Raw genomic sequence first — 288,358 nt, forward strand, 5'->3', positions numbered from 1 at the left:
GCATGCTCGTGCTCTGCCATTCCCTTTCCCAGTGGATTTCGTGTTGAGCTATGAGGGAATGGGGTTGCCAATGTGAGAATTTGCCTCCCATTTTGTGTACTTTGTTTGACAAAACAGCACTGCACACTGGAGGAGACATCACAGTGTGACAGCCTGTTTTTTGTTTTGTTTTGATCATTCATTGGGTGGCATCACCGGAGGATGGAGATAATGACTTTGTTAATTTTGTGTTTTTGGGTATTTTGTCCTGCGCTCCAGAGATGGCTCTGTGAATGCTGCTCTCTGGTGCAGACCCAACCTGGTGGTGGATTCCGTTCTCTGACCACTTAGCTGTACCAGACCTGCTTTGCAGCCTGAGCCCCTCGCACATTATGAACCTTTGACCTTTGGGCATTAGATTATCAGCTCTATGTAAATACACAGGGGATTTTGGACCTTTGACCTCTGGTTCTCAAATTATCGCTCACCAAGGGAGCAGGTCACACTTCTGCAAAATGTGGGAGCGGTGACTCTCTGTCTCACCCTCGGATTTCCCAGTGTCCTGGTTTCCATGGTAATCGGGGGCAGCTTTTCAACCTCTTGCCGGCGCTGACTACGGGACCCTGGCCTCAGAGCCACCACCTGAGGCACCAGGCCAGCTCTGCAGCGTGTTGTCTCTGAGTAGTAACTGGGTTATGTCGGGTATTCCTCCAGCGCCCGAGGCAACAGGGGCCCTATGGTACAAAGCCCCCTCGTAATGGAGCCACTTCAGAGTTCAGCGACATCCCGCCAGCAGAGAGCACTTCCTGCAGCTCCGGTTGGTCTTCCCTGGCCTCTGGGGCTGCTAGTGACGGGTGTTCAGCGAGCTTGGAAAAGAGGCAGTAGCAGCTGAATTACTGGAAAAAAAAAAACAAGAAGAAAAAATATTTAGTTCCACAAGTTTTTAGTAATGATAGTAATGGTAGTGATTTGGAATGCATTGGGTTTCACAGGGAGCCAATTAAATAAATCACAACCTTAGCCTCAGCTTTTCCTGGCAAACGCATTCAAAAAGATTCTTCAAACCTCACACTTAACACAACACATCTGAATTGTGAGGACATTACAAAGCGTGGTCCCTCTCCAGTTTCTTTGTTCTTTTCTTTTTCATTTTTTTGGTGATGGCATGAGAATGTTCTATTTTAGTCAATTAAAATGAAATATTGTAGGCTACTTCACTGTAAAAGTTTTTACTGATTACTGAGTGCTAGGGGCTGTGGGACTGAGGTGTGTGCGGGACTGAGGATAAACCTGCATAACAAAGAATTCACCAGTGGCAAAGCTGATCACTACAGATAAACCCACAGAGAGGGTACCAACAGACCCCTCCTTTGTTATGGAATAAAGGGCAGCAGCTCCATCCTAGGTAGGTGAGTACACCTGATGCTGGGTAAGGAACAGGTGTGTCTGTGTCTGCGAAGGGATCCTATGACTGTCGTCAGGCTTGGGAGGTGGGCTGAGACCTGTCCCATTTCTTCTCACTGGTTAACATGTCAAGGGCAATTTCAGTGGATTACCATTCTAATCCAGTTAGGTGTGTGTGTGCCTGTGCGTGTGTCCATGTGTGCATATGTGAGCGAGTGGATGCTTATGTGTGGGTGTGTGTGTTAGCATGTGTGTGTGTATGTGTGCGCTAACATGAGTGTGCATGCAAGCGTGTGTGTTTGTGTGTGTGTGCGTGCGTGTGTATGTACTGTATATATGTGTGTGTGTGCATGTGTGTGTGTGTGTGTGTGTGTGTGTGTGTGTGTGTGTGTGTGTGTGTGTGTGTGTGGGTGGGTGTGCTTGCATGTATGTGCATTCACGTGAGTGTGAGAGTGTGTGTGCTTGTGTGAGTGTGTATGTGTGTGTGTGTGTGAGTGTGTGTGTGTGTGTAGTATTAGCATGTTATTCTCGGAGGACTCTTTGCTGCTTAGCACCAGCTTTCCCTCCTCTCAAAGGGGATTAACCACAGCTTCACTACACAGAGACACTGTACAAAACAGAGCAGAACACAGAGACCAAAGATACACTCTCCAAAGCCGCAGTCAAGCATCACAGCCGGAGCACAGCATCACAATCCAAGTAACACAGCACACAGCAACACAGCCAGAGTAGTACAGAGCACAGCAACACAGCCGGTCTAACGCACAGTACGTAACACCGAGGCATAGGAGAGAGAGAGCCAAGAGCAACAGAGAGCGAGAGCAGAAGGGAGAGTGAGAGCAAAAGAGCGATAAAGAAGGACAGAGAGAGAGGGAGACAGAGAAGGAGGGAGAAAGAGAAGAAAAGGAAAAGGGGTACTCTTGAAGGGGCAAGAAACTGGTTCCTCTACCCCACTCAGGGGGATGTGGTCTCATTGCTGCAGCTGGTGAGTACTCCTGTCTGTTCCTTCTAAGGCTGCTGCTGTCGCTACAATGTACGTGTGTGCGTGCGTGTGTATGCCTGTGTGCGTGCGTGTGTCTGTGTGATAAAGAGTATATTGTGTTGTTTTCTTCTGGGGTACAGAGTGAGAACAGTCATGTTAGCATTTGAAGTAGAGAAGACTAATCAATGAAACCCTGGCTTTTGTGATTTGAAGTGCTTGCAGAGCACAGAGCTATACAGAGGCACATTCCCTGGCTGCGGGGATAATGTGTGTGAACACAGATATCAATGAACTGAATAAAAGCCTTCCCCCACAGCTTATTCTCATTTTTCCAGGCCACACTGCACCCCTTCTTACTGAATAGCAAGCATAGAGAATTGGTAAAACAGAAAAATACACAGGGACATTGTTTGAAGAAGAGTAAACAGAAGGTTGTACATACACTATAGTAAACAGAAAAATTATATAATGCCCCTGTGACAATGATAAATACACTCTGTGCAGGCCTCTGTGGTCAGTGTTGTGTGTATGCATGTAGTATTGCTTTCTTTATCGGGGTGAAGAGTGTTCGCCGGCTGAGCATGGCCTCAGCTCAACACCTGATTACTGATCCAAACATAAGCAGACTCACCTGAGAGGGAGAAAGGGTGAACAGAGAAGCAGAGAGAGCAGATGTCTGAAATGCTTACTCAGCATGCAGATCCAGTCATCTTTTTCTCCACAGCCATCTGTGAATTTAGCTACAACACTGTAAATTCCCTTTGTCTACCTCACAGTGAATTCATGTCATCTGTAACACTGTTAATTCACGTTTTCTGTCTAACACTAAATACATGTAATGTAAAACACATTGAATTCATAAGTGACTATGATGTAACACCCATAACATCTCGCAGCTAATGCGTTTGTTGGTGAAGAAACTCTCAGTAGCTATTGCTTACTTTGTTTGTAATAACTTGCGTATAGTGTTACTTCAATTGAACAATTATCTTGAAAATCTAGAAACAATAACACACAAGTCATAATTATATGTGCCAGATACTAAACTGTTCTTCACTCTGCTTTGTGCTACATCTGACCAGATGTTTTAATGGAAATTTGAATGGTATCATTGTAGCAATGTCCTGTTATGGACATTGCTAAATACCATATTAATGACATGCAAATGCTGTAATGGACATTTTTGTTGATGTGACTGTCCTTAATGAGGAATGCCAATACAGCTAGAATAATTTGTAAAATGCTCTTTTGAGTATTTCTGAATAATGGATTCTGATTTTCCATCTGGTTTAGTATCACTTTAAGCTTTTTTTGCACACACACCCCAGTGACTCTGCCATTACAGCACAGTCAATTCACCTCCTTTACAACACAAAGAATTAACCTCCCAAATGAGACTGAGGGAGGGCCATAAAAGAGTGGAGAGAAGGATGGAGAGAGAGAGAGAGAGAGAAGAGGAAAGAGACTGAGGATAAATCCACACCTCCAGCCAACATAGTCTAGCAGAGATATATGTGTTCTTCTCACTGTCCTTCCTGTGTGCAGGCAGATGATGTGCATTATCACCAAAATTAAGATAGACTAGTGTTCAGGGTGATATACAGTGCTATATGTTTTATGTATGTATAGAATATTTGCATTGTTTTCAGGTAGATTAAATGTCCATTAGAGGCTTTCCAGATAACAGGAGGAGGTAACATATGAGAAGTAAATAAGATTCTTTTTGGTTCAGGTTCAAATTGTTGCGGCAAAGTCTGCAATGACACAGCTCCTGCTGAAACTGCCTGTTGCTTATATACCAAGTCACAGCCTCTTCTCCCTGTGACAATTTACCAGTCACCTACCTGAAGTCACCTACTGCTCAGAAGCAATGTTCACTGTGTTACTGAAAATGGATGATCTGCAGGTGAACTATGTGCATCCAAGACAAAACTTCCATTATCCAGTCCGAACAGAAAAGCCTTACGGAAAAAAAGCTGATCCAGTGCAGAAGGATGGTCTTTTAATTGAAGTCTCCAAAGGGCATGGGGACAGCTTGTTCAGCTCAGATTGCCAATACTCCTCTTGTGATCTTTATCCAAGGGAACAGATTGTTTAATTCACTGCTCCACTGCCGCCTGTGCTAGACTCTGCACTGGGCGCAGTTGTATCCACTGCCAGGAACACAAAAAAAAAAAAAAAAATGCACACGCACACACACTCACGCATGCATGCACACACACCCACATGCACATACACACACACACAAACTCTGCAAAAGCAGACACACACACACTGCACAAGCAGACATATGCAAATGCATACACACACATTTGAGCACATGCAGACACACATCACAGATATACAGACAGCATTTCAGTGTGGAACACTTAAATCAGTGAGGAATGTATAATTTAACACAATGATAAAGGCTCTGATCTTTATTAGGGAGAGGGAGCAGCATGGTATGAGAGTTTTTTTCTTCCTGAATGATGCTACTCCTCAGGCTTCTTCACTGGAAAATGTGATCTTTTTAGCATGGGAGGCACGTTTGTGTGCTTCTCCCATGCGTATATAATCAACTCGAGATTCTTACCTTTGTAAAGAACAGCGAAGAGACGAGTGACAAAGAACATACATGGCACAGTGTCAGCAGGTCCCCCTCACCAGTACACAAGACTGAAGTATGGCTGTCTCTGCCATGATGGACACAAAGGCAGGTGCCGGTTCCTCTAACAGATACATGCCCCCTTCTGCTACAGTGACATGAATTCTGGGAACATACAGGGAGCATGTTTCTTATGCAAAATCTAAAACATTTCCCCTTTGAAAATGAGGAAACTGTGAACAGAGCTCTCAGTTCCCTTTAAAGATGATTGGTTGGCTTCTTGTTTCTCACAGGACCTTTTTAATAACTCTCAGGGCTTTTAAAAGCCCTCTAAACACTTTGACCTTTAAATTCATCTACAGTCTGTAACTTCAAGTGCTCTGGGGCATAGATATTTAGCTCTACAATTTAAAATTGTCAGAATCTGTCAGCCCACCATGAATAAACACAGGAAATGATGAATGATATGGTGTGTGCTCAGGGCATGTGTCACAGATAGGGGGCGCTTTGTGGCACAGCTGAAAAACAGTCCTGAGAGTGCAATGAGGCTGACATGAATTCAGGTCACCTCCATCTCTCGCCTTGAGAGAGGACAGAAGAGAAGAGGAAAGGAGAGGAGAGGAGGGGGATGAAAAAGGCAGAGAGGGGAAATATTTAGAGAACAAAATGGTTGTGAGAGGACGGAGAAGGGGAGAGTTAAGATGAGGGTCGGGAGGGGGTAATGAAAAGAAATGTTTTCATGGCATTGGTGACTTCACAAGAAAAACGTCAGTATATTCAATGGGGAGGAAAAGAGAACTCACTTCATTTAAATTATGTTTAGTGACTCAGTACCCCCTCCTGTGTACACAAGTACTCATGCGCAAACACAGACACACATACGTACATACACGGCTTTACCCACCCCCACTTTCGTAGCAATGATACGGGACCAAATGCACCCATGTTACAGTGCAGGTGATCCTCAGTCAATCAATCTTCTCCTGGAAAAGCAGGGGTTGCATTTCTGAATACAGGACAGAAAGCAAAATTTTCACCAAAACAGGCTAGATAAATGTGGCATTAAGTCATGTCTTCATAAGCTATTAGCTCTGCATAAAATTAAATATATTTAGAAAGACTATTTAGACAAGCACAGTGTAAATATTCGGTATTGTGACATGCACAGCGGGAGAGCAGTAAGACACCAATCACAGTCTTTGGACAGGTGTCTCTTAGGGAGAGAGTGAGATACCACACGTATTCAAAAGAGTTCGCAAGTTCACGCAACTGTCTAAAATAAGAAAAGCAACGTAACAAACTAAAGATTAAAGCAAAGATTACAGATAGGCTAAAAAAAATCATTCATTGCTCTCCTTCTCACCCGGGCTCTTTCTCATTATAAATCAGCATTGCGTGTCATAAATGGTTGCATTTTTATAAGTGTCATAAATGCTGATCATCATAAATCAGATCAGCATGAAAAGGACTGCCTGTACGTTGTCATAAACCATCAGTGAATCATTCATTCTTTTAGGGATCTCTTTAAACAAATCAATACCTGAAATCTAAAGTCTGTTCATGCAGGGCTGTGCTGCACACCCACACAGCAAATATACTTCGTCTGATCGCTTGCCCAGGGGCAATTTAGCTTTACCTTTATGTTCAAAATGAAAGCCTTACAACACTATCACAATCTTGTGAGACTGTCCCCACCCAGTCACATCCTCATTTGCACTGTATCTTAGCAACACCAGCTGGGGGCCCCAAGGGCAAGAAGACCCCCCAGCAGAGCAACCCATCACTCACCAGCACCTGAGAGAGCCAGGGGCACAGGTGATGCAGCGGGGCATTGGGTTTGGGGGGGAGGCTGGTTTGTTGTAGGTATCTACCAAATTGGATGAGACTTGACAGCTGACATTCTGGGCCCTCAGACAGGAAACAGTCTGTTAATAAACATGTAAATGTAATGCAGGAATGCAAGTTATGCCCTTTTGCCTCAATCTTAACAGGATCTGCATTCAAGACAACAATCAGGCGCTTCACAGATGCCCGGCAGTTTGTTTTTCATTTTCTCCTGGCATATTTTCCTAGGGTAGAGCTCACAGTTAGGGTCAGAGTGTTAGGCTCTGTCTCTCAGGGGGAAACAGGAAGTCAGCAGCGACTGGCTTGAAGGGAAGAACACAGTGTTGGAGGGAGAGGGACTCACTGTGTTACCTCAGTATTTACATACATCTATTCCCCACATTCAGCTGTAGCTCCAGCAGACATGGGTCTATCAAAAAATATTCAGCATTGTCACCATATTATTCTGAGATGCAGGTAGCTCCAGAAATATATTAGATGTTCACCCCCTGCTGTCAGCCTCATGTTCTTAAACAAAAATAGACTGCAACTGCTACCAGGTTTGTAAGGTCTAGACTAGCACCTGGTGACTTTCTATCAGCTAAATGGTCAAGATAGCCTCCCGCTTCATTTGGTCTATAATGTCAGATGATCTTTTCTATATTCCTGTTCTTTTTTCCTATTTGCATTCTCTTGTGACTGCCAAGTAAGCGCACAAAAAAGACCCTAGTGAGAGAAAAAAGACAATTCTCCTTCTCCTATGCAGTGACCAATGTCTGTCTCAATGAACCTGTGCAATGTTTAATTATAAAATAATTTCTATTTGCAGGAGCATAATTTTGATTGGTAGTGATCTGCAGGAGCACTGTCTCATGGCACTGGGCTACCTTCTCTTTTGTCACTTCCATAAATACAACTAATTCTATAAAATGTAGTGTAACCACACCCCAGCTCCATCAATAACTAGGTAGACAACTGTACCTGGAGTGGCTTGCTTTCAACCCCCTGCCTCACATACAGCTGGACACTGGAAATGACCTTGTAAGCATGGCCATGGTCAAGTGCACCTGGACACATGTGAGTGGGCACGAGCCTTAAGACTGGAAGGAGGGGAGGCAAGGAGGGAGTCCTGCGTGGCTGTAGGAGGACTGACTCGCTCTGGTAGCCTTGTGTGACAGAAGAAAACACGAGGGAGGCTTTCAGCTGTGGTTTTTAAAAGGATTTCTTTGGTCCAAAGTGCTATCTCCATTCACTATTGATTTCCTTTAATTGAATCTGCAAACATCAGTGTTAAATTACTTACTGTACAGCAGACACGTGTCTAATCCCCCCTCACCAACCCTCCCTGGAAAATACTGACTGCAGGTGCTGCCCAGAATAAGGTGCAAAGAGACAACCTCTCTGACTTTTCCACATGGAGGATGATCGCAGGAAGAGCTTCCTGTCAGTCGCCATGACGATTTAGAGGAACGACGGCGCGTGGGGCTCCAAGCAACGTGTGAGTCAGCTGTGGTGGGATAATAACAGGTTATGGCAGAAATGCAGAAAGAATTATCCATATTCTCAAATCTCCAGTCCATAGACAGTATCTTTCGTCAACAATTCCTTTGAAAAACAAAGACAAGTTTCCACCCCCTGAATTCTATTTTAACAGGATTGCTGTTTTCGCATGATTCCTTTTGATAATGACGAATCCTCAGCAGGTGCTGCTAAAATGAGCGCCAGCGTTCAGACTCGGAAAGATAGAGAGGTGTGAGAGAGGGATGGAGAGACAGCGGGAAGGAGTGTGAGAGAGGGATGGCAGAGGAGTGTGAGGGAGGGACGGGAGAGTGCGAGAGGAATGGAAAGGACGAGAGTGGTCTTATCTCTGACGAACACTCGTCCCCTCGGCCGCTGCATTCCTGCAGATTTGCGCTGGAATCTCTTTGTGTTTCATTAAGCCATGAGGCTGGGCTGGTAGAAAGGACTGCGCAGCCGTGGCAGATCTGCGCAGCGGGATTAGGCCTGTTTACTGGCCGAGATTGTTGCAGTGCCTCTGTAGCGAGAAAGGCAAAGCATCCTAAAGCAGAAAGATTAATGGTTTAAAGACGAACGGATTTTGATGTGATAAATGGAATACTTTGTTCATTTTTTTCCCCCCGTTTCTTTTCTTGAAACGGAACGAAATTGGCTTTTTAATCCAATTCCATAGAGTGCTGCCTGTTCACGGTTGGGCGCATTCCAATCAGATCACAGTCAAAGGGCTCGGAGGCCCCCCTCCCCTAAATGACCTCTCCCTCCACCCTGAGACAGACAAACCCATCAGCTTCTCACACGGGAGATGTCTCACTGGCCTGGATTAGCCCGCGAGCTGGGTCAGCGTGTATCAATGTACAGCAGACAGCTGTAATGGCCATAATACCTGCTTCAGCTGTCCACAGTATTTCCATATTATGGCCATAACCATGATGTATCTGCAGTTTATCACATATTTATTTAGTACATTAAAACTGGAAGTCGAATTCTGTGTACAGCACTTTCTGCACTCTTTCCATAATATTGTAATTAAGTCTGTGACGGTGGGGCCAAAGGCAGTGCGCACAGTCATGAGCCCTTCTGCAGTAAGCAGTGCACAACAGCCCCAAACCTTGCCCTCAGGTACACACACATACACAAACACACACACACACACACACACACAAACAAAGAAAAAAACACAAATCTCCCCTGAATACAGAGAAAACCATTACCCTCCGATTTACATACAGCACAAAGAGAACACTATAAATCTCCCGTCCACACATTCACACACAACACTGTAAATCTCCCATTCACACATATGCACAAGACATTGTAAATCTCCCATCCACACATAGAGAACACTATATTGAGGCAGCTGGAAGACATTCAGAGGTACAGGAGGTAGAACAGAGCCTCCCCTTGGATTTACAGCATGGGACCTTTGGGAAGAAGTTGCATGTTAGGTTTTTTCTCCTTGCTGCATGACTCCTGATCCCTGAAATTGGGACACCATGACCTTTCTTCCTGTTCCACAAACAGGAGAACATGAACAAACAGGAGCTAAAAGGTCATTGTAAAACTACAAAAGCTACATGTCACTGGACACGATATTTCATTTAGTATGACTTACAAATCCATAATGAACAGATGCACTTATAGTACAGTACAGCACAGTTAGTCTTGATCATGAGGGTCTAACAGTAAATGTGATTCAAGCAATTGCACTCTTTTAAATAGCCTTTCTGGTGTGGTGTGCAAAAAAGGAGGGGGCATAGCGGACACACTCTCGGACACTGATTCCCGAGACAGGCTATAATTAGCTGGCTCTTATGGGCTCCCGGATCTCCTAGGCTGCAGGAATTGCAGTGATTGGCTGGGGATGGAGTGGAGCATCTGTCAGACAGACGGGACCCTTTGGGACGTGCTTTCCAATGGCGTGGTCTCTGTTTCCCTGTGAGGACGTCACACGCAGCTGAGATGACCCCCCTCCCCCATGCTGCATACTGTCACTCTCAGATGCCCCAGGAAAAAGTACACCACATATTTATGAGTTGCACACTTCACAGATTCCAGTTGCAACTGATAATCTCTTTCAGCTCAGTAATTACAGGGTGAAAAATGAAATCTTACTGTAATTAGTGGGGCTGAGCGCTAAAGGTGCTGGAAACCTGTTGTTATTGTTGTTTTTCTTCTTTTTGTGATGTTATCTCCCACACTGATTGCCAATAACTAGAAAAAAACTGAAGGCGGTTAGGGACTAGTGCTAAATGCACAATCCAACAGTACAGGCTTATCAGGTACAAAGAATATGCTTTAGCTATCATTTGAAAACAAAATGTTTGAAACTTCTTTAAAAAAAATCACTGATGTTTTTTAGAAATCTGATACTTTGCGCACATTTTCCCTTTACAAATGCGCATATTTACCCATGTGATTTTTTTTTTCTTATTTTGAGTAATTATCATATTAACAAAAACATCTTCTCATTTACTATTCATCCAATTGACATAAATTGACATTGATACACATCATATAGACTCTCAAACATCAGATTTGCTCAGTTTAGACACTTAGATGACACAATATAGTTGTCATAATCCAATTAATTTACAGTAGTTTGCATGCAACATACAATTGAGTAAATGTCAGTCACTGTTCTATCAATGCCAAATTTTGTGTATGCCTTCTTGGTGTGCAAAATTTCAATATGATTCATTAATAGGACTCTATTGTTAAATTTTTGTAAAGATGTCTGAGGCACAGTTTCTAAAGTGTCTATCAACTGTTAAAAAGCTGTTAACTAGCTGTTGATTTTTTTTTTGTTTTTCCCAATAGTTTGTTGAAATACCAACCTAACCATGCAGTAAAATTTTGGCTGTTATGACTGTAATGCATATGAACACAGTTCACACTTGATTTTCATGCTACGAGAGCATTTGAGGAGAATAGGCTGCAGTGTAAAAGACTGCGTTTTTTGAGGTGAAACCAACATTGAATAGATATTTCACACCGGGGGTGGATGGAGGCTCCTGTATCTCATCCACACATTTCTCACTCTGAGCCCCGTCCGCCCGCCTCCTCCTAAGTCACCGTGGCTGCCTCTCCGCAGCTCTGGGCGTCACGCTTGCTGCGCGCGAGCTCCCGCACACGCACAAGCCCCAGAAAAAGAACAGCGTGCGAAAGAGTGACTGACGTGTCACAGGAGCCCTGGAAATGTAAATGGGTCCCCATCATAAATTGGCCAGGTTCCTGTGACAAAAATAGGCCTGTCCTGCAACACATTTCAACTCAGGGTCCTGGCAGCTGTGGAAGGGTGGCGTGTTGGAACATGGCAAATGGTAAACTTCACTCCTGACTGTTTGTTGGTAAGGGCAGCGGTCATCTTCCCCGTGGTAAACTAGACTGGTAATCCATGTTGTTGTAATCTGTTATGGTAATCTGGGGAAGAAGATCTGGTCTCTTGTGGTAATCTGAGATGATAATTTGGCTCTTATAATCTGCATTGGTAATCTGGTTGTGAGAACCTGGTTTGATGCGGTAATCTGGGTGTGAAGGAAGGAGAGAGCACACCCCCCAAGCCCCCCTGCTGCAACTCCTGTTAGGCGCCTGTTACTGAAACACAAGGTAGACGGATGTGTTGCTGGTCATTAGCATTCAATGTCAAGCATAAACCGACAGGAGAGCCTTGGCAATTTCATTTCCCACAATGCCCTCTGATGAGTTCATTTCAAATGCCCTCCAACCAAGACAAGTCTGAATTGCATTTGAAAATGGTGCTGCATGTTTAATAAAAATGCTCTAGTTTGCCATTTAAAGATACTCTGATGCTCGGACTTGAAACGTTATGAATACATGATTTGAGATGTGTTTTCAGCCTGGTAAATCAAAACTCAATCTTTCCATATCGGCAGACCCTCCACCCCCCACGCTCACACGGGGCTTCTATTACCCAGAATGCTCCTGTGTGATCTCTGTCAGTTTGGTTTTCTGCAGGGATTTTAGGCGCGTGCATCTGCTTATCTCCTTTAGCTGATACCATTTGGCCCAGCCCTGCAGACTTGTTTGGGGAGAAGTCTTATTTCTCAAAAGAGTGCACTATTTTAGTCATAGCCCACTTCATTCTCTGTCTGCAGCCATCTCTCAGGACATAGCAGATCTAGATAACAATCTCTAGGTGAAATTATCAAGATACATGCTTATCAAGTTAAGGTTACACCTTACACAGAGAAGCGCTTTCACAATCTATGGTGTTTAATTAAATAGATATGGGGCAGTATGGATCAAACAGCCACTCTCAACACTGATAAATCCAGATGAGACAGGAGCTCTCTGGTCACCATGGCACTGCCCGGATAAGACACCAGAAGGTCACACAGGTCAATAGCTCAAGCCCTTGCAGCAAGTTCATCCCTCAACAGACAACAACACACAAAGCTGCCTCCTTGACCTTCTAACGTCCTTGCAACTGGAGAAGGGAGTCAAATGTCTGGTAATCATTCCTCACTAATTGAGCATGTTTATTAACTGAAGCTCATTAATTTGGGTCTGCGGCCGTCAGATTCTCCTTATAGAGCGAATGAGAAATGCAGTGGTCACAGCCTGAGGCAAAGCCCATTGCTCTTGCCTCTCCTCCCCAGCACCAGAATGTCTCCTTCTCCACTCTCCTCTCAAATGCCCCATATCTCCCACTGTCTCCTCTCTCTCTCTCTGCTCACCGTGTCTCCTTCCTCGAGATGTCTTTCAAAAACATGGCTGTCCCTCAGTCCTGTCCTCCTCAGTGCTCTAGCATCTGTTGTTCTCTCCTTTGTGGCTATGGCTGAGAGACAGATAAAGGTGTGCTTTCTCCTCTGATGCAGGCCTTCATTTTCACTCCTGTCTTTAGATCTAATAATAGAGCAGCAGAAATAACCGCTTGCCACAATAAGAAAGAGTAGGAGGAAATTGGCCTTTTATTTCCCCAATTATACAGATTATCCATTTCCACCAAGAATGTGAAAAGGGACGATTTTTCTGAAAGCTGTGATGGTGTGCTATTGTTACTGCAGAAACAGAATGATAAACATAATCCTATGAAAAGATACAAACCTCAGTGGAGCTCAGGTGAGGCCCACCCAGCTAAAACAGACCCATATGGTAGAGGTGAGACAAGTCAGTCATGCATAGGTGTGAACAATCTGTACTGTATGGGTGACACATGTACACTCTGGTGAAACACATCCAGTGAGCTGGACAGTGAACCGAGAGAATGTAATGCACACTGTAGTCTTGGGACAGCTCTTTTAACAATTATACTATTAGCATTTTACAAGAGTGCGCTTATCTTTTAGAAACACTTTTTCAAAACAGTTACATTGTTACATTTTCTGCCCAGTTCTTTTTTTTTTCAGAAACAGTGTGAATGACTTAGGCACACGCCCCCCCCCCACAGAAATGAGTCACTACCAAAATAAACTTGCTGTAACAACAAGCTATTATTCAGCATCAGAATGCACTTGTGCGCCTATCTTGTGCTAAATATAAAATGCCAAAAAAAACCCACTTTTAGCATGTCTTAATGAGCTGGAGTGACACTGGCCAGGTACTGGTGTGGATGCTTGGTGTGACACAGTGCCTGTGTTACGAGAGCTCTGTCTGACAGGCGTTGGCAGCCCGGGCATGCGGCCCTTCAGAAGTCGAGATGAGAGAATAGTAATGCCTGATTTATCTCGCCTCTCAGCGAGGAGCAAAGGGAGAGGCAGAAAGAAGTTAAAAGGGAATGAAGAGGTGCTGATTAAGGAGATGGCACAGATGAGGCTGAAAAACATGTATAAAGAGACTCTTGCTTTCCTCCCATTTACCTCCAGGAGTAAAAACAGCCTGTTTCATGCCCCCAGGGGAGCCGCAGCACGTGATGAAGCTCAGACTAAGCCACATGTCTGGATGTGTGTCTATTTCCCCATAATTATCACATTAAAAAGCAAACCTATAGTACACATTTAAATTGTTTCTTATTTTCCCATAAAAATTTCATTGGTTCAGACTTAAACGCAGTTATGCTAGTGTCAGTCTGTCTCAAAATGAGTGCATCTCAGTGTTTCTTATGATACTATTATAGTGTATCTCATTCTGACTCAGAAACAGAGTGTCTCTGCATCATCTTGGTTTCAGTGTGTGTCTTTGTGTCTCAGTGTATCTCAATATGTCTCACTCTGTCTCAGTGTCTGTAAGTGTGTCTTAGTGTGCCTCGGTGTCAGTATGTCTCACTCTCAGTGTCTATGCATGTCTCAGTGTGTCTCAGTACTACTGTGTCTTAATGTGTCTCAGTGTGTCTCAGTGGGCCAGCTTGTCCAAGCATGACTCCTTCCAGGACAGAGGCCCTGTGGCCCTGTCCAGGAGCAGATCAGGTTGGCAAGACAACAACATTAATCAGATACTGTGGAAAACATTAAAGTGAGTGGGATTGTATGCCATGGATGCTTCAGTAATGCAGGATTCTGGAACCTAAGAACTGTTTAAAGTCTCGGAAACATTCTGTACTGTGCCAGCGGGTACAGCACACACCTTGTGCCCATTGCTTTTTTCCCCCATAAATCTCGTTAGGAAAAATCAGACCTGCACTACAGATTTTAATCATGGTTTATTTTCCCATTAAAATGTAATTGCTTCTTATTGAACAACTCGTTATGACAAATGACAGCATGGTATTTCACATCAGGAGAAATTAATCATTTTGAGGTGTTGATGTGTTCTCTCATTGAGTGACCCTCATCGGGCTACACAAAATCAACATTCATATCTCCTCATACATTTCCCTGGACTGAGAACAATCTGCTATGGACACATTTGTTTTCATGGTGACTGCACCGCCATTCACACTGATGCAATATTGTGTGATTAGGATCTGAGTGTAATATTGTTTTGACTGTATGGTGATTTTGTACGCCCCACTGTAGGTGTAGGACAAAGCTGTGTGCTGGAAGAGAAGCAGTAGGTGAGATGTTTCAATATTGGCGTTATAACCATAGAGCAGACACTGGCTTGGTATTGCGTCCACTGTGCAGTTATGTATTAAATAATAAGGCAAATGAAGCCAGCTGTAGGGTCTTTTCAGGAGTGTGGCTTTGCCTGAAGAAGCTAAACATATGAATGTTGAATGAGTGGATGAATCTTTTAACGCTCAGCACGAGACACAGCTGAGGCTAAAGGGCATTCTGAGTGTCTGTCTTAATTACACTGATCTGCATTCTAAACACACACACACACACACACACACTGTAGAAGCACACAACACACACACACACACACACACACACACACACACATGCATGCATGTTACATACACATGTACACATACACATTCAGCACATGCCAACATACTGTACCAAAACACACGTTTGCATATATGCATACACGCATACATACAGATGCAAGTATAAGGAGCCACACACGCAGAGCTCACCTGAACCAGGAGAGCATGTACAATCTCGCATGGCCACACGGCTGTGGCACGCTCTCAGAGCTTGTCAGCATGAGCAGAATGAAAGACATCAGTGCCAGGAGCAGATTGCATGTTGAGATTCAGCGCACCGCTAAAAGACTGGCTTCACGCAGAGAAAAAATAGAATTTTTTTTTTTTTTTTTTTACAAAAGCACTGGATTTATTTGACAGTTAATTTTCCAGCTAACCATTGGCATGATTGATGAGTCAGTTCTTATACCGGTATTCAAAAAAGACCCAGTGCAGAATGTTAGTTCAATACTGTCTTGGTGTTACTGGCCTTATCCCGAATCTACAAGACCCTTGAGAATTGGATAAAATGAAAAACGATTTCTTTATAATAAAATATTTACATGTTTTTCCCCCTGAATTTTCCAATACAGACAAACCATCATTTGATCACTTGCAGTATGGATCTAGACCTAGTTTCTGGCTCTCAGAATACAGCCAGTCCTGCTTGTTCATTGAGGACACCCTTTTGTTCTCAAAGGGGTTTTCACTTCTATTTTCACAGTATGGCTTCAAATAGGATCAACGTAGGATAAATTACATTCTTAGTGAGATTAGCTTTCACACCTTTGCTCAAATCTGGATTAAGTTTGCCCATGTTTTACCATTGTGGTATTATTTCAACATTTTGCTGGAATTCAGGACTGAATTCTACCAGACCGGCAAGGGCTGATCAGGGTTTCTGTCTGCCATTCAATAATTCTGCTTGTGGTATAGGTCAGGGTATAGTTTATACAAGACCTGGTTCTAGATTAGTTTCCACTTTACAAAATCATTGGGTAAGGATGGGTGGGTGACATTAATGTGGATTTGTTCATGAGGGCCAGATATCACTCTTCTTTTGGAACTTTTCTCAGAACATTATTGGATGCAGACAAACAGAGACTATGGCCGAGTGGAGCCCTGAGTTTGAAGGGGAATAATAACTTGCATTTCAACAAATGGCTTTGCGCAGCTCCCTGTGGTATTCATGTGTCAGACCAGCCGGTTGAGAAGGTAATGGAAATCAGTTTATTAGTGCTATTTGTTTGCTTAGTAGACACCCAGCTCATATACTGCACTTTCTACTTTCACATATCTTCCATTTGGGCAGCTATAAATTTACTGAAGTTGTTCAGGTTGCTTTAAGGTCTTAGGGCAGTTTGGTACAAGCCCAGCTCATAAAATACTCTGCCACACTGCCTCTCCCTCATCCTGCTGAGAGTTTTTAAAAATGTCCTTCAGTCTGTGCCACGGTAATTCAACATGCTCTCTCCTTCCTGAGTTCCCACTCTGCTTTGTAAGTAATTTAACATTAACATCCTGCCTGTCCCAAGATTAGCGTTGAACATGACCTGGGAGGAGAGGCTACGTCGTGCCTTGGGGGGGGGGGGGGGAGGAGGCTCTACTCTGCCTGATCGAGTTTACATCATAGTGGCAGAGTCTCCCGGGCACCCGGAGAGAATGCGCATCAAATGTGTTTTCGAAATACGTATCACATTTAATGAGTATTTATGGAAAGTGTGGTCATGCTGCATTTGCCATTGTTTTTTTTTCCCCTCTCCTGTGCTGCATGAATACAGCTCTCTGACTGTCTGTGATACCGCACATGTTGATTGATTAAGCGTGGCTCATTATCAGAAGGCCAGTGACAGACACTGTGTTCGCTCCTAATTAACACTCCCTAATTGACAATGTCGCATGCTATCTGACAGCATTCAGATGGCTGGAACGTGGACATTGAGTCTCCCGGAAGAAGCAAGAGATGGTGCCTAGTCTGAGTCATGATGCAGACTCATATATGCCCACAAATACACTTACACACTCATATCCAAGTGCACACACCCACAAGTACACTAATACAGGTATACCCAAACACACACGTTCACACACACACAGACACACAGATACAATAATGCACACAAACACGCTCAAACACAGATACATGCATTGCCACACACACAAAGGTAGACACATTGAGAAATACATACACGTCCTAATTCACAAATAAACACAAACCCCCACACACATGCTCATACACACTTCAGAGCACAAGCAGTGAGCTTCTCAAATGAAAAATTAAATGCCAATCAGTTCTGCAATCACTCAAAATTTAAATGTGTCACATATTCCTAATTTCATTTAGAACAGGTGAGCTCCTCTGTCATGGCAGATGGCTCTGTGATTTTCTCTGAGGTTATTGAACAAAACGTGATCAAATAACAGCCAGAGATACAATCCTCAAATACCATGGCTCAATCTAAACATGCTGGTTTTTTAACATGTAACATTTTTAACAGACAGCATATGCATAATGAATTAATGTGTTTAATTATTGATTGTTGTACAGTAGCAATAAATAGACATGCAAACTGTGGTATGGATGCAACCATTCCACACCAGATGTCTCCTGATGTGTTTATCTTGCTTTCTGCTGTCTCCTGCCATCTATAATTATGGCAGTTAATTGCACCACTTTGTGCAGGATGAAAAAAAATGATGCTGACCTTCCTTCACCTCACATTAGACTTGCCAAAAGATTTGAAAAGGAAAATTATTTTTTTCTCAATGAGCTACCTAATTTCATCCTTTTCATCTCCACAAAAATCCACACACACACACACACACACTAACACACACACGCGCACACACACACACACACACGCACACACACACACACGCATACACACACACACACACTTTACCTCTCTCAGTTTCTCTCTTTTCTCTCACGTACACACGCATGTATGCGTGCACACCGTAACGCATGCACATGCAGCCTCACACGAATGCTGAACTCAGTGGTTTGCACGGAGAGCCTGGAGCTGCATCAGGCTCCACAGAGAGATGAGCCTTTTTTTAGAGCTGCCTCACTCACTCATTCGCCGTTGCTTCACAGATGCCCTGTCTAAAAGCAGATCAGTAGCAGCAGAAAAGAGCATAGTCCATTGTGAAGAGAACTTTTGAATTTTAATGCAAAATGAACAAACTGACAGTGAGGCACCAGCTTCTTGATAAAGTGAAATAAATACCCATTAAAGATAAATGCCCATTCCTCTGGTGCCTAATCCGGTTTACAGGGAATCTGTGTGTGTGTGTGTGTGTGTGTGTGTGTGTGTGTGTGTGTGTGTGTGTGTGTGTGTGTGTGTGTGTGTGCTTGTGTGTGTATGTGCTGGAAAAGGTGCACATATAGTTCACATCAGGACAAGAATTCAAAATCAACAAAAAAAATAGTGAATATAACTAAACACACACACACACACACTCACGGACACACAGACACACACACATATGCACACAGCCCTCTCTGATGTGTGCTGTTGCTTGGTCACTGGACAGTATGTCCAGAAAGAATTGCAATTTCAGACAGCTACTACATAAGGATGTGAAAACTTAAGAAGTTATGAGTGCCTTTTGATAAGACTGCAGAGGCATTGCTCTGAACTAATCAATTTAATCCCTTCAGAGAAAAAGCTGGATTGATGGAAAAGTGTTTTTCTCCCACAGGCTAGTGTTTTCTTTTTCTTTTTGTGTATATATGATCCCACAGGAGGCCCCATGGCTTGATCTACATTGTGCTGAGATCCAAAAGATATATTGTAGAATGAGCAGATTGATGACATGCAGGGTTCTGGTGCTCTTTTCAACAATAGTTTCTCTGTGTGCAGTCACTCTGGTGGCCACATTAGATAAAACTTTTAAACTGACCTCTAACAGAGCAATATGTGTAATGTACATGCCAGAACTAGCAATCAAAGCAAGCACACACACACACACACACACACACAAACACAAACACAAGCGCTGTTTCTCACACACAGTCATGCTTGCACATACATGCATGCATGCACATGTAAACACGCATAGACTTATGTCCAGTGCCCTGCAGCGGTCTCAATTCCCAGAACACCTGGACACCATAGTCTGCTCCCCCCCCCACCCCCCCCCCCCCCCACCCCACCCCCAAACACCAGATGGAGAGGCATGGAGGAGTGCAGCTCTCCGTGTGCAGCTGAGGGCTGAGAAGTGCACTGCAAGTTTGTGTCCTCCCATAAACCTGTTCACCATCAGACCGTTCTGATATTGGGGAGGGGGGTGAGTGGGGGGGGGGGGGGGGGGGGATAAGGGTAGCAGCATCGCTGCAATTGCTGTTGACAGAAGCAGAAAATTGATCTTGGTCTGCCGTGAAGGTCAGAACCCGGCTCTGTGCCATGCAGAAATGACCCTCACCCGTGAGGACTAGGCACCTCTTGAGCCAGGACAAGCATCGTGCCCTGATTCAGGAAACTGTTCCGCCACAACAAAATTGAACAACGCAATCCATCGGTAATCGCCTCTTTGACTGCTGTTTGTGACCCTGGCAGGAGGCCCTTGGGCAGTTAGGCTCTGCACTTAAAGGACACACACCTCAGAGGGGGGCTCTGTCCTCTTCCAAAAAGGAAGACATCTCTGATGAGGCCCAATAACCCTCATGCTCCTGCTGTAAGTGTGAGATTTTGGAGTTGCTTCACATGTGAAAAAAGCCCAGCTGTTAAAATCAAGGGACAAATCCCCTCAATGTGAGCCCAGTTCTAATAGCCTGCCCCCACCTCAAATCCCCAGGGTACAGTAGAGCAGTCAATCCCACTGCTTCCTCAGAGTCTCAAAGATTTTGTATTTGAAATCATTTTTGGGATTTCTTTATAGCCCAGTGCCCTGCATAATCTTACAGGGGGGTATGCCCTCTGCCTGCTGCGTTTCTGATGAAGGATGTGACTCTTCTGGAGGCTTACAGTAATTCAACTCCCCCCTCCCAACACATACACATACACGCACACACACACACACGCGCGCACACACACACCCTCCTACATGTTCCCTTCAAAAAGCAAATCATTTACCTGTGTTTATTTTTTTTTCCTTTTTTGTGTCTTGCTCATTTTCAGCTACTCTCAGCTTAAAACTCCTTGGGGACCTACATAGAAGTCTTTTTAATTCACACATTCTCTTCCAAACAGATATTTTAGTTCAATGTAAACATGACTTCCTACTGTTGTGATATCCCCCCAGCCAACCTCTCCTGTTACCCAGTGACTGACACCTCCCACTTAGACAGTGGGAAAGAGACAGAGAGAGCAATGGAAGAGACAGGGAGAAAAGAGAGAAAAAAGAGAAAGCCAGGGAGAAAGAGAGAGGAAGTGAGACAGTGGGAGAAAGGCGGTTGGGGGGGGGGGGGGGGCAATAGAGAGAGAGAGGGGAGACGAGACAGGAAGAGTGAAGGTGGGAGAGAAATACAGAGATGGAGGGAGGGGAACAGAGAGAGATAGAGGAGAAAGAGAGGGTGATTAGGACAGCGGGAGAGAAAGGGAGAGAGGGAGGGAGGGGAACAGCAAGAAAGAGGCAGGGAAGAAAGAGAGGGGGAGAGCAGGAGAGAGTGAAAGGGATGAAGAGAAGGGGGGAGAGCATAATTGAACAATTAAAATTTAAGAGGGTGTAACAAGCTCAGGGTTCAACTTCTGCTACATTAAGGAGCTGTGAGGATTGTGGTGTGCTACCTCTGCGGCACTGCTTGTCAAGCTACGCATATGGGGATGGGGGGAGTAGGAGGGGGATCGTTAATGAAGAAAACACTGGAAATTAATTAATCTCCTTTTTTAGTTTGTTGATGAGGCCTGTGTGCCGCTGAAAATGTCGTTGATCGTAAATGAGGATGAGCTGACGCCCGAAAGTCTTGTTTTTCTCATCTGGAAAAAATATCTGAAGTTGCTAAATCCTTTCCTGCCAAAAATAATGAAATAAAAAGATTTGCCTTACAGATTTCACAGACAGTATTAAACGATGTGCTTTATTCTCGCACATCAAAGTGTGTTACCCACAGTGTACAGATTATGTCTGCGGAGTAAATTCTCTTTAGAAATGAACAACACTGAATGTCTCAGCTGTGCATTTCCCTGTGGTCCCCCCGAGTGACTGAGAGTTCTTCTGACAGACAAAATCAGTGTGGGTAAGGATGCTGCCAAGTGCATGTGGGAGGAAGGGGAGGGGGTTCTGTCGAAAAGCACAGAGGCTAAAAGCACATCAAGAGAGAGGCCAACCCTCTGACCACGCTGATAGAGAGAGAGTGGAAAAGCCGGAGGCATGTATGCAGGAGCACGTACCTGAGGGAGCGAGAGAGATTCATCAAAAAACATAATACACTGCATGATGATTGAAGGAAACCGGTGACAAGGAGTGCAGCCCTTGAAATCCTTGGTTTTGTTCTGTTTTGCTTGTATACTTTGTTTTAATTTGTGTTTTTCTAAAATAAACATTGTAAATTGTTTATTGTTCTCATTAGTAGTGGTAGCAGTAGTAGTGATAGCAGTATTATCATCATTATTATTATGTTGTCTTACAAGTCGTGGCAGTACTCAATGTACTGTGAGCACTGAACCTGTACTTGCACTTGAGAGGGACATAGATACAGAGAGGAAGGGGATAGAGGGAAAAGGAGAGAGAGGAATGTAGTCCTGTTATCCTACCCGAAAAACTGTATGACTAATATTTCCAACTATTTAAAAAAATCTATGACAAAATCTATTCTCTTTCCTGACATAAAACACCACATCCTATTGGGAGAGGTTAGAGAAGTTGTTTGCCTGGCAGACAAACATGTTTCCTCTTGCCATAACCTGAGGGACTGAGGGTAAACAAACTAATAATAAAGGCCATTATCGTTGTTCATATTATTTTATGTCTGTTAAACTAAATATTCCAGCAACGTGATTTGTTTATTGTCTCATATATACTGACAGAACAGGTAGGAAGAGATACAGAGAGGACAGAGAGAGAGAGAGATAGAATGGGTCAGAACCATGCAGGAGTAGGTTCTGCCAGTCAGAGTCTGGTTCCTCGTATCATCTCGGACCCGTGGGTTTATTAATGGCCTGAATGGGAATGGATTGCTGTAAGTGTTACTGGAAGAGAGGCCTTCTCTGCCTGGCACACACAGGACACGGGGCTGTCTCTCGCCAAGCTGTCCTCTCAGAACTCCCTAGAGTCTCCACATACATCATTCAGCACATCTGAAAATAACCCCTCCAGATAAATAATGCACTAACGGTTGTGTAAACCAGAGGGCTGAAATCAAGTCGGCAGGAGTGACGACATCAGCTACATGCAGACAGGTTGACAATAGGGAGACGTCTGACCTTTACTTTTTCAAGTGTCCCCCTAACCTCCGACCTCCAAGTACGACAACACAGAGCACTCTGTATGGGGCAAGCTGTTGATGTGCTTTAACTGCAGCGCTTTGAGAGTTTGTTCTGTTTGTTGGAGTGTGTGTGTGTGTGTCAAGAGAGGTCAGGAGGGGGTAGGATGTCTGTTTGACTGTTGTGCCTGTTCACTTCTTTGCCTACCTACTCTGGTGCACTACATTCAAATGTAGCACAACATTACTCAACGTCACATTAGAGTTAGGTCAGTATTATACAGTTTTCTTAGAGTGAGTACAGAACTACAGTATGTGAAAGGGTCTCTACTGTAAGGGGTTAATAGGTGAATACTGTAGTGCCGAGTGCCTGTTCTCATCACACCTGATCTGCAGTGTGCTGTGGGTAGATGTGCTAACTGTTGTACTAATGTTCCCACATCTTTGCTGAGGCTATTCTTTTGTCCCTCAAAATCTGAGCAAATGTGAAGGTCACTTTGCTGTGAATACAATTTGGTCCCTAATTTCCTTTTAAATTGCCATTGATCGAATCCATTGCCTTTAAAAGGTTAAATTGGCAGAAACCTGAGATGATTTTGCTTTCAATTTTCACCTTATGAAATAAGATTTGTTGCGAGCGTTGGAGCGTTATTTACCCAAATGACCCCACTGTCAGAGCGGTGGCATGCACGCTGCCGGCCACTCACGAGCCGTCATTACGCAGCAGATGGATGTGTCACCAGCTACCTCTAAAAATAAACATCCCCCTGACTGTCTGCACGAACACACATTCTGTTCATATATGAACCCCCTACTCGTATACACACCTCATCCTCATTTATGGAACACGTTACACCCTGTTAAGATGTATACACACATCCTGTTCATATATCCACCCCTTACTCATATACACAACCTCTCCTCATATACAGTACACATGTCCCCTGCTAATATGTACACACACATCCTGCTTGTATACACACCCCCAATATCATACACACACTGTACACACACCCCCTACGTATCCTATTCATATACATACCCCTTACTCATATACGATACACATGTCCCCTACTTACACACACACACCCTAAGCATATACACACCCCCTACTCATCCAACACATTTACACATACCCTACTCATATACAGTACCCATATCCATTTCTCATACACATGCATACAGACACACAGACACACACACACACACACACATCCTGCTCATATACATGCACCCCTTAATCATCCTTAATCATAAATACACACACACAGTCATCTAAACACACCACATACTCTTCTGCACACACATATACCTGACTCATCAATATGCTGACACACACTGAACTTATCTAAATACTTCTCAAATTCATCTAAACACACACACATTACTTATCTTCAATTTATAGACACACACACCTTTGACTGGTGCCCAGGGCTCTTGAAGACCAGGCTTTAGCATCTAGTAAGTATTTCATTTTTATTTTCATTTGTTTGAGAAATGCTTCTGAGTATGCTTATTCCTGTATATATTAGCTGGAGCCTGAATTTCTGATAGGTATCTTCATCATTCAAAGTCTGGTTGTCATTCGCTCTCTGCTTTGAGTTATGAAACAAGAAATTATTAGTATAAAGACATATCGAAGAACATATTATAAAATATTTGCAATATTCACAAAAAAGGTTATAATGTTACACCAATATAGCAATACTGACAATTGACAAATCTTGTCGTAAGTGTTGCACATTATGACATACATGAAAATGCATTAGTTATATTTTGGAATTCATATTTTATCATATGCTGGCATGCAATATTTTTCATAGAGGCTGTTTAATGGAATGTGACCGTCTATTTAGTGTGACAACATGGAGATAATTTTAATGTGATGGTTTTGATCGTCATGGTTACAGAAGGGCAACCTGAGGAAACACAATGACTATACTGATTAAGAGCTATACACGAGTAATTTATCCCCATTAAGTAGGGAGGAGGCAATTTGCTCAGTATAATAATTAAGATCAGAGGAGTCACCTGCTATTGGCTTTTTTATTATTAATTGTCCTACTAAAAGGAACTATTACTTTTTTGTTCCAAGAAATAAGAAAAGACCATCCTTATTACACTAAAAATAGTGTCAAACATGCTTTCTGTGAAGACTGAATGAAATGTTTTTCCATAAAAATTCCCTTTTTTGATGAGGGTGAATGGATCATGGGAGCCCCCCCGCCCCTCCCCAAAGCCTCCCAGCAGGGGGTGGTGTTGAGAGGCACCTACTGACAGGGAGAGTTCATCTGTGTGTGGATCAACCCTCGCTCCGTCCCACACTGTCCATAACTGAGAAGACTTACTGAGCATGTACAGATGGGATCCAATCACAGAGCGGCGATACAGTTATAGTCTCCTGATGTTCACACAAAGTTCTGCATTGTTAATTTCAGCACCGTGCCTACAGATATTAGACATGTGTGAAGTGTTGTAGACATGGAGGCATACGTTACACCAAAGTCCTTTTACCTTGACTCATCAATAACATTCAAACGGAGGTTGAGAGACAGACACAGAGGTGGAGAGATCGTGTAACACAGGAACATGGGATAGCACTCCGCTCCTCTCACTGTCCCCCCCAGAGGCCTGGGGATGTTAATATAACACTGCCCTGCTAATGGCCCACAGAGCGTAGATGTCAATATAACATTAGCTTGATGTCATAGTGAACGGCTGGAGCCAGGGGGAAACGCAGTTATGAGAGGGTTACAGGGATGGGGGGGATACGAAAGAGAAAGAGACAGCCGTCGGTTCGAAAGCTGTCAGAGATTAACAGTATAATTGCATCTTGTTTGTTGATGAAACACTGTCCTGTGTCAGAGCACCATGAAAGTGGAAAATGAAAATGGAATGAAAATGAAGCAGGAGAGAGAGAGACACTGAGAAAGTCTTATACAAAAAGTCATGCTAGAAGATTGCATAGGAGGGCTGTGCCAGACAGGTGAGGTAGAGACAAACATAATCTTCCTTCTACATTATGAAAAATATTTTTAAATAAGGAAAATATTCATGAATCTTCTCTAATTTTTGCACATGATATCAAGGTATAAATGACAAATGATAAAAAAAATAGAAGGCCTGAAGGACTACTTCCAACACAGTACATCTTAGCCTTTCCTAACTGTTCCAGCTAGTTTGTACCTTGCCTGGCCAACCATTGAACCATTGTCATGCAATGCTTCTAATATTGTTGACTCCTTATGGTTTTTTGCTTATGTTGTACTTTACCTTTGGATAAAAGTGTCTGCCAAATGAATAAATATAAAAATAAATGTAAATAAGCAGAGGGACAGTCAGTGACCACTCGGCATGGACTAAACACAAACATAAATATAGTCAGCAGGTATAAAAATCAATTCTCTTTTTTGACAAATGTGTTCATTATATCATTATTGCATCTATCGTTCTTACAATTACAGATATCACACTGTATAATATATGTGTTCAGAGGTTTAAATGTACATGTGTTCATTCTTATACCTCAACTTTGAAATATTTAGAATGTACAGAATGAATTTCGTGCAAATAGGGCTTACTGAATTAAAGTGAATTGAGAGATGGGAGGTGGTGGAAACAGAATTTTTTTTCACCAGCTGAAAACCAGTCAAGAAAAACTGCACCGAATGAACTGAAGTGATCCGGTGGCACAGGCAGTGATGCTAGCAAACATGGAACTGCAGTAGTCCAGGACAGTACAAGGGCTGGGGGAAGTAGATCATGAGAAATGGATGAATTCTTAAGTTCTTGAAGAACATACAAGATAGGGCTGCTAAAGGTTTGCTCTTGGAAGGAGAGTGAGTGAGAAATGATATAATTTTATTTTACAGCCCAGGAGGTAAACAGTCTACACCCATCCAAAGCTTTTGTGAGGCCTAGGAGGGGTGCCTTGATGGTGCGCAGTGTATGTTTGTCATGAAGTTGGTTTAAAAATAATGGCTTGAAGTCCAGATAGAGGAAACATCCAGAGGAAGGGAAAATGAGAGAAAGCTAAGAGTTAAGTGTCATCAACCCTACAGTAGCAACAAAAAGAGCAGACATAACCTATCCAGAATACAGAATACAGAATACATTTGAATTTATAGCACCTATACATGGCAGTGGCCTCAACTAAAAATCATGTGAAATATGACACCTACAGCACACCTATAGTACCACCAATCAGTGCAATTGGGCTCTGCATAATATTCTACACGGAGGGACGAGTTCCCCTTCACAGCCCAACAGAATGAAGTCTTCGGAGCTTTCTGCCCGGGCCCAGCCATGCTGAACCTTTTCCGTCTGAAAGACAGCCTTAGAGGTGCGTGTGCTATCATTAGCCCTGAAATATGCACATTATAATTATCCAATTATTTTTGCTGGACGTTGTTAAATTTCCATATAAATTTTTCTCATTTTTGTAGCTGAGAGTTCAATTAAATTTGATAGAAAGACAGAAATGAATATCCTGTCATCAAGGTCTTTTAGGCTTTTTACATGCATGCAGGCACACACACACACATGCACACACACACATACGCGCACACACACACACACGCACACGCATGTACACACACACATGCACACGCAGGAGGTCGTGTGCAGCACAGCTCTACAGCTCCTCCTTCATGGACGACACTTAATCAATAACACACTGAAAGCCTTAGCAGACTCTGGTGCACATCATCAAATTCATATATGGCTGAGGGGTGGAGAGAAATGCAAGACCTGGGGAGGCCTGGAGAAGCACAGCTGCCTTCCGCAGATAACAAGACGGATGCAAACGCGTTGCGCAGCGGAGGGGAGATCTTATGAAACTGTGAAATGCTCCTTATGCCTGCGCAGACTCAGACCCAGCTCTAAAAAGGCGATTGTGTTTCTATGCAATATCCTTTGTTTTGTAAAAACTGCCATAACAATCAACTGCATATAGCAATCAAAAACTTGGAGAGAATCATTCTTATACTAATGCTGTTCAAATATTCTGCCGGTTGGAATCAAGCAAGCTGCTCTTAAGAGGTACTTTGGACTCACTCGCCACATGTAATACAGTGCTGAATGAGTTCAATGGCATAGAAAACAGCAAGGAAGCCTGTTAGAATTAGAATACATTGTTGTATCTTGCATTCAATACTATACTACCTAGTGCATAAAATGTTTGGGTATAAGAGTTGCACAGTTTAGCTAAGTGTCTGTATACCAGCTGATATGGCAGGAAAAAAATGCTTTATGCCAATGAAAAACAATTCTTCTCATGTCTTATGATAATTGTCTTAAGACCAACTGGTCAAAAGGGCAACATGTCTGCCTCTGCCTCATGGTGGTAAGGGGCACACCACCCCTACATCTTACAATTAGTTGTTAGAACTGATCTGAACTTTCCGAAACTTTCCCTGCTACTGCCTCTTATCAGTTGCACCCCCACAGGTAACTCCACCACCAACTCGCCAACCAGTTACTTACCCCATCTGCTTACCGCCAGACATGTGTATTGTGTGCGTTTGTCCTCAATAAACCATTCAACTGAATACCTGATTCCTATATTCTCAGCAAAACACAACTTCCATAACACCATTACCTTTCAACCAGCAAGTGGGTGGGTGAATACCCCCACCTCAGTCCCATCAAGCCAAGAAACGGAGCATGGACATTGGGCATTCCATAGTCAAGTCTGTTTAAGACTGTAACAGACAGACACAGGCTGACTGTGTCTTCTGTGTACACATGTCTACATCTATTAGGAGCAGCAGTGCGGTAGTGAGAAGGAGGCCCTGCTGTTGTGCCCTTGGGCAAGGCACTTAATCCAGAACTGCCTCAGAAAAAATCTAGCTGTATGAATGGATAACATGTAAGGATTGTAACCTATATAAGTTGCTGGATAAGAGCATCTTCGAAACAACTAAATATAAATGTAAATGTACTAGACACACCTCTACCTCTACTGTGCTCAAAATTCTACCTGTATTATATACACCTGCACTATACATCTCTACCTGTACTATACACAACCTTATCTATACTATACATACATATAAACCTGTACTACACATACTTGTAAGGTGTACTATACACAACAGCTGTAATAGTAAATTTTTGTCTGTACTATTGCTTTATATTAAACATGCTCTTAATGTCAGGAACCAAATTTAAATTAAATTCATGAATAATTAACTATTCAATTAATAACAATTCCAAAATGCACATTTGTTTATATGCCTTTGAGTGGCAAATGACAGATATGTACACACACATTGTGTACATATCAATGCAATCTCTATTTTTTCTGTAAATATAATAGCAGCACTTTGACAGTTTAATTACAATAAACACATACATAATTCTCTGGTTAGCAATTCCAGAAAACTGACAGACTGTACATTAATATTTCATGGGAACTAAAATGAAAAAATATGAGACATATTTCTAAATATATGTCAAAATAAACAACATATGGTAAGAAACATGTCCATTATTGTCACATTCACATATGGAATTGCATACTTGTGCTACAGAAATATTTTCAAATATATGGAACCTTATGATGTATTCTACATTATATGCGTAATTGTAAAAATGACAATAAATGATTTATTTTATAACTAATATATAATTATATATTGACTAGAAAAACACAGCTAAGGGCTATGTTGGCAATTGGCACTTAAGAGTGGCCCAAACATTTTTAAAGAGATTACACACAGCACACCTTTATACACCAGCTAGACAGTGCCCTGGACAGTGAATTACTGAGAGACCATTTATCAAAATGGATTTTTACTATTTGGCAAAATAATGTAAAAATTCACCACAAATTGAAAACCAATGTAATCACAAATCCAATTATGGATGGTCAGAAAAATAGGAAGACAGGTAGCCAGACAGAAGAGGATACTTTGTCATGCCTGTAGGGTATTAGCCTATTAGAAGGCACCAAAATATATTCCTCAATTTTCAGCATGCAGGCACACACACTGTTGTGGATGGTGTTGTATTGTAAAGCTTCACAGTTTTTTGGGATTCAAAATTTTTCCAAACCTTACATACACAATTATTTCAATACTTTTGTATTTTTCCATGGTTTACTGACACTGTCCACAGACATCTGTAGGATGTCTAACAACAAATGGGTCCTGTTTGGTAAAAAGACCAGAGACACAACATGGAGGGAATGGAGCTTTTAATGTGGGTGCTAGACCTGCCATTACAGTCTCTGCTTTATGGCCTTGCCCTGGAACTGAGAAGCGAGCTGTACTGGGATCAGTTATTAATGGATTCAGGGGTGGGCAGGGACATCATGTGTGTAACAGTGAGAGGGGGAGACAAGTAAAGGGGATGGTGACAAGCCTAGTATCACAAGTGGGAGGAGTCATATTGAGCGTTAGAGAGAAAGTGCAGAGACTATGAGGGGTGGAGGAAGATTAAAGGAAGGGCAGTGAGTGACATGGTAAGAACAGGTCAGAGGTTAGAGCAGGTTTACTGGCACTGTCCTCGAAACAAGATTTTTCTACCGCACCAAAAATATCTCTGCTTGTACACCTTCACTTTCCCCACCTTCGCATCTCCCCTGATACACCTCAGTCCCCTACAGACACCTTCCCTGATATACCCTGTTCATTTAACCTGTGGAAGCAAGCAAAAAAAAAGTGGCTGCATTTTTGGGGCCAAGTAGAAAATGACAAGGCTGTCAGCTCACCTGGAATAGATGCAAAATTTTGCTGTATGTTCTGTACTTGGCTTTGTCCACAATAAGCCTCACTGAATGTATCTTAGGAAACCAGCCAGGCGTGGCGAGACACAACTCCTGTGTGAATTGGTTTTATTACACATTCCATCTCAAAGAAGAATGACACCCTCAGAGATATTTTGTGACCCACTGAACCAGTAAAAACGTGAAAAAAACAAAGGCCAGATTCGCTGGGATAATGTCCCTAAATCCACCTGTTCCCTATTGTCAACACTGCAACAAGGTTTTGGTTGTGGTATCAAAAAGTACATTTTCTGCAACATTTCACTAAATCATTATATAACTTATTTTGGCAGCATTCATTGAAGGATTGAAATGGGTTCTCTTGGTGCAAATGGGACAAAGTAAGCATTGCATCATGCCCACACACAAACACACACACACACACAGACACAAGTCACCCGACTGACTACTACAAACTCATGCACTGAGTTTATGAACAGATTGACTCAGATGTTTTTAAACTTTGGTACCCCTGAGGGTGAAGTGCAGTGAGACGTTAATGAAACATCAATTACACACCCCGACGCAGCAGAGTGGACAGGAGCTATACTGCAGTAGACCCCTGATCTTTACCTCACAGCACCCCATCCCCTTGTCACCTACAGGTTCCCCCGAAGAGATCCCAAACAGCGCCCTGCTCTGCTCGGCCCTTGGTGATGATGTCATTTACAAGGAAAGCAAGATCTGTAGCGTTCCTCCATGTCACGGCGAAGCATCCTCTTCCCGGCATCTTATCCCACGGCACGACACGCTCTCGCTTGCTAATCAATTAACAGATGATTAAACCGGAGAGAAAGGCAGCTGCCCTCTCTCTCGCCAGAGTGCGTTTGTGCCTGGGATTAGCCAGAGAGATGAGGACACCCGCCTCAGATGTAGAGCAGCATCAAAGCGAGACTCTTCCAGGGTGCAGACGTGGGCCGCGGGGCTGTTTGCAGATTCTCTCTGGCTCTCTATCATTAAGAGGCAGGTCGTGCGCTTCTGTTTGAGTCTCTAATTACCCATAATCCCCTCACCACAGCCTGCGAGCCTCTTCATTCTGGTCCTCTGGTACAAACACACATCATTAATAGGAGTCTGGCAGCCTCTGTGATCTCTCTGGTATTCTGCTTAGTGGAGTTGATCTGTGGCATGATGTCACCGTTTCCCAAAAGTATTTGATGGTCAGGTTGAAACTGTATTTAGATGCATTCAGTTTGTTGTGTGTTGATTTTGACAGCATGTGAAATGCTGGTATTCACAGACAGGTGAGAGGACAAGGATCAGCCGACTGATTATTCAGCAACAGGCCACTCTTCAGGCGAGTGACTCAATCAGTGCAGAGGTGCTTGTGAGACTGTAATCAGATACGTTTGTGATTATCCATTAGGTGATGCTTTACTGAAAGGTCATAAAGCCAGCACCTGCCTGCGGTTGTAATCAAAGCGGTCACGGAGCACTCTGAGAGCAATCAGCGTGGCTTCACCTGAGCACACCGTTCTACTTCTCATTTCTCTGCCCCAAACAAGCCCAAATGACCTCTTCCCTCTGTCTAATGACCTCCTATTTCTGTCTAATGACCTCATCAGTGTGTCTAATGACCTCATCACTGCATCTAATGACATCATCGTTGTGTCTAATGACCTTGTCTCTGGGTCTAATGACCTTATAACAGTGCTCTGCTGTCCTCTACCTGAAAATCAGGACCAATCAGTGTGCATTTTCACTGTTCAGTTAAAGAGGTCAAGTACAGCTAAATGTTATGCATCATCTCTGGGTTAGCAAGGAGTGAAGAGATGTAGATATTCATATCTCCCACCACGGAGTGAAATGATTATTGTCACCATGACAGTAGTCCTTTTTTGCCTCAGTAACCTGTTACTTAATTATGGATTGTACTGTACATATAAATACACCACATACTAAATACACTGTACATACACATATACTGTCCTTGCATATGCATATAGGCATCTGCATTTATTCAGTCTACATATAAATTCAGGTAGAAAGCATTCAGTCTCAAATGGCCATTTTGGGGTACTTCTGCCTTCATCCCCTATGAAAGTTATTTACAAATTGAGGTTCATGGCAAACTTTCAGAAACACCATTCCCTGATGCATCTGTTTTTCTCCTGGCTATACTGGGATCAGTTTTCCAACTGGCAATTATTAATGGTACATTTAATGTCTCCCTCTGCAATACATATTACAGTTTTTTTTTCTGCCTGCAGTCAAAGATTGAACAAAAACTGCCCTGTGTAAATGAGCCTTTTGTTTTCCAGGTGAGGTAATTCCCACGGAAAGAGGAGGGAGCGAGGAAGAGATGCTGAGTAACCTGTTCACGGCGCTCAGAAACTTCACTGAGAGGTAAGCAGAATCTTATTAAACTCTGTCCCAATGCCAAGAAGCCGTTCACAGGGGCGGGGAATGGCAACTAAACTGCCTTAGAGTCCAGCCTCTGGAGGAGTAAATGCAGCCAGAATGCCACTATATCACTACACACATGAATAAAGATCTCTGCACACAACAACATTGCGATAAATCAACCGGTAGAGAAGTAAGCGCGTTCTTCTGTCCAATTAAAGAGCAAAACAAGTGACTGGTCAGTAAAGTGCTTGCGAAGTGCTCTAGAAATAGAGAAGAGATAATGTGTGTCATATTTTTAACTTACTTTGGGTACATCTAAGGCCACACTTATACCACTAAATACTACAACCCCTCAGACACACACAAAGTTTGCTGGAATAAATTGTGATGACTGTTATTTACCTGTCATTTCTCTGGCATTTCATACAGAATCACAGAAATCAAGCTGCTTATCAGATTGAAATACAATAATGTCAGAGATTAAATGATGCTGAATATGAAAGATTCAAATATTTGTTCCTAGGTTGGCTTTTGTCTGAAGTCAGTATTATGGTACCTTGAAAAGTACTCTTTAACACAGTCTCTCCTAAATTGATTAAAGGTGCTCAGATCCTTGGCTGTGCTTTATGCTGTCCTTTCTAAAGCAGAAGCTATTGTTCGCTATTATAGAGACTGATTGGTGTGAGTCAATCAAAGTTAGGATTTCATCACCATTAATCCCCCACCCTCCCTGCAGATATAAGTGTTTTTATTTCAGCAAGAACAGGTGTGAGCCTTGGTCATGACCAAACAAATATACAATTTCAGATTTTAATGCAGTACAGGTTGTCTCATGACCTTAAAGTAAATACTGAGGTGGTGTGGTATGGCAGGAAAGGAAATGGAAATGATTCCCAGGTGGACTGCTGTATCAGTAAGCACAGCACTTAACCTAAATTATCCCAGTAAATAATTCAGCTGTATAAATCTATGATAAGAAGTAAGCTCTGTAAGTCTCCCTGGATAAACGCTTCTGCTAAGCAAATAAAGAATCACAATGCTTCCCTGCCAGGATTACCTGTGACAGGCAGAACATTCTCTGCAGGATGTTGACAGATATGAGAATGAAAAGGCCAGCTGTTTGTGAAGCAGGTATTCTGCGGCTGAGGGTTGTAAACCTTAATGTTTCCCTGTGTGCTGAGCCATTAGAGCTCCTCTCCAGCCCCAGCAGGGGCATGGGCTGAGCTTGGGGCGGGGCTGAGTGTGGGTGTGTGTCAGGAAGCAGGTGAGAAAGCAGGGAGTACCCCTCTGTTCTGTAAGGGGGTTGGCACAGTCATTTATGTGGTAACTGATGCAATGTAGTCATTTTGCCATGGCTGAGTGTAAACAGCGTCCAACAGTTCAGTGAAACAATGGATATTCAGATGTGTGTGTGGTGAAGCATCTGCACTGATCCTGCAAACACGGCCCTCTCAGATCTCACTTTGCCATGATCACGACAAACATTTCTCTGCAGTACAATCCTCAGCATTTTACTGTAATATAATCCACAGCGTCTCTCTGCCATACAATCCATACCATCTCAGTGCGGTATAATTCACAACATCTCACAGCAGTAGTTATCCACAGCATTTCCGTGTGGTATAATTCATTACAACTCACTGTAGTATAATCCATATCATCTCACTGCAGTTTAAACCACATTTCAGTGCAGTATATTCCACAGAGTTTTACAACACTGTATTTCACTCCATTTCATCCCGGTATAAAACACACAATCTCGCTGCCGTAAAACAGCAGTTATATAATCCGCACCATCTGACTGCAATATAATCCACACCATTTCACTGCAATATAACCAACTCCTCTCTAAAATGCAATCCAGAGCATTTTAGTGTAGGCTAATTCACTCCAGCTCACTGGTGTTCAATTCACACTGTCTAATTGCTGTACAATGTACAGCAGAACATAGACAGTCCTGTTCCAGAAATGGATGGATCTAACCCAGATAGATAGATTTAGTTGTTAAATAAAAACGTATTACTTGGCTAGACTTCTGTCTAGACGTTCATTGATTATCACTTTATTGCGTCCACGGAACGGTATTCATTTGCACGCTGTGTAGTAAAATAAATACTTGCAGGTGCCTTCTCCCATTTACTTGAAGCATGACATATGCCTGATGATTGACAGACAGTTTAAAGGTGTGACTGTAACGTGGAGTGACAGGCCGTTCATTTGAGATGCGAGCAGACGCTGGTGTGATGCGATAAAGACGGCATGCATCTCCATTGGTGGAGGCAGCCTCTCAGAATGGGCCGCCCTGACGGCAGGAAGTGGGGCTCGTATGCGGTGGCCATCTGTCTCAGCTGCAATATTCACAGGAAAGACAGGGGAATGTGTTTAACGCTGCCGCCCTGCTGTTTACATAGAGACATGCACTGGGTTTAATCGAATAAAATCTTGGCGCCGGGAACATTTCCTTCTACCTTTTGATTCAGAACATTTAAGGCCAGATGGGGATTGTGTAAATTTACTGGACGGTATATCTTTGTCGGGGGAATGTTTTGGTTGGAGGTATGTGTGTGTGTGTGTGTGTGTTTGTAAATGGGGTGTGTGGTATGCGTCTGGTACATGTACCACAGACATGTAATGAGGATGGTGCACATGTGTGAAGTTGGTCATCATAAGTTCCTAAGTCTCTCTTGTTTTCTCTCATAAATCCCTCCCTTGCCTTTTCTCATTCTCCATCTGTCATGTAAATTATTCCACCTTTCTCTCCCTGCACCCTCTAATCCTTCCTTCGCTTTCCATCTCTCCCATAAACCCTTCTCTCTCACACTCCGTCTATCTGTCTCTCCATCTCTCTTTCTCTCTGCCTTCCAGCAGAGATTAAGATCACGTGATAAACCGTTGGCCTTATGTTTGGTATTTCAATGCTAATTCATTATAAAATTGGGCCCTGTGGGATTTTTCTACCTGTTCTCTCTATCTGGTGAGAATCAGGACCGCCAAATGACTATTTATAGAACAGCCCAGACAAAGGAATAACACGCATTACTGGCCCATATCAGAGACCAAAAAGCACAAATGGAAAAACGTAAATAAGACAAAGGAGTGGTCGATGAAAATGAAAGCGTAAAAAATACAACGAAGGTGGGGACAGAAGGGGCCCTGAGTCACCGTGCGACGGACAGATGTTTCTTACAGATTAATATTCTGGAGTTCATTCATCTGCGCTCTCCGCGGCGTCGCCGGCTCGTGTCATTTCACGCCCGCCAAGCGCAGAGAAAGGGCACTCCCGCTGTCCCGCAGCCCCGTCGCAGATTTTAATAAATGATACAGACAAACTAGCGTATCAGTCACAACGCCGACTGCCGGCGCGCAAGGAGCGTGGGGATAAATTTAGAAGCACTTTGGCACGCTGGCCTGCTGATCAGACTGTTTATGACAGCTCCACAGTCAGATATTTCCCTTTCCACTCTTTATTACTTTCCATTTGCCCGTGATGAATTTTTAAGCGCGGAAAGTCCTGTTTTTAACATTCCTTGTGGTCATCTCATTTACTCCTACATCGCCGATGTTTTGACACGGCGTAATGAGGCACTTGTCACTGGCTGAGCCTTCAGGGTATGATTCAGTCATCCTGATTGAAGTGAATTGGACTGAGCAGCATTCTTTGTCTCTTTAACAGACAGTCATAGAGCACCTCTGTGTACTTGTGAAGGCCTTATTTTCTTCAAAGATTTTGGATAATTATCAAATATGTGTTATATAAGAGACATTTGCTGACGACCCTACACCCCCTACCCGCCAATTGTCTGGCAGTAGCTGATCTACTGATTTGAGATATTGCTTTGTCTGGGGTATTGATTTTCATAAATATTTATTTATGTGTTAATCAGTATTTTTGCCAAACAGAAACATTTGAGTCATATACATTCAGACGTACATACCTTTCCTTTGGCTTTGCGCTTTTGAGTTTTGAGTTTGGATGAATTGTGATATGAAATACATACACACATACATTATTGTTCAAATAAATCCTTATTTCCTGCCTATTGTCAAGTTTAGACAAAAGGCACACAGATCACAGCTTCACATAGTAATCAGTTGCTCTTGGTGACCAGACCGGGTCCAGGGTCTGAAGTTCAGATTGTATTTTCTCACTGCGCCTGCTCTGACTGAGTCCACCGTCTGCATATAGGTCTGCTTTGGTTCTCACAATGCTACTGCACGTTAGATCACTTCTGTCCCAGCAGTCAAGCTCCCTTCGCTCTCGCCCTCGCTCATCCCCTCCCTCTGTAGCTGGACAGTATCCATGGGGGATAATCATATTAGTAGAGGATGTCTATAGAGTGAAGTAAAGCCCAGTACATTAGTCTCCTTTGCTCTTTCTGTGAGTTTATATATCTCACTGATCACAGGCATGTGGGATGAAGACCGAAGCTGATGGCATGTCTTAGTCAGTGTGTTTGGGTTTGGACTGAGAGGTTTTTTTTCAGGGGTGGGCTCTCCTGGCTCTCTTTCAGACCTGCAGGCTGTGGAGGCAAGCCTTGGAAAAAACAGATGGGGGAGGAAGGGGGGGGGGGTACTTGGATGAATTACAATATTCTTTTAAGCCAAAACAAGCTGGGAGAAAAAAAAATCCATGTCATTCATTATCGTTTGCGATCATTTGACTTTTGTCCGGGGGCTGATCTGACTCCGTCTGAGTTACTGGTTATTACCAAAGCCCATTTACTGAAAACAGCTCAGCCCTTCTGCCACCCTATTTCAATGTTCAGCTTCCTGAATGTCATCTGGCAGCCCTGGTCCCCAGAATGCCAGAGATACCCCTGATTTTTATTTCATTCCAGTTCTTAATTACCTAATTGGATCTGTTATTAGGCCAAATTAATGCAATTTAAGTACTCAAGGTACTCAGTATATTACAGTTTGGAGAGACTTTGAAACCCTGGGACTATGGCACTGTGGGAGATTTGTTGCCTCGTGTGGGCGGTACAACATTGTGATGTCCACGCTCAGACGGCGGCTCAGGGCATTGAATCTGCCTGTACATTTGACTCGCAGGGCCAAGATGTCCGCTTGTTTCATAAAACAAGGAATTTGCTATGAATAGGTTATGATATGATATTTAGATTTGTTTCTGGGAAACACCTTATGCAATTTAAAAAAATAATAATAATTTCACACACATCTTTAATTTTTGTTTAGTTATCTATTGTTGTTTTAATAAGTTTAACAAGCAATATTTTTCACAAAAATTCTGCTGGAAGCATAAAGCTCTGTTGACTCCACCAAGAAAATGAACACTGAAGCACACAGAAAGTCAACTTTCTGCCCATAAATTAGAGTGATAGAACTAATTACAGATATTACTGACCACTGAGACTCACTGTGGCTGAGATTCTCACTCATTACTCATGTCATTCCACTACTGAGACTGAAATTTGACAAAAATGCAATTAAATTAATGTAAGTTGTTTGCAGTGTTAATATCAAATTTTTAATTCAAATGACATTTGCGTCTGGCAGTGTTGCTGAATACCTTCATTTCCAAGAATGGTTAACATTTCAAAGGCGCATTAATTTTTCCAATACCTTTTGTTTGTGCACAACAACGTACCATAATTACTCCACACAGTACCTCTGATATGAGTCCATTATGCATACCAAATAATGAAACTGGGAGTCAAAACACCCGGTTTTGTATTTGTTATCCGTGTTAATTATAAATGTTAATTAAGTTCTCTGTAACCGTTGACTGCATTTCCTCTCTGCTAATAACTGATCACAGAATAATCCACTGATGAAGGCTCTTAATACAACTGAGATTCAAAATTAATGTAAAGTCTTAAAGTCTCAGAGAATATGCAGTCTCTCTCTCTCTCTCGCTCTCTCTCTCTCTCTCTCTCTTTCTCCCATGGCAGTGTTCTGCTGGACCATGGTAAGGTACAGAGCATGTGCTGTAGACTGTGTGTGTGTGGGGGTGTAACACTGAAAACTGTTGCACTGTGGGATAAGGTGTGTGACTGAGCGAGCAGTGTGAACAGACTGTGTGGGTATTCTGAGTGAGGGTAGACAATGCACTGTGCGAATATCCTGTGGTTTGTGTGGGTGGGTTGAAGAACTGGACCAGGAGTATAATTCCTCAGTTTCAGCAACATTCTGGGAAGATTAGACTGAACAGAGTGTGGAGCTGAGAGCCAGTCTGCCAACACAGTTCAGGAAAAATCAACTCAGATGGCAGGGGCCTTGTTTATCAATCCTTGGTGGAATTGACAGTTAATTTGTTCTCATCGTCAGACTGCAGAAATACTTTGCATAAAACAGCGGGTTTCACCACAGCTATACGCTGTTCTCGGTGGTTCTACATCATAACCACAAATTTGTTAAAAATCTTGATCTATACACCTGCATTGAACTATGCATTAAAAAGATCCTAGTTAACTGCATATGGATAGAGGACTGACACAATAACATATAATGGTTAAGCAGGTAAAACGTAAGAAGAGGAATTTCCACTATGGTGGACATAATGGTGTGTAAACTCCTATCTCAGCAACAGAATGACACATAAGTGCAAACTGCTGTGTGGCAGAAAAATGCGTCTGCTGCTATTTCTGACTCACCAGAGAGCCAGACATTCAGATTATTAAGAAGAAATTTACTGACATATACATAAACAGCGTATAGCGTAATAGTTTGAGGGAGACATATTTTTGTCAAATCTATTATGTATGAGTCATACAAATCAAACATGTATGAGTAAGACAGTTGAAACAAACTGTAAGCATACAGAATTAAATTATATGTAAAATGTTTCTTACTGAGAACCGTTAACATACAGCATTGTCCAAACGGCCTGACCACACGTGGCTGTCATTCAGAGACTGGCAAAAAGAAACAATGCGGCACTTCTTTTCCACAGTGCCACTCTACAGCATCAAAGAATAGCTCACAAGCTTTGTGCGGAGTGTGCATGAATTTCTGAAAATTTGCATGAGGCTTTCTGTTTCAGAAATCTCCCCTTGCGCCTCTAAATGTGCATCTGTGAATCGAATTTGTCCATATGCACAGTTCATAAACGGGGCCCCATGGTGGCATTGATTCTGGCCTGCCGAGGCCCGTGGTTCAGACAGGCTCTGACTTGGCTCGTCCCGTGCCTCCAGCGGGGCTCGGACTCGGTCCTGCGCATGATGGTGACTGGCTATGGCCTTCACCTGACGCTCCTCACAGCAACCTTCCGGAACTACAATCTGTCACGCGGCACCCTGCCGTCCCTCTGTTCCAATTCATAAAGACAAGTGATGACTGAACAACTGCTGAGTCCCGGCCATCATTAACCTCTTTATTAGATTATAATAATGAACTTCTTTAATCTTATCCCGTTGTTGTAAATGTGAGCGTACTCCTGCAGAGATACAGAGGACAAATAAAAATAAATAGGAAAAAATAACTCCTGTGAAAGCTGGTGTAATTAGACTGATTAATGTTGCCATTATCTCTAATTAAGGCCAGAGGAACAAGCTCCCTGGCTTTTTCAAATTTGCTACTCATCGTGTGAGTATGAGTGTGTGTGTGTGTGAAAGTGTGAGAGAAAAAGAGATTCCATCTCTGATATGTGTGTTAATATTGATTATATTAATAATGTGCAGGGACTAATTTCTTTCCTTTATTCCATGCTCATAAATGTTGCATTTTTTACATAATTATGGTCATAATTGTAATATTATCATATTTATGAGCCACAAGCATCTCTGTCCTTTCTGCCATTTCTCTCTCCATCCTTTCGCCCACTATCAGCGTGATACAGGTCCTAATAAAGACCGCACTGCAACAGCTATTAATGCTCTTTTTCTGTCTTTGATGAATGGATAAAAGCCAAATCACATCAAATGCAGAGATCAGAATGAAAATAATGATTGCTTTAATACAGTAGTTTGAACTCAATCAGTCGCAAATCCTTTTAACGAGCTAATCACAGTATGCACGCATTCACACACATACACGCACAGAAGCACTTGAGGAACCGAAGATGGTAGAATATACCTGAATGTCCCAGATTCAAATAAAAAGATAAATCCTTCAAAACAAATATAATCTAATGGAATTCTCTGGAGCTACACACAACCTCTCTTATGTGTATACACAAACACAAAACACATACACAGACACACACAGACACACACACACACATACACACAGACACACTATAAATAAATAATTTCAGTTTTAACACTGTTCAGCCATCCCCACCCATTAAAAGTGTAGCTCAGGGCTCTTTAGCTACTTTTTCAGGGGGTATTTTTTTAATCATGAAAATATATTCCATTTCATATTAATAAAACAATGTACAAATAAATAGTATTTTTGCATGAAGCAGAAACAGTTGTAAAATATGCATAGCTATTATCTTCATCATAGGGCATCATCATTACCTTTGTTGTGTGCTATATTATTACTTTATAACAAACAAATGATCATTAAACAAATTACCTAATACTAAAAAAAATCAGGTCCACAATCAATAACAATTAGGAAACATAATGAACAGGAATAATAGAGCATATTATCAGGAGAAAATGGGTAATTATATTTACTCCCCACACCAATTGCCTTGGACATATAAATTAATTCCAAGTCACAATTTTTCATGCACATTAATACTGGCATATTTTTGTTTGTTTCCAATAATCAAAGACTCAACAGGAAGTCCATAACAGTCTGCTTGTCAAATAGCCTGTTCTAGTCTAACAGCTTCTGAGGCGTGAAGGATGAAATGTGGTGTGAGAAATTATTTTGGTTTCATATTGGCAAAGTACTGTTCATTTGCAGTCCAACTTAGGTCATAAAGGCCGAATTGCACTAACATGAATCCCTAACATGAAATTCTCCACTTACGATTTTAATGCATTACATAAATCCTACAGGCAGGCAGGTCACTGAGGTCAGTTCACTTACTTTGTCAAAAGTCTGACTGCCAAAACCAAAAAAAATAGATATCATAGTCAAAATGAGCCCTGTTCTATGTGACCTACCAAATATATATAGTTGCTTAGTGGATGTTAGAGCAACTGACACAGTTTGCAGTTATTTTTTTTTTTTTACAACTTATCCATTTACACTACAGGAAGAAAATTTTACTAGGAAAATCTGGATTAGGTACCTCACTCAAACATACAGCAGTAACACCCCAGTAGATTATTACCACTGTGCCACTCATTCCAAACTAGTTTGTTCCTGTCATTTTGTATTGGCTGCACATGGTTGAATATGACAAATAGCTAGTTAAATAATGTGTAACTAATGCAGTTATTGTATCCTTTTTGTCGTTATTATTATTAGTAGTATCATTATTACTGTATCACCATCACTTACATTAACTGATGGGTATTGTAATAGGTAAATATACTGTACCTTGCACCTTTTGAATATGTAAGTCTGAAGTATATTAGCAGGGATTCTTGCAATTTCTCTTTTTTTTTTACGAATTGTAACAGAAACTAATCAGTATTGGGGAAATGAATGAAAAAACAACAATTAGTGAAGTGCTCCCTTGGCAGTATGCATTTGCGACAGAATTCATTGAAAGGCCTTATGTCGCATTCCTCCTCACCACTGATTTCTGTCATTTCTCTGTCCTTCACGCTGCATCTGGATGGAGGTAGCAGCATGGAAGAAAAAAAAAGAATAAAGGTCTCTTTGAATAAACAGTGTTTAAAATCTCAGAGGTGGCCACACCTCTTCCTCCAGAAAGAGCAAGTGCTGGCAGATCTGAGTCACTCCAGCTGGGGTCATATGATTTTTTATTGTCGACTTCCACGGCCTCTGGGGCTCACGGCAGGTGAACATTTGCCACAGTCACACAACCTCCGTGGTGAAAATATTTCAGTTCATGTTGTGTCAGAACAGTTCAACCTCATATCTCATCACACCACAGGATGGTCTGTCTCTGGTAAATGCCACTGCAACTTATTTGTTCCTGTTTCCTGTTGTGTCATTTGCCTCTGTTTTAAAATAGCATGTTGACATCAGTGACAGCTCTCTTTGACTCCCGGAGATCTGTGCAGCAACAGCTTTCTTTTTTGACTCTCTGTATGGTTACAGTGTATAATGAGGCCTCGGGGGTTCTGTTAAGGAGGAATCTGACTGCTTTCCCAGGTTGTTTTCAGATTATGGGTGATTGCTGAAGTATGTGCATAAGATTATTACAAGGGTACACAAATGATCTTCTGGACGCAATCTCGGTAAATTTTATTCAGAGAATTCCATTCAACAAGAGTCTTTTCATACGTGGATAGCAGGGGCTTCAAGTGGTGAAATAAAAAGCATAGATGACGGAAAAGCTTAAAGAATGGGAAATTAACAAGGTATAAATGAAATATTGTAAAATCTCTCCATGGTAAAATAAAAGACAGTTCAGAGAACAATTGCATCGAAGCAAAGTCTGCCCACTTGACAAAAACCAAACGCACCAAAATAAAAGATTAAACATCAGGAGTTGGCCCAATGGCCCACTGTCCCCTCTAGTCAACCAATCAAATTACTTCTTTTCATCTTATACACCCTATGTAATGAGAAACCTCAAGGTGAGCCTCTGGAACGTATACAAAAACAATGTATTGTCTTCATCTTGATGTTCCCTCTTTAATCATGATGTAACCCCATCTGACATAAATGGGTCAGATAGCATGCAGGACTAATTACGAAAGCAGGGAATAGGCACGCTGGTCATATCACCTCTCGGGTCATCACAATCCCAAATTATGACACCTAACTCTTTCATGTGTGTCATAAACAGCAGAGTATAAATAAGGCATTATGTGACATTATTATCCTAAATGATATCTTCCTCTAAGAGACAACCCTTGCTGTGACTTAGAAATGATCCCTTTAAACAGCTGCATGCCCACTGAGGCCATTCATGTTAGGTACCTTGCTTAAAGGAAGCAACAGGAGATTAAAATCCTAGGAATCCTAAATGGATGCATTTATCCACAGCTCACCAAATTAACCCAATCATAGCACTTTGTTCTTGAGAGCAAGACCAGGTGTGGTTCATATAAGCCAGTGTTTTCCCACCCATTTCTGGACACCTGAAGCCTCAACTCTTTTATGACTTCTGAAAGTTACAACTGCAGAGCCCCATGTGGAACTCAACCCAAACTTCTTGTTGCCAGTCAAGGTCCCTAGCCACTATTCACTACTTGAGAGAGGAAGAACTGAAACTCCATCAGAACCCCAGAAAACTGACTAAGAGAACATAGATCAAGGCTTTTTTGCTGGCAGTGAAAGGTATAATGAATGCTGTCTCCCAGAATGTGTTGTGACAGTGACAGTTGAATTTAGCCTGAGTGACAGCCCCTACCCTACTCAATCTAGTGGTCCAACTGCATCTGCTGAATCGAGGGCAGCACGCCTGACCCCTACAGGTAATTACAGAGGAAAACAATCTAAGAAATAAAGAGGAAGTACCTTCGCCAGCATACAAACACGTTTCTGGCATGATGGTAGAGGGAGTAAATGTTCACTGTCATCCTGATAAACTGTCTCTGTAGGGGTTTCAGAGTGAGCCTGCAAAACTAGCGGTTCATTTTTTTTTAAATATGGCTGGAAAGATCTCCGGGGAGAAATAAATAAATAATGAAAAATAAATCGGTCTACTTGAAGTGGTTTGACAGCATGTCCAGTGAGGGATGCTCATGAATGTTTAAACGAGATGATTTCCTGCAGGCGAACAGATCCGAGCAGAAGCCAAGGACGGGGAGAAACCTCCCTCTGTGGAGGGGACCCGCGCTGAACTGGCTCTGCAGTCTAGGAAGGGAGAGGGCAAAGCTGCAGGTAACAGGCAACAGATGCAGGCAAAGAGAGGGCTCTGTGGATTAAGACCACAGAACAGAGCGCTTCAGTTTGAGGGAGTGAGTGGGTGGAGGAGGGGGGATGGGGCATTGCAAGGTGACCTGTAGCTTTACACTTTCTGACCCTTTCTGTAAACAGCAGACATGCTTACAGCACACACAGCGTAGCACAAATACACACACACACCCTCACCGACACAGACTCTGGCACATCCTCCCCACGCACACTGTCACACACACATATACACACACACACACACAAACACACACACACACACAAACAAATAGTCTGGTGTCCCAGTATCGTGTGCTGCAGATAAATCAAAATCAATGGTCAGGCTGCCAGGTGGAGCCATGATTCCTCAGGGGTGAACGTCCTCTCTGCATCCCTTTGCCCCACAGGTAGCAGGGCTGTGCAGTGGTGATACACAAAGTGTTGATGAACAGGATTACATTAAACAGCACTCTGCTGGCTGTTCTCACAATATCATTCCTCTGCTTACAGCACAGTAATGGGGACAAAACGAGAGATGCTTTTTATAGAAATCAAAACAAGGCTAAAAATTGCTGTGACATCAAAGAGACATAACCTATCTGGTGCTGACTCTTTTTTTTTTTTTTTTAGAAAAACAACTCTAATCAAAGAGAACATGATATGAGAAGGAAAGTGCTGGGATACAGTGCTGACAATCACTGATCACTGAAGTGGTCCCAAAAAACAACAGTTAATGGCTATGGCTCAGTCAGCTTGTGGCTGAAATATCCACCTTAACCCTGCAAGACTATGGGTGCCCCTCTGCTCAGCACTCAATAGTAAGGGATATCAAGAAATACATTTTGGGTACCATCCACAGAACGGACCGACATTCTGTCCAAGGCTACCACAGAAATCAGGATAAGCCCAGCAACTAACAACTAACAGCAACTAACTTTTTCTCCTCTGAATGGCTATGGCAAACAACCTCAGTGAGCTAATTCATGGTGTAAAATGTGCTATGATGGATATGGGGTGTGGTAGCACAGGGTGAAATTAAATCCCAGAGCAGACTCTGTCTGACAGCAACATCTGTTAATTGTCAACTTCCTGACACTCCCTTTCAGGCTAAATCAGTGAAAGGAGAGTGAACTCTCAGATCAGGATCAGGGCAGCCCAATTAATATTGTAAGGGCATCTGCCCTCACCTAGACTGCATCCCAAATGACATTTTTGCACACTTGCCCCAAGCACTTCCCCTCAAAAGGGTGGTGAGTCATGAAGGTGTCCCAAACGAGAAAGAGGAACTTTTATTGGCCATCGATTGCTCCCTTTGTTCGAGTGTATATACAGAAGGTTGAACGTAATGGAAACACCTAGCAATATATGAGTCTTTGTTAAGTAAAAAGGAGCTGGGCTGCTCGTTGAATTCAGAAGAGCTTCAGTCCTACTTGAAATGCTGTTATTCAAGTTTTCAACTGTTTCTAATATTAAGATATTGAACCATCCTTCAAAAAGGAAAATCTCCAACTCGTTGAGAGATGAAGGGGGTGCAAATCTACTCCACACTCTCCATTCCATAAGGTTCAATGATATTTAGATCTGGTGACTGGGGAGGCCATGGAAGGTGTTTGGCTTCATCCTGGTGTTCATGAAACCATTCCAGAATCCATTTAATATTATGCATGGGAGCATCTTGGGATATGGGAACATCTTGAGGAGTCCTGGTCACCTAGAATGGCTTTGTATTCCTACACCATAATTCTACCATACAGAGTAATAATTGGACACAATGACTCCCATGAGATGGCAGCCCATACCATAACAGATGCACTACCGTGTTTAACAGTTGGGAACAGGCAATGTGGGTCAAAGGCTTCCTATGGCTTTCTCCAAACATAAGCTCTACAAGATGTAGGAAAAAGAGTAAACGACAGCTCAATAGACCATACTGTGTTCTTCCACTGCTCAGAATTTTTGTGGTCATTATACCAGATTATGCATATTTGTGCATTGGCCTTGGTTACAAGCAGAATGGCAGCCCTATCATAAATTTCAGCTTTGTGAAGCGCAACACGCACAGTTTTTGCTGAGACTGGGCCATGGAGGAGTACATTCAGTTCTGCACTAATTTTCCGAGCTGTTGTTTCACGATTCTTGGCAACTATCCTGTTAAGTGTCTGTCTATACCTATACCTGCCAGTGAGCTATGATTTATGACCAATGCTCCTCTTTTCCAGCACAGTTTTTATTTGTTTGGCCTATGTTGTTATGATTTTCAAGAATATAAAACTTAACACATCAAGAAATTTTGCTGTTCGTATGACTGATGCACCTGCAATTTGCACAAGTATTTGACATTTTACAATGCCTTAGAACCTCGCATATTAAAATGTTGATTTAAAAACCTTTTACATTTGGCGGTTCTATGATTTTGCTTACCCCCTCTATACGTACACTTCACATTTGTTGCATATTCTAGGATTCCTTCCATCTGACATCCACAGTCTGCATTTGTACACCACTCCTCATGAATTTTAGGAGAGTTCCACTTATTCACAGCAGCAGCGAAAATGTGTACTTATCAGACATCATGCAAAATATGGACTTTCATTGTTACTCTGGACGTGCACTTTCACTCTTTCCTCATTCACATGGATTGGAACACAGACGCAGGCCTGCTGACACAGTGTTTACCCTCCACAGTACAGAGACAGCCTGCATCACAATTACCCCCTGCCTTACTGCAGGCTGAGACTGCCTGCCCCTAGGAGAAAAGGGAGAGCCTAACTGTCCCATGACTGTGGGCGGAGGGCCACGAGGGTATTTGTGTGGAAGAGGCAGTTTGGGTGGCGTCTTTGGTGGAAAGGACAGGGCGAGAGGTCATACTGTGAGAGGTGCTGTGGTGGGGGAAGTGCACTGTGGTAGGGGTTGAGGGATGAACCTCACAGAAAAGTGGTGGGTGATCATTCGGAACAGTTCAGGATATTAAATTATTCTCATTTATCAGACGGTCTTATACAGAGCGACACACATGTTACCATTTTCACATGTCCATATTTACTGAGGCAATGGTGGGATAAGTACCTTACCCAAGGGTACAGCAGCAGTGCAACCTTTTGGTTACAAGCCCTGCGCATTACCACTATGCTACATTGCTGTCCCATGTCCCATGATGTCACAGGTTGCTCCAGTGATGTCATAGGCTGTCCTTGTCAGGAGTGCACTGTAAGCCATCTCTACATGTGCAGTATACTGTGTTAAGTCCCAGTGGATAATGAACAAAGACTCAGTGCCCGACCTAGTGACACAAAGAGATCCTTACATCCTCAAAAAGTGCATTGCACGACAGATGTGCATACAGTGCCATATGCAAAAGTGTGTTGTGGAATGTGACTCCAGTTTGCACGCTGCACTACATAATGCATTCCTACTTCATAGTGGGAGCAATTCATATTTACCATCATCATTTATTCCCTCAGCAGGGACCATGTCCAAGGCATCTATGTTTCTCATCTCACACAGCTGGAGCTTTACTACATTGTTTGAAGTGAAGTCTTACTTGGGGATGCAACAGCAGAATCGCACCTGAAGTTAAAATTCATTTCCCTCTGGTCCAAGATTCATTGACCTATCCACTCCACCAAATTACTACACTGTCTGTTCACAGCAAATCATAAAAATACTTTAAATGCTGTGCCACTGCACCACTGCAAATGAACTGTGAGTATGTGGTGTTTGCTGCATGAAAGACTGACTTTAAACACTCACCAATCTGGAGACGTGAGGGCAAAAAACAGAGTATTCATCTGGAACAAAAGAGTAATGACACACATTGTGACGCGGAATCACCGCAGAAACACTCCAAAGTCGACCTGAGCGGGGTTGCATTGTTTGTTTGAAATCGAGTCTCGTTACTCTTCAAATCGACGGCAATTTGCTGCTGGCGGCGCGCGGCTAAGTATAAACCCTCCCAGAGTCAGGGCGCGAGCGCTGGAATCTTGCGCTCCTCATTCGGGGATGTGCATCATCACGCGCTGCCGCGATCTCTTGTCTCCGATCGAAGACCTAATCACGCCGTTCCTGGCTGTTTATCTTGGACGGGATGGCTGGGGCTAAGTGCTTTCTCAAAACGCCAAGGTATGTGCGCGTATCTTTTTAATTGTTTCATCGGCGTAGTAGTGGTGCATGCTTACCACGGAGAGGGTGAACGTGCAGAAAAGAAACTGGAATGTAGTACTCACGATCCACTTTTAAAAATAGATTCGACTGCAATGTGTAGTTTTTCAGAACGTTTTGTGAAATATAAAATGATTTACCAAACGCATAAAATACAACTCCAGTTACATTTCAAATCTCGCAGAAATATGGTGTAAACATCTGTTAAACTACGTGGGACCTTAATATAGCATCTCAAGACAGGAGACATGCATTAACGGCAGTGTATTTACTTGCAAATTCAGCCTGGAGAACTCCATTTGTGGTTTTCTTATCAGCGCGGAGCGGTAAACAATCCTCACTGTTGGCTTCTGTCTGAGGATTTGACCATCCGGAGACTGGAACGTAGGTTACAGGAGCAGCCGGGAATAATGCACATTATGTGAAAGTGTCTGTTTAGGTATAAAATTATTTCAAGAAGTGAGACTGAATACTCTATTTTGAATTAGATTAGAAGCGGACGTGCCAATTTATTCTAATGTGTCACCACATGTTTTGCGGTGATTAATTGAATTACTCTCACTTTCTGTTCTGTTTCTTATTATAATGGCCACCAACATATTAGACCGGCAAATATATTTAATCTTGTCTGCAATTATTTATGTAACTGTCCTTAATTATCATAGCGGTTCCGGTACTTCTTGTTATTTTGGTATTATTTTAAAGATGGTATTGTGATTGGTAGGCTATATCTATTTCGGGATATAGTGCATTATTTTATGCATGTTATACATAAGAATGATATTTCTGTGAACATGAAAGGAGTTCTTGTAGCGGAAATGCCCGTGAAAGTCTGGTTCATGCATCCTACCGTTTATCGTGCCTAAACGTGTCCTACTGTATATCGTGCCTACACCTTTTGAAGTTATTATTATTATCATTGTTATTTATCTACAGTGTTATATCTTTGGGGTGGAAAATAATCTTCCTAATCCACCTATATAAATTAGTCTACTGTTTTCGTGGTATACGTTAAACTACAGTAATTAACTCCATGCTAATCTGTTTGCCAAGATCTGAGCCTACTTATTGCTCTTTGATTGAATACACGGAGAGCAGGATTACCGTATTAGATACCGTGCCTGGCCGTGACCACCTCATCCACACAACCCCATGAATCCCTTTTAACTGTTCCAAATGTAAGTAATGGCCTGACTATGAATAATTTACCACGTCCTTCGTTGTAACAAACTGTTGGTGTGAAGTCTGTTTAAGATGCTGATGAAATATGGCTCAGCATTAAATTAGATAAAATGAGTTCCGATGTGCTCAACGCGTGAAGTGCCCGATGAACTGCAGATTATCACGGCGCTTTGTCTAAAGGTCACGAACCACACAGCGCACGTAGGCTTCTATTCAGCAGCTCTATTCAGCTCATTTTCCGGTAGGTTTTGGGTGTCCGGTCAATTAACATCTATTGGCCACGATTTGCCAGTGTCGTATATTGCCCTCCACTCATCAGCAAGGAAGAAGAATTGCACGAAAACGCATCGATCAGAACACAATATATAGGTTTATTTGCGAATCCAGACGTTGCAACCTGATGTCACGCAGCGTCACATGAAGGTCATCATGTGAAGTAACCGACTACAGCCGTTAGAAACTATCTCGTTGTTTATATGGCAGTGGCGACCAGCCCGTGATTAAGAGCAGACCAGTCATGTAAAAAGAAAAAAAGGTTTTTCGGACCGTGGGCGAAAGGCTGTTGTTCTAAGCGTACCCTCTTCTCTCATTATTGCAACATACAAAAATTATGCATTGAGAAAATATCTTAGAGAATAAATTTTAACAAAACAACAGTATATTTAAAATATGCAGATCACTGCTGTTTTGGTATACTGCAATATATTTCCGTTAAAATATGTTAACTGTATTTTCAGTATATACTTTATACATTTTTAAAGGGTAAGGAATGAAAATCAGACATTCTAATCCTCCACCAGTTTCCTTGTTTTCCAATCCCTTGCACAGACGTGAGCTGAGGTCGACACACTATAAATTCACCCAATGGAAACTGTGCCCCCATCACCCTGAATCTGTCCCTCATACATTGTTGATCAAATGAAAAGTCGCTCTGTGATCCGAGTTAGGTACCACACTTTATATAATCAAACATATTTAGCAAAAAGTCTTACTTGATAGTGGCATACTGTTGTCTTATTTTCTCAGAGTGAAGGGACTCGGTATAAAGAGCACTGGGCTCTTTATCATTGTGCACTGTGAATCTGTATCTCATATGATATAGGGCTGTCGAGGGACAGAGCTCGATTTTTTACCTATTTTATAAAAGAAAAATTCAATTCAATAATAAATAGAAGCTCAATGATTCAAATTGTGGAAGGTGAAAACTCAGAGAAGCTACCTGAAGCTACCAGCTACTAGAAGATCATGGATCATCTCAAAAGAAATCAAACTAGTATTGGTTTAGCATGGCTGTTTTCATGAGGAAAATTTGGAAACAGATTGGTTAATGGATCTTCTAGTGTGAATACATCTCCATTTTGCACTTAGTAAGTACACTTGATCCTAATTAATCCTAACTTTTAATTAAATGGCCCTCACACATCCCGTTTTCAATCAAATTCTCAAACTGAAATCTCAGATAAAAGTATAATTAGAAAAATAATGTTTTTTCCATTTTTCTCATATGATGGATTCATCATTTCAGTGAACGCAGAACTGCACAGCTGGGGTCCCGTGGCTGACATACTGCCTAGACTGTTGGATATATCCTAATAAATATACGCATACCAATCCTGGGACTGTACATTGCTTTGAACATAATCCCTCCACAGCAACATATTTCTGATGAAACTATAACCAGCCTGACTTCTCTGTGACATATACACCTTTGTATATCTAGGTGTGTAAGTAATAAGTATTTGTCTTTATCCCCAGCAATTTCCAGCCCTCAGCGATGTTTGAGATCTCAGACTCTACCGACACAGAGGAGGTCAGTACTGACACCACCCTGGGGACCTCCATCACTGCCTGTAAGAAGGTAAATACTTCTCGCTCAATCCACCTATCACAGGGTAAATACCATTTTCTCAATCCACCTGTGAAAGGATAAGAAACCCTCTTGCTGAACCAATCTGAATCAATCTGTAAAAGCTTTAATATCTCTTGCTCAATCCACTTGTCAAAGGGTAAATATGACTTTCTCTTTCCACATGTAAAAGGGTAAATACTTCTCACTCAATCCACCTGTAAAAAGGGTGATTGCCTCTTCCTAATCCGTCTTTAAGATGGGAAATGCTTCTCACTCAGTCCACTGGTGGGAGGGTAAATACTTCTCACTCAGACCATCTGGAAAGGGTAAAATTTCTCACTAAATCCAGCCACAAGATGGTATATAATTGTTCATTCAGTCCACATAAGAAAGCATTTGTGGTTTACAAGGTCTCACCAGCACAACGAGAATAACTGTGCAATTTAAGGGGTCCTGGAAGGAAAGGGGAGATTATTTGTTGAGTGGCAGTTTTCTCACTACATACCTGAGGTTAAAGTACAAGTGAAAATAATAACCCACAATACAGATACAATACAGTAGTCCCTTGCCAAACACAAATTTCCCCATTATTCCTGAATTAACCTGCAGTTGATGAAAAAGTGCTTGGTGAGGCCTTGGATCTGTGTGACTTTGGGAGTAAGTGAAGGTGATTTTTAAGAGACAAACCAAAATTCCTGAATAACCTAACGGTTACAAATAACCATGCTAATCTTCAAAAAAACTTGTTCACTGCATTACACAAAAGTACAAAGACAACACGCGTATGCATAAGCACAGGACTATAAAGACAATAGGCAACAGCAGTAGTGATGTCAACACAGAGTCATTAGTTAGTAATGCTGATGACATAGTCCCAAATTCTAGCCGTGTTAGCTAACAACAGTAGACACTGGCAGCACAACAACTGCTGGTGCAAATTTGTTTCTTGCATTTCCCCCCGTTTCATGGGACTCATTTTCTAGTTTTCACCTATTTATTTTGGATTTCTGGTTTTTACTTTCTTTGAAAAATGGACTCTATCCAACACCTTGTGAGAATTCTCAAGTAAAAATGTGCTCTAACACATATTTTGATTGATTGGTTGAACCTACAACCCGGAGATGAACGGTTAAGACAGTAAAGAAGCTGCCCTGCTGACGCTGATCTACGCCTGCCGTCGACACAGTGTCTTACTGCTTCCTCCTTGACCAAGTGCAGAGCTGTGCAGACATAAACACATTTTACCAGCTGAATAAACCACAAGTAAAAACAGAAATTTTTCAAACAGTTCAAGCTTAAGTTCAAATAAAACCAGTCTTCACTTTCTCGGCATGAGTCTTGCACTACAAACACCCCGCAAACATCCTAGTGCTCAATAAACATGTTACACTGTAACCGTAGAATTTAACCTGATGGGCTGGCATGCATCTTTGTCATGACAGTTGTCTCTACACACCAGTACATTGGAGTCGACAGTGGACATGAGATGGATTCATGCTAGCGACAGGAAAATTAGCATACTAATTTGGACCAATTAAATGCATGTCAAACTGTGGATAATTGAGGCAGAACACTGTTCTCTGTGACACTGCAAACAATTGGCCGGGACTACTGCATACTGCAATCTCAGTAAAGAGTTAATAGTTTAAAATGCATTGTTCAAAAAACATTGTTTTCATTGTAACGGAGTTTCAGAGATTTTTCTTTTCTGAGGTATTTTATACAGCTTTATTTGTGAAACAGTTTTCATACAGTTTTATTTTTGAAACCCTGCTGAGGCTAAACAATGCTTACCAGCTGTTTATATAACAAAGAATATTCAGAAATAATTTACAGAAAAAGTCACACTGATGACACCGGAAGAATGTATGGGCACCTGACACACCACTAGGAGGTGCATAGAATCCCTGATATAAGTGCTTCCTGCCCCAGCAGGACAAAACGTATTATGTCCTGTTCCTGTGGACTCTTTGTTATTATTGGCTGACTGTACCGCTCAGGAGCCCTAAAAAGGTGTTTTTATAGTTCAAAATAAAATCCTAAAACTATAAGTGTATTTAAGTTCCAATAGCTGATTTAAGCAAAGATCTGTCTGATCTGTACTGTTCAATTAAAAAAAAAAATAAGTGGTGTTAGAGGGGATTTTTTATTACAAAATAAATTCATAACATCAAAGAAATTAATTAATAAACAAACCAAAAACTGAGTATAATGAGGTACAGATGAATTTGTCTGCTCTTCAGTGAACATCAGCGAACCTGAACCTGATGTGGTGATGCAAAAATAACTTGCATCTTTGGGGCAATTCATGTACATAAATAATAATTTTATGAGAAATGCTTTAGCAGAACGGGACTGTGTGAAAAGTGTACAAGAATTACTGATAAATGCATTGGTAAAGTGCTTGTAAGATAAAGTAAGCTAGCTAGTTACTGTAGGCTAACTAGCTAACTAAAGTGAACTGGTGAACTAGGTTTGTCTGAAGAAATCTACGTGATGTTTATGTACTCACTATTCAAGGGAAGCAGATATATGTAAAATTGACAAAAAGAATGAAATCACAGCATGAAAAAAAACTGCAACAGCTGGGCGCTGTTAAAAGCTAGGCATCCTCTTCTTTGAAAGATCAGAGGTTTAAATGAGTTTCACACAGTCATTTTACACAGACCCCCCCGCCAACAACATCCACACACTCACTTACATTCATTGTCACAAACTAGGCAGCTACACTAGAATCAATCAGCGAGTCCATCTACATGATTATATAAACCCCTCTCTTTTCTGACTGTAATAAGAAATAGATAGGTAAATGCCAGCTGACTCATCTAGCCTAAACACCTGCAGTGTCTGGAAAGCACTCTCAGAGAGGGCCAGAGAGGCAGAGCCGAACCCTTGGCTGTGTGCGCACTGCACTGCAGGGGGAGGGGTCTTTCACAAACCAAAAGGGTCTGGTGCAAAAACTGGGTTGATGGTCAGGTCTGCGGGATGGACCGTTCCAGGCGTCCTGACTCCCCTCAGTGTGGATGGATTGAAGCACCCTGCGGTTCTACTTTCTCTGATGAAGTGCCCCATGGAAGGAGTCGCAATCAGCCCCCCTTCTTCGCTCCTCACAAAGTCAGCATGGAATGAGTGAATGTATGTGAGCATATGTGTGTGTGTGTGTGTGTGTGTGTGTGTGTGAGAGAGAGAGAGAGAGAGAGAGAGAGAGAGAGAGAGAGAGAGAGAGAGACAGAAGTATATAGGTATGCGCATTTGCCCTTGCCTATGTGGTAGTGAGTGTATGTAAGTGTGTCTGCATTTAGTGTCTTTGTAAGTTTGTATGTGTGTGTGTGTGGGTAGAGGTCACATGCCTCTTGAAGGGTATAGTACTTAATCACAGGGCCCTCAGGGTTTAATGGCCCCTAAAAGACCCTGCAGCTGATGAGGGCTTATCATTCAGGTTAGGCCAGCATCCCTCAGGCTTTCGTTCGGTGAGCCACCACAGCAAGAAAAACTAAGAGCTCTATATGAGCTATATATCTATATGCCTGCGTATTACCTATGCTCTGTACGAGACTGGAATGTCACCTGTGATTTACAAATACTCTTTTCTTTGGACATTACTTATGGTTTAAGGGTACTCTTTGAGCTATTGTGACGTTAGTTTTGTTTCACAGGTGCTCTCTGTGTTAATGAGACATTATTAAAATTACACATGTGTTTTACAAGAGCACCATGACTGACTTGGCCTTTGTTACCTGTGTTTCAAAGGTGCTGTGCAGCAGCAGTTTACTGGACTCCACTGAGTTTTGGCTACAAAACGACAAGACCCTCTGCAAAATTGCCTTTCTGGAGGACAAGAGTGAGGGAAGCTGCACGACGGTGAGTACTGGCTCCGCGTCGGTGAACTCTGTCACACCTCATTGAAAGAGGGCACCTGCGGCGCAGTGAGCACTGCCACACACTGGTGAACTCTGCCACACCTTAATGAGTGGCCACTCGGCTACAACTGTTGCCGCGCTCGAGTTAATGAGGATAGTACACGGACAATGGCAATAGGACTGATCATTGGAAAATGTTAAACATAATGTTAACAACAAACGATCAAACAAGGTCGAGTCTTTACCTGAACCAGAGGTGATGGTTTGAAAGCAAAAAAGCATTTTGTGGTTTGCGTAGTTAGAATTGAGCTCCTGCTTGGGAGAGCACAATCCCCATAGGACTGAGAGGCCAGAAATGTGGGTGAGAGAAAGGTCACTGGTCTGAAGTGAGTCCACCTGAGGGTACAGGTGTTGTAAAAGAAGAAAACAGGAATATAAACTGAACAGCCCTCTGGAGGCAGTGATTGTATCAATGAGGGGTCGTGTCAGTGCAGGCTTTCTGCCGGGGGAATTCCTAGGGAAATGGCGATGCATTACGGTGAACCAGATGATGAACTATACAAGGGCTGCACAACTGCAGAGGAGTGCAAAAAAGGCCGATGCAGGCCAATACTTCTTTGCACATTGCTTTGTGCTTATGGATTATCACTCTGTAGCCTTTTCCACTTCTGTCAAGTTAATTTAGAACCCTGTTACATTGAGCCTACACCACTCGAGAGCAGAATAAAACTGAAAATCTTCGGCAGTGCAGTACATTGTGAGATATTCAGCAACATCCCGGGACAGATGCAAAACAGTTTGAAAAGTAATGAGCTGTCAATGTTATTTTTGCTTACCACAGTGTCACTGATAGCTTCATTCATTCTGAGATTCCTGAAGTCTCACTTACTCTGGAAAATTGATTGTCACTCATCAGGCAGATTATGTTTGAACTCTGGTTTTAGTACTGCCCATATGAAGCTCTGTAATGAGCGAGTATCTATTTGTGGCAAGAGTGACATGATACATGAATAGGGTTATTCATTGTTTGAAAATAATATTCAATAATGCAATGACTATTTATTCTAGAAGAAAGAATCATTGAAGATGATGGTCTTTGCAAGCAAACTTGACTGAACTGAACAGACTGATGTTACATTCTTACACACTATGATGCTTCCTTTCATTCACTTTGATCACAGTCTCATCTTTTAATGTATGAATTCATAGTGATCATTAATGTTCTGATTGTTGTCAGTTCTTTGAGCAGCTGGTTGTCTTTGAGATTGGAAGTCCACTGCTTCTATCAGGCTATGTTTCTTACAAACAGTTTAATATCCCTATGTAACTAACCTCAATGTTCAACTACTCCCCAATCTTCAACAACCCTAAAACATCAAAGTACCCCCACGATGATGCACATTCAGCAGGGGACAACTGTAGAATAAAAAACTAGAAACCAAGAAACTAATAAACTCAGTAAGGGTCTTTTGTTACATGCATTGGATATTGTGCAAACTTAAAATGTAATGCACAAAAATGGCATATCAACCAGCAGAGTCTTGAAGCTATGATACTGTGAGGAGTGGCAGGTTTAAGCAAACTGCTTTGAAACTTAGGTCAGGTTGAACTCAGATTTAATTTATGTAGTGCTTGCTGGCAATAAATAAACAAAGGAGGTGGGGGGTAATGTTCCATCCTCACTCAGTATTAAACAGGTCAGTCTAAATTTGCATGATTTAAAAGGAAAGGCTGGCTAAAAATCTTGGTTTCAAGGCTCAAAATACATAGCTCAATATGGCATAAATATGCATTCTTCCAATCAGTGAAAATGGAAATTAATACTCATACATGTTTTACATGGAAATGAGTTAGGATTGGAGTGAAAGATCTAGCAAGTTTATTGAATGAATTGTCATTAACCATTAACCATTAGCCTGCCTGTAATATGGCATTGTTCATGTTAGAAAATGATTACTAAATAGTAAAATGCATGTCATACTGGGTTCTTGTGAAGGACACACTACAAAGTAATAGTTTAATTAAGCTAGCTAGCTACAAACTAAATGATGACTGATACTCCACATGCTACTATTCAATAATTTTTAAAACTGCATTGACTTTTCATTAGATAAGACTTAACATTATGATAAATTGACATATCTACATTTGTGGACTGTTGGTATGCATGACTACAGCTGAGGCTTTACCTTGTCATATGGAATCCAAGGAAAGTACAGTACCCAAATGTGGAAAATTTGTCTCTTTTTTGCATGGCTATCAGTGGGAGTTGATTTTCCTGTCTTTTTTGCACATTTGGCCAGGTTTGGCAGGCTGAAGAGAGCAGATTTTCTCTCTCTCCTTTATTTTCACTTATAATTTGAGCTACTAAGAACTACCACATTGGTGTGAATATAATGTGTTATTTCCCCCAATACATATAAACACTAACTCTATAAAAACTCAGAAAATTATATATTAGCAAGCAGGTCAATGGTGTTGAGTACTGAGTGAATAAGGTGACATCTTCAGCCAAAGTGGACAGTGTGGGAATTCAGTGGTTGCAGTGTGCAGTGACCATGCAGAAGAAAGTGGACGGAAAGCTGTGTATGTGAATCAAGAAGGGGATGTCAATTAATTATAACTGAGCTATAATTAATAAATTACAAATTAATTTGTAATTTATAAATATATGTCTTTACTTGCTCGTACTAAAGTAGGTATCTAAAGAGAAGTTGCATTAATTTTTATTATAAGCAATTCTGTGGTTCAGTAAACAACTTCACAGTAATCAAATCCCACAATGCATTTTCCCACCTCCCTCTCTGATTGGAGCATAGCTGTGCATGCTTGGGACTCTAGGCAGGCAGGGGCAAACTCAAAGATCATGCTTGTTAATAAAACAGTGGCATCAAATAACCTTTAACTGCTAAAAAAAATATAGTGTCAGCAACATAAAATATGATGCAATGTATGAGATGTTTAGAGAAATACTACAGTTATTTTCTGCATTTAATAAGGGAAGCTACATTTTTGTTTTTGCAAAAACTGTAAACTTTTTTGCTGTACATCTGATGATTTTAAACGTTGCTATTGTATTACAAATGTGAGCTATATCTGGTTATATTATACTATGGTAAGTAAGAGACTGTTCATTTCCCCCCCTTTGATTGCTGACGGCGTACTATATCAAAATTATTTGCTGTATTATTTGCATTTTGTAATTTTTCAAATACTGACATCTTTGAAAAGAGGGGTTGTCACTTAAGGGAGGCCACCCAATGATTAACTCAATACTGTAAGCTGTGTTATTGCAAAGTCTTACAGGGTCACATTCTACAGTGTAGTACAATTCAGTGAGCAGGAGCATCCTGCAGTCACAGAGGTCTGTAAGCCAGACAGTACATTGTAAACACAAAGAATACCAATTTTGGTTTAGCCAATCAAAGTGATATTTCTCCATAATCTCTCATAGCACCTAACTCCAAAGGCAGGGACATTTGTAAGGCTGTGCTGTTCTGTGTAAGAGAGAGCCAGCCCACCTCCTCAGCTGTGGCAGCTTTGTAAAATTTGCAGCAGTGGCTGGCAGCAATGAGTTGATGAGACAGGCTACATTAAGCCAAAATATAAGACCAGTAGGTAGTCTGAAATTTTCCATTGTGTAAGTGTAAAGGTTGGAAAAAAAATGTTTAGGCTATAACTTTTTAAAAATGTCTAGGTAAAATGTTTGATTAGACAAATTAAATGTCCAAGAAAAAAACATAAAAATATCACTTGTTTCTGGCAATTTGACCAGCTAAATCTGTCCAGCGTCCAGCTACCTCGCCTCCAAGTACCCCGACTTCTGCCATAAACACTTTCTCAGCGGAGGGATTTAGTGACACGAACAGACCCACAGATGAAACCTGAAATCACTCCTGACATCACTGGTGTTTTTGAAATACATCCCCGAAAAGAAATAACTTCTCATCGGTTTTCAACAATTTGCCAAGGGCAGACAGTTTGGCTGGAACATTCCTTATAATTATGAAGGAGCCTGTGGAGTGAGGATGAGTAGAGTAAATACCCCCTCCTCTGCAGAGGCCCATGATTCACACGGCTGTGTCAAACAGTCCCAGGATGCACTCTGTTTTCTTATGGCACTTGCTTGGAACGAAGAGCGTGTGCACAGTGAGACGTTTAACCCAGACTCCCTCAAGATTGTTGAAGGCCGGCTGCACTTACCACTAAGAGGGTTTTAACAGGCCTCAGAAATTTCCCAAATTGTTTCTCTTGGTCTAGCCGTCTAAATTTACATTTTATTTGCTTAGCAGACACTCTCATCTATAAATAATACCCCTTTATAACCCTACTGTCTGATTCACTGAATACAATTTTTTGACTTCTACAGCTGTTGTGTGATGAGCCTTCTGCTATCTGTTGCCCAGGTGGGAGCTACACACTGATATTAACTGAGCTGAGTTACATCCCCCTTCCTTCTGAAAGGCACTATGAAGCCATTGTTTGAACACATATGTTATGTAGGTACAAGGTATTATTACTCATAACACAATACATCTCCTCTGAAAGAAAGGAACAGGTGTAAAACGAAATGCTTTATAAATGTTTTATGAAAGCTGGTCTCTAGTCCCCCAAAACAGTGCTGTGGATTAATAATTGATGTGTGTGAAACTGATCCCAGCACTGTTGTGCTTGGTCCTGAACATGGGCTGGGTGTGGGCTGGTCAGAGAGTAGAGTACATTAATCAGATCCAGGAGACCAGGGAGGGGAGAGTGACCATACTCACTTGTCTCTGGCTTGAGGCTTTACCTGAGGCTTGTCTCTGAGGTCACATGACCCCACATATCCCAGCAACATGCAGAAGCTGTGCACAGATTGGAGTGCTGTGATGCCGCCTGCAAAACAAAGACACGGACATATGTGCATGTGTGTGTCTGTGTCTGTCTGCACTAGTCTGTGTTTCTTGTGTGGGTGTGATGTCAAAGACAGCTGCGGTGTTTCTCGATGAGGACCTGGATTTCGTTATCAGAATAATCCCAGAGCTGAATGAGATTTTGTGCATAGATAACTCCAGACAACAGAGCTCTTTTACTCTGATTAGTGCAGGACAGAGAGAGAGAGAGAGAGTTCTCCCAGCGGGAGGAGAAAGGTTTCCATTCTCATCAGTGTGAATTCCTCTGCTCAAGTAACAACCTAGGGTGAGCCAGGTCTAAGCCTAGACACTGAGGCAGTGGGACCTGGGGTCAAACAAAACCAGCCCAGAGTGCATCCTCTCCAGGACAGACTAGTGTGTGCCACAGCATCCTTGTTACGTGTTTGTTGCAGAAAGGTTTTTACCCAGTTAATGCAACATTTCTAGACAAGACTGAGTTCCAGATCAAACTGGCATTAAGGTGAATTCATTCTAAATTAGAATTCCTTAAAAAGAATATCAAAAGGAAATGTAATATTATATTGTAGAGAGAAGATCCCACATTAGATGTGAAGAAATTTGACATAGGCATAAACTACAAAGAGGAAGATATTATTGGAAGCAGTTTTTTTCTGAAATTGAATCACTTAAGGGCTCACCCTTATAATGTAAGATACTTCAAATGGATGGAATATCATGTTCAGACCCAATACTGCATAATGATTTCCTTTTGCGAAGGACATATTTGCTACTCTAAACAGGAATTTTGTGAGATTAAATTCATATTACAGCACAAACTCAGGAAAGCCTTTCAGTTGTTATTACTTACTCATCTACAAATACTGTCTATAACAAAGGATGATACAGAAGTCATCCAATTTATTCAAATAGTCAGCATGCTGGTCTGGTAGTATATAGACAAGTGACATTATACATTGAATTGTGGTTTTATGCATTGCACTTTGTATTTATAACATTTTATGTTTGCATTTTTTTTACCAGAATGAATATTTCTCTAAGGAATCATGAATAATTTATTCGTTCATCCTCTGTAATAATATTAGGAAAATAGGCAGAATGTCAAAATGAAGTCTTTTGAAGTTGAAGTCTAATTAGCAAGCTGGTGGACATGTGCATTGTGAATCTGCCTTTTTATGACTTTGTAGCATATATAGAAAGGACACTAGATGCACGTTTGAACTTGGATGAAAATAAAGCTTGTAGAAGTTAACCTCTTTTCACTTCTTTCCTGTAAGCGTTAAAAAGCCCACTCTGTACATTGCTAGATAGTTGTTTTCACTCACTGGATTTGTGGCTGTATTTGTAATTTCACTGTGTTAATTCAGGGTTTTCTGATTTGAAAGTGTTCCAGGGATTCTGATTGGTTGGAGGTTCAGGATTCCAGGGGTCCCAATTGGTTGAAGGCTTAATATTTCAGAGGTCCTGATTGGTTGATGATCTTGTATTCTGTAGCACAGGTGTAGATTTGCCAGTTCATTTAGTACCTATTCAAGGATGGTCCCTAGGGCCCCATAGAGACAGCTGCAGATCTGTCTGTAAGATGCCACAAAATACTAGTGCTGCAGAAGGCATCTATAAATCAATCAAGGTCCAAATCAACTGAATTTATCACACTCATTATCCCTAAATGAGTTTTTTTCATAGAACATTTGGGTGCTCAGCCATTCGGCTAAAAACCCAAACCACTGTCATGTTTATTTTTATCTTGGTCACAAAATCACAAAAGACAAATGTGTCTGCTCTAAAGTAACAGTTGATCCACTTCACGTTCATTTGTCTTAAACTCTGCTGCTTCTGCAACAGCGACACATCTCCCAGCGTTTAGAACAGAATTTTCTGCTCCCAGCAGGGAACGTGAGAATGAGCTGGGTTACAGTTTTCAGTCCTTGTTGAATTAGAAGGTACAACAAGTCCACCTGTGTCAGAGCTGGAGCGATTCAGGCACAATGTTCTTCCTTCCTTCTCCCGTGCTACTCTCTCCGTTTTCGCATGTGTCTCCCTTTTGCTCCCCCTGTCTTCTGCTCTGGAGGAACAGGGCATGAGATCATGTGAGGACGGCACACCTCCCATCATATTGAAGTGGAAATGCAAAAGATAGTTATCAGAGCTCCTGTATGTCCTGTTGTTTGTGAGGGGGATGAATACCCTCAATGTCATGGATGTAGATGATATAATGAAATCTGTATGTTTCACCCCCCCGCCTCCCCCACCCCTTCCTCACCATCTCACTTCTAACTTTTGGGTTCAAACTTTTTCACTGTACTGTGCATCAAAAGTCAGTTGAACAGACAGGGATAAAACATTAATGTTGAAAGTACTGAAAATGTCCAGAGCTGAACAGGCGTCTGCTGTGTAGATCAGTGCTGACAGCTGGGTCAACACTGCAGCAGTGCCGCAGTTAAAAGGGATCAAGATCACATCCCACTGAAGGAGGGACAGTAAGGATGATGAAAATCAGAGAGTAAATAGGGTGAGGCTGAGGATTGCTGCAGACAGTACTGAGATCTCTTCACAGCGATCCTGCAGACCGGCAACAGGGAGACACAGGCACCTGTCCACAGAGCTCAGGCACAGGTAGAACCCATGACCCGGCACAAAGGTGCCGGACCTGTAAGCCAACACACACCAACAGAACCTCTGAGCCACGTAAAGGGGCCGTACCTCTAAGCCAATACAAGCCAACAGAATCTCTGAGCCACGTAAAGGGGCCGTACCTCTAAGCCAATACAAACCAACAGGACCTCTGAGCCACACAAAGTGGCAGGAGCACTTAGTCTAATGCAAAAAAGCTGGGGCTTCAGAGACAAACGCAAAGCTTCAGAACCAATAGGAATAGGTGAGTGACTCAGGTGTTTGACTGGACAGAGAGAGAAAAATAACGTGCTGCATTTTTCTGCTTTTGAGTATGGACAGGAAACTGCAGGGGGCATCTAACATGAGCTGCCCACCTGCTACAAAAACACAAATGCCACAAAACAATGTGTCAATCCAATGGAATTGATGATCCTGGAAAATTATTAGTCAAACGACAGAAATGTCTGCGTGGGGAGAGAGGTGCAATGTATCACACCCGGGAGGAGACGGCTAACATGAGCCGAGACAAAGGTTTTCAGGAGGAAGAAACGCCAGCAAGCAGGAAAGATGCTGAATATTGCAGAAAAGCGGGAGCTGCAGCTGTAATGGTCTGTCATCTTGACGTGTGAATTCATTCAACCAAAATAACTGTGAGGGACTGAAGCAAGAGAGGCTGCAGCATTCAGGCTCACAGAGAAATTTCAAAGACTTTCAAAGGTCTGTGCTTCCATCCAGCCTCTCACATCAGCCAGAGGGAACTGGTGGGAATGTAAACAACCCAGAGAGTCTATATAATTTTTTATTTTCTGTAAAAATAATTGCCCTCTGATGCATGTGAAAGTAAATGATGTATCCTGCCTTTGCCATCATAAATATTGGCTCTCATAATAGAATAGCCGAAGACGTGGAGCGGGATGGCAGAAAAATGGCCTTTGAAGTCATATCTCCGCTGCAGCTAGTGCCTTGCAGATAGAGACTGAGTCACCGGAGAACCCGAAGAGGCATAAACAAGGATGTGAGCGGGCCGGATGTGTTTATAACGTTTGAGCAGCACTCCTGTAAATCAGGCGAGAGCGGCGGGGCAGCCCTGAGCGTGAAGCGTGACATTATGGCTTTACAGGACATTAAACCCAGAGCTGGGAAAATGGAACCATCCTCTGATCTGTGAGGGAGGGGGGCTGAGAGCACGGCGGGAGGAAATCTGTGAGGGAGGGGAGGCTGAAGGCGTTAAGGCGAGGAAGCTGGGAGGGAGGGGGGGCCGAGCGGCCTTCTCTCTGCTGAGGTGAGCTATAGGTGCCCCTGACACTCAGTGTGAGGGGGACTTGCACTTGCCTAATTGCTCCAGCTGTTCAAAAAAGAACTAGGTCAAATGAAGCAATGCTCTGTCCATCAGCCCAGATTAGGGAATGATAAATGGAAAACAGTAAAGGAAGCCACTCATCTCAGCTCTCACCTGTGACCTGTCTCAGGCACGACGTTGCTTTGAAGGTCTGTTCCTTTACTCACAGGTCTGCTTTGTGAACCTGGACTGGCAGAGCGTGGATCGTCCTGACGACAGTTGCATGAAGGCAAGGCTATCCGCTGCTTTTATCAACAGTACACAGAGATCTTGTCACCATGAAGGCAGGCTTTGTTGTTTATAGCATTATCATTCAAGGACCATTCACTGTGAACAGACTGCAGACCAGCCACACCGTTTTTCACTATGAGTTTTAGCTGCTGGTGGAATGTGTCTTTATGGGGAGGTTGTCTCAGAGATTCAGAATGTATTCCTCTCTCGTACAGAAAATGGCCACAATTTCTCCTGACCTGCCCAAACTAATCACCTCCTTGAATGTGCGGCAGCCAAAAGAGAATGAGATCTTGCTTCTGAGTGGCCTTGAGCCCCCTGACACCTTTCCCCAAGATTCAGCCCCCCACCACGTAAGTCCCTCATACCACTCCCTCCTATTTCTACCACCGGCTAAGTCACCTCACACCTTTGCACCTGACTTCTAACCCCAGGTGCATCCTTCACACTTTTCCCCTGACTACTAGGTGACAGCGTGTCTCCTGTGTCGTGTGGTTTTTGTCCTCAGGGTCAGTGTGCAGCGGACGTCTGCTTGGTACAGTGTGTGGGCGGTCAGCGGCTCACCCAGCCCAGCAGCATCATCTTCCTGATCAACAAGTTCCTGATCGGTCTGGAGTCGGGCCAGCAGCAGCAGCTCCGCGGCCGCTCGGCGGGCCAGCGAGGTGAGGATGACACTAACCGCTCCGTCTCCTCCATCGAGGAGGACTTCCTTACCGCTTCCGAGTACCTGGGAGACGACAGTGAGGAGGACCCTTTCCGAAATGGTGACTACCTCTACTGCACTACCCACCGTACAACGTAACTGCTCACCTACACCATTCGCCTGTACCACTCACTTGCACCAATAACAGGTACCAGTCATCTGTGCCCTTTAATGCCTGGGCTGTTGTACTTTAATGCCTACATCATCCATCTCTACCAGACAAATATGTAACTTTATAATGGCATGCAACTGTAACATGTTCCACTAACCTGTGCCATTGTACTGACACGGTACTACATTATTCATAATTTATTGCATTTCTTTTTTTATTTATTTCTTTCTTAAGTCACCTCTTCTGCAGGAACAGTGAAAGCAATGTCTCTTTCCTGTACCTGGACAACAAATAATCCATTTAGTTGCAGTTACCATAAGTTCCTCTTTCCAAATTCGCACCATTTAATTTGAAAAAAATAAAAGAATAAAAGACAAAAGTTCCTGTGCATTCAGTCATAACTAAAATGTGCATTTGGGTGGCCTGTCACCATCTCTGTAACACTTAATTACTGCAGCCATACTCTGTGCATGCCTAGTGTCTTGTGTGGCTGAAAGCAGCTCCAGTAAAACAAATCAATGCATATCATCATCAGCATGATTATGGCCTTGAGGTTTCCAGGGTGCTCGCTAATCTATAATTAATCTCTTGTATGAAATTGGAACCAACACACTGTGAAGGTTATGTTCCCCTCTACTTCTCTAATGTGCATGATCAGATCGTCCCAGATAAACTCACTTGGGGGGGGGGGGGGGGGGGGAGTTCCAAGGCAGCAGTACTGTACACAGTACAGGAGTGTCCATATCTCGCTGATTGTACAAGAATAGATAGGGATCAGTGCATCGCATGTGATGGTGTGCATCTCTCCCTGCAGATGTGGACAGCGGTGACATCATAGAGCCCCTTGGGGAGGGGGCACGCAGCAAGAGGCTCCAGGGTCAGAGGGCACATCTGAGTAAAAAGGATGAGAGCGAGGACTCAGATGTAACCATGTGTGCCACATCCCAAACACTCACCAGACCCTGTACTTGTGGGGCCGTCCCACAGAGAGCGAGCCGTAGCGGTCAGCCCAGTCCGCTCGGCACGCAGGAGGCTGAGTCTGCTGGTCACTACGCCACCAACCTGGCAGAGTCTGTCTTGCAGGATGCCTTCATCCGCCTGTCTCAGGACACGCCCTCCTTCGCTACCGAGGCAGCCGTCAGCGTATCCGCGGGAACCCGGACAGAGGACCCCGTGCGCCCACGCACCCACTCCTTTGAGCTCCCCAAAATCGTCATTGTCCAGAGTCCTGATAACTGCGAGGGGGTGGCGGAGTGGCCTGGGGGTACGTCCGCAAATGCCATCGCTGAGCAGGATGCCAGTCACCAGCCCCCCGGGTTAGAGCCCTGCCCCCTCCTTCCACCCGGACACTCCCCCAAAGCTGTGGAGGTGGCCTTAGCATGTGCAGCTAACGTGATCGGCACTATCTCCAGCCCACAGGTCACAGAGCAGCTAACACTGGAGGCGGAACCAACAGAGGGAGAAGAGGAGGCTGAGGGTGGGGAGAAGGATTTGGTGGATGCAGACTACTCTGTCTCCTCTGCTATGTGTGGTATGGCACAAGTGGCAGGTGCAGTTGCTGTGGTGGACTTGGCTGTGGGGGCAGGTGAGCCTGGTGAGACAGACATACCAGGTGAGACCTACACCCCATCTGTTGGACTAATGTCGGCAGCACAGGCCTCTACTGCTGTCACCCTCCACTGTAGTGTTGCTGAGGGAACCAGCATTGAGCCATTCCGCACTAATATCGCGGAGGTGCTCCTCAGTGAGGCTTCAGAGGTCCTCACTCAGCGAGGGGAGCACAAGAGCATTGCAGACTTCTTGGAATCTACCCACTACAGAATTGTGGAGGTCATAACCGGTCATAAAAAGACAGGTCTGGACGAAATGGAGGTTGACGATTTTGTCCACGGGGTCGCAGACAACATTTTCAAGCACGCACTAGGGAAAGCCATGAAGAGAAAGGAGCTGGAGGCCCCAGGCAAAGATGTGCCTGACATACAGGGCTTTCTCCAAGAGAGTGTCAACACCCTGCTGTTCGATGTTCTTTGTATCACATCAAAGAAAATCAGTGACATTTCAAAATGTAATAAACGGTCATTTGTTCCTCAAGAAAGTGAAGTCAACTCCAGAGACTATGAAACTGCCATAAAACCGAGCAGGGAGCCATTAAACCAATTACAGCTCCTCTCTGAATCCAGCCAGGCTGAGAACAGTGAGCATCAGAGCAGTCTGCCTCACTGCACAGATAAGCTGTCAGCCTTCACAGGAAAGAAGGAAGACGGAAGAGTGCAGGAGGAAGAACTACACACAATGGGCTCATGGTGTCTGCAGAAAGACAAAGATCAGCAGAGAGCTCCTCAGTTGAAAGGTGCTTCCTCCCTCACCAGAGACTGCATTGACCTCCAGGTCCAGCCCTGTAAGAGCAACAAATCCACAAACTCAGACACACAGCAGCCTGCCCCAGAGGTCTCAGGTCAAATAGACACATCAGCCACTCTTGAGAAGAACAAGGGCAGAGCAGTAAGAGAAAGTGAACATAAATCATCTCCACTGACACTTCAACAGTCACTGTCCTCTACAGGGCCTACACTCATGATGAAGATGGAAGAGGAGTACCGATCCCCCGTGTCGTGCTTCGCAGACGACCTTGCAAGCACTGTAGTTTCCATGGCCACAGAGCTTGCTGCGATCTGTCTGGATAACTCAAGTGGGAAACAACCCTGGTTCTGTGCCCTGAAAGGTGGGACAGGGGCTGGACCGGAAGGCTATCTGCTGACCTGCCGCACACCGATGAGGAGGAAGGAGGTTCCGAGCGGCACCACAGTCATCAAGAAACACCGTCCTCCACGTCTCAGTGAGATCAAGCGAAAGACGGAGGAGCAGCCGGAGCTGATGGAGCGGCTGGTGAACCGGGTGATGGATGAGTCGGCCATACCAGACGAGCCTGTTGACCCCTTTGCTGCCTTTGCCTCAGAGGTCACTGCAAAGATCATGAACTGCCCAGAGCTCAGTGTGGTGGACACCTCTAAACCAGGCCAGCCCCGGAACAGGCTGCAGTGTGAGCGCTGGAGCAGGGGGAAAGCGGCCAGCTATGAGAGTATTCCAGAAGAAGACCCGGATGCTTCCAACTTGGCTAACACCCTGGGCCCGGGAATCCGGCTAGGTCAGAATCTGAGTCGCGGCAGCTCCATATCCAAGCAGTCAAGCTGTGAGAGCATCACGGACGAGTTTTCCAGGTTCATGGTCAACCAGATGGAGAGCGAGGGCCGGGGCTTTGACCTGCTGCTGGACTACTATGCAGGGAAGAATGCCAGCAGCATCCTGAATTCAGCTATGCAGCAGGTGGTGAGCAGAAAGAATGGGCACTTGAATGTAAGGTCCACTTGTGTGTCTAAGCAGTCCAGTACAGAAAGCATCACAGAGGAGTTCTACAGGTTCATGCTCAAAGACCTGGACAAGGAGAACAGAGATTACAGTGTATCCAAAACTAAAGAGTGGAGCAACAGCCTGCTGCCTCCATCTCCCAGGTCCCCCTTCTGCATCCGCCAGTCCTCCATGCCAGACCGTAGGTCGTCTGACTCCAGGTTGACAGTAAACTCCCCTATCAAGGCCAACTCTTTTGACGGCTTTGCCCGCAATGTGCATGGGGACACCCTCAACATCTATCCTGCCAACTCAGTGTCAGCGACGGGCCTGTGCAAGTCAGACTCCTGCCTTTACCAGAGGGGCCAAACAGACCAGATCACAGACATGTTGATTCACGAGACCTGGTCAAGCTCCATTGAGTCACTGATGCGCAAGAACAAGATCATAGTGGACCCCGATGACAGCGAGGACCTGGAAGGGCCAGGTGACTCACAACCACACGTTGAGCTTTTTGCCAACCGTCTGGCAGCAGACATTGTGGAGAGTGGTAAGTCGGTACTTGGGAGCCAGCAGGAGGGTGCAGTTAGCCGGCAGCCCCTCCCTGTGGGCGAGAGAAGGAGGGGTTTCAAACAGTCAAGGCCCGGCTCGAATAGAAGCAGGTCTAGCCAGGACCAACCAGCCAGTGCCAAGGGGAGCGAATCTATCTGTGCAGCAACGTCGAGAGCCCACAGGGACGTCCCTCTGATCCACATTGAAGGAGATCAAAAGGATGAGCTCACGGAGAACACTGAGAAGACCCAGCATCACCTCGGGGAGATGCCCTCAGTAATCCCCCCTCAGAAGAACACAGAGAAAGCCCCTTTACGCCACAGCAGGTACGTCTCCCTCGCGGGTTGTGGATTTACTGTCTGTTATTCCCCCTGAGAGCAGCTTGGCGATGTGGAGGGGCAGGATCGATCGAGATGAGAGAACATCATAAAACTATCAAAGCCTCTGAAGGCCTGCCTCTTACAGCGCTCAGCTCTGTCTCTGCATCTGAACAGAGCCACGGGAAGAGCATGTCTGAGAAACACAAACACACCACATCTCACTTCCCACCTGGAATTCTTTTAGGTCTCAGAGAATAATTTGTTTTAACGGATGCACTTTGCAATAATCTTCAGCATGCACAATTATAACTGTAAAGATAAATTAGGCAGAAAATTCAGGATATGCAATTAATTGTGTGAAAGATCCTGTGCAGTTAAGACTTTTAATAAGTGGCTTGAGCTCAGTTTGGGTGTTTCACCAATGAGAGCAGGTAGAACTTGTAGATATGTCCTGCTGTGAAGGTTACCTTCACGCTCAGTATGTAAGTGGCAGGCAGTGTCTCTTTCCCATATACACACAGACACACTCACAGGCAGACACACAAACTCATATCTACAGACACATGTACCCCTGATAAGGATTGTGTTTGGTTATTTATATACTTGAGCAGCAGCAGTAGGTTGATTTTTGGGGGCAGGGAGGTACAGGCACTAAGAGTAAAGGTATGCATATGCTGGTAGAGGAGCACTCATAAACTAGGAATGAAAGGTTACTTGGGGGGGCAAAGAGCCTCAGGGTGCTTATGTTAGGAGGACAAATGAGATTGGAGGTGGGGGCTGAGACAGGAGAACAGTGGAGAGGGGGGTTTGCTGAGACTTTAGCAGGTAAAGGGGGGGACGGGTTGCTGGAGGGGAACGGGGGGTGAAACCAAATGAGACCAGAGTGGGTTGATCACATTGGGTGATGCTGCCGTTTGCTCTCCCCAGCAGTGAGAGTGAGGGGGCAGCAGTGTGCGCAGTGGGGGGGCAGGAGGAGCTCTCTCTTAGTGCTGGCAGTGAGGAGAGCACAGGAAGTTGGTCACAGATCGCCCCTGACGACGACCCCCACGAAGAGACCAGTAGCTTTATCCAGCTGAGTGAGGGGTCAGTACTCACTCCCTCCCATCGTGCAGTTCAGTGCTGCCCGCCGTTCATTGGCCCATCGTGCTAGTACTGCTTTGATTAATCACGCTTTCCTATTTGATTTGTGCTTGCGCTGAGGCTTTGCCTTCAGGACTTGCAGAGGGCTTCTGATTTAGCCATTGTAATGAGCATTGTCACGCCTGGGATCTGCATGCAGCCTGGAAGCAGAGATTAGAGACGGAGACTTTGACACTTGGGCTTCTGGGGAGTCTGACCTTGGGTGCCCACTGTGAGAGTGACTTCTTCATCCTCGCTACCAATCAGAATCATCCCCTCCTGAGCAATCAGCAGAGCAACACTGTCTGTCAGTAGACTTAACTGTAGCTAGTGGATAAAATACATTCAAAGGATGAGGAATGGTTCCGATATAGGAAAGTTCAGTTAGGTACATAAAGAGAAATAAATCAGGTAGATGGATGATAAAGGATGGTTCAGGAATTTTTAGAGGGAGAATTGTTCAGTGAATTTAAACGATTGGAAATGGATCAGGGGTAGTTAGATGATATGGGGACTGGATCAGGTAAGTGCAGATAGTGAATTGATCAGTTATCTGTATGATGGAGAATGGTTTAGGTACAATAGTTGTTGATGGGGGCTGCAGGTAGATACATTGCATCAGCTTTGCAGTAAATACATACAGCTGTGCAGCTCTCACCTAAAACATGACACCTGGTCACCTGACCCCCATCCACCTCTTTACTCCATCCACCCCATCTGTGATCAGTGATCTCTGATATGAAAGGAACTGCCCGCTTGGTGACCATGGCCTGCTTCCACATTCTCATCTCTGAAGGTGAACATGGTGAACATTATGCAGAGAGAGAGAGAGAGAGAGAGAGAGAGAGAGAGAGAGAGAGAGACTGAGCAAGAGCAAAAAAAAAAAATGAGAGTGTGTAAGAAAGAGAGAGCTTAAATGTGTGTGAGCTGCCAAAAAACCAGTTCGGCTGCAGCTGGTGTTTATATGCAAATCGCTGTAGAACGAACAACATTGTGTGCGTTGCTGAGACTGATATTGCTCTTCTCGAGCCGGTGACCATGTCAGCATTGAGAAAAAGATTTTGAATTTTTATGTTATTTGAATTTCAGAAATGGAAACAGCAGCGCATCAAGTCTGGGTTTAGCAGACCTGGAAGTCTTTCCTGAAACCGCTCCAGGTAGACTAATCAGGTAATCAGCAGCACATGCCCAAGCTCAATCCTACTGCACGACACAGGAGTTTATTAAACCAAGGCTTCACACATGCTTATCTAATGCTGCTGTTCATAATTTTTTCAGTGAAGTGGCTGAGAAGACGAGTTCTCTGAAGGGAAGCCAGGAGAATGTGGAAGGTAAACAGGTCCTCCTTACCCTTGTCTGACTGCATCCCATTGACTCTGGCTGACTTGCTGTGTTTAAGAAACACAGACAGCTTTTTGAGGAACCTACATAAGACATATTTTACAATGACTAATTCTAAATCTGCAGCAGTACAAAACTTGCCTTGCTTAAGGAGGCAACTTGCATTGATGCTTAACATTCATGCTGCACAGCTCCTGCCGTCTTGCTTGCTGCTTGCTGCTGAGAGTGATGAATATTACAGACTCACTCCTTTTTGACAGGCAGGAAAGGTAAACAAGCTGCACTGACAGATGAGATGCAACACCTGTCCATTTACAATAGTAGGGGGAGGGCACAAGTCTACTATCTTTCATTCCTCCTGAGCCCTGAATCAACTCATTGTATTACTGTTCCAGTGTATATCCCTTGCTTTTGAAATTCAGGAGACACAAAGACTTTTTACAAAGAACTTCTGCCGGGCTAGAATAGAAGTGTACTGTTCTAGTCTGTCACATACTGTTCTTGCAGTCAAAGGTAGTGGGAGTAATTGTATTTAGGAATAGTTTTAGTTCCTTGAAGACCAATGGGACATATTCCTACAACTATTTATTTTCCTTCAGAGGAAATGTTTAGCTGCTTAGTTGCTATTTTTGCATTAGTCACACAATTCACTAGATCTCTCAGAAGAAGGCCCTAACAAAATGTGCATAGTTTTCCAAACAAGTTTGATATTTTAGAAATATTTCTTTGTTGGAATCAATCTGCACCAGGTTTTCCATTCTGGCTGATACAAAAAAAACTGTAGTGAAAAGGGGCAGACAGTGTCCCTTCCTGCTCAAATGAACAATCTTTCTTATATATAGAGGGTACCTCAGGACTGTCAGTAGGAGGCAGCAGCAGTCAGAAGGAATTGCTGGTGGTGAACCTTGACATGGACCCTGAGGGTGTTGACCCCGAGTTGCAAATGACCTTGCAGTGGATTGCTGCATCCCAGCTGGGAGTGCCCATCATATACTTCAGGAAGTCCCAGGAGAAGCAGATGGAAAAGGTACATCTCCTCTGTCTGTGGGTTCAAACTCACCTCTGACACATTTGAAAACTGTTTGCTTTTGTATATGGCCTAGATGAGCATAAGATGTGATTCTTCAGATCGCATATAAGTAGCAAGTTGTGATGAATAATATGCAATGTCAGTACTAATATCATACTGCTTATGAGATGTATGAGAGTTCATCAAAAGGACTGTGGCATTACCTGTCTCATCCAGATGCTTATCCTTTGGATTGGGCTAACAGCATTACATTACATTTTGAGGATGTCAGTGGTTTAAAGAGAAAGCTATAGTATAGAAGAATCTGAGCTGCCACTGCTATGACCAGGATGATCCAGACAAGCATTTGTATGCTTGCCACTGTGTGTATGTGCACATTTTTTTCTTTTGTGAAAGGTAAACACAGTGTGTCCGTGCACAGACAGTGTTTGTGGTGTCTAACATACTGTGTATGTTTGTGGGTATAATGTTCAGCTGTGGAAGATGCTGACGGCGTGTGTGTGTGTGTGTGATGTCCTGCAGTTCCTGGCGGTGGTGCGGCTGGTGAATCAGAAGTCATGGAGGGTGGGAAAGCTCTTTGGTGCTGTGATGCAGTATTGTAAACTTCAGGAGGAGGGTGGGGGCAACTCTGTGTCCAGTCTGTTTGACTGGCTGATGGAGACCCACTAGTCCCGCCCCCCTCCACCCCGCCCTCACAGTGTATCCCGTGCCGAATGTCACCGTTCCCCAGCTGTGTTCGCTGTAGAGTGAGTCCTCGTGACACTGTGACCTCACCTGTAAACCTGTACTACAGAGCACCTACCTTCCCCTGCCCCTGCATCCCTAGATAACCCAGCATCTCACCGGAAGACTGATTTTGAAAATGAGGAAAAATGTCTATCAGCTGCAGAAGCCCTGTCTCCCTTTAAGATCAGCATGTTTCTCATTTTCAGATGCACGGGAACAGATCTAAACCTTTAAAAAGCTACACAGTATTAGGTGTAGCACACATGTAGTTCTCATGAAGAATTTCTTGTCTGCAGATTTTTATGGGTGAACTTATGAACAAAATATGATATTTCTTTATTGCTTCAAAAGTTTTGCCGACTGCATCAAACCAGGGCTCTGTTAGTGTTGGTTTAAAAAAGGAGAATCTGGCAGTTTACACTCAATATCATGTCTTCTGATTTTATTCTAATTTTGAAATTATCTGTGATTCTTGTTATTTAAAATTATTTTCGATAGTTGTATATATTGTATATTCTGAACTGCTGCACCTTGAAGTAGAGGACTATGGATTGGTTTAGTTTTTCATACTGCTGAGTGATGGAGAGGTAGAACAATTTGTAATGTGAAACAAATTTGTTTGTGAATCTAGTCTGTCTGGTTTTATCTGTGTAATAGTAAAGTAGCGTTTTATCAGCATTCAAAGCACACAACTGAACAGTCTCCTCTTATTAATAAATGAATGTACTGATCTTTTGAAATGAATAAATTTAAGTAATGTGTTATTTTGCAGTCTTTATTCAGTTGAAAAGGAGAAAGTTGGTGAAACAGACAAATTAAATTCATCTCAAGTTCTTCCAACATACATTATCAAAGACACGACAATATTTCCCTCTACGCACAAGTGAGATACTACTGTGGCTGTCTCTCTCTCTCACACACACACAGACACACACATACTCACACAGTCGTTTAGAATACAGTGAAAACAACACAGAATGGTTCAGCTCACAAGTAATCCCAGTACGTAACATGGTCATGAAACCTCTTCATTTCAAAGTATACTTTTAAAATTGAATTAGAGACATGATTGAAAACCAGGGCAGTATAATTTCAACTTTCCTAATTAGGGATAACAGACAATCGAGTGCAGTTATGATTAGATCTCCACTAATTAGAGATAACAGACACATATATCTGCAGCAGTTCTATGATCTATTGGCTCAGAGCTGGCCCCTGACATTAAACACCCAGCTGCTACACTGTCACTCAGCCTACAATAAAAGCGCTGGAGGTCAAAGGTGACACCAGTGCCAACACGCAGTGCCCTATGATTGGAGCATCCAATAGGAGCGAAGCCAGGGTAAGGGTACAAGGGGCGCAAAAACAGAGCTGTGAGAGGAAGAGCCGCGTGTATCAGGGACGGTGGACTCAAGTGTGCATAAAGACGTCTGAAAATACTGCATTTTCACAGGGGATACACAGGGTATATGAGCGTATAGTTGTCTCTCATCCCAGAGACCCACCTCAGGAAGCTCCTGTCCTTATGTTCCCCACACTCCGCTTCCCCACGCTCAGCGCCAGATTCTGCAAGTGTTATCCTTACTGCCTGCAGTGCACAAGATGCAAAAGAGAGCATTTTGTCTAGTTGGTCAAAGCACATACACAAATGTCATTATGTGTGTATGAATGTGTACTGTATGGGATCACAACCTGAAAATACTGGATGATTCCCAGGTTGGATACTGTAGTAACCTGAAGCAAGGTACTTAATCTAAATGACTTCAATAAATACCCAGGTGTATAAATGGATAGTATGGAAAATGAAAGCTATTCAAGCAAACAGTGCTGCTAAGCAAATAATATGTGAAATATGTGTGTGTGTGATTGTGCGTGTGTATCTGCATAAGTAGGTGTGTGTATGTGAGAGAGGGAGAGATTGCATGAGTGCATGTGTCTGTTTTAATACCTGTAATAATGGTGTCACCCTCATAGTTAAAGGCAGAGGAGAAGATCTCATCCGTGTGTCCTTCCAGAACCTGCAGGCAGACACCAGAGGCTACATCCCACAGCCGCGCAGTCTTGTCGGCGCTTGCGGTCAGAACTCGACTGCCCTGAGGGTTAAAGCAGATCTACAGAGAGAGTGATGAGGTTAGGCGAGGTGAGAGGAATATGCAGTGTGGAAATGTGAATTCAAGAGTGGTAGATGATGTGTGAAAATGTGAAGCTGAGAGAAATCAAGAGACAGAGACTATGAAACATAAATTCCAATATTTGCAAGATTAAATAATTTTTGTTCTAGATGTACTTTGAGATTTTTGAGTTATTTTAATGATGTTTTTTTTCCAGCAGTAGCAATATGCACTACTTGGTTTGGGATGTCTCTCACTGCACCTACTCCACCTCATTTTTCACTGAACCTTAATCCACATGTTGATGTAAAGATGTGAAAACTGGCTGGGCTTATTAAAAGCTCTATGTTCACTTTTGTCATACAGCTTAAAAGTGTTTTTATTAAGCACTCAAGCTCCAGGGCTATAAATGTATTTGCAGAGCAACAGTGTTGGTTTTCCAGACAGGAAATGGAAATATTCAGGGAGGGCTGACAATGACAAAGCACAGCCAAGAGGTGAAAGCAAAGGAGTGGGGGTAGGGGCATTAGAGCGAGAAGGGGAAAGAGAAAGATAGACACAGCTGTAGAGTACACTGCAAAAAGGGGATTAGTGACAAAATGATATCAGCTTTCTATTGTGTCTACTACATCTCACACATTTTAGCAAACAGTAACTGCTCTCCGTCAGCACAGAATCACCACCACCAGAGCACCACCACCACTGCTGATCTCAGATCAGCTGAACGCCTGAGGACTATTACAGAGGAACACTGGGTCATCACAGGTGGTGACCTGAGCATTTATGAGCGGGAGGCAGATATCGTGGGTGCCTGCACAGTCAAAGACCTGCCGTGGTCTACTACAAGGAAACTTTCCATCCCTTTGTCTTACCGTTTCTGCCCTTTTGTTCTTTGTGTTTTCATGTGATCTCCACCACCCATATGTGCTAACAAGCAAACAGCCTCACACTCAAGCAGAAAAGAATGACAGCCATCTTACTAAAAATAACAGGCCCGTTTTCTGAGGCTTGGCAGCTTGAAGAGCTGGAGCCTGTCCCAATCGCTGCGAGAGAAACAGCCTGAGGGACAAAGGCGGTCCTCTCACAGCCATTATCCCACTTTGTCTCTGGAAAGCCGGGTTCACACTGGCAAGGCTAACAATATGACTGGGCATCACAGCAGTGCCTTCAAAATTGTGGAGAAAATCATTTCGGTTTGAAATACCTGTGGCTACCGATAAGAGTCCTTTAGAGGGAGTCGGCAACATTTTGAATTGCATCGACTGAAATCTCCCCAGTTAGAGGATCTGTTTCCACCTGCTTAACCAATCAAGAAACACCTAGGAACCACTGGTGGCTACGCCAGCCAATGAGCAGGATGATATACAGTGTAAACATTAATTTCCCCTTTGCCATGCAGAACAAAGATCCATGCATATTAACTAATTAAGGTGCATTTTGCACAAGACAGGGGCCACCAATAGGGGGACTACTTTGTCTGTGCTGTTTATAATTTAAAAACAGAGTAGATGCAAAGAACAAAGCAAACATCAGCTAGATATTTTGTGTAGTTAAACCTCCATACAAATGTTTCCTAGTTTAATTAAAAGAGCCCACTCAACACTGAAACCACCAGGGAGTGGAGAGCAGTATTATAAAAACAACAGCTCAAGATTAAGCACTTCAGTGAAACAAACTGATTATATAGCATCTCACCCAAGTTGAAAGATATTGATGTAGATATTGATGTAGCATGTGCTCACGGGCTGACAGGTTCATCCTTAACATAACGGCAAATTTTAAGTTCAGTTGTCTTAGCAGCCTTCATCAGATATCAAGTAATAAAAATATTACACCCTGTAACACTTGTGATACACAAATGTGTATGACAGCATATCATCTCACTTGGTAGACTTCAAGCATGTTCCCATTTCACAAGTAAGTGTTATTACGGAAATCTGCTTCTGCTTTTTTTACCAGATGTTACTGTTGCAAATGTCTGCGTCAGAACTGGCAGGTGCATGCTAAAAGGCATGTCGGAGTGCGTTACTTACGTGGGAACTCACACCAAGGAAATCTTTTATATTTAAAGGTGGCACTCACCTTGGAGATCTCGCCCTCATGCCCCTCCAGCCTGGCAGTGCATTTGCCAGATGCTGCGCTGTACACCCTCCCTGTGCCTGTCATTCACGTAGACAGAGAGCTTTTATTACCACTACACACACTCCACACTGCTATCACAAGCTCATTACACTCTGCCTCCTGCCTCTGCCCCCTTTTACAGGTGACCTACAATCACAATCAGATTTTAATGACTTCATTCGACAGATTCTGTAGGCTGGGATGAGAGGTGTTGGGGGCGGGGGTTAAGCTGTTGAAAGCCTACCATCAGCAGATGCTGTGGCAATGAGCTGGCCGGTGAGGTCGAAGCAGACATCCAGCACCTCATCCTCGTGACCCGCCAGTGTCGCCACACACTTTCCACTGCGCGCGTCCCACACCTGGACATTACAATGACAGCAAACAAGACCTCAGTTGAAAAAATCCAGAGTGTGTTGGGGTTCGTTTCACGATTGCTTTTTTTATATGGGCCACAGCACTAGGCACTACAGTCAGGAAGTTAAGAGTGAGCCTAGGAAGAACTCGTCTTCTATCATTACCTTCCCAAAAGGGGGCTCTGGCCCCTGACGCCACTTGATCCCACCCCAACAGAAACACAGAACGGCTGCTTGCCAAACTCAGAACATGGCTATAGCAGGTTCAGACAATGCATACAAACTCAAGAAATGCATCAACCATCCCTGGCAGATTCAATGAAGTATTCGATTCTAGTCTTAAAAGTTTATGATTTCACAAGCACTCAAGAAATCAGTAATGTACTTGGTGGCAGAAACCACAACAATTCAAGTTATGTAAACCCCCAAACTGAAAAATGACTAGCTAGCCAAGAAGTTCATTGAGCACAGTCATCATTGTCCTTGGTTATACGATTTGAGATAGTCAGATGAAAAGGATAAAACAAAAAATGCATCTCACTTACTGCAATGCCACCTACAAGACTATTTAAGGCTTGCTGCTGAGGACACATATCTAACTAGTCATTACAGCTAGCTCGCTAGCAAAAAAGCAGATAGCTTTAAGCATTAAGCTCTGAAAATACAACCGAAAAAGACTGAGTTTGATTCCAGTGGACAAATGAGAAGGCTGGCTTTTAACTCAAAGAGGGGACCAAGGCAGTCCAAACTCCTGGTTCCCCCTATGTGGGCATTGTATTGAAAGAGGAACAGAAAGCTCACCTTACATGTCTTGTCCATAGATCCAGTGGCGATGAGCGAACAGTCCCAGTTAAACTGCACACTGCTGATCTCCCCTCTGTGCCCTATTAGAGTGTGGATGCGTCTGAAAGCAAAGAAAACATTACCGTACAGAGAAAGAAAAATAAACATGAAACGATAGTGAACACAGAATGACTACAGGAACCATGCTTATATGTTGTGTGTACAGTGTGCTTGGGTACAGGGAACTAGAAAGAGTACGAGAAGAAATAATACAAGAAATAGGTTTAATACTACCCAATGCACCCTGTGGCTAAAGGACTTTTGTTCAGCAATGATAGTCACTACAATTACTATAAAAGAGAGATACAGAATGGAAACACCTCGCCTCCCTTCAGTATCACACCTGGCTGATGAAACATCCCACAGAGACACGGTGTGGTCGAAGGAGCCTGTGACTAGCCGGTCCCCCACCGTGTTAAACGACAGGGAGATGATTTCAGCTGAGTGACCCTGAGGAAGAGACAGACATGGGGAATGAAAGGAGAGAGAGCATCAGATAGTGAGAGAGACAGACAAGGCAAGCAGAGAATTCCAATATCAACCTGAGAAAAGTTCAGAGAAAGCCCACTTTTGAGTTCCATTAGAAATTCTCTTTTTTGAAAAATCATTTCATTAAATAACTGAGGTAATTAATGAAATAGAAAAAAAACTACATTAAAAAATCTCTCCCAGGTGTGCAGTGAGGTGAACTGATATGTATCCTGGCACAGACCGCTGAGGCGCTTTACAAACAACCATTTCAATCCTGATGACTGTCCACTACAGTTTCAACCTCCGTTTCCTACACATTATTCTGTGATACCACAACCTATTTTCAGTGTTTCCAGGTGAGTCACGGAGAGCGCAGTCTAGCTTTAACCGGGAGTCCGCCTGCTGATGTGCCATCCATATACGCCTCACGTTCACTTCACTGTGGCTGGGCCAATGAAGGGGTGACCAGGTGAAACAGTGGAGGGATAGATAAAGGAATGGAAGGACAGGTAAACGAGAATGACACACTATCACACAGGTGCCTGAGTGAGAGACTGGGCAATACGCACTGTCAGTGTGGCGATTTCCTCCCCTGTCTGGACGTCCCACAGCTTGGCAGTGGTGTCCATGCTGCCAGTGGCCACCATGGTGCTTTGAGGGTTAAAAGCAAGGCACACCTACCCAACAAAAGCACTGGTGTCAGAGGTCATTCGCAACCCCAAAAAAGCTGACATGTATCCAGTAGAGCATGAATGTTTGTATCACACAACTACAGTGGAAAATATACAGGAGTTACTGCACCACAAAGGCAATCAGACCATTACCAGAAAACATGTAGAACGTCATACATACGATTTCTGCAGTATGCCCACGGAAGGTGTGGTAACATTTGCCCGTCTCTGCACTCCATAACTTGCATGTTTTATCAAAGGATCCTGTGGCAATCTTGTCCCTGAATTCCACAGAGAGAAAAGGGAATGAACAGTACGCAGTGACTCAAAAGTAGAGGAGCATGGGTAGTGGCATGGGTGACAGTACCGCTCTCTAGGTACTAGATAGGTGAGAATGATGAAGATGCAGACAGGTTACCCGTAGGGGTTGTTAAATGCGATGGCGTACACCACATTCCTGTGGCCCTCCAGGGTGTGCAGCTCTTCTCCCGACACGGTGTCCCATATTTTACACGTTCTGTCATAGCTGCCAGTGATGAAACTGCGGCCAGACACGGAGGGAGAGAGTGGGAGAGAGAGACAGACAGTGGTTTACCTCTCCTACACCCCTCGGACACAAACGCCTGGGGTTTGTCGCTCTTCGAGCTGCAAACATATGAACTGAGCAGACAAACTCACCTCGACCCTGATTTATTGAAAGCAACATTCGTCAACGGCAGGATGTGTGCCTGCAGCGCCTACATGAGACAGAGAGAGATAGGAAACCATTCTAAAGGCTTAAACGTGACTGCATTAATTCACTCAAAATCAATGTGTTTGACCGTATAATTTTCATACATAATTAATCAGGATTTGACGCACAGGGAGTGCTTGCGTTGCTTCATTTGTCCCCTGCTGCCCTCTACAGGTTTTGAGAAGAACAGCACGTTGATTTAATGTGCACTTGAGGCATAAAACGGTCCAAGTCTCTGTATCTCACCCAATCTATCAGCCATTAACCTGCAGGGTTGCCAGTTGGGATATTATTCAACATCACCCACAGAATAACACCTGGTAACTTCGCACATCCAGAGGGGAGAACGCAAGCAGAGGAGTGTCTGACCTTGAAGAGATAGAACCTTCGGTTTTCCTGTTGGCCCAGTTTCTCCTGCAGTCTGCGTACCAGGTGTTTGACCTGGTCAATGCGTGAAGCTGTGATCAGCGGTTCTGTTCTTCTTATCTCCGATATTAACTCCTCCACATCCGTACTATGCAGGGAGAAAACAAAGAAACACGGCGCTGGAGAGGTCAGTTAAATCAGGAAACGATGACTGTCCTGTCCGGAAAGTGTGAATAATACATTAAGTTCACCCTTAGAGAATCAGCACCATCTCCGTAAACTCCAGCGACATACAGCAAGAGTGCTTTGCGAACAGTCATGATGCAAAACACATACCTAATTTGCATATTATTCTATTTATTTTACACGATATTTCAAAAAGATTTACTTACTCAGGAGAAAGGTCTAGTAAGTCAATTGATTTGGTCCTGATCTCTCCCCCTTTCTCGTACTCCAGGATAATTCCTGTAAGCAAGTTGATTGATTAGTCTGATTCATTTTAATAAAATATTCTGGATGTAGGTAGCAGTTAATTTTCATAAAGGCAACTTAATTGTCTCGCTGGCTACCCAGTAACGTTAGTTCGCCAGTTGTTCGACGCTATTTGGTAGACTATAACTATTTAAGCTGGCCAAGCTGACTATTTATCGTAGTTTAGGAACTAAATGAGACGGTTAGCTAAATGGATTGGGACTAAATGTTGTGTAACTTGGTAAGCACGACTATGGTTACTAATATAAAATTCACCACAACGGTCATTGTACCGCTAGTAAACAGACAGGGGCTAGCACTTCTTTTTCCCAAATAGGTCCCGGTCCCACAACTCTAGCTCACACTGACCACAGAGAGCCCACAGGTTATTAATAAAGTGGCCAGTTTTTTAAAATGTGGTCAGCCTGACTTATTTTGTTGTTGTTAACTAACTGTCTGACTCGCCAGTGAAATTGGCAAGTTAAATACAGCTGCTACTGTAACGCCATCTAGCTAGTTAGTGGAGCGGCAAAACCGTTTGTTTCCAACATGCACAACCAAAAGCTAACGTTAACGTTTCATGTCGTCAGAAAGATGCAAACATTAACAATACTTGTTTATAATAACGATACACAACTATATACAAACACAACAAGATATAAATACACTGAAGAGAATTATGGGAAAACTATAACGATATGCGTTATTTATTACCTGGTGGGTAATATCTGAGCAGAAAGCGTTTCAGCTTCATGCCGACCGTAAAAGAAAACTGTAAACACACCATCTCTATAGAAACGCGAACGCCTGCTTCAGCTGCCTATGCCAACTGCGCATGCCCAACGAAGAACTATGGAATTCGTTTGGAGGGGAAGTGTAAGGGCAGACTTTTACATATGAACGTATTTTTCAAAATAAAGGACTTAAACATTTGTCACATGTTTACTGTTTTGCTGGGTATGGTATTGTATGGGAAGGTACATAGCAGCTTAATATTTAATATGTGCTATTTTATGATCCTTACTTTGTATTATTTTTATGTCTTTTCCAACCATGGACGTACCATGGTTGGAAAATACATTCCAACCATGGTACGTGGTTGGAATGTCTTCCAACCAACATGGTTCCAACAATGGTTCCAACCTTTCCAACGTATGTCTCTGTTTTTCCCTAACCTTTTGTATTTTCTGATAAAAAAAATTGTTGATCACAAAAAATATATGTTTAATGGCGTACATCTCCACAGTGAGTAGATGTATGGTCTGCATTTTTCATGAACAGCATAAAAACTGAGGACTCGAATTTTGGGAGGATGAAGGAACAAAAACATGGAAGGAATGGCACTTTGCATTTTAAAAAATTATATTCACTAATTAACAACAAAACAGTTCATCTAACAGTTATTCATTTGTGCCCAGAGGCACAACAGATGTACCTTACTAACCTAACAGTGTTGTCAGACCAATGGCAAATGCCAGTGGAATTAGTTTTTAAAGTCCTCTTTTAACATTTCTGTATTAAAGCAAATATTGTGCTGGAAGTCGCTCTGCATAAGCACGGCTGCTAAATGCATGTAATGTGATGTAATGTAATGTAAATAGTCTTGTGAATGAATGCATTCCAGAAGAGAGACTCTGAGTCCCTCATATGAACCTTGTTAACCTAAAGACTGATGTTGGTAGTTTCATAACATTTCCCAGAATGCACAATTCCTTCTAGTCTCAAAGTCTCCTCATAAAAGCCGCCAGTCATTCACAATGATTGTGAAGGATGTCCATCCGTTACTGAGACACACACAAGAGAGCTATAATCTGAGTGACTCAATTTGAAGAGGAGAACTACAGTCTCAGTGACTGAACATAAAAAGGACAGTGAACGCCACTCTCACGGTCTGAACACAAACAGGGGCAACAGCAAAAGTCTGACAGACCGAACACACCCTTGCCCGCTGCTCTCCGGCATTGCAGTTGGACATTTTCCCCATATGGAACAGGGCAGAAGGATGAGGATGAGCTACTGGGAGAGGATGAAGAGCTCCAGCTGGGCATACCCGACTGCTGTCCTCTCACTCTATGGGTTCTTTGCAAACTTCAGACCTGCTGAGCCATTCCTTACCCCTTACCTGGTCGGACCCTACAAAAACATCTCAGAAGAACAGGTACATTCAGATGGAGGTGTGTGTACATGAGTGTGCAATTTGAAGGAGGTATATAGTGGTGTGTTGGTAGATGGAGGTGTTCAGTAAAATGAGATACCTGATGCAGTGCTTTAAGGAGAAATCTCTTGCTGAATAGAGCACAGTTCTGACCTATGAACATAAATCCATGTTGTTTTTTTCTTCATAGGACACCACTGCAGACAGAAACTGCTCTTGCTCAAAAGGGCAAGAGTAATAATTCTGGTGTTGTATAGTTTCACTGGTTATCATATAACCGGTGGTGGACAGGTGGGCTGAGAGCCCAGGTTATACTGGGATGTCTGTGGGTCCCTATTCCCTAACTCTCTATTACAGCAGAAATGCCTTTATGCATTACTGTTCTTTGAGTGTTGAGGCCATTTTAAACCGAGTAATTCAATGAAATCAGCTAGGTCACCCTGTGTGACATGATCCTCAGTTGTCCTCGGAGTAGGGGATATTTTTCTCCCCTGCAAATGTACTGTTCAAAATTTCATATCTGTATCTTTCAGAGACATACAGTGCCCCTGATATTCATATCAATTTCCAAAACCCAATCCAACTGAAAATTTTTATTTTGATCTCAAGAAATTTGTTCACAATTCTGACAGGGGAATGGTCAAAAATCCCACTCTCACAGAAGTTCCAGAACCTCATACAACATGTTATGAATCATTTTGTGTGTCAGCCCTGCTAGAAAATGCCAGATTTACAATCCACTAATTTTAGGGATGTGAATGAGATCAACCATGAGATCAACTGTGTTTTCTGCGTTAAAAATCACTGTGATCGGAATTTGTTGTGTGCAGTTTAGTATAAGTTTTAGAAATGTAAGTAGAAATGATCCAGTATGTACAATTTTCTTTTATAGGGTGTTTTGAATAAATATGGAGTGTAGTGAAATGGGTTGAAGAGCTTACCATTAGGTATTTATATGCCATTTTTTCCAGTTAAGTCAATGGTCTTCAGCCCTGTTCATAGAGACCTGCCACATACTGTACATACGATCCTAAATCCCGTTTCTAGAGGAGTGAGGCCACCAGCTGATAACAACAGAGTGTTTTATTTAAGAGAATTAGGGTGAATGATATTTGAATGGTGTTCTGGTGTTGTGACTGAAATACTCAAAAGGTAATGTAATCAAACAATTAAAAAGATCTGACCTTAATTTTGCATGACAGCTTAAAGGCCTTTTTAATATATTTTAATTCTTTTTGAAGCTGACAATTATCCAATGTGCACAATTAGGTAAGCAACCCCCCCTTATTCAGAGGACCTTTTAATCACAACGTCTGACAACCTGTGAGACTCCAGCCACCCTTGTTAACACCAAGTTAACAACTGGTCTCACTACTCCAGAAACAGAGATTTAGGGCGATGTGGAACACAAAGTGGTTGTCAAAGCTCCAGCAACAGAGCCCATTCACTTAAGTTGTATTGTTTTACATTTTATTAACAACATGTAGCTCATACCCATTTTCAGAGAGGAACTGATTTCTGAATCATGTGGGTTAATACAATGTTTAAATGTTTAAAGAAATTTTTTGAAGATTTTTTTCAGGTAAAAGTGTGAAGACAGCGCCCATATTGTTTGCTCTCTGCTCCCCTTGAGGAAATTACTGCCATTTCTCTACAATGTGCTTGTTCTTAACTAGGTGACCAATTACCTGTTTCCAATCTGGACATACTCCTACCTGGCCGTGCTCTGCCCCGTCTTCCTGCTGACAGACTTCCTGCGTTACAAGCCGGTCATCATGGTCCAGGGCCTGTTCCTCGTCACAAACTACGTGCTGCTGTGCTTCGCCCCGGGCCTGCCCGCCATGACCTTCCTGCAGGTCAACTTCGCAGTGGTGACATCCTGTGAGGTGGCCTACTTCTCCTACATCTACAGCGTGGTCCCAGCGGAGGAGTACCAGCGTGTGAGCGGGTACCTGCGCAGTGCTATGCTGCTGGGTTTCACGCTGGGCGCCTCACTGGGCCAGGTCCTGGTGTCGCTGGCGGGGATGAGCTATTTCTATGTCAACGCGATCAACCTGGGCACAGTGTCCGTGGCCTTCCTCCTCTCCTTCTGTCTGCCCATGCCCCAACGTAGCATGTTCTTCGAGGGGCAGTCTCATTCTCCCCAGCAGGGCGGCGCTGTGGATGAGGAGAGTGCAGCTGGAGGCTGGTGCAACTGGAGGGCCTTTGGCCAGGCCGGGGAGCTGCTGTGGAGGAGTTTCAGGGACTCGTACTCCTCCAGGCAGCTGGTCTACTGGGCCCTGTGGTGGGCGTTGGCCACCGCTGGATACAACCAGATCTTCAATTACATCCAGCTAATGTGGAACCACATTGAGCCCTCTGGCACCTCCTCTGTATACAACGGGGGTGTAGAGGCCGTCACCTCACTCGTGGGTAAGACACATTGTCTGTGTTTTTGTGTGAGTATGAAACAGATAGTGTGGCTGTGGGTCTGTTGTGTGTGTGCATGTGTGTGTCAGAGGGGGTGAGAAAAAGAGAGATAATCTATGCATGAGAAAGAAAGCACATGGATGTATTTTTCAAAGCTTGTAGCTCTCAGTAGTTCATTTTTTTTCTCACTACTCAGTATTCCAGTCTACAGACCATGCATTTCTCATCTGTCATAAAATATACTACAAAGCCGATAAAAGCTACAATGCCTACAAAACCTTATCCAACATATAAAATGTTACGACAAATCGATTCAAATCAAAATGACTACATTCCCATAAGAGGTTCTTTTTCATCATGTTTTGTACATAATATATATATTTAATATTAAATATGATCTTAAAATATTTAAGATAGAAGCCGTATAAATATAGTATACATTAAAAATATGAGCACATAACATTTAGGGGCAGGTAATGGTGAAAATATTATTAATAACAGCCCAGTAATTTCCAAAGTTTCGATGAGCTCCATGTGCATGTGCATATTCATGCAGTAACCTTGTGGATGAGGAAGAAAAAACTCACATTGTCTTTACAGAGCTCACATTGTCTCACAACCAACAGAATTTGCCCTTTGTGGTAATTAATCTATCAGGATGTAATATTCCTGTCTGAAGTCACAGGTAAATCCCTCTGCCCCTCTTTCAGACACCAAGTTGCTGAGATAATCATACCAAGCCACCACACCAGGTGCAAACTGAAGAAAGCTCCTGTATAAGACTCAAAGACTCACTTGCTTCTCACTCAAATGTTATTACATACTCAGGCTTTACATACCTGCACAATAAGCCTTTGCTAGGGTGCCGCAGGGGAAACTGGCCTTTTCTGGTGAGGGGAGGGTGAGGCTTCATAAAACCTACAATTCATGGAGCTACCACTGTACATCCCTGATATGAGTGAATTTGTTTTCCATAGCAAAACACTCATGGTGAATAATTGAAATCACATGGTAGCTCCACACATTTTTGGGTTCATGAAGCCTGATGCTTCCTGCAATAATCTTCTTATTGGTCCAAGGAATGAGGATATCATCTACGGCCCTTAAATTTCTGTTTTCACTTGTCTTTTCTCTTTCTATTAAGTAATACTTTATAGGGGCTCTAAAACATTACAATGCATGTAAAATTCAACAAGACTATGAAATATGTTAACTGGAATTGGTACAGTAGCGTTAGTGTTACCAACGGCCTTTGTGTAAAGGCTTTTTACATTTTATGTTTCTCCATAGGCCTCTATTTGTAAAATTAGAAATACATCCCACCCGCTGGGGTTACCATCCCTCTGATCCTGACTGGTAGGCAGAGGTGGACACCCCGGCTTCAGAAAGTAAAAGAACTGCCACGTATTTGTTCGACCTATGCACTACACCAGCTGAATTTAATTAGCACAACTCTTCAGCCAGGTAGAGGAGCTAATTAGTGAAATCGCCTTGTTTAGTGAATGGCTACAACAAATACGTGGAAGGAATTTTACTTTCTGAAGTCGGGGTGTCCACCTCTGCTGGTAGGTAACCGACATGTGACATGTGAGAAAATAAAAACCACAGCCCCACCTACCAGAGAAAAAAAGACATCACAATCAACAGTAAATAATCAAGGGCATGGCAGACTGCTAGGGAGTGTGACAGGACATGCCTGATAGGATGTTTAAGAGGCAGGGAAATTAGGGGGTTGGAGCTTAATTACATACAAAGTTATTCCGTTAAGCTAATTCAAGGCGTCTGAACACCAAACAATCTCAACCAAAGCCTCAATGCTATGGCTTGCATGTGTCTGAACATCCAGGATGTGTAAACCTGGAGGCCTGGAAAAATATCCAAACAGGTTCTAGAGCATACTAAAAGTCATCCTTCCACACAGAGATTTAAAATCCCTCCTAATCGCACTGCCCTCACAGACAGCCGTCTGTCCACAGGGGCAGCGGCGGCCTTTTCTGTGGGGCACCTGCGGCTGGAGTGGGCAGTGTGGGGGGAGCTGGCGCTCGGCGTGTTTTCAGCCGTCAGCTCAGGGGCCGTGTTCCTCATGGGCCTCACCAGCAGCATCTGGGTCTGCTACGCCGGATACGTCACCTTCAAGGCCTCCTACATGCTGCTGATCACCATCACCACGTGAGTTTCAACCACACTGAGCAGAGTCAGCAGCAAGCACAGTATCAGAACTGAAGACGGCACACAGACCACTAGGCAGGCAATCTCCCACATAGCAATGGATACACACTCCCCCTCCTGATGTTGGGATTTTTTTTTTCATATTTGAAACCACCAATATTTCAAAAAGCAATAAGACCTGGAATTTAATAGAATGGATCCATTGACGAATGTTTCAGCATTGTTTAAGCAAAAAAATTTATAGAAGATACTTTTTCCCTTCATTGTAATGGTACCATCAAAGCTCAAGCCAATGACTACACTGTTGAGTAAAATGTATGTGGCTGACCAAAAACTTCATGTGCAAACAAATATATTGTTCATGATTATTAATTACTTACCTTTTCCACAATAGTTCCCTTCGCACAATTTATATACCCAGAATTAAGTTGCAAATCATTTGAAATGGAGTTTTAAGTAATATGCTGAAATTAAGTTGTTAGGCTGAAAAGGGTGACAAAATATTATTCAGACAACAAACAGAATACTTCCTCCTCACATGCTGGCCCTGGCAGGCCCGTCCCATTCTCACCTCTCATGATCTCTCCAGGTTTCAGATTGCAGCGAATCTCTCCATGGAATGCTATGCTCTGACCTTTGGCATCAACACCTTCACAGCCCTCCTGCTACAGACCGTTATCACAGCCATTGTTGTGGATGAAAGTGCACTGGGCTCAGATATTGTGACGCAGGTGAGAGGGCACAAAATCACTTAGCCAAATATTGGTATATCTCCAAGCAACACTTGACAAGACATCAGCAGTGAGGAACTGCAAGAGAGACACCCAGTGGTGGAGAGCTGTTATTGCATCCACAACAGGCCTCACTTTCTTTATAAGGAAATTCTCAGTATCCTAAACTGAAATTCACAGCAAACATGCCTCACAACTTCTGAAAATAATTGTAGACAGAATAAATCCCATTTAATACTACAGCCCAAAGACAGTTCACTTTACTTTCACGGATAGTGTCTTGGTCCATTTATAATGTGCCTTTGGGCACAACTTCATATTTGTAGTGCTGTGCTGTTTTTCAGTCACAGAAAGCCACAAAAGCCACAAAAGCCCTTTTTGAGATGCCTTCTGTAAATTGTGATGCACTAATACTGGGGGACCTAAGACAAAGAGGAGTACATAACTGTGTTCTTGAATGCCTAGATTTGAGCTCAAACTGGTGTGTTGACAGAATGCTCTACGTCTTTGTCTATAGTTCATCATCTATGGCTGCTATTATGCAGCAATTTCCCTGCTATTCCTGGTTCGGGGGTCGTACACAGCAAGCCAGCACCACTGCAGGCCTGGACAGGCCTCGGGTCAGGACCTGAAAGAGGATGTTGCAGTGGAGGTGCTCTCCTCGGCCCGGCTCTGAGCACACAAGATGCTGCAGATGCTTGCTGGATGCTCTCACCTCAGGGACCCATTTGTACAAGTGTGTGCAGATCACTGTCCATGTGGACAAGTCAAAAATCAACCAAAGAGGCTGAAATGGTTCCCACTTATGTGTCATTGCGCAAGGTACACTACCATGTGTATATGAGGCCTGCGATTGCAGTTATCCATTAAACATCTACGCTCCTGCAAAAACGTGAGTGCAAATATGTGGGCAATCTATGATGCACTTTGATCTGTCAGTCAGCCTGCATGTAATTAAGCATAGGAGTGTTCATTGACAAAAAACTCAAAGGTCCATCTGTTTCTGCCTCATAGGCAGAGATTTGCAGAGATTAATCATACACCTGCTCACATAAAACTCTCTCACTTGTTGGGGGTGAAACAGACTCACCTGTGTCATTAAAGCAGACGGTAGCCCATTCGGTGGAGATGGAGACACTGAGGAGGCTGCAAACAAGGTGGGGCTATCCCACAGGTCTGCTGTGTGTCTATGGGTTCTTCACTACTGTGAAACCACTGGAGCCCTTCCTCATCCCATACCTGACGGGCCCAGACAAGAACCTCACAACAGAACAGGTACTGTGTGGGAACCAGAAAGGTCTGGTGAGCTTTGCAGTATCGTTTACTCTGTGGTGGTTGCAGTGCATAGACTGTATGTGACTGTATTGTATGTAATTAAGAGGAATAAATACATTACACTGACAATTAAATCTTATATATGTTGCATTCTTTGTTATTTAAATTTCAGGTGGTTTTAATGTTTTATGAACTTGAATATAGTAATGACAGACTACAGTAAGTAGTGGGTACAGTGGGTAGTTTAAGCAAGGTCAAATTAAGTACCAGGTGCACATGTATATCAGACAAGCCCACTTGTGAAGTGACTCTTACCCCTCATTAGTCTGGTGTTGTGTCACCTCCCAGGTGACCAATGAGATCTTCCCGGTGTGGACGTACTCCTTTCTGGTAATCCTGTTGCCCGTCTTCGTTCTGACGGACTATCTGCGCTATAAACCTGTCATCGTGTTCCAGTGCGTCAACCTGTTCATTACCACGGCTATGCTGCTGTGGGCTCAGGGCGTGGCGGCCATGCAGGCCATGCAGTTCTTCTACGGTGTGGTGACGGCCAGCGAGGTGGCCTACTTCTCGTACATCTACAGTGTGGTCGACCTGCGCTTCTACCGGAGAGCAACCTCCTACTGTCGCAGCATTCAGCTGGTGGGCTATACTGTGGGGTCTGTCCTGGGCCAGGTGCTGGTCAGTTTTAGCCTCATGTCTTACTACAACATCTTGGTCCTGACCGAAGTGCTGACCAGTATCGCCTTAGTAGCTTCCTTCTTTCTGCCCATGCCAGAGAAGAGCATGTTCTTCCACCAGCAACACAGCAAGGCGGCGACACCCACAGTGTCCCCTACAGCCACGCATACAGACACCGGTCCAGTTGGAGGGGAGGGAGAGGAAGACACAGGGGGAAACAGATCTCCAGTGGGGGAAGCAGGAGGGGAGGTCTCTGAGGAGGGGGGGGAAGGGAGGGTGGAGGTTTCCCACAAAGGGGACACAGGGGGCTGCTGTGAGGTCATACTTCTCTTGTGGAGGGACTGTCTACAATGTTACTCCAAGCCACTGCTCTACTGGTCAGTGTGGTGGGCTATGGCCACCTGCGGATACAACCAGACAGTCAACTACGTGCAGGTCCTGTGGGAGCATGTGGAGCCATCGCAGAACTTCACTGTCTACAATGGTGGGGTGGAGGCCGTGTCCAACTTGTTTGGTGAGCCACCATCAACACCGCCTGACCGTGATAGCTGTCAGTCAATCAGGAGACTAATCATTCCAGTGACACGGTACACTGCCTGCAGTCATTACTACAAGCAGAATAAACAAACAATATTCAGTTGAGGTCTTCTCTGCAATGCATACATAACGCTTAACTTTTAAGCTGTGGTCTGTGCAGGGGCGGCCTCGGCATATGCCATCGGCTTCACCCAGGTGAACTGGGCGGCATGGGGTGAGCTGGCCCTGGGAACCTTCTCTGCCCTGATTGCAGCTTCCCTTTTTCTCATGACCTTCATTGGCTCCATCTGGGTGTGCTACGCCAGCTATGTCATCTTCAAGAGTCTGTACATGCTGCTCATCACCATAGCAATGTAAGTTTTTCAGACCATACTCTTCTTGTCTGAAATGCTGGTCTTGTCTGTTTAAATTAATGCATCTCTGAGACCAATTATAATGAAAGGTTCATGCGGTCCCTAGCACCTATAGATATGCTGATATACTGTGCACAGATTCTCAGATTCTCAAAGATATCTGGGTGAATAAACAACACAAGTCATGCAAATCGTATGGTCTTGATGTGCTAAAACTTTCAAACAGGAATCTTGAGCACTGTGTAGACATTTCCCATCGCCCCCCCAGGTTCTAGAACAATAAGCTCCCATCTTCTCAAAGGTCCTTATTCACCAGGTGTTCCCCTCTGCTCGCTCAGGTTCCAGATAGCCGCCGAGCTGTCCATGGAGAGATATGCTCTGATCTTTGGGGTCAACACCTTTGGTGCCTTGGTGCTTCAGACTGTTCTCACAGCAGTGGTGGTGGACGGCCGTGGACTCGGCCTGGACATCATACCACAGGTGTGTCCCTGAACAGGTGTTTCCTGTGTGCCTGATGGGGGATCCTGGGCTTCACAGGGTGCCAACACCAGCATAAGCATGTGCAAAGCGCGGGACACAGCTGAGGGTGGAAGACTCATCAGCTGTCACTTTTCCCTCATTCTAGTTCACCATTTATGGAAGTTACTTCTCCGTCATCGCTGCTGTGTTCCTCCTGAGGGGCATATACACCCAGATGAGGGACCACAGAGGCCACACCCTCAAGTCACACGTAGGAGGAGAGAGTACCTGCCCTGAAACTGACACTTGCCCAGGACACAAATTTTAACATGTTGCGAGGAGTGGCCCCACGAAGACCAAAAGAGAGCTGTATGCTCCTACAGCTATAGGACATGCCATGCTGCAACAGTGGTACATCTACGCAAGTCAGTGATTGGGGTGGGCGATATGATGATTTTTACAGTGCCTTCAGTTTTTTTTCTGAAAATCACCACTGGTATGACTGCAAACCAGACAAAGGCTAACCATTGTTACTTACTTTGAAAAGCCTCCATTAGTTATAATGAAATGTCAACCAATGGTGATCTATTTTGTCACTATAATAAAGTAGAACTGCAGTAAAACTGCATAGTAACAAATGATTGGGAGTATACATTACATTATCCCCCAAGATGTTTTTTGGCTGAGGGAGAGCTATGAGAAATAACTGATAAAGCAAAGTGACTTATTAGTAATTATATATTTTATAACATATGAAAATAATGGAATCCATATAATGGAATCATTACATATTATTAAATAACACTCAATTTGCATTCCAGCCATGATAATAGCCCCTGATATACCACTGGTAAACTGAATTTTCATACATTGTTTTAATACCATTAAGCATTTAGTGAAATGTCTCGTTTATGAAAAGGATCTAGAGTTAGGCTGAAATAATAACTTGTTGAATTCAATCCCTCTCTTCTTACTTGTGTACCTAAGTAGTTTACCACAAGTTCAGTCACCTATGGATCAGTTTTATAAACATGATATGGCACTCAAACCCCTGGTCGTATCATGCCTAACACCACCCCCTCACCGTGCCAGAGTCCACTTTAATTACGTTACATTACATGCATTTAGCAGACACTCTTATTCCGGCACAATAGAACACCAGTGTATCCACTCAATTTAAAATGTAAACTTTCACAGAGAAACAGCGATCGAGGGAAGTGAGAAATCTGCTGTGGAATCACGGACATCCGTAATTTGGATTAAAGCAACATAAGCCATGGCCACAAGAGGGCATGGGAGCATGACCCTCCTTTAGTACTCCATTGTCAAAAACACAAAATCAGCTTCGATAAAAATCTATTGTGATAGGTTGATAAATTAGTGTGATCTGTATTGTGCCCAATCATACGATACGGTTTTTTGCCCACCCCTGCACACTGCCCCCGTTGCCCTGCGGACCCCACTGTGCTCTCTACACCAGTCTGACAGAGGAGTGACGGGGGCAACGACCTCTCGATCAAACAAATGCAGAAGTGGATGAAAACATTTGCTTTGACTTTTTATTCTTAATTAAAAGAAAAATCTAAATACAAGGCAGATGAAAAGTGCTATTACAATAGAGCTAGAAATATATATCAGATTTCCCAGGGCTGCTCGTCTTCCTGCCACCGTAACTCAGTTCCTACCCAGTCAGTCTTCCCCTTTCAGTCTGCTCCCCGCAGCAGAGCCAAACCTTTGATGTCGGACAGAGTGCAACGTCTTCATAATGAGTCATTTATAAATCTCTCTATTTTACAAAATGTTCCAACACATGAATGAATTGTACAGAAATACAAAAAGAGTGATTTTTTTTTAGTTAAAATCCATTTTAATATATATGTACACATTAACTTAAATTTCTGTAACACCCAACGTAAGTGGTCTTAGTCTGTGATGACTGAGCACCTGAGGATGTGGACAAGAGAGGGGCTGGCGAGCCTCAGGACAGGTAACGGAAGAGAGATGCTCTTTTTCCCCCCACGGGAACGGAACACAATGCTTTTTCCTGCTTTTTTCTTGCAACATCTGCTGTACCTACTGATCCAAACTGCCTGTATTGATTCTTTTTTTTTTTCTTCACAAATACAGAAACTCTCAGTAGCCCAATGCTTAATCCCTGTAACATACATGTGGTAAAGATACCAATACTGATATGCACAAAGAGCAAATTTTCTAAGAAAAATATGTACAGAATTGCAGCATAATGAATGTGGTATTTGCAATAACTTAGCATTAGCCAGTTTGAATATACATGTGGCTCTGTGGGTGTGGGGCCAGTTCACAGGTTAAATACAGGATGCGGAGAGACCATCCTTCTGCGCACCGTTACCTTGTTTTGTTTTGCCATTGATGTCATTGCCATTGTTTTTAAAACTCAATACAAAATACAAGTTTTAGAAACGTGTTTTTAAAGCTACTTGTGAAACAAAACAGTGCAAGAGGTGCGTGGGCGCCAGGTGTCGCCTCCTAGTGGTGGTTTGCAGGAGGCGCGCTATAAGAAGGGATTTGTAGAGGAACTTCCTGTAGGGTATTGTCCTGTAGGGGCCCCCGCCTGGAACAAAGGGAGAGAAAGATGGAGGGGAAGAGAGAAAAAGATGGGGGAAGAGCGGAAAGCACAGACTGGTTATTCTTCTCCGCTTCCCACACATGCAGAGCTGCAAATCATAAGGCCTTTCACAGAACTCACCAAGAAGGGGTTACTTGACACTCCAGGTCCTGCCAATGCCTGTCCGAACGGGGTCACCACAGGCTTGGCCTGTCCAAAAGCAGCAAACCCTGCACCTGTCAAGAGGGAGGGGGGATAAAAGGAAAATGGAAGGGAGAGGGAAAGAGTGAGAGAAAGAGAAAGAGAGAGAGAGAAGAAAGTGGGGGGTGGCAGGGAGAGGGAGGGATAGAAAGAAGGGAGGGAGAAAGAGAAAAGGAGAGAGCAAACAGGGACAGATACAGGGAGGAAGACATGGGGAGAAAGTTACTAAGGGACTAGCTAGAGTATGCACACTGGTTCTTCCAAACACTAGCCCCCACACAAACACACACACACACACACCATTGGGCTGTGGGGGGTATGCCGGAGGCTGAGGGAAGGGGGCCTGTCCTGGGAGGGGCTGCTGAAATGTCCCACTGAAGCTCGTGGGGAGGTTGTAGGCGGCAGCGTTCCCAAATCCCGCTGGCATGCTCATGGAGCCCGTGCCGAATGTGGCTGAAACACAACAGAGCACAGGTTACACACCAGCAGCTCAGACACAAACGCATAAAACCGGAGAGGGCAAACACACACACACACACACACGCACACACACACGCACGTGAACACACACAATACTGGCTACATTAAACCAACCTCCAGGGGCCGGGCTCCTGCAGGGTCTTTATGTTCTTTATCAGCTCATTTTAAGGGGTAGCCCAAACACATGGGTATCTGTGTCTTGACAGGTGATATTGTGGTTGCGAGAGAAATGAAATCAGAATCCTTTTTGCCTGGAGTGAGAGGAGGGGCTATATTCTGCAGCTCGAGCTTCAAATGAGCTGCCTCTGACACTGTTACACTGCTGGGCCCCTGGCATAGGCTGTTTCACTTAAATACTACCACATATACAGCAGTACTTCATTGATTTAAGTAGTGTTTTATGCCTACCAACAACAGTGTTTCACCTCAAATTTCCACAGTTCCATACACTAACCTGCATGCAACTTTTTGGTCTCCAACTGATTTACCAGCGTGGAAAATACCTCTAAATTTGAAATATTTGAAAGCATTCCATTTTAGAGCATAACTTATTTGGCCTGTAAAATGTGTATATATCTCCACAGCTGCACATGTGGTGGGAGTTAGCTACAGACAGAAGTGAGGTTAAGGGGAGAGTACAAAAAGGCATGCCACTGCATTGACTTGCAAAAGCAAAGAATGCTCTTCTAATGTTATTTATTTCCAACCTAATAAGTTGAAGCTTGCAACAATGTTTGCTGCAGAACTAGCACTTCTTTCTGCTAGCTGGGGCTAGGTTACTAGCATTGCTAGCCAATGAAGCTGTGTTGGAATTGTGTTTGTTTGCTATCGTTATATGTTGATACATTGTATTTTGGATTTCTTCAAACCGCTATACATCTCACTTACTATATTTCCACTATATATTAAATTATTATAACCCCTATTATATAAGTTCAGCGTAGTTATTTTTTTAGCCTTGATATATTCATTTTAAGAATTTTTCTCTTAAGGATCACTCCCCCTCATTGCAATTTCCTACAGACTGAAGCTGTGCTAAGGGCAAATTCATCGACTACAAGCTAATTCATGGTGGGGGACCATGGTACCACTACCACAACACTTTGACAGTAGATAGTAACACATTACACAGTCAACTACAGCAAACTGTACCACTACACCACTGACACAGTGATCCATTACCCAGCCTACTAAAGCAGACTGTTCCACCACTGACAGAGTGACATATTCCAGAACCTACTGAAGCAGACTCCTACACCACTGACACAGTAACATACTGCCCAGTCTACTATGGTACACTGCCATGCCACAGACACAGAGACACACTGCCAGTCTCATACAGCACAGTGTTATACCACTGACATGGTAACACATTACTCCCTCTGCTCGTAGCAGGCAGTATACAGCAGCACACAGGGCACTAGAAAAGCACTGGACAGATAGCTGTAGCGTTTTAAAAATACAAGAACATTTCTGTTGTAAACAACACTATAGGTGTTATAACAGCTAGAAATAATGGCAATGTTTTTCAGCATGGATGTGCACCATTACAATTTTTCACTTGATAGTGGAGTTCTGTTAGAAGTGCACAATTCAGCAAGAACAACTCCAATCACTCCCAATGCTGAAAAAACAGTGCAGTGATGCAGATTAAGGCCAGCAGGGGGCAGTAATGTGCGTTCACATTAACACCATCTAAACACAGAGCTCTACACGTGAGAATGGGCGTGGAGGGGGGAAAGACGCGGAAGGCCGCGGCATGGGAAGGGGCAGGAGGGCAGCCGGAGCAAAGAGTGGCTAACCGACACGTCCGTGCTCACAGCTGCTGCGCTGGGGTCAAACGGTTAGTGCGCACGTCACATGCAGAATAGAGGAAACAGGAAGTCGAGATGAGCTCTAGAAGCACTGCGACACAAAGCCACACGAAGGCAGCAGAGAGGGGAAAGGCTGGGGCTGCAGGGGGGGACCTACCAAAGTGGGCGGGAGGGAAGGTTCCAAACAGGCCTTGTCCAGCGTGATAAAACAACCAGACAGAGTGGTCAGTCCCCCACGTATGTACATATGCGTTCTCTGGGCAGCGCACGCAAGCACGCACAAACACACACACACTCCGACCCCGTTTACCTCACCGAGTTCACCTGAGTATTGTTGCCTATGAGGTCACGACCACTGCCAGTGTAAACTTAAACCTTTGGTCAACTTTAGTTTCCAATTTATTGTCCAAATTACCGTGCTATGTGAGGCTATTTGCAGGACACCTTTATGGTGATTCACCCTTGTACTGATCTACGGATAGTCTGAATGTCAAACAGGATGCATGGCTAAAATTCAGAAACAATTATTAATGAACTGTTTCCATGTGAACCAAGCTTTTATTTATGTTTCTTTTTGGCTTAAGCATTTGGAGAAACCTTGACTGGAACCAAAATCAGAGCATCGCCCTCATTGAACAATGATCTGTCTTGGTCTCCCTGGTTCCCAGGATTCTCTGTACACTAGGGAGCCTGACACTGCTTGAGATACTGAAATATGACACCCCCTCCACCTCTACCTGCTGCTGCCACTGCTGCTGCTCTTCCATTTGTCTGGAAAGGGTTGGTTGGGGCAGTCGCCGGGGCAACGGCAGCAGCAACAAAGGGATTGGTTGATGGAGCTGCTGGAGAGAAGGAATGTAACAGTTACATTTGGGCAATAGCCAATGCCGGAAAAAAAAACAGTTGTGGAGGATCCTGGAACAGCAGACTGTCTCACACATACTCCGCATTGACTGAACCTACACAAGTGAGGCTCACAGAGTCAGGGGGCTCTTTACTCACCTCCGAAACCCTGGGGCATGTTGGGTACCACCTGCTGTGCCTGGGCGGGTGTGACCCCTGTTACAGCGCTGAAAACGTTACTGCATTAGAACACAATGGACACTTTAGTGAAAAGCAGCTGGAATATTCTTCAAAGCAAGAGACAATGAGATTGCTGCAGTAGGGTCTCACTGCCCCTAGGATAGTGTTACCAGTATTGCACACATGGTTCATGCATGCAAGGGAGATATGAGTGCAGTCAGTGTGAGTGTTTGTGAGTGTGAGTGTTTGTGAGTGTGAGTGTGTGAGTGTGAGAGTGTGTGTGAGTGTTTGTGAGTGTTTGTAAGTGTGTGTTTGTGAATGTGTGAGTGTGTGAGTGTGTGAGTGTTTGTGAGTGTGAGTGTGTGTGTGTGAGTGTGTGAGTGTGTGTGTGTGAGTGTGTTTGTGAATTTGTGAGTGTGTGTGAGTGTGTGAGTGTGAATGTGTGAGTGTGTGAGTGTGTGTGTGTGTGTGTGTGAGTGTTTGTAAGTGTGTGTTTGTGAGTGTGTGTTTGTGAATGTGTGAGTGTGTGTGTGTGTGAGCGTGTGTGAGTGTGTGAGTGTTTGTGAGTGTGAGTGTGTGTTTGTGAATGTGTGAGTGTGTGAGTGAGTGTTTGTGTGTGTGAGTGTGTGAGTGTGTGTGAGTGTGTGTGAGTGTGTGTGAGTGTGAGTGTGTGTGAGTGTGTGTGAGTGTGTGAGTGTGTTTGTAAGGGTGAGCATGTAAAAGAGTCTGTGGGGCCAGTGCAGCAGTATGGTTTCTCACCCCGGGGCAGTGCTGCTGGTGCTGTACACGCTGCTGGTGGAAGCGGAGGAGCTGAAGACGTTGTCCAGCTCAGCCAGCGCAGCGTAGCGGTCTCCCCCCAGCCCAGCCGGCGGGGCCTGGGGCGGCACCACGCCGGCAGACGCAGGAGCAGAACTCACACCGCTCGGCACACCTCCCCCTGGTACCAGACAAAACATACTGGGTCAGGAGAGAGATCACGTGACAGACAACTCACCCCAAATCCTATGGAAAACACCTGTTTCTTAATTCACACCAGGAGTGCAATAGAGCAGGCCTGACGCAAAGAGAAGAAAACGATGCAAACTCAGTCTTTACTCATCATTTTAAAGTTTGAAAGTAATCTCAGATTTACACCACTGACAGAATTTAGGAGTATGTTCAGTCTGATTATAAATGAGGTATGGATGTTCAGACCTAGTAGAGATGGGGGTATCGTCATATGAACATAACTTCATACCAAATATCCCCTCATATGACAAACAGATGTAGGCAAAATGAGAACCTGCAGGATATGTACGTGAAGGAGAAACTTCAGGCTGTCCATGCTGGAACAGAACATTTCAGAAACACAGCCGGGGAATGCAAGACTAAAGGGAATGTGCCTCGGCAGCCACAGGACAGTGCAGGTGAGGGTATGGACATCACAGAGGGTTCGTTCCGTTCCAGGGTGAACAGAAACAACACCGACAGAACATGAGCACATCCCTCGTTTCCACTGACCACACGTCCTCCTCCTCAGAGAACGGGGGTCAGTGGCTGAGGTCTGTGGTTCGTGCTAGCTTGCCCACGCCCCGGGTACACACTTTCAGCGGGCCGAACGTCTTTGATTCTGCGAAACAGCAGTGTCCCAGGAGGGTTACCTGGCTCAGGTTTGGCAGAGCTAAAGATGTTATCCAGGTCAGCCAGAGCGGCGTATCTATCTGCGGGGACGCTCGTGCTGTCTACGGCCGCTTTGGGGACTCCTGTGGAGTTACTCTGGGACGAACTGAAGGAGCCAAAGTCAGCGCTAGAGGATTTGGGGAAGTTGTCAAAATTTGCAAAGTTGGCATTAGCTAATCCAGAGGTGCTACCTGTGTGAAGAAGAGAAACGACAGAGGAATCGGGTGGTTAGAGGGCTCGGAGCCGGCAACGAGGCTCACCGCGTCACCAACAGCAGAACCTGCGCAGCATAGAGCAGCTCTTGCTGTCGACAAAGAGCAGCTGGTCTCCAGACAGGGCAGTACAGTCACCACTGCTTTACTGCGATTTGGATAAAGGGGATCATTGGATGAAGGGCACTGGCTTTCAGAAATACATTAGTTTTACTTGTTAATGAGGCGATTAAAAGTATTTTTTTTTTTTTTTATTGGTTGTTGAGTAGTTTGTTTTATCAGATGAAACTGCATTCACTTACACTCACACTGAGCATGTACCTTCATTGAGAGAGTAGTAACTGTTGTATGATTCACAACTGTTGGGAAAAAATTAATTTTGAGACAGTGCAAAAAATTATTTCTGAATTTTAATTAATAGTAAACTATGCCAAAAATTAAACAGGATTTATCATGACGGTGCTTGGGTGCACATGGTTGTGGTAGGTTCAGCTATTTGTTTCTTGCCTTATTGTGATTTCCTGGAAACATATCACACTACAAGTATAGGTCTATGGAAACACACTAGGAAATGTGTTCCTTTTCTTATGTTCTATTATGTGCAGCTAATATTGAGAGAATACAAATGTAGCCATATATGATGTATAATTATACTGAGGTCTACAGCCATGTACACTTAAAAGTGTGGGTACTGGATGCTTTTGTGGACCATGTGTATGGGTGCTGCCTTGACATATTTTTTTTATAAAATGGTTTAATGGGATGTTTCCCAGACTTCTGCACTGTCCCGATTAAGCAGCAGCAACTGCATAACACAGCCATTCTGCATTAAACATACAGTGACATTGTCAGACTACGTTGTGCTACATATACAGTGATACTGTAGGACTGTGTTGTGTTAAATAAATAACAGAATTGTTGGACTGTCTCGTTTTAGTAATACAAAGTGGAGTACAGCCGTTGTGTTAAACATATGGCCGTATTACAGGACTATGTGTTGTTATATATATACTGGAATTGCAGGACTGTGTATGCTGCAGTATTGCATGGTTGTGTCGTGTTAAATATAGAGCTGTTGGGCAGCACTATGTGTCTGTTAAATATACAGGGATATTACAGGCCTGTGTCGTGTTAAAGCAGTATTGTAGGACTATGCCATACAAAATACACAATGGTACTGTAAGACTGTCGTGTTAATTATACAGAGGTACTGTAGGACTGTGTCACGTTAAATATACACCGATATTGTAGGATGATATCACCTTAAATATAGACCAGTACTGCAGAGACGCATCCAGAAATGGAGGGAGCCCAGTCCCATGCTCTATGCACAGTGGTGTCATGTGGGTTAGTTCATGTGCTTGTTTTATGGTTGGGGGGGTTGGGTCTGTGATACTATACCATTTATGCAGTAGGCCCCCACCCACCCACAGCTTGCCCTACGATCCTGGGAACACTGGCCCCACCCCAGGTCTGGAGGTGTTCCAAACCAGACGGCAGTTTAAAGACCTTGTCTCATTCTTGCCGACATGCTCACTGAGGCACATATACAAAATGCACAGAGGAGATACAGGTCATCGGCAGCAGACACAGGAAGAGGAAATAGAGTTCTGCTGATGTCAGGAGAGAGGGACAGGGTTTCTGGTGCAGGGCTTCTGCTCATTGGTATGAGTATGGTATATCAGTCCACCTCACTTTCTTGATTTCTGAGAGCCTTGTGATGGACAAAATGTTTCCAAACAATAAAGCAGCAAAAATAGAGAAAACGAACTATGAAGATGATAAATTTCACACTCAAAAGACCATGAATGAGCCGTTTTTGATAATATTGACCATATCAGTGCTTCAACATTACTGAATCAGAACAAAACTGCACAATGCCACATCCCCTTTTGACAAAGTTGGCACATGAGTAATAGCGTTTTTCACAAACATCTAATTCCACTGGAGTGCAGCCCTGCTCCTCCAAGGTTGAGTTTCGGTCCTACAGCCTTGAACAGTAAATAACTCCAACAGAAAGATGATCCTTCTAGAACATGCTTTGCATCTTAGCCCTGACCCCTCTTGGGCTCCTGTCATGATCTACTAAAGAACTGCTGCAGTTTTGAGTCCTGGGTGAGACATTTTCCTATCCAGCACTCACACCGATCCTCCCTGGGATATGTTTTGAAAATGATTCATACCTGCCCACAGCAATATATTCCAATCCCACAAAGCTAAAAGTCATCTCTGGTATTTCTACATTTATCCAAGCAAAACTATATTAACAGGGCTACATTTATTTTCATTACAAACACCTATCTTCAAAATGGAATTTCTACTCATGATGATACTCTTCAATTGCGTAGGCCAGGCAAATAAAGCTGTAGCGTATTGTGGCTGTAGGCTCACACAAAGGGAAATCAAGCATTATCAAAGGGATCTGTATGCACACTCAAAAGGAAGATCTTGACAGCTAATCATAATGCAATCTAGAAGATTCAACTTAATTCATAGTCACAATGTAAATTAATCCAAGCACCCTTTCACCCTAAAATTCTACCAGGAAAATCAAGCTAAATGTATTCGGCTACAGCACTTTTCAAGTTTGCTCATTATTGGATCATGTTGATTTAAGGATTAGTTGGGTCAATCAATCACTGAGGGAACTTAACACCAAAAAAGGGAAAAAAAAAGAATCGTTGCTAACCTCCATTTGAACCACAGCCGGAACTACCACACCAGAATAAAGTTCCACACTTGTATGTATTTGATGCCCGCAAATGAGCTGTGTCAGCAACATTTTCAAAATTAATTCATAATCACCTTACTGACAATTTAATAAACAGTAAATAAAAGGCATTGGTCAAGGTATCAAAATTCATTCTTTAATTTGCAGGAACATATTGTCTGTTATTTTGCCGGTGTTTGAATTATTACTTTCACAGGGAAGACCTCTGTCCTGCTAACTTTTATGACCACCCACTCTTGTCTGCAGCAGACAAATTTTTCCCATGGTCACGAACATCCGGATGGGACCTAGGCCTCGTCTGACCTCCGACCTACACAGACACACCTTTGAGCACTGCTCCCCCCTTAGGGTTGTGACAGAGAGCTCAGATCTCCCTCCTCACCAGCTGTCTGCTCTCAGCTGGTGGCGGTGTTCTACCACAGACAGACAGACGGACGGACAACCAAACGAAGGGACAGACAGGGACAGAGGCAGGATATGGGCACAGGATGGGCTGGGACTCGTGACACTTACTGTGTGCAGCCAGGTGCGGCAGAGCGGTGGCAAAGTCCCCCACACTGCGGCTGGATGACAGAGCAGTGAACGCTGGCAGGAAATCAATAAAGAACGGAGCGCAAAAAACAGGAAGACAAACAGAAAATGTAAAGCAAAGTTAAGGACAGAAAGAGTGAAAGAAAACCAAAAGCTCCAGCAAAAGCAGCTCGCGAAGAAAACCAGCCAGAGCGGCATGAAGGGACTGTTCACAGCAAACAGAGCATAGGCGTGTGCCAGAGGTCACAAAGCAGCCTGAGACAAGCTAATGTTAAGAGCAAGAGGAGACAATAAGGCATCTCTCCCCTTCGACCATATTTCCACCCGAAGGGATCGGGTCACTGGGCTGTGTGGATATGAGGGGTAACTGCGTTTGTTTGTGTGAACAGCCTTCATCATTGCCACCAAAAAATGAAAGAGGAAGAGGAGTCAGGGCCTGTGAACACATGGCTATGGGAGAGGATGGTGCATGAGTGGTAAACCGTGCAATCACAGAGCCAAGCTGAAAGCAGCACTTGCACCGGCAAGAGGCGAAAAGAAAATGAAACAGGAACACAAGAAAGGGCATGACAGAAACAGGGAAGCGTATGCTTGGAAAGAGATGTGGAGAATGTGGAAAGTGGAGGACATTAAACATGTTTCCCCAAAGACATCTGTGTGTGATATAATGTGGTGTGTGTGTGTGTGTGTGTGTGTGTGTGTTTGTGATGTGAAGTGATATTTGTGTGTGTCTTGCTGGCAGGAGGAATTGAGATGCTGTACCTGTGTGAGGGGGTTGAGACAGAGGTTGAGGTGCAGGGGGAAAATGAGCTGGTGCACCAGTGTTTCCAAATGCATCAAAGTTTGCAAAGTCTGCATTAGCAGTACTCTGAGCTGCAGGAGTCAGAGGGGAAACAAAAAAAACAAAACAAAATGGTTAATGGTTCCACGGACACTGAAATGAGTAACTGAAGACTGTGAAACACATGTCAGATGTACACAGACATGCAGTGATACTGAGCAGGGTTTCCTCTAAGGTTGAAGGAAACCATCACCTTCACCCACATACATAAAACCTGGGCCATGACTGCATCACTCAGGGCCATGGGTAAATAGTGTCCTTATGCACTGACTCTGGATCAGTTTCAGGTTTTGTACAAAATGGCTTAGGAATTCAGAGCATATTACAACAAACTCACACTCAGTATAGACAGACTGTGAGAGTCTGTAGTTCACTCTGTGTGTGCTTGTGCACGAGTGTATGTGTGTGTGTTTCAGCTTCATGTTATGGGTACCTCATTAATGTGCAGGAGGTCCATTCCAGAGACACACCTCAGCTCTGCTCACACTTTACCTGGGTGGCTGTTGAAATGTGCAAAGTTTGCAAAGTTGGCAGAGCCTGCAGTCTGAGAGGGTGGGGCAGCGAAGATATCTCCACCCAGGTCACTGAGGAGGTCGAACTTCTTCTCCTGGAACTGCCCGCCCATCTGCTGCGCCTGGACGCGACCCACCACCGGGGACTGAAAAGAGCACAGCGACCTCAGATACATAAGACTTACGAAGAACGCACTCACCTGACATTGACGAGACTGTTTCACAGAGACGTCCCCTCGCAACAGACAGCAGCGACCTCACAGAGACGTACCTTTCTCAAAAAGGAACAATGCCCTCATTGAGACAAAAACTACCTCACGCATAACTCAAACAGACAAGTGTAACTCACAGACATCGCTATGACCTGACATGACACTTTACAGTAAGGGTGGGGGAGGGGACTCACCTCAACCACCACCAATGTATAGCCCTTACCACAGTAAAACATGGCAGACGTTTGACACCAGAGCACTGCACACATCAGCTCAGGTGAAGAGTGGGGAATTATTCAGTCAATTGAGAGGGTGTTTAAATAGCCAGACTGAAAAAGCCAGGATTTTGCCAGGACACCAGAGAACCTCATGCTCTTTTCAATGAACTGGGGTATTGGATTTCTGCTTAAACATGGGGAAAACTGCCACTGGCTGGCACACAAACACCGCTTCCAATAACCTGATTTTCCCAGGATGCCTTCCATCAAAGTGCTGCCCCCACTAATTTAGTCTCACCTATCCTCATCTCATCCGCAAGGGAAGGCTACACAGTGCAGCATGCCAGCCACTTTCAGAAATCACTGTGTGGTTGGAACAAAGTCAAGGTCATATAACAGTATCGCCTATGTCTACAACTGCTCCAGGAGGTCACAATGCGGTCAGCGTACTGTTCTGCAAACCTCCTCTGGGTGGTGGTGGGAGGGGCTCTCACCTGACTGGGTGTGGTCTTGTTGAGATGCAGGGTGGGAGCGGACTCTCCAAGCAGAGTTTTGAGGGGCCGGACCTCGGGGGTGCTACTGGTGCTGCTAGCCGAGGAGCCTGAGATGGAGGCGTGGACGGAGGCCACCACCTTGGCCTGTTCTGGGGGGACAAACCTGTAAGACAAAAACCCACATAAGCAGAGGTACATACAGGCACTCCGTCGGGGGGAGGAAAAAAACTGAGGGCCCACATATGAAAACATAATTCATGCAGTTTTAAAAAAAAACAGGTTCTGCAAGTAAACAGGAGATCTTACCATCTTTTTTTCTCATATTTTTCTTGAAGGAACTCTTTGACTTTCTGTGGTTCACGGAAGTCTGGTATAGCTGAAGTTCTGTCGTCGTACAGACCCAACCATATCTGTTTGCATACCTGAGGGAGGGGGAGGGGAAAGAGGGGGTAATAGAGGGGAAAGGGGTTTGAGAAACATGTTTACTGCTTCAGGTAAAAAAAAATATTAACTAAAAACATGGCAACAGTTCCATAAATGTACAATCATGAGGACAGTTTATAAAAATATTTCCCCTACATATTCTTAAATCTATGGTTAGAAATGGGAAATAAATGCATAGAAGAAACACGTGACAGCCCCCTTTGCTTGTGTAAGTGGGCCAAAGAACAGAGAGTGAGAGAGAAAGAGGAATGCAAACAGCTGGAAGCCCTCTGAGCAGCCTCCATTCCTGAACGTTCCAAAATTTGGCACATTCCAGCAAATTCTGGCACATTCCAGGGCTCAGAGGTACCCTGCCGTGGCAGACATGAAATTAACTCCTTCAGCACCACACAGAACACATCCCTGTTTCATTCAGGTCCACTGAACTCACAGAGCCAAAAGACACAGCACATAAATTTGTTGGACAAACATACATTTGGGGAGTGTATTTTGATTCACTTTGTATTTGATTATACTACACCTACCATGATCAAATATTTGAACAACTGAATCTTTTTTTTTACAAAGCAACATATGAAACTCAAGTGTTTCTCTGAAACCAGCACAGAATATCTGAGAAAGAGCATTAAAACTAGAGAAATGTTTAAACAGAGCAGTCACTGGTTTCACCTGAATAGGAGAGGTACCTGCGTATAAAGTTTAGGATTGGTAACTTCTGGAGTGTATCGACAGAAAATATGAGAGACATGGTCAAAATTAGCCTACTTAATGCATGCAGAAATTGATGAATTTTACATAGAAATAACGAAGGTAGTCTAGCCTTATTTGGTAAATCATTTACTCCTTTTACTTTGGCTCTGCTACTGTGGGATACCAAATATCAAGATACTAAATGGGTGTCACATCTATTGCACAAAGTTCTGGTATTGTGACAACCCTAGATCAGAGATTAGAAAGCAAAGCAACACAGATAAGTGCACAAAGCACACAGAAACAAATGTAAATCAGAGGCAAATCTCGTATCAGAGGAAACTAGAGCCATGTTCCTCCTGAGAGTAAAACCAGAACACGGACAGTCAATGTTCAAAATCCAAACATTATACGGGCCAAGTTCTGCAAGCCATGTACTCGCATGTCAGCATATCTGAGCGCATGTCAAAAAGGGCATCGACTCATTTCTTGGATTCTCAGACAAACAGCATAATGGTTTTGGGAATTTTACACGGGCATTTAAGAACCTGTACAGAATGTTAAACTCGATGGCACAAATGAACGAATATGACGGAGACTATGAACTGTGACGACTCTTCCCACTGCCTTTTGGAACACCACCTCCCTTCCGCCCAAGCTCTTCCTGCTTCCTCCCCTGCTGACGCACCTATGCACACGCACACAGTAAAGCACTTACAGGAACGGGACAGGAGATGAGTGCCTATTAACAGACACTTGGGGAGGAGAGCAGCTTGGCAGGAGAGAAGCTCTGTCTGACCGGAACACAGTCCTCATTAAGAGCTAATCAATGCTGCTAACACGCAGTCCACACCAGAGACAGGGAGTGTCAGTGCTCAGACTCAGACCGAGAGCCCTCTCTCCGGTCGCCTGCACCAAACCCACACAGTACAGCAGGCCACCCCAACCCTGAGCTGCCAAACACTCCTGTTCTGCTCTCCAAATCTCTCACAGGGACAGGGCTCCTCCAATACTCAGAGAGACAGAGATCCAAAGAGACAACCACAAAGCCCATCAGTGCATCATGAGCGCTCCATCACCAACTGAGCTACATAACTGACCACTGACAATGGAGTTTCCATTTTTGGATGGAATCTGGCATTTCAGAATGTATTTAGATTGATTCCATTTCCACAGTTTATTTGCCTAGTATAGTATGAGGAAATCAATAAGGTTAACTATAATAGATATTTTAGGATGAGTTCAGTCTGTAAAACAAGAGTACATAAATGGAAACTAGTTAAGAGTAAGTTCCGCACTGATATAAGGAAACATTATTTTACACAAAGAGTTATCAATACATGGAATAGGTTGCCAGGTCATGTAGTTGAGGCAGAGACCCTTGCTGTGTTCAAGTCTAGACTTGATGCAGTTTTGGATACTCTTTAATTAAGAAATGGCGAGCTTAGTTGGGCCGAATGGCCTGTTCTCGTCATCATTTGTTCTTATGTTCTTATGAGTTAAAAAGGGTGAGGGGGGTGTGCATATGGACTATTTTGACTACAGGTAATTTACAGGTTGGCAGGGCCCACCCCATACATATAGTTACTTAATTGTAACTTTCATTTTATTAACGACTGGCAACTGTGCTCCCGGACTGTGGTCACTCCAATATGACATCTTTGGTTCCAAATGTAGTCTCATCCATAGCCACCGGAAAAGGTTTACAATGAAAGACTTCAAAGAAAATGCTCTTGCTGCCCCAGCAAAGATCACGGACACAAGAACGCAGGACAGCACAGCAAACATAAAAACATTTGAGATAGTGTCAGTTGTAACAAACATCCTTATAACAAGCCACCTATTATCATTACTCCTCATCATCACTTTTTTCTTGAAAGCTTGTAAGCTAGCTTACCAATGTTAGCCTATGTACAAGATTGTTTTTTGGCCCAACACATACTGGCAGTATTTGGACAACAGAGCTGAACCAATGATTGACAGGCCAACTACTTGCACACTTCAATGTGCCAAAACAGTAGAGTTCCATAGGGGGTTTATCTCTGTGCTGGAGAGCAGACTACAACCTACCAGTTGTCTAATTTACATTAAAGTGACAAGTATGACTGGCTCTCGCATGAAAATGATTTCATTTTGCATAAAAATGATTCTTGGTAACTGCTGAAGGTGAAAGGTTCTTAAGAACTCATTACAGACTGGAAAAGATAGTAACAAGAAGTTATACAAAGGCTTAAGATACAATTAAATAAGTGACCTAAGAAAAGCAAAGTCAATTCATCAGCATAAGAATGAAAGAAAACATCAAATTAATCCGGAGAAATACTGCGCATAGCAAACCAAGGAATTGGAATGGTGAAAGAAGAAGGCCTTCAACTGAAGATTCAAGGAAAATTGAGGAGTGCCAACAAGATAATTTCTTCAGCTTTTAATATTGGTACACATTCAAAGCAGAGCCTATTCCTGAAATCAAAAGACAGATGGGAAAAAAAGGACATACACCCAGTAACTCTAAAATGAATGTCACAAACATATCTAAAAGAACAGAAAATGTCCTTGTGCCTGGAAATCTGCAGTAATTATTCCAGCGTTCATGTCTGGTGACCGTGAAGAGTAAATATAGACCAATCAGCCTTAGTCCAATAATATCCAATGTCACAGAAAAGGGGATATGAGAACAGCTCACAGCACACTAGGACACTAGATAATCCTCTTTATATCAATCCTAACCCAAAAGCAAAACCTGCACTTGGTACATTCTTAGTTTTTTAGCAACATCTGAAGTAATCTGTGTTTTTTGGGACTGCCAAAGACAATGAGCCTACGGCTACATACTACAACCAATGTTATGTACATCATGGCATTTTTGTTTCATTGCACATATTCCTAGAAAATAAAAACACTCAGAAAGCGAGTGTGAGCACCCTGTGGAAGAGAAGCTAAAGGGGAGGATATTCTTACTCTGCAAGCCTGTCAGCCACCCAATGGACTGTGGCCAAGTCCGTCAGCTGCTGAATAGGCTGTCTCTATGCCCGATCTGACCAGGCAAAAAACCTGAGACCTTAAGCACCCCTACACTGACACTGCACAGTCTTTGGTTAACAGTGTTAACCCCGCTGTGAGAAAAAATCCAGGTCTGCAAGGATGAAGTCAACACTTGAGCATACTGCAACATGTTGCACATGCACTTTCAACCTGCCCATCTTTTCCCCAAGGGCTGACCAGCGCAATCCAAACCAAACCAGACCAAATCTGCCCAAATCAAGCCAAATCTGTCCAAAGACCACTCAGTGCTGCCTCACCCCTAAAGCATACCACGAAAACTCACACTTTCAGTTTCTATCTCTCTCACTCCCACACCCCCACCCACACCCACACACTCTGTAAATCACCCACAGTAATCCGAATGGACGTCAGCAAAAGACAGCAGACCACTAAATCAAGAGTTATCATGTTATGGTCTCGACAGCGTCTCCACATAATGCATTTCCCAGAGGAAAATAATAACTCAGTCTCATAGGATTATGAAAAATATCCCAAGAATTCAATCACGTAGAAGGTAAATAGGGCCTCCGATATGGGTTGAGTAGCACAGAGCACAGAGCAGTGGTACAGAGACACAGTGAGAGAAAGGAGGAAGACAGGACACAGCCAGATGAAGGCCACAGCTGCACAGAACCTGATCAGGAAACCTGCCGCAGTGGCACCGGCCCAGTTTGCCTGCCCTGCTGACAATCACATGTAAAGACAGCTCCATCTGAAGAAGGTCATGCTATTGCCGTTTGGCCTGTCTTACTCAACACTTACACTGTACACGAGCAATCTGATTGCTTATTCTCCTGTCAGTCTCACACGCCTCGGGGCAGAAGAGGCCATAATTAATCCGCTGTGGACAGTGGGTCAGGAAGCTCATCCTATTACAAGTAAGAAACGCCCCATGGCTGAATCATCAATACATAATTCATAGTGTAGTAGGCCTGACAGCAACGGGGGGGGGGGGGGGGGGGGCTTTTCCAGAATGGTAAGCAAGCATCCTAATACTACAGAGCTGTCTGCTTGGCAGGCTGCACTCCCAACAGCATGTTCTGACTGCATGCATATCTTCGATGCTCCCAGCACACACCTCGTTGCCATGTTTCTGCAGAAACTCAATTTCTTGCTGCGTGAAGGTCGTCATGGAGATGGACTTCACTCTGTGGGGGGGGTTGAGCCCTCGTCTGGAAGGGAGAGAGAGAGAAGAGAGAGTTCACTTAGATTCAAACGGATATTAAACACCACATGATACAATGCCAGACAATGGATTCTACTTAAAGCGTGTCACAGGATCAGCTGAAGTGAGTGCTTATTCAGTGTCAGCAACCTGGGATCCTAATGCCCCGCCCACAGAGAACTCATGCGTCAGTCTGTACCATTAGTAGGATATAATGATGGATGAACAGGGAAAGTAAGTGTGTGTGAACACTGTCTGTCTGTCTGCATCTGTCAGAGTGTGTTCGGTTGCACACATTTGTGCAGGGATGGGTGTGTCACTGGGTCTGTGCACGTGTGTTTGTTCCCTGGTGCAGTCCGGAGACCCCCCAAGAGGGCCATTTCCTGACTCCATTTCCCCTCGGAGCTCAGTACATTGCTCTGTAAATGATGGAGGGGGGTCTTAATGAGGCAACAAGGCCAGATGACCAGGCGGCTCCCAACTCTCCATCCCGTTCCTGCATCCCATTCCTCTCTCATCACACAAGCCATTTATTTGCTTTGTACAAAACCTCACCCAAGGCATCTCAGTTACATTCCATGGTCATTGTGTTATCCATTTATGCAGTTGGGCAATTATAATTAGGGTGAAATGTCTTTCTGAAGGCATAAACAACTCTGCCTCTAATCCACAACCTTCAAGCTGCATGTCCAGCTCCATAACCACTTTTTCATACTGGCAGCTATACCCACATTGATGGCATTATTTATTGCGTGAATTTAGGTAGTTAACAAGCCATTCATGGTTTGTTAAAAATGATGCACAGATTCAGGCAAACTACCTAAGGGAGATGTTTCCTTGGAGCCCATTGTGAAATACTGCATTCTGATTCCTGATTCCCCCAATACTGGCAGCTCAGGAAACGCACTGTATTGCTTTTGGACAATGCACAGATGGGCTGGCCCACCATGTTCTCCTCTCTTACTCTTTGGCTGCTCACACCTGACCATGAGTATGTGGGCATGTGTTCTGCACAGCTACATCTCAAAGTCCGAACATCAGTCAATCACCAAACATGGCTGCTACGGGGGGGGGGGGGGGGGGGGGGGGGGTTCCCCACAGTGCTCTGTAGCCTCTCAGGGCCAGTGTGGTCTTCTTTCAGTGCTTCAGCATGAAGAATTTATTCCTAGAGAAAATATGCTCTACAGAGAGCAGACGGCAGAACCATTAGTACAGCCAACAGGTGTGTGCAAACCCATCCAGTGTTAAGGCCAAATCTCCCTTTCCCCCTCCTTCCCCCTGCCAAATCTCCCCTCTCCCTCCCTCTCCCTCTTGCTCCCTCCCTCTCCCTCCCTCTCCCTCTCCCTCTCCCTCTCCCTCTCCCTCTCCCTCTCCCTCTCCCTCTCCCTCTCCCTCTCCCTCTCACACACACACACACACACACACACACACACATACACACACTTGCATACTGTGTAAAGATACACTCATACACACAACCATCTGTACCCATCATTTTCACCAAAATAAGTACAAAATGACATAAGAATATTCAAATCAACACTGACTTTCTTATGGTTAGATGATTGCCACATTTGTTTTTGCCATGTGACTCATGCTTTGGCAGCATCCAAACTGAAAGCCAGAGACTGCCGATCAGGAGATGGTGTCAAGCCAACGGAGGCTGGCAAGCTTGAAATAGAGGCAGAAATCTTAACTTTAAATTAATCATAAAAATAAGGAGGTTAAACGTCCATACTGAAAATCAGAAATCACTGAAGGCTGTGAAGGCATTTCAGTTTGTTTTATAAGGGACAGCATGAAGAGGAATAACATAACCTCCTGGTCTAGGTTAATGATCTGTTGCAATAAGCAGCTTATTGGCTATCTAGATGCATTGGCCATAACATACTAAAGCTAGCTCCAACATGCCCCTGAATGGTCCTGTTTAATGCAACCTTAGCTTGTTGTAACTTGTTGGTAATGGCATATATGATAATAAATGAAAAGAAATTCATAAGAATACCCCGTCTCAAATTCTTGGTATTAACGGCACATGTACGTAGCAAAAAGTCTGAATCACCCATGGCCTTGGTAGTTACCACAGAAAACAGAAATACGGAACACTCAACCATGTTTGCACACCCCCACACACACACCTGCACAGAGGCATGTGCTGCAAACATACAGCACACAGCAGAAGGGAAGACAAGACACACTCAGTGAAGCTTTGGAGTGTGAGCACAGCGACAGCTCGATGTAGCTTCTGGGTTAGGTGTTAGGCTCGTGGACAAACCCACAATACTTACTGTGCTCAAGGTCAGGTGGCCACACTGGAGGACCACTCCTCTGTAACCACTGGCTCCTGTCTGTGACAGTGATTTATACAGCTGTGCTCAACAGTTCCCTGACCGCATTCTGCTGACACTCATACAGCTTCAACTGCAGCCTGAGATTTCATATGACGCCTACTGAAGAATAAGTAGGACAGTCCATCTGGGCAGGCCAACACTCATTCAGACACATTAACCGTATATGCATGCGCACACACACACACACACACACACACACACACACACACATACACACATACACACATACACACATACACACACAGCAGGGACACACATGCACATGTCAGCCAGAAATGGGAAGGGGTGCGGAGGTGCATGCTCCTCTACACAACAAACAATTCACTTTTAAAATATATCATTACATCACTGATTGGCATAGCAAACTTCCTAATGCTGGGTGACTGACATTCCTGCTTTGTAAACATTATTCAGTTTTATAGCCAGGCATTTCCTGAAGCAATTCAGAATGAGTATCTTGCCTAAGCATACAAGCAATGCCCCACCCATGACTGGAACCCGCAAACCTTTTGTTTAAAAGTCCAATTCCCCAGTCACGTCAGACAGCCACATGCAACACATACTATACCCAACAACACACACACTGCTCATCTACACCACACTCCCCCAACAACACACACAGTGCTCATCTACACCACACTCCATTTGCACACAAACTTTGTTTATTGCATATGTGGGGGTGAGGAGCGTCTCTGAGGACAGGTGAAACTATATCTGCCGTGTCACCTGAGCTACCAGGCACCAGCACACCTCAATGAGCATGCAATTTGAGTACTGTGGTATCCACACACAAATACACATGTATGCGCACGTGCACACACACCAAGATTCATACACACGGTCCTTCTCTCGCACAGACATACACACAGAGACATAAAGTACATAGTCTGAATGGACAAAGACGGAGGTGTGAGACTATTTTATACGCATACAAAATTCTTCCAGACCCAAGGGTATAAGAGGAGGCCCATAATCTGCTAACTGTCTGTGGTTCTAAATTATTCACTGACAGTGCTGTGGAGCAGGGAACACACACCACTGAACGGTTTGAACCCACAGCATTAGGTCTGGCCGATGTACTGACATGGTCTTGTCAGAGAGCATTACAGCACTGAATGTAGCACACCGAGACCAGAACTGCAGTTTTAATTACTACGGAGAGTTCCGTACTGACATCGTCACACACACATTAATTAGGCTAGTGACAACGGGAAGCTCTCCCAGGTCATCGGGTAACATTGAGTACGCCCCTCAGACACCTTTCACTCATTTACATCTCTCTTCCACCAGGGTGAACATCAACAAGGTCGCAGAAGGTTTTCTGTACTCGTTCGCCAATTTATTTCAGCAACAATTCAGCTAGCTGTGTGGTATAATGACATAAAGAATACAAGCTCCCACAGATTTTATTGGTCACTTGTCTCAAACACTGGTTGCTGTTGACATAAATATAAACTGCACAAAACACACACCAGCAATAACTCAATTTCTATACTGTAGGGACACTGACTGGTATAGGTCTGCATCAGCAGAAACACCCTGACTTGCCTACCTCCAGTGGCAAGAGTTATGGAGGCAAAACACCAGATAGTCAGCAATTCCAACTTACCAAAGTAATTACTGCATTTTATAGCATCCTAACTTATACTGGTAACTTCATTAAATTACAAAGTAACAATAATCTGACCTAACTAGCTAGCAAACCAGCGGTCAACCACACAGGAAAAACTGCCAGGATGGACCACAGGGAAAACCCTGTAAGGAATTTGCATGTTGCTGCTCCCATTGACTCTAGCAAGCGTACGACATGGTGTCATCTCAGAACGTAGGGCTGCAAGTTCCTTCTGCAGTTAAAATCCCACCATAACAAAACCTCCTGCCCACTTTCACTGACGGAGCACCTCTTTCCCCTCACATTACTCCAAAACACTTCATGTGACAGCTATTCAGGAAACTTCCAGTACAACGAAAGGCAACATAATATTAACACTAATTAATTGCAGTTTGCACAACACAGCCGTTTCACTAATTATAATTCTTTCAATTAGCATTAGAAAACAGCTGATGCATCCTTGGCAAACCAAACACTAGCCCCAGTTTCTGATGGCTGAATATCTTCCCCAGAATTTGCAAAATCATTATAGGCAAACAGGAAGGTTCGTTTTGAAGAAAACAGCGTTTTTTCATAAACAATCCCAAATTCATGATCAGCTCTTTTATACCATTTCATAACAAATACCATGCACAGTATTATTGTAAAGTGAGATGAATTTCTTCCTTATGTGCTTCAATCTGTTTCCGAGAAATTCACTTCTTTGCAAACCGTTGAAAGGGCAGACAGTAAGGTAATATAGGGAAATAACTGAGGTTATAACTCAGGATGGAAGACCTTTCAGATGAAAACCTAAAGCAAGGAACTGGTTAGTCCGATGGCAATAACTGTTAAGAGCTGGCACTGAATTTTGACCTGATTAAACCATTTGAACAGTTTTACCATCACTTTAACAACACAACAGGAAAAATATACACAAACATTTGGGGAAACGTGTTGAGCTTTCTTTGGAGATAGATACTGTTTAAAACACAATTTATTCTATAGTCTCTAATTGCATAATAGAATACTTCAGTAAACCCTGAAATACAGCTGACTTGTGTGCCCGTAGGGGGAAAACTGAACAGCCTGTGGGCAAATCAATTCAGAGCCTTTATAATTCTGATAAAGGTTATTAAAAGTTGTGACTACAGACATATGTGTAACTTGCCTTTCCAAATTTATGTCGTATAGTATGTTTGCGTGAGATATTATATAATATATAGTAATAATACTATTTATACAATAAGTATTAGTATTCAATATTTTTCCCCAATCAGTAAGTCTTAATATTCTCAGATGGGCACATTGATGAGAAAAAAAGAATCTTTATTTTTATGCAACTAAAACTGAGGCAACATCCAGCCAACAAAAGAGTCATCTGAACAGTTTCATTACTTGGCAATCATGACAAATCAGCTTCTGGACCAACTAACTAAGTTTGTGCATCTGATCACCTGATGCAATTTAAAACATCTGAATGTTTTAAGCTCCACTAAGCTTTGAATACTTATGACTAAGTGTGGTTAAGACCTGACTGTAACATGATTGCACAGTGTAACCCACATACTATCACCGCGGCTGTGCAGAACAAATATGATATTAAGTGCAATTGCCATTTTAGCAGGGATTCAATATAATTCAATGATGCCACCATGCAGGAGGTCAAAGGCATTTTGATTATTCATATTAATGCATTTGACAGTGAAGTAGGTTAAGGTTGAAGATGGAACCTTTTGTACATGTTTTATTGCCATATTGTACTACGATTACTCAACCACATGGCTGCAGTGTAACATAACATGTAATTACTGTGTAGCATATGGTTTAAAGCTATACTATCACTATAACGGTAGCTAGATGGATAATAAGAAATAGACTACCCCATTGGAAACAGTGACACACTACTGTGGCTATGCCTTTTGTAATTTCAAAAAGGTAGTAGACAAAAAGAACATAACTAACTAGTAGCTAGCCAAGCATGTTACCATTTTGGCAAGTGGTTAAACCACTAAAACAATTAGGTACACAAATGTGTACTCCACACTCTTAACTTTCAGGGAGCAGAACTTTGTAAGTAGAAGCTCTAGCAGTTAAGTGCAAAGTACATCTTTCAGTTGACCTTGCTGGATTGCCTTTCACCATCTTATCTCAAGACTCCACTCCATGATGTATGAAACACAGCTTACAATGTGGTCAACAGAGCCAGATCTTCATACTGAACTGGACAAAACGATTTGGTTTAGTAAAAAGAACCAAACTTCCAACCACTAGGAGCTGCAGTGAGCTATAATATCAAACAACAGCATACTGCTAGCTGATTTTTGACTGGGTTGAACTGGGTGGACACACATACAATTTCAGCACAGTTATGATAAGCTTGCTATCCAGTACTAGTGCAGCTGATATCCCCTCCCCACCCCTCCCTACCAACATTAGCTGGCAGTTTAAAATGTTTTCATTGCCAAGCATGGCAACATTGATTTAAATCAATTATTCACCTGTGCACCCAAAGGAAACAGTGAAAATAAACTGGCTTCCTGGTGATATTAAGGGTCTGTATACTATTTACATTTAGATTCACATTCATTCATTTAGCAAATGCTTTTATCCAAAGCAACGTACAAAAGTATTTAAGCCAATGGTGCATGGCAAGTGGGTTCAAACAGGGTAGCGATATTAAACAAGGTGAGATTAACCAGGTTTGCCAATATTTTTACTGCAGTAGGAGAGTATCTTCACAAAAAAATCCACAAGGAGCAACAGCACTACAGAGACTTCACATGGTGTCTGTTGCAATGTTAGTTTAAATTTCAAATTACAAAGCCAAACAAGAGAATTAAAGTGTGTAAGTTATACAAACATTTCACATTTCAAATAATGATCTTTATTACAAAAATCAGTACTAGGGCCTAAGCAGACCGAAAGGAGGTCATCACTTTATACCTTTATGGTATTCTGGGCCTGAAGGAGGTGTGAGATCAGAACAGTCTCTGGGTGAGGAAATTGGGTCGAATGCAGGAGACTGTTCCCCAAAGACTCTGGGACTGCATCAGTTCAACACAACCTTGCAGAGCAACAGCCACTGGCCGTTAATGTGAGGTCTTTCTGTAACAGCAGATGTATCACTTCCTGTTTCCTTGCAGTGGGGAGAAGAGTTTGTGTATGTCTATCTTTGCATCATTCCAGCACCACACTTCAGGAACACCGGATCAATGGCAACCAACATCATTACATTCACAAACTGCCAGCAGAGCATACACCACAGACAGACAAGTACGTGCAGACTGACAGACAGACAGAGACACACAGACACGCACACGCACATCCAGAGATATGTACATGTCACAGACAGATATACAGACGCTCCAGACTGGAAGAGAACTCAGAGAAAGACGTCTGCACACAGCAAGAGATGTCTCCATGTTTGCATACTCCCTATAGGCAGAGAAACCGGCTGCACAGAAAAACAGCCACTTAAAAGTCTTCAATAACCTTGCATGCTCCCGTCTGTGGGGACCATGGGGCTGTTTACCAACAGTATGTTAAATGACCGTACAGTCATATCAGCAATAGCAGCTAAGGACACTCGACTGCTCCATTTGCAAGTACAGGGAGAGTTTCAACCACACTGCCCGCAGGTACACAGAAACGGTCTTGACCACTGTCCCGCATCCTACTCTTGCGTCATCCCCAGCGCTTTCTTCAGTCTCCTGGAGAGTTTTGCGCTGCTGGGCTCTCTGGCGCTGAAAACTCTACCTGGTTTGCTGTCTGAAACTCCCCACATGAACACTGTGAATGCTCCCCTGATGCAAGCCCCACCCCACCCCACCCCACCACATGGAATGTGTTTACACTCTGCATTCCAAACCCACCCCTGCACCAGTTCAGCGGAAAGGGGAGCTGGGGGCAAGACTGCGACTCCACTCACCCCGAACAGGTACAGCACATCTGGAGCAGAGAAGAGTGACAAAATACCACGGCTGTATTTTTGTCTTCATTTGTTATTCACATCTACAAAAACAGACGGGTGATATCCTGGAGAAATTCTTACTTGATTTTGGAAACTGTGACAAAAAATATTTTTCCCTAAGACTACTGAGATGTACAACTCCAACCTGACACTAATTGGCAGTAGTGGTGACAACTGCAAAACCACACACCATAATTGGCATAGGTGTTTTGGTTAGCCACCAAACATAATCAGCTAATGATTTTGCTGGCTATACAGCAAACGTGAGCGATTATGACAAATTTATTCCAATCAAACTCCAACAGACACAAACACAGTGCACACAGCTTCACTCATCGCATTATCTTAAAACCTTGTATTGATTTGACGCATCTTTAACATAGCCATCTCAGACATGTCTTTTCACATTTCACCGTTTTCCTTACGGCAACAGTTCTGTCTGCTTTTGGGGTGTTCTTTTATGAGGTCAGACCAGTTCTTTTTCATTGCTACTCCATTTCCAGCACAAACATTCTAGTTTTACCAATTCTAGTTTTTACTGCTGTCAAACGTCTCCCTGAGGTCTATGAAATATTTAACATATATTTTTTGCTTTTTCCCCTAACGCATTCCATCTGATTGCAGTCAAGCTGGTCAATTACTTTTAGGCTAAACCAAACAGTACTTTTGCATCAGTAACAATTATGTTATGTCCATGCATAACCTCTTCTCAATTTCATCAGCAGAGGACACTTACTGCACAAACACTTATTGATCATCAGGTGCCGTGAACTTAAAACTTCAATATATATTACATTTACTCATGTAAGACATAAAATATGGGTGAAATCAATCTAAATGGTATTTTCCAATCTCCGTATTTTTCTGGTAACTGAAAATTGAGCATGAATATATGTAAACACCAACCCCTTGTTTCAATTTCACCCACAATACAGCCCATACAAACATCAGGTCACCCACAAATACCCATGCCACCCACCCAATATGCACAAATACTTCACTCATCACATGTCCAAACACTAAATCCACCCCCCCCCCCCTCCCCAACTCTACGGCCGCAAACGCTACACTACCCAACCTACAGCCACCCACAAATACTACCTCAACCCCCCAACACCCACAAACACTACACCCACCCCCCATATGGCAGTCAGAGGACTGAGAGACAAAGGCTAATTTCCTGCCCTCTGCATCATGTGCTGCTGATGTAGCAGTTCCCACTCATGTGACTTCCTGACCACACAGTGTACCCCCTGCCTCAAATCATAAAGTGTCATATAACAAGAGCTGGATGCAGATTTTCATAACAACATCACGCTCCCTTTAGCTGAAATATGACTGGATACAGACGGCAGATACTCTCTCTCTCTCACACACACACACCTCCCACTCACTCCCACTAATCTGCAGAATCTTCATCTGTCAAACTGTCCATCTCGTGTGTCCAGGACAACGCGTGTGATCAACTTTCCAAAAGGCTGCGCGAACGCGTCAGTCATCAAAGCTCCGAGAGAGACGAGGTGGGATGAAGTGGCTCCCTTCATCTCACGCGGGCCTGTAGGGAGCGCTCTCGCACACCGCCGTCACGCTCCCTACGCAGCCACGGCATGAAAAGAAATGAAAAGCCTCAGCGGCGGATTCCACATGGCATAGCTTTTAAAAGAACACAATTATTTCTCATGGCAAAGTTTAATAGGAGAACACCTCAGGGAAATTTACACACGGCGTAATCCCAACAGCACGATTAATGAAAAGGCCATCCTCTCCGTGAGACGAAACTGGAGCTCACTCTCTCTGACACACACACGCACGCACGCACGCACGCACCACATTCACCATGCTCAGAAGGGCACAGTCCCACAAGACCCACAAGACCAAAAAAAGAACTCCATGTTTGGAGACAGAGCATGGGGGGGTGGCAGAAATACAATAGGAAGTTACCATCTTTTAAAAGAGTACTGAGTACAGTACATCTAAAAAATAACAATAGCGGACGAGAAAAAAAAAAAGAATGTACGTTTCAAAACTTAGCAGTCCACTGGATGTCCTTCCTTAGAATGCCACACACTTTGACCCACCCTCCCCGGACCACAACCAGCCTGACTGGGACTGCACCTGGCTCCTCTCCACATGAGGATGACAAGAAGACCAGCTTCGCTGACAAGGCTGAAGGCACCCAAACAGTAGTGGACAAAACAAGCTGATGGATTCGAGCCTAAATTATAATATTTCACTCTGGTCTAGAACCGCAGTCTTAAACAAGCTGCTGCAAGCAAAACCTACTCTGCTGTCAGAGCGTACCAAAGGAAAAGGCCCTTGTCAAGGGGCAGGATGATGGTGAATAGGAAGCAGTGTTACTGTGTGCAGGGCCATAGTGTGAACAGAAAAGGTCAGATTTTAGGGGCAGGGTGATGGAATGCAAGGGGCAGGAATATGCTTATGGGTAAATGTAGGAATGTTCTGGGGACAAAATTCATCGATGCCTCTGCCTTGGTGAGGAAAGCTTGTGTCAGTGCCAGCAGCTGCTAAGGGCAACGCTATATTCTGTGCGGATGGAGTTAAGCCAAGCAGGGGGACAGCCTCATCCCAAACACAACCCACACATGATTCTGCACAAACAGACTGGAGCCTTGTCCTCTCATTCAACAACATTCATCCAAAAAAAAAAAAAAAACGGTGTCTGCGCAGCCACCAAAGAGTACCAGAAACTACTGCAATTTGGAGATTAGATGGGGGATTCAACAGAGCAGTATGTTCAGCAACAGACAAAGTAAAACGCAAAGAGCAATTTCCTAAAAATCAGAGATAACACAATAATAGCAGGTGTAAATTCACAAGAAAGATGCTTTTGTGGCAAATAACAACAGATTAACATAATGACTTAAAAACAACACTGCAGTGTGTAACAGAAGGGGTAAAGGGAATGGCTGACATTTCAAGGCTTGTCAGTTTACATTCTCAATATTTGCCTATTCTCGGGAAGTGCCTTACCATTACAGAACAGATTAACAAATTAAACATTGTGTTATATAAAAATCAGACAGTAGGGTTTGACGGTAGGTTAAGACGTACTGATCTACTTTTAAAAAAAATATGGACAAATAACGTAAAATATTAGTTATGCATCTGGAAAACAACGTCTATCTTTATATCGCAAATTTATAGCGGATCTGTGTCTCCATCATTTTGTAAACGTTACAGTCAGAAAGCTAAGATAAATAAGCCCAGCGACACAGATATTTATTAACCTGGATGTGCTTGGTCATTTAAAAGTCATTTTCTACAATAGCTGCTGTTCGACTTCTGAATTAAGGATGGCATTATTTTGCTTGGCCGAGGGGGAAAAAAAGATACCACTAATCCTAAATCCGTAGCTCTACAGATGCTGGATTATACAACAATATCGCATGGGCCTCAAATGCGCTGGGAAAATCAACATCAAAGGGACAGATCAACGTCGAAATATTATTTTGTAACGGAATTTTAAGGACCTGTTGAATACAACGTGCTCGGAAAGACACATATACCTTGAATGATTATTTTACGTTCGTACTACACATATTGGTCTAAAACTTCTAACGGCCACCGATTCTCACCGCTGCCTAGCCAGCTCCTGTACAGGAAACGGATGTCAATTCATAGCTAGCTAGTCTATACCCCAAACTTTTACTAATATATTGGTAAGATAGATAGTTAATTAGCTAACGAGACAAAATGATATTCCCCGTAGCAAGACAGTCCATGGTAACGTTACCTTGTGCAGTCATCGAAAATAATCAATCGTACCACAAAACTGGGGCGTTGAAAACTAACGGTGGCTAACCACCTAACCAAGAAATAAATGCGGACAGTTAGCAGGCTAACTAGCTTGCTTCAAGGTACGTTTAGGTACCAGTGTGAAGTAGTTCCTATCGATTAGTAAAGCACGTTCTGCAGATTATTCACCGTTAAACATTATGTTCATGAGTTTAAATATCTAACTAGTTAGCTACACATATCTCATCCAGCAAGCTAACTAGCCAGCTAGCAAACCCAACCCCCACCCTTGTATAAAAATGCAGACAATAACGTGTGATAACGTAAGATATTCATGTAAAATTGCACATACAAACACAGCATGCCGTGTGGAATGACGCGGAGACACATTATCGGGGCCTGTCAAAATAAAAAAGGTCACCCGATCGCATTTGTACTCACAGAATACCCGAGCAGGTGGTGCAAACGAACGAACCCACAGTCATGTTGGCGTAGGTCGGGCCGCGCTGGTCGCAGTCGAAGCACTTTCTGTTGGGCGGCAGGCTCGTCATCTCCCGCAGCATCTTCAGATGTTTCTCTTCCTGCTTTCGCTTCGCACTCGCCGCCATGGCCAGGGCCGGGACTGTCGGGGAGAGATTATTAAATACCGGGGAAGGGTGAGAAACTGCCGATTTCCGAGAAGCGGCCGCAGCCAGCGGTACGGGCGCCGAGAACCACGGAGGACCGGAGAAAGAGACGGAACAGGGCGGCTGAATGAAGAGTCGAACCGGAATTCACAGCGGCCCCCAGTTTCCACGAACAAGGAGTCAAGGCGTAGTAGGCAAGAGGAGGGTTACGCGCTGTCCGCTCGTGCTCTCTACGCGCGGACTAGCGCCCCCCATCAGGGCTAGAGGTACCCGCAGCGCGCATAATTAGTCTGATCATAGCAGTCTGTACTAAACGTGTTTCTGCGTACAGCTTTCTGAACGTCGGTGCCTGTTTTGACGTTCATCCGTATTGCGTGCACGTTGAATTGTATTTTTCCAGTTAATTAGCTTGTTACCTTGAATAATACCCAAATCGCAAGCTACGAATAAGCCAACTAGAACAAACAATCAGATTCCCAAAGTTTCTCAGAAGTTCCCATGTAGTTCATCAATATCATGCAGCAATATTTTTATGGAGCTGCTCACGTCCTCAAGATTTGCCATGGGCCTCAAGGTCAAGAGACTCTTGGTATTAGGTAAGAGATATGGATAGATATGGATGTATCTATTTATAGATAGTACCTCCGATTGGTGAACCCTATAAAGATCAGCCGTTTTCAAGGCTGTCACATAAAAATGCATTAGGGCGTATGTGGTTACGCAGGAAAGGTGTTTTTACCATGTATGGGATTTTTCTAAATGACGCAATCATCTCAGACATGGTAATATTGTAATGTTGTAGACAGTGCATTGGCTGGCAAGGTCCCATGAATTTTGAACAACACATTTTCCATACAACCTCTGAGATTTTTTTTTATTTTAAATAGTTTGTGTGTGTGTGTGTGTGTGTGTGTGTGTGTGTGTACAAATGTATCAAAAGAAAGCTCGTCCAGCTTTGCTTAAGATTGGTCATCGATAAGAAACAAGAAAGGATTTAACTTTAATACAACTTTCTATTTCTGAGTAGGCTACAACTGGAAAATTCAGCACTGAACGGGACGATGAGCAGGCAAAATGAATTCATTTATAATTTAATAATTATGACGGCATAATGAGATTATGGACTGATGTCAGTGCCAAACATTACTGGTATTGAAATTCGAAATTTAACGTTTTGAATAAAACGTTTAGACTGAATTTCATCAGTTTCAGATTCACTTAATGGATCCAATAATTCAAGTTGTCAAATTCCAGTTCATATTTCTCTGTAGAGGGGTGATGATTTTTTTTTTTTTTTTTTTACCGGCGTTGCTAACGACTGCTCCTCAATGCAAGACCTGTACTTAGTTACTGTACCAAGCTCAGAAAGTGAGGAAAAAGTCAGTAACTACACCAAATGGCCTGTTTATTTACTGATTCAGACGATGTATCGTGGAGCTTAATATGATATACCACAGTTTATTAAGAATAGCGCGAGAACACGGGCTTCTGCATCTTAGTAATTTGTCACTGCATTAAATGAGAGACCCAACATAACATTCTCATCACCCTATTTTGCCTAACAATATCACAAAAATTACACTGGTTTAGAGTTGCTTTCTGTGGTTCGGTTAATCTTCTAGACGGAGTTGTGAATGCAGATTGTCTTTTCCATCCCAAAACAGAGTGGGATTGATTTGGAGGGGATGGGCTAACCCTCACTCTTTGTAGCTGTAGGCCCTTGTATCCCTCCACAGGGCAAATTTGCTCGCTTCATAAAGAATGGATGAGCTGGGCAGACAGCCCACGGCCCCAGCCAAGGTCCTGGGCACATGTAGCAGGATCCTTGTCTAACTGTGCCGGTGGCCTACCCTGTGGCTTGGAGCTTTTGGTTTATCAGTGTTATTATTGAATGTTAGCTTGGCCCCCGTGCGTCCACACACTATCCTGATCCTTGGTCACCTGAACCATTGTGATGACGTTTGATACAGACGTCACCTGTACCACTGGAATGAAGTTTACTGGCAGTGATGAGAGCAGTAGATAATATGAGGGGGAGAGTGTAAGCACTGTATATCATGACAAAATTACTTCATGTCCTTGCACTGTACATTAATAAATAACTATCTGATTCATGCATTTCATTTTTAGTGCATGGATGTGGATGTAGTCTTCGGACCAGGATATATAAAGCAATGTAAAACAAGTCACATGGTCAGGGGTCAAAATATTAGACTGTCTCAACTCAGAAGATTTCAAAAGCTATTTAATGAGGCCTTAATCATAGGAAATAAAACCATTAGCACTCTTTCCTTGTTATCTTAACAACTTACCATCCAGGAATTGAGCTGCCCTCATTCTGTTATCACCAACAGACTCTTTACCATAAACCATAAACTCGAGGGAGGACTTGTAACTGTTTGACATGTGAGGGTTTATAAAAGCATGGCAAGGAACAGCTATGTCACACCACAATCCTGCCCTAGCTTCACTTCCTTCACCATGACTTGCTGCGAAGCCTTCACTTCCTGTAATGGATTTGTTCTCTTGTCTCTCAGCATCATTGCCATGGGGCTGAACCTGACCCCTATGTTTGCGGATTACGCCATGGACGGCTTCTTGTTCCGTCACCCTGTCTCCTGCTTCGAGTGGTGGCTGCCAGGCGTGGTGGGCGGCGGGCTCCTGGTGAGTGCATCGGCCCCTTTCCCAAATCACAATGAATGGCTCCTACTCTGAGCATCCAAAAAAATAGTTACTGCCACCAATTATACTGAGGATGAAAACAGTATGAGTAATCCACAGCGCCCACCAGAGCACAAAGTCAGATCTGGTTGTCTCTGTCTAACAAAGCAATTAAAATGGTTGTCAATGATTTAGTCATAATAATAGGCACTTTTTTATTTAAATGTCAGCCTCATTACAATGTCTATCAGTTCCATGATGCCAAGGGTCGCTATTTTAGCTCAGAGCCAGAGACAGAGACATGTTGAAATCTTACTGCAGTTATAGTCCAATTCCAATTCTATTTAATACCTAATTCCATTTAATACCAAGTGATACTATCTGCTGAATTTCAGTTAGCTGCAATACTTTACCACTTTGGATTCTCCGGTCAGAAGTTACAAAATGCTCAATAAAGGCTTTCACTATGCAATCTGAAGCTCCTCACCTAAATGTGCTTACATTAAAATTTAATGAAAACAAAAGCAGGTTTTGGGGAAAATTGGTACCCGTCTGTATTTTCTTTTGAGAAGCCTAACTTTCATTTAAATTGTTTTTTGTTTTTAATTTCAAGATATTCTGAATTTCAAGATCTTAAGACAACTGTAGGTTTAAGTTTTACACACCAAACTGCGTTGAATTGCCTTGATTGGCATTGCGATTTCTGCTGACTGCAGAAACCATACACTTATAATGTACTCGGCACCCCTCAGTTCACACCTGCTTTTGAAAGCAGACTGTTAAAACCTCCACAATGACAGGAATGCCAGAATGGAAGTATAGTGAGCGTGTCATTTTTCCCACTCCCAGGTTCTGCCTTCAGTTACCATGGCGTTTGCTGCAAAGAAGAGAGGGAGCTGCAACTCCCGCTGTGGGGTGAGAGGCCGGTTGTTTGTCCAACATCATCACAGCTACTGACCAAAGGTTGCCTCTGCTCCCCCACCTCCGCTAAGAATAAAGCCACCTGACTGTTACGGGTTGTGTTAGGAAATCTCCAAGTTAGGTTGAACTCATAAAATACTGTATTACACCCTGTACTTTCAGCCAACATTCCACTGAACTGAAAGTGCTAATACACTTCTCTTCTACGTCAGTGGTACAAACTTACGTTGAAATATGTTTTCTACGTGCAGGCAAATGTCAACTACACATTTGAAGACTGCAAGGTTGTCCTCTGATAAAAACAAATACTTGTACTCCGTCTGTCCCCTTACGAAATGGCATATTTTCAAACAGTGTGTATACCTATCTAGTAACAGTTTATACATGTGTCCTTCAAGAGGAATTAAATATATTAACATTGTGAATGCCTGTCCTCTCACAGACGTTGTGTGGAAATAGACTGTACGTCTCCCTTTTCCCCCCCAAGATGCTCCTGTCAGCGGGCATGTGTCTGCTTGGTATCATTGGCGCCCTCTACTGTTTGCTTGTGTCCTTCTTTGCCTTGGGCACTGGGCCACTGATCTGCCAGGGAGCTGACGCCAGTCTGTCCAGCTGCAATTTCACCATCAAGGACATTGGGTGAGCCAACATTCATTCATAACAAATTTATCAATGCTCCCCATAACCCATCTTTTTAGAGCTGCACACTGATGGTAACACCGGTTCATGCTGCAGAGTACAAATACCAGCGATGGCCACTGCTGTGTGGCAGATGGACAGGTAGACTAACTGTTTCTGTTACAGGTCTCTGTCTCAGCTGAACTTTGACATCTCCTGGTATCTCAACAAGGATGGCTGCTGGAACAAGACACAGGTCGGCACAGAGGGTGGTCGGATCCTGGGAGACTTTGACTTAGATCTGGACGGCTACCAGCTGGTGAACCTGCACCTGGTGACCTTTACTGGGTTGGCAGGCATAGCCCTGCTAGAGGTGCTGTTCAGCTTGTTCCAGATACTGGCAGGGACCTGTGGCTGTGTCTGTGGAACCTCGAAGAGAACGCAGCAGCACTGAGCCACTTGCCCCTGTAACTGCTCACAGAAGCAGTGCCACCCTGAGGCTGCAGGGAAGTACTGCACTTCTCTGTTTAAGCCCAGACTCACCCCCGCAGCAGGAGAAACACACCTGCAATGACATCATGAGCTAGCAGACAGATGGATATAGAGGCCAGTTAGACAGGGAATAGATACATCCAGTGGGGAAACAAAGAACATCTATGTCACAAATTTGTCAAGTATGAGGAAGAAAACTTGAGACTAGAATCGCTCAACATTGGGAAAAAATGTATGCATAAAAGTCATATTATGTTGGTATATTATTCACATTATGTACCAACAATGCAGAGGTGTTGCGGTATTATTTAGATTTGTGTGCAACATCATACACCCCTACTTAAGCAGTCATGTGATTCCTTCACAGGGGTCTCCCTTTCATCTATCGAATAAGTAAAATAAAATCCTCCAGCTCCACAAATTCTGTGCCATTTTGTTTAGCAGTACTGGATGCTCCATTTTCATCTATTTGAAGCTCTGTAATGCCCAGTTTGTTTTGTTTCAGGAAAAGTATATGTAAACAAAGATGTACTATCAAATTCAATTTTTACGCACTACAATGTGAAACAGATTCAAGACTGAGGTTTGTGTTCAGAAATATAGTTTTATTACTTACGAACATGTTGCACATGTAATAATCATCCACAGAGATACTGCCTTTATTCTTCTGTAGCATCTGAGCGCTTGTGAGTGGTACACCAGCAGCTGTGATTTGCTTTACATCCCTGGTATCATACTGAATCTCTGATCACCACACCGGAGGGGTTCTGGGGGAGATGCGCGGGAGATGCTCAGCACTGACCCCAAATTCCCTGTGACCCCCCTGGTCTGCAGTGGCAGGTTCCTCTACGAGCTGTGGAGGGCACGGACAGCTGGGGCAGGGGGCTGGACTTTGGGGGAGAAGTCCCAGGGTTGGCGGTTCTCTGTGTATCCATACAACTTCCTTAGGGCCACGCGTGCAGCTTCCTCCTCTGCAGCCAAAATGGTCTCTCCTGGACCTTCAGCCAGTAGCTTCTTATCACTGATGACACAGTACACAGCACCTGTGAGTCAGTACAGCTCACACATGCACAGACACATAGAGTTTGCACACACCTGATTAAGATAATGGGAAACAGGCACTGAAAGGCACTTTGATCTAAAGACTTATGCTTGAAATTTGTTACTTAGACAAATGTAAATAGTGACGCCTAAGTATATATTTCTTAAAAAAATGTTTTTTGGCTACTTTGAAGAATCTAAAATAAAAGATTATATAAGTTTTGATCTGTTTGATTGTTGGTTGCTGCATAATTACATTTGTGTTATTTCATAGTTTTGATGTCTTTAGTATGTGGAAAATGGTAAACATAAAGAAAAAATCTTCTATGAGTAGGTGTGTCTGAACTTCTGACTGGTACTCTGCATATTACAGTATACAATGTATACATGCACACTGACCACACCTGATTACACACACAACAGGGTATGGTACACAACCACCAGTGAGTACAGAGAGTGACATACACGCACCTGTAAAGTCCCACAAAGTAGAGGGGAAGTACAGTGCTGGCACCAGCCGACCTGGTGAGGCGAGGCTCGGGGAGGGCCTGCTTCCTGCGGGATAGTTCCTCCACCAACAGCCCCATGGGATTCAACACCTCCCACATCTCAAACAGGTCCTTGCCTATCAGCTGCGGAACCAGGAAGTCCTGGCCCCAGGGGAACACACACACAGATATGCATCATACTCCACACACACACACAAATACATACACATACACTGCCTGACGCGGTGGTAAAGAGCAGGGCTTGTAATCCAGTAAGGCACTGCTGTTGTGCGCTTGGGCAAGGTGCTTAATCCATATTGCCTGAGTAAATATGCAGCTGTATGAATATGCAAACATATATATAAGCATATAAAATGCAGCTCATTCTGGACAAGAGTATCTGCTAAGTAAGCATAACGGTAGATACATACACACTCACATTACACTCACAGGTATCCATAAGCAGTTAATTTTGTCTTGGCAACCTCTTTCATCACACTGTCCCTGGATGACAACTGAATAAATACAGTCTGCAAAGAGTGAAAACACAGGAGCCTACCCGGAGGAACAGTTGTGTCCTTTCTGTCTCACAGCTCTCATGGAGTGCTCCAATCATGGCGAAGAATGTGGTGTGTAGGACGTCGTCTGGCACAGGGAACTGACCGCTCAGCGTCAGGTCTTCCACTGCAAGGTTCCGCGCCACGTGGCACACAACATCAGGACCGGTCAGGTGACCCACCACTGCAGCCACGCCCTCCTCAGGCAGGGCTGGGAAGCTGCCCCTGCACCAATCGGATAGGGATCTGCAGGAGAAGTCCCAGCCCTTACCCCGCAGCTCTGTGTTGTCCTTCAGGCTGAGGGCAGCAGTCTCGGCATCCACGCCGAGCGTGCGCCGCCTCTCCTCCTCGGTCTGTACGTAGCAGGGGTTAACGAACGCGGTCTTCAGGAGCTCCAGGGAGAAGTTCTCTTGAAGTCTATTGCTGAAGGCCTCGACCTCTGCATGGTAGTCCCAGTTGGGCTGCTGAGAGCTAAGAAATAACGAACCAAACACACGCTCTCCTGAGAATGCCCCAATTCACATGTAACTGGAAATGGGGTCTCTTTTTCCTTTCTTTCTCACGTATGTTATCAAATCCATGTTACATTAGCATAATAGCATTTCATACACTCAACTCTGACATTACATGATGAAGAAACGGCATGCGATCACCAAATAGTGTTAATATATTTAGATAAACGTTGTTATCATACAATGTTAAATGTAAGAAAAGTGATGCAACTAGCTAGCTATTGTCAAAAGAGAGCTAATTAGTTATACTGATATTTGCCTGCATTTGTCCAGTAAGCTAGCTAGCTAACTATTCATGGAAAATACATCTGCTTAAACAATACATGACTTCAAGATTACAACACATAATATAACAATTCAAACATAAACACTGAACTAACTAAGCTGTTCTCTGTTGTTCATACCAGTTATGGCCTTCATTTGATCTCTAACGCTGGCTAGCTACCGTGCAGCCAGTGTGCCATAGCAGTATTATCCTACCGTGGCTTCGGTGGCGGTGGTCCTTCTATCTTCAGCTTTTTTTGCATCAAGCGCACATAAGCCCTCATCCATCGTTTTTTCTCTCGAGTCTGTGTGATGAGAACGTTCCTACAAACATGCTGGAAGTGAATACCTAACGAATTTACAGCACGACTGACAAGGTAACTCGCCGCCATGATGATTGTGTACGAGAGAATATCATCCGACTAGCTTTTACGTAGAAATGACTTTGGTTCCGCGTTGATCACATTGCGTGATTATTGTATTTTTGTGTAAGGAGATATTTTACATAGAGTTCACTCCACATTCTACGTACTGTTATATCTACATACATAGTAAAATGACCTGAAATGGTCTACCTGTAATTTGACATTTGACAATGCATGATTTTTGACATGCACCAGCCACTGAAAGCCACAAAGAGGGTCAGTTTTAGCCATTTCTATAGTTTATTTTTAATAAAACTTTTACAATGTTCTTCTGCATACTGTAAGAGGAAAATGTAGCTGATATGTATATCATCTTGCATTTAAGAGGAAATGGGGCACTTAACATGCCTTAACTGGCCTTGATTTGGGAGGCATTGCTCATTTGTATGTAATTTGCTGTTGCAATGTTTTACTTTTCATATGACAATACATTATACATTTATGTAAAGCATAAGCAAATGAATGAAGACAAACAAAATCATATACAAAAAGAACAGTACACAAAACATTAGACATTTTATGCATAATGCACTCAGGTTCCAGAATAAATACCATTGGACCCAATTTCCGGGCATCTTTATCAATGCAATGACAATGACGTACTCTTCTCTGAATAACACAGACATTTGGTTGAACTTTGTGGAATCACCTGTTAAACTGAAAACTGCTATGTAGAATACTAACTGCTGACACACTTATCAGTGTGCCTTTACATTCCTAAAACCTCAAAAAGAAACATAACTTGAATAGTAAGAAAAGAAATCTGGACAGTAATCAAACAAAAATCCCTTTGCCCAATATTCTTTTCTATAGTGCAACAATGTGCTCCAGTGGTGGGCTGAGAGCAGTAGTTTTGGGGCAGGGGTAGGCAACTTTTTTGCTCCACCTCAGGTCACAGTTATATGATTGGATCAATAATTTTTAACTAAATTAATGTGGGTGATTCCTTCTGAGGGGTAAAATACTGAGTATCTTGGTCACCTGCATTACTTTAACAAAATAATTGATCCAATTATGTGATAAAGGGCTCAGATGGAACAAACCCTGAAAGATCTACAGTGCTCCACGACTGGGATTGGCTACCCCTGTTTTACGGGATGTTTGCTAGGATGTTTGCTCCCTCCCTCCCGGTGGACCCACTGGGTGGCTCTAGCGGCGGAACCAGATCCAGCTGTTGATGATCCAGAAGGCCACGGTGATGGAGTACATGATCATCTCGCGCTTGGTGCGTTCCTTATTCTCCTCCTCCAGCAACTGCAGCCGGCGGTTCAGTTTGATGATCTGCGGAGGCAATCAATCGGTCTATGAATCACTTCATCAATAAATCCATCCCTCAATTCAAACCATCAATTAAGCAGCCAACCAACTTGATTGGCAGCAGTGTAGCATGATGGTAAGGAAGGCTTGCAATTGAAAACTTGCAGGTTCGATTCCCTCCAGGGCACTACTGCTGTACCATTAGGCAAGGGACTGAGCCCACAGTAGCCTCAGTAAAATATCCAGCTGTATTGACGAACAACATGGAAAAACTGTAACCTATGCAAGTCGCTCTGGATAAGAGCATCTGCTAAATGCCAATAACGTAATTATGTAATTTATCAATGCATCAACGCAGAATCCATTCATTCACTCATGGTTGCCTGCTACAGCATAAACACTTAGGATCTATTATTCATCTGCAGAGAGTTTGAGTATGTGCATATCATAACAGATTATTTAAGATGTTAAGATGATCTGACAGCAGGAGAGGAATGTGTTGTTGGCTGGGGGTCTACCTGTCGCCGTAGTGTTGTTGCATCTACAGCGGCCATGTCATCAGGGGCTCCATCTAAAGTAGTGTCCAGAGCTGAGAGACCAAACCTACAGAGAAGCAGACAAAACCAGTCGCAGTCCCCTGCATCAAACCTCAAACATACTCACTGATTCTTAGTTTGCATGTGAAACATGGGAAGGCCACTGAATGTTGTTAGAATCTTTAGGCTTAATGGTTTATAGTCATCTACTCAAAAGTAAAACACAAACTCCTTCCACAGCGTTAAAAGTGCATGCACCAAATGAAACCACCTGGATGCCGGTTTACATGCTCACCCACATGAGTTATGCCATTCTCCCTACTGCTCCTAAAGGGGTCATCTAACCCTTAACCACTGCCCTCAACCAAACTCCAATCTTAATCCTAGCCACACATCTGCCACACCAGTTTGCTTTCTGACTTCTTCACTTTTTAAGATGGTACCACCTTGAGAAAAGAGCAGCTTTTTTCCCCATCAGCAGATGATTTTTTTTGTGCCATGTCAACTGCCCTTAACTGCATAACTTCTTCTCAATTCATTTTAAGTACTAGCTGCTTAATGCCAGACACAGGACTCAGTATTAAACTGAAATTTAGATTCTTAATTTTATTATACACCCTTATATCAGATATGATATAACAAATTGTGATCCCAAACTGATTCCTATAACCAGTCAAGTAGAACAATTAACCCACATTGGTGGTTATAGGAATGATTCTGCTCCAGTGTTTTCATCATTGCATGCAGTTGACTTTTTTATATCATGCATACAGAGTGAGCACACTAGATTATTTTGTGTCTATGTATTAACTTTGAACTTTGAAGGCATGTGAAACTTACTTCTGTGTGCATACCAAAGACACAACATACTGAAGCAACCATGTTTCCAAGCCAAACCAAACGCTGTTGGCTAAACAATTTGTGACCAAGCCAAGAAAGCAAGGTGCAAACAATTTGAAAAATCTTCCAGGTGTTGCATTTAATTAATAAGGCATATGTAATAGCCACCACCTTCCACAAATTATTATTACTTCTTCAGAAATAATGGGCCACTCTATGCACTAACATGTAAAGAACAAAGTAGCTAATGCAGTTTACACTTTCTTTTTGTTCTTGCTGCTCATTAACTTCACTTGGCATAGAAGCATGCTTTTGAACATTTTTATTTTGAGCCACTTTGATAAATAAATGTGTTGCCAGCTAGTTAACAGCACAATCTATGTATTTTTGAACATCTGAATTCAAGTCACAGTAGGATAGTGAAGTGTTTCTGGACATAACTTATGTTGAACAGAATTGTTCAGGTATATTACTATAACCATGACATCTTTACGATTGCTATGATAGACCCCTTTTATACAAGAGTGTGAACCTGGCTTTTTTGTGGGTTTTCCTGGGTTCACCTCTGGTAGCAATGAGTATTCTCGGATTATTGGAGCCAATCGGAGCTCAAGAGGTGGGTCCTACCTGGTCTGCTTAGGGGTCAAAGGGGATCAAGGGAGCCATTATTTGCATACAGCACACTCCTCACTTTTGGACCTACATTTGTCTATTGCTAGTTGCCCATATGCTCATAATTCCTGTCATGAAGCACATCAGAAAAGCTCTCCTCCTGTGCAGATATTGTGGCTGATTTAAAGTTTCTCAGATTTCTCTCTTAAAATCCCTCAAAATTCCATTCAAGTAAGTAAACTAAGTCTTCTCAGAACGGGAGCAAAATGGCCACAGGATTGTGAAGAATTACATTCAGGTTAGCCTAATACTTTAATTGACAGAGAATAAAATTCACGTTCACAAATAGTTTGCTAAAATGGATCATTTTTTTTAACAAATATATGATTTTAAAAAAGAATCTTCACACACGTCACTTATTCATATTCAAATTGTGTAATCTGAATGAGGCATGGGAGAACAGCAGTGTCTTTTCAGATCATTTTGCACATTCTGACTGGCAAACCCAGAATTGGGGTGGTTCTGTGTAAACTTGGGGAACCCACAAAATTACTGTGCTCACAGCTTGGTATAAAATAGGCCAAATATGGGAAAACAGGGATTCAAATCCTTGGTTGAAGCTGGCCTTCTGTTTAAAAAACAGTTTTACATGAATGCAATGGATAGTGCACTCACATGCAGACAAAATGTATTAAAAAAAACTTTAAATCCCAGTTAGTGTCCCACTTGCATATATGGTTAAAATACACTTACAGAATAGCTGAAAGCTTAACTGAATCTGTGTAATCATATGACAAGTTAATTTCACCCACACAATCCTAAGCATGCTGTTAAGACAGTGGAAACTCGGCTCCATATCCAGACACTGTTCCCCATATAAAAACTCACTGAAACAAAGAGGTAAACCACAGACGGACAGAAAGACAAAGTGGGCATGTGGCAGATGAGGAGAGGGTCTTTCTCTGACAGATGGATTTACCTGGGGTCGTGGGGAGGGTTGGACGACCCCCCTCGAAGCACTGGCTTGCTGAACATGGCAGGAGAGGCGGGAGGAGAGAAGAAACACAAGACACATAGTGTAGACGCAATAAACACACACACACACACACACACACACACACACACACACACACACACACACACACACACACACACACACACACACACACACACACACTGAACATACGCACAAGCATCACTCAGAATTCATAACCAGTCTCATTACCTGTCAGAAGACCTCTACTGTATATGTCCCTCCTCCAACAGAGGCTTAGCGTTTAGAACATGACCAAAATCGTTATTTTGACTGCCACTTGATCATAAACAAACTATCTGTAACACTGACTCAGTCGCTACTCTGGCTGAAGAGAACAGCACACACACATACAAGTGTTTACAGCTAAAGTCTGAAGGGTAGATACTTGAAGGGACCTGCTCAGGTCGCTCTCAGCCATCTGAATGAAACACAGTCCATCACAGAACATTGCTCTGGACATTCCAAGCAATGTACTCAATCACTCACTGTAAACAGCACAGACCATTCACGAAATGACACACAACATAATCACTTTCAATATACCAGTATCACTCACAGGTATACTACACCTCACCATTATCCACAGTGAAATAAGTCTTTACAGTAATGTGGACCATTGCTCATAGTTAAGTACATTGGTCCAGTAAAACACACTAAACATTCACTCAGGAGTGAATGACATCACTCATGGTAAACTGCTCCTTACCATTAATCAATCTCTCACTCTCACCAGCTAATGACTCTTAGACATGTAGCCCAAATGAAGCTATGTTCATGTTCAAATACCTTAAGGACTGCTCCAAAGACAAAGCTGCAGTCATAAGGAGACATGAGTGGCTTTCCTCCATCACTAAATCACATCAACAAAGCAAAGAGCAGTGCATCCATTCAGCACAACAATAACAGATGCACGGTAAGACAAATTCATTACTTTAGAGAAAGCAACTGAAAGCATGATGAATTACTGAAAAAAACATGGCTTTAATATGAAATCACACTTGGCACAGTTTTACTCACTAATCTAATACCATTAGGAGATGAAGGGAGGTCACAACATGGAAGCACAAAAAGCTTTGGGCTACAGCAAGAATTCAGACTACAAGCAATGCACACATCACATGGAAGCAACAAGCATGAAGCTAGAAGCTCCAGAATTCATGATGCAACCAAAATACAGCTGTCAATCATGTCTCTTCTTTTTTGTTTCCAGTATTTACTTTTGCAATTGTGAAATAAGGACTGAAAGTAACACTGAAATAAACTGCAATGAACGGGAAAGCCAAGCCTAATGCGCTGAATGTGCGAGAATACAGCAAATAATGGTGCAGGAGTGGGCTGAAATGAAGCAGGAGTCTGATGCCAGGCTGGTACAGTGTGGTTGGCTGAAAAAATAGTCGGGTCAGGGGTCAGGGGTCAGGGTTCAGGGGGCAGGAGCAGGTCACCTGCAGCAGTTCTCATCCAGCACCTCCAGGACCTGCTGGTAGGCGCGGCGCGTGGTGGACTGGATCAGGGACATTACACCCCCATGTGTGCCGTAAGGGGTCCGTCTGCCCTGGTACGGAGTGGTACGGAGAGGGGCCCGGGGGGGTGGGGTCACACTGCCCCACCAGCACAGTGGCCAAGCCAGTGAGGGCAAGGGAAAGAAAGAGAGAGACCATCCATACCTCACTGATAGAGCGGAGAGAGAGAAATCATATAAAGAAATGCACAGTGGTGCAGGAAGCTAGCTTGCTAGCATACTGGCTGTGTGTCTGTGTGTATGTGTGACATGGCTATACAGGACATCCCTTTGACCAAAAAAAAAGAAATAAAAGCATGATGGAATGGTGCCTTAGTGGACAACAGTCTGTTGATGAATCCAGCATAAGGAATGCAGAGTATCAGACAGTGGTTTGGAATACTCATGGACAGTTTATGCCAATATTTTTGCAGAGCTTCATCCCAGTCAATGAAGCAGCTGGTGCTGAGAAACACTACCGGTTCCAGAATGAAACATTGGCAATTCCTGAGCAAACTATTGGTGATTCCGAAATGAAATGTACCCAAATGTGATTCTGAAGACTACTGAAAACACTGATGATTCAGACAGCACTTCTGCGAAAGAGCCTAACTCCTGCCACCATTCACTCATTTTTCATCAAAAAAAAAAAAAAAAAAACAGAAACCAAAACATCTAATCATGTGTGCACAATTTGTCTGTCCAACCAGGACACAGACAATCATGTGTGCGTCTCCTCTCTAACAAACCAGAACAGAAAATCCCCCTCATGATACATGTACTGTGGAGCCCTTTCAGAACCAGCACCCTGAGACCTTCACACTGACTTGTGTCAGCCTGAGATATGTGGTGATCCAACAAACATCACCAGACCTTAAGCTCCTTTTAACCCCTGCCCCCCAACCCCATCAAGCTGAGAAACCCACCTTCTCTACAGTCACAGCCTGTGAGAGAGCTTTAGTACTATTAGAATTGAGCCATTGGGCCAGAGCAGGAATATTACGTTACAATTACTGACTCATTCACAACTCAAACAGGTGACACTCCACTCCACTCCCAACTTCAGTTAAACGGCAAAGAACAAACCTCACCTGCCCCGGGACCCTGTGAAGCCTGGGGGTACATAATGCTGTTCCAAAGGTTGGTCACGCCAGTTACTGAGGCTGCCCAAATGCTGGTCAAACAACAGTATCAGCATGGCAAGTATGGTGCACATATGCCACAGTGCAAGGCTGCTACAAAACTGGGTTTAAGCCAGGCACAGTGACTTAACACAAGTCTGGGTGAGAGACATAAACACCAGCAACACGTGACTAGGCATTGTCAAACTTACCCTTGGCTAATCTGAGAACGACAACCTCACAGACAGACAGACAAATAAGCAGACGAAGGACAGGGTAGGAGCGTGGGACAAAGGTGTTGAGATATGCGGGGCAGTACTCACATTGAGTCATTCCTGGTCAGCTGCCCATTCTGACGGACTGCAGTGTTTTCACTCACTGAGCGTTCTCTCCGTACTCGCACCTGGGAGTGCACCTATAAGAGATAGTGAGTGAGTCCTATGCACGTCAACTTGCACGGCTCATGTGAAATGCAAAATGCCCCTTTCACGCTTGCTGTGCCCGTTATCAGGTCTTCCTGCTGGTTTGCATGCAGGAGTCAAATGCGCAGGAGGCCCGGATAATGTTTGGGAATGCAACTGACTCTTTCTCCATAGCATGGGGGAATGTGTTTCTGACTCTTTCCTCATGGTGTATGGACTCCACTGTGAACCACAACAGGAAACCTCTGCTGCTCTCTGTGCAGAGTGTGTGCGGGTACCAGACCACTGCTTTTCTCCAAATCACTGAAACAGCTGAGTAGAGGGAGGTCATCAGGAGATGGGAGATGGAGAGGGAGTGGCGTGTGTGGGCTGGGAGGCTGTGACTATCTGTGGAGGGGTTAGTGTGTGAGCGGCAGAGTGCAGTTTCACTGCTTCTGTTCCCACCTCTTCACTGGGCTGAGCTGGCCTCACGGGGCGTTCCAGCTCCAGGAAGTCCAGCGGCTGGTCACTGAGGGTGAGGACCCGTGGGGGTGTCTTTAGCGCCAGCGACTCCAGGGGTGTGGCCTGAATGAAGTCCAGGTCTCTGGATCTGGGGTACTGGGAGGCCTCGCTGTCCTCTGGTGAGAATAGGTGCAGAGTGGGAGAGCCAGAGGCACAGAGGAGAGAGACAATGATGAGAGCCAGGGCAACAGAGCACAACCGTAACACCTATGTGGCAAAAGGGATCAACAAACATACCTGCCACCACAATCCGTTCTGGCACCTGCATCAGGACATGGTGGGGGGCCTCCAGACACGCTCCCTCATGGTCCCCAGAAGCAGAAGGGGCCACATGGAGTTTGTCAGGAATGCGCATCCGCTGGCTGATACCCTCTGTGTACTCAATCTCATAATGGATGCGGCTGACTTCTGCCATTTCTTCCATGGAAGAAGGGAACACCGCCCTGTTGTTCTGGTTAAAACAGAAATATAAAAGTCAATGTGGTGTACCAGGGTAAAGGGTGTGCACTTTTGCTCACAAACATGTGCAAGACACCTGGACAGCAGGCAGCAGGCACACTATGATGTTTTCAAAAGCTGCACATCTTTCTTTACAGTATATTGACAATGACTAAATGCAAAAGAGTGACAACCAACAGACACACTACTAGATGCGATTGATTGCAAGTTAACATTCGCAAAGACCGGCCTATGTCGAACATTCAGTGAATTTCATCAGTGTTCTTGTCGTTCCATGCAGATTTATATTGTCGGCAAAATGTGTCAAATTAATTGATTTCGAAACGTTGTTTTATTTATTTCTTGATGAGAAATTACAGTGTGACTGTGGCCATCTATTGTGCAATCAGTAATTGCCAAGAGGATTTGGTGGTACAAATAATTACTGCGTGAACAAGTTCAGTTTCAGATTACAAGCACGTGCGTTGCCAGTTACGGTACTTTGTGAAACGCACTAAAAAAGAAAGGCATAAAATGAATACGTAGTAGATTGCTCAGACGTAAGTTAGCAAGATATGTTATACGAAAACGAAACAAGTACATGGTTAAGAGCATACCGATGGCGGACACTTGAAGTGCTGAAGCAGCTCTAGACAAAACCACAACGATCAAACAAAACGAAATCTGACAAAACAATAGAATTTGGGCGGTCTGCCCCGCTACTTTAATACAACATAACGTTAGTCAACTAATTTAGCTAGCCAGCTAGACAGATCCATATTATTTCGGCAGACGGACAGATCTCATAGTCAATGCGCTAGATATAAATTTAGCTAGCTAGCTAAATACCATTTGACTTACAGCAACCAATATTTATCTTAATCCAGAATCTAGAGGACGCACGGCCTTGTCATGGTCATAAATTGCAGCCACAAAAAGACATCAGATCTAGCTATGAGGTTTGGACCGAAAACAGTAAACCGCGGCCTGACCTGCAACTAGATCGACACAATGGACGTTAAGCTAGCTACCTAGCTACATCCACTTACCCGGTTCCTTTCAGACAATCCGGTGAAAGTATCCTTATTCTGAAAGCAATTACCGGCTGGATAGCTAGGTACACTGGCTATTAGCCATGGATTGTAGACGTCTGCTACACGGAAGCCGGTGCCAATGCCACTGACACCGCAGGAGCGGCATACAACGAACTGTCATCAGCTGAACCTAAACAGGAAGTCATCACCTCACAAATGTTATGCACATGAAATAAACTGCAAAAGGTTTTTTGGATCAATGCAATGCCTGATGCCTTGCAAATTTACTAATATTTAAAACACAGTGGCGGCTTATCCCACACGCTTAGCCCATGCTGGATGAAGCAGATAATAGCGATTTAAAATTAATTTGCACAGTATTGACCCGCGGAAATAATTGGTGACGTCTCTAGGCCAATCAGAGCGCAGTAGAAAAGTTAACAGAAATTGCATTACCCGCCTGCAAGCACACACACATATATATACCGAGGCTTACTGACGCTAGCCTGGGGAAATATCACAATAAAAAGTCAACCATAAAGACTCCACACTGCATATCCAATCTTCTCAGACCTCAATAAACAGCACCCTCACCAAAACACAGCAGAATCACAGCCTGGACATATCCATGACTCTGCACAACAGAGTGGACTGGCCAATAAACCTGCCCCGAGCAACCATATTCTGGTTGGCAACCCTGTCCCTTTACCACTAAACCTTCCTTCCCCTGAGGCCAACAATAACAGCCCTCTGTTTACTTGCAGGTGAAGCTGGGCAGCACCAGAGGAGGTGGTGGCACGCCCACAAGCAGGCCAGTTATGGAGGTAAACGAGCAGCATATTAATATTCTTCAAGGTGTCATTGACAATATCACAAAGCTTTGCAAAGAAATATTTAAGAAAAAAGCCATGGCAGCTTTCTCAATAATAAGTGATAAACTGTTTTAGTTCTGTTTAAACATCTCACTCTCATTTACATTTTATGAAAACAAAACCCATATTCAAATAGTCAATATGTACACTGTCCTTTTCAACCAGATAGTAACTTATATGCTCCATTGAAAACATATAGCACACAAGGCTAGGGGATGAACAACTCATTGCAGGTGACTCCTCCAGTGGTTAAGTAAGTGTATCTGGCATCTTTCCCCAGTTTAAACCCTTATTGCATCCTTACCACCATCCCAAATGGCCTCAACAAATCCTTTGTTGTCAAGGGGGTGGGTATGGGTATTTGTGTTTTGTGTTTCCTCCAGACTGTTTGGGCCTTCCCTGAGTAAATGCATCTCTGACCATTTACTGACAAAGGCTATCTGGTATCAGTGGAGGAGGCTGAACACCACCCAGCATGCAGTGAGACGGAGACAAAGACAATGGCTCAAACTACCCAGGGGGATGGTGTGTTGCTGGACCACACAAGAGCAGGCCACAGCATGAGTGCTACTACTATAACAACTACAACTCCAGCCTTTGTCTGCTTCTCATACTCTGTTATTTGTTACATCCCCACTTTACTCTATTCTCTTCCAGTTTCTACATTTTTCATTATAATTATGTTTTCCAAAACATGTACTGATAACAGTCCATTCATTTTCAGTAAGTAACTGCAATATTATGGGGGATGGGGACTAGGCTAAAAAGTGCTGAATACCACTATCCCTCACCACCCAGCACTGGACTGCAATGCCACATTTTACCTTTTGAGGCCACTGTTTCTTATTTAAATATTAATTGTATCCCTTTTGTACCTGCTCCTTTCTAAAATAAATAAATCTGTTTAAATAATAAATATAATAAATCAGTAAAACAATATCGTTTTCTTGGATTGGTTTCATAAACATGTGAAATTCAACTGTTAAAAAATTATTTTATTTTGTTTATTGCCAGAAAGAAGCTTTGCATAGAATATCATGGAAGAAAACGAGGTGAGAATATAATTTTTAAATAATGAGAATTGCAAGTATATTGACAATAGTAATAATTTCAAATAACTATTAATAATCACCCGCTTGCTTCAGAGATCAAGACTGACACTGCTGTCACCAAGCTCCAGCACCTGAGATCAGAGAGCAGCAGCAGCACAAGCATGGAAAATATTGAATAGCTGTTCAGAAACTGTTCCCCACATTTGCCCCCCTCTGTGCACGTAGTGCGTGGTGCCTAGTATGGACAAATATAAGCTTATCAGTTCAGAGGTTTTTCAGGAGACTTGCCTTGCTCTGATCCAAAGATAATTCCATGTGTGCTCACAGCTTTCACACCAGTGACTCTGTGAAGCAAAAGAATGCATTTAAGAGTTCATCAATGACCAGAATAAGAAAACAAAGCAGTGTAATTAGGCCTATACAGAAAGATCCTGGACAGGACGTTGCAGGTTCACGTGGGCGAGAAACACAGCTTGATGCCACAGAAAAGTTTGAGAAGTGTCTCATTCTTCAAAAAACACTTCAAGAAAACTCTCAGGGGACTGAAGCTTTTGCTCAGTAAGGACTGTCCTTTACGACTAGAACTACCGGTGGAACAACGCAATTATATATAATTAGTTTTCGTTTCAGTGTTAGCCTCTAAAGTATTAATGCTGATGCTTGCTGGTGCATGCTGATGATTCTGAACTACCCAATATGTTGCTTAACTGTAAAGTGCACACAAAAGTGTATATTCTTTTTGATAAAACAAATCTCAACATTGCACTGCACCTCCACCCCCCACCCCACCAAAAAATGACGCAGTAAATAACTGAAAATGACTGGAAAGTCCATTAATGTGTCCGTTGTCCCGTGACCATGGTGTGTGCGATGACAGGGACCCTCTGCTGGTTTAGTAAGGGAAAAAGTCCTGGGGTCGAGGGAGTGACTGAGCAGTCCGTCCCGGCGGGGACGGGAGACAGGGGGACAGGACCGTTTCTCGGGTACTCTCTTAAACGGAGAACAGCGACACGAAGAAGCAGCGCACCTAGCGCGTCCATTGACTTCCTCAAGCGGCGGGGCACCGCACGCGACTTCAGGCTAGCGGTCCTTCAAGAGTCAGCGGCATCAGCGCTGCTTGCGAAGTCACTTGATTACACTTCATTTCTGCCTTTCATAACACTGTGGATGAACCATGTCCTCACAAGCTCTTCTCATCTGGTGTGTGACATCCCTTTACACAATGTATCTCTCGTCATCTTTGGAGCTACAGCCTGACATGTGAGTTAATACGGCAATTCCTGCATTTTTCAACGTTTAAAAATATCTGTGAACTGCACCAGCAACATGGAAAAGTAATTCATCGAATTATCGTTTATTGTAAACGTGTGGTAGCCTATGTATAGATAAGTGTGTATGCTAAAGATAAATATGTATATAATTAATTATGTTTTTTTAAATAGTTGTAACCACTAAAGTAAGACATGTTTTTCCATGTTTTGGACTGTGAGCATTTGAAGAATAACAAATGATTATTTGTCTCGGTATATATGCAGTGTTAATCAGTCATTAGGATGTTTGCAAGACACATCTTCTGATTAAAATACCAACCATGTCACGTTCTGCTTATGTGTTCCGTTCTTTACCCATGGCGCTTCCGCGCTTTTTTGTTCCATTCCTTTATGGAAATTGTAGCCTACAGCAAAATTTAAGGAAATTAAGAGGTAGAACCCACACAAAATCTGACTGTAATGCAATGTTAAAGGCAAGCTTGTGTTGAGTGCGTTTTCTTTATTTCAGTGGATTTCCCTCTTCTCCTGTTTTATTGTAAGTGACATGATTTCGACTTGTGAATGTCATACCAGTTTATACTTAACATTGACAGAAAGAGTAAATTTCTATGGACAACTGTTATACTGTTCTTTCCTAACAGGATAAAAAAAAAGTTCTGTTTGGCGTTTGTGGAATCCCTTGCCATGATAAATGGGTTTTTTTCTGATAAATGACCACTAGGTGGCAGCCTCTGTGTGGCAGCATTGTACTGAGAGGCATGAGTCTGTTGAAAAATGAACTGTACAATAACTGAATTGGGACAGTGTATTTAGATCACTTTGTCTGAAGGGTAGAGAGCCCTGAGGACAACTTTAAAGAGAGGCGAAGAACGTATATATGATTACTTTAGAGCACCTCCCCTAGTTACCCCACTGTGGACTTTATTGAACCCAGATGGCCAACACCGCAGATGCAGTAAAATGTAGTGCTTTTACCTAGCACTGTGCCACACTGTGTGAATAGAGTGATCGTGACTAGGAAATAATGTAAGACAAATGTGGAGACTTCATGTTTAAAAACAGTTCTGTTACAGTATCCCATAGGCCTATGTGACATTCAGTAGCAATGCAATAAGACTTTTATAGGAGTTCAGTCATTCTGTCAGAGCACATAAGGCAGAGTGCAGTAGACTAAAATCTGAGAGAAATAAATAAAGGCATCCTTTTTCCTGGGTCTGAAGGACAATGTGATCTGAAAGTCAGTCAAAACATTCTAACACATAAAACTGGTGGTGATTGTTTTTTGTGTGTCTTTTGTTTTGAGACTTCGTAATAATGTTACTGCTCTCTGGGAGTTTTCGGATGGGCTGGTTGTTCTTATGGGAGATCTTGTCAGCCCTACTCCCGAAGAGTAGGCTACAGAATGTAACATGCAGAGGGATGTCTCTGACTGTTTAATTCTCCCTCTGACATAACACAATTAATGCGACAGTATTGTATGTGTGTATCTGTATGCGTGTATGAGTATATGTGTGTCTTTGCACACACACATGAAGGACGGATGGTGTGTGGCTGTGTGTGTGTGTGCACCTCTGGAGATTATGTCATAGTCCACTCCATGGCCCCTGCCTCGTCTGGGGTCTGCACCTGTCAGGCATTAGACATCTGGATGTGTGATGATTAATGATGAGGTCAGTGAGCTGATTTCCCCCTTACCCTCACCTGCAGCACACGGCTCATTGTGCAAGTGCACAATCCCCCCACTCTCACCAGCCTCATCACTCTGGACTTCTTCTTTCCTCATATGTGCATGTGTGCGTGTGTGTGTGTGCGTGTGTGTGTGTGTGTGTGTGTGGTGTGTGTGTGTGTGTGTGTGTGTGCGTGTGTGTGTGTGTGTGTGAATTGACTGTGCTTCTGTCCGCAGGCCAAACGTGTGTGCCGAGCAGGAGCTGTCCATGACAGGCCTGCGGCAGCCGTGTGTTCAGGCCTTCACTCGGATGGTGAAGATCTGGAAGCAGGGCTGCAGCGGTCAGCGGTGGTGCGTGGGGTATGAGAGGAGGTGAGAGACATCAGCTTCACGCTCTGTCTGGCTCCATTTCCAATGTTTCCCACAATTCACTGCAGCATATGCTGTTGTCTCTCTCCTGCAGAACAGGGTACTATACAGCCTACAGACAGGTATACAACATGGCCGTCCACACAGTGTACAGGTGCTGTCCGGGATGGACACAGCAGGGAGAGGAAAGAGGCTGTCTGCACAGTAAGTTTGCTTTGCCACTGTGCACATGGCAAGTGTTTTCTAAGATGCGTGTCTCTCAGGTGTCGCTGTCTCAGGTATATATATATGTGTCTGTGTATATAAAAGGTGTCTGTCAGGTGTGTTTTGCAGAAGAATGTGCATCTTAGGTGTGTGGTCCTTGTGCTGTCCGCAGGGGTGTGTTCTGCAGGTACATGTTTTAATGGAGGCAGGTGTGCGGAGAGCGGGGCCCAGGTGTGTCACTGTCCAGCAGGGTTCCAGGGAACTCGCTGCCAGTACGGTGAGTCTTACTGTATCTAAAACACTCCAGAAGTACGAACTGTATTGTATACATGTCTCTTTATATGCTCCACATTTCCAAACTCAGTTAACTGCAGTGTGGGACACACTGACAGCGCACCATTTAGCAGTTTTTACCCTGTCCTTCTATTAAATACGCAACCCAAAATATCTGCACTCTGCTCACTTCCCCAACCCCTGGGTCCTCTGCAGTGTAACATAGTTCAGGTCAGCATAAAGCATGTCTTTAAGCAACACAACCCTGTTGGTTTGAGACAGGAAAAAGACCTAACTTTGTGAATACACTGAGTATTCTTCTGTCCTTCATTGGCTGTCATATACTGTGGGCTAGCGTGTGTCTAGCGGGGAGTGGTAATTACAAGGGGGTAATAACACAAGGAAGCGCTGTTTCCTTTGAAGGCTGATGGCCCGGGGCAGTCTTGTGCTTTTACACCCCCTTCCTCCCATACTGCCCTCATACCCCCCCCCCCCCCCCCCCCCCCCCCCCCCGCCGCCTCCGGCACTGAGATGGTAATGAGAACATGTGGTTAATGTTTCCACAGTCTCCACAGTCCACAATCCCAGTGTCTGACTATTAGCCCTGTGTACTGACAGAACATCAGTCCTTAGTCTTCAGTCAAATTTTATTTAGTGCACAGCTACTGTATTTAGAAGTGCCAGGAAGAACTTGGTGAAAATGTATTATTAAAATCATAATTGTAATATTGCTTTTTTTCCATAAAATGACATCAGGGGGTAACATATTGATGCAGAAGCCAAGGCCTCTGTCTCTGTGCTTGCAAATGCAGTGATCTGTTCCACTATACTAGGGGGTTTAGGGGGGTGGGGGATGGTTGCGCTGTTTAGGGTCTTGAGGTTTCTCACCCTGCAGGACCCCCTCCACCTGCTGTGGCTGTAGTTTCTCCCCAGAGTGAGATTTCAAAGAGTAAAGCAGCCCATTGCAATTGTTTGTTTTGAGGGGAAACTGAGAGATTTCACACTGAGGCTGGTAGTGTGAGGAGATGAGAAGCAGAGGGGGTACCTCAGGCTCAGTGATGTATCAGACAAAGGGATGCCTAATGAATCTTCAAGAATCTACACATAGAACCTGGTCAAGTTGTATCTTGCAGTCTATCAATATCTTCAATTCATTCCTAGTGATCCATACACATTGACTGAACAGGTCCTGATGAGTCTTGTAGGCAGACATGGCTTGATGTAAACTGCATTTAACACTCTCCTTACAATGGGCCATCCATTCCTTATACATTTACTGTATTTCCCTGAACCCCACGGCAGATATTTGATTAAATGACAGACATGTAGGCTATATGTATAAAAGGAGATCTTTTAGTGAACCGTATAGGATACATTCTGATATCATCAGGTTAATGTCCATTTGGGACTGTAGCTTTAAGCATACTTTTTTTAGCCATTCAGAAGCTGAGGTTGAATGGAGATACGTATACCTACTCAAAAAAGTGACCACTGAAGCCACAGTTGTGCAGTTATTGGATTACTGACCTGATTTATTCATTTGTGGTTTATTTTGGAAACAGTCCTATATCAGTGGGACCTTCTGTATTTCTAAATTTAATTTAAAGAGGACCATTTTAGTAGCTTATTTTGTTATTCCGTGCAAGCTGTCCCATTATTGCAAGAGCAGGACAGGAGAGCCAGTGAAACATGGCCAGTGAGGTTAAAGGTGGGTTGGACTATTGGTGAAATTGTTTGTCCTGGCTGTAAAAAAAAACAGAAAACTTTGGCCAGGACAACACGTGAGGAGCAGATGGACCTTCAGCTCTGTTCTTATGGCCTACCTTTATGACAAAATCAAATTTTCATGCATGTTCACTTCATGTCACAGTGGTCTATCCCTGACAATGATGAGTTAAAAAAAGGCTGCTACCGGATATCTCCGCAGAAGCTCTATTCCCTGGGGTAACTACAAGTTAATGCTGAAGTTATCCTGTGCAGCAACCCCTGTATTAATGCAAAGCTGGTTTGTGGAGAGAGGTCACACCAAGAGAGGCTCTTGGTACCTGACATCCAAAAATAATTGAACAAAAAAAAAACCCTCAATGTAATTGTGAAAAAGGCAGAATACTTTATGTGACACAGGATGAAACCATTTGTATGCTCTGTGTGTGTGTGTGTGTGTGTGTGTGTGTGTGTGTGTGTGTCATTGATTGTGAGCTACTGTCTCACAGGAACCAAGACTCAGAATAGTTCTCTCTCTGAGAATCATGCTCCAGTCCCTGCCATGGTCCCTCTCTGCTCTTTCCTCCTCCTAAGTGCTTTTCCTTCCCCCTCTCACCTTTCAGCACAAATTTACTGCCACTCTCCTCTGCCAGGAAGATTTAAGTATAAAGCAAAAAGCTTGAGCATGGGGACCTGGTTTGGCACCCACCCGACTCCGCTGGCCCAAGGTTTGAGGGACAGTTCCGTGCGTTTAGGTGTGTGTGTGGTCAGGTGTGCGTTCACTTGTGTGCTCTGACTCTGAACTTGTGGGGCAGGGCTATGTATTGAGGTGTGTGTCCTCAGGTCTGTGCTCCCTCTCTTGATGGTGTATGGGCAGGTGTGTGGGCAGGATTCATTCAGAGCACAGTATGAGAAGATCGGCAGGATGGTGTGAGGTTGATGTGTGAACTCACATGGATTCTGTGATGTTAAGCAGTTCTGTTATAATTCCAAAGTGCGTGTGTGAGTGTGTGTGTGTGTGTGTGTGTGTGTGTGTGTGTGTGTGTGTGTGTGTGTGTGTGTGTGTGTGTGTGCATATGTAGGTCTGTATGTGTGATGGGTTTTGCTGAAGGTTCAGCTGCAGTGTCTCTTCTCCACCGGGACATTCATTAAGCTGTTCTCCAGGTTTACAGCACCATGGACCTCCTGTTCCAGCAGCTATCTCTGTTTATCATTAGGTCCTGCCTCCTGCTTGTCAAGCCTTTGCTTCAATGGACAGAGAGCAGCGGCTGGCCTGGTGCACCATGGCTGCTTGGCCGGTGTTTGGAAAACATTTTAGCAACGTTCCCCAGGCTCTCCAGGCTCTGATGGGTTTAACAGCACAGGAGCAGAAGCCCCTCTTAGCAGAACTACCATGGAACATGCAGGGAGGTCAGGCATTCTGTGGCTGGACATTGTTGTACATTTATTACTGTGCAGAAATCTGTTGACACAGATTGTTTTTGCTTGTTGAGTCGGTTTTGAGTGGGTGTGGACCTACCCTGGCAGGTGGTGAGACCTCCAGTGAGAGTGCTGGTTCAATTCTGATAGGTACCCATGACTGACAGAGTTCGGAGCTGTGGAATCACACCTTTGTATAGTATGAATACCGAGATACATGTAAAGAGACAATAGGGGTCTTGAAAGTTTTGTTGTTTTAAATTTATTATGATAAAATAACTTTGTTACCTAAATAGTCCAGTTAGATTTGGATATTACACTTCAGTAAGAAGGTCTCCAGTAGAATGAGCACCAGTGGAATGCAGAGAGAGAGAGAGATGCTAATCAAACCCACAGCTGACTCCAACATGAAATCCAGAGTTTGTTCAATTAGTGATGTAATACTGAAATTCCAAAGTACCTTTACAGCCAGTTATGGCCCTCTGGTAGTAGCACATTAAAATATTGGCCTTGGATGAAATGAAACAGGTGATGCTGTGCATTCCATGCAGCAGGTCTGTGGAATATCTCAAGCACTCCTGTGTAGAGGCGGTTGTAGCTGCAAGCGCCCCTACAGCACTGCTATCGGCTATGTGGACTGGCCACAATGAATATGATGCCTGGCCATTGCTGCATCATTAATTCAGAAGGAAAGTTCCCACTCATCACCTCTCTGAGGCCAGTATTTCCATCCCCTGTCGCCTCACTGGCTATAAAATGCAACTACTCTGATAAAGTTTTGAGATGAACTGTTTTGTGTTGTACAAGTGTTATCTTTCTATTATTATTTTCCAGGAGTCTCCCAGGGTCAGGGAATAATTTACAAGTTTTTTTCCCAGTCAGCCTGGGTTTTTCTGGTTTTTTGATCCCCTTTAGAAAAGGCACTACATGCAGTGCTTTGTAACAATCTTGATAGTAAAAGTGCCCTCTAACAAATAAAACTTGATTGATTGATTGATTGATTGATTGATAACTGGACGGACGTGCGCAGACACAGCTTTTCTGTCAGTGGAAAGAGGAAAGGCAAGGAGGTGGTGCTCAGTCACATTTGCTACTCATCACCGCAACATTCTCTGTGCGGGACAGTGTTGATGTGCGAAGGTGTCCCCATGTTTTCTCTTGTCTGGGGCCGTGCCTGCCTCGTGAACGTGGGTTTCATACTGGTCCACCCTCTTTCCCAGTATAGGTTCCATCGGATTTTTTTTTTCAAGCAGGTCAGAGGTAATTTCCCATAGAAAGCATGGGTGAGGAGGAGCTCCACTGAGACAGCTGAAAGGCTGATGGTCCCCAGCTTGATTAGCTTCCTCTCAGATTCCTTCCATGTTCCTCATCAAAGGAATTTCCATGTGCTGGAAACAAAGAGCAGGTGGAGTGGCATGTTTGACATCTTACCTTTGTACATTAATGCACATTAATTGCAGTTACATAGGACTGTATTATGCACCAGAGATGGCTGAAGACTTTCAAGCCAGAAATATAGGAGGAAAGACCCCAGAGGTGATCCGCCAGTGCACCACAGGGGTCGACCCAGTTGCAGCGGAGCCTGATTGATGGTGCTGGCTCCCAGACCCGTATTAAGGCAAGATCTTAAGGAACCGTTCATCTGTGAAAGATGTGGACACATGTTTGTGGTTTCTTCTGTTCTGCGAGGCAAGGGATTACATCTGTGTTTACTTTGGGATTACGCTGGAAAGCTGTGGTTAGTGTCTTCCAGACAGTTGTTCCAGATCGTTCCGGATCCAGTACAGAGGAAATGGACCAGCATATTTTTTTATAACAGTAAATGAAAAGTAATACTTGGTGGTGTTGGCAGTTGAAACCAGTGTCCAGTCAGAGGAAGATTTTAAGTGGTATGGTGTTGAGGGGTTGGGTCAGTACTGCTGGTAGAGGGTGCCCTTATCACTTGTACTTTGAGATTTGGGTGCATGGCATTTTGAGGGGAATGTTAGGTCACTGTTACTGTAGGGTTTTGGGGGGTGGATTCAGTGGTGCTGTGACAGGGTGTGGGGTCAGTGGTGCTGTGGAATTGGGTTGAGTGCTGGGTCAGTGGTGCTTTTTGTTGGTGGTCTAGTGCAACATGTTGGGATTAGGTGAAGGAGTCCACACAGGAAGCAAGCCACAGGAAAAAGCCCTTTTCACAGGGCTTCGGGTCATAAACATGCATGCTGTGGACTGAAACTTTTAGGTTCTCAAAATCCAAAATCCAAACCCTGTCAGAATCCAGAATCCTCCTCTCAGAATCCGTTACCCACAAAGACTATCCTGCACCACTGCAGAAAGTGCCAGAAGGACTTTTGTAGACACTTGCTCTCACTTGCAAACACACACTTCTTTTGTAGAGGTAACATTTATAGGATGGGAGACAAAGAACAGATTTAATTCACATTAGCTAAAGTCTGAATCTCAGGAAATCATGTTATCATTTCTTTCCCTCAGTAGTTTCTGCGGTGACATAATCCCATCTGTAACTAACATTTTCACGCCAAGTTCCTTTGCCTTAAATCCAATAATGCTTGGGCAGTTGACTGGATGGTTTGAGGGGGTGTATTCATGTGCTTAAGAGATTATAGGGCTTGAAAGGTATGAAGTTATTTTAAAGCCTCAGACTGTGCTTAAATAAATAGTCATAACATGTGTCTGGTTGTAATGAAAATTGGTTTCCCTGTTTATTCTGGTCCCTTTTCAAAAAATTGTACCAAATTTGCTCTTTGGCCTTTTTGCTGATAAAATTACAAAAATCACTGTTCTGCAGTGTGACAGCCATGCTCTGAGAGATTTTGCAGGAATGAAGCAGAGTATCTGACAGCCGGCAGCCACTTTCTCATTATGTTAAGTGTTCAGTGTAGAATCTGATATCTACAGCAGACAGTCCATAAACACCTCAACACAGACATGAGCCCCCAAACTAGACTGTGTAATTAGCTCCTTATTAACATAAAACCATGTTAACTTGCAGGGTTTTTCATTCTGGTTCTCATGAGGGAGTGTAATGGTGAAATCCACCACCTATTTCTAACAAGTGTCTTCTTCTTCTTCCATTCGATTTTCTGTACAGAAAAATTTTTGAGATACTCATTAGTTTACATGGAAAAACAGCAGAGAGGAGAGAGAGAGAGGGAGGGAGGCTCTGGACTGTTTTTTTCCTCAGTGCTGAATATCAGAGAAAGCTCTGTGTTGAGCTGTGTCCCCCAGGCTTAAGGCTGTTGAAGCTTAACCTTCCAACCAGAGCTGCTGCTATGTTACAACTGACATCATGTTGTGCTTCTTTCACACAACATGTTACAGATGTTATTAGTGAAGGATGTTTTATGATGGACAGGAAGTGCTTTTTGGAGGAGGACAGCTAACCCCACCAGAGTCAGACTTCAAATCTAACCGCCAGATTTATATAACTATTGCACGCCACTGTTTAGCAATCCTTCAAGCTTGACCAGCCCTCTATGACAGCAGTAGTTTGGTATTGGAGAACGATGGTGAAGGTTGAAGCACACACACGTGCACACACTTACACACACAGACATACACACACACACACATTCTGGCACATTCTGGCAGTATGGGAATGTGGTGTGTTTTACTCTGGCAGTATTGTGATGAGGACTAAGTTCATCCTGTTTCTGGACTGCTACATTCCTGTTTAGTCCCCAAACAATCAGATTCAGACTCCATCGACCCTGAATTGATTTAGCCAAAGACTTGATCCAGTTATGTAATTAAGGGTTCAAACGAAACAAAAACCAGGAGCATCTCTGGCACCTCAGGATCTGGGAGTCCCATCCATTGTGTTAGCCTGAAAGCTGCTGACATTCAGGAGCACAGCACAAAGCTCTACGTGCTCAGCATTAGTAGCAGAGGAAGAGGCTCATTACAGCCATAATCACTGCCAGATTGCCGGGACCTCTTTTTTAGTAACAAATATTTCCTTGTTTTTCTCAATATGTCAGGACAGGGCTATTCCTCTCCAGACCTGGAGGGCTTCAGACCCCTAATGCTCTCAGAGCTGGGGAGAAGAATTCAGTTTGTTTAAGACAATCATTAGTTGAATCAGGTGGTTACGCTCCTGGAGAGAAAGTCTGCAGATGCTGGTAGATTCAACATCTGTACACATGATACATGAAAAAATTAATAATTCTCTTCACTGTCTGACTAGTCAGTGTCACATTGATGCTGTTATTGTCCTGTGAGAGTAAGGTCATAAGCATTTACGATCTCAGACAGCTGGTGAGATCTGAGATATTCTGCCTTTGGTGTCAGAAATGGTCTCTCCATCAGTGGCAGGGAGAACAGTAATAGGGAGCTCAACCTCTGTCTGTCTGTCCCAGGGTGCGCAGTCCCTCGGTTTGATCACGTTCCTCTGAAATGTTTCTCACTCTCTCTCCGGAAACCTCAGCATTTTTACTGCGACGGCCCAGGAGTCTGCAAAGAGGATGAACTTTCCAGGTGTAAGGGTATGAGAGGAGAGAAGCATGCTGGGAGTTTGAGAATGGAGATGATTCTGAAAGGAACATCAGAGAGTCCAGAGTTATGTACAGAATGAATTGGTCACAGACAGACCCCGTAAAAATTCATCCCACTCCAATCATTTCAAGCTCTTTGCCCCCATTATCAGCATACCATACCATGAAATCTGCCATTTACATGTGTCTCCACTACGGAGCTGCCCCTTTCCCCAAGTAACTTTATTGTAGTCCCCACATTGATGTACAGAACCATCAACCGTGTTTCTGCAATAGTGTGAAGGCAGGGAAATGCTCCAATATGTTGATGATTTGTTGTTATTCACAGCAGACAGGCATTCTGTGTTGTCATTTACCTAAGCAGTAACTCCTTGTCTTAGGTCCTATGTCCTCTTGTGTAGATGCATGTAGTGTTCTGTCCACTGTGTGCCTGTGCTGCTCCTGTCATTCACAGTGTAAGGCTAGGAACACACAGTCACCTGAAATGATTCCTCTCACAAGGGAGATGATTTACCTCAAGCATTTTAATCATAGATTTTGGCTGCAACTCACCCAGGACTCCAGTCCAAAGGCACGGCCACAATTCCCCAAGCCTGTGGCGAAAGGCCAGCTTTTGGACAGGAAACAGAGATCAGACTCCCCCAACACCCCCCCCCCCAACACCCCTCATCTTGCTCCTAACAGCTTTCCCAGCTGCAGCTACTGATGAGCGTTAAACACACTGACCAAATCCAGCCCTCTTAGCTGTCCATCACAGGCAGAGTGAAGCAGCACCAGCCACATGAATTGTCTATCAACACCAAACTGAAGTGCCTTTGACCAATTGGTGTCAGAGGCACCCCATGGTGACTCTTCTGGATCAGACACCAGACTTTTATTGTGTCTGCTTCTTAGAAACATGTCTCTGAGACCTGGTGATCAGAGACTTCTGACCCCAATTCTTCTGTATTAGAGGCATGTGACTTTGACTCCTTTGTACCTTACAGAGAAAGTCCCTTTTTTGTTATGAGAAGGAATCTATGTTTTCTTTATTTCTCTTACTTCATTACCATGAACTGGGCAAGGCATGAAGAAACAGACCAAAACTGCTTCCACAGCACCAATGTGGTTGGCTGCACCAATCATCTGTCCAGTTGCACAACTGGCTGTATGATATTATTACCACTGTTGCATGTATCTGTGATTATGTGGTATGATAAGCAATGCAGCACAGAAAAATTGAATTCTTATCTTTGCTATGAGCTTTGCCATGAGATCTTCAGGGAAGGGTTCATGACACTGTCATGCTGAGCTGAATTCCTAATGTTATTAATGTCACTACAGGAAGAAGGAAATTTATCATATCTTTATATGCTCTTGTCTGCTCATAATTCCTAACTTGCAGCTCCACATTGTTTCATGTACTCTTATTTATTTCACTAGAGCTCTTGAACTCCCACGAGTGAGACTGAGTTGCAGTTTTGTTTGTGTATACAGGGCCAAGCCTGTTCATAAGTTTTAATAAAACCTATTTATCCCACACCAAAAGAAAACAAATGTAGTTTATGGAATAAAAATTAAGAACAAAAATAATCAGATATGAATAAGATGAAAACCCCTGGTACTGTCATATCCAATTATATATTTTCGGTTATTCTAGAGGATAAATCTCATGACAGCATTACAAACTGAAGATAGTAAGAAACAAAGTGAGGCCTCTCAGTAAGGAGCAGCATGAGGTCTCTCTCTCTCTCTGTAGGGAGCAGCATGAAGTCCCCCTGTAAAAAACAGAGCCAGGGTTCTCTGAAGGAAAAGGTGTATGCTGGTCTGTCTCTCTGTGCCAAATAGTTCTCATGAATATTAACAATTCATTGATTAGCTCACTTGTAATGGTCTCTTGCCTCCCTGTGTGAATTTGAAAGACGTTTGCTTTTTTGTACCTCTCTGAATCTGTGATTGTGAAAGCTGTCAGTCTGCTTCCTGTCTTTGACATTTGCTTGAAAAGCTCTTCTCAAGAAACTTCTCAGCAACTCCTGATGATTTCAAGCTCCAGGATGACCTTTAACCTTTGACCCCTATTGATTAGGTCATTGAGCCATGCTTAACAAGTCACGATGTGCCTATTCACATATTCAAGAGCTGTGTGAGGGCCCTGTGGAATGTGATCTTGTGTCTGTGCTGGAGAGGAGGAGTTTTTTGACGATCCCAACTATATCTCTGAAAGCACAGAAACTCAATACCCTGCCAGTCAGTCTACACACTAGAGAGAGTGGAGACGAAACAGCCAGCCAGCCAGACGAAACATCCCACAGCTCACAGCTTAGCATCCTTCAACATGCATTGCAGATTGTTGTCAGGTTAAAAAGGTTTCCTGTCTGTGAATAAAGTGCTGTGGCAGAGAGGAGTAGGGTGAGGGCGTGTGAATAGAGAGAGGGCTCATTCACACGCACCTCTTTTGACTCAACAGCGGTAGTAACAAACAGCCCTTGGTGCTGATGTTTGTCTGTTCACACACACACACACACACACACACACACACACACACACACACACACACACACACATGTATCATAGGAATGAGGACTCTCCCTGCAAGTCCAAAGAACAGCACTCATTTGCATTTCAGACCACCGTGAGAGTTGCAGTAACACAAAGGTAGAGTTGAAGTAATGCAAAAGCTGTATCTGCTCGATCAGACCTCGATAAGACCAAAAAAAACAATGGATGAAGCCCTCTTTCTGCTTCAGTGTGTTGCTCCTAAAAATACCTTGTTTCCTCTTTGTTGTTTAGTTCTAACATAAGGGTTGCTTTTATTGATAAGCATAAGAGATTGAGAGCCTTTTTACGTGAAGGTTTTTTCTACAAGACAGGTTTGCTTATCTAGATGTATTCCAAGCAATTTTTATTGTTTAATAACTAGCCAGCAAGTTAACTTTAGTTCTATCACATCGGTTTTGCAGTTGTCACCTATCCATCTAGTCAACTATGTTCTCTGATCACACACACAAGTTAATTCTCAGTAGCATGCTAAGGCTCCAAGAGCCTGCACGTGATCTTGCCACCTGCTTCTAGCTGTCAACCCTGATTTTAACCATACCATGTGCAAAGCTGACAATATTTAGAGCAAAATGGGGACCTGGTAATCTTATTTAGGGGCTGTGTGAAGGAGCCTGGAGAAAAGCAGTCGGGAGGGAGAGGTCAGTCTGCCCAGCACATGGGGGGTAGGGGTGAAGTGGGGTGTGGGAAGTCCTCTGGGACAAGATAAAGTTAGATTTTCCACCAGAGGTCATCACACACAAAGAAACATGATATGAATGAACTTGTTTCTGACTTTATTATCTTTTTCAAGACGAGGTCTCTGTGTTTATTTATTTCTGTGGTGTCACTGCAACAGCAAGGTCTGGTCGAAACTGGGCCTGATGTCATTGCAGGATTGTGGGAATACACATCTGATCAATTTTATTTCCTCCAGAAATACAGTTCTTTCCAATTTCAGGTTCTAATTTCTGCATCTTGAAGAAAGGACACATGCAAAGGCGGTAGTGTGTCTTTCCCACACAGGATACTTTGAGACTCAGCAGTGCACGCTGTGTTACTATTGGCTGCTAAGATAAGAGGGGTGTGGTCTTTTATGCCGTGAAGTAGGCCTTAGCCTCCTGTGAGTTGGTGATTTATTGTTCGTTCAGTGCTTCAAACAAAAGAGTATGTCTGGGGAGGAAAAGAGACAACCGGTGGGGGGGGGGGGGGGGGGGGGGGGGGGGGGGGGGGGGGGGGGCGGGGGCTCGCACGGCCCACGCATGACAGAATAGGCAGTGTCCATAACACTTAATGAGGTTAACAGGGAGGACATGTGAGAACCAGCAGTCTACAGGAATCCTTCAACTGAAGCCTAAAATAACACAACACAGCCAGCCATGTACTGTGTTACTGTATGGAATCATGTGACCGTCTCTTAGAAAGAGGGTGAGGACATTCTTGCAGCAGAGGTGTGATGGTCAGGACATTCTTACAGCACAGACTGAGCACAAGAGCACCCACTTTGACAGGTGTCTGACAGTACGCCCTTTGATTTGATTCTCTCAGTGGCGGCTTAAACAATCTCGTGTTGTAGTTTTCACAAGCACACAAACTACAGACAATGTGTGCTGTTTGGTGTGCATTATCATTTATTCTAATTACACGATAGGTGTCGATTATTCTGTGAATTATTTGTTTTGTTGTTAATCAAGGAGGATAAAGGGGAACAGGTTGAAAGGAATGATAGATTTAAAGTTTCTAAAATCAAGCAACTTCATGTGAATCATGTGCTGCCACCTTTCAGCTCAGTAACCTCCCAAACCAAAAATTCCCTCTTTAGCAAGTGCAGCAGCACCTCAGCATAACTCAGTTGTAAACAGTTATCAAATGCAGTTGAGTCAATCACAGTGCTGAAATGAACTGCGTAAGTGAACACAGCTGAACATGAACACAGCCTGCAGCAATGTGTGGTCCTGGAACAGTTGTTCCTCTGCAAAATGTTTTATATGTATCAGACCAATCAAATGTTGTAAATGACCACAAGGCACTTAAAATGTAAACGATTAGGTTACAATTTATGAATGAGTGGTTGTTTTCCTTGGTACTCCCTGAGTGGAGAGTTGTAAAATCCCTTTTCCCTTGGTGTGAAAGTGACACTGAACATTACTAGGTCTGACAGTAAATAGGGGAGATTGGATTAGATCAGGTGTTGATGTTGGACCTCACATGACTTTAGACAACACTTCTCACTGAACTGCCCCAAAAGGAAAAAAAAATCATTATGCAGTGAAAAGGCATTCATTCTCTTCCAGAATGAAATGATGAGTATGCCCTGTCTGTGCCACTGACTTCACTAGCCAAATGATTTAACCCTCCTGTTTAACTGGATCTGCTGGGCTTCTGAGAAAAGAAACTTTCACATCCTTCCTGAAACAAATGAGAAACTTCCTGTCTTGTCTTGGGGGCTGATCTCTACATGCATATATTCATGAAATGCCCTACAATAGAAACCTTAGTCACCCCTTTCTCAGTAGTTTGTTTCTTTGAAAAGTAATTGACCACCAGTCCTTTTCTGTTATTAAGAGCTCATTAGTCCTCTGTCTTCAGTCGACTGTCTAATTGGGATCAAAGACCCAGTCTCAGGGAGAAAAGGTCAGAGGGTGGTGGCCAGTGGGACATCTGACATGTGAACGTAGAGCTAATGAGAAACCAAGAAAAAGGCATCTGGTCCTCAGATCGTCACTTTCAGGGGAAGATGCAGTGTGCAGTGTGGCCACAATTACAGGGCTTGTTTTTGCACAACAAGGAGACCATGTGGGGGGTCACTTTTGGTATGCATACTGTCTGTGCTGTTTCCTCTTTTGAAGCACCCAAACTCTCCTTTCTCTCTGCTTTTTTTTTTGCTGACATAGTCTGCATGTCCTTGGAAACCAAGTGTGGGTGTGGCCTGCAATTGTGATGGCGACCCATCCTTGGTTTCTGAGGCTTTGTGGAATGGCACAAGTCACATCATATTCCAGTTCTGGTTGACCTCTCTATACACCTGTATAGCAACTGCAAAGGATGTATGCAGTATGTTGGTTTCAGTTACCAAGACAGCAAATGTTGGTGGGATAAATCTGTAGGTGTTGGAGAAAGCAGTATGTATTGGAGAAAGTAATAGGTTGTACCAGTGTGTTTTAGAGAAATTACCATGTTGATGATAAGTATGATCTTAAGATGTGTGGCCCAGTTTTAGACCTGAGATATACATTTACATTTACATTTACATTTATTTATTTAGCAGACGCTTTTATCCAAAACGACTTACAAAAGTGCATACAGTAAGTATAGCGACAGTACGGGGACAGGATGTGTACAGTTCCACAATGAGACAGTTCTCAGCTGAGAGCAAGGTCTGTTTGAGGACACAGTACTATCAGATTTGTACAACTACAGCGTATAGGGCAACTAATACGATACACCTTCAAACAGCAAACTTCAACAACATGTCTACCACTGTCTACTGCTAGTCAAGTAGAGTTTACTGAAAATATACAAATTCAGGGAAATGACTGGTGGAAAATAAATAACGTTAATCAACCATATTAAAAAGACAAACATATACTTGCTGTATGCACTTTTGTAAGTCGCTTTGGATAAAAGCGTCTGCTAAATAAATAAATGTAAATGTAAATGTAAACATACAGGCACTCATGTGACTATGGCTGAAGCAAGATTAGACTTGAGGAAAAACAACTTCATGGCTTCATGAACTCCCCAAATAGATGGGACTGTCATGCATTATTGTTGATTTGAATAAATAATAGTGCTTTGCTATGAAGTGTTTTTTGATGGGTTCATGTGAGTCTGTGATTAAACCTATTGTGGCTTATATGAAGCCTCACTGTCCCTTCACTGCTAATAACAAACAGCAAGCTTCTGAAAAGAGGAGCTGCAATGTCTATAATGAACATGTTAACTAGTCAGACCATACATGTTTCAGGTAAATCACTTGGGTTATTTAATTTAAGCAGTTAATTAATGATCATAACAGTTGGATTTTATATTACTCTACTGTTTGTTATTTAGTGTCAGTTAACATTAGAGCAGGGTACCCAATCCCAGTCCAATAGTTTTTAATCTCAGAACTACAATGAGTGGTAAAATCAGTTTAATTGAGTTGAATTGACTTGAGTTGCGTTGAATACTCATTTAAGTTGTTCGTTATAATATTGTGAATTATAATATTAATATTACATTTTTATGTTGTGAAAAACAGTTTCTAAAGCCTATTTGGTAAAAGAGTGAAAAAGATAATTTCAAGAGAATTATTTGGTGTGTGGTAAGATAGAAGATGTGCTCAGAAAGAGAGGAACCACCGTGCATTATAGTATGATTGCCTAGTAGCAGGTTTATAACTGTAGATGGGATTTTTTGGTCCATGGTGTCTGGTTTGTTCTAATTGAACATGGTGGACCTGTAGCACTCTACAGCTAACACTCTCAGTAAGAGAGTGTCCCTACTGAGACTGGCCTGCTTCCCCTCACAGGAAACATGATATTAAACACAACTGTAATAATGGTGGAATTTTGACAGCCAATAATTTCTTTACACCAGGAGAGAAGGAGGAGCAGCTAGGTTATTTCGTTTGTATTCAGAACAAATGATAAAAATGTATGTCCATAAACCTGAGAGCACTCTTGGCAGTTTGCCTGTGTCTGTTCTCTGCATCTGATGGATTTTTTACATTTTCTTTCTCACTGTTCTGTTCCAATATCTAAACAACTCACTGGCCAGCATAATTCAGAAGGGAAAAGTCTCTGAGACACAGGTTTGTGTGATATGAATTTATCTGATTCAAGCACAATTCTGAACTTTATCTTCTCGTTCCTAGAAACAGCTTTTTTATGGATCCTGTTTTTCTCAGGTATGTGATATGGGTGAGTCCTTTGTCTGCAGGTTACTACAGAGAGGTTAGGTTTCTGAACATGGATTCAGACCTAATGATATTTCCATCCTGTCTGGCAATATCATCACCATCATATGTGAAAAAGAATACTTTTTTTCACAAAAATAAGTTAATATTATGGAACTGCACTTTGCAGGGCTCAGATGGCTGAATTTACAGACTGTCTGTTCTGCAGGCCGTCTATACTGCAGGCTGACCGTTTTACAGGCTGAATGTAATACAGCCTCTCTCTGTCAGTGTATGAGATTATATGTATTATGTGTACATATGATTGTGTTTTATTTGAAACAAGGCATATGTTTGTGTTTTGCTTGCTAGTGGAGCCTTTCTGTATGTTTAATGACACAAACAGTTATTATGGTAGTTACCCTGACTTTAACGCCTTCCACTTCTTGCCAGCTTTGAACTCTTGTAGAAGGACAACTTCCACAAGTTCTGGTTTATCGCTGTTAAGGGCTAGAAACTAATTATTTGTGGAATTTATTGCTAAATGTTTGGTAGCACTTTATACTTCTTGGTGTGTTAAGTATGTTTTATGTTCTCCTTAGCCAAAAAACAAGTAACATAACAGTATTCACTCTTGCGGAGTTGGCTTTCCACAGCCTTGTGATTCTGAGCCAAATTAGGGCAGACTTCAGAGAGACAGTGTTGTCTGAGAGGGGCAGACAGATCTCCTTGTTCAAAGATTGACAGGGAAGCAGCCAGTTTACTGTGATCCTCACAAGAAGCATCATGGATGGAAGTTATCTCAGGTGCACCTGAGATAACTGGAATTGATGTGATTGTTTTGACTGAGTATAGGACAATAGACAGATGACTCTTGCAGGCGTAAGACCATTGCCTCTGTCTCCTCTGTTGCATACAGATACTCTTCCAATGCACGCATCCTCAGATTCAATAAAAACTACCATGCCGTTTTAAGGGAAATATTCTCCTCATTGTAGTAAGTTGCCTCTTTTGTTCAATTGGTGCATTGGTTGACTGGAGAAGTCACATATGGTTGAATCTGGGTCTTTCTTCTACTGCCCTCTCAAGAAAGATACACATTTTCCCATGACAGGAAGTGTCAAAGTTTAAAAGGTCAAATATGAAAATGATAGCTAGACATATACATATCAGAGGAAACCTAAACAAAATGTGCTTCTGTCAGCATTCATTATGCAAATAATATCTGTAAACTAAATGCATTTGGACCATAGTTTAATACTCAGTGGTGGACCATAGTTTAATACTCAGTGGTGGAATTAAACAAAGTGACAAGTTGTCCTTTCGCTAACCTAAGTGCTAATATTTGGTCCAAACACTTAGCAAGCTCCATATTTTACACATTAGATATGTTCACAGTTGAATGAGAAAACAAAGCAAAACCTAATTACAATGGCTTCAGATCATACTGGACTGCTTCATTGCATCGGTAGTGGCTTGTCGCATTTCATAATGGGTTTTTATGGCATTCTTTGCTGGTGATGTACTGGTTCAGATTAAAATGTGCGTGCATGTGTGTGTGAGTGTGTGTATGTGTGTACGCATGTGTGGATTTGTGTGTGTGTGTGTGTGTGTGTTGAGGAGGGGGGTTGATTAGAAATGGAACTATTTTTTCAGTTCTCTGGAATATGGACTTCTCACACACGGGGTAAATAAGCAAGCTGGAAACCATTTGTAATCATAATATAAAGTAATGGCATGAAGAGTTCTCATGCCACACTTACTACATTACATCAACGTATTTCAACTGGATGTGCGTAACAACATAAAACAGGATACTCAGCTTTTCTATCATAGGCTTTGTTCTTGAACGTTAATGTGGCTGTTTAATCATCTTGCACTATTGAATATGCTGTTGGATCTCAGATGGCTTCTGTGTTACACTGTGTTTCCACTTCTGACACGTTCAGTTTGACAGTCATGAGAGATGAATTTAATAAGGTCCTCATAAGCAGGTTGTTCTGTAGTCATTCTCACTGAGATCAGTTCATTCTGAGTCTGATGATGTTACTGTTGTAGTATGATAAGATGCGCTTGTCCAGAGTGACTTACAATGTTATCCATTTATACAGCTGGATATTTTACTGAGGCAATTCAGGGCTAAGTACCTTGCCCAAGGGTACACCAGCAGTGCCCCAGTAAGGAATCAAACCAGCAACCTTTCGGTCACAAGTCCTGCTCCTTAACCACTGTGCTACACTGCCGCCCCTATCTCCCTTATGAATACCCCCAGAGATACCTGGGGATTTCTACAGCCTTTTCATTAATGGAAAACACGCATGAATTAGGCCTACATATATTAGTCAGGTGATTACGTTGAAGAAAGGCCCTTAATATGCTATAGTTTGAATCAGTCTACATTGTGGCTTTACATGGATGAGGTTATCCTTCTTCCCTAGTCTCATGTTCCTTAGTCGTCTAGTTCTTTTGCTAGTTAGTTTTTAGGCTAATCCTTTCTCATTCTTCTGTATCAGGGGAGAAACTAGAAAGGTTGCAATTTGCTTAAACATGATGAAAGAAGAGTCTGAGTCCCTCACTCTGCTGTGTTTCATCTCTGTGCTTTATACCGTCTCATGACTGTGCTGTGTCCTTTCATCTCTGTGCTTTATCCATCTCTTGACTGTGCTGTGTGCTTTCATCTCTGTGCTTTATCCATCTCTTGACTGTGCTGCATAATTTTGTCACTGTGCTGTGTGTTCTCATTACATCACAAAGGGCCTGAGGGAGAGATGGAGGCCCACCTGAACCTGAAAAAGAAAAAGAACCAACCTGACATGTCAGACCCACATGGGGTGCAGGGCAGCCATGATGCGCTGGGAACTCTCATACAAAGAAAAGAGCAAGAGGTTCAGCTTTATTGCTGTAGTGTGGCCAGAAATATCCTCAGTTTGCTTAGTGCTGCCACTGAAAAGACTTGCTGGTGTCCCTGGAGTTCCATTCAGTTCAAATACAAATTGCAGGATTACCTTTGAGTTCATCTTTGTTCATTTATTGAGAAGGACCTGGTTTTATAACCTCAGATGGACATGCCAGGCGTCAGAGGGTCAGAGTGCTTGAATACCCTAAGCCCGCCCCACTGGGCCCAAATGCGTACCCCGCTCTCCTGAGTCTGTGGGTCATTACGGGATCACTTTTATTACGGCTTTTAGTATTTGTGAGACAGCAGGGAAGGTCGTACCCAAGGGTTCAACATCCATCACAGAACAAGGGCATGAAAGCTCAAGTCCTGGAGAAAGAGATCATTTCTCCCCTCTTAAAAAAAAGGGGGGAGATATAGATCAATGAAGTCAAACCACATGCAAAGCATTCTGCCATGATCAGAAAAAATTGCAGGAGGGTTTGATAATAACTGAATGATTTGGGTTTGAGTGCTGGCATACATGAAACCTGCTAGTGGATCTGCTGCTCATTCACAGCAGAGGTGCCAGGTAGGAGGGTAAGGAAAACTGTGTGAGACAGTGTTGTGTCTGATAATGTCACCCTCTTTTTTGAGCACAGGTGGTCGCATGTCTCTCCTCTCTCTGCAGATGTAGATGAGTGCGCGACCGGGAACGGGGGCTGTGGGGGTCAGTGCTGCAACACCATCGGCAGCTTCTACTGCAAGTGTCTGGAAGGCCAGCGGCTTGCCCAGGATGGCAGGGCTTGTCAGGGTAAGGAGTCAGGGGTCAGAGGTCAGAGGTCAGAGACAGACATGTCACCCCCCCTTCTGACCCTGCGCAAAAATTTAAGTGTTGCCGAAGATGTGCATACAAAATGAGGTTATAGTCCTCTCATCAAGACAGACAAACATCATCTTGATTTTGATCAATCACCCTCATATACCCGCATGCTAATTTGGTTGACCCCATCCATTTGCCTGCAACTGTAATGGCATGGTGATTTGGGTAACCCCCACTGCCTGTTTGACAGAATGCTGACTTTGCAGTTTGTTTGGTGTGTTTGAGGTACAGACTGTTGTTGAGACAGCAGGTTCAAGCAGGTGTGAATAAGCGCAGTGACTCAGCAGAAAGGAGGCTGCTGGCCCACACACAGGTGCAGATTTGCCCCTTCCCGTATATTTTGCCCCTATTCCATGGGTGTGTGATAGGGAAGGGGTAAACTCAAGCTCGGAGCATTCAAAAAACCTCAGAGATTCACACAAAGTTTCGTACTCCCTGGGCAAACCGGGTAATTTTAGACAAGTGTTTAATAATGAAGAATGTGGTCTCTGCTCTCTCTGTCCATAAATGCCCGCAGTGACAGAGGTCACTTCGGAGAGGGCAACAAAGTGAAGCCCCGCTGACATTGCGTGCTTCCTCAGACAGCTGCCTGTGACCTGCGAGGCACCTGGGGCCTAACCGTCCCGTGCAGAGACCCGTCTCCCTGCGCTGGAGGTCACGGTGGTGTCACAGCGTAATGCGCTAACCACATGCATGCACACTCCCCTCCCCTGACTCAGCCCCCAGAGAGACAGGCAGACATGAAACAAGAAGCCTGCGTGAAAGAAATCCTTTGTACCACATGGTGAGCCCTCACGCGAGAAGCCCTGAGAAGGTCCACCTCTGACACTGCCCCACATGCATTACCTTGCACATAATACGATTCCTGGAAAACAATGCACTTCAACAAGAGGAGGAATATTCAAACGATCCCTAAGGATTATTAAATTTATTTTTTGATAGCTTGTTAATTTTGTGCATGTGTCTCATGATCTCTGATCTCTGATGTTCCCTTCTGGTCTAGGGCAGACCATGGGTTGAGATGTGTTATGGTACATCTTACTGAGAGTACGTTGTATACATCCGGTGACTTGTAGATTTTGGGATCTTCATGTCTTATTGGCTACCGTAGCCTGGTGCCCCACTTTACTAGTTAGAACCTCACTTAGGAATCAAAGTTGCTCAGTTAATTTTGTTTTTTTTTTGTCATTTTTCTGGAAACCTTGCATTTGTTCTCTCTTGTACTTTGATGAACCTTTAGTGAAGAGTGAAAAGAGGGAAAGAGGCTTCAGTGAGTGTGGTCTATCCATCACACACTGTCCAGTGGTTCTTCTGACCATAGACTGGTGGTATTTTGAGAAACTTACAGCAATACAAGTTGGTAAAACTGCTGGAACACTGTGCAAATGTGGTACAGTGGATTGGATAATAGCCCCAAATACTGATATTGATATTATCTCAGGCATTAGATCATCTCAGGATATTGTTATGCCAAGGACATCTGTCTATACAATATTTAGATGAAATTATGGGAATTCTACAGATGTCATCTTAGTGGAAGAGTAGAAACAACCTTGTCTCTGTGGTAGTTGTATATCCTGGCAACAAGTGTGGTGTACGCTGGTACGCAGGACGTGGAGAATCATCACTCTTGTTTCTCACCGGGAGCGCGTTTTCTGACACATATGCAAGCCATTCCAAAGAGCTGTTGAAAATTCATTACTCAGACATGGACCCATAGCTTACAAGTTGACGTATAGGTAAGCTGCATCCAAATTAATTTTTAACATCTTTGATTAGCTAATGGCATTTGGCAGTTTGGCTGATACCAGACACAACTCCCCGTAACCCCAGATACTCAGCCAGATGACATCAGTCCCGGCGCTGGCTTGGAAAATGTTCTGCGCCCTGTGAGCTCCGTGACCCTGTCTTTCTAAGAGCTGTTCTGCATGCAGGACATTGAGTTAATTATAGAGAAGGAAATTCTCACCAGAGTCTGTGACCTGGATAGGTGGGGGTCACGGGGAAATTGGTTGATGACGCCCCCCTCCCCCAACACTCTAGGTTCTGAGGTCCATGCCCCCCCCCCTCCTCTCCCCACCAAAGTGCAAAGAAAGCAGTGAATCCGGATGTCCAGGAAGAGCACAGAAAGCAGGCTTGCACTGATTTGTTTACCAGATGTGAAGTTTACTGTCATTATCCATGGATGACTTTCACATTTTCTGCAGCATGCATAGCTCTTCTTGGGACACGTGATTGTGGGGAGGGGGGGAGGGGGCAGGGGAATTTGAGCAGCTCAGTAAAGGTACTCTCTCTACCTGCATTTACACCTTTTTCCCAAGGGAGGGCGCTCCTCATCGTGTTCTTCCTAGTGGACACTGACCATATTGTTGTTAGTGTTTATGATAAGGCAAATGTTTCCTTTGTTCACACAGAGAGACGTCTAATAGGGAAAACGTGTTATGGTGCAAATATTGGTGATTCAATGTTAACGGGTGCCTTAATTGCATTGTATCAAAGCAGGATGTGAAGGGTACATAAAAGACCAATAAACATCACATTTCATGTTTCTGTGTGAACTCCAGAAGGTCTTGCTGGCAAATAAGGGCACTTTCATCTCAAAGCAAATGCTGAGTTGCGTCACGGAGCTGATCAGAAACAAATGAGACTGCATCACCCAGTCTGTATGCCACACTCTGAAGCACAACACAGCAATGGCCCCTAAACTGCTTGTTAATTTGTCCTCTTCTGTAACGCCTAAGAAAACAGATGCCCTGGTCCTGTTGCATGAACTGCTCTTTCAGATTTTATTTCTATTCTAACTTGCGGGGAACAAAGAGGATAAACATATTTTGCTAATAATTGGTGGTTATAAAATGTTTAATATTGAGGTAATTTTAAATGGCACTCGTTTTGCCTCTGGCAGGCGTGGGAATCAGAGTGCACGCACCTGAAAGCACAGCCGCACGTTTGAGCTTTGGTATGGGAGTGAGGTCATGCGTTTCTCTGAGTGAGAACAAGAAGTTTGTTTCTCTGTAACAATGAAGAAGAGCATGCAGAGTGCCTCTCATGGATGAGGGACAGTATGAGGTCCAGACTGCAGGCCTTTATGTCTCTCTCTCCCTCCCTTTCTCCTCTCACTTCTCTGTCACTGTTGTTTCTTCCTCCCTCTTTTCTCTCAGATGTGAATGAGTGTGAGGAGCTGAATGGTGGCTGCCAGCAGACCTGTGTGAACACTGACGGGTCGTACCATTGTGAATGCGGCGAGGGGTTCCGCCTCCACGCCGATGGACGCACGTGCATCGGTGAGTGACCCGCCCGACCAGCGACTGACCAACACGCTCATCCACTGCACACGTGTCCCTGAGCGGCATAGGGGAGAGGGGCTTGTTTTCTTTGTTGTGTTTCAGAAACAGGACGTTCTGTGAGTACTGTAAGACGACAACATGAGCTGATGTTGAACCAAATTCCATGTGTTTACTGCTTGAATGCGTTCAGAACCAGAACATACTACTTAAGGTGAAAGAGCCTCCATCCGGAGCCCCCTGCTGCCATGCCTTCTTCTCCTGAAGAAGCAGATGTGATGAGACAGGTCAATGGGCGGCAGGGCAGCGTGGTACATGTAAGCCAAACGGCAGGAGCCAAAGAATCTGCTCCAAGCATTAGGAACATCTCCCACAGTCATGAAGTCAGCTTTCATTTTTTCCAGTCTCTAAGGATGTGAAAATGCGGGGTGATGGGGGGGGGGGGGGGGGGGGGGGTTGGGGCTGCTGGGGGTGAGTGGGTGCCTAATTTGTTGAGTCTGCGTAAGTCATCACGATATATATAAACCCTCCTCTTCATTCACAGCCAGGCTGTGTCATCACGTCTCTCTTTAGGGCACCCTGAAGGAGCAGACTTGACTTAGTAATTTGCCATGTCAATAAATCATTTTGAATAATCAGTCTGCAGAGACCAGTAGAGCAGGACTAGGGGCAGAGCTAAACATGGACTATGGGTAGTATCAGAGTGGGATAGAGTGCAGTGTCCTGGGGCCAAAATGGATGGCAAGTATGGAATATCCTCTGAAAGAATTCATTCTCATAACTCCACAGCTCATGTTCAGTTTTGACTACTGACTTTGAAGGCAAGATCCAGTGAAAATTTTTATGTTTTGAAATCGGTAGTAGCTTCTTACATACACCAATGAAAATTCTGAGCTGCTTCCTTTAAACTTAGAATCCAACCCTCCTCTAGCTGTTGATCCAGACCTTCATTACTACCAGCCAAAGCTTTTCATTGGAGTGATGTAGAGAAATATAAAACACTCTCAGAAGCTGTTCTCTACAGATAGCTCCCTGATGATGTGAAGACACTAGGAAGTGTACAGTAAACCTTGCAGGTGACATGATCATGTGTACATGATCACTTTCTCATTGCACAGAAATTGAAGGGGAAAAAAACAGATAATGCTTTCAAATCCAAATCCTTTCAAAGGAACATGAGAAGACTGGATCTCCTGGTTAATTAAACAGTTTTTTCCAGGTAGGAAGGGTATTAGAATCTGTCCGTAAGTCTTTAAGAGAGGAAATACTTGGAAATGAGTGCGAGAAGGATCCTGGAAATGTGAAGATCAGTTCCGCTTGTACGCTCCAGCATTCCTTGCACGAATATGCCTCAGGGTTCCCTCTTCTGGGGTGGTCTCTGGTATGAAGCTGACTGCTTACCTCTCATATGTGTTTCTGCCTTTCCCCTGGCAGCGGTGAACTCCTGCTCTGTGAAGAATGGCGGCTGCGAGCACAGGTGTGTGGACATGGGCGATAATCACTACAAGTGCGAATGCCGGCAAAACTACCAGCTAAAGAGAGATGGCAAGCATTGCGAATGTGAGTATTCCCCTGTGCCCCCTTCGGCTTTTACCTCTCACACTATCCCGGTCCCTCTGATGCGCTTACTGTCTGGCCCAGCCAGAAGACCAGAAAGCCACGAGACCAGCCAGAAGACCAGAAAGCCACGAAATCATATTTATGTACAGTTTAAATGTACTGAATCTGTAGATTCACCTGTCTTCTCTCACACTCACCCTGTTCTCTTGCTCTTGCTCTGATCTCTCCCTCTCGCTCTGATCTCTGCCCCTCACCCTGATCTCTCCTTCTTGCTCTGATCTCTCCCTCTCGCTCTGATCTCTGCCCCTCACCCTGATCTCTCCTTCTTGCTCTGATCTCTCCCTCTCGCTCTGATCTCTGCCCCTCACCCTGATCTCTCCTTCTTGCTCTGATCTCTCCCTCTCACGCTGCTCTGTCTCTCTCGATACTGGGGCATTGCAGTGAAGGATCCCTGTGTGGACAGGAATGGGGGCTGTGCACAGAGATGCAGCAGTGAGAATGGGCTGGCAGTCTGCAGCTGCAATCTGGGGTACAGACTGGCTGCGGACAGCAAGGGCTGCGAAGGTACACACACACACACACACACACACACACACGCACACACACACATACACACATGCACACACACACTCATTGGTGTAGTTCTTCCAAGTGAAACAATATTTTATGATTCCTTCCTCTGAAGTGGGTAAAAACAGGCTGTGTATTAAAAGAGCATTTTCATTACTACTCATTTTTCAGGCAGCATGCAAACACTCATGTTAAATTGAGTGTTTAACAGTCAGACCATTAATTGTAATGGTTGTTTATACTCCACCATGTCTAGCTACTGCAGTGAAAATATGGTATGCATCATCTGGTCGGCTTAGTTCCAGATCATTAAAATAGGACTTTATGCCCATGAGTGACCCTGAGTAGGTTATTGCCCTGATGTGAGCTGTGGGGGGTGAAAGCAGCCTCCTCAATCATTGTGCAGCACAAGCTTTGGTAACTTAATCCCTCACGATGTTCATTAGGATCATCACATCCAAGCCTTTCAGAGCTGAAACATAGTCCGATACTGGTCTGACACTGTTGCTCATTCAACTACAGTGGATACACTTATGTTCTTTTGTGCTGGAAGTCGCTCTGGATAAGAGTGCCTGCTAAATTAATGTAATGTAATGTAATAGTGTCATGGTCAGTCGTGTGTTCTTATATTAGTTCTGTACCATCTCCACACTATCTCTTTATGTGGTACTGTGTCTCACAGAGTATCACAGAATCTTCCCTTATAACTGTGTCACAGTGATTCATTGACTTGCAGTGAGTCTTGCCTGTTGTAACAGTGACTCACAGCATCTCATGTTTTGATGCCATCTCCTATAGACATTGATGAGTGCAGCTCGGGGCAGGCCAAGTGCGCGCACCGCTGTGTGAACATCCTGGGCTCCTTCAGCTGCGTCTGTAACCCTGGGTTTGAGCTGGGAGCTGACGGGAAACAGTGCTACCGTGAGTATGGATGACATCCGCCAGCCTGAAGGACCTGACCCGCCAAGCGTGAGGTAACAGTTGGCTCTCTGTGTCACCCTGCACCCAGGCATCGAGATGGAGATCGTCAACAGCTGTGAGAAGAACAATGGCGGCTGCTCCCACCACTGCGAGCACACCACGAACGGCCCCCTCTGCTCCTGCAACCAAGGCTACCAGCTGGCCGAGGACAGGAAGAACTGCGTCGGTGGGTGTCCCCTATTCAACGTGCCACACTTCCTCAGGTGTGCGTGCGAAGGAGTCGCACCTGGAGTGAAGGCTGCTCCCTGCTTGTTCCCACAGACAGTGAGGAGTGTGAGAGTGGGGAGGCCTGCTGCAGCCAGTACTGCAAGAACTACCCTGGGGGCTACGAGTGCAGCTGTAGGGCGGGGTACAGGCTCAACGTGGACGGCTGTGGCTGTGACGGTGAGGGCAACTCCGCCCAGCAACACACTCCCACTGCACTCCACTATGCCCGCTCATCCCTTTCCTAACCTCTGCTGTACCCACTAACCCCCTTCGTAATCACTGCTGGGCCCCATAAGCCTCTGTGACTGCCAGAACACCATCCAAAGATCCACACACGACACGCAAGTACATAAATTTTTATTTTAAAAAGAGGCCTCTGATTGTATGTCCAGGTTACGTTGCGGTTTTGGAACATCTACCGTGGAGTCATGTCGCTTCCACACATATTAACTTCTGAGGAGTTCAAGAGAGACGCTGGCAGAGAGCGCTGCTGCAGTCCTGCCTTTTGTCATCACAAGCATGTCATGTGCGTTTGTGAAAATAGACTAGGAGGAACGAGTTGGAGGCTGAGCAGCACTAAAGTGAGTTTACGACACTGAGAGAGCAGAGTACATTTGGAGAGCCATTAAGGTCTTTGAGGAAGTCGTGAGTCAGGTATTGGCTCAGAGGTGTGGGAGCGTTGCTCGGGGGAGTTGTTCAGACCGTGTCAAAAGCACGCCTCTATATTTCAGATGTGGATGAGTGTCTGGCTGAGACGTCTGGCTGTGACCACTTTTGTGTCAACACCCTGGGGAGCTTTGAGTGTCTCTGTCAAGTGGGCTTTCGCCTGGACTATGACCAGCGCTCATGTGTTCGTGAGTACTGCTTCTGCCTGGGGGTTGGGATGGTGGGTGGGGAGTTCTACTCACGGAAGGGCAGGTCAGAGTAAGGTTTTGGAGGTTTTTGGGGGAAGGGGATAATTGCGGGGTTCTGAATGAAGGGGGAAGAGGTAAGGGGTTCACAGGGTTGGATAGGGTCACTGCCCTATCTTTAGAGAACAGGGCAGTGAGAACACAGTATAACAAAGCCACAAAGCAGAAAGAGACCTGTGTCTGACCCACTCTAACATCAGCCCTCTGTCGCCAGCTCTGTACGACACCGACCTGAATGAGGATGAGGAGGATGAGGAGGAGGAGGGGGAGGAAGAAGAGCTGGAGGTGCTGCGGCTGCCCGACCTGCTGTTCCGCAGACCGCCGCAGCTCCTGCACTATACTGCGGCCCTGCACTCGCCCTTCACTGAGGAGGATGAGGAGGGTGGCCAGCATCTGCGTGGGGAGCTCTCCCTCGCCAGCAAGATCGGTAAAGTCAAGTGCCCTCCTTGAGTTGGTCTCCAGTTTGTGTTTTAGAGTCTACAGGAAGACACTCCACTTAGCTCTGTATTACAAACTCAAACTGTCTCGTGACAATCTTTGCGCTTTGGTATATTTGTTCGTGTATGTGTGAGCATTGTGTACATATACATGTATTTTGTGTGCATGTATGCTCTTCAGTGTGCTTGGATGACACTTTTGGGGAGGACTGCAGCCTGACCTGTGAGGACTGTGAGAATGGGGCCCTGTGCAGTGTGGAGAGGGACCGCTGTGACTGCCTGCCTGGGTGGACTGGGATTGTCTGCAATGAGAGTGAGCACCCGCATACCGAGGCCCTGACGGTGTCGCATCCACACCACGCCTTCATTACATTCCCGCTGTGTCGCCCCTGCATGCTCATTATCCCTCCCACATCACCGCTGCACCTTCATTACACTCCCACTGCGTCACTATCAGCTTACCAAACCCGGTGTTGTAGTTCGTTGGCATCCTCAGTAAACTACGCATTGTTAAAACTTGTCCAAACTCTTGAGATATCCCTCAAATTGGAATTTTTACACCCAGCTGTGTCAGCACCTCATCTCCATTACACTCTCACTGTGTCACCTCAATCTTTCGATTCGGGCACATTTCCATCAAATCCTCATTAACTCCAGATGTAAGTCATTCCTCCACAGTAGGATCAGGTGAACTCCTAACAACCAACTTTAGAAAGAGGTACTGAGGGGAACTGGAGTGGAAAGTAGCAAGAGAGTGGTGAGAGTTGAGTGCGTACCGTATCCAGACCAGCTACATGCAGCAGCGTGCCTCTCAGTTATTACTGGTTGCGCTATTTTTCTGCAAGAGAATCCAGGGATGAGACAAACACACCACCTTGAGCACAGACTGCCCACATCAGGGTTAAAACCAAGGAGCCATTGTTCAAAAGATTAAATGTTTCTTAACAAGCTTCTGTAGTGTGAATTTCTTCCGCTGGTGTGATGGCACATACAACCATTTACAAATAAGCTTAATTATCCTCATTATAGTGTCATTTTCTGGCCAAACCATAAGAAATTGGTCACATAATATGTGTGCTGGTGAGCTTTGTTTTTCTTCTCAGTTTGTAATATTATGGTTTTTCCCTCTTCAAGTTGCAAATGCTGTTAAGTGGGGAAATGTTGCAAGGCCCTGACCTCAAAGTGGCATTGTTAATGGGTTTTTGGTGGTGTAAACAACATCCTGTGGATTCAGAAAAAAAAAGTATGAATGACTCTTTCTCCCCCTCTTCCCTCTGTCACTTCCACTCTTTGTTTTTCTCTCCCCCATCTTCATTGCATTCTCTTCCTTGCTGCCCCATGATCTCTCCCTTCCTCTCCCCCGTGTCTGTCTCCCTCCTCCCCCTCTCTCTCTCCCCGTTTCCCTCTGCGCCTCTCCCTAGCCTGTCCGCAGGGGACTTTCGGCCCCGCCTGTAACAGTATCTGCCGATGTCAGAACGGAGGCTCGTGTGACCCTGTGACTGGAAGGTGTCGCTGCCCCCCGGGGGTCCAGGGGGTGATGTGCGAGGACGGTAGGGGCCTCCTTTGCCCGCCTGCTTTGGGGAAGCGCTTTCAAAGAGGCCTGCTGAAAATCAAACAGCGGGCCGGCATGGCGCTCACTGGGTCCCTCCACAGTTTCCCTCATTACTGTGACTTCAGGAGCTCTGGTTTACTGCACATTCTCTTTTATTGCTGTGGCAGCTGTGCGTGCTCCAGACAAAGGCCTGGAATATTTAATGCGCACCTTGTCCAGAATGGTTAATCCCAGGCTATCCCATTAGAAGTCACACGATCAACCTCAATACATCCCTTCTACTCCTTGAGCAAGCAGATGTTTGCCTTAATACATGCTAGACAGAGCAGAACAAGACTGATCTGCTCATCCTTGGTGTGGATACCATGTTCGCAGGCTGCCCCCAGGGGTACTTTGGAAGATCTTGCCTGCGAAGGTGCAACTGCCCCAACAACGGTCGTTGCCACCGGCTGTATGGGGCGTGCCTGTGTGCCCCGGGGCTGTACGGCCGCTTCTGTCACCTGCGTGAGTACCGCACCGCACACCTGCCCCGACCTCACCAATCTCCCACCAACAGCTCCTAACCACACCAGCATCTCCCAGCAGTACATCCCCCAACCGCACCAGCATCATGCACCTCACCCACATCATGCTGCACCGCCTGCATCAGGTGGCTTAAACAACATCTGGCTGCTGTACTAACATCACCTGTTCACTCAGGGTGCAGAGTTTGGAAAATACTTTGATCCCACATCACATCAAAGCCAGGGACTGTATTATTGACATCACAGCCAGGGGGTGCATTACAGATACATCATAGCCAGAGTGCGTGTTACAGACACATTCTAAACTCTTCCCCATCTGTTATGATGGGTATGATTGAAAATGTTTGTGGTAAGAGAAGTGTTTCTAATATCACAGGTTGAAGTCAGGAGATCATGTATTACTGAAATGTCTATCATCTGTTACCAATCTAGTCTGTTGCAGACCAGCTCAGCCTGATGTGGTTTAGTGAGAGGGACTGATGGTGTGTGTGTGTCTCTCCTCAGCATGTCCGCGGTGGAGCCACGGAGCAGGCTGCTCTGAGGAGTGTGACTGCGTGGTGGAGAATTCCCTGGGATGCGACGCTAAGGATGGGACATGCACATGCAAGCCTGGTTACCGGGGCAACAGGTGTCAGCAAGGTAACTGTCAGTTTGAGAGGGGGAATAATGGGGGTCGTGAGTGGATAAGATCCATTCCCAAGGTCACTTAGGCAGTAGTAACCCCTCATTATTCTGGTCCAGAGTGCGAGGTGGGGTTCTTCGGCCCTGGCTGTGTGCAGCGATGTGACTGTGCCGTTGGAGTGACATGTGACCCCCAGAGCGGACGCTGTGCCTCGAGGTGTCCCCCAGGATTCCATGGGGATCGGTGTCACCAAGGTGAGCAATGTCACCACCCACACTACAGACACACCCCAATCCACACCCACACACAGCACAGATATGTCCCAGTGTGCTTTGTGTGTGCTGTAAGCATGTGTAAAGGATTGTGTGTGTATAGGTTGTGTCTGTGTGAGTGTCTGAGTGTATGCGCATGTTCCCCCTGTTTCTTTGAAAGATATCCTTTTTTCCTTTTGCTGGTGGAAAGTTGCCTTTCCTCCAGCTTCAGGGACTCTCTGCTCAGAGGGGCTTGAGGTATTTAATAACTTTTCTGTTTCTGTTTTAACCATAATACCATTTCCCCAAAGACCCTCCAAGATAACATTCAGGGATATTTCAACATTAATGTGTTATCCAGACCTCCTTTTGAGTTGTGTTTTAAAGCAAACAAGGGGTCCATCTCCTCTGGGTTCTGTTCTGTTTTGAATCTGATGTGAGGTCAGGTCATGGATCCACACACTGTTGTCTTACTGAAGAGAAGGGAGTTCTGTGATGTTTCAAGTGAAAGAAAGGAGCAAAGAATTTCAGTACACATCTCTTACACCATTTACATTTTCTTCCACTCTTTGCCTTTTTTGGCTTTCCTTGGAGTAGCCTGCACACAAAACTCTCCTTCCCTCTCTGTATGTTTGGGGTAGCCTGTAGTGCTGGACACTTTGGAGAGAACTGTCAGCTGTCGTGTGACTGTGGGGGTGCACCATGTGACCCCAGGACGGGCCAGTGTATCTGTCCTGCGGGGAAGACTGGGTCGGCATGCCAACAAGGTGAGCACATGAGCGCCCGCCCCCTTTTCTGTGACTGTGTTTAAGTTCACTAAGCTTTTGCACCTTTTTTGAAGTCCCTGGCTTTCTCCTCACTGTCTAGCTTGCACACTATCTTACTATAGAGCCTAATTCTTTCCCACAGTTCGTTCCAGCTCAACAGCACCACCTGCTGCACCTCCCATGGTACTCGTTGTCTCTACCTCTCCCTCTCACGCGTGAGGTCCCCCCTGCTCTCTTTCTCACTGTCTCTCTCCCCTCCTAGTGGCATGAGCTCTGAAAGTAATACCAGACGTTGCAACTCTGAAAGAGATATAGGACAGAGTGAGTCTTCACACAGGTGTAGTGAGTGCTGTGCTTGAGCACGTTATGTGACCCTGTGAAGATGTGAACCTTTTTCAAAGCAGAGCTCAGAGAAGGACCTTCAGCATTACCTTCAGATGTACCATGTGATGTACTTACACCTTATTATTACAACAAAACCGCAATAGGATAGAACAAAAGAAATCCATTAGGGAAAAAGAATTCAACAAAAAAAAACTGAACTCCCTTGGGTCCTGTTGTGGTTGAAAGAGGGAGCAGTTCTCACAGTGACTTTGCAGTGACTGATGTCCATCCTCTCTGCAACAGATTGTGCAGAGGGATTATGGGGCATCAACTGCCAGTTCCCCTGTCCCTCCTGTGAGAATGGGGCATCCTGCAACAAGGACACAGGTTACTGTGACTGTGGCCCAGGGTTCACTGGAGAGTTCTGCCAGAACGGTGAGACCGAGTTTGCGTGCATTCTCTGTCAGAAGAGAGAGCCATAGCAGGCCAAGTGTATAGCCATATAATGCAATTACGCTAATGGTAAAATAACCATGACTAATTTTGCTACAGTCACAGCAAAGAAAGTGTTACTGTTCAGCATGTTTGTGAATCCTCCCTTTCCATGAACTCTGGTTCAAGGCAAGCAGAGCATTCATCTGTTCATCTGTATGGTCATGCCAATAAAGCTTGTTTGAATTTGAATTTAATTAGCATAGAATGTCCTGTTGTCACCTGGACACCTTGAGAAGAGGGCTGGTTTTTTCATACAGCAGGAGCTTTTTGCAAAAGCATTATGAGTTTTTCCTCTTATTTTTGAAGCACACCTTCTGCCTCTATTTATAGAGTACAATAGGAAAATTACAAGATTATTTTCACATTTAGGAAACCAGCTATAACTGGTTACTAATAAAACAAAAAAAAATACCAAGAATAGCCATCATTACCGTTTGCGGTCAGTTTTATTGTTATCGTTGTGGTGTGATTACCCTCATTCTCCTGACCTTGAGCAAGTGTATATTTTTATATTATACCTAAATGTATAGTTATAATTACACTTCTAGTTATTTTTCTAGGTGTGACCAGACCTTAATACTCTGCATCCACATTGACAGTGATGTTTTAGAACATTTTCTTTAATCTTGCTTTATATTGGCCATATAGCGTAAGAAGATTGTGTTCTCTCACAATCAGAGAGCATTGAGTGCAAATCTCATTTGTGATAGCCTGGTGCCATTCTAACTCAATGCCCTCTCATCCCTCCCCCTCCCACCTGCAGCCTGTCCCAGCGGGAGCTATGGACCGGGCTGCACGCACCCCTGCAGCTGTCACCCCGATGCCCGTTGTGACCCTGTGACAGGGGAGTGCTCCTGCCCGCCCGGGCGCACTGGCCACGACTGCAAGACAAGTGAGCAACACCTGACTGGCAGCTGCCTTTAGAGTCCCACCTCACCCCAGCATCTCTCAGTTAATAAATCTGTCAGGGTCTGCGGGGAAAGGACCCAGGCACAGATAATGTGGGCAGTACAAAAAGGCTAATCTTTACCGACAAATCCAAAAATCACAAGCAAAAATTGAAGTCAGAAAAACAGTCTAAACCAGTAGCCAAATATCCAGTGGAAAACAGACAATATCCAAAAACGGCAAGTAAAAGAGAAATCCGGGATAGGCAGAGTCCATAACAAGCAGAAACTGAACAGGCTTACAAACAAACAGCAGGAATGAAACAACTGAGACGATCTGGCAAAGAACAAAGAAAACAGCAGGGTATATGAAGGCAGGGAGATGATGAGGGGACAAGATACAGGTGTGTGGAACAGGCTTCAGGTGATGGGCGTGGCCGAGTAACAGGAGGGCGGGGAGGCAGGCGGGACAAGGAAACACAAGGACCTGTAAACAAAAACAAAAGACACACCCACACAGACAGACAGGGAGAAACAAGCAGCTCAGGCCGAAGTGCTGACAAAATCCACGTCACCCCAACTTCTCACTATAATAATATGGACCCACTTTACACCAGATGTCTTCAGATGAATATAGACCCCCTTTACCCCAAACATCATGTAGCTTATATACACAAGCTTTACCATGAACATCTCCTGACTTTTATAGACCAGCCTTACCCAGATGCTTTACCCAATACTCCAGTCAATTAAAAAAAAAAATTCCTGCTTAGACCTGCCTCAGCCAAACCAGTATGAGCTACATCATTTCCGCTGTTTGCGTTGAGACTGTCCCTGTTTCTCCGTCCCTGGTTTCGCAGTGTGTGAAGTGGGCTTCTGGGGTGCAGGATGTGCCAAGCAGTGCCAGTGTGCCAACAGTGCCCTGACCTGTGACCCCGTGAGTGGGCGCTGTGCGTGCGAGGCAGGGTTCACCGGGGACCGCTGTGAGCAGAGTAAGAGCCGCACCCCCATACCAACTTTGAGTGACAGCCAAGAAATTGCACACCACACATGTTCATTGGTGATGTGAACTACAGTTCGTGTGCAGTCATTGTTTGCCTCACCACCACACCCCCAGAACTCACTCCAGATTTACAGAGAAACATTGCCATCTACAGGCAAAACTTTAATATTTGTCAAATCCATGATACAGTGTACATTCCTTCAGATTTAACCTAAAAATCCTGAGGAAATACAGTACCAGTCAAAAGTTTGGACACACTTGATTAAGATAATGGGAAACATGCATTCAAAGACTTGATCTAAAGTCTTATGCTTAAATGCTTGAAATCTGTTTCTTAGGCAAATATAAACAGTGAAGTTGATACCTATGTATGAATTTGTTTTCAACAAAAAAATTTGGCAACATGGAAGGATCTAAAATAAAAGATAGTTTTGATTTGTTTAACACTTTTTTGGTCACTGTATAATCAGGTTTGGGTTATTTCATAGTTTTGATGTCTTTACTATTATTCTAAAATATGGAAAATAGTAAAAATAAAGAAAGTTGGTATGTCTAAACTTTTGACTGGTACTGTATGTGTATGTGTCTGTGTGTGCATGTACTCACTCTGTTTCTTTGACAGATACTTTTTGTCCTTGTGTATGTGTCATGCTTTGAATGTGTGCAATTTTGTCCTTCATTCATACATTTGGCATGATCTTCCCTCAGAGTGTTCCAAGGGCAGCTATGGCCCAGGCTGTGAGCTGAGCTGTCAGTGTGAGAATGGGGCAGGTTGTGATCATGTGAGCGGAGCCTGTACCTGTTTGGCTGGCTGGGCCGGGACCTTCTGTGAGAAGCGTAAGTCACAGACCCGTACAGCTCACACCACAAAAAAGTCACAGGCCCATACAACCCCCGGGAAAACAAAGTCACAGACTCACACAACTCATGGGAAAACAAAGTCACAGACTTGCACCTCTCACACCAGACTCATATAGCTTGAACCAGTGTAGTCACTGCTTAAATCAGTACAGTCACACACTATCAGAGTTCACAGCAAGGTCATAGATTGGCACTGTTCACACCAGACCCACATTTATTGTCACTGCAGGCCCAATCTACACAGGCCCACGAGGGGGTCTTCCAGCTCACCCTCTCACAGTGTGGTTAGTCAGGAGGCTGGCTAAAACAGGATCACTTTTTACAGTCGCTCTGTGGTAAAGCTATTTCCCCAGCTGTTGTGTGCACAGACACAATCTAGGGTGATTCAATTACTAACTATGCTTCTTGTGTGCTATTCAGTTTGGGCAGATATGTAAAGTTTTTATAGCTGAGATCAAGTTTTTAAATGGGTATGGTCTGGCTAAATCCCTGAAACTTCACACTGAAAACTCATCAGAATATAGCAACAGCTATAACAAGGTAGCTTTGCCAGCCCTGCACAGAGAAGCATGTGCTGTAGCTTTACTTTGCTTTAATTGGGAGGGTGGGGGTGTGCTCCAGCAAATGAATCATGTGATGTAAATGCGTGTTTCATGGACAGCGCTGGGTATTCCTAAAGAGTGTCCTGCAGTAAAGACAGGAAGTCTACTAAGTGGCAAAGTAATCATTTAGGACTCTGGCTTGTGTGGGCCATGAAATTGAAATCCTCAATTTCACAGAAGTACAAACACTGGTCAAATTTAATTTTGTGCATGCATCTCGAAGCATGTGCACAGTGAAAGAGAAGTGTGTGGAGAGTGTCCTCTTCTGGACAAACAAATTACTGCACTCTCAGGCCAAAAACGCAGTCCTGCACAAATGCACACATCTGTCCCGTGATCAGCGCAATCAAAGCATTTCACTTTCGTGTCATTCTCTACACATACCAAGCAAATAATACGCCAAACCCATCCCACTCAACCTAGCACTCAAACTAGCACTGTTTTTTGGTAAAGCCCTTTAATTGGGTAAAAATCTGAAATGGTGATATTAACAGCAGGTTTCTAAATGGAGTTCCGACTCAGACAGTTGTATCCTCAGGGCAGTGATGGAAGCTGTGACTCCCTCCTGCTAGTGGAGAGAAATCTGCTGTCGGATCATCACCACAGACCCAGACGCAGCACCGGGAGGTCCAGCAGACAGAAGGGATTAAGGGTTTTCTGCCCAGATGTTCCCCCCTCACACACACACTCACAGCTGGTTAGATTACCGTGTCCTCATCAGTCTGCCTTTAATGGGTGTGCAGCGTCCAGCTGGCCATTTTTACAGCGAAGCCACAACAGAGGCAAACACAGATATAGGGTTATCCATGAAAGCTAAATACACACTGAGCCACATCCCCAGAATAAACATTTGCAGAAGCGTGGAAACGATGGTTAGCGTTTGACTGTAGGGCTGAGCAGAGCAAGGCGTCTGCACAGATAGGATAAGGAAATCGAGCATTAAAATCAGCAACCATTGGTACCAGAAACTGAAGCAGGCTGTGATTGGGCCCGACAGGAGGGCGTGTCCTACCGCTGTCACTCAATCCCAGGCGCAGGCCGGAGGAGCGAGCCCTAACCAACCCAGCCGACGACAGGAAGCTGTCAGAGAGCATACTTTAAATACATAATGACATATCACTCTGTGGTCAGTACCCTTCCTCCCCTTTAACAGTGCCAGGAGCTGTTCTGAATGTATCGCTTGAAGGTCTCAGATGTCTCTCATCACATGTGGAAACAAGCTTTCCAGTGCTATGTCGGAAAGCGTGTGCACCTTCACCTAATCATTTGGTAAGCATTCAGTAAAAAAATCAGAACAAAAAGCACACGTTTAGAAAATGCAGCTTAGGGTCTTGTATCGTCTTTCACATTCCGCACAGTCTACAGCTCCGAGAAACATTTTAACAGTCAGATTCTATCGCTCCCTGCCCAATGAAAAACAGATTTGAGCAACCACAGCAGCGCTCCGTTTAAACAGTAACCTGGCTTTGTTTAAGGGGCGGGGCTCCTGGACCCTGACGACAGGACTGCGGACTCAGCAGGTGTTCTAATTACCGTGCTCTCTGTGTGCCTCTCTCTCCCCCCAGAGGGAGCGGCCCGCTGCCTCCCAGCTTTGATGTGGTGCGGACACTCCGCAGATGGGGGGATATGAGATCACTTAACGAATGCTGACGCTTCGCAAACGAGCAGCAGAGCGCAGCACGGTTTAATATTGGATTTTTTGGTTGGTGGTAGGGCGGCTACAGAGACTTGGCCGCTTTTCCTTTGCGTAACATCCAATCCTAACCAGAGGATGTTCTGTCTTGGCTTGCAGCGTGCCCGGACGGGTTTTACGGCCTCGACTGCGGCCAGATGTGCGAGTGCAGGAACGGTGCCCGCTGTGACCACATCACAGGGGCCTGCCACTGCTCCCCAGGCTGGGCTGGAGCCCAGTGCACTCTGGGTAGGGATCCCACATCATTAAAACAGGGTGTGAGAGAGCCACTCTCGGCCCATCACGGCATCTTTCCCTTAAAATACGCTGCAAATGTGTTTGTGAACAATTATCTGTGTAATGATATCCTGCGTGTCTTGTTTAGGGATGTTAGTGTGTGTGTGTGTGGGTTTGGTGGGGGGAGGGCGGGGGCATACATTGTTAATTAGGGTATAGTCAGGATAAATACATCCACGTGTGTATTGGGACGGATTTTAAAAAGTAACTTGGGAAAGCACTTTTAGTGCCGCCAGTCTTTCTGTTGGGCTCTAATGAATCCGGTCATGTGCCCCTCCAGATCAGTGTCTTGTTTTAAATGGGTGAAAGGCCTTTTTCCCACAGCAGAGTGTGCGCAATTCTCTGGAGAGCAGGCAGGCCTGGTCTATGACACTCTCCCTGCCTCTGCCGCATGCAGACACTTTTGTGTTCTGTGCCGGTTGCAGCCTGTCCGACGGGGCACTTTGGAGAGAACTGCAGCCAGACCTGTGACTGTGACAATGATGCCACCTGTGACCACATCAGCGGGCGGTGCAGCTGTGTGGCCGGGTGGACAGGTCCGCGGTGCCAGCAGCGTGAGTGGGGTGCCAACGAGCCTCGGCCCAGCAAATGGTTCAATCTGCTGTTCCTGTTGTAGTTGATCCAGGATGTGTAAATGCACGGAAGGGTGTCTAAAAAACATGATGTAAGATGTAATCTGCTCGGATGGCTCTGTATGCTTCCTCTGTATGTGCGATAGAATATGTCTGAGTGACGTTTGAGTATGTGTGTATGAGTAGTTGTGTGACGGAGTTTGTATGTTCAGCTTGTCCTCCTGGGTCATATGGAGTGGACTGCAGTCAGCTGTGCCTCTGCCAAAATGGCGGCTCCTGTGATCACGTGACGGGTCAATGTTCCTGCCCTGCTGGCTGGACAGGGTCGGCCTGTGAGCTGGGTCAGTATTGCAATGGGGGCCAACCCCCGGGTCACGGCACCCTAAACCACACTTCCTGCTTTTGGGGTTTAAACGACAGAACATGCCAGGATGTAAGAATCATGACAGATGTAGATGACTAAAGAAAATGTTACAATCTTGGGGGCTGGAATTCAGGAGGGTTAAGAGTTTGCTTTCAATTAGAGACTGGTAAACACCTGGAAAACCAGGAGAGGTGATGCCTTAGCCCAATAATGTCTTAATTTTAATGCTGCACGTGGGAGAGACCTTGCTGCCAATCCCTGTGTGTGTTGGGGGGTGTTGCTGTATGGCAGGATGAATTATCTGACGTTTCTCCATCCCTTTGCTGTAGAGTGTGAGGAGGGGTGGTACGGGGCCGGATGCAGGCAGACCTGCAGCTGTCTGAATGGAGGCAAATGTGACAGACTCACAGGGCAGTGTACCTGTCAGCACGGCTGGACCGGGAGTCACTGTGAAGCAGGTGAGAGTGATGCTGCAAGTGCCCAGCTACATTACAGGAAAAATTCATCCTTTGAGAACATGCTACATCTCTGCCCCCTGCAGCCTGCGCAGACGGTTACCATGGCGAACGATGTGAGCACAAGTGTGACTGCGAACACGGGGAAACCTGTCACCATGTGACAGGGAGGTGTCAGTGTGACCCGGGCTGGAGGGGGGCCAGGTGTGACAAATGTGAGTGTCCCACTTTACCTGCAGAGAGGACCACATCCTTACCTTAAACATTGAGCTTCAGAAAATATTTAAAGATGACCGTTTCTCAGCTTTTGTGTGAGAGGATATTGCTGTTGGATTGTGTAATGACCTTATTCTCTATCATGTACAAATTGTAGTTTGATAGAATACTGTAAAAACTGTAGTAAAGTACTGAGTCTTGGCACACATGGAGGTTGTGGTTAGATGACTGATGAATGAGGAGCCTATGGACATTGATCAGTGTGTCAGTGATGGCAACCCCATGGCTTTCTCTTCCAGCCTGTTTGCCGGGGTATTTCGGTGGGAGCTGCACCCAGCAATGCATTTGCCCGGCTGGGGTATCCTGCCACCATGTGACAGGGGAGTGTGGGTGTCCTGCCGGGTTTACTGGGAACGGCTGCACAGAGAGTAAGCGTCACTTTTTTTTTATTCCACACCAGGCCCTTTTTTCCGTCTCTTACTTAACATCTGATAAAAGTTACACTTAAATTGCCAAGTAAAACAGGGAGGCATTGTTGTGTCTCTCCCACACGGATAATGGTCAGGAATGCAGACACGCGTAATGACAGTAAAGTAATGGTCTCTTTAGTCTGGTCCTGTCTTATCTGCTGCACACGCTGCTGCACTAAGTGCTGCACTTATGTGAAAACATTGACTGCTCTGTTTCACGATTTATCTGTAGTGTAAGTATGTGTGCGTGTTTATTTTTGTGTAACCCTCTGTGTGTGTGATAGTGTGTATACTTGTATGTGTGTATTTTGGGCAGTGTGTATTTGTATAGGTGCTTGAGTGATTGTGCATGTATGCTTGTGTGTGTGTGTGTGTGTGCGCGTGTGTGTGTTTGTATATGTCCCAGCTCTATTCATTGCCTCTTTTGCAGCTTGTCCCACTGGCACATTTGGTCAGAACTGTACGAACCTGTGCCAGTGCTCCGGAGTCCATGAACAGTGTCACCCAGTTACGGGGAAATGCACATGCCTACCTGGCTACTACGGAAACCACTGTGAACTCAGTAAGGGTTACCATTTACAGAGTGTGACTTTTCTGATGCTGTGAGCTCTAGGCATGGTGACTATGTGTAAAGTAGTATTAAGATGTACTATTCCTGTATGAAGCAATTTAAAGGTGTTGTGTTTCTATATGAAGCAGTTTAAAGGTGCTATATTTCTGTATGAAGCAGAATAAATTTTTCCTTGATAATGTTGAAAAAAGACTGGAATAAGACTTATTATATCCCCCTAGAGTGTAGAGAGGGGACCTATGGGTCAAACTGCAAGCAGAGATGCAGGTGTGTCAATGGAGGGCGCTGTGACGCCTCCACAGGAGCCTGCGAATGCCCACCAGGCGTTGTTGGAGCTGACTGCAGCCATGGTGAGTATGTAAGCATGCCACACCCATCAGGGGAGATACCCCATGCCAGCTGGATTAGCAGCGAGAGTTCCTTACCATTGATTATTGCACATTTGAACGGATATGAATGCTATGTATCCTTGCATTCCCCAGGTTGCCCAGCCGGACGGTATGGAAAGGACTGTGCCCGGGTGTGCTTCTGTGGCGAGGGGGGGCGCTGCCATCCAGTGACAGGGAGGTGTTTCTGCGCTCCAGGCAGAATGGGACAGTCCTGTCAACAAGGTACTCAAATCCCCCAATTCCCCCCACCCAAAAAAAAAAAAAAAAAACAGGGTACATACTCAGGAAGTTCTTAAAACACTGATTTATCTATTGAGAACTGGACCAAAAAAATTCTCAGTCCTGGCTGAAAGGAACTTTCACTTTTTTCACTACAAAAATGACAGCTCACGAATGCTCCAGTTCCTCTTTAAAAGAATATAGTTACAGCCATATTTTCCTGGAGACCAAAAACCTAAATTGCATTCCTAATCTTGCCGTTTATCAGTGGTTCCACTGGTTTTGCAATTCTGACTTTCCAGAACTCTGCAAATGCTCTCGCTGAGTGCACCACGTGCATCTGCAGACGTGCCACTGCTTATGTTGCCGTGTTTAATGTTTATAGAAACCTATAAGTAGCTCATTTTCCATGTTCCATGTCGATGGACTTGGCAGAGAAACAAATAAATAAACAGGAGAATCAAAGTGATTTGCTTATTGTTTTCCCAATCTAAATTACCCAAAGAAACATGATTAGTCTTTTATTGCCGTGCCAAATTAGGCCACTTTACCATCGCAATAATGAACTGTTGCAAAAATAAACGTGTGTGCGAGTGTGTGTGTGCCTGTGCACGACTGCCGAACAGAAAACTATGATAACAGGAATGCTAATGTTAGTTTCCATCGCTACCAAGAGTTGTTGATTGTGTTTCGCGCCTCCCGCAGCCTGCCCGAGGGGGCGCTATGGAGCACAGTGCCGGAACACTTGCGCGTGTCAGAATGGAGGCATCTGTGATCCCCGTGATGGTGCCTGTCAGTGCGGGCTGGGCTGGACAGGGCCACACTGTGAGAGAGGTAGGTCTTAGTGTCCCGGTATGTTACAGGGTGTGTCTCAAAATGAGTTACACGTGGTGTGTTTGTGTGTCTCCAGTGCTCCACATAACTGAGTGTGTTACAAGGTATGTTAATGTGTTTGTGCGTACAGCATGTTGCAGGATGTCACAGTGTGTATTTACATTATATGCCTCAGTTTCTTTGCGCTGTCCGAATGTGTAGTTGTGTCTAAGCATGTCATACATGCGTCTTTGTATGTTACAGCATGTGTCTCAGGGAAATATGGTGCCAACTGTGAGCTGGACTGTCCGTGCCAGAACAACGGGACATGTGATCGCTTCACAGGGTGCTGCCGCTGCACTGCTGGATACTACGGCCACTCCTGCCAACACAGTACGTGCATCCCACCAATTTTAAACTTGTCCCCACTCTCTGACCCTCTTCACATTCACTTTTATTTCACCGACGTGACATTCTGACCGTGATTCTCACATTTCGTTCTCTCTGTGCATTGGAAGAATGTCCATCCGGACTTTTCGGACCGTCCTGTGCCCGCCCGTGCGACTGCAAAAACGGCCAAACATGCGATCGTGTGACCGGCCAGTGTTTGTGTCCTCCTGGCTTCCATGGTGCTCAGTGCCAGACACGTGAGTGTGACCACCAACATGACCTGTTTGACGGAGGAGAGAGGGTGGACGATACTAGCATACTGTACTCTGTGGAACAGAGACAGTGTTTGACCGTTACCATACTGTGCCTTACGGGACTGACACCGGGATTAGCATACTGTGTGGTGTTGAACAGAGGCTGCATTTTAGCCAGACACCGCTGACAGTCACCCCTCGTGCTGAGACTGGCAGAGGATTGAGTTACTCTGTATCCTAGTGGAAAGAGCAGACAGGGTCACTTGATGAGAGACAGGTGTTTCCTTGCTCACGCAGTAAGGTCCTTAATGCATTCCTGCCGCCTCTCTCCCTCCCTCTCTCTGACCATGAGACTAGACTGGTTTCTGCCCTGCAGAGTAAACTCCTAACTGCCCACTCCGGCCTCAGCCAGAGCACAGTGTGGAGTGGACAGCAGATGCTGAACAGAAAGTGCTGTACTAAGACTGTGTGTGTGTGTGTGTGTATGTGTGTTTGTCTTTGTGTTGGCAGGCTGTGAGGCAGGCAGGTTTGGGGTGGGCTGCCAGCAGCAGTGTGACTGTGAGGGGGCGGCTCCCTGCCATCCCATCACAGGACAGTGCCTGTGCCCTCCTGGGAAGATGGGAGATCGATGTGAGAAAGGTGCAAATGCCCCTCAGGACACCCCTCCAAAACCACACACAGAAACACACTGGTTCTGAGAGTCACACATATCCAGACACACTGAAGTCACATGCATATACAGACATAGTGGACACTCAACACTTACATGCACCCTCAGACAAAAGAGAGAGCATGAGCTGTATCATATAACAATTTCTGTCAAATTTTGACACACAGGCATTGAACAAGTCTCTCTTTCACTCTGTCCATTTCTTTATCTCTCTGTCTATACTTCTGTCTGCCTGTGTCCCTCTCAGATTGTGAAGGTGACCACTTCGGCCCCGACTGTTCCCTGGAGTGTCGGTGTTCGCGTCAGGCGCGCTGTGACGCACGTAATGGGCGCTGCATGTGCCCCGTCACCTGGATGGGGCCCACCTGCGCTGAAGGTAACATCTCGCCCCGTCAGCAGGACACTGATACGTCCCTCTTGAGCTGCCCGTCACATGAGAGCGGAGGCCTTCCGCTGTAAAGCTAAAACAGGTTTAGTGAAATCCTCTGTCAGTAACTCTGTCAGGATCAGGCCTGCGGCTCCAGTCATGCTCCTGTCTTTTTCTCGCACGGCTCTGCTCTCTGACAGTTATTTTAATCGTGACGCCATGGGGCATCGGGCTTGAAGCGGTCTCAGCTTCCCTCCTGAGCCCCGCTCAGGACAGAGAGGCACGCCTGCTTACTGCTGGCAGCGAGACCTGGAACATTTGTTCTTCATTTGAAGGGAGTGTGTGTGTTTTTCTCTGCTCACAGGGGGACCCCCAGACCCTGCCCTGAAGTACACCCAGCTCCAGGGGGGGCGACCTGACGGCTCACACTCCTAGTGCTGAACCAGCCGCCAGTGGATCTGGATTCCTCTGGATCAGCAGCCCCCCCACCTGCTGAAGCAGGAGCAGCCCAGTACTGTAGAGCAGGGGAGAAGGTGGGGGTAGAGCGTTTTGCCATCCACAAGATACAGACTCCAAAAATCACAGAGCAAGTCCTCAACATGCCGCTTATGTAACTGCACAAGAGAGCATGTCTGCTCAGAAGTGCATCTTGAGGATTCACTCATACAAGTTTCTCAACCTCTCATTTCCTCCTCACAGCCCCCTCCCCCAACAGCCACAACCCCCCCAACAGACAGACAGACACACACACACACACACACACTTCAATACCATCTACCCCCACCATAGAAGTGCAAACAAACACTTCAACACCACACCCCACACCACAAACCTCTCCCTCCACACCACAAATTCCACCGCAACACTACGAATGCCCCCACCTATACAGCACAACCCTCATATCTACACTGCAACCCCCACCCTTTTAAATTAATCTTCTACTGAATGAGACATATGTGTGGGCTGAACTGTGACAACATTTGTGTAAATACTGTGGGATATTGTACAGAATATCATCTATCAATAACCACTGTAGCCTGTTAGTGTCTCCTGTGGTGCTTACCAGTTACTTAGATTTTGTGTACAGTAACTATTTACAAGGTATTTTACTGATTTAGGATTTTGTAAATTTGAGTACAGGTTTCAACACAAATGCAAATGGCACCAAAAATGCTGTGAAGACCAAACTTGAAACTATATTATACTCTCTAGAATTCAGAAATAATAAGTCTGTTTCATCCAAGGAGCCATATCATATTGGAGGACTATCATATTTGAGCTTTGTATATCTTCTCAATCATGTTTTGTGTAAATATATATTGTTAATTGAATATCACTATCAATTATTATATTATGACCACAGCTACATAAAGTGTATTATTAAGACCAATTGCTTGTTTTTAATATCTCGTGTGGCAATAGGTTACCCATAAATAAAGTATAAGTACTTGTGTTTTGAACCTCGGTAAATGTTTTTGTACATATGAAGTTTTTAGAATACTGTATTACCTGTGTCACTCAAGACCTTACCAAATCCATCCAAATACATGTACTGATTGTCCTGTGACATGGAGGAAGTGGTGCTATCTTGTCATTAATCATTTTAATAAAATGTTTTGTTAATTTCTTTTTTTTAAAAAAAAAAAGCCTTGAGAGTCCTCATTTGTCAAGTCCGCAAATAACAGCAATGTGGATTTTGCATGGCATTAGATCAGGACGCCCCTCCCCCTCCCCTGTCACATGCTGGGGTTCCATCAGCAGGAGAGCAGAAAGTGAGCGTGGAAGGGAGGCGTGTGTGTGTGTGTGTGGGGGGGGGGTCAAGAATGGCCTGTCAGGGAGCTGTGATGGAAGAGTTGGGAGAGGGAATCCAGGCTCAGGCTGGAACGAGAGCCTGGAGAAACTGATGGGAGGGAGGGGGGTTCACGCGGAACGGACCAGTTACCTGGGGACACCTGTCAGGTGAGTGATGGGCACCTCCGCCACGCAGGCTGTCTCTCAGGCATTTCTCATGTGTAGTAAAGCGTCTCAGTGTCTCCGCGTCTCCGAGGCGGCGCTGGTGTCCAGACCCGGGGCGGCAGACCGGGTGAGTGATGGGCGAGCGGGCAGAGCGGGTGAGTGATGGGCAAGCGGGCGGAGCGTGGAGAGCAGGCCCCCCCGGGTGATGGATGGGCCACGGGACACCCTCGCCCTGTATTGTGACGACCAACAGATGTTCTCCAATAATGTTTATCACTGAGGCCTTCATCCTCGCACAACACACACCTGTTTCCAGTCAAACAACCCAAAGAGCCCATCCATCCACAGCTCTGGGTGGCCGTGCAGCTCTGCGCTGAGCCCACTCCTCTCTCAATGCTCCCAGCGCTCTCGGCTGAGCTCTCTGCTTGGTTCTCCTGGCTCAGCACAGTGCCTTTTGCTCTCTGCTGAGTGCTCTCCCCTCACTGTTCCCAGATCAGTGCTCTCTGCTTACAGCTCTCAGAGCAGATCTCTGCTCAGTGCTCTGTGTTCTCTTTTGTGCTCTCTGTTCACTGTTCCCAGATCAGCTCTCTGCACACTGGTCTCTGCTCTCCGCAGGCGCCTTTAGTGCATGGGACTGTATCGTGAGTGTGAGGGCCAACATGAGGCCCAGGGTGGTACACTGGCAAAGGAGGAGGCGCTGCGCTGGGTTACTAAGAGGCAGCAGGAAACTGCCGATGAAATAAGCCATTAACAGGACAGATGGGATCGAGGAGTTTTTGGTGTAATTAGCCGTGTATTCTCAGCGAAGCATTTCTATCACTTCAGTCTCCTACCTCGGGAAGCTTATTATTTTCCCTCTGTTGATTCTGATCCCACAAGAGCCACTTTTGAACTTGAGCTCACAAAGACTACAACTCAGATAAAGTGCAGGGGGAATGATTTTAACAGTCTCGCGCCATTTGGCTGGTTGTTGCCTCGAAAAATAAACCCAAATACCAATCCTGCAAAAAGATGGGTATCTGGGAACTCTCCCACACTCTCCTCTGTAAACATCAGAGGGGTGTAAATGTGTGCATTGTTTCTTTATATGAGACCATTTTTAATCCATAATTTTGGGCAAAATAACAGCAAGGTTAGAGCTCCAATTTGTAGATATTTCTGCTAAATCAAAGTATTTGCCATTGTGTTTCAAATATATTATGGAGAAATTATTCTTACATTATTCTTTAAAGCTGCGAATCAGCTTCGAAAAACGTCCCAACTATGTCTTTGAGTCAATCCTATTCCTATCACTAGATGGCGCCCAACAGCCCTGAAATTGAGCATGTGCGAAACTTTCTTCTCCAGTGAAGCCATCATTGCTTTCCATAAGAAAGCGAATGATTTTCGTCAAAATTGCAAATATGTTTTTTTTTTTAATATATAAATATGAAAGGTTTTAATGGCTACTTTATACACGCCAATATGGCAATCAGAACGTCATAGCTCTACCAATCATCTTTTAAAGAGAGAATAGTTTGTAGTGCACACTTTACTTAGATGGGCATAAATGAGTTGCAGATATATGTGTACCTGGTTAGCTCGATAACTGACCGTGAAGAAAAACTTGTTACTGATTTTCTAACATACAGTTACACATACAATGACCTTCATACCCCTATGAGTAATGATTTTGCTCTTTGCAATGCTATTAAGATTACACTGCACTCTTATTTTATCAAACAGAACAATGACACAGTTCGTACAACTGCATTATATTGTTTTCTTCATATATATGATAGTGTGTGTGTGTGTGTGTGAATGGTCTGCCATATCAGTGCCATTGTCTACCAAAACAGGCTCCTCTGAAGTTTTGTTGAAGAGAATTTGCGTGTATAATCTGTAACATCCTTTATATAGCTAAAGTTTTAATTTCTGTTGCGTTATAGTCTAGTTAAAACCAGATATGGGCAATTGGCAAGCGACACTGATTTAAAATCCCTGAACAATAGTTTTCCGCGGGGTTTATACTTAGTTAATCACAAGCAGTGGGCACAGGGGATATTTCAGTACTACTGTATTTTCAAAAAAAAGTTCTTTTAATAGTGAACATCGCAGTACGAATATACGCATGTTTACACTTTCATAAAGAGAATTGCCGGCGTTTGCGTTCATCTTCTATGGTCTGCTGCTCGGGAATACTGGCGCGAGACACACAGTATGGTGGTTTTGGTAAACAGACGATATCATATTTTAAATAGGATTAAGAAATCCTGAATATACTTCAACAACAAACGAAGAATGGTTACACTAACGCGAGCGCCTGCTCTGATTAGATTGTCATATTAAAACCATGTGCAACCTGACGCCTCCACAGAGTCTCCATCAATAACACTAATGACCCTCCTCTCCAGGCATAAAAACACGTACCCCAGTGAAACCCTGACCCTCACAAAAAAACGTTCCCAGTGTATGTGTGTGTGTGTGTTGGAGAGAGAGAGAGTGAGAGTTCTGTCTTTCACCTATTCCTTGTCATTATTGTCAGTATTGAAACTGGGGGACATATCAGAAATTTAAAATGTAAAGAAACTTGTGCATTTCTGGGATCTTGCTGTCATCCTGCACAATAGGCACAGGAAAGCTCAGGGCCTCTGTTGCCCTATGTTTTCCCCTGGCGTCAGACGTGGAGAGGGTGCCAAGCCAATTGGTGGGAGTGCCAGCTGTGATGAGCTCTGGTTGATGATCTGTGGTCAGTGTCATGGCAGGGCGTGATGTATGTTCCAGCACACGGTGTGGCACGCGGGCAGGGCGGGTGGCAGTGCAGAGCTGTGCGGCTGTAATCAGCCTTGATGTATTCTGAACCCCTGCCAGCTGCCCTATTAGCTGAGTGCCTCCCTGCTTGCCCAGGGACTGCACCCCCCTCCGCCCCCACCCTCCCCTCCCCCCACCCCCTGCTGTTCTCGGCCCCCTGGCCGCCCGGCCCCACCCTCTCACTGCTGCTCCAACACACTGCAATTAAACAAAACAAATCAATTTCCCCAATTCAGGGCTCAGCGTTAACACTGAAGTGCCAAGGGCTCGCTCAGAGCCCCTCTGGGAAGCGCCGGGGTTAATGAGGGTAATTAATTGCCCTGAAATGCGGATTATGTGAGTGGATGCACAGCTTGTGTTGGCATGTTCTAATCCATATTGATTGAATTTATTGTTGTTATAGAGTCAAAAGCAGGTCTGCTGACCTGCCTCCCCTCCTCCCAAAGACTACTGAAATAATAGAATACAACTGCATATAATAACAGAATAGGAAAATAACGGACTAAAACTGTAGTCGTATATACCAGTGTTACCCAAACCCATACAACTGTCTCCCAGAGACTCCATGAGTTTCCATGGGCTCCCTTGCTTCTCTCTTGGTGTGTACGTGATTCACCTCACCCATAAACATATAAAGTTAGCCTGTGTGGCAAATGAGTGTATTTCCTTTAGTTACGGTCCTGACTTTCACCCACCCCCATCACCTTTCTAGGATGTGTGCCAACAGGAGATGGTGGGAAAGCAGGGTCTTGACCTGCAGCTCTGAGAGGGTGAACGTTAATGGCCTGTACCGTCCCCTCTCCAGAGGCACATTCCAGCCCATTATCACCTATACCCAAGCCCCACTCCCTCTCGCTGACCTCATCAAAGCTGGACGACCCATGCTGACCTCATCAAAGCTGGACGCCCCAAAGAGCCAAGAATTGACCGGCAGAGGGATACAATATCAATTTAAGACAAAAAAGTCACATCAGTTAGGATTGTGAGAAAGGTAATGTGGTCTGATCTCAGAGACAGTCATGCACTGCACCCTCCTTTTATAGACAATAGAGTCTGCTTTCTGAAGACAATGTCCTCCCACATGTGAGAAGGTTTTGAGAGAGAGGCCTGTGGGATCTGAACTTTATTGAACAGTGGAGTGATGAGCTGGGTCATCGCGTCTCTCCGCCTCATCCATCATGGCCTGGCGAAGCCATGGCTGGCCCTGAATAAAGACATCACATTCCCGCCTCCGCTCCCACTGTCCCATTCAGGCCCTGTCACTGCGTCTCACAACAGCAGAATAAAGGAGCAGGGAGGCACTCCGACTCCATGAGTCTACGGCACTGCAGAATCCAGACGCAAGGAGAGAGGGGACAGTCAACTCAGAGAGAGAGAAAGGGCGGGACAGCACAGCCTTCACACAGAACACAGAAAGCAGAGTCAAGAACACAGTTGGAGTTCAGGTGGAGCTGGAATCAGCCACCAACACAAAAGAGAGGGAGAGTGTAGTCACCCCACAGCACAGTCAGTCCACAGCACATAGATGAAGCATAATCAAGCACAGTCAGCGCTCAGAAAAAAAGAGAGGGAGGGAAAAGTGACCCAGCATAGCACAGTGACGGCACACAGTCAGCCCACAGAGCAGGAATAAGAAGGGCACAGTCAGCCAACTGAGATCACAGTCAGCCCACACAGCACAGTCAACTCACAGACACAGGAAGCAGAGAGAGCACAGTCAGCCCACACAGCACAGTCAACTCAAAGACACAGGAAGCAGAGAGAGCACAGTCAGCCCACAGAAAGAGAGAGAGAGAGAGAGAGAGAGAGAGAGAGAGAGAGAGAGAGAGAGAGAGAGAGAGCACAGACAGCACACATTGTACTCCTTTATTTCTCAGCAGCTCCTCCCATAGCATTGTATTGAAATGCATTACAGTTACATTGTAGAAAGCAATAAAACAAAGTACCTCAACTTGCTGATTACTTTTAAAATGAGATTATAAACAAAACAACAGCAAAAAAAAAAAAAAAAACACAAAAAAATCTGGTGCCTCAACACAGGAAAATAAATGTGTATAATCTGTTATTTATTATACGTTTGGCACAAAGGATTAACATGACCGAACGTCACACGAGCTTGCACACAACCGTAGAAAATATCAGGTACAGTTCTAATCAGACCAATCATGCGGTTATGAGGAAATAATACCTGCTATTTTTTATTCTTTAATTCTTTTTTTTTTTTTTACAATTGAATCAATAAATTGTCATACAAAAGACCCTAAGTAATATCTATTTCATCAACCAGCTTCATTAGAAGAATAAGGAATGAATGGCATGTTTAATACTATCCGGCACTCATACGTATTCTACAAACCCCACAGACTTCTGGAACAGGCCCAGCGAGGAATCGGCTCTTCGCCAGGCTAAGAGCAGTGCTATTCAGTAAACAAACTACAGTTTGCCAAGAAATAAATACAATTCCCAACATACACCACAGTAACATCGACAACAACAACATCAACAGCAACAAAAGGAAAACATGATTGTCTAAAAATGAAAGAGACATGGAGATGGAGTAGCTAACGACTAGCATTCAGGTTATTTAGTGGTATCAGTGACTGAGTACAAGGAACTTGTATTAGAAGAGGTCCTTCACTGAATGACAATAAAGTTCAGTACTTGCTATTTTTTGCATTTTTGCAGAGTGATGGGATGGCTGCAGTACTTTAGTCTGTAGATGGTTTGTAGACAGCCACAGACAGTGCTTTGATTGTGCAGGAACACACACCAATGCAATTTCTTTAGGTCTCATAAAGAGATCGGTGATTAGAGTTTTTTTTTCCTAAATGATAATGTTTGGATAACGTTTCAGTAACATCGCCTGACTCGGGAGATGAAGTCAGCTCAGACTCTCGCCTCATTTGCGTGTGACGCCTTTATTTCTCCTCTCTGTGGCTGAAGAGGTCACAGGGTATTCCACTCAAATGCCTTTTAAAAGCTACGCACAGATGGAAGAGATGCCGATCTTTCCAATCATGGTGGGGCTGTGGGGGGGGGTGTTGGGGTGAGGGGGAATGGGGAGGGCTGGAGGCCGAGGGCAGAGTTCGACAGAGTCAGAGACGGACCTGTGGGATTGGGCAGAGTGCTTGCGGTCAGATTTACTTCATGATTCTCTTACGGAAGACTCTCTCGGCGCGGTCAGCGCCAACGCTGCTGAAATTCACAACGCTAACGTTTCGTTACGTCATGCTAATCTTCCTAAACACCAGCTGCCTTCGCTGTGCAAAACAGAGAAATTCAACAGAATAAATACAGTTATTATCGTCATCATTATCATCGCTATTAATGTCATCGATCAATCTAAGGTGACAATTTTTTTTTTCTATCGCTTTAAAGATTTTATTCGAAGACTTAATTTTGTGGATCTCTTGGGACTGGTAACCCTGGTGATGTGTAAGGCATTCTGCTCAGCAGTCAGTAAAGGGCCACGGTCCCCACTGGCCCCGAAACCGGGTCGGACTTGGTCCCAGTGTGGTTTGTCGGTCAGGTCGGGGCTGGGTTCGGTGGGGCGAGGGGGTTATACGTGGCTGAGGGACTGGATGGCGCTGGACTCTGCAGCTCGTGCCAGGCTGTGCCACATGTCTGTGGGCGCGTGGGCAGCTGTGTGGAGCGGGTCCTTCTCTGATAGAGACAGCATCATGGCATAAGCCTGAGAAAGAGAGATGCTTTTAGCAAAAAAAATCTAGGACACACACATATGCTCACACTTATACTCTCCATCACCACAGACACACACAAACACACACACACACACAGACACACATACAAACAAATACACACACTCTTACTCCCTCTCACCACACACACACCCACCCACACACACAGAAATACACACACACACAGACTCACTCACTCTCTCACTACACATAAATACACATACACACACACTCACACTCTCTCACCACACACACACACAACACAAAATCACATACTACACTCCTAACCAGTTATAGTATACATGGTGATGATGCTGTTTAAGTCTGAAACAGAGCTCACACTGTAAGTCTGAAACAGAGCTCACACTGTAAGCCTGAAACAGAGCTCACACTGACACGCTAGCTGTGCTGTGACGTTTTTATCATGAAGAAGCCGTGCTGATATTGGCATGTTGTTACCTGGGACTTGGACTTCCTGTAGAGCGGCTGCTTTATGGACTCAGGCAGGTGTGGGGTCCCGTAGCTGGCACTGTCACCATCGCTGTACTCACTCTCCTCCATTTTGTGCATGTCAGAGAAGCGGCGGATGTGGTCCAGGGCAGAGAAGCTGCTCTGATCCTCCTCATCTTCATATCTGGAACATTGACTCGCTGTTAACACAGTGCAACTGCAACACATGTAATTATATTTAACAGTCATGCGTGAAAGTGCAAGACTTGGTAAGGATGTTACTTCTGCAGGGAACCAGTGTTTAATCTTTGTGTGCGTATGCACACATATCGGTGAGTAGGTGTATACTGTATATGCACATACATACATGTTTTGTATGTTTGTGGTTTGTGTGCATGTGTGAGTATTTATGTGCAAAATAGTGCATATGTGTCTAAGCATTAGGGCTGGGACGATATGCTTTTGTCAAGATACGATATTATCACGATACTTTGGTGCCGATTCGATTCGTATTGCGATTCCGATATATTGCGATTCTACAAGTATTGCGATTCGATAGTATTGATTATTGCAATTTTTCTGGCACTATTTTTATTCGTGTCACAGTATTCAGCAGCCCAAGCCTTTAGAAGCGCCCTCTACAGGCCTGGTGGAATTCTCGGCCACTCTTGGCTCACATTTGTCAGTAAAAGCAATACAGCAGTGCAGCGCCACTACGCGTTTTACGTGTTTGACGTCACAGAAAGTATCGATTCTGGGAAGAGGTATCGATATTTATTATCGTGCTATAAAAAATCGCGATATATCATGAATCGATACTAAGCATACATGTTTGTGTGTTGCATAGTTATTGGTCATTCACCTCCTAGGGGAGGCCTTGCAGTTTAGCTCTAAATCATCTGGTCCTTCAAAGTCAATGTCATCCTGGATGATGTCATTGTCCAGGTTCCCAGGGAGCGGTTCATCCCCATGCTTTCCCAAAGTGTCTCTGTGCTCAGCTTCTTCTTCGTCTATGCCCAACTCCTCCCCTTCTTCTTCATCCAGGTCCTGTGACTGGTTGGGCATCAGCACCTTCTCCTCTTCCAGCTGACTGCCATTAAGCCTGGAGCCAGACAGAGGAAACAACCACTAAGGCGACAAATTCATTTGCAGTCATATAAAGTCTTAAACCATTCAATCCAGTGTTCCAAAAGTACACATTCACAGAAACGGACAGTCTCACACACGCACACACTCGCACACACACACACACACACACACACACACACACACACACACACACACACACACACGCACATATGCATGCACACACGTATGCGCGCACGCACACAAACACACACACATACGCACATATGCATGCACACACATATGCGCGCGCACACACACACACACACAAATTGTTATGTGAAATCTGCACTCGTTTAATTCTTCCACTGTTGTTTTCCCTGGAACACACACTCTTCCTCGCCCAACAGGAACAATGGGAAAAAGCGAGAGAAGGAGAGTTGGCAGCTGGAGAAAGGCGCAATCCCCGTTTGTCATCAGGGCTCTGGGGGCCCCTCCGGGCACAGGCGCGGTCGAGCACTTAACTCCCTTACTTGGGTTTTTACCTTGTTTATTTTTCTGATATCTCGTATTCATCTAATAGGCAAAATATTTAGCTGACAGGCCCATTTGGTGGAAGAGTTATGAGAGCGTTGCCAACCAGCCCATTTCCCTGTCCCAGAGGAGAGAAACCCAGCTATCAAAACTGACTGTGACTTAATCTACCCGCTGTCTCCGCGCCACAGGAAACCAGCTTCTGTTAAATCATCTGGAACCACATTAAGACTGATTCACTAATTACGGTCCGAGCCGTCTCTCGTCAGCTCCAAAAAATGCCATTTCTGGCACAAAGAGTCCGACTGCAGCCTCCACACATCCCCAACCACGGGCGGGGGGGAACAGCGACACAATTACCTCTCAGATTAGAAAGGCCATAAAACCAGGAAACCATCCATTTAAGAGAGAAAAGCTGAGTTTGCAATGACTCGCGAAGCCTTCGCGGAGCGGGAGGAGAGAATAATTGCAAAAATTGCAAGTCACACAATGCAAATCTCTACCATCTTTTATCGGGGAGGCGATTGCAACAGCAGCTGCGGGGACTGGAAGGAGGAGAGAGAGTGTTGGGCCGCTCGTCTCTGCGGCTGTGCCGTATCAAGATGGAGGAGGAGGACCGGGAGGAGGTGGACCGGACCGGGTCGAGAACTCCATGATTAAGAAAACAGATTCGCTAATTATGCTTTCAAACGTGGTAATTTGCTGGGGATAAAATATCTATCAAAAGTAGTCAGGAGAGCAGAGCTTTGAGAGGAAACACAGGGCGACCCCCTGACCCCGCGCCTTCACCCTCTCGCTGCGGGGAGACATGTTGAGGCCAGATGTGTGAGCAGAGAACAGGCAGCCCTGCTTTCATCCAGTCCTGATGTTTACCTTTCCTGTGTGGTTGCCCCATTCACAAGTTTTGTACAATATCAAAAGAAATGTTTTTAAGATTTATATCTCGCTAATCTCTCCAATCTTCCGAAGTTAGGCGTGCAGATATAAACTCTACAACATGCTCAAAATATTGGTCCTCCGTTCAAGTTCAAGAGTTTCAGAGGTTTGCATAATGATCAGACACAATTATATATAAACATATGTATTTCTGTACACATGACCAAAACTCAATAGATTTAAAAATCTTCTACACGCTCCCAAAATGTTGTAATTATCTCAGATGTCGTAAGTGATGATTGTCTTGTTTTTACACAAAACCTCCTTGGGCTATATGCTAATTGATAAAGTCTGAACTACATAAAATGCTAGAGCTGCGTGACTCTGACTGCCCTGCGATGTTTGTGTTTAATCACCTCCCTGTTCAGACTTCCAATGAGACGTATTCATTGGTGAGGTTTGGTGTGTATGACTGTGTGTGAGAATATGTGTGGGTAAGTGTGTGTGTCCTGGCTGCAATCATAAATATTTGCTATGCAAGAAGTGGTTTGGTGGAATACTCTTGACTAAAATCCTAATTACACACCTACGCACGTGCGTGCACACACACACACACACACGCCCACACACATGCACAGGGAAAATACTCCCAAGATCTGCTAATTTGTGCTGGCATTGAAGAGCAACTATACAGGTGATCCGTAGGTGTGTTCTGGCTGCATTAGTAACCATTCGGTGTGGTAGCATTGGTTAATATCTGCTATGGAGAACACTGATCATACACACACAATAATACACACATACACTCAATGCATCTGTGTGACTATGTAAGGGGTAGACAGAGGAAAAGAGAGGATGAGAATGAAACTCACCCTTCCTCAGAGGGTTCAGGAGAGTGCTGGCTCTGGCCTGTACTGCCGATGAAATTTCGGATCTCGTTGAAGTAAGAGTCCTCTTTGTCGTCAAGGATAGCGCTGCTGCTGTCCAGTTCGGAGCGCGGGGAGGACAGGGCAGTGCCTGATAAATCACAGACGTTTCACTGGGGGGGGTTGGAATATCACACAAGCAACACAGGCAAGAGTACATTTCACCTGCAGGTTATACGTGGGTGGATCTGAGGATTTGAAGAATACACTGAGGCTACTACACTGAGGCTGTTCTGTAGTGCTCACAGCAACGTTCTGTAGAATTCTGTACTGTTCCATAGCTTGTTGTGCTGCTCTTTGGAATGTTTAACTGTGCCACAGCTTGTTCTGTTCTGTACTACTGCATAGCTTCTTGTAGTGGTCTGCAGTGTGTGTTCCACAGGTCATGTGTCATGTGCTGTGTTGTTCTACAGACAATTCTGTATTGTGTGGGCCTGTGCTGTGGCAATGTCTTCAATTGCAGTTCTACAATTACACTTTCTGTACAATGTTTTAAAGTGCTTTAATTCACTAAACCACTTGCAGTATACTGCACTGCCCTATAGAACGTTGAGTATACAATTTAAAGCACTGTACTGTATTATATAGTATATGGCTAAAACACATTGTAGCTTGTAGTGTGTGCACAGTATTATAAAGTATGCAGTCTGTTTTAGTGTGTGCTGCTTGTGTGGTGTGTGTAGTGAGTTGAAACATACTGTATGTGGCATCTGTATGGTATTGCAGGGCAGTGGACAGCTCACCTGAGAGGTTTCCATTTTCGTGCTTCTTCAGGTGACGGTCCAGGTTGGTCTGCTGACCAAAGCAGCGGTCGCACAGGTGACACTTGAAGGGCTTCTCCTTGTTGTGGATGTTGCGGATGTGACGCTGCAGGTTGGAGGAGATGCTGAAGGAGCGGTCGCAGTACTTACACCTGAGGAGAAAAACGCACCCTGTCACCAACACCCCTGTGGTCAGAGAACAGAGGGAGTGAGGGGTATCTCACAGGTGTGTGCACTGAGACGTGGGGCAGCTCTGCTCTGAATCACAGCCTGTCCCCGCGGCATCCACAGCCTAAACCTCCTACAGCCGCTTCTTTCTTACCTCACTTCCTGTGTCCTCACCATGCACCCACCCCCCTAACCCCAACACAAACCCACACTGACCCTCAGGCATGCACAAACACACACACAAACACACACGCTCAGTCTCTCTCCCTTGCATGCACACACGTACACACGCACACACACACCACCAGACGAGATGTAGAAGTTGCTCCAGGTAAAACAGCACGGCCTCTCATCTTCAGCCAGCGCAATAAAATTACATTCCTCTCTTTCAAAATAAGCATGCAACAAATTTGTTCTAACCCCCCAAAATTAGACTCAAAGCCAAGTTTCTTCATGCAAAATTATACACGATGATTACATCTTTTCTTCTGCTGGAATTAACTCCCTCAATTGGCCGTCCCTCAGGAACTTCTGTTATCTTCCCAAAAATTGCAATAAACAGCTCAGATCTTTAATTCAGTGCCAGCATGTGCAGCACAGTCTATCAGACGGCCAGCAGAGCCATCTATTTTCATACCCTGCGGTCACTGGGCCTCCCAGGGCCCTGTACTGGACTTGTCTTTACACTGCTCCTCAAACAGAAAATAATTATTCCAACTGCTGGACCTGGACTCCTGCCCGCAGTCCTCATCACCCCAATTTTTCACCCAACTTCCTTCTCCAGACTTCAAACCCCCTTCCTGTCACCCTGACGACTGCGACCATTTTTCATCACCAAATTATTTAGCAGAATGATAATTGTTCCAGGCTTTTACGCTGCAGAAACACACACAGTCCAGCTGAAAGCGCTCTCCTAACTGTGGACAAAGCGCTGATGAAAAACATCCGTGCTGAGCGGACCCTGATAAACGACCTCTGTGTGTAATCACTGAGGGTGCTGCCTCGCTGTGCTCACGGGCAGAGGGGAGACAGCGTGTCAGAGCTGGGCGAGACGAAGGGAGGCCAGCGTCCCGTCAACAACCCAATAAAGATCCCAAGCCCTGTTTTCCCACATTCTCATTCGTCCACTGTGCACTTCTCCTTTTAAGGTGAGGTTTGTGCCATACTGCTGCCCAATCACCATGTTGCTGAGAAGTCCAAACCCGCAGCTTCATATGCTCACTTACACCAGTGTCCGTGTGTATGTATTTGTGTGTGTGTGTGTGTATGTATGTGTGTGTGTGTCTGTCTGTGTGTATATGTGTGTGTGTGTGTGTATGTATGTGTGTGTGTGTCTGTCTGTGTGTATGTGTGTGTGTGTGTGTGTGTGTGTGTGTGTGTGTGTGTGTTGATACTGTATGACTGTGTGTATGTGTGGTCATTCGAGGGTATGTGCATATATATCTGTGTATGCAGGCGTCTCACCTGTATGGTTGCTCTCCAGTGTGGGTTCTCAGATGCCGGGTCAGATTGGCAGATCTTGGGAATATTTTCCCACAGTACCTGTGGAGAAGGGGGGCTTTAAATCACATGACACCTACAGCTGGCACGACAGTCACCATATATTTAATTCAGGAGCTCTAACTGGCTCAGTCAGCCACATTTAATTTCATATGGCATGCTAAGCAAACAATTCAAAGGCGACAGAAACAAGATTATTGCAACATACAGTAGCATTCTAATCCTTTCCCCAGTTACTGTTCACATATTTAACATGAAACAGAAGGTCACATCTAATGAATCAGAAACATACATTTGTACATGGAAGAGGGACTCTATACAAAAAGCAGTTGCCTGTTTTCCTGTCTGCCCGCCCTGGAATACCAAAGCACAGAGACTGTTTACCTCACACCCTGTTAGGTCCTTATTGTGCGGAGGGAGAGAAGAATGAGTGAAATCCTGTACATTAGTGCGCACTGCATTTCAGCACAGGGGCCCAATTCGAACCTGATCAAAGGCCAGGGCTCACTGCCCGTATTACACTCCTAATCAGGGAAAACTCTGAGTGTAAACAGTGTGGTTGCACACGAGCCGAGAGCAGGTCTCACTCTGGCCCTCCGGAACGAACTTGGTAATTAGATCAGTAATGAGCCCTGTGATTACCTCTGTGATGGACCCTGTGATTACCTGCAGGTATAGCGCTCCTTGCCCTTGCGTAGGAGAGTCTCCGGCAGCGCATTCGGCGGGGCTCTGAAGTCGAACATGGAGGGGACGGAGCGGATGAGGTCGCCGGCCTCCGGTCTGAGCGAGGTGAAGGTCCCCAGCCGCTCCGCCATGTTCTCGATGGCGGACATCTGGAGGAGAGACAGGCGAGAAACCCACAGGTCAGGCAGGAATAAGGCCCCCATTGTGCTCCGTGCTGACGAGGAAGGCTCTGCTCCGCGTTCCACGCTGACACGCACTGCTGTGTGCGGGTGGCATCCTTCCACACATCATATCATGGTGGTCCACACAAAGGAAGTTTATACACATGTCCATGTCATGTCTCCTTATGGGCAGGCTGTGCCTTTGTCATGAAACATCAGACAGGAATATCTGTGCACGCTGCATGCACATCATCTGGCCTTATTTCTACATATGAATTGGGAATTCAGCTGACATCTAAATGTACACCACCAACCTTTCCCCCACTCCCCAATTCTCTCTTCTAGTAACTCCTCACGCCCAGACCCCCTCACCCCTTTTTCTAGCACTGATCCAGATCAGGGGTACCCTCCTGTTCACACTCGCACGCACACACACACACACACACACACACACACACACACACACATGCACACACACATGCTCAGACACACACGCACCACCTCCAATGTTCCCCTATGCTCAGGGATTGCTGCCAAATTGCTAAAAGTCTTTCATCAAATATGGTGAAATTCTCAGAGGAAAGTGGAGATGCATTTACTTGTCAGGGGGTGAATGTGTGCGCAGTGTAGGGCTGTGGCTGATTCATAATCACTGCCGGGCTGTAAAGCACTCTGAGCACAATGCGAGCGGACAGCACATTCGTCAATATGAAAGATGTTGACATTACTGATCAAGGGCCAGACATGGGTAATAATGATATGGCTGTGCTGGGAGAGGAGGTGTCCCCGCGGGGCCTGCTGCCTGTCAGACCCTCGGCTTGGGGCTTTTTTTCAAGGGGATACAAATTTGCATTATTTTGCGTGTATAGAATTTTTTTTTCTTATTCTTATTTTAATACGACCACAAATCAATCGTGCTTCAGCTCGTCGCTTCCTGCCCCGACAGTCCATCAGGGCCGATCCTGCGCCCCGTGCGGTCCTTTATGAAGTGCGAGAGCGAGCAGGGGAGGGGGGGGGGGGACACCGGATCAATGACTGACGACTGTGGCGCGGGAAGCTGATTAGAGGTGACAGCGGAGTGCAAAGTTCCTGACGGAACCCTTGGCGGCCGGAGCCGGTGAGCGAGCTGCCCAGAGTCACGGAGGATGTGATGTGTCGCGTCCGCTTGATTGCGAAATCATGATCCCGATTATTCCAGAGCCGATATCATGAATCTCTCCCTCCCGCGGCTGAGAGACCAAGGGGTGCCTAAGTCGTAATGAAATGCATTCATATTTCTTTTAAATGTGCAGTGTGTATTTTGCTGACCTCTTTATGGAGCGGAGTAAAATACAGTTTGTTTCCGTTTTGCTGCAGCAGCAATATACCAGCAAGCACTGGCGGTCTTAAACCTGTCTGATTCCCTTAGATTACACTGTTCAATTCTTAAAACAGAAACACTGACAGAGCTTTTTACCCTGGCTGGGCTCGCCACCAGCACCTCTCCCTGCCCTGTTAACCTGGCTATGCTACGGACTCCCCACATAGAAGCTTCCGAGGACATTTTCCTGTAATAAAATGCATTTATATGAATTTTTAAAGAACTATCTACCCTTCCACTGGTATTCTGACTTTACCTGCACAATAGGCAATGTCAAAGAGCTCCTTTGGGGTAGGGGCCCACTAAAAGACAAAGCTGAAACATGTTTTAATATCCACAGAGCACTACTGTTAGCCATAAAAAGAAATCCATACGCAAAACACTTCAAGCTTTGATTTTGCTGTTAGAAAATGCAACCGTTAACTTTTATCCTTATTCATTTTGGCACCCCACTAACACGTCTGGGGTTTGAATTGGGTTTGAATACCTACCCTGCTGCTGATTAATCCCGTGGTCACTCGGTGACTTGGACTTGTGGACTTTTTTTGCTCAAAAGGCACTTTTATTGCTGGGAAAAACTGCACAGATATTCCCCTATTGGTGATCATATGGAATGACACCAAACAAAGCACAACCAGAGACTGTAGCGGGACATTCCAGGCTTGCTATGAGGCCCAGCGTTTTAGTTGTGTGGTAACACCCCCGTGGTGTGCAGTGGGACAGTTGGATTCTGTTCCCGACTGCTGCTAACCCCATCTAACCACAACACAAAATCTAAAAACAAATAACACAAGAAAACTTTATGAATTGTAAATTATAATGTACAGTTCTGCATTATGATTTCGTAAATCACATCACTGTGTCAATCAGGACTGGCTCATTAAGCTGTTAATCTTATTATTTGCACCTATCCTCTGGCAGGAAATGAGTGTCTCCTTACTGCTTTTGCACAGATAAAACAGGCTTTTGCGCAGGAAGAACCCACATTCAAATGTATATTGACTGTATCATTATGGTGCAGCTTACTCCTCATGTCAGTATCTATGATGTGACGGCAGCATAAAAATGTAAATGCAGAGCATGAGGTACTCCAAGCCACCTTTATTCCTGTTTCAAAGCAGCAGCACAGAAGCTAGTATGTCGGCCGAATGTTAGATTGGGTTTTTTTTAGCTTTAGCAGGTTTGGTGTAATAGAGCACATCTCAGTGCTCAATAGAAGAGAAGAGCAATGGGGCTCATGGAATATGAATACTGAAAAATACGGAAAAAGCCTGCTTTATTTCAAATGATTCTGCCATTTAGTATAATTATGCAATGATCTGTGGATCACTTTGCGCAAAGAATTTTCTGAAAAAAAGTGTGAAAAGAAAAAATTGTAAAAAATATGAGTTCAAGTGCCATATTTGGTCTTCATATGAAATATAAATACTAAAAACAATATTATTCGTCACAACAGCAGGCTGTAGGGAGTCTTTCCTCCATCTGACAGCCGGTCACAGGAGCTGCACTGACATTAACACATTTTACCACATCACTTTCATTCCACAAAAGGGAAAAGGCATGCCTGTTTCCACTGGGCCCCTCTGGCTGCGCGGATCATTGCGGAAAAGGGAGCCAGCAGAGACCAGAACCAGCATGGGCTCAGGGGGATCTAAAGGTGATATAAAAAACACACCCAGCAACATTCAGGACTTGGGGCTAATGTAAACACACTGTCAGGTTGCAATCGTGTCAGAGAAACAGCATCCCCAGCATTGCTCTATCATATGACAGAGAACATTGGTCACACAGGTGTTGCATGAGTGGATGCTCTCCCTGACTGGGCCTCCTGGTCCACACTCCGGTTCTGGTGAAGGGGGGCAGGGGGGATATCTCACTGTTGCCTCAAGGGACTCCTACTGTACTGTACAAGGGGAGGACCCTTGATAAACTACAGCACAGGGGAAGACTTAGCACATCAATCAGGGAGAGACAGGGAGCAGGGTAGACGATGAGGAAGAATAGGAGAAAAAAGGGAGAGAAAGAAAAGGAGGGAGGGAGAAAGCTTTGAGGGAGAGTGAGATGCAGAAGCACCCTGCTCGAACCTTAAACACTTCAAATAGAACACTGTCTTTTTATGTCAATGACTTTATTTTGCATCACTTTATTTTTTAATTCAACCGGTATTCTTCAGTATTTGATTGGACTATCTTTTATCATTGCAGTTCACTGGTGCTATTGTGTTCTTGTCTTATTGTATTGCTTATCTTGCTTCATAATATGTGCTTTGGCAACACAACTGTACAACTCAACTGTTTGTCATGTTAAAAAAGCCAGCTGAAATTGAAACAAAACTGAAAATATAACCGAATGCACGTGGATGATATCGGCACGAGGTGACTACATCTCTGGTTTGCATCCTTCCTCCTTTCTAAACTTCAAAACTGCACACAATGTGTGAATGTCTTAACATTTTATCTGGACAGATACCATATCAAAAACATCTGGCCTCCATTCACTGGAAAAACATTACTGTTAATATTGATCATTTTCTCAGTTATGTTTTTAATGAAGATGTTCAGTTTGGTCACTGGTTAGAACAAGCTGAGAGATAGCTCAGTAAAATACAGTATATACACATAGAGGAAAGGGTACTTATATCTCGACACACATCAAACACAGACTCAAAGACCAGAGGCAGGAACAGTCAATCAAAAGACTGCTTGGCAGTGATTTATAATGGCATGCTTTTTATTGTAATCAAAGACAGACTTTGAACCAACTGTGCAAAAAGTGTCAGTGCACCGCATTACTCTCAACGCATGGGTAGACTCGAGCTCCAGTATGCTGTGATTTAATTTCAGGACCACGTAGCGGTCAGGTGGTCCTGAAATCTGATCCAAATCTCAGCATGGAGCTAGGACTGTTTTCTGAGCGGGGCTCTGTTTTGGACCCTCCAACCCAGCCTGACTGGATCCTGCCATGTCTACAGTTATTCTGTTTTCATTATTGTTTTGTAGTCTTGGGTTAGGGTTAGGGCCTGTCTTCTTGTTTTTTACACACACACACACACACACACACACACACACACACACAAATACAGCCATGCTGTCCCTGATGTAGCAGCTAATGATAGGACAATGTTGAAAGTACCAACCTGTGGATGGAAGAGAAAACCAGGTGCCGGTCGCATGTACTTGTCTTTAAGAGCCTCAAACGGATCGTTCATCTTCCTCTTCTCAACCCTGCTGATATACCACTTCTATCAGTTCTTACAAGCAAAAACATCAACCTCTGCATCAGTTCTTAGTTACTTATATGCCCACTCCATTAGTTCTTATGCACTAATAGATTTATTGAGTTGTTACCTGCAAACATGTTACTCACTCCATCAGTTCTTACATGCTAATAGATGTATTCTATTACTTCTTTCATGGTAATATACCCATGCTAATAAATATGTTAATATAATCACCCTATGAATTTATACAAGTTGATATAACCATTCTATTCTTTTCTGCATGCAAAACATCCTCTATCACACAGTATTCTTCAAAAAGAGTAGATTTCTGCTTCTTTATGAGCCATTCACCAAATGCTGGAGACCAAAGTGACTGCCTTTCGGGGGTGGGGGGTATGTTGGGTGGAGCTACACCCTGGAGATTCACATTACCTGTAGATGGGGTCCATGAAGAAGGGTGTGGGTCTGGCATGCTGCAACGAGGAGTCTGCTTTTGGTGTCACCACCTCTGCCTTTTCCTCTCCAAATATGTGGTTCTTCCTGGACTCGTCCCCTTTGGCTGACCCACCCCGGCTCCTGCTGCTCATGCTTAGGTCCAGGGGCTGGTCCTGACCAGCCGAAAGTGACACCCCCGGCTTCGAGGACACGGACGGAGGTGCCCGCTCCTCTTTGCGCTTGGTGGTGAGGTCAAAAGGTGACTCGGAGTTCCTGCTCTGGCCCTTCTTCATTTCACAGGGGGGTGACTGTGGCTCCAGCTTGAGGGGTGGGGGCCGTAGGTCTCGCTCGGGGAGGGGGTAGACAGGGGGGGAGAAAGCTGGGAAGAAAGGCAGGGGGAACATGGAAGGGTACGGCAGAGCCCCCACCTTTCTGTCCTGCAAACCGGCGAGCCCCGAGGAGCCGAAGTACTTCTCTGCAATGGAGGCGATGGCCTTGATGGAGTCGTTGACGGCGCCAGAAACAGCCGAGTGCTCATCCAGTGTTGGGGGAAAGAGGGCGTGGCCTGCGACAGAGGGCAGGTGCTGGGGGCTCCCGGCCTTCCTCTTCCGTGGTTTTCCATTCTCTCTGGTTCTCTCACGGTCCACCTCCCTGTCGTTGTCCTTGGTCCTATCTCGGTCGCTCTCCGGGTCACTCTCCAACTCTGAGCCGGACGTCGTCTCCAGATCGCTGCCGCTGGGCGTGCTGACGTCGTCGAGGTCGCTGCTCTCTGATTGGTCGCTCAGCTTACCCACGTGCCTCTGCTTGTTGGAGCTCTCCGTCTGGTGCTCGGCGCCCTGGGGATCGTTGGGGAGTGTCTCTTTGCAGAGTGTCTTCAGAAGGTTCTGGGCACCCTGCGTCCCCTGCAGAGGGGTCAAGAGAGGGCTCTTGCTGTGCTCGGTACCTGTGGGCCCCCTCACTGGGGAGGTGGCTGGGATGAGGGGGGGTCTGTGGTACAGTCCTGAGGGGAAGAGGCCAGGGAAGGTGAAGGGGAAGGCAGGGGCAGCGGGGAAAGTCAGCCCGCCGTGGTGCCTGTTTGCCCCAAAGTAGTCTGCCAGGCCAGCACCGCTGTGGCCGACCCCTCCAATGGCGGACTTGTCCAGCGTGGGGGTGCCAGGGAGCGAGATGCCCTGCGCAAACAACCCGCCCGCCGTGAAATGGTTCTTGCCCTCACAGAAGCGGCGGTGCTTGTTGAGGGATGAGGTGGTGCTGAACATCTGGCCGCAGTCCTTGCACTTGATCTGCGTGCGGCAGTCAGCGTGCATGCGCTTGTGCCGGCACAGGTTGGAGAACTGCGTGTAGGACTTATGGCACACCTCACCTGGAGACACACAGAGAGACAAACACGCCTCTCTCAGACATGCAGTACAAACATCACGTCAGCTGCTGCTCATTTCAGCAACATGCTGCTACGGGCTTAGGTAGGCTGGCACTAATAATGTCTGCTCAAAGTAGACTGTTTCAGAATATCTGTTTTAATTTCAGACCTTCTCTGGCAGGTCTGAAAACACACTATGTCTTCCATCCATACACACAGAGTGAGTGAGTTAATTGAGGGGGGTGTAATGGGTCTTCTGGTGCTAGCTATATCAGGCCGTGGCCATGACTGGGCTCCTCATTCTGGGTCTGTGCCACCTGTCACCTGCATATCAAGAGCACATCAGCGGAGCCAGCACTCCCATGGCTGTCTCCAGCGCCGGGAGACGCACAGAGACACAAAGAGCACAATGACTCTATTTTAAGCCTGAGAAGGAAGCTGAGCTGAATGAATCCTATCCTGGTTCCCATGGACTGAACTCCTGTCTGTCACTTCCCCTCCTTGCTCCACCAGCACGAGTCTTCCTGGAGTCCCACACCAGCAAGCCCCCAAGGAGGCACCTCTGCTGGCAGGGTGTCACACACACTATAATACATACATTACATCATACACTACATCACACACACACACACACACACACATAAATTCCACAGCATGACACCGTATCACACTTTCTACTCTGTATCAGACAGATTATAATACACACACACTGCAACCCACACTCCATACACTGTATAGGACCCAGTATATTACTCCCTCTACATATCACACATACCAAATCATGCACTATCATGCACACACAATATAAAACACAGTGTATATGTGTTTCATAACATGATAACCAACACTGAACAGTCTTTTACGTTAGCTGTTGTCTGACTAAGGCATTGAATAACTTTCGTACAACTTCCTTTGACTTATACACTCTATGCTTTTAACCATATATAACCCAGCTCCCTGCTTTAACAAAATGTCAAGATTCTGACAGATCTGAATCCATTATGACACCCCAGTCTTTTAAACATTGACTTTTTCACACCTTCTCTTTATCCACAGAAAAACACATAGGTGTGATCTGCAGGCCACATGAGTATGAGAACTCATACACCATACACTTGTGTCAGCCCTTACATCAGCTTACTGTAAACTGTAACTAAATATTATAAACACATTCCTTTAGCGTTTAAATATCACAGCTGATTAGTTAAATAAATGATCGGGGCTGAGCTCTCTAGGGCAACAGCAGCAACTGTCCTTCATACAGACACAGTACATTTCTGTCACCACACACACACATACACACGTGTGCGCACACACACACACACACACACACACACACACGTGCACACACACATACACACATACACACGTGCACACACACACACACACACGTGTACGTACCTGTGCACACACACAAATGCGCGTGCGCATGCACACACACACACACACACACTCACACACACACACACACGTACACACTCATGCACGCACGCACGCACACACACACACACACACACACACACACACACACACACACACACACACACATACAAACGCCAGGTGGAGTAACTCATGAGGCTGGGGCTCAGGGAAAAGAAGAAAGAGGAAGGGATACAGTCACCAGACTTTTTCTATCTGGTGTGATGGGGTTGACGGATGAGAGGAGGTCACTGTGTGCAGGTTAGTGAATAAGGGAGGGATCAGTGTTTGTGGGTTCCTATATGAAGGCTACTACTTTGTGGAATTGTGTTGAGGGTAATGTAAGAAAGCTGGTGTTCACACAATCATCTACAGCCGAGCAACTGTGAATTCCTGTAAAGCAGAAACTGTTAAATATAATTTCAGTTTACTAACATCTGAGAAATTGCATGTGTTAATTTCAATGTTTTTTGGTAACCAACATTCATTTCAGCTATATTTGAATCTTAAAAGATAAAAATGAGCTAACACAATATCACACACGATTAGCCATGCAAGTTCATGCATAACATTCAAATGTAAACATTGCAATCGTTCAAGTGTTACATTTTCATGATCGTTATCAAGAGGTAGAGTTACACAATAACATTGACCACAGTAGCCTACTACACTACTACTACACTTTCTTACCCATGGCTACACAACAACAAAGGGGGGGAGGGGATTTCTATCTAAGAAAGAACTAGAAAAAGTGTGCAGACTTACATATGAAGGGTCTTAGGGACTTACATATGAAGGGCTTGACGCTGCTGTGGATGTGCTTGTGCTGTTTCAGCCCTGAGGAAGTGGCAAAGGTCTTGCCACAGTCTGGGCAGGCATGTGCCCGGGCACCAACATGCTGAGAGCGGATGTGTCTCTGCAGGTTACTGGGGTCCGTGAACACCTGCTGGGGAGGGGGACAAAGGGGGGGGTCACCCACCTGAGCCTCTGGAGACACATACATACGGACAGACAGACAGACAGACACACACACACACACACACACACACACAAGCAGACAACCTTCTGTGGCAAATGACATTTTGGCAGTGGAAACAAAAAAAAACGGTTTCCATCTACTGAATTGACAGGATTTTTTCAGGCAGCATTTAGATGTTTACAGAGATGAAGAAACCCCTCTGAAAAGCAGAAAGTTCTGTAATCCTCTGGCATTGCATTACAGAGCTCAGGAATGCTGCACTTCTACTGTCATGGTCTCTCTGCCAAGGGCCTTCCTTAAATGTGCATAGAGTTACTTCGATGTCTGTCCTTATGTACAAAACGCAGGATGGATGTACACTATTTTTATCAGTCAAGCATATGAAACAATTACAAACGCACTCATATTGCTGATAGAGTACACATATTCTAAATTCTCTTGTAAATTCAAAAGTGTCTGATTTTTGAACACATCAAGACAAACTCTTCATCGAGCACATAATATGGCCATATCATGAACAGTGGAGAAAAAAAAGAAAACTTCTGAGACTGAGACAAAGGCAGAGAATATAAGATGTGCAATGTTCAGATGCGCAAATCTCTCAAGTAAAAAAACTGCCAGACAACAATTTTGTTGTTGCTGTGAATGAAGCATATACGCAACATGAAAACTGAGCTTGGGCAGGTTTACAGTCTAAGTCAAAATGAAGGTCACGGTGATGGCTCTTGTTAATTGTTAGCATGCCTCAATGAAAAATAAAGGTCTGGGTTGGAATGGTGTGTCAGCTTGTTAAGGAGTTATTTGGAACAGTAGAAGTGATAAGTATCACACTCTTCATTTTAAAAGAATCACAAAGATCCCACATATATTACTGAACTGACATTGTACCTGTAATATCACAGCGTTGTAATATCTTTTAATGTCTCATTCAGAGGACTATGGCTCAGGTCCCCTTATGTGCTCTGGCTGCAAAGGAATCCCATATTTCTGAACAATGCTATAAGGGATCTAGCTATGTGTGACTTAAAGAGGGCTCTGATATCCCTGACTGTAGACAGGCTGTTGTGGCTGAGAACCCAACGGCTGGTAACACCTCTGTATGTGCATGGATAGCATGACTTCACCAAGCTGGTCTCATCATTGCACAGATTTAAGAGAATTTCCTCAGACTTCTCCAGATGTATTAGCTGTTCTGTGTTCTTAGCAAAGAAATCAAAAGCTGTTTTTGAAGCCTCTTGCCTGAATGCCAGTTTAGTAAAGTTTTCCAAAATTTGAAAAGTTCATCCATTTGCATGCCATTTTGAATTAAGTCATACTTGTCACGTTTATAGAAAAGTGTTTTTTCATACTGATTACATTGCTTTATCCTTAGCAACTAGTATTAGCGATTTCATTCTGCCTTAGTACACTGGCATGTAAATGTACTGTATTTGGGAAATGTTTTAGTAATATTCATATGCATCACAAACAGTACTGCCAAGTTTACATGTTTCATTCAGCCACAGGCAAATGTTCCTACCCACAGTCTTTCTGGTTAATCACACACAGTGGAAGAAAAACTATCCTACACAGTTGGATGGGGATGAAATTTGTTGACGTGTTGCTTGGGAAAAAATGCTCACAGCTCTTGATAAAACTGGTAAAGTCAGAAATTGAGGAGGTCTCTGTCTAGTGTCTGTTGTTATGTGACTGTTTAGTGTGTAAGTAAACTGGCACTTTAAAGGCAGTAATCAAAGGCAATGTGATCATAACAGCTAAAGTCTTCACTGTACCTTTGAGCAGTTTTCACATTCATAGTGCTTGCCACTGTCATGTGACATCTGATGGCGAATCAGATTTGATTTCCAGTTGAAGGCCTTGGGGCACTGGTCGCACTTATACTCGCGCTCCTCTGAGTGTGTCAGGGCATGTGCCTCCAGACTGCAAGACAGACAGGGAGACACACAGCTGTCACAACCAGACATCCAGCTCAACCATCCAACCAGCTCACATTTTCTCTCCCATCTTTATTTAACACAAAACCTGCAGGTGAATGTTATACAGCATCACCTCATATGGAACAATTTAGCTAAACACAAGGTAATGGGAGTTAGGAAGAATACAGGGGGGTAAAGGAGGAGGGATGGAAATGGTACAGGTGGTCACGGAAGGTACCTCACCTCTGGGCATCGGGGAACACCTGGTCGCACTCCTTACACTCTTGAAGGCTGTGAGGGATATGGCGAGTGCGCAGGTCATGAGGGTCGTGAAGGTCACGGGGGTCGCGCAGGTCGTGAGGGTCGTGCAGGTCGTGGGAATCCCGCAGGTCATGGTGGTGAAGGTCGTTGCTTGCCAGGTTGGGCAGGCTCTGGTCCCCCAGGGAGAGGGCAGAATGGGGTGTCCCACAGGGCTGCTTCTGGTGATCCAGTAACTCGGTCCGAGACTCAAAGTGCTGATCACACTCCTCACACCGGTACTGTCTCTCTTCTGTGGGGTAGAGAGAGAGAGAGAGAGAGAGAGAGAGAGAAAGAGAGAGAGAGAGAGTGTAATTCTCTGTGTGTGAGAGACTGTGTCCATGTGTGGTCTGGGGTCTGAAACTGACCGTGAATATCAGGAGCCATGGTCTCACATGAACGCTCCTCTGTCTTCATGTACAGTAACAGCTCCTCTCCGGGGGCAATGTCACGCGTTACCTTGTACAATATCTACAGAAACACACAGAAAATTAAGGGAAATTAAGACACTTGGCACAGACACACACATACACACACATGCACATCAACAAACAGACTCACCCATCTGGTCATAACAAACATGCACCCAAGGTGGTAAATGAAACGGAAGAATGGACAGAAGTGTAAGAAATATAAAAAATTACATCATACTTTCTTTTTTCAGTTTTAAATAAAATGGAGAGAGAGCTTTACTTCACTAAATCCACTGCAGAGAGGTACATACATCAATGTTCCCCATAATAAGAGCCACACCCAGTGATCACAACACCCTATGTACCCGGATGGGTCTGACAGAGTGAGCAGACATGCATGGAGCAGCATAAAGGTTCTGGAATTGTTTGACTTCCCTTGCAAACACAATGGTGCTGCGCGAACAATCGAGAGCGCGTTATTTTTGGCACTGCTTGAAGGTTTAACTTATTAACTTCCTGTCCTGAGCTGCGTTGACATTTGGATTGTGACTTATTAGAGTGAGACAGGGGCTTCTCGGAAACACAGAGGTTACAGAGACACTGCCCTTGAAGATAGTTCAGAGCCAGACCTTCAATGCCTCCACATGACATGGGCCAGGCAGGAACAGAAAGTGCAGGTTATTGCGATCTGAGGGATAACTGGGGTTCCCATTGTTCCTGAAAGAATGCAGGGAACTGAGCACAAGACCCAGTCCTCTGAGAACACAGTCCTGCCCTCTTTCCTGCTGATCACAGATATCCCTGACGTGCCTCTACCCTTCACACTTATGAGCTATAATAATATTGTGACTTTCAAACAATACAGAGAAGCTGAAATATAGCTGGAGGGCTTTTGTTTGTCTGTGTGGGGAGACTGATACAGGCCTGAGGTCTGGAGCACTGCTGCGGTTTGTAAATTGATCCCAACAGCACTTTTGTAGCTGCCTCTTGTGAGAGAGGGGGCAAAATCCTGCCACTTGTCAGGATTCCAGATTATTGTGTGTATCTGCACCCACGTACGAGGGACACAATCTGGCAGTTCTGTATAGACACTATCCATTTGTTGCCTTGGCATGAGGCTCCTTGACAAACAGAGGTGCAGAAGAACTGTGGGGGGTGGTGAGGGTAGGGGTCTGAGGCACAAGCAGCAGATACAGAGGACTAAGAGAGTAACAGACTGCCAAAGTGTTCAGTGCACCAATCAGAATCTGTGTCACAGTGGTCCATGAATCACTTAGCATGTGTCATTGTTTGCCAATTAGAATGTGTCACAGCCCTCAGTACACCAATCAGAAAGAGCATTCCATGACTCTATTCTCCTCTCAGAGTCCCACAATGATGTGTTTTCCTGAGGTTGGAACCAGGCTCAAAATGAGTCAGAAAAATAACAGGTTGGCAGAGTTTGCCTGTGCTGACCCCCACCCACCCGCACGCACACACACACACACACACACGCAAACACACATGATGACTCACATTCACAAGCACCCCTACCCCTCCTCCTCCAGGAAATTCCAGGTAAATCCCAAATCCTTGAACCCTGACAGGGCTGGTCTCTCAATACTCTTTATTACTGTCCTTATCACTTCAGGGAGAGAAGCACCCCAGAGTCACAGTGAAACAACACCCTCACCCTCACACACACACACACACACACACACACACACACAGCGCGCAGTATCTCAGTATATTCTGAAGATTCTATCTGTAGCTTTTAACACTATAAGTCCATGAGTTAAAAACTGGTTTCACAGATGACTCCCTGCCTACAGAGGAATCAGACACTATTTTCAGTGCTGTTCGTCACCTTGAAATCATTAGTCACCTGTACAAACAATGAAGGTGATTTTCCTAGTGTTGCTTGGAAAACGATTGGTCATTACATCCACCACTCTAGGCAACTGCAGACCTAAAGACTGTTTATCTCACTTATTAAACCATACAGATATGATAATGAATACAAAACATAAAGCACCACATTAACTCTTTTTTAATGTTTATACACACAGAAATATAGCTCCACAGAAATCGAATTATTTGAACACCCCTACACAGTTTTATCAAATAGGCAACTGCAATATTTCATAACATATGAAATATTAATTTAAATAACTGGGATCTAAAACTACTTAATTTTTTTTTTAGAAATACCACTGAGAAACGTCCCTATCATTTTTGTCCTATAATCATCCTCATCGTAATCCTCAACACAAACATGCGATGCTCATCTCTAACAACCATCTTAATGCAAGCAGGTGATAATCATCGCTGACTTCAAAGCCTTCTCTTTGCTGTTAGACTCACAGCTATTGAGCAGTGTTATCTGTGTTGCCTCTGCGCTGCATACCTGGCCACCCACAACTTTATTCTCTAGAAGGACCAAGACAGGGCCAGTGTACACACTTACACACAGACATACACGCAAATTCACACAGACACACGCACGTTCATGCACATGTCCATGAGCGCACACACATTCACTTGCACATGTGTATAGCTACACACAAAGACATACATACCCACTCATACACAAATATGCAAACAGAAACATGCAAACACATATGTATGTATACATGCACAGCCATGCACATTCACATGCAATCTCACACAGACATGCACGCGCACATGCTCACACACATGCACACGTACACATGAAGACAGATACATTCTCAGACACAGAGAGACATGAAGAGGCACACAAGTACAATCAGATGGGTTAGAGTGAGGATCAGCCACACAGGTAGAGATACTGATCTAAGCACTTTGATTTCACCACGTTTGTCTTATTTAATTCATGAGGCTTCATGCCCACTTGATCAGTTCATTGAAATGCCTGCCTTTGTCAGTGAGCTGTAATGTGTAATTTGAAATGATGACTGACCCGATGGAAGAAAGAGACCAAGTGTGCTCTGACTGAGCCCTAGCTCAGAATAACCAGACAAGGCTAATACTATTACATGAATACATTTATTTGAGTATGTAATCATCCCTAACACAAAACTATATTCTTTTGTTTTGATATTTTGATAAACTATTATTTTCATTGTTATACAATCCTACCAGTAGCAATAATAATAATAATAATTATATTAATAATAATAATATGATAGTAATTATTTTGTTATCATATTTGTCATTATCATCATCAACAATTATCCTAATTCATTATAATGGACATTATAATAATTACATTATAATTAGCATAGCCATAATTAATATAGATTAATTATATATCTGTTCATTTATTGATTGTATTTATTCATTTGACTGAATCCAGTCACATGTTGTACATTCCAGTTTTATTCCAGAAAGGATGTGCGTGGCTGGGAGATCTGCTTGCTGTAATTGAGGTGTAATTCCAGTTTAAGGTCTTATGTGAGTTTGAGAAAAAAAAAAAGTTTGGCCATTACATTAGACACCTTCATTTTTAAAAATGCACATGTGAGGTGACTAAGGCTTGTGTGTATTTTCTATTTTTCACAACCAGGCCATCGTCTGGTGTTTCCAGCTCACATGGAATCAAGCCTCCTCTTTGTAAATGTATGTTAACTGAAACACAAACACGGCCAATCCATCAAAAGCCTGGCCTTAACAATCTGCTACAAATACTGTATCTATTAAAAGAGAAAGATGTGAACATATGCACACGAGCCATAGAAGCCTGACCTCACACTTGCAACCATGCTCATGCTTCTCCAGAGAAAAAAAAGAAATATTTCTGTAGAGAGGTGATGAAAATGGGATTGTCACGTTCCTGAAATATTTCAGAGTTTATCATGAGGTTGTAAGGTGCGCAGAAATATCAACACGCACAGACACTCTCCCTTTCTCTTGCTCTCTCTCTCTTTCACACACACACACACACACACACACACACACACACACACACACACACACACACACACACACAAACATACGCACATACTCCATACTCTTACTCACAGACGCACAAACAAGGTGCTGCCAAGGTGAACAGGGCAGGACGATATCTGAGTGTTAGCTCACAACAATACCTTTTAACACAACAGTGAGCAGGGCATGAGGGCATGCCGTACCCCCTCCCCCTCTCCCTCCTGGGCACACACACTCTCCTCACATACCTGATCCTCACGCTGGCACGCAGTGAGGTTGTGCTGGTGGGCTAGTGGGGCGAACTGGACGTGCTTCAGCCAGCTCCCGATATCAGGCTGGCTGGCATCCGAGCAGAACTTCACATGGCCCGACTCATCCAAGGCCTGAACACACACAGAGCGAGAGACATGGATCAAACTGTGATCTCTATCTATACAGGTTACTGTGTCCTCACTGGCAGACCGCATACCTCCCACAGAGAGACCATATAGTTAGTACTGTGAGTTTTTAAGCTGACACACACACACCTAACTCACACACACATACACACACATACAGAAATATATAAACATGCACACTGACACACACACATAAACTGAGATTCACAAACAAACAAAAATACACATTAACTGATGCATATAATTTCTACACACACAATGAAAACACTTAAACACTGAGAAATGAATACAAATAATGAGACACAACAAACTCACACACAGGCATACACAGAACCCTTACAAAAAATTCTCTCAAATGTTCTCTCTCCTGGACATTTAAAAGCACACAGCTAACTGTACTGTGCATGTTTTAGTAGTACATTAAATATGATTCATTAATTCAACATAATTTTTCTAATGTCACTTCTAGAACATAAACCGAACAATCATCAGTCATTTTTTAAAAATAATTTACCTAAATGTTTGAGAGAGTAAAACACATTTACAGAGATTTGCAAAGAAGACATACACCAATAAATCAGCTAAAGCATGATATACTTGAAGTCAAGCATTCATACTTAAATTGGGTAGTTTTTGAATAATTAAAACGTATTACGTTGTGAATATTACAATCTATTTTTCTCAAACTTCGTAATGAACTAGCTAATGGAAAAGAAAACCTAACTATTTCTCCAATAAGTTTTAAATGTTTTCGGTACAGATAGGGCGCTCGCGCTGATGCTTGAAAGTCTCTCACTAAAACTAGTTTTCATGGCCAGTCGGAATCAGACAAAAGCGCCTTATCTGTGGACCTGAAAGGGGCCAAAAGTATCTGCAGAGTTTATCTAACCTCTAAGAGGTCTACAACATGCAAATCAAATCAGTTCCAATGCGTTGTTTCGGACCATTAACTTGCAGCAAACTAAATTCTCTGAATATCGCAGAAACGCTATTTTCATATCTGTTTTTGACATTACTTAATTACTTACTATGTATTTGTGTAAACTGTTATCTACAATAAATCAACCCCCTCCACACACACACCGATTCCTCAGCAAATATAATTCAGCTTCCAGGCTTCGAAAAAATTTATTGTACTACATTTTAACTGTCAACAATTTGAAAAACATCACAGCTTTTCATGCAGCCTAGAGAAAAGTATATATTTTTAAATACATAAATGTATAGATTAATGTGGCCTATAAATTATTTTAACATGCATAAATGATAAAATTCAATTTTGCAGACAGGTCTAATTTTTAAAAAAGGTATTTGACGAGTTCACACATATTAAACTCATCAAAAAGTGTACACAAGGCTAAATTCTGTTTATTTAATAATATTGCAAATATACAGACGCAAATAAAAATGCATAATTATTTTTTAAATAAACAATCGGTGTCTGTCATTACATCATGTTCAATATAATTATTTACCTGGAAAAAAAACAACGGTGGTTTTTCAGTATCGAAAGTAGGCTTCAACAACAGGCGATGAAAACGATTTAATTCCAAACTAAAATCGAGAATACAGTCGCACTGCGGACTTTTCCAATGATAAATGCAAAAATGTATTGTCCCAGAAGTTACCGCATTTGTCCTCAAACAATTCTGTACCCCAACCGGGACTGTCACTCACACAGGACACGGTAATGAGAGATGAACAGCAACGCTTGCTAATCTACTTCACACATTTAAGAATCATGCGATTAAAGGGTAAATTAAGCGGCAAACGAAATTTCATATTCAAAATATCACATTAAAAAACTTTTTCACCCAACTCGCCGCACATTAATTCTAATAACAAAACGTTGTTATGATACGCTGAATTATTAAGATGTAATAAGTGTTTTAATTTTACAAGCAGTGTTGTTAATTTGCCAAAGTCGATGAATGGCCAATTCAGTATCATTCTGCCGCAATACGCACGAGTCCAAAACAGGCTATGAGTATGTGCAAGCTTGTCTGAATTTTGTTCTGAAACGAAAGAGAAGAGAGCTGCATCTTACCGTCCTAAATCCGGCGCTTTTGCTTTACTCGGCAAATATTACAGGTGGACTGGGGGTCAGAAAAACTTCCAGAAAAACAAAAAACTTCAGTCGTGGTGGAGAAAGAAAGAAAGAAAGAAAAAAAAAACAATCACAATGATCGCCAGTGATGTGCAAAGGTAACCGTTTAGGTCGTTCGTGCTCCAAGGGTTGAACGTCCTGGCTTCTTAAAATACCCTCGTTTTAAAAAATACCCTGAGATTTAAAGAACTGGATATTTTTCTTTCTCTTTTTCACACCCTTGGGCTTTCTTCACTTTCTCTCTTATTGTCAACTGGACATCAAGTTAATCCCCCGGCACATTAACTTCTTCCAACTTCATCCCAGACCAGCAGTCCGTCCCTCAGTGGAACTCCCAGGTGTCCCGCAGCAGAGCGGACGGGGAGTGCCCCTTTCCTTTTTTTCACCGTGTGATAGCGAGATGGCAGAATCGCCCACCTTTTTTCGTATCCCGTCTGTATGATATGTGTGTTTCTATTTCACGGACTGTCTCTTTAAAGAGGATGTTGCTCGCCCATCCATACAGAGCAATGCGGTCCGGGCTATCTTGCCTGTCCGCGATCGGAAGTTGAACGACGCTCCCTTCAGTAAATTTTTAAAGTGACAGCAGCCCGCATGGAGAGGAGAGGTCAGAGAAAGGTCGGGACAGGGTCCTATTGGATTGACTACGAATGCAGCAGCCCCAAATTTCGTTCGTTGATAAAACCATCAACCACTCATGATATCTTGCACATTTTCCTTTTTGATGATGTGTGTGAGAGTGTGTGTTGAGAGGGGTGGAGTGGGATGGAAGGGGGGTGGTGTGTCTGAACCTAAACATGATACATCGTGCAAAATACTACTAACCCCCAACCCCCCCCCCCCCCCCCCCCCCACACACACACACACACCAAAAACAAACAAACAAACAAACACAAAAAAAATACTTTAAACACAAAACATATACGCAGCTTGTTTCAGTTTATGGTAGCTTTTAATTTAAAATTTAAAAACAAATCACCATAGCTCTTCTTTGGAATTAAATATCAATTTGAATTGTTTCCCCTCGTGCCATTCGTGTTACACCTGCTGCATGGGACAGACAGAATGCTACCCTGAGCCCTAGAACAGAATGGCTTCGGACACTCACAGGTGAGGGTGGGCAGCTCTTTCTCCAATCTCCGTTGTCCGCATTCAAATGAATGACAAACTTTTGAACGAGAACTATGTGTGTTCTTGAATTTACGACCAACTGACACCTGAAATAAAGACCTATTTTTAAAAAGAATTTCTACACTTTAATGTGCAAGTTATACTGCAATCTCTAGAATTCCACTTCCATCAACTAATGTGAAAATTAATTAATTAATAAATTAATAATATTCACTAATAGCATTCGAAACCACACGTTATAGCCGTAAACGTAGCCATACAGCTATTAAGTAATATGATTTAAAACAATAAACTACAAAATAAATTGAAACAATAAAAAGTGCAAGTATAAAACTTGCAGAGCAGTTTGGAAGCGGGGAAAAGGACGAAGTTCAATTCTCAAGCTTGTCTGGGGGGGGGGGGGGGGGGGGGGGGTGAACGCGAGGAGAAGATGATTAATATGTCTCAGTGGCCCGCTATCTGTGGCATTGAACTTCTATTTCAGATAATGCCCATTGTTTTAGAAAATCGCAGAGCAAACGTAGGAAGGACAGGAAAAATCACGTGTAAATAAGCCGGACCTCGCCAGAGATTCCCATACTCTGCGCTGCTTGAGAACCGAAAAGAGACCCCGGTTCGCCGGCCATTGATTTCCTGCCTTTCCTCGACTTGTCCATTGTTGGAACCTTTTTTAATTTAGCCATAAATTGGGAAAGCTCGAGCTATGAGCTGTTCTATTTTCTTCCTGTCAGGATGAGGGATTTGTTTTATGATTCATTGTGTATTAAATACAAGTAATCTGGGAAAGTGATTGCGCGCGGACTCTGCGGGACTGATCGAGGATTCTGATAGAGACTGCTCAGTCCTTTCTGAAAAGGAGGAAACGTTAGCGGATAAACAAAGGGTTTTGTGGTATCAGTACCAGGTCCGGGGTAAATTGGGGTAAAAGTGATAGGACTGGAACCAGTGCTGTCAGTGCATATAGATATATCTGTCGGGAGGTGGCGCTCTGCAATGACTAAACTTTTTGGAGCAGAGTTCAAATTTAACACACCGTTTTATGCCGTAAAGGCAGATATTAAGCAAATGTACGTTTTTTTAGGGTTGGGGGGATGGTAAATTTGGTGTATTCATGGTTAGTTACATGAATGCCAGGACACACATATTTACATACCTAACGAATTTCCCTATGTACCTCCGTAAATCGCATCAGTCAAGCTCAGAAACGAAGGGTAGGGTAGGGTGGGGGTCTTGGGGGGGGGGTCATTGCTTGCATGTCCGCAGAATTGCCGCATATAACATCATCTATGCTTGGGCGTAAAATCGCTAAATGGAATATGAAAAATTCAGTTGTATAGCCTTGAACTGAAAATCACCTGAACGACCGATAATAAAATGCTCAGATTTATAATTTATCAAGTGGAAAAGAGAATTAGTTATCTTATGGGCAAGTTAATTACTTAAAGTTGCAGATACACCACGACAAATATGTATGACTATTACTATAAAGCATAACTGTTTATGTTTGCATATATCCTTGTATTTATATAATCCTGCATGCTCATACAGTGTCTTTTCAATTGCCCCTTTTAAAGTTAAACCCTCTATCTGACCAACATGTAACAGCTGTTTATCAACACATTACAGAGCAACAAACCTGCTAGAGGGAGTTTTCCCTTTTTAAATCACACCCTGCTTCTTGCCTTTTAATGCGTCTTTAAATAGGACGCTTCCGGAAATCATTTATACATTTTAACTACCATCTAATTCTTCACCAGTTTTGATGTTTATTAATTTGCATGGTTGTTTGTATTAGCTGCGCAACCCCGTTAAAGCAGAATTTTAATGCGACATTTTGGAAAATGTATTCCATTGTAAGAAGTTTCCGAAAGTCCTAGTATGGATTTATTACATTCGATATGGCGGGAAAGCTTATGTTAATTGAGACTTGCTTGACTTAAGCCTCATCAATCTAAGACGTATTCAAAAGCCTTTCAACCATTGTCTCCAGAAGTACGTCGGTCCCGTTTTTGAAAAGATTTAAACTGTTGGGTTTGTTTACATACAGTAAGTCAGCATATTAGTCAGTCTATTAAAGCATTAGACCGCTTCATGGAGGATATTCCCACAAGGGCGAAAACTGATGCCGAGAAGCAGCGCGCCTTCTCCGGCGTCCCTAAAGCCCCAGAGCCGGTCTAATGGAAACCCTGTGTGTAAGAAGCATTCCACCACATCCTTCAGGAAAAAAAGGAACAACATATCGCGGGTAAAATCCAATGAAATATTTCAACCATTCATTGGTATAGACCTCCCACTGACACACGTGAAAAGCTGAAATAACTTAAATTAAGCGTCCATTGTGTTTCCCTGCAGATTGGCGGCTCTGGAATATATATTATAAGTGAAGGGCGATTCAATGCAAGCAATAGCAAAAGTCATTCAAAATCAATAGTCTAACGAATACGACTCAATACACATAAACACACAACTTTTGTGATTAGTTAAAAACTTGTGTTGTATTTAGTACTTTTAAAAGAATTTGTGAATGATGTGTTTGACGTTTGGCTGATCCAAAGTGTGGAAAGACAATACGCCCACGTTAAAATCTACATCTTGATCATAGCAGAAACTTGACCCGTTATCAAATCCTGTCATTTGGGAACTCGCCCTCTTGTAAACTAAAATTGTGCATACGCACAACCCACACAATTTCCTTTTGACATCTCAGTATGTTCATACATTTGCATTTATTATTTTATGTATGATCAATCATTGAAATTGTAATTAGCTCTTTTGACACGGATTTTCAGAGTGCACCTCAAAATCCAAAGCAGAATTATAACGGATACCACATGAAACTGAAATAATAATAATAATAATAATAATGATAATAATAATAATAAAGAAAGAAAGGAAATGCAGAGTGGCACAGAAATTCACAGATTTAATAAAACCAGCTCACACTATAGTAAAACGATGTCAGAATGCGACACATAACTATTAAGATTTTACATGAAATACGCTTTTGAAAGAATACACATTTGCCTGAAATTGGTTATAATCCGCATCAGAAAGAAATACATTGTGTCTAAATCGTTATCAATTACATGTCTCTACGTACCAAATATTCACGTTAAAACGATTTTTAAATACTTTTTGCTACTCTTATTGTCTGAATTTATAATGGTTGCGTGGAAAATGTGAACTAGCTGTATCAGCTGTACATCTGCCATACACTTGATCAAAACATTTTGGGAACCGCAGGTTCCGAGTCCGAGTAAGAGGCTACGTAACTATGCGCTCAGGAGCGACTTTCAGAATAGGTGATTCGTGGCACGTGGAGTGACTTGGAGTAGTTATGTGAGGTGTGAGGCATGTATGGTGCGTGTATGCACCCCGACAGCCAGAGCAACGCACAGGCCCTCTCTCCCAAAAATCTACAGTTTAGGAGCAGTTTCCTCGCGGGCCAATTACCATTAAAAGAAAAGGGAGGAAATGAAAGGGGAAAAATGTAAATAAAAAATTTCCCTGGTCTGGAAGTAGGCCCGTAGCGAGCGCGTGTTAATCTCCACCTCAGTAATTTGGTTCTCCAGGAGAAGACAGGAGCCCCGCTGCTGTGCCCTGCACTTCATAAATCACAGCTTTATGTGGACAAGGTCAGCGCACCCCTGCCTCCGCCCGGCCCGTCCCAGCGGCGCAGTGCAGCCGCCATGTTTACCCTCCCGCTCGGGGCTCTCACGACCAGACCAGCGCACTTCTAATTACTTTTGATTATTTTCATTTGCCAGGGTCAGCCAGGCATTCCAGGAGAGGGCGATTTCCTACAAATTCGGCGGCCTTTGAGGAGAGGGTCCTGTGTGTTTTCTGTATTAGTGCCTCATCATTTCTGCACTGTCTGCAGGGTCTTTTCCACTCTCTACCCTCTCTTAGAACTGTCAACTCTCTCAACTGGTCAGTTGGTCAGTTGGGCGCATTTCATCCTTGCATCGAGGGGTTTTCACACACTTAGGAGGGGACAGCCGACTGCAGACTCGAGAACTTAAATAATCAATAACACAACATATAAATACTATTCATACACACACAATCAACTCCTATACGTAGAGATGCAATTTTTTTGAACAAGCACGACTGAAACTTAAGTATTAAACCTGAAAGGTTTAGGGCAATGCCAAGGCTCCCATGTGACGCCATGTGTTCTATATAAAACGATGAAAACTTATATTCCAAATGTATGTTTATCCACTTACATGAAGGTGGGCATCTTCATGTAAACATGCTCACTTTTTTCTGTACACCAATGCCCAAGGTGCACTGTGTCCTGGTACTGAGCACTGTTTCAACGTAAAATGTGTAAACTAAGAGCAAAAAGTTGGCCTCCAAAGTCGAAAATTATTCCGCTGTGGTCCCTGAAATTAATGTATTGGTTGAAGTGTCCTTTGCCGTGTTTCCCGTGTTTCGACAGCAGCTCTCTGAAGCAGGAATGTTGTGCGAAGGGGATTTATTGAGGCAGAGAGGAGTCAGAGACTGTAATCATCACAAATACTTCCTCCTCAGCGCATTCGAACACAGAGCACAGTGTGTGCAGACCACGGGGTGCGATAAAGTCCGCCACCAAGTCAAAGGTAACGTTTTTAAAACATAAATTTAGTGGGGGGAAAGCGCGTACACACGGAACACGCTGGAAACTTAAACAAGCCCCCCCGGGTCGAAGGAGGGTAATTAGTGTGTGCTGTTTACTGCTGCAGGGAGAACAAATTGCTTCTTAAACGCTCATAGATATCATCTTTAACTTTAAAGTAGAGAAGGTGGAAAAGAACGTAGTTGCTTACTTCAGATGATGAGCGTACCCTCTGCACATTCGTTACATTTACAGAGCTGTCTGGCCTCGTTCAAAGTGCCACTTGATACCGCAACTGCATGATTTTAGTACACAATCTCAAGTCTAAAGGCTAATACTTTATGTGAGATATCTGCTGGGAAAATTTCCCCTGCTTACAGGGTCTGGCATGGGGACCAGGGGGTTACATGTTCCCTAGATTACCAGCTCATTCTCTCAGAGTGACGGCAGACCCCCAATGCAAAAACACAGACCCATTATACAGCAACCTCAGGTATTAAATCAGGCGAAGCTGGATTTCAGAAATAGCAATGGAATTAATTTGAAGTGTACTATGTGTAATAAAGTATGATAAAGTGGTGTAATTCAAAAAAAGTTGTGGCTTTCTTCACTCCATTGAAAAAGCAGGTGTTATGGAAGGATTTGCATAGCATGCGCACACATAGCCGACACATAGCCATCCATGTAAAGTTTTTTCTCCACACAATAGTTTATCACTTACAAGTGCTTCCATGGTTAACTCCAAAGGTAAAACTATTGTGCGGATAAGAAAAAGAAATAGAAACAATACTTTTCCTAATGTAATCAAATGGAGTGATGCTTCTGTCCACAGTAGGCTACTGTGCCACACTCCTACACGTTGCTTCTTCACAGGAGGCAAAAAACAAAATAACACTATTCTAAGAGGATCAGAGCAAGACAGGTGTCTGCCTTAAAGAGAGACACACATATCTTAGCAGGGATGAATATGCTGTGTGTATGACTATGGGGGGTGGGGGGAGGAGGGAAGTATCTGACATCAAGGTAGGTCTGTGTGCATGTGTGGAACATCGGTTGTTGGGGGCGCTGTGTGGAGTGTGTGGTTGGTGACGTGTGAAGGGGAGAGGGAAGGACATGCAGACAGGACAGAGGATTTGTTCTGTGCCTCTGGACTCCCCTGGAGGGGACTACCACACTCGGAATACATAAATCTAAACCACAGATCTTACAAGAGCACTCTACACTCAATATGCAACACCTACTAAAGGGACAGGATTCTGGGGTTCACTTCTTCTCTGGTGAGATGATTACAGTATGTAAACCTTTAGCCAGCCATCATGAAGCCAAGTCCCAGATCCTGTCTGTCATTTGAATGTTTCAATCTGTGACTTTCACTGACTGAAAGGGGATGCAGAAAAGCTGGGCCATTATCCCACATATCAGATTTTGCTATTCCTTCACACCCCTGTATCATGATGACTATGCAAAAAGGAAACTCTACTGGGAAATTTAATTTAGGTCTACAAGTACCCACAGTGCACCTTATACTATGCAGTGTGTGTGTGTGTGTGTGTGTGTGTGTGTGTGTGTGTGTTCTTTAAAGCCCATCTCAGATAACACACAAACTCAAGGCAGCACTCACGTTAAAAAAAGCAGAAATGTGGTGTAACTTGTACACTAGATATCTTCGCTAGATACTAGCTTTAGAGGACACCATCAGTCAGCCAGAGGTTTATATTTAACCCAGGTCTAGCTTTACCCAAGGCAATGAGGGAAAAGCTCTTGACAAAAGCCTGTGTATTAGATCACACCAGCCTGGAGTGCAACTTCCTGTGAGGAATCACTCAACAGAAAGTGGTCCTCTGAGAGTGTCTGCTTCAACATCCATATAACGTCTCTGTAATGTCCCCACAATTTCCTTTTTCTTTGGCAGTGTCTCTGCTTTTTCTGGCCCCTGTCAGAGAGTCCAGAACAGACTGGAGATCATCCAGTTTTGTGGATCATCAAATCTACTGACTGGATCATCAAATTTACACAATGGATTACCAGTCTACTGAGTGCATCACCAAATCTACTAAATGAACGAAAATCTACCCACTGTAGATCTCCAAATCTTTATATTTTGGATGACCAGATATGCCCTACTGGGTCACCAGCCATAGCTACTGTGGATCACTAAATCTTTCTACCGTTGTCTCTATAGCCCAAATGTACCTATAATCAAGTCTGAGGCTAGTCTGTGAGGCTAATCCAGAGATTTTCTGTAATCATACACAACCACATTTAAAAAAGTCAGACTTGATTGAGTGACACACTCAAAGGCTATTTAATTCAAGACCAATCATTGTAATGTCACCCAGTTTTGGGGTAATTTTCTGAGCAGAGGCTGAGGTTGGCTGAAGATAAATCAGCCTTTATGATCAGCGCTTGTAGTGTTTATGGAGCTGTGTTGTGAGGGCCTGATTTGGGGATCAATCACGCACAGTGTCTCGTCACCAGGGACGGAGGGATCGATGTTTGTCTCTGAGCAGAATAATGGAGCGCCGCTGGACTATGACCAGACCATTTCTCCCGGCAACGTCTGAGAGGTGCCAAGGCCGCACGCCTGCCCCACGCCCCGTGCTGGCCGCGTCTCAGCCGGCAGCTGGTGGCCTGGGAGCGAGCAAGTTGGGCCTGGTCCAGGTGGCGTGTCACACTGGGAAGAGGCCGGGTGTAAAGGTATACATTTGTGAATGTCACATGCTGCTCTGGGGGGGGGGGGGGTTCACAGTTACTCTTTCACTTTCTCTTCACAACTCTGCCCAAGAAGCTAAGAAACAACAAGAACATACTTCTGTGTTGAAAGTTAGCAGAGTTCAGCATTCAGAAGTGGGCACCTGTTCATACATTCACACGTTTGCACACATACACACAAACAATATTAAGTGTGACAGACTGACACACACCCTCTCCTGACTGATCCATGATCTACACAGGCTGAAGGCATTTACACACTCAACAAAATACATCTCTATTATACATCAACCAAATCGATTGCCTTTTTAAATGTGTATCGTTTTTGAATTAGAGGAAGTTGGACTTGATTATGCTGGCCCCACAGAAGTATTCCGGTCTCACCAGCCCACTGCATGTCTGCCGGGTTCAGACTATCAGCGACTGAGAAATTAACTGTCACAACACCACCCCCCCTACCCCCAAGTCCCGGAAAACCAGACTCCTGGCCACTGGGAAGAAAATTCCACCTTCCTTGCATCCCTCACTCCTTCTCTGTGAGTAATTTGTTCAGTCGGCCTGTTTATAGAAGTGAAGATATTCGTAATCAAGCTGTGACAGTGTGTACACTGTGTGGACGTCCTGATAGAACACAACGTATTCAATTTCTGTTTGTTTGACAGGAGCGCTGTCTCTCTCTCTCACCTCGACAGGAAGACCCCCATCTATTCAGCAGGGGTCATGACCCTCACAGCGTTCCTCTAGCTCTCTCAAGTGCTAACACATATTCAGTAAATGAAGAGTCTCTTCTGTGAGGGAAAACAAATGAGCTTCTTAAACAAGAGAGGAGTGCGAATGTAATGCGCGTTGGCTCATGTTTATGATGTAATCTGCGGGGACCCGTTTTTATGATGTAATCGATGGTGTGTGGTGTTGATAATACTGGAGGGGTCTCAGTAGGATTAGGTGTTCTAAGTTTGAACGCTTCTCCTTAAGGTTGTGGACAGAGATGCAGCACTGGGAGGCAGGCATTTGAATGCTGTTCCATGTGCAAGATAAAACAAATGAGTAGCCATCCACATCCTACCAGAACACAGTTCGAGGATCACTAACTCCTCCCTCCTGTTCATTCCGTAACAGTCACCGTTTCCTTTTGAACAACGACTACTGATATCAGCACCTCAACAAAGAGCACACACCGCTGAGGTGTAAAACAACTATAAGAAGGAAACAGGGGGCCTGGAGTGTGTGTGTGTGTGTGTGTGTGTGTGTGTGTGTTGGGGTGGGTGGGGGGGGGGGTGTACTGAGGAGCTGGCTCTGCTGTAATCTCAGGGCTGAATAGACGTCGCTCTTAATAGAACCCCGTCGTCCGGCTGCCACAGAGAAAGCAGAGCTGTAATGGATGGGATGGGCTCATGCTCCCCCTCTCCTGTGCTGACCCCTGTGCTGGTCAGGACTGTGAGCTAAAGAAGCATTGTAGCCCGGGGGCTGATTGAAAGGAGGGGGGGGGGGGGCAGCCGTGCTGATAGACCAATTTCCCAGCTCTGCGAGCAGTGGGTTGTGATTGATGAGTGCCGGCGCTGGTGAGAGGAGGGCTATCACATGCCATCACATAAATACTCATTCAGCTCCCATTCTGCCCGACAGGCCAGTGACAGCTTTGTCCTGTCTCAGATATCACTGGAGGGAAAATACTCCATTAATCATGCGTAATTAACTTTTCCAGGGCTCTGCTGGAACCAGTACGGGCTCTCAGATAAATCCCAGTGTCTTAACTGGGATTCAGGACTTATTAAACCCAGAGGCTGCTGGGAGTCCCCTTAGAGCAGCCCGCTTTGTACAGGAAACGGGTTCATTAGTAGCAGTTTAGGCTCTAATGGGTCCCACACAGGCGCAGCCTGCTCAAACGGGCCAGGATCACAAACCGTGGCGCACAATATCCTGTTGATCTGCGCAGAGTCGTTACAGCGTTCCGTTTGAAGTTGGGGAAAAGCCCCCATAAGCGGCAGCCTGTGCGCGGCCTCCCTTTCCCATCAGAGAGTGCACACACAGCACTGGCGGGGTGGGATTCTCTACCCTGCAGCTGCCCAAGCAGCGTGACCCCCCCCGCCTCCCCAATCTCCCTAACATCCCTCGCAAACCTCATCTGCATTAAAGCCAGCCCCCTTCCCGCTTTGCGCGGTTCAGCCGACAGCTGGGTCTGTGTGAAGGTACCAGATGTGGCAGGCCGCCGGGGGACGCCGTTCCTGGGATGGAGCTGTCCTGCTCTCCCTGCATTTCCCTTGTATTCTGCCACCGAGCTCCTGTCTCCCGCTGTGCTGCGTTGGAACTAAATGGAAGTGACCACCTCAAGCTGTTCCCTGTCCGCTGCCAGCCGGGCAGTCTCAGGGGCTCCGCGAGGACCTGCCGCAGGTGTGGCCTGGGGGGGGGGGGGGAGTGGTGGGGGAGGGGGTGTTCCATTACCTCTCTGTTTAAGGTAATCTCCAGCGAGTTCACCGTGCGCCCCTGACCCCCACCCACAAGATTGGAGCGCTGCTCACCCCTCAGCCTCTCTGAAAGATTTATACCACCAGCCTGAGTACACTTTCTCTCTGCCTGCCTCACTTCCCGTTTAACTGTACCTCCATCAATCCCTGATAAAAAAGCAACAGAAACACACACTTACAAATTAACACACACACACATACACACACACCACCTGGTGGTTGCTTTTACAGATAAGATGAGAGCCACTGTGATTCTCAGACGGTCTCTCTCTCTCTTTTTATGTCGTTCACATTCTATCTACTCATTTAACAACAGTGACCTGTTTTACATAATTTCCAATTTGGTCATAGGCACAGCTTGCAGTGGAACAAGTCACAGAGCAATTTCAAGAGCAACAAATAAACCAGCTTTGTATTAATTCAGAAGAAAATGAAAGACCCGAGTAGACTGCAGAACGGTCATATCAGCGCTACCGGCGATTGGGGGAGTTCTTTCCCTCTGTCAGTGTTAATTCAGACTGGGGGCACTGTGTCTCTCTGCTGCCAACAGTTATGGGTTAGCACTGAGGCCCTCAGAACCAGTCGCACAGAAACCCAGCCCGTCTGTCTGCTCTGAGCGGAGGAGCCAGTGAACAGCTGGGCCGAGCCAGAACCAACCCAGAGCAGCCAAAAACACCCGAGGTTATGAAAGACAGAGCAACAACTCTAGGACAGGACCAACAGCAGATAAACCAGGGAGAGATCTGATAGGATTCCAGGCAGTGTAATTACTGTGGGGGGTCAATAGTGTGAATACTGAGTGCAAACTTTTCAATAGGTGAAAACCTGAGTAGATCTGAGGCATTCAGTTGTTAGCTGTCTTCCAAGAAGGCGGGTTTGGAAACAGATTCTGTAACAAGTGCATTCTGGGCAGGAAGGAACATTTGTGAGTTTCCAATAAGCCCACTTAAGATGATGTATCTACTACAAGACCACACTCTTGCAGTTCCAGTGCCCCCTGTTTTCTCCATTCATTTTCCCATTACCACTATTACAACTATTACAACTGTTACTATTACAACTCTAAAATCAGTATGTATATATAATTTAATCTGCCTTTAATTATTTATTAGGGTGTTCAAGGATTAATAACGAGGTAAAGTACTACAGAATATTTGTGAATGCACATTATAGACCTAGCCTAATGTTTCCAAAATTTAGCACTGATTATTTATTAACAAATAATCTGCTGTAAGTGAGCATATTGCCTCAGGAGTAATTGACAGTTATTTCATGCAGAATTTACACAACTTTGAATAATGTATTTGCATACTTGGGGAACTGTAGTTCTTACACACATATCAGAAGGAAGTGAAACAGCCGCCCTGTGAAGTAACTGGACCACACTACACAGCGACACCAAACCCCATCTGGAAAGGTAGTCTTGTGGCAGGACTCCCTCGGCCCGCCGGGCCAGACCCCCACACGTTTGTGTCCGAACATGTCCTAAGAACAGGAGCCTAAAAATACACGCCCCGCCGAAGCCCCTGTGTTCCTCCAGGTCTCCTCTGTCCTCTCATTCACATTCCACCCAGGGATTATTCAGCGGGACCGCTCATCGTTTCCTGCTTGGAATAATGCCCCCCCGCCCCCCCTCCTCCCAGGCACCGTGCCGGAGCCCAGCAGCCAGCCTGTGTACTATTGTCCCGCCACTCAGAAGCGTTTATCATCAGTGCTGGCTATAATTGGAAACAGAGGTATTTATATTCCGACGCTCACTTACAAGGGCAACTGTCTGTTCTGATATTCCCCCAGGCTAATTCCCCTCAATCTGAATAACAGACCAAAGACACCACCCTCGGTATGCACAGACAGTGCTACTGCGCACACACACACACACACACACACACACACACACACACACTCTCTTCTATACAATACACAAATACACACACACAATTACAAGCACAAATGCTGCTACTGCACACATACTCACACACACACACAAACTACACACAAGGACAATAGTTCTACTCACACACACACAAGTACAGACACAACTTCACACAGATAGAAACCCACCAAAACTGCACACAGGCTATACATAAACTGATATAAACAAATTCATCGCAGACGCAATACTACTATGTAAAGTCTGTCTTATACAAAAATAGAAACACAATCGAAATGCACACAGAGACAACTACACAAAAACAAAATACTTCACATGACAGTACATAGATTAAAAAAACACAAATGTGGGCTACACAAAACAACAAAAAGTGTGTTACCTAAATCTAAGTGCAGTTATAACACACTGACTGGAGCCTGTTGTGTATATATATGCAGTGCCCTGGAAGCAGCTGTCCTTGTTTCCTGTCTGTTACCATGGCCCATTTAGAGAGAAAATAATGTCTGAAATCGGACTAAATAAAGGGACAGTTTTCTCCAGTCCTGCTGTTCTGCTCTTGAGCAGCAGCAACTATATATCTAACCACATTCCCCTCACACATGGGGCGCGGGTGATCCCGAGTGCCAAGCTGTGGAAGTGTGAGTGAGAATAACTTTAACTAAGCACCATCAGCAAAATTTAGAGAGCTGAGCACATTTGGAAACCTACTGAATCTGCACTGATTATGATCACATTTCTGGACATGACAAACAATTGCAAAAAAAGGTTGTCTGTAAGTGCTGTTCTGGGGCAACTACAGCAATCCTCATCATTACAATATAATCAATAATACATTAAGTTTATTAAGGTCTAATCTGTGCTTTTATTTTATTGTATGGTGCCGATAGCACAGAACCTTTGGCTGACCTGTGATGTCACGCTGTCTGCAGGCTAACAGACTGTGTGTGTGTTGCAGAGTTACGACCAAGAGGGTGGAGGAGTCAGAGATCAATAACTGTTAAAAGTCAAGCCTCTAGGTCTCTGTTTTGAGATCAGTGCAAATCATCAGTTAATTATCAGCACTAGCAGTGAATCAAATATTGGTAATGATGATGAGTCAGATATCAGTAGTGATCAAGTCAGAGATCAGTGGCTATGATGAGTCAAAGATGAGTCACAGAGGTGAGTTAGAAATCAGTAGCTAGACGAATCACAGATCAGTCAATACTTGGCCTAAGTTAAATCAGTAGCTCTAATGACTCCCAGATCAGTCAGTAGTAGTGATGAATTAGGTCAGTAGCTGTAATGACTCCCAGATCAGTCAGTAGTGGTGATGAGTTGGGTCAGTAGCTGTAATGACTCCCAGATCAGTCAGTAGCAGTGATGAGTCAGAGATCAGCAGCAGATGGCATGTCTCTCTCACACAGAGGACTTTATCAGGAAAAAAAAACATTCTGTGGGAGGGAAAAACACATGGAATTTGCAGGGATCAGTTCCCTCCTTCAGTAATCTCACCACTTCTTCAACAATGCGCAATTTGTTCATATCAGAAATGGAGACGCAAAGCATCAGATAAGGTTACAAATTGTCTATTGAGTTAAAACACGCAGGTGTGCAGTTGAAGGGCCTCTAACACTTAATCCCTGAAAAGAGACGGTGAATGAGGAGTGGAGGGGTGTGTTTTGTGGGTTCATTGACTGATTCTGTGAACTCTGAAACTCTCGTGTTCCCCTGCTGTCTTCACTCCGTTTGGAAAGAAAGGAAAGACAAACTCTGGCCTGCAGAGCAAGCTCCGCTGTGATCTCATGACACGCTGCAGCAATGAATGTCATAATATACAATACATTTATAAACAGGTCATGATATGTTCCACCACACCTCTTGGTCAGTTTAAAGGTACAGCAGGAAAGACACACACACACATTTACTCTTTCTCTTTCTCTCTCTCTCTCTCATGGACAGACACACACACACATACGCATGGTCACATCTGCTCTCTCCTTGAATACCCCTGTATGTCAGTATCTCTCCTCTACAGTGTGAACTGCAGTGAATCATCAGATATTGTCTCTCCTTCCTGGGCTAGCCATCAGTCTGCTGTGACCGGCTTTCTTCTATCTCTCCCTCTCTCTTTCTGTCTTTCTTCCCCTCTCTTCCTCCCTCAGTCACATCAGACGCAGAAGGAAAAAAGAGAGGTGTACTGTTTGTGATAAAGAACAATGGCAGCTCCGAGACGCTCTCGCTGTGTACATTCCAACGACTTGCACAATAACTTATCTATGGAACAAAGACAAAGAAAGAGGGAATGAAAGAAAGAGTGAAATAAAGGAGGGACAGCTGTGGGGAGGGGAGAGGTAGCAGACAGCTCCAGCTCACTCAGTCACAACGCTGGGGGGTCACACTGGGGGGTCAGGGTCGGAGGAGAGGGGTTCACCCCCTCCTCTTAACTCCTATGCGTTTCAAAAGCAGCGCACAACAAAATGAAACTGTATATATAACGAAAGCAAAAAAAATTAACCAATCTGTCTCTTTTCTTACACACACACACACACACACATGCACACACACTCAGATACTCTCACACATATACATACCCACTCACACAAATGCATACATACACCCACACACACCCACACATACACACACACACACTCAGAAAACAAATGCATGTAAATACTGGATGTGTAACTTGGATGTATTTGCATCTGTATTTCAGAGCAGACAGAGTAGTTGGTGCCAGGCCTGTGATGGGATCTGATCTCTGAGGAGAGGAAGAGGGAGAGGGTGCGTGGTCTGTAGCCCATGGGCCCCTCACACATTCCAGCACCATGCTCTCCAGGTGAAGCCCAGGGTTTGACCCCTCCATGTCACTCAGTCCTCTGGGCAATATTTGTTTTCATCATCATAAATATTAAATATGCGCAGGGCAAATATTTGAGTTTGGCGCCCTCAAAGCACTGATGAATTAATGTATTGATGGAGGAGGCAGAAGCCTGAGAGAGCATTCACACAGATATGTCCTCACAGGCCCCTCGGATAGTGTATCGCCTTCAACACTTGAAGCAGGAGGGAGACCTCTGGCTGACCCTGACCGCTCAGCGTATTTGTGTCATCTGAACGTGACATATTCCTCAGTCAGATAACAGATTTTTATTTCTCATGATCCCCTAAAAGTCCCCCCCTCCATTTGTTCTGTGGGTGAATCACACACAGCTAATTAAACTTAACTCTGTAGAATATCAAGGCTGAGTCTCATGGTGTCTTTAATGGTATGATCAGTATGAATACATGGATGGTAAAAATAAAATAAATAAAAAAAAAGATTTAAGCTGACAGACAGAACTTTGGGGGGCACAGAAGATCAGGACTGCAAGACTGCAAGGGAAATTGTCCCAGGTCGTCCGATAGAGACGCTGGGAGCTGGAGGAGTGTTTCTGCCTCAGTGGCCCTCTATCACCATGGACCTCTACTTCAGTGGCCCTCTCTCCCAGTGGCCCTGTCTCCCAGCAGCCATGTTTCATAAGGGCCACTGCAAAAGTTTCTTTAAAACAGTCACTGTGAGGCATGAAACCTCTTTATAGACACTGTGAAAAGATAAACCGCACATTTTACAGTGTCACTGTAAGAGGGAAAGCCCAAACACTTTGCAGCTACTGTGAAAATAAAACTTCACAGCTTATTCTGACTGTGAAAATACAACCTTACCGTGCAGAGTTACTGTGAGAGGGAAAACCTCATACTTAAGATCATTAAACTCATTATACTCACAGTTTGCATCAGTTCCTCCCTCTGGGTTTCCATCTGTTTTGTCTGTGGATACGTTACACTTATTTTGAAACAAGAGCCACTATATTTCTATGAACTTATTTTAAACAGCACCACAAACAAAGTCATGCTTTAGAGGTGATGATATTTGATTCTTTCATCATTATCATCACTGTTGTCTCCATCACCATCATCACCATCATATTACTATACAAGTTCATAACTTCTCCGCTCTGCCCCGACCACTGCTCCATACTACTGTGTGGTCAATATGGTTGTGTAGCGGACGGTCAATGATTAGCGGAGCCTAACGCTTGAATGGCCTTATTCAGGGGGGTCCTTAAATCAAAACATTTACACCAAGTTTACATCGACCATAATGCCATTTAAAACATGCACAATTAGAACCTTGTTTACATCAACACTAGCCATGTTCCCAAGAAGTACCATGTTTGCACCAAAACTGTCAGGGTTCGCACCAAGTTTAAAACATAAAACCATGTTACTAACTTGTTTACAACACTTACCACTTTCACACCAAAACCGACCACAACAGCAACATGTTTACACCGACACTAACTGCCGTTACACCATGTTTACACCAACAATGCCCACGTTACCGCACGTGTTTACACCAGCACTAACCACATCACCACCGTGTTTACACCGGCCTTGACCGTGTTTACACAAACATGCCCCCAAAACTCACGGATGTAACGGGTAGTTGTGCAGGGTAAGTTCTTCACCCTAATTTAAACAGAGAGGAGGGCTGTCGCCTAGTTATAAAAACAGCCATTCATAGAGCCGCCATGGCCGCCCACATTCTTTATTCCTCAACAGGATGTCTTTTACCACTCTGCGCTGCGATGATTTAACAAGAGAGAGTGTCGTTTTTCTCTGGCTTCAGGCAGCAGAGCTGGAAACCCCCCCACCCCCCACCCAACCCCTTGGTACCCCCACACGTCCCAGACGCACCCCCAGACAAAGACGCTAATGTGCGGCGGGTTCTGGCAGATGGGCGGAGGGCTGATAACAGTGCTGCCGTCTTTCCTCCGCGGGACCTTTCCGCGGGGTGGGGGGGCTCTCCCTTCGCGGGGATCCTGCGACTCGCCGGCGCCGACCGCAGCACGCTGCCCACGGTGCGAGAGGGGGAATCGTCCTCTATCACACCGGCTGACCAGACCAGGAGCCAGCAGAGAAAACAAACAGCCACAGAGCGCGCTGTGTCAGCCCGTCAGCAGGGAGCTGCACAATTTGGCCTCATGATCCCTGTCTCCTGGAGGGTTATCTGTTCCACACGCTATCATTTATCATAACACACACACGCAGTCACACATATACCGACACACAGTCACACACACACACATGCACTCACACGCACACTCGCACATATACACACCCAGTCACATTCACACACGCTCACATACACAGTCACATGCTCATAATAGTCACACACACTTCACATATAAGTATACATGCACACACATACACACACACACACACACACACACACACACACACACACACGAACGAACACACACGGTTTCTCTCTCTCTCTAGACTCTCTCCTCCCTCCCTTTTTCGCCCCCAAACCCGATCCTGTCTTCGCTGGCTCCCCAATTCCCCAAAGCACAGTGAAATCTGACACCAGCCCCTGCGCCCCGCTGCCAGTGTGGCACAGACCATCTCGAGCAATTAACCCCAGTCACTCCGCCAGTCCCGAAACACACACATGCTCATTAAGTAGGGACAAACTTATTCAAATGTTTAACCACGCAAGGTCAGCTCCGCTCCACTATTATCCCTTTACCACCTTGGCAGAGAATACCTGCTGTTTTCCTCCAGCTACACTGTTGTTTCTCTCCTCCCTACGTCTCCTTCCCTCTCTTTCTCTTTTTTTTTTTTGTTTGAAAAATGTCAATGCCGTTTTTTTCAGGACACACAGAATGCAGTTGTGTATTGGTTTTGTCAGCCACCATAAAGGAGTCCCCGAGGTGTCAGAAACGGTGGTGATTTGTGTTCTGCTTGCAGTCCTCTAGTGTTATAATGGCTTTCTCATCCAGCCCAGCCCGTCCAGCTCAGGCAGCTGGCCCACTCGCAAAGGCCGCTTCTCTCAGCAGGCTCCTCTTGCATAACCATTTATTTTACAGATTTTTAAAGCGCCTGAAGGATTTAATTATGTACATAGACAACCCCTATAAACTCTATTCTGAGATTTTTATTGACTTTTGCGCTGGGCTGCCCTCAGGCATTTCAATTAACCATTTATAAGAGAAAACTACAATTAAATTAAACTTTCTATAAAGTAGAGCCACATAATTTCCATTCTTTCGGCGGGCTTTATCTAAATGAGATGGTCTGGATATGTGAAACAGCTGTAGTGCCTGAATTCAGGTCCAATAGGCCTCTCCAGTGAGGCACACTGATACTCTAGCTCAGCCTTCCAGGGCTGTTAGGGTGATAGGGCCAGTGACTTGCTGTGACCCGCTGTGCCCTGCGCTCTTGGGCCTTAATTGCATGTTGTGAAACTTTAGGAGAATCCCGGTCATCTGGGTATTCACAAGCTTTGAGCAGACAGAGCACTTTCAACGGCACAATACGGAGGAGTGCGTGAAGTGAGAGAGGGAGAAAGAGAGAGAGAGAGAGAGAGAGAGACAGAGGACTGAAGGAAGGCTGATGTCATGTTTTTTTTTTTTTCAGTGAGAGTAACAAAGCGCGAGACCTGCTCCTTTGTGCAGGGCTTCTGAGAAGAGCGGTGGTATTTTTACAGGCCCAAGATCTGTGCGCTCATAACAATGTGGGTACACTGCTCCCAGTGGGGGGCTGCTGTGAAATATGCCCACCCCCCCAATCTGTAATATCCTCCACCCTCAATCTGCAGCCCAGACCCCCCCCCACCCCCACCCAACCCCCTCCCCAGCCATGAGCCTGCATTAAAATGGGTCTGAAACAGTCTGCCCAGAGGCGCTGTAATTCCTAAACAAGGGCCCGACACTTCACAGCTCTGGAGTAATGGATTAATTTGAACCTAATGTGGCCCGGGTTTACGGCGGCGCTGGTGGAGACGAGGCCCGCGGGCTCTGGGCTGGGTCTGGGCTCCACATCTGGGAGTCACATGGGCCATGAGACTCATTACTGGACCCCCGCTGGGCCTACCTGTCGCGTTCTGCCACACCATTGGCCCCCCCTCTTTCCCCAACCAAATACGGGGAACACCATTACCCAAAAACTCTTGTTTTCTCCTTTTTCTCTGTCTCTGTCCCCCTCACTCTCATCCTGTATTTCTCTCTTTCTTGCTCTCTCTCTTTCTCTCTCTGGAATGTGCATGCTGTTTTGTGAGCAACCCCTGAGGATTCTGGGATATGTAGGATATGTGGAGATTTCTGGGTGACTCTGTGGCCCAGAGTCTGAAGGCTGTTATTGGAACCAGAATGTGTTTTACTCCTCAGGCTTTATTAGTTTAGTTTGTGGGCCCTTCAGCCAGCAAACCCATACCCTGCTACCATGTCAGTGAACATTCCAGGCAAACATGTCCTCCTCATGTTAAAGCTTTTTAAAACGATTGTTTTGGCAGTTCATAGTCAATCACGGTAATCTGACCTGACAGACGGCAAAGCTCTCTTTGCTCTTGCTTCCTCTACAGAGGAGCATGCTTGTGATTAATTATAATTTGCATAGACAAATACTCTTGTATTTGTTATCCCTACAGAACTAAAACATTGTGTTGTTTTCCTATGGTGCACGCTCTTTTGTCCTACATGTGCATATATTTAAAAGTCTGGGAGTTTGAACACACTTCAAAGGAAAGAGGTAACAGGCTGTACTGTGCAGCGGTAAGGATCATTTGGAGGCGCTGTGTGCTGGAGTTTTAATTCCTCCCTCTTATTGGCCCTCAGCAGGTGGGCTCTCTCTGGGCCCGAGCCGACCCAGCATGCACCACTCTAATTGTCCATCTTGTGACTGCTTTTCCAGGTGAAAATACTTTGCCTTTTGTTGCAGGGAAATTTAAGTTGGCAAATAAAAAAAAAAACGAGAAAATAAGCAAACCAGAAATGTTTGTTACATTTTATCTGTCTCATTATGATTTGCAAATGTATGAAATACTGTAACTATTGGGCACCTGGGTCTCTTCAGACACAGTTGCAGCTTTGCAGCTACTAATCCTGCTCTTATGGCTATGACTACTGGTACTATTAGTTTTGGTAATAATACTACAACCACTACTACTTTTACTGCTACTGTCAGTACTATTGTTGGCTCACAATGATGACTTGAACTGACATAAAATGAGCAAATAATTTAATAATCCTCTTGTAATTTTCAAGGTGTGTTTTGAACAGAAGCCCCATAGTTTCTGATGCTCATATGAGTCTTTGTGTAATGAGCACAGTCTGTATGTGGAGCAGTGAGCAGCACGTGGTCCAAAGGATTATGGTTTCCAGCACCTGGTGGGACAGTACCACTATACCTTTCAAGAGGACACTTCTGTCATACTCTTTATTAAGTTCACTGCTATTACCCCCTCAAGTGTGGCAATTTCATTTTTGTAATTATTATTATGACATCAACACCACCACTGATATGAGCCTCCAACAGTGCAGTTCAGTTATTTTTTTAACATACAGGCAGGGCTTCTCAGTCTACCCATTTCCTTTAAATTGACCCATTATCTTCTCCATAACCAATTTATATTGCTGTAACTGATAACAGTCTAAAAAAAAAACAGATAATATTTATAATATTTATATATTTATAATAATACTTGCAAAAACAGTGTAAACCAAGTTTGATGACTTGAAAGACACAACATTTATCCAAGAAATAGCCTAGTGTTTATTCACTGTGTAAGAAGGGAGATGGAATTTAACTGACATGGGTTCTCTGAATGGGAAAGTTACAGGGATGCAGATTCCCATAGAATTATTGTTCTGAGGATATTATAAAACATAAAGTCAGAAACATTTTGTAGATGCCTGGAGACAGGCATAATTAGATTTCTGATTTTGGCAACAATGGAGTGGTAATTAAATTAAAATGTCTTTCACACTGTTTGAAGCCAAATTTAGTTTATTCCGCTTAAGTAACTGAGACCATTAACAATTAAGCATCATTTACCTTAAATTAATGATTACATAAATGACTGTTCACTGGATTAAGTATTTCATTGCACCTGAAGACAGTGTTTAAGGTTTTCTTTTCCTTTTGATATTAAAATCCCAGTCCTTTTTATTTGCTTTCTGTTGGACTATTATTACAGCAAAATTTGAATACTTCCAACAGCATCAACACTCTGAAAGGCAGTGTTCTTAAAGAAGAGTCTATCATGTATTGTACAAATAAGTTCCAGAAGTCAAAGATGATTGATGTTCACAAAATCTCAACTACATTATATTTCAGCACTGCAAATTCAAATTTGCATCTTAAAAATGCCACATGTAAAATAATCAATCAATCAATCAAATCTGACAGAAATGACAATAGCAGCAAAAATTTGCGGCATAAAATCCTTGCGATGAAAATAATGTTTTGGAACGTGTAATTAGTCTACTTTGTACTCTCCGATTATGTCTACATCTTGTGTGTTTAAAGCTTACAGAAGAGACCCTCCATATACCTAAAAATTAAAAAAATGTGACCATTAATCCTACATTAATTATAATTTAAGGGCTGAGCCCTTAACAACAGCACAGTTTGCTTCAACAGTTTGCTTCTCATTAAATCAAAGAGAATCCTATAAAAAAGTGGAGATCTGAGAGTCAGATGGAAACACTCCATAACACTCCATATATTTAGGGTGTGTTCCCTCAGATTGGACTCTACATACCAAGGCTGACCAAGTTTTTCCAACAGACCCCAAAAGGTAGGGTTTTTTTAGGTACATACTTCAGGTCAGATATATCTTTAAAGCTCATAGTACTTTTTAATAATGAATAATTAGTTATTATTATTATTAGCTTTATCATATTGAAGCCTTTAGTCCTGCAGTTTTTGGTGGGGAACACAGGACTCCTGTGTGTGTGAGTGAGTGCGTGTGTGTGTGTGTGTGTGAGAGAGAGAGAAAGAGTGCGTGTGTGTGTGTGTGTGAGAGAGAGAGAGAGAGAGTGCGTGTGTGTGTGTGTGTGAGAGAGAGAGAGAGAGAGTGTGTGTGTGTGTGTGTGTGTGTGTGGGTGTGTGTGTGTGAGAGAGAGAGAGAGTGCGTGTGTGTGTGTGTGTGAGAGAGAGTGTGTGTGTGTGTGTGTGTGTGTGAGAGAGAGTGTGTGTGTGTGTGAGTGTGTGTGAGAGAGAGAGTTTGTGTACAGAGTGGTGCAGTTAAGAGTGCTGGTCTCAGTGCAATAAAGAGTGTTATCTGTGATCTGTGATCAATCTTGGGTGAAGTGGCTGGTATGAGGGGAAGTGGGGTCGACCCGTGCCCCCCTCCGCACCCCCCTGCAGCCCCCTGCACCCCCCTCCCACTCCCCCTGGGGCGGGCCGGGCTAGGAGAGGAACACGCTGCGCAGCACACAATTTTCAGCTTGGCTGACTTTACTTTCTCTACCAGGCCTCATGAAAACAAACTGACAAAACAGAGGACACAAAATTAATGACCCATGCCCCCTGTCGATTGACTCCTGGTCACAGCAGCCCCTCCAACCCACTTGCCCACCCCCCCCCCCAGTACAGGACTTGGGCATCTGGTTTAAATTGTCACAGACAGAGAGAAAAAACCTGAGAAGGGTTTAAATTCACCACTCATTATCATGTGTTAATATTAATAGACATGGGGGAAAGTAAAATAACAGACCTTGAGAGAAAAAAAAACTAATCGTCTGAAAGTCCAACTCAATGTGTGTGTGTGGTGTGTGTGTGTGTGTTTGCATATGTGCAAGGGAGAGTTTACTATGCCCTTCCTTAATGCATGGACACACTGTCCCTCCTGGCACACGCTGGCTCACATTGGCACACACTGGCCAATATTTCAGCTTCTCACCCAGGCCACAGACTGTCCCATTGTTCCTGTTTATACATGTGGAAACATCACTCCAGGATACCCACAAAAAAACATTGCCTAGAATATTCATTTAAAAAAAAATGATATCGTCCATTTCAATTTAAGATATCGATTAGCATTAATTTTGCTGTTACCATGGGAGTGAGTTCAGAGATGTTTACCGAGCCGACACACATCCACACAGCTGTTTATTGGACCCAAGTGAAACTGTATATTGGAGACAAGTGGAGCCATTGACCCTGATGACAATATACCATTCCTCCAATATTATCAGGTTTACACATGAGCCAAGATGTCCGTCTCTGTTAGCACCGCTTCTTAGGGGCAGAGTACAATTACTCATTCCCCAAACCCAGCAACATGCTGCGCTTCCATTTAGCTTTATGCAACATGCATACATTGGACTAAATTAGAGTAAACGACCAGTGAATACATAAAGTAGAAATAGATTAAAGGTGTCAACTAGTACTGAAAACATATACTAAGAATGGGGGAAGCTACTTCCTCTGAACTAACTAAACATGGTTTTGACACCAAGAAAATACAGCACAGCAATGTCAAATATTATTGGGAAATTTGATTTCACAGATTAGTTGAATTTGTCATTGACATGCTATTCAGAAATTTACTTTTCAGATGTTTCTTTTACAGATTGTTTACTAGTTACAGCTAGTAACTATGTTTCTTAAACACACACACACACACACACACACACACACGCACGTACACACACACATGCATGCACACATACATATATATTTGGCTATGAATACTTGTGCAACCGTCCCCTTTCTTGAACCTTAACTTAGAATAAGGGAAAGGTAAGCACTTTTTTCACAAACTGTGACATTAATTTTAAACATATTTATTCTTTGTCCCTGCGTGTGTTGACTCATAACCTCTTGCTGACATACGAAGCAGCTTCCACGAAAATAAAATGGTTTCAGAGAAGTGTTTACAAGGAGAAAGGTCCATATCTGATAAAGAAACAGGAGACTTATTCCTGCTGTATGGAATATGTGACTTTTAAAGCTGTGCATGTGTAATATTACATCAACATGCATTCGGATAAAATTTATGAAGACTAAATTAAGGTACAACCTCTGAGTGAACAGACCTTTGTCACTGTGACCAGGTTACATGTTTTAGACTGACTCCAAACTCTTTTCTCCTCAATGACAATTACTTCTCCTGACCCACATTTTTCTCTAACTCTCCTTCACTGACTAAACACTGCGCTGATTTAAAAGTGGATCCTCAAAGAGACACTTGAGATTTCTGCAGTGATTCCTTGGTGCGCTCCACTGGAGTGAAGAGCCTGTGAAAGACGAGGATGCTAAAATGCGGGGTTTTGTTTTTGTCCACCTTAACGTCGAGGGTGACAGATAAAGAGATGTTAAAAACAGGTCTGAGAATGCAGACAAGGTGACTGCGGGCAGTGGGGAAACACTCCCAGGGCACTGAGTGAAAAGGCTGCCACCAGCAAACTGATTGCAAAAACGTTGCAAAAAGCAAACACGGTTCATTTTGGACAACGGCTTAATTTTTAACAGGGCGGCAGATGGAGTGAAAGCGCGCTATCAGTCAAACTGCATTAACTGTGAAACCCACTCAAACAGCGTCCCCTCTCCTGGAGGACCTGACCCTCCACCCACTTCAAGAGCAAACTGACGAAAGCCTTTCTTCTCCCGCTGGTCTTTATCTCCCTCTTCCCACCTCTAATTATGGAGTGCTTTTCCTAAAACAAACAGATCAGGGCCAGAGAACATTTCTCTTCCAGACAGGCTCTATGAGGTAACCTACCTTACCCAACAGATTTATGGGTAATCGACATCTATTGAAATGTCTGGGGCCAGTTTTAGAGCATTACACACAGGGGGCGAATGTCATTAGTGGATCGGACCCCCTCTCCCTGCTGTGTTCTCCTGCTCGTTACTCAATGCTTTTTACTGATTCATCAATGTTTCCCTACATTTTTAGATAAAGGGATCAATCCTTTCTCAATCTCCACCAGACAGGGACACATGATTAAAATGAGGTAGTTACAGCAAGTATATTTACTCTGTGTGTGTGTGTGTGTGTGTGTGTGTGTGTGTGTGTGTGTGAATGCATACATGTACATGTGTGCTGTGAAAGCACTCTGACAGATATAATGTCAATCTTATGGTCCATACATGAAATAAATTAATCAGTTCTCGCATATCAGCTAAATCAGCTCTCTCTTTTCACATGCTAAACATTTTCAAATAAAATCATTCAAGAGTTGAAGTGTCCTTCAGGCAGGAGTCCAGTGAAGCATAGACTCTCCAGTGCCCTTCACCTGTGTAACCTGTACCTTTCACCCATTCTGCCAAAGGCTACTAAAGATCTGATGAGGGCCACTTCAATAGATCCAGGAACAGTGGTTAGTACAGTCCAGGGTCAGCCAGCGCCATGTGAGCTCTGACTCATTATGTACCAATGTTATACTGTTCTTATTTGGACGTTGTGCAGATATTCTATTGACACTGCATAGTTGTTACACTAATGTTAAACTGATGTAACACTAATGTTGTATTGCTGTAATACTGTTGTAGCAATGTTGAACTGTTGGTAGACTGATGTTGGACAAGGAAGGCCCTGTAGATAGCTTTTGCTCCCTCTCATATGTCTTCTCCAAACAGTCTTTTAATCCAAACTGCTTCATTGATGACCATAACCTTCCACTAATAATGATACAAATTCAATGCTGGACTCTTATCTTCGTTCATATATATTGGTCTCTCCAGAGCAGAATGAATTCACAGTGTGTCTGTGTTTCACTACTTACACACAGAGCAATCAAAGCTGACCTAACTATAGGTATCTTGAGCAGAATTTGCGTGATTTAAATGTAGCCATTCGTCTGTGGGGGGCTGACAGTTGGCCAATTCTGCAACCTCATGGCCACTTTGCCACCACCTCCCCATTCCTTAGTCCTACATGTAGGAACAGGAGGCCCCAAATGAAGATGAGGCTTGCATGTGCCAGGTAAGATGTTTGGGGCGGGGGCACATGCCCTGTGACCTGTCCCTCACCTCCTCTCACTTCCTGTCCCACCCACAGCTCAACTCCGACTTCCCGTCATTGGTGTGAAAGTTCCCTTTATCATCTCCTCTAAGGAGCTGTTGTGATGGGGGGAGGAGAAAGATGATAGGGCTAGTCTAAACATCGTCGAACACGTCCCACACAAAGAGAAGTCCGAAACCCAACCCAGGCTTGATTTGAGTGCTGGAGGGCGGGTGGGAGGGGGGTAATCTGCAGCCACTGAGAGTCCAGGTGGCGAAACAATCAGACGACTCTCCCTCGTCCCCAAGCTCACAGTAAATCCCTCCTTTCCTCTCTCTGTGAGTGATGGTGAACAGGGGGAGGGGCGGCACTGCCGTGTCCGGTTACCCAGCCCGGCTGAAGACAAGGTGGGTCAGATTTCTGGATTGCATTTCTCTCCACTGCCTTTCACTTTTTCTTTATTCCTTAGTACTTTTACAAGCCCCCTTCATCCCCTCCGCCCCGATCCCACTCTGTCGTCTTGACAGCAGTGATCAGAGAGCCGCACACAGGTGTGGTCCCACCCCTTGACCCCCTGCCTGTCTTACCTGCACCCTGCCACTGCATGAGTACAGCAGTGCTACCTCACCCACATATCAGCCTTTAAATGACAATTCATGACTGTCTACTGTCACCGGTCCCATTCACACATGTGAAAACTCATAGGTGCCCCCATGCTCCTCCTCCTCTCCTCTCCTGACACGCCTCCTTGGCCCCCCCACTGCAATTAGTATACCCTCTCTCCCCGGGCTGGTGAACAGTAATGGGACTCACTGTTATTTCTGCTGAATAAAAGAAATCTACTAATGAACAAGTTTATATGATTGATGACCTTGAGAGCATGTGTCCCCTGCAGCGAAAGAGGCAGACAGAGAGGGAGAGAGAGAGAGAAAGTGGGGGGAGAGAGAGTGACAGAGAGGGAGGGAGACAGTGAGAAAGAGAGAGACTGAAGCAAAGAAGGGGAAACTGAAAGAGGGAGGGAGAGACAGATAGAAGGGGCAGAGACAGACAGAGGAGGGGAGAGAGAGACACAAAGAGACAGAGAGTGACAGACAGGGGGATGTAAGTCTGAAAACCTTCTACTAGTTCAAGTTCAAAGTTTATTGTCATATGCACAGTAAAGAAACAAGTTCCCTGTACTAGTTGTACTAGTTCCCTGTACTAGTTGATCCAGCTCTGATAGTGTCTTTTCTTAAACAGTGAACCCACTTGCCATACCCTTCTAAGAGTTGCTGTCCACTCCCAAGAGGGGACAAAAAGGCCCAGCCGCCCGGACATAGGACTTAAGATCAGCCTGCTGGACGCGAAGGAGCCGCTCGCTTGCAGCTCGGGAGCGGTTTGCAGGCGGCCCCTCCTCCTCGCTCCGGTAATGAGAGTCAGATGCGCACATGTCTGTGGGCCTGTTGAGAGGGTGTCGGTCTGGCCGGCGCAGAGCCGTCACGTTGAGATCTCAATTAGCACAGCTACAGGCTGCTGCTGCATGGACACGGAACACAGATAACCCACACAGGAACTGCTTGAGGTTAGGAGTGTGAGGGAGCAGGCTCGTCGTTCAGTTTGTTTCAAAACATGACATTCGCATTAAAATAAAGGCTGTCAAAGGCTGTCTGGGAACTTGTGGTGAACCTGTAGGGTCTGTACTCTGCAGAGTAGAACACAGAAACCCAGGTGAACACTGATCACAGACGACTTACAGGAACAGAGAAGACCAGGCGAGCAGTGGACAGGAAAGAACAGGAGAGGAGAAGAGAGAGGAACAGAGGGATAGAGGAGAGGAAGGGAGGGGAAGAGAGGAAAGAAAAAGAGGGATGAAGGAGAAGGAGAGGAGTGAAAAGGAGAGAGGAGTCAGGAGGAACGGAAGGGGTAGTACAGTGCTAAGCTGTGCCAGAATGTTCTGGTAAGTCTAAGAGAAAGAGGGCCAGAACCCTCAGATCTGGGGTAATAATAGCATCAAACTACTGTTCTCAGATCAGATCCATATGCACCATCACTTTACTATTGGGCTGCAACATCAAATCCCCCAGAATCTGCTTTATACATCCTCCGTATCCAACAGGCTAACCTTCTGATCCCAGCTGCTTTTACAGGGCCCAGATTGATGGTTATTGAGCAGAGCTGTCATTTAGCTTACCAGAAATCTTAAATTATACACTCTCTTTATTGAATTACCCCCTCTGTATACCCTCTCACTCTGCAGTGCTGTTCACCACCCCGGCCGAATCCACATGGCATTTTTCTGCCACAAACGGCTGGGACGCAGCGCTGAAAGTGTGGGGGGGTGAGAGAGTCGTGGGGGGGGGAGCAGGGTGCTCAGGCACGTCGACACATTGAGCGCAATGTGTTGAGTTACGTCAGTGTGTCAGGGATATATATAACAATGTTGGGGTTAAATCCATGTGTTGAGTTAGATCAGTGTGTTGAGTGTGGTGTGTTGAGTGTTGTTGGGAAGTAGGACTGCGGGAGATCTCTGCCTCAATAAAGAGATCAGAGGATTTAATTCCAGGAGATCAGTGCAATGAGTGCAACTGATTGGCATTACCCTAACGAGCCGTAATTACAGCCTGAAATCCACTCTTACTGCAGGAGTTTAACGAGCCTGCCATCACACCCGCCACAGTCATCACCCCACTGCTATTAAACACAACTTTAGACATTTAACTGCCCTCGCATGTGAGGCTGTGCATTCCACTGAGGACACAGGAGGAGGAGGGACCCGTGAGTGTGTCAGAGGCAGCCAGCTGCTGCCGTCCTCCGCAAAGCATCACCACTGCAATCAGTGTGACTTACAAGTACACAGCCACTCAGCACACACACTTACACTCTCTCTCACTCACTCTGTCTCACACACATGCACACATATAACCACACAGTCTTGCTATTTTTTCTCTCTTCCTCTTTCTCTCTGTCTCTCTCTCTCTCTCTCTCTCACACACACACACACGTACAGACACACGTATGTGCACACACACACAGACACATACACACACACACAAACATGCACGCACGCACACACACACACACAAAGACCCATAGCTCTTTCTGTATAACAGTCTGTCTTGGAACCCCCAGCCCAGGCCCCTGCACATTCTACAGTGTAAAATAGAAAAGTGTCAGGGACCCCACATACACCACAGATACAGCAGACAAAAACAAGAGCCTCTTCCATTATATACTGCAATAGTATCAAATGACCAGGGCTCTAAAAAGGGGGTGACTGCAACTAAGATCATCCCAGCAGAGATTGCAGAAAACCTAGCAGTTTGCAGAAGCAAAACGGCTCAAAAATGGGGGCCATGGTCCAGGACACGTTCATCCATGGGGATAAGACCCAGTTTATACAGTGGGCCCTTTTCCAAAAGCAGCGCTGACTTCAACGCAGCGCCCAGTCTATTCCCACTGATGACTGGAAGGGTTCATTACAGGCCAGACTGATCCTGGAACAACACAGGTCTAGAGTCCAAACAGTGGCAATGAAGGATGGACTGCTTGACCCTAAACCACAGCACTGACCGCAGACCACAGCACTGACCACAGACCACAACTCTCACCACAGACCACAGCTCTAATTAGACTACAGCTCTGACTGCAGACCAAAGCACTGACCACAGACCACGTCTCTGTTTGCAGAATGGCCAGTACAGAGGCAACAGGAGAGGACTAACACTAAAACAAATAAACAAATCCACACTTTCTCACACAAACTCTTGCTCTTTTTTCATTTCTTTTTCTCTCTGTCTCTTACACACATACACACACACACACACACACATGGTTATGTCCAGCAGGTTTCTGGCAGGCACAGTGGTTTGTGGGCACGGGTTCCTCAGGGTCTCTGTGGAGCTCTGTTTTTGTCAGGAGTGATTAATGACTCCACATCATGATAACATGAAGGAAAAGCACATTCATCGACACAAAGAGCCACATCAACGGCCTCTCCACAACCACCTCATTAACTGGGTGTCCAAGTTACCGGCAAATACCAGCCCATTGTGCCAGTTAACTCCTCTGTTTATCTACTGTCGTTCTTTACTCTGTACAGAGGAGGGGGGCCGAGGGGCTATGGAGGGCGGGGCTGTCTCGACGACCGGGAAGGGGAGGGGTTTCTATATTAAGGACACGCTGGAGCACCGTCTCACATGGAAATGGAACGGGTCTGAGCACATGTGGAGGCCATGTGGCCCCCAACCCACTGATGTCATCCTCATCTCGACTGCCCGTAATTAGCAGAATTTCAAGAGTGAGTTTCTGAGGAAAATGGGCATGTCGGGCCTGGTGCGTCTGTGCCGCTTTCTTCCCAGCATGCTTGAGGTACGCCCAGATGCGGACGTATCGGGCCTCTTTCTCCTCACCATGCCTACAACACGCTCCCCTCTTCTGGACATTTCCGTGACAACCTCCTCTATCTCTGACATGCTCACAGCATGCTTCCAACTGCCAACATGCCTGCGACACAAGTCCTTCTCTGTGACATGTCTACAACAAGACTCTGACTCTCTAATATGCCTGTGACAATTTCCTTTCCCTTACATGTTCTGCTCTCCAATATACCCACAACATACTTTCATAGACATAGACCAACTGGACACACAATGAACACACCATCTGGGGTACTGCATACAGTAGGTCTGTTCTACAAGCGGGAAACAGACACAGCCTATTCTACAAACGAGTGAGAGGAATGAGACAGTGATAGAGAGGGAGAGGAGCGAAAAGGAGAGGTGTCAGGAGGAGTGGAGGGGGTAGTGTTGAGCTGTGCCAGAATTTCCTGGTGAGTCTAAAAGAAAGAGGGCCAGAACCCTCAGATCTGGGGTAATAATAGCATCAAACTACTGTTCTCAGATCAGATCCATATGCACCATCACTTTACTATTGGGCTGCAACATCAAATCCCCCAGAATCTGCTTTATACATCTATCTAACAAACACATATTTATATATATATCTAACAAACACGCAGGCGCATGGACACATGCTTATATATATACACACACACACACACACACACACACACTTCCACAAATGCAAAAACACACATACACACATACATATATTAACACAAGCACCTGGGAACACGAGTAGGATCAACATAGTGTTGTTGATTGTTCCCTTTCTCCACGCAGAGACACAAGCCTTACGGAAGGGCTCAGGAGCGACCTCTGCTTCAATGAGGGGAGGCTCTTCTCCAGGATCTCCTGAATAATAAACTGCGGCTCTTGTCCCGGCATTAAAAGCTACTGAGCCCCATTACGCCCTCATTTAAACAGATAAAGCATGAGGCAAGGGCCGCAGTAAATATAAGACAACGCTGTGAATAAATCACCTCTATCATGGTCACTATGTTAGAAATTTAATGAACTTCCACAGGCTTGCACTGCGTCTTAGATTCACCACTCTGTAGCTGTTCTGAAGAGGTGACAGTGCCTCATCCACTAAATCTTCCCTGTCCCACAGAGTATGAAATCTCCTTTTATTTGCGGGCTGTGTACTGCCTCTAGATTTATTACTGTGCATTATTTAACAGAGGTGCTGGAGGGCCAGAGTGGGTGGGTGGGTGGGGAGTTCAGCTTTGGGGGTCAGTCTCATCCTCAAAGACAAAATGCCCTCTTGGTCCTAAGCTTCACTCTGTTTCTTGAAATGGTGCAACATGAGGACATGCTGATGGTCACATGCTTTGTGACTGCGCGTTGACTATCCTGGGCTCACGTTGCTGTCACACGGCAACGTGGAGATGCACAGAATCTGCGCTCTGATCACGTGTGGCTATAGCATCAGGGTCAGAGGGCAACTGCAGTGACCCCAGAGTGACCCGTAAGAGTGACCAGAGTGGCAGAGAGAGAATCGTCCATCACTGGCCACTCTCAGTGCTGCCTCGTCAGGGCGGAGGGCAGAGGTCAGGGGTGACAGGGATGCGCTGGCTACTTAAACACAGAGAGAGTAGATGGACCGGTGGTCAGGTCAGGTCAGAGAAAAATGCACACCCATCCTCAATCCTCACACACGTTTGCACACAAAAACACACCCCCCATCACCACTCACACACACACTCATACACACACACACACACACACACATGCACGCACGCGCACACACACACACACATACACACACACACACACTGCTCTCGGTGGGCTGGGTCACCCTGCTCCCTGTGAGTCTCTCCGCTCTGATGGCAGACATGATGCCTGTCAGGACAGGACTCTTTTTTGCTCCCCTGAATGCTGAGAAGTGCCTGGAGTTCATGGACTTTTGATGCCCCTGCAATGACCCCACTGCACTGTGAGATTACCCCTCCTCCCCATTTCACCCCATGCTGCGTCTTTGTGTCCCTCTCTCTGCTCCCAGTCTTGACTCCCCTCCAAACAAAAAATAGTTTTCACCTGTCTGTGGACCGCTCCCTCTACTAAACCACTGACCGAGAATGCCCTCAAGAAAACACACTCTTCATCCCAGAGAATTACAGACACACTCACCATTCCAAAAATGACAGACACTATGCCAGAGAGAAGTACAGACATACTCTCCATCTCAGAGGGAATTACACATATGCTTGTTAACTCAAAGGAAATTACAGACACACTTTCTATCTTAGAATTACAGACACACTCTTTAATCCAAACATAATTACACACACACATTTTAAGTCAGAGAGAGTTACAGACACATCTTCAACTCAGAGAGAATTACAGACATGCTCCTTAACCCACAGAGAATTACACACACATTCTTTAACTCACAGAGAGTAACAGACACACTCTTTAACTCACAGAGAATTACAGACACACTCTTTAATCCACAGAGAATTACAAACACACTCTTTGACTCAAAGAGAATTACAGACACCTTAGCGCTGCAGCAATCTCTCTACAGCATATTGAACATTCCTCCTTCTCCCACAGGACTCACAAAACATTATTTCCCCCAGCCTCCTGAGAATTTCCACACGTCGCAGTATTTGTTATTTAAAAACAGACTTTTTCTGAACCACACACACAGCATGCACACACGCTTTTCGGCTGGTTTCTCATTATAGGCATGAAAGAGGCCGGAAGCACCGCATGTGCGCTCGTGTGCGCGGCAAAGTTTTTTTTTATTAAACTGCAGATTAATTACTGAAATTTTCAGCATGCTGGAGAACTTGTAGAGTGTTTTAAGTTCTGCCGATAAGAGCAGATCAAAGGGCCCCATGTGTTTGCTTATTTAATGATCTGGCCGTTATCAGGGCTGGGCAGAATTTGGGCTCTGTGTGTCCGCTTGTTTTTTCTTTTTTGTGGTGAGCGGACGCGGGGGGCAGGGACCCGGTGTGCTCGAACCCCGCCGCTCCGTCGCTTGCTTGCAGGCCGTACCAACTGGAGCCGGGCCAGAACTTCTGCGGTAATATTCCCAATAATTGGGATAGAACTTCTGCAGTAATATTCACAATAATGCTGCTGCTCCTCTGGGAGACCGGCCATGTAATATACTGAAACTGTGGGGCTCTGCCAAGGGCTCTGCATAACTCCATTTCTACACACAGTTTTTAAACCAGCATTCCTACAGACTCTATGTTCAGGGTCTGTGTGTCTGTGTGTTTATGTTGTAAGGGTTTGTGTGTCTCTGTCCTGTCACGGTCTGTGTGTGTCTGTGTTGTCAGGGTCTGTTGCTGAACACACCCAGGCCTCCTCTGTTTTGGCCACACCTCCCTTACATTCAGCACAATACCTGACTTGATATCATTGATAAGTGGGCTGGGAATGGCCTGCTTGGTGACTTCATGACCTGAGGATAACCTGTGCAATGATGCAGACACAGTCACACAATGGTATGGTGACACAGTGACACTGGCACAGTGACACAGACATAGACTCACTGACAGAGGCACAGTGACGCAGATGCAGTGACGCAGGGACAGCAGTGCAATGGCATGGTAACACAATGACAGCGTGACACTGACGCACTGCCACAGGGATACAGTGTTGTACAGAGGCAAACAGAAAAGTAGTCCACCGAGCTCCCTGGCTTCTCCATTCTAACTCCACACTACTCTGGCTTCTCTGTCCCAGCTCTACACTTCCCTGACTTCCCTCCCAGCTCCACGCCACCCTGACTTCTATCCCAACTCCACCCCAGTTCTCTGAGTCTCTGATTCCAGGTTGACAGCCTGCAGACCCTGCTCTCTGTGGATGACAAGGCTCCACTGTGACCAGCTGTCTGCCCATTTCCATTCCAGTAAAATCCAGTTTCTTTACAGCACTCGGCTCAGAAATAATCAATACTCATCTGTGTGAGTTTTGTCCAGCACAGCCAACAAATTATTATTGACGGATAAACAGCTAGCAATTCTGATTACTACAGAAGCACATTAAGTAATTTGTTCAGTTTTTTTTTTTCATTATTTGGTTTTGCATGCTGAAGATAGGTATACCTTTACGAACAGTGCAATAGTTTTCCTCTGAAAGGTACTGCAGAACTTATGTGTTAGATGGAGCGTGTATAGAAAAAAAGTGTTTTTAAGAAATTTCAGTGCGTATTTGGGACTAAGAATAGGTTTAATAGAGTCAATGTAATACATTTTGCACACACTCACTTCCTATCTTCCATTTTGCCACCCCTGTGTATTAAAGAACTGCAAAATTATTTAAAGAATGAAAGTATTAATGTTTCACCAGAAAACATTAATTGTCAGAGGGAGCAAGATGGCCAGCGTGCCTTTTGGACAGTCCAATTTTGACAGACTTCTGACAAAACAAAAAGCGTGAGTGTACTGCACTGTACTAGCCTGTCTATCACTGGGCATGTCTGCTACTCACAGTCTCACCTCTCTCACTAGAGCAGGCCGGAGGCTTACTTGTGTGTGTGTTTGTGTGTGTATGTGTGTGCGTGTGTGTGTGTGTGTCTCAGAGAGCCCCTGGCCTGTTTGTGTGTTACAGCCTGCAAGCCTCTGTGAGTCTTTGTGTCATCAGTGAGCCTGGGTTGCACTTTGGAGACACATATCCACTCCGTGAGGACACACGCTTGAAACTGCTCTATGTCCCTCTTTATTAGTCTCATTACAATGCTGGCATCAGCCTCTGCAGCAAGAGAGCATTGAGGTATTATTCAGAAGGCGGGATCCAGGCCTCAGTGCCGCTGCAGCGCGACCCCCCTGACGGTTTCTCCTTACAGCAGAATGCATCATCTCCCTGAAACGGATGGAGCTGTCGCTCAGATAATTCCTCTGTAGCTGTTCTGTCAGGAATCATCATCAATAATGATGACATCATCGCCGTCTTATCTATGGGCCCGCTGTGGCTGATCGATAGCACGGCTCCTGCAGTGTAAATAGCTTCTAATGCCCCATCTTCCTTTCAGATAGGTTGTGGTTATTTATGACAGCTGCCGGGTTACAGGTCTTGGCTGCGGTAGGGATTTATGGGCCTCTGGTAGCAGCTATTGGTACTGGATGAGAAAGGGGACCGTTCCCTCCTCCCCCTGCAGGGGACGACAGACCCGGAGAGAGAGAGAGAAGGACGGCTCATCGCAGGGCCCCCAACTCGCACCCCCAAAACGATGGGACCGTAACGACGGCCTGATGGGGGGACATCCGTTACCCTGATGACAGGATGTGGCAGGCCTATTTGGCGCGGCGGGTCCCGCGTGAACGATGCGAGTGGCAAAATGTGACAGCCAACATTTTCATCTGTGTGAAAAATCTGCTTAATGCACCTGTCCGCACACTGGCTGACACTCACACTCCAGGCCTCTTCTTTCGCCACTCTTCGTCTTTTGTTTCAAGCCTACACTGTGTTTGGTACGGTTTCATTAAAAAACACCACAAATTTAATGTTTAAAGTATGCAGTGTATTCCCTTTGGTAAGGTACAAGCTTCAGTTGCATCATTTATCACATTAACTGACATACCACATATCCAAGCCTGTTAATGTACATACCATGAATTTGTACAAATGATCCATTTACATAGCTGAATATTTACCAAAGCAATTCAGGTACTTAGCCAACAGTGCAGTGATAGCTTTACACCTACAATTTAAACCTTTCAGTTTCTGTAATCTTTCAGTTACAAGCCAAGCTCCATAACAATGACGACACACTGATATTGAGACCATTTTTTTCATCTGAACCTTGACACGAGTGCCATCCTACACTGCCTTTTATCTCAAGGGACTTTTAACGCATTAACACATGAATTAAGGATAGCTAAATTCCATACTAAGTTCTATACTATTCCATAGCTCTGTGATACAGGGTCAGGTAAACTGCGGTCCAGTGCATACTGCGATTGACCCAATGAGTACCACACATAAAGAAGAGAGGGCAGACGCCTCAGCTCACACCCACGACTCACAGTTTACAGCAGAGCAGAAAGTACTTTCATATTTAATGTCACATTCTTATAAAGTAACGAAGTAAAGTAATAAAGTAATAAAGCTTTAGCACTTTTCAAAAGACACATCAGACAAGACCTTCTTTCTTTGACGAGAAGCGGGTTTAATTTCAGGTTTGTGGAAAGATGCAGCCTGAGGTTATGGAGCATTTCGGTGAGAGACGCGGGGTGCTGTGAATGTTGGGAGGAATGTGCTGTTTTCTGAATAAACCCTGATTTCTCTGAGAACCTCAGCAGGAATGTTTATTTTCCAGCTTCATTACGGCTCTCGGCGCACACAGGCTGCAGGAGACGCAGCGCAGAGATTTACTGGAGCACCACAGACTTCAGCTCCGTCTCTCACAGGAGCCATATTGCCTTTTTGATGTGTAGAAAAACAACATCTCTCTCACATCCTGACACTCTGGCGGAAAAACCAAAACAGAGAGAGGCTCAAGACAGAAAAAAAAAAATGAATCCTAAATAAAATAAGCAAGGCTGGGACAAGCTTCAGTGCAGACTGAGTGTGTGTCATCTCCAAGAACCACATCTCCTATACACTGCATCTCTCTGTTCCTGTCTCACTGCCTCTGTGTGTCCCTGCTCTCTCTTTGCCCAAGTCTGTGTGTCTACTTGTGTCTCTTCTCTCTCTCCTCTCTCTCTGTCTGTCTCTCTGTGTCTGGATGTATATGTATGTGTGTCTCTCTCTGTCTTTCTCTTCTCTCTCACTCTCACTCTTGGCCCTCTCTCACTCTCAGCCTCTCTCAGCTTCGCTCATAAACCTCAACACCCTCAAAGGGAGAGGAGCCGGTTGCCCAGACCTGACAATAGGCTTTTTGTCCCCTGCAGGAACTGGTAGCCGTTCAGGAAGTGAGCCCGGTCCAGCCGTCTGTTGCCAGCAGGATGATTTATGGCTGTGTGTCCTGGGTGGCAGTTGGACCCTGTCCCACTGTCACTCAGGGCAGACGAGGACCGCAGCCGAAAGCGAGGGTCCCTGGTGCTCTAAAGACATCACAAAGCCTGTCATACGGAGCTTGTGAGGGGGACGCGACGCAGCCATGGGACGGCCGCGAGAAAAGGGACAATCGGAGGAGGCGAGAAGATGGATGTTCTGTCCCCCTTTCTCAGAGACCCAGGGCGTCCCCGCTCCTCCTGTCTGCGCCCGCCTTTTGTTTCGGCTGATGACAGAGTGGGGCGGGGTGAGAAATGGGCCGAGCGAGTCCCCTTTTCTCATCTCTGCGGAAGACGCTAACTCGTTAGGACTTCACAGGCTCTCCGGGCCGAAGACAACAATTAGTTTGTTGGAGACGTCAGAAGTGGCCGCAGAGTTTAGCCGGGAGAAATCCTTTCTGACGGATTGGTGCTGACACGGTGGGCCGACGGCAGGGCCTGGCGGAGGCTCCCAAAGCGTCGGCGCAGCCGAGAGACGTTCGGCCGCATTAACCCTCATCTGTGTTCGCCGTCCAGCAGAGTCCCGCTCAGACTGCACGCTGCACTCCGGAAAATCCCATTACGGGCGAAGGGGGGAATGGAGAGCGTTAGCGAGCCAGCGCATGTTCCGCCCCGCTCCCGCCAGCAGCGCCGCTCAAAGTGCACTTCTGCTCCTTCTCTCCAACAGCGAGAGGGTTCACTAAAAAAAAAAACCCCCAAAAAACTCCTTCCACCGCCTGCAAAACTTTATCTGCTCCACACTGTGCATCTGCCGCTAGCTGTGTGCCACACAGTCACAGCCACTCCACAGAAACCCCAGCAGAACGGAGAGAAACGCATAGGAAAGTGTGCAAAAATGTGATTTAAAAAAGACAGGATGAAGGGGAAACTCTATATGAAGAGTTTCTTCACTGCATACTTGGTATTTTAAATATCAAAGACACTGTATAAAGTATCAAAAATGTAAAATTATAGTAAAAATCTAATAAAATGTTTGTTTTTAAATTAATCAAAAAGACAGACTTGTACAAAATATTCAAGTTCAATATTTTGACATTATATAGTGTGGGAGCAGTGTGGGTGTTGAAGTGTGGGAGCAGTGTGTTAAGTCGAGTGTGTTGGGGTGGATGGGCACTGTGGTGAGAATAGAGTGTTGAGGTGTGACATCAGTTGACTACAGTGTGTTGATATGTGAGACCAGTGTGTTGGGATAGGGGTAGGGATGCAGTTTGTAGAGGTGAACAGCTGTAGCAATTGGATTTCCTGTAAATTGCAGTGGTTTCAGAGGCTATAGCCAAAGTGACAGTGTAGATAAATACTGACTTCTGCACGCAACCTCTCTCATATGGAGCAAATTTAAAGCATTATGAAATAATAAAGCACTTTCAGAGTTCAGACCTCATTACAGCTCTCTGGCCTCTGCTTTCTCTCTGATCTCCTAATGTTCCCATTCTACTGTTGAGTAACTGGAGGAGGAGTGTGGTGTTTTTCTATGTCAGGGTTTGAGAGTGCTGGTAATTTAGTTCTTAACCTGGTAATATGGTCTAACCAGACCTGTGCTTATCAAGCCTTCACACCGCAACAATAAAAACCTTTCAACCCTCTGATCTAACTCACACACACACACACACACAAACCCGTATGCACACACACACACACACACACACACAAACCCACATAAACACACACAAATGCACACGTACACACACACACACAAACCCACCCATACACTCACACACACACGCACACCCACACACACACACCCACACAGTGATCAGCAGTGTATAGAAATGTTATAGTGACGTGACACAGACTGGGTGCAGCGTAAATCTGTAAACGCTTACAGGTTCATTTTACAGCTGTCCTGCCACAGCTCCTGCTCTGTGTCAGCTCTCTGTGTTTGACTTTAAAGCAGTAGATTTCAGCCACACCCCCCCCCCCCCCCCCCCCCCAGTTTTACCTCACACTGATCACAGCTTCCTGCTGGAGCCACACATACAGGGACAGCTGCATGCAGGGAGGGGGTTGGGGGGGGGGGGCATATAGAGTGTTCTGTGACACCAAAGACTTCTCTGCTCCCCTACCTCATCAGCACTCTTTAAACCGAGGAGAGGCAATTTCCAATAAAAACAGATATTCACAATGAATATCTATATTCATCCAATGTATGTCAATGTATGTCGAGTCGTTAATTCGCGTGTGTTGTGCGTGGGTGAGTGAGAGTGTGTCTGTTATGTGTGTTATGTCTCAGATTTAGTGTGTCCTGGTTGCGTATTGGCGTGGGATATACTGTGTGCCGAAATTCCTCAGTGTAGAGTGAGATGTTGGGAAGGGTCCAGAATTACTTTTTCTAAAGGCACCCCCCCACTTCCCTGCTGGGTCTTTCTCCACAGGTGAAAGCCGCCCGTCCCTCTATTCTCTCTGGACCTAATAAGGTCAGTGACCTTTCCAGTCTTCCTGCTTCCTCCTAATCACAATGTCCTCCCGCTGGCTTTGTCCTCTGTGTACACCTTCTTCTGATTCTAATGTCCTTCTCTGTCCTTCGACCATTCACTCCCACTTTGTACAATTAGTTAACCTAGCTTCCACTCCCCACAGGGACCTGAAACAGAGAGAGAGGGAGGGAGGGGGAGAGAGAGAGGGAGAGAGGAGGGAGAGAGACAGGCAGGGAGAAAAGAAGGAGGCGAAGACAGAGAATGGGAAGGGGACGCAGATATGGAGAGAGACGGAGAGTCGCCTCAAAACAACTGAAAGAATTTAGAAATCCACTTGTGGAGGATGTCTTTTTTCTTTTCTCTCTTTGTGAGCTCCAGTCTCAAGTGTGAGGTCAAACATACACACACACATGGGCACACACACATAGAAACACCAGGAGGTGCACCAAACAGTGTAATGTACACAAAAAGAATTGCAATTCAGTCAAATGGAACACTTTTGAAAAGACACCAATTCTCCTGCTATTTAAAGAGGGGAATAAAATTCTGGCTCCTTTGCTCAGAATAAGAAGAGAGGAGAGAGAAAGGGTAAGAGAGTGGGTAATACAGATGGAGAAAAAAGCAGTTTCAGTAATTGAAGTTATGGGATGGAATTATAGTAATTGATGGGCAGGTCCTGTGGATGGGGCTCTGAGCACAGTCCCTGTGGGTGGAGTCAAATGGGCGTGGCCCATGTGGGTGGAGTCAGGTGAGTGTGCCTCTAAGAGTAATCACTGTAGGTGGTATCTATGGATAGGGACCTGTGGGTTTTGCCCTGGGAGTGGGCCTCCTGAGGGCGTTGCCCTGGGGGTAGCCCCCCCCCCCCCACAGCCCTTTTGGGCGGGGCCCTGGGAGAAGGGCCCTGAGCAGGGCCTTGTTGCAGTAAGCTGATTACGCCTCCTGGGCACAGCTCTATTCCCACACACAATGGGCGGGGGCACGGGAGGTTCGGCCGCTGAGAGCCACGTCCACTCCGACCGAATTAGCGGAACAAAAGAGCCCCTTCCTGAAGAGAGAGCCTGGCCTCTTTTAGCGCCACAATAACCGAGAGACACGGCAAGGCCTGACGCAGTCGCTTAGCTCTAATTACAAATAGCACCCGGGATCATAACGAGGCACTAAGACACAACATGGCAACTCCAGCTCGCACTCCCCACAGCCCTGCACCACCGCTGCTGGTTTGGAATATGGCACGGGAAGACGTCCAGCTGGCCCCAGGTCCCGGCAGAGAGAAGCACCGCTATACAGCTTTAAACAATGGCTTTTATTGTCCACTTTACAACCCGCAAACATTCACACCACAAGGCCCTGCAAGTCCCACTGCAATATGTTCAAACCTCCTCTGAATTTTTCAGACACATCTCTCGCAGGACTCTTTTTACTTCCTTTATACTCTGATACATTTTGTAACAAAATTAGAAATAAATCCCACTCAGAATCAACATAAATTATACTGCATTTTAGACTTTAGAACACTGTAAATCAGTGAAAATATGATTACCCAAATATTTAAAAATACATCTCTAAATATGATTTCAGATGGCAACTGGCCTTATGAATCCTTGTTTAGCTGGAGTGCGTATGAACTTCATGATTTCAACCGATGTTCCATCCTCAGTGACGCTGTGTCAGATAGCATCTGCAGAGAGTCTCAGAGGTTGGGGGGGGCATGAGAATGAGGTGACAAGCTGTCATCAGGACAGGGGACAGTGCAAAAACATCTGCATTCATTCAGGACAAGGGCTTAGCCCCTCACGACGGCCCCGCCCCCCACACATATCCCCTGGCCGCGTTCGCATCCTGACCTGTCATCTGAGTTTCTGCATCACAAAACCCTGCCGAGCCCGGTCTGTGTCGTCTGCGCTGGGCAGGGCCAGGCGTGAGATCTAATCCTCCAGAGCCATTATCACACTCCCTGATAATCTCCTTTGACCCAGCCCCCCCACCCCCCTGCCCTCCCCATCGATGGGGCACACAAAAGCCCTCAACACCCCTTTAGTAACCCAACTGCACCCCCCCCCCCCTTCCTCGCCTCTGCATGGCCTCTATACCCAGTACCACTGTGGTGAGAGCTGCTCAAATTTTTCTAACTCAAAAAAAAGACAGCCTTAACAAATGCCTCTGCATATTAAATACCCATTACCATACTATCACCAACCATGACTCACCACAACTATCCATAATTAAGTGTGACTAGACACGACAGAATCACAACTAACCACAACTAATCACAACTATCTGTGATTTCTATTTGACCTTGACTAGCTATGATTAATTATACACAATTCTGCTCCTGTAAGTATTCATAACTATGGCTAAGCATGACTAATCATGACTTGTCATAACGAACCACAACTAAGGACTAACCATAACCAACAACTAACCATGATGAAATATTCCTAATCGTGTTTTATCATGTCTTAGTATAACTAACCATACATGAGCACAAGAAAGTATAGCTGAGGGAGGCTGATGTAGAATAGTGTATTAGAATGTGTATTAGGAATAACTTAATATAGATATATAACATCATACATTACTTCAGAAATATAAAACGAAACAAATGATTTTTTCATAGTGTGTACATATGGTTTTTTTTATTAAGTCTCATCTTATAATAGTAAACATAAAGCTGCACTGCTCGACTTCTGCTCATTTTATCATCATAAAATCAATTTGTTCAATCCCGATGTTGATCTGTTTGCTTTTTTATCACTAATCTACTTGAGGTGATAATATGATACACCTCATATCTGTGAGGTCAAACAATGAAAATCTATGAAAAAAAAGTTCATTAAATCAATACGTACTGACATGCAACAGTAATCAGGAGGATGGTAACTTCACGAAAACACTGCACAAAGTTCACATCTGGCAAAAGCAAACCTTGCTGGAAATCAAGTTTTACAAGAGAAGAAGTATGTATTCATTATAGCAGTAGGGATTTCTTCCAGAAACAACAACATGTCCCATGGAAGAAGAGTCCAGTCCTCCCCCACACACACACACACACCTCGCTCACTTTGACAAATGTAACTTGTTCTGCCTCCTGTCTGAGCAGCACTTTAGTGGGCTTGTGCAAAACTCAGAGGCGGAACGGACACTGAGTGTCTATTGGCGCTGATGAGGTCTGTCGAGACAAAAAAAAAAAACTTTTAGCATTACCAGGTATCTATAGCCTTTAAATGCTAACACAGGAGTTACAAACTGTTAGAAACTAATACTGGAGTTCCAAGATGGGGTAAAAAGGAAGCAGAAGAAAGTAGGGAGAGAGAGGGAGGGAGAGAGAGAGAGAGAGAGAGAGAGAGAGAGAGAAGATGGAGAGCACACCCTACAACCTCACAAATACACACAGGCCACAAAGAGGCAGAAATGAGTCAGCCCCATTCAGTCACCGTGTCACCTGGTGCGCAGAGCAGAGCCAGGCTCTGGAAATAAGCAATGATTGACAAGGTGCTCAGTATATAGCCTAGTTAAAGTTACAGGCTGACTGTATCCTCTCTTCTCTCTCAAACTGACATCCCTTTCTTTCTCTCCCTCTCACCTTCTATCTCTCCCTCTGGAGCGCAGAATATTTACTGAAACGAATGGAAACCTGATGATCTGCAGCTCTGACAGCACGTTGCTGTTTATTTACAGAAACCTCCTCACCCATAATTCAGCCTCGCCGTATTAATAACGCCCACAGATTTATTCTGATGGCGAGGAGGAGTGGCACCGCGATGTCACCGGCTCAAAGCAGCGGCCGATTTATCACCCCGTCCAGATGGGCGCAGGTTTATCGCTCCCTGGTCGGTGACATCACCCGGGCACCCATGCAGAATTGATGATGAAAGCAAACAGATCCATCCTGATTACATTTACCAAGTCACTTTCATTTTTACAGGCGCATGCATATTGGCATATTGACTGTTGGGCCCTAATGGCGTTTACCATATTTAATGCAGCGATGTCATCGCTGAATATCCTCTCTGAATAATGTGCCATTTCATCATAAATTCTTTACAACTTATTTACTTAATGGAGAGAATTATAGCCCCTGTCAGGGCAGTAATTAAACACAATGATACAGTGCTGCCTCCACGCGCTCCCATCTTTCCCTGTGTCCCCCACTCCTAGCTCTTCAGCTTTTTAAATACATATTATTCAAGCTTCCCATAAATTATATCCAGATTAAAATTCATGAAACCTTTTTTCTTTATTTCCTTCCATGGGAAAAAAAAAAACGAGAGCTTGTTCAGCTGGCAGTAAATCTCCAGCTGAGAGACATAGACTTTTTCAATCATATTAAACCTAATGTGCGCAAATGTAAAAAGTGATATCTTTTCTCTGACAGCGGTGGACGTATTTCTTTTTCAAGCAAGACAACAAATGAACTGCTAAGGACTCTAGACGAAACTGAACCAAACCATCTGTCCCAGACACTTTAACCGCAGGGAGAAGAGCTGAACCCCGGGTGTGTGTCTGAGGGTCAGTTTCATGTTGGCAGTGTGAAACTGGCTGGTGACTACTGTGAGGTCTGTGTGAAGTGTGCCTCTGACAATCAGCCTGATTCAACTCCCCTCTCCACCCCCCCTCCAAAAAAAAAAAAATCCCACAAAGAAAAATGAAGCTGACTGACCGAGTCCACACCTAACCTTTGACCTTGTCCTGTGACCCTGCCTTCGATTTTGTGCATTGACTGCCAAATCCCTGATTGGAGAGGCTTCGGTGTGGGTCTTTAACTGTGATAAAACCCTAATTTATGCCTTTTCATTTTAATTGAGTTAAGAGCACTGAACGTGAGCACTGGGCTCTGGTGCACATCCACTGTTTTGGACTCTCTGAAACTCCATGCAATCTTAAACCCTGTGCCATCCTGACCTGCAAGGAAGGAAGGAGCTCACACTATAGCCACAAAAACAATTTGAACAGTTTGTTCACAGATTTAAAAATTCTTGCGAGACCATAGGACTATAACAGGCAGGTTATGAAAGTCCCGGCTGCTTCCAGACAAACAAACCCCACCTCCCAACGCGGCAGCGAGAGGAGACATGTTTCGGACCCCTACCTCCCAGCCGTGCATGCGCTCCATCAGCGGAGACCTGTGCTGGACATCATACGGCCCCAGGCGCTCCCCGTGCTCCACCCTACGGCGCGCCCACACGCCCAGGCCGGCGGGCGCCACGCTGGACTCCCGCAACTCGAAGTCCGGGGGCACAAGCAGGTCGTTGGGTGCGTAGATGGGGGCCTGGAATGGGGAGGGGTGCACAGGGGACGCAGTGTCGCTGGACAGGGCAGGCGACGTGAGCTCGTCCAAGGGCGGACCCAGGGGGGCGTGGTCTCCTTCCAAATCCCCCACATCCTCCAGGGCAGCAGCAGGGAAGGGCGCAAATTCACCCCTTTCACCTGCAGGAGAGGAACAACATCAGGGGTGTGATTCAGACCTGAACCTGCTGCCTGTGCTCAACACCTGCAGTCATTACACGTGGTCATCACCTCTGATCAACACTTGCAGTCAACACCTGCTGTTATCACCTGTGGCCAGCCCCAGGGATCAACCCTAACAGCAAACACCTGTAGTCATCACCTGTAGTAAAAACCAGCACTCAACAGTCAACACCATTCACCTGTTGTCAACATCAATGCTCAAAACTAATGGTCTACACATGTAGTCAACACTAACTATCAGTACAGATTTCATTACTAGCAGTCATCACCTGCAATCTACACCTGTCGGCAGTTGATCAGTAGCCCTGTGAGGAATGCAGGAGTTGAAATAATGCGTGGAAAGCAATATAGTAATGTTGCAGGGAATTCTGTAACCAGTGTCTCCAACATGGCAGAAAAAAGAGGTTACTCTGCAAGTAAGACATTGTTTTTTCAGGCAGACAGAATCAAGCTTTAAATATCCCAATGAAAATATGGAGGACTAAAGACTGATTTTTTTTTTTATCAAACAAGTCTAATAAAAATATTACGACAGCAGTCCAAGTAAACATTTAAAGGAAAGTACCAGCGAACAGTAATAAGTGCATGTCCTGCCCCAGAAGGATTGTGTCCAGCCTACAGGGACTTGCTTTTGGATTGTTTTTATCTCTCCGCAGACGGGTCGGCCGGGACAGCTCCACATTGTGCTGCCCCACGGCTTTATGTTTCCTTTTCCGAAATCCATCACTGTTATTTAGAATGAAAACACAGGGCACTTTCAGAGGAAGCACAGTCAGAAAGGTTAATTATGAGTAAAGTGAGGGTGGACACCACCGCCTGACCTGTGACCCCCAGTTCCACTCTGAGAGGAAGAGCAGCGCGTGGCTCAGGAGCCTTCTGCTCAGACTACTGTACACTACATAACACTGTACCCCCACAACACTGTCCCCAGTAACACTGTCCTCCACAACACTGCCCCATTACAACACTATCCCCCACAAGAATGTCCTCCTATATAACTTATCAGCTACAACACTGTTCCACCTACACCCTATTAGACTGTCCCCCTGCCACATTGTCCCATTACAGTAGCATCCCCCAAAAGTGTCCCCCTAAAACATTGTCCCCTGTACAGAACTGCAGGTCTACAGCAGTCCCCACTGGCTCTGGAGCTCAGGCTCAGTGCTGTGTCAGAGCTCTGCCGCCGAGCCGCCCGTGCTGCAGGAAGTGATCCACAGGAAGCAGCAGCTCTCACGGTGTCCTTCGTGTGTAATTAGACTCGCGCTCCTAATGAGGTCCGACATGCAGCAGAGAGCCCTAATGAGCGATTAGGCTTGCTCCTGCGCATCTTCTGCCATTCGACATTCCTTCACATCAGCGCGAGTGTGCGCAGCGCGACTTTGCGGCAGCGCTGTCAGGCCTGAGCCCATCTTTTCATTCCCCGCTTTGATCTACCACGACCCCCCTCTATGCTGACCCTTGGTCCACCCTCCCCCCCAACACCAGGAAGGGCTCTTGAAGGGCTGGCAGCGAATGCCGATGCCACAACCCACTGAGGTTCAGGCACGCTAAGCTGCAGGCTCTTGCATGAAACTATGAAAGCGTGCTGTAAAAGTGATCTCAAAAAACGCAACTATTTTCAGGCAACTATTTTTTGAACTATTTTTTTAGGGTTCCTGTTTCTTTTTAAATACCAGATCAAAAGGTTAGTTCTCATTTTCTCCTTTCTTTCCCCAGCAAACACAAATGGGCCATCAGAGTTTTTTTTTTTGTTTTGTTTTTTGGAACGGTGGTTAAATGTACAAGCAAAAAATTATGTAATGTAGTTTTTCAGTTGCAGAAGTTTCCAGCTGACGCTGTTAAGTTGGAGAGGTAACTGTGGAGGTGCGGTCAGTCCCACAATCCCCTTCACTGCCACAGCTCTGCCACTGTGTGTGACACGTTGGGTGGCCCTTTCTAAAGGCCTGCAGATCACCAGCACTGAAACCTGACGCACTCCTGACGCACTCCTAAAGGGCTGTGTGATGGTTTCCAGCATGGGACTCTGTAACTCAGTTAGCTCTGTGGCGGTGTGTTCCGCTATATGATCGAGACCGAGTGCTTTTAAAGGAAACTGAATCTCCCACTCAACGCCTCACATTCAGATACTCTCTCTAGACCAGAGAGTTTACAGTTTATTTGAGGCAAAACCTAACACAATTCATTCAAGCTGAAAAGTTCCCATCCATAAACATATTCATTTCAGTAAGATATACTTTCCAAATGCAGGACAGGCAGACTACAAATTCTATCCATGTTTTTAAAGCTTGCTTTCTTTCCTCATACTTTGAGAAGTACGCAGTCCTAGACTCCCAGATTATGACTGCAACCACAGTCAATGACCCACAGAAAAATGACAGTGAAGAGAAAGCTGCAGGGACAGTAGATAATGTACATAAACCCAGCATGAACTTTATTTTTTGTTAAATTAAAATGAAATGTTTAATTATTTTTCATCCACTTAACTAAATTAGCTACTGATATGTTTTTATGTTTGTTACAAATATGCGATTATGCTTTGGCAGTGGAAATGTGTATTTGTCATGCCAATAAAACTACTTTAACTGAATTAACAAAGAGATCTATTGTATAGTTAGGGAGGTATTGGATTTTGTATATGTTGCATTTGTTATTATGGATGTTCACATTCATTGTATTACAGTGAAGATACATTTTTTATATTGAAGGCTGTCACATCACCAGTATTGTTATTTAACATTGTCTTATGTCACCACATTGTGGCCTGTTTCAAAGGTACGTCCCAGGATCAGCGTTGTCTTGCCTTGTACTGGAGTCTCTGTTTAAGCAGGCCGGTGGCTGCTGAGATTCTGCAGTCAGGGAGTCCTGCAGAGTATGCGGTGCTTAGCGTGCTGTTGTCATCTGAACTGCATCTATAAATCCCCTTTCACTCCACACTCTGTTAATGAACACCAAATCAGCTGGACGGCTCACGCAATCACAGCTTTCAAAAGGCAGAGTAGACACCATTAAACAGAGAGAATTTAGTTCATTTTTTTGGCTCTTTCAGAAATAATGAAGACACGAACACACTCATCCTCCCCTCTAATGCCATTTTTCTCCTCTCAGCTTTGCTGCAGGATTCATTAATTTTTATTAAGGGGGAAAACATTTGTTCCCGTGACGATATTTGCATTGCCGGAATGATTTTCACCTCTGCCACGAGGTGCTGCTCGGACTCATCTATCACGCGATTACGCGGAGCACGGAGAGACCCTCCGTCATTAGGGAGTGAATTAAAGATGATATAAAGAGCTATTAATCACTTTGACAAAAAGCTTAATGCTGTACTGACCGGGCCCCGAGTCTGGGGACGGCACGGGACACACCGCAGGGACAAACAGAAACATATGTTTACGCCAAAATAACCTACCTGAGGAAATGCTCTCCCTCCCCCCTCCATCTCCTTCCTTCCCCTGACCCCCCCCCCCTCCCCATGCTTCTCTTTTTGTGCACTTATCTGAGCTGAGAAGAAGTGTAAAATACTAATATGGCATTTCAATATCAAAAAATTATAATATCATTATACTGGAGTATTTCCTGATTGCTTGAGATGCCAGATAAATATGAAGGGGACATATTGTCTTCTGGGGAACTTTCTTATTTTTGAAATATAACTTCTCGCTCGCTCACATACATACACACATACACACGCACATACACACACAAACAAACACACACACACACACTGAACTGCAGCGGTGCACAACAGTGATGGGGAGAAACGAGGGGTTTTTTACACCGAAAGCTTTTTATTGCTGGAACGCAAACAGCAGGAGAGAGAGTGCAGGTTGATGTTGTGGAAAAACACACGGACAGGGGTTAGACTGCAGACACAGAACCAGAAGACAGACAGTGTGCAGTTAATCACTCATCCCAGCCAAGACACTCAAACACATTCACATACACTACATCTAGACTCACATATAAACGTATGCACTCATATGTTTACACATGCTCACACATTATGTATGCACACACACACACAATTATCAGGATGAGCTGATACGAGAAAATGGTGATCAGTTAGATAAGGTCATGCACACACACACACATCTCTCAGCATGATGACCTCATCGCAGTCACAACTTCCTACTGATCACTCATTTACCCATAATGCATCATGTCCTGGCAGACCCTGACAAATGAGCGGGCGGGGCAGGGTGATTTTTCAGAGGGCCTGTTGAGGCCCTAACCCCTGATTAGTCATTTATTAGGATGATTGTAGTGGGAACAGGGGTGAATTTATTACTGATTTAAAAAGATATGAAAATGATCTCCTCACCTTTTGAGCAGCTCCTCAGCCATGCTTGTTTGTCTCTTACAGTGACAGGCAGAATTTGGTGTGGGTGTTTCTTGGGGTGGGGGGGCGTGGGAACACATTTTGACAGCACCTATACATCGCACTGATGATCACATGATTCCCACCATCAATCACATAGTGTCCACACTCTTCCCGCATCAACCTGAGACCCTACCATATGAACGCTCTTCCTCCAACAAGTTCAGAACTTCAGAACTTGCCACGCACATGTTCTTCTTCCACTAACGTCAGAACCTACCACATGCATGGTCTTCCTCCAACAAGTTCAGAACCTGCCACATAAATACTCTTCCTAAACCAAGCTCAGGCACTGCTGTGACCTGCAGCTGCCTCAGAGCTAGACACACATCATTTCTTCGTCTACCCATGCAGCATGGTGCTGATTTCACTGTGGATGCTTGTGTGGGATGAACAATGTCACAGTATAATGGATCTCAAGAACACCCCACCTTCTCTCTCTCTGTCGCAGTCGCTCTCTCTCACACACACATGTGCACACACACACACACACACACACACACACAAACAGACACACACTGCACTCAGAGCTCTTGCTATGCTGGGCAACTCCAGAGTGCATTACTGATCGCAGACCAACATCAGAACAACGACGGAGCAATGTCCACCCGTGGGACACAGTCACGCTTCAGATCACTCTACAACATCAGTGTAACATTGGGAAAACAACACTTAACATCATTCAATAACTTCAGAACAACGCTTGAGAGAGCAAATGCCCAGAACAGACACATCTTATTCGGAGGAGTCAAATTGACAGAATCCCTACGGAAAAAAGAATGGATTCACTAACACTGGCTGTGTGATTCTGTTCAGCGCATGGGCTTGGTGGTGTATAAATTCATTAATACCGTAATAAAAATAATCAATTTGGTTCCCTCAGTGACCAGTTTATGAGACATTTATAAGTAAAAGCTTAGAGACCTCAGGCCTAAGGGCGCATATGAGCCTTGCAGCCCTGAGGACTTGTGAAACAAGGACAATGCATAATTAAATCCAGCCTTTCTGCTTAATTAAGTCATTAGTGAGTCTTTGTGTGAGTCCTTTTGTTGTTGGGGACATTGTGAAACTGGTGAAGGAGCAACAGCGGAGTGAGTCACACTAAGGCAAAGATGACATATGCACCCCTTCACATACGCACACTCACACACTTTCTCACACACACACACACACACATACACACACTCTCACTTGAGAGTGTTCTTACTTGTATTCACTCATACACACAATCAGAAGATGTGTGTTTTTTATGTGGCATTTTATTGTAACTTTCTCTGGAATATAACAGTGACATCTTGAAAAATGACATGCAAATAAAAGTACCACATACATACACACGTGCTCATATACACAGATATACATACACTCACAAAGACACTTGCAGACACTCACACACAGGCATGAGTCCACCCACACACTCACAGACACAGACACACTCACAGGTGCACCCTCATAAATCCACTCATAAGCACGCACACATACACACACACACACACACACACACACACAAACACTCTCTCTCTCTGACCTGAGCAATCATAATTAATGATAAGACATCTGCAGTGTTCTTTATCCTGTTAGTCAACTACTGCCGCTCTGAACAGAAAACACTCAATTAAACTCAACTGCCAAGTAACCAATTAACACTGTACAACAACTGAAAGTCACACCAGACCCACAATGCACTACGCCAGTTAATTAATTAACATTAGTTGTGATTAATAATAAGCCTCTTTACATAGTAAATTTGAGCCGGCAACGGCAGGCTGACACAACAAAGGCGTGCGAGCAGACAGCTGGATCTGTTCTGATAGTGTCGCCATTTTAACATGTTTCACACAAGGCTGACAAATGGCCTATTAATTATCTAATGTTGTCTGACAACAGGCGCTTGATAAAGATGTATGTTTGTATGAGGCGGGAAGAGGAGGAGAGGGGGGCAGGCCTGAATGCACGTGAATCACCCCTGAGAGCCATCCTGCCCCTTCTGGGGGCTGGCCCACCATCCTCTACAGTTTACCCCCACCCCCCACCCCCACCCCCATCAGCCGTCACAGATAAAATATGAGGGCGCATTAGTGGGCAGGCCGCTGCGGAGCCTGGACCTGCCCGCGATCGCAGGGGGGGGGGGGGCTGTGTAAGATGGAGCTTGAGCCACAATCAATATCACGTATGGATCAGTGGGGCCACTCTGCATATCAGCATGGCTGCTTCATATCATTAAGAGCACCTAATGTTGGGGACCGTATGGACCCTCGCGCGGCCCGCTCTCCCCTGCCTGCGGTCTGCAGAGTTTATCTTCTCCCTGTCTGACAGGCGCTCCTAAGTGGACCCTCCTTGCCAAATGATTTTTATGATTGTTTTACTCCGGCGTTTCAGTTAATGAGATAGGATCCCAGTTCGACGTTAACTCACGGCTGTCAAGTGCAAAAGCAAACAGAATAATAACCCAGCCTTCTCATTGTTTCCAGAAGCCATACATCACATCCGTTTCCCCACCTCAGGACGGGAGAGAGAGAGACAGAGCAAGAGAGAGAGAGAGAGAGACAGACAGAAAGTGCACGCTGTCTCTGACACCTCCATCACACCTTCAAAATAATGAATGATCAAATTCAAACAGACTAACAGTAGTCTTAAAAAACAGCTCATTTTCTGAAGAGCTCAATGCAGATGGCCTTATGGTGTTTGTGCTGAAAAGTTTAGAAAATCTAGATAGCTTAGACAGCTTAGTCAGTTCACAGGGGGTGAGTGTCTTGGGGGGTGTGGAGGTTGGAGCAGAGGGGGATCACAAACTGTTGGAAAATGTGTGTAGCATGATCTGGGGAATTGTCTAGCGTTACAGGAAGGACAATCAGTGACCCAGGAAGTGAATCTCCCCTCTTCTTGTCCCATGATCCCCTCCACCCCCAGTGTCATGAGTCCATAGAGAGGGAGAGAGAGAGAAACAGGCATGAAGTGATACTGTTTCATTCCTTGCCTGAGACAGTATTATACATATGTAATATGTGTGTTATAGATGGATGCACACACTATGTCTGTCATAGATTAATGTACATAGTATTAATGCAACAGAAGAATGTACTCAATACATTAATATGTTTGTGAGTGAATGACGTGTTTTAGTGGGAGATGTGTTATAGAAGTTAAACTGTTTCTAAAGGGTGCAAGGACTGTTTTTCTGTTGTTATGCCAGCCTTTCAACCTTTGTCACATGCAGGAGGAGTGCAGGTGACATGGGCACAGAAACCTCCTCCTCCTGTCTGTGTTGAGCAGTGTGTGGTTTGTTGTGTGTGTGTGGGGGGGGGGGGGTGTATTGATTTTGGTTCTGCTCTCTGTAGAAGTGAGAGGTGTAGAGGAGCCAGTGACAGAGGTCATTAATTCCATCATGGTGCTGTCGTCTGGTCCGCACCCAATCAGAACCCACCGGCTCCCTGTCACAGGCCCTTTGCTTTTTATTTGTTTACTGCGGCTGTTTTTTTCTTCTCCGCTCACCCCATTCCTCTCTTCCACCCTCATCCCTCTATCTGAGGAGACAGCCGCAGAGAGATAGCCCCCGCCGTCCCACTTCTGCATACCCCCCTCACGGCACTGCAGACAAATTTCAACGAGAACATTTCAAAACAGAAAACATCTAATACATGACCACTGTCACCACTGTCACTCACTGCATACGGGGCACTGAAATTTATCATTGTGAGCACTGAGACCTGTGACAATCAGGGTGGTGTTTACAGGCCTATGTCTTTAGACAGGCCCCTACCCCACACTGCAGAGCTCCACCCTTTACAACACCTAGTACAACTGCCCCAGTCCCCAGTCTATATATGGCAAGGAACGGAAGTGATAATAAAACAGGTTGGTAACAGGAAAAATAAAGGGAAGATTAATTTTGAAAGCAAATGAATGAGTCCACCAGACAGCTATGTTGTGATCAATGAGGACCTGTCTGTAGGTCATCTCTCACAGCCTTTCACACCTGATCCAGGCCCATTACAGCAGCAACAGTTCTACACCTGGACATGCTGCACTCTTTCTGACTCTTCACATGTACAATAAAACATGCATTGTTTCTCTCCAAATATACACACACGCTGACACACAGACACAGACACACACATACAGACACACTCACACACACATTCTCACTCGCACACATGTACACAAACATATACATACACACATCTACACACACTCACTCACACACACAGACACACACACACACACACATGCACATTTGTGGCTGGGTGCCATCGGGGCTCTTTAGTTCCGTCCCTTAATGTAATTACGCCTCACAGTTGTCCACATTTGAGAAATGAATACTTTGATGAAATGCGTGTTGCAGTGGTGCACAGGGAGCGTTAGGGAGTGGTATTTACAGCATTGGCAGTGCCAGCCCTGGGCCTCCAAGGGCCCACAGGGCCCTGCTGGTTGGCCCACTCATAAAGTGAAATGATAGCACACGTGCTCTGTTTAATTTTGATGTCTTTGTAATGTATTACACAATTAGATTGATTTGACAATTTCCATTATGTTTGATAAAATATTTATTGAGGCCTGAGGATGATAAGTCTTATCTAACCACCATCAGTTCTGCAGATGTGACATATTTAATATATAAGTAACATCACTCAGATGTGAGTCCCAGTTAGCCCATTAGCTTTTATTTGCGGAGTAGAGCGTGAGGTCATCAATAACGGGGCGATGGCTGCCTGTCCCGCACCGCGCTGACAGGTGCGCCTCTCGCCCGCTCAGCGCACCGCCCCGCCACCCATCAATCACGGCGCAGAAATTTACTGAGCGAGATTGGGCTCATCTGTCTCAATGCTGGATGCAGATGGAGTTTGTTCTGGTGAACGAGGAGCCGTTAGTCAGCTCCACAGGCCAAACCCCCCCAGCCTCCATCCTCCAACCCCGCCCCCCCAACACATGACACCCTGCCGCAACCGCATATGGGAAGAGTGAAGGGAGGGGGGTTGTGGGGGGGGGGGGGGACCATGGCGATGGTGGAGGGGAGGGGATGGCTTCGGTTGAGGCTGACCGGTGGCTCTGCCTCCCGGCTCGGGTACAGCCACACGGCTCCCTCGTTAATAAAGAGCTAAACGAACAGCATGCATAAAACATGAAGCGTCGCGCTAATGAACTGCTGCTCAGTCACTGCGTCTGAGGGACGGCAAAATGAAGACAAAATATTTGAAGAGGGATTCTGTCACCTCTCTCTACACAAAACACTAATCATGCCGTCCTTACACCCAGAGGAGTTCAGCGGACTGGATACCATGGGGGACATATTCACAGTTTTTTACAGTTATTCAAAAATTATAAACTGATGACTTGGAAAAAAGGTTTTGTAAATGCATTACAGCTCACCCAGTAATGTGGGATGGGTGTGTTTGTGGGGGGTGTCTTCAGTGCACTGAGTCTGCAGGTAAAAATATACATGTGAGGCGTTTGGCATGCAGGGTCTGTAAGAAAAATGGGTTAGTTTAGTGTTCAGTGAGGTGGGTTTGTGGGTTGCAGTGTGTGTGTGTGTGTGTGTGTGTGTGTGTGTGTGTGTATGTGTGTGAGTGCGGTGATGGGTATGTTGGGTCTGTGAGCATGTACGTAGCAGTGTGTGCGTGGTTTTTTAGGTGTGTGGTGGTTGGCGGTAGCAGCATATGTGTGTGTGTGTGTGTGTGTGTGTGTGTGTGTGTGTGTGTGTGTGTGTGTGTGTGTGTGTGTGTGCTGGGTTTGTGGGTACCAGTGTGTGTGGCGTTGGGTGTGAGCTAGGTGTGTGGCTAACAGTGTCTGGTACGCTTGAATCAGGGGCAGACGATGGAGGGCTGGAAAGGTTGGCCTCACGCAGGCCCGTCACACTGATTGTGACAGAGTCCCAGAGGTGACAGCGCTGCTGGGTGACATAATGAAGGTGCAGGATGTGTCCCGGGGTCAGCGGTGATCACACGTTGGGCCAGCACCCAAGCGAGAGGGGAGGGATGACAAATGACTGTGATCCCCACACTGTGGCATCCAACATAGGCAACCCCCCTTCCTCCACCCCCCACCCCCTCGAGGAGGTGTACTTACACTGTGTACACATTTCAGCTTCAATTCCCCCCTCCCTCCATCTCCTCTAACCCACAGCAGCCACAACAAGGAGACGCGCTTCCCTGAGAAAACGCTACGCTAAATTATGCACCATATCTCTGCGTGCCTGTTTACATGCAACATCCACATGGTATCTGTCTTTGTGCGAGTGTGTTTTACCCCCGTGACCTGGCGCTGGGAAAACACTGTCAAAATGCGGTTTAGCGCTATTTGAGTAGAACACATCCTCAAGATTATGGGATTACACGTGATTACATGTTATTATATGTGATTAGCGGCTGTATCGTACGGTTACACGTTAGTCTCACAAAAAGCCGGCCAGTTTCAAATAAACCAGTTTCCATTTCAAGTAAACCTCGGTTTTGTACAAAACAAACCAAATGAAGACGTTAGTCTTTGAAGAGAATTTAAGCATCTGCAGGGTTGAGAGGGCTTTGTATAATAAATCCTTTGTACTTTCTCAGAGGCACTTGTAAAACACAAAATAGCCCAGTTTTCACCACTGCCCTGATGCCAAGAAGAGGTTAAAGGTTATCAAAACGGGCATTGACTGCACCTGACAATGGGAGAGAAAGTATAAAAGCGCTCTCTTTTCTCAAGTATCCTCTCTCCTTCCCTTTCTCTCATTCCCTCTCTTTGTCACTCTCTCTTCATCTATCTCTATAATTCAAATTCAGATATGCTTTATTGGCATGACTATTTACTTGTAAGTTTTGCAAAAGCAAATAAGTTGTTAAAACGATTTAAAAAATAATCACATGGTAACAGTGTTATCATTACATCAGTTACAATATCATTATAATTAGAACAATATGTCTGGCACATAATAATAACATATTCATGTTTTATTACATTCATTTAGGGACATGTGGCGTCCTGTTGTTAGTAAACTTTGCCCACACAGTGTCCCTCAGGCTATGGCAAGCTTCTCCATTCAGGGCAGCCAGTAGTGATGTGTGTCCCTCCACTTGTAAAACTGTCCCTTTCTGTTGTTCACATCCATTTGGGGAATTTGAAAGGATCTTTCAATCCTGTTGAAGACGTTTTCTTCAGTTTCTAACAAGGTAGGAGTTAATCTAATGTCACCAATGTACCTGTGTGATAGTGACCATCTAGCCTTTGTCAGCCCTGACTTTTCACACAGACCGGTGGTTCTTAACCTTTTTGGAGTTACAAACCCCTTTGAGAATATGATGAAATCTATGCATGGCCTGCCCAGAAAACTTCCCATAAATACATACACGTGTACAATGTGATGTGATTTGTATGGAAGGCAGTAACTAAGGCACAAAAATGAAACTAATAAGCTTAGGCCAGCTGTGTGTATGAAACATATATGAGGCACGGTTTTAATTAAATCTGCCAATCTGCCAAATCAGCTACTGGTCACACACCAACTTTGATTTCCTTATATTTCACTTTAAAAACATGTTATTTCCTCATGCCTACATTGAGCATCCACAAGTATTAAACAATATTATGATAACTAGTCTGTAATGAACAATGATGATAAACTCTTGAAAAAACTAAAATGTTACCTTAAAATTCATCACAACCTGAGGTAAACAAAGAGGTTTATATTTTCTTTGATTCCTAATAATGGGCAACAAATCTAAACATGGTGACCATGACAACTGTACATTACCTGACTGTGTACAATGACATCCCATGCCACCGAACAATTGTCTGGAATGAAAGTATGTCTTAATAATATAATTTGACATAAAACAGGTTTTTTTCACAAAGGATAACACAAAGGAAATCTAAGGGTTTGTTTTAACCGAACGTGACGTGATATTTACGAGTGACACGAATGCATGAAAAGTCAATAGCAGGAGGCGAATGGGTGGAGCTAATCACGGCGACACTGCCAGTGAAATTTCATTTCACGTTTGGTTAAAATGCGGCTTAAGAAAGAATACTGTTTTCACCCAGATCAGGGATCTCCTGAAGCCTAACAAGGGACCCCTAAGGAGTCCATGGACCACAGGTTAAGAACCCCTGACATAGCTCTTTATCAATTGCCTGGCTGTCGTACCTGAGTATGCGTCTTTGTATCTCTGACAATGAGGCAACACTAGGGGCTGGTGTTTAAAATGTTTTTGGGCTTGATAGCAATCACATTTGCTTAGTGTTTCGCTTTCCATTTCCCAAAGTTACAAGTAGTAGTTTTTGGTTCATTTCGTAATTTGGTTCATTCTGATTTGTGGTAGTTTGTCAGCAGAGTTGGCCAGCACATGGTGTGTGTTAGCCAGGGTTATTGAACTAATAAACTTTAAGACTGGTTCACTTAGGGGTTGCTTTTAAGGATTTAGTGCTTGACTTTGTAATGTCTCAAATTGGGACACATCCTGGCGAATCTCTCTCCACCATTATCTTTCTCAAATTCAAATTCAAATTCAAATTTCTCTATTCTCTCCCCTAACCCCCTTTCTCTTCCTCTAATGGTAGTAGACTTTACACATTTTAGAGCTGAAACATAAGAGTGGTACTCAGCGGGGACCAAGCATCACACCCTCCAGTAAAGCGAAATATCCCATCCTGAGGGACTTACTGTGGAACTAATACACCAGCGTGGCATTTGTCTGGACATGACATTCTCACACATGACATTAACACAAGGACTAAGGGTATTGCATTGTGCCATACCACCTCTTGTATCAGCGCTTCCCCAACACTGCGGAAACATGTTCCATTCAGAGAATCCAAGAGCACAACTGTTTCCAGGCTCCTGCCAGACTGACAGAAACAGAGCTCCAACACATGGAAGGATCTGAAAGGATGTTTGTCTCGTAATGTTGGAACAGGGCCGCTGCCTTCGGTCCAAAGAAATAGAATATCCTTTAGCTCTACAGAGAGTTTATGTTTGTTATGGATGTCAATTTCCTCCTATTTTGACATTATTTACTGCAGGATTGCTGAATTGTACAGTCTGTCTCTAATTGTTGCCCTTCTCTGAGTCTCCTAAAACACAGCAGCCAACAGAGCTGCTGCTGCTGAGACTAATTTCGGGGGACACAGCAAAGACCGTTTTGCAGTGTTCTGATCCAAACCCCCGTCAACAGTGAGGTCCGTGGTTCACGGTGCTCTAATCCAAAGCCTAGTTAACTGTGCTGCTGTGGGAAGAACACACTGAATTTTAGTGTCTTTTGGGTTAGGGGATATTTTCTTGAATCAGTCTGAAAGAAGAACAATTCAGCAAAGAAAATGTGGAAGCTCAGTACACTCCATTAACTCACCTGAGTGTGTGTGTGTGTGTTTGTGTGTGTGTGTGAGTGCGTGTGCGTGCGTGTGTGTGTCTGTGTGTGAGTGTGTGTGTGTGCGTGCGTGTGTCTGTGTGTAAGCGGCTGTGCTCAGCACAGACAGGTTCAGTATTGTTCTGTCTGAAAAGAAGCCAGTGGTGGTTTAATCCTATACAAAGATGAACCATGGGCCCACCACACAGGTCAAGTTAGAGGGGGTCAAGTTGGCGTGAGTTGGGAGAAAGTCGTTCGGGGGTGGAGTGGGTTGGGTTAGAGTGGATTCAGTTGAAGCATGCTCTATGTAATCTCACATCCTCCCCTTATTTCTGTCATAAAGGTCACGTGTATAATGTGCAACGTTCAACACATGAATTTGCTCTGACTGATTTATGGCTGTGCAGTAAAGGGTAAAAGACATTTAGACTGACTGCTCTAACTGAGGACAGAAAACAGAACTGTCCTCTCAGTGCTGACACAGAAATAAAGAAAAAAACACAAATATTAACATGCGAACACACGTATACATGTCTTTATAAATACATGAGGGAATGAATGACTGAATGAAAGTTTGTGTGAACATGAAGGGAGGCCAAGGACTGCAGAGTTGGGAGGGGGATGAGGAAGTGATGGAGGAGTGTGATGTATATGAAGAGTGAAGGCTGGAGAGTGACAGCGAGATTGAGGAGAAAATGGGGCAGGACAGAGATGGAATGAGATAAACATGACAGTAACAGCGAGTTAAATTACACAGAGGGGAAACATGTGCCCTACAAACACACACACACACTCACACACACACTCACACACTCACACACACACTCACACACACACACTCACATATACACACACACAAAAACACTCACACACTCACACACACACACACTCACACACACACACACACACACTCACAAACACACTCACACACATACACACACACACACACACACACTCACACACACACATACACACACACACACACACACACACACACACACACACACACACACACACACACACACACTCACACACACACACACACACACACACTCACACACACACATACACACACACACACACACACACACACACACACACACACACACACACACACACACACACACACTCACACACACACACACACACACACACATGCACATAGCCACAGTGCCACCACCACAGCAGGGGCTGATGGGAAGGATTCTGTTGCCAAACTCTCTCCCCCATTCCCCCAGAAAGCTCTGCCTCTTTCACTTAATCAAATCAAACAGCTCCTTTAAGCAAAGCCACATGGCTGGATTTAATGAATGACATTTTGTTTTTCAAACTATCTATAATGACCCATTTTTAATTTAAATACTTTGTGTTTATTTCAAAATAAACCATCATTATTATTGAATGTAAAACAGCAGAATGCACAACATTCTAAGATTGTTGTCTACATGAATTTGAGTTTTCAAACAAATATTCCTTTTTAAGTCAAGGGTTAGAAAAGTGATTAAATTAAAATATAATTCAAAAATCTATGTTTCTGATGTTTGTATGACTATGAATTGTGGGTGAGAGAATGTTGTTTCTGTGAAGTGTGTGTGTGTGTGTGTGTGTTAGGTTGCAGCAGGTTGAAAGCTCTTTATTTTTGGGTGTATGTGTCTGACAATAATTACAAAAATCTGCAATCACAAATTTGAATGTGACTGTTACTTTAAAATCATTAAAAAATTTTTCATCTTTCTAAATCACCTTGAACCAATTCAATACCATGACCTTTATATGAAGAGTTAACTTAATTGCACAAAAATACTTAAGACTTCATAAAATGTATGTATGCACATTATGAAAAATTTTAATCTGAAGATAACTCACTGATGCTATATCTAACCAAAAAAGAATGGTTGAATTTCAAAAATGGCACACGTGTGTATATGTATATGTTTGTTTTTTTCGAGGGGTAAAACCACAGCTCTACCATTCAATAAACTGGAGGTAATAATAAGTGATATGTCCCAAACATTCCTCAGAATAAATACTTGTAATAGTTCTTGGATTTGAAATGTCATCCTGATATTGAGAAAATACTGTATAAAGCAAAGATTGTTTCAGACAAAGGAAAACAATTCTCATCCTTTAATATATACTATTCTATTTTACCTTCTGTTCAACCAACTATGTCCACATGATTTTAACAAGTTTCAGTCTTTATTTGACAGATGCAATCCACAAACTCCCATGTTTCACAACACTTTATTCTGACCTCCCCAAACTAAATGTATGCGAGTGTATAAATTAAAGCAATGTTTGGATGGTTTCTAAACTCTCCCATCCAGGAAAACTGAGACTGGTGAAAATGTTTGCTAAACCAATATGTGCAGGATTAATATTTATACAGGAAAATGACAGGTTCTTTCCAACCTAGTATTTTTTAAAAGTTGATTTGGCTGAAAAAAAGTAACAAATATATGATATGTGTACATATAACGAAAAATAGATTTTTACACACATTTTTGAAGTTTTTAAATGAAAACCCACTGTGTTCCCTTTTACGTCGTTTCCCCATGTGTGTGGGTTTGTGCCGCATTCTGATTTATATGAAGTGTCATTTTATCTGAGCAGATTGTGAGTATGTCTTTATAACTCCATCATTCTGAACATTCTGCTGGATTACCACATGAAAACAATTTAATTTTACAATAACATTACATCAACCTGCCCCACATGACATTAAGATCCCCTTTATGTTGTAAATATTGATGAAACAGTGGCTTCCCTTTAACGCATCAAATTTCAGCACATAACCAACTCCAATCCTTCATCTCATCTTTCATTTCAGTTTTTCTGCAAAATTAATCAGGGCCCATAATTTTCCCTTTTAAACTGATGGAGTGTTGAGGAAAGCAAAAAAAAAGAAACACCAAGTCTCAACTACCAACAATGCCACAGCCGTGTCCGCAGATGGAAATCAATACTAATTAAAACTGAACAAGTGTTCTGCTTTATAAACTCAAAGAACGGATTGGTCATTAAATAAATTTTGATCACTTATTAGTTTAAGGTTTTAAACGAAGTCCATGGCGCCTGCGTCCTTTGGGATAGCACTTAATGCCTTCGCACCCGTGTACTAAATTTAACCATAATCAAAAGGCAACAAAATTAAGTATCAAGCAGTTTAATGTTATGTGTCAGTCTTTAAAACGATCTATATTAAAACCAGTTAATTAAACTTTCAAATTCAAATGTACTAATCAGTTTGCTGCAGTGTGCACTTGTTTTCTTACATTAAACAACAAGAATGCATGCGCCTCCTCGCTCTCCTGGTCATTAACATGAAGGTACCATTTGCATTTCCTGATAGACTATTACAGTTTTAATATCCTTTTTCTTGTCTTACATCAATCACGGGAAGGAGGCCACCACAGGCCACCATTAACCCTCCAAATCTACCACAAAACAAATATTACAAGGGCTCACTAATTTGTAGATCAAAAAGCCACTTGTCCATTATATAATTGAAGTGAAAGCAGAGTGCTGCAGTTCTGAGGAGCTCAGTAATTACCAGCGGTTAATTGCACACTTGTGGTGCCTCAGTCTTAATTAAAAAGAACAGCTCGTCACCGGACGATAAGCTACGGTGGAGAGAGCCGGTTTAATCAACAAAGCGAAGCCCGTCGTTTCTGCCGCCGCCAGCAGCAGCTCGAAAAATCTTCAAATATCCGAGGGAGATTAAAACCTGTCCATTTGGAGCAGTCAAGTTTTATTTGGGCCGCGGGAGCGGGGAGCATTTGAAGTCTTCCTGCCGCAGCGTCCCGGCGCATCGCGTCTAATCAGGCTTCCACCAGAGCTGATTGGCCTGGAGCTCAGCAGGGGAGGAAGGGTGATGTGGCCGGTCTGCCGGGCCCCTTCTCTCTCTCTCCCTCTCTCTCTCTCTCTCTCTCTCTCTCTCTCTCTCTCTCTCTCCCTCTCTCCCCCTCCCTTTCTATCTCCAGCTTTCCCTATCTGTCACACTCTTTCTCAGCTTCTTGAGAAAGATCTTTCTCTCATTTAAATGTGTTACTCTTCATTAAGGAGGAAAGCACTACTTGGCTAAAGTGAATTCAGCTTGTAGATATGCTCGAAACCTACCTGTCCCCACTATCGACACCTATAATAATTTACACCTGTCTTACAGTTGACACCTGTATAACAATCTATTCCTGTCCCTACAATCTATACCTTTCTCACACCTGACACCTGTATAACAATTTATACCTGTTCCCTCAATCCATACCTGTATAACAATCTATACCTGTCCCCTCAATTTACACCTGTCTCACAGTCTATACCTGTTCACACAATTTTCTCACATAGCCTACATCTAACAGCCTACACCGGTCTCACAATCTATATGTGTCCCCACAGAGTGTAGCTGCCCCACAGTCTCTCTCCGAAGTATGTACCTCTCCCCACAATCTACACCTGTTCCTACACTGAGTACTTATTTCTCTAACTGTTAACGTCTCCTGGTTCCAACAGTTACACGTTGGAACTGTGCAGACCATCTTGTCAGCAGCTCCACCTCCAATTCTAACAAGTCAGAAGAATAAAGGGAAAGAAATCTACTTTTGTCCAGCGATGGTGCTGATAGAGCCCCTGCTATAACTCACCCAGTGTTTATAAGACAGAGACAGCAGCCTCTGTCAGCAGCACACAGTGCTCTGGCCCTCTCCTACATGCCAGTCAGCCCATAGTATACCCATCAGGGTGTGATAGCCCGCTAACCTCCACCACTCCCTCCCCCTGACCCTCCTCTGCCCCCGCGCTGATAAAAGTGTCTGCCAGGAAGTTCCCCTCTTTGTGCTTCCTCCCTCTAATGTTCAATCAACACCTGTCACCACGGCAATGGCCCAGCGCTGCCGAGTCTGTCGGACCCTGGGTTTGGACCGTCCCAGGGTTTATCTGAGGAAACACTTGCTCTGGCGAGGATGGCCTCGCTGCAGTGACAGATTAATCGCAGCGAGGCCCACTTCCTGCGCAGAGACGACACTAATGAGAAGGAAGGCCCAGACGGCACAATGAGAGCTGACAGCTGAGGAGCGCTAAGACTATTTTCTTCTCTCTCTCTCTCTTTCCCCCCACTTTCTCTCTTTCTCTCCCTTTCACTCTCACACTCTGTCTCTCACACATGTGTGGACATATACGTGGACAAACACATACCCACATACTCAAATTTTAACATTGTCTGCAGGTTCCCCCAGTTACTGACATCCTGTTTACCAACAGGCAGCCCAGGGTGAGCAGAGGTCATGGTCGCTCACACCCTCAGAGCTATCTGTCTGGAGGTGATATCCTCTCTTTGAGTGTGAGTGACCTTTCACTTATCACTCACAAAGGACAGTCTGGCCCCAACCTTAAACAGGAGCATGAGATATAAGCAGGCAATAGTGATTCTACAGCAATATGACGAGGAACTTCAACCTTTCCACACACACGCGCGCACACACACACACACACACACACACACACTCAAACACAGATCGTCAGCAGTATTAAGGGAAAACCCTGGCGTCATACATGGACTTCATAATGATCTTGAAACTCTTACAATTAGAAAAAAAAATAATTGGGCTCTCACACGTTCTTATGAAAAATTAAAAAAGCAGTTGTGGAATGGGCTGTACCTGCATCGTTTGTGTTTGTGTATTATTCTATATAGGCTGTCTGAATGTATTATTCCGTACAAGCTGCCTGAATGTATTATTTTACACAAGCTGTGAGAGTCATATTTAAAGGCAGTGCAGTAAGACTATCAGCTGCTAGTCTGATCATACGCAGATGTTTATTTTTAGAAACGGATTGTACATTTTCTTGGGGCACCCTGAGCCCTGTGAGTCCCGGGCCGTTTGTGAGGGGCAAGGTGATGTTTATTCATCGCCGTGAAGCAGCGTGAGGTGCATTTAAGAGCTTTTACCCA

The 288,358-nt window shown here is 44.4% G+C and overlaps 10 protein-coding genes across 29 annotated transcripts; 5 read left to right on the forward strand and 5 right to left on the reverse strand.

Moving 5' to 3' along the window:
* The first annotated feature begins 2,236 nt into the window (after window positions 1-2,236).
* LOC118783104 (SPHK1 interactor, AKAP domain containing) lies at window positions 2,237-74,911 on the forward strand. Of its 4 annotated transcripts, none has more exons than XM_036536804.1 (13): window positions 2,237-2,368; window positions 32,939-33,023; window positions 51,957-52,059; window positions 55,801-55,911; window positions 64,906-64,965; window positions 65,183-65,320; window positions 65,476-65,731; window positions 66,597-70,005; window positions 70,927-71,082; window positions 72,208-72,288; window positions 72,397-72,449; window positions 73,302-73,486; window positions 74,012-74,911. In XM_036536804.1, exons 2-13 carry the CDS (start codon window positions 32,980-32,982, stop codon window positions 74,156-74,158), a joined length of 4,743 nt encoding a protein of 1,580 aa, XP_036392697.1. In that variant the 5' UTR covers window positions 2,237-2,368; window positions 32,939-32,979; the 3' UTR covers window positions 74,159-74,911. The 4 variants fall into 4 exon arrangements, with proteins under 4 accessions (XP_036392697.1, XP_036392699.1, XP_036392700.1 ...); XM_036536806.1 differs by having other exon boundaries at window positions 65,476-65,629; XM_036536807.1 differs by lacking the exon at window positions 70,927-71,082.
* A 646-nt stretch (window positions 74,912-75,557) lies between these two features.
* On the reverse strand, window positions 75,558-83,136 carry daw1 (dynein assembly factor with WDR repeat domains 1). Its single transcript, XM_036537265.1, has 13 exons — window positions 83,070-83,136; window positions 82,277-82,349; window positions 81,888-82,032; window positions 81,464-81,522; window positions 81,204-81,326; window positions 80,967-81,066; window positions 80,684-80,791; window positions 79,987-80,093; window positions 79,602-79,704; window positions 78,692-78,806; window positions 78,409-78,485; window positions 76,164-76,326; window positions 75,558-75,803 (listed from the first exon to the last, which is right to left on the reverse strand). Exons 1-13 carry the CDS (start codon window positions 83,107-83,109, stop codon window positions 75,769-75,771), a joined length of 1,248 nt encoding a protein of 415 aa, XP_036393158.1. The 5' UTR covers window positions 83,110-83,136; the 3' UTR covers window positions 75,558-75,768.
* A 1,227-nt stretch (window positions 83,137-84,363) lies between these two features.
* On the forward strand, window positions 84,364-90,495 carry slc19a3b (solute carrier family 19 member 3b). Its single transcript, XM_036537626.1, has 5 exons — window positions 84,364-84,513; window positions 86,187-86,922; window positions 88,896-89,088; window positions 89,678-89,819; window positions 90,337-90,495. The coding sequence occupies exons 1-5, from the start codon at window positions 84,364-84,366 to the stop codon at window positions 90,493-90,495; spliced, it is 1,380 nt and encodes a 459-aa protein (XP_036393519.1).
* Window positions 90,496-90,947: 452 nt separating this feature from the next.
* slc19a3a (solute carrier family 19 member 3a) lies at window positions 90,948-93,452 on the forward strand. The gene is made up of 5 exons (XM_036537627.1): window positions 90,948-91,094; window positions 91,443-92,289; window positions 92,473-92,665; window positions 93,004-93,145; window positions 93,291-93,452. The coding sequence occupies exons 1-5, from the start codon at window positions 90,948-90,950 to the stop codon at window positions 93,450-93,452; spliced, it is 1,491 nt and encodes a 496-aa protein (XP_036393520.1).
* Window positions 93,453-94,669: 1,217 nt separating this feature from the next.
* agfg1a (ArfGAP with FG repeats 1a) lies at window positions 94,670-124,477 on the reverse strand. Of its 8 annotated transcripts, XM_036536201.1 has the most exons (15): window positions 124,090-124,477; window positions 111,891-111,984; window positions 106,943-107,058; window positions 106,637-106,799; window positions 105,693-105,858; window positions 105,122-105,232; window positions 104,342-104,413; window positions 100,867-101,076; window positions 99,986-100,163; window positions 99,206-99,285; window positions 98,941-99,042; window positions 98,361-98,393; window positions 96,210-96,362; window positions 95,850-95,944; window positions 94,670-95,714 (listed from the first exon to the last, which is right to left on the reverse strand). In XM_036536201.1, exons 1-15 carry the CDS (start codon window positions 124,254-124,256, stop codon window positions 95,655-95,657), a joined length of 1,800 nt encoding a protein of 599 aa, XP_036392094.1. In that variant the 5' UTR covers window positions 124,257-124,477; the 3' UTR covers window positions 94,670-95,654. The 8 variants fall into 8 exon arrangements, with proteins under 8 accessions (XP_036392094.1, XP_036392098.1, XP_036392097.1 ...); XM_036536205.1 differs by lacking the exon at window positions 104,342-104,413 and having other exon boundaries at window positions 98,941-99,045; XM_036536204.1 differs by lacking the exon at window positions 98,361-98,393.
* Window positions 124,478-126,755: 2,278 nt separating this feature from the next.
* Window positions 126,756-128,928, forward strand: LOC118783676 (transmembrane 4 L6 family member 20-like). Its single transcript, XM_036537628.1, has 4 exons — window positions 126,756-126,938; window positions 127,785-127,850; window positions 128,344-128,495; window positions 128,661-128,928. The coding sequence occupies exons 1-4, from the start codon at window positions 126,756-126,758 to the stop codon at window positions 128,926-128,928; spliced, it is 669 nt and encodes a 222-aa protein (XP_036393521.1).
* Window positions 128,929-129,562: 634 nt separating this feature from the next.
* On the reverse strand, window positions 129,563-132,238 carry mrpl44 (mitochondrial ribosomal protein L44). Its single transcript, XM_036537327.1, has 4 exons — window positions 132,045-132,238; window positions 131,055-131,523; window positions 130,479-130,657; window positions 129,563-129,987 (listed from the first exon to the last, which is right to left on the reverse strand). Exons 1-4 carry the CDS (start codon window positions 132,218-132,220, stop codon window positions 129,813-129,815), a joined length of 999 nt encoding a protein of 332 aa, XP_036393220.1. The 5' UTR covers window positions 132,221-132,238; the 3' UTR covers window positions 129,563-129,812.
* A 1,138-nt stretch (window positions 132,239-133,376) lies between these two features.
* Window positions 133,377-141,721, reverse strand: mffa (mitochondrial fission factor a). Of its 3 annotated transcripts, XM_036537376.1 has the most exons (8): window positions 141,564-141,721; window positions 140,314-140,527; window positions 140,020-140,192; window positions 139,477-139,568; window positions 137,977-138,132; window positions 136,478-136,525; window positions 134,029-134,113; window positions 133,377-133,534 (listed from the first exon to the last, which is right to left on the reverse strand). In XM_036537376.1, exons 2-8 carry the CDS (start codon window positions 140,498-140,500, stop codon window positions 133,403-133,405), a joined length of 873 nt encoding a protein of 290 aa, XP_036393269.1. In that variant the 5' UTR covers window positions 140,501-140,527; window positions 141,564-141,721; the 3' UTR covers window positions 133,377-133,402. The 3 variants fall into 3 exon arrangements, with proteins under 3 accessions (XP_036393269.1, XP_036393267.1, XP_036393268.1); XM_036537374.1 differs by lacking the exon at window positions 137,977-138,132 and having other exon boundaries at window positions 141,564-141,635; XM_036537375.1 differs by lacking the exons at window positions 136,478-136,525; window positions 137,977-138,132 and having other exon boundaries at window positions 141,564-141,635.
* Window positions 141,722-144,694: 2,973 nt separating this feature from the next.
* megf6 (multiple EGF like domains 6) lies at window positions 144,695-190,017 on the forward strand. The gene is made up of 38 exons (XM_036537629.1): window positions 144,695-144,732; window positions 146,647-146,781; window positions 146,873-146,982; window positions 147,155-147,259; window positions 165,834-165,956; window positions 169,187-169,309; window positions 170,744-170,869; window positions 171,311-171,433; window positions 172,238-172,360; window positions 172,449-172,586; window positions 172,682-172,804; window positions 173,359-173,481; window positions 173,753-173,965; window positions 174,157-174,288; window positions 175,397-175,525; window positions 175,903-176,031; window positions 176,556-176,690; window positions 176,793-176,927; window positions 177,566-177,691; window positions 178,319-178,450; window positions 179,274-179,402; window positions 180,258-180,389; window positions 181,109-181,237; window positions 183,656-183,784; window positions 184,258-184,386; window positions 184,617-184,745; window positions 185,098-185,226; window positions 185,310-185,438; window positions 185,739-185,867; window positions 186,340-186,471; window positions 186,702-186,830; window positions 186,963-187,091; window positions 187,794-187,922; window positions 188,166-188,294; window positions 188,420-188,548; window positions 189,056-189,184; window positions 189,463-189,591; window positions 189,947-190,017. The coding sequence occupies exons 1-38, from the start codon at window positions 144,695-144,697 to the stop codon at window positions 190,015-190,017; spliced, it is 4,791 nt and encodes a 1,596-aa protein (XP_036393522.1).
* A 6,341-nt stretch (window positions 190,018-196,358) lies between these two features.
* mecom (MDS1 and EVI1 complex locus) lies at window positions 196,359-268,441 on the reverse strand. 8 transcript variants are annotated; one of them, XM_036536380.1, is made up of 15 exons: window positions 268,334-268,441; window positions 220,687-220,821; window positions 216,503-216,605; window positions 216,081-216,387; window positions 215,694-215,841; window positions 213,708-213,885; window positions 210,164-211,526; window positions 209,648-209,738; window positions 204,973-205,139; window positions 204,271-204,348; window positions 202,621-202,790; window positions 201,824-201,968; window positions 199,339-199,578; window positions 198,486-198,660; window positions 196,359-198,019 (listed from the first exon to the last, which is right to left on the reverse strand). In XM_036536380.1, the coding sequence occupies exons 1-15, from the start codon at window positions 268,355-268,357 to the stop codon at window positions 197,888-197,890; spliced, it is 3,456 nt and encodes a 1,151-aa protein (XP_036392273.1). In that variant the 5' UTR covers window positions 268,358-268,441; the 3' UTR covers window positions 196,359-197,887. The 8 variants fall into 8 exon arrangements, with proteins under 8 accessions (XP_036392273.1, XP_036392277.1, XP_036392279.1 ...); XM_036536384.1 differs by having other exon boundaries at window positions 213,732-213,885; window positions 268,334-268,440; XM_036536386.1 differs by having other exon boundaries at window positions 209,648-209,735; window positions 268,334-268,440.
* Window positions 268,442-288,358: the final 19,917 nt, after the last annotated feature.

This window comes from Megalops cyprinoides, chromosome 9 (genome assembly GCF_013368585.1).
Source record: "Megalops cyprinoides isolate fMegCyp1 chromosome 9, fMegCyp1.pri, whole genome shotgun sequence".
Lineage (NCBI taxonomy): Eukaryota > Metazoa > Chordata > Actinopteri > Elopiformes > Megalopidae > Megalops > Megalops cyprinoides.

What these genes read in the sequence shown, in the direction of transcription:
- LOC118783104 (XM_036536804.1), top strand. Translation starts at nt 32,980, where the DNA reads ATGCTGAGTAACCTGTTCACGGCGCTCAGAAACTTCACTGAGAG. An exon ending in AAGATTCAGCCCCCCACCAC is followed by an intron (nt 65,321 to 65,475) that starts GTAAGTCCCTCA and finishes TTTTGTCCTCAG; the next exon opens with GGTCAGTGTGCAGCGGACGT. An exon ending in AGGAGAAGCAGATGGAAAAG is followed by an intron (nt 73,487 to 74,011) that starts GTACATCTCCTC and finishes GATGTCCTGCAG; the next exon opens with TTCCTGGCGGTGGTGCGGCT.
- daw1 (XM_036537265.1), bottom strand. Translation starts at nt 83,109, where the DNA reads ATGAAGCTGAAACGCTTTCTGCTCAGATATTACCCACCAG. An exon ending in TTCAATAAATCAGGGTCGAG is followed by an intron (nt 81,327 to 81,463) that starts GTGAGTTTGTCT and finishes GTCTGGCCGCAG; the next exon opens with TTTCATCACTGGCAGCTATG. An exon ending in GGGTGACACCATTATTACAG is followed by an intron (nt 75,804 to 76,163) that starts GTATTAAAACAG and finishes TGTGCACTGCAG; the next exon opens with GCAGTAAGGATAACACTTGC.
- slc19a3b (XM_036537626.1), top strand. Translation starts at nt 84,364, where the DNA reads ATGAGCTACTGGGAGAGGATGAAGAGCTCCAGCTGGGCATACCCGACT. An exon ending in AAAACATCTCAGAAGAACAG is followed by an intron (nt 84,514 to 86,186) that starts GTACATTCAGAT and finishes GTTCTTAACTAG; the next exon opens with GTGACCAATTACCTGTTTCC. An exon ending in GGCCGTCACCTCACTCGTGG is followed by an intron (nt 86,923 to 88,895) that starts GTAAGACACATT and finishes GTCTGTCCACAG; the next exon opens with GGGCAGCGGCGGCCTTTTCT.
- slc19a3a (XM_036537627.1), top strand. Translation starts at nt 90,948, where the DNA reads ATGGAGACACTGAGGAGGCTGCAAACAAGGTGGGGCTATCCCACAGGT. An exon ending in GGCCGTGTCCAACTTGTTTG is followed by an intron (nt 92,290 to 92,472) that starts GTGAGCCACCAT and finishes TGGTCTGTGCAG; the next exon opens with GGGCGGCCTCGGCATATGCC. An exon ending in GCCTGGACATCATACCACAG is followed by an intron (nt 93,146 to 93,290) that starts GTGTGTCCCTGA and finishes CCCTCATTCTAG; the next exon opens with TTCACCATTTATGGAAGTTA.
- agfg1a (XM_036536201.1), bottom strand. Translation starts at nt 124,256, where the DNA reads ATGGCGGCGAGTGCGAAGCGAAAGCAGGAAGAGAAACATCTGAAGATG. An exon ending in CATGCCCCAGGGTTTCGGAG is followed by an intron (nt 99,043 to 99,205) that starts GTGAGTAAAGAG and finishes TCTCTCCAGCAG; the next exon opens with CTCCATCAACCAATCCCTTT. An exon ending in ATACCCCCCACAGCCCAATG is followed by an intron (nt 95,945 to 96,209) that starts GTGTGTGTGTGT and finishes CCCTCTTGACAG; the next exon opens with GTGCAGGGTTTGCTGCTTTT.
- LOC118783676 (XM_036537628.1), top strand. Translation starts at nt 126,756, where the DNA reads ATGACTTGCTGCGAAGCCTTCACTTCCTGTAATGGATTTGTTCTCTTG. An exon ending in TGGTGGGCGGCGGGCTCCTG is followed by an intron (nt 126,939 to 127,784) that starts GTGAGTGCATCG and finishes TCCCACTCCCAG; the next exon opens with GTTCTGCCTTCAGTTACCAT. An exon ending in GCTGCAACTCCCGCTGTGGG is followed by an intron (nt 127,851 to 128,343) that starts GTGAGAGGCCGG and finishes TTCCCCCCCAAG; the next exon opens with ATGCTCCTGTCAGCGGGCAT.
- mrpl44 (XM_036537327.1), bottom strand. Translation starts at nt 132,220, where the DNA reads ATGGCGGCGAGTTACCTTGTCAGTCGTGCTGTAAATTCGTTAGGTATT. An exon ending in GGACACAACTGTTCCTCCGG is followed by an intron (nt 130,658 to 131,054) that starts GTAGGCTCCTGT and finishes CCCTGGGGCCAG; the next exon opens with GACTTCCTGGTTCCGCAGCT. An exon ending in TACTTTGTGGGACTTTACAG is followed by an intron (nt 129,988 to 130,478) that starts GTGCGTGTATGT and finishes CTGTGTCATCAG; the next exon opens with TGATAAGAAGCTACTGGCTG.
- mffa (XM_036537376.1), bottom strand. Translation starts at nt 140,500, where the DNA reads ATGGAAGAAATGGCAGAAGTCAGCCGCATCCATTATGAGATTGAGTAC. An exon ending in AGAACGGATTGTGGTGGCAG is followed by an intron (nt 140,193 to 140,313) that starts GTATGTTTGTTG and finishes TATTCTCACCAG; the next exon opens with AGGACAGCGAGGCCTCCCAG. An exon ending in CTGACCAGGAATGACTCAAT is followed by an intron (nt 138,133 to 139,476) that starts GTGAGTACTGCC and finishes CTGGTGGGGCAG; the next exon opens with TGTGACCCCACCCCCCCGGG.
- megf6 (XM_036537629.1), top strand. Translation starts at nt 144,695, where the DNA reads ATGTATCTCTCGTCATCTTTGGAGCTACAGCCTGACAT. An exon ending in CGATGGACGCACGTGCATCG is followed by an intron (nt 169,310 to 170,743) that starts GTGAGTGACCCG and finishes TTCCCCTGGCAG; the next exon opens with CGGTGAACTCCTGCTCTGTG. An exon ending in TGGTGCTCAGTGCCAGACAC is followed by an intron (nt 188,549 to 189,055) that starts GTGAGTGTGACC and finishes TTGTGTTGGCAG; the next exon opens with GCTGTGAGGCAGGCAGGTTT.
- mecom (XM_036536378.1), bottom strand. Translation starts at nt 268,357, where the DNA reads ATGGAGCGCATGCACGGCTGGGAG. An exon ending in GTTTTCTCTTCCATCCACAG is followed by an intron (nt 205,140 to 209,647) that starts GTTGGTACTTTC and finishes TCTCTCCTCCAG; the next exon opens with ATGTCCGCCATCGAGAACAT. An exon ending in AAGGAGCGCTATACCTGCAG is followed by an intron (nt 204,349 to 204,972) that starts GTAATCACAGGG and finishes CCTTCTCCACAG; the next exon opens with GTACTGTGGGAAAATATTCC.